At 47.9% G+C, this 262,040-nt stretch overlaps 4 protein-coding genes across 9 annotated transcripts in view; 2 read left to right on the plus strand and 2 right to left on the minus strand.

Moving 5' to 3' along the window:
- The window catches only part of INPPL1 (inositol polyphosphate phosphatase like 1), a 15,318-nt gene extending 12,179 nt beyond the window's left edge, over nt 1-3,139 (plus strand). For 4 of the 5 annotated variants that reach the window (XM_058663519.1, XM_004589924.4, XM_058663517.1 and 1 more), the window contains exons 25-29: nt 9-87; nt 189-329; nt 1,179-1,851; nt 2,123-2,256; nt 2,366-3,139. In XM_058663519.1, coding sequence (XP_058519502.1) covers nt 9-87; nt 189-329; nt 1,179-1,851; nt 2,123-2,256; nt 2,366-2,456 — 1,118 coding nt within the window. In that variant the 3' untranslated portion in view covers nt 2,457-3,139. The remainder of the gene's footprint in view (nt 1-8; nt 88-188; nt 330-1,178; nt 1,852-2,122; nt 2,257-2,365) is intronic. The other variant, XM_058663520.1, reaches the window with a different exon arrangement.
- Nucleotides 3,140-3,269: 130 nt separating this feature from the next.
- Nucleotides 3,270-7,467, minus strand: PHOX2A (paired like homeobox 2A). The gene is made up of 3 exons (XM_004589923.2): nt 7,011-7,467; nt 4,968-5,155; nt 3,270-4,245 (listed from the first exon to the last, which is right to left on the minus strand). Exons 1-3 carry the CDS (start codon nt 7,225-7,227, stop codon nt 3,775-3,777), a joined length of 876 nt encoding a protein of 291 aa, XP_004589980.1. The 5' UTR covers nt 7,228-7,467; the 3' UTR covers nt 3,270-3,774.
- Nucleotides 7,468-53,797: 46,330 nt separating this feature from the next.
- Nucleotides 53,798-188,213, minus strand: CLPB (ClpB family mitochondrial disaggregase). Of its 2 annotated transcripts, XM_004589919.4 has the most exons (17): nt 187,711-188,213; nt 184,986-185,037; nt 162,942-163,028; nt 133,766-133,869; nt 127,867-127,956; nt 113,587-113,715; nt 84,294-84,391; nt 72,963-73,077; nt 64,547-64,624; nt 63,945-64,000; nt 59,122-59,166; nt 58,624-58,785; nt 55,791-55,947; nt 55,026-55,099; nt 54,807-54,926; nt 54,560-54,664; nt 53,798-54,111 (listed from the first exon to the last, which is right to left on the minus strand). In XM_004589919.4, exons 1-17 carry the CDS (start codon nt 188,084-188,086, stop codon nt 53,863-53,865), a joined length of 2,097 nt encoding a protein of 698 aa, XP_004589976.1. In that variant the 5' UTR covers nt 188,087-188,213; the 3' UTR covers nt 53,798-53,862. The 2 variants fall into 2 exon arrangements, with proteins under 2 accessions (XP_004589976.1, XP_004589977.1); XM_004589920.4 differs by lacking the exon at nt 127,867-127,956 and having other exon boundaries at nt 187,711-188,212.
- Nucleotides 142,368-147,867, plus strand: LOC131480230 (microtubule-associated protein RP/EB family member 1-like). The gene is made up of 2 exons (XM_058663978.1): nt 142,368-143,194; nt 147,779-147,867. Exons 1-2 carry the CDS (start codon nt 142,441-142,443, stop codon nt 147,865-147,867), a joined length of 843 nt encoding a protein of 280 aa, XP_058519961.1. The 5' UTR covers nt 142,368-142,440.
- Nucleotides 188,214-262,040: the final 73,827 nt, after the last annotated feature.

Here is a 262,040-nt window from a genome sequence, read left to right on the forward strand (position 1 = left end):
TGTCCTAGAGTGGATCAGTGTTGATAAGGATGAGGCTGGCACAAAGAGCAAAGCCCCCTCTGTGTCTCGAGGCAGCCAGGAGCCCAGGTGAGCTGGGGCTGTGACAGCTACTGCACACACCTGAAGGGGTTCTCCTTAAGTGCCCAGATCAGCACCATTCATTTCCCTGTCCTGTGCACCCTGGGCAGGTCAGGGAGCCGCAAGCCAGCCTCTGCAGAGGCCTCCTGCCCGCTGTCCAAGTTGTTCGAAGAACCAGAGAAACCACCACCCACTGGGAGGCCACCGGCTCCACCCCGAGCAGCTCCCCGGGAGGACCCCTTGACCCCCAGGTGAGAGAAGGAACCCATCGTCCCCCCACCCTGGACCTCTCAGGGCAGCCCTAGGATCCTTTGCCACCCGTGGCCTTTTGCCCATGGCCAGTCTGGCCAGTCAGGCCTCCCTTGGTGTGTGTGGCTCTGAGTCAAAGGGAGCATGGTCAGCGTTTCCTCCAGAGCTTGCCTTCAAAGCTGCTCCCTGCACAAATGGCCTGAGCTTGAGGTGCTGTGAAAAGGGGGCCCACGCGGCTCAGTGTGTGAGGCCCTGCAACCCGTTCCCCAGGACCCTGTTGGAAACAGGCCTGTGGTCAGACGGATTTGGGAGATGCTTTCTGCCGGATTCTTTGCTCAGATAACCCAGCCCCCCACCCACTGCTGTGAATATCAGACCCAGTATGAAAAAGGAAGGCTGTAACCTCAGTGTTAGGTCCTGATGTTCCTTCTTGGGGCAAGGGAGACTTGCTCTCTGAGGACAATCTGGTTGTCACCCTGAGGTACCCTGTGGTGCTTTTCCACTCCTCTGCAGCTGTTTCAGCCCCGGCTGAATTCCTGAGAGTCTGCAGTCCTTGACCCTCTCCTGGGAGGCCTTTGTTCCCCATCTGCAGGAGGCCTGTGCGTTTGTGCTTAGTCACAAAGGCACACAAGCCTTGAGAATCTTAGCAAGAAGAAAGGGCATTCAGGGTTATCTGTTGGAGAACTCCTACCCCTGCCCACCCACCCGTCTCTAAGACAGTGGCAGGAGAGGGCACGCGTGGTCTTCCCACTGGCCTGCTGTCTCCTGTCCAGTTCTCCCTGTGTTGTGTCTATCACTCTTGTCATCTTCGTGAGTTTCTGGGTTCTAATCTACCTTTTCCTGCTCCCAAGGTTGAAGCCAGAGGGTGCTCCTGAGCCAGAAGGGGCGGCGGCCCCCCCACCCAAGAACAGCTTCAATAACCCCGCATACTACGTTCTCGAGGGGGTCCCGCACCAGCTGCTGCCCCCAGAGCACCCCTCAGCTGCCAGGGCCCCTGCCCCACCTGCCACTAAGAACAAAGTGGCAATCACTGTGCCTGCCCCACAACTTGGGCGCCACCGGACCCCCCGCGTTGGGGAGGGGAGTTCCTCCGATGAGGAGACTGGGGGCACGCTACCCCCTCCGGACTTCCCACCCCCTCCCCTGCCAGATTCGGCCATCTTCCTGCCCCCAAGCCTGGATCCTTTGCCAGGGCCTGTGGTCTGGGGTCGCAGTGGTGGTGAAAGCCGTGGTCCACCCACACCCAAGGCCCACCCGAGGCCCCCGCTGCCGCCAGCTCCCTCCCCTGCCAGTGCTTTCCTGGGGGAGGTGGCCAGCGGGGATGACCGCTCCTGCTCGGTGCTGCAGATGGCCAAGACACTGAGTGAGGTGGACTATGCCCCCGTGGGGCCTACACGCTTGGCGCTCCTCCCTAGCCCCCTGGAGCTGCAGTCGCCCCGAGGACTGCCCTCGGACTATGGCCGTCCCCTCAGCTTCCCCCCACCCCGCATCCGAGAGAGCATCCAGGAGGACCTGGCAGAGGAGGTGTGTGGTCTAGGGGTGATTATCCTGTCCTTTGTACCTGAGGAGTGTGCTTGCTGCATGCCCTCCACCTGTGGGATCCTTTCACTGTAGTATCCAGCAGGTCCCCACATCCCCTCTGGTCCTACGACCTGGGAGGACATGACTCAGTAGTTGTACATACCTGCTTCCCCCCAGAGCGTGGGTAAAATGGCTACCCATAGGTGTTTCCATGGTATGGGGGGTGGGGAGGAGCTTTCCATCTCTCCCTAACCATGCCCCCCTATTCCCCCAGGCTCCATGCCCGCAGGGCGGGCGGGTCGGCGGGCTGGGTGAAGCCGGCATGGGTGCCTGGCTGCGGGCCATTGGCTTGGAGCGCTACGAGGAGGGCCTGGTGCACAATGGCTGGGATGACCTCGAGTTTCTCAGGTTGGGGTGGGGCTGGAGGTGGATGGGTTGGGGTCTGACCCCCCCCTGGGGGTGTGGTGGGGCAGAACCAGGGGCCCAGCTCTCAGCTTCTCTCCCTCCCCCCACTTAGTGACATCACCGAGGAAGACCTGGAGGAGGCTGGGGTGCAGGACCCAGCTCACAAGCGCCTCCTTCTGGATACCTTACAGCTCAGCAAGTGATGGCTCCAATCTGGCCAAGCTGCAAACTCCAGGGTGCCTTCCTCCTGGACTGAGGTCTAGCTATAGCCCTGGGAGTGGGAAGTTAGGGCTGGGGCAGTACCTCTCTGCCTATTTATTGGGAATCTGCATCTTCCACTGCCCAATCATCTGGAAAGCCCTGATTAGGACATCCTGTTTCTCATCTTTTTGAGGCCCAGGGCTCCAGTTGCCAAGGGTACCAACCACCTTGGTCACTGGGTCTGGTGCTGTCAGTCCCTGGATCCAGTTCTGTGGGCGGCGCCTGCCAGTGAGCTACAATTGGTTGTGTCCATCCCTCCCCCAACTCGCCCCAGTGGCTTCTGAGGTCCCCCATGGAGGGGGAGCCCCAGCAGGACCTCCTCCAGCTCTTCCAGGGAGAGTAGGGGAATGTCTGTTCGGAAATGAAGGAATAGCCCTGGACCTGGGCTCTGGTTATTTAAACTTTTCTGTGTGGGTTTGGGGAGGGAAGTCGCCCCAGTGTTGTTGGGGTTGCTGGGGAGGGGCGGGCTGTTGCTTGGCCTGCCCCTCCCTGTGCTGGAAACTGCGGGGCTTGGTTCCTCGCTTGGCTGCAACCGGGGGATGATTTTGCAAACAGCCATGCCCCTGTCTGGGCACTCCAAAGGGTTGCCGGAGGGATGTCTTCAATAAATTAAGTTTTATTTGGATTGAGCAAAACTCACCTCAATAAATTACAAGTTTTTCAAAGAAAAGGAACAACAACAACCAAAGGGAAAAAAAAAAAAAACAACAGGAATAGGAAGCCTCTGCCACCACCTCCACTCTACAGCCCCTCCACTCTGACAGGTGCACTGGGCGCCAGACCTGCCAGGAAGGGGGAGGGATGCAAGGCCACAGGACTCCTGTGGCTGACCCCAGCCTCAGTAGGGAATGGGTCCAAGGGGGTGGGATAGCCAGCATCCCTGGCCACCGAGATAAACAATGATTCAACCAGCAGCAGAACCAGCGAAGGGGCTGTGCCGCTCCTCTTTGGGGACGCTCACATTGAGGGCACTTTGGGGTTAGGTGTCATTTGATCCCACCTGCAAAGAAATCCAGGCTGGTGAGGGCTCTGTGTTCTCCAAGAGGGGGTCCCTGTGAAAGGTTCCACTCTGCAGGCACAGGTGGCAGACCAGTGGCCCTGGTTTGGTCTCCAAGGTCAGGGTGGGCACACGGAGGGGTCGGACACCATGGGGGACAGGAAGAGATGGGATTTCCAGGCAGGTACCAGAATGGGATTTTGTTGGGTCCTGAGCCCAGGGCGGCTCTGGGGGCAAGCTGGGGAGCCTCCGGAGGCCGGTGGCTAGAAGAGGTTGGTCTTGAGGGCAGGGCCGGGTTTCCGGTGAAAGGAGGACAGAACTCCTGAGAAGGGTCCCGGCCCGGGCTCCGCCGGCTGCCAGGCCTTCAGCAGCTCGGCTGCTCCGGCGCCCGGGCCGCCCCCGCCCCCGCCCCCGCCGCCTGCCACGCCGGCCCATAGCGCGCCCTTGAGCGGCTGCGGCCCCGGCCCAGGCCCGGGCCCAGAGCCCAGGGCGGCGGGCAGCGGACTGGGGCTCAGACGCGGGCTGGCCAGGCTGGGTGCGGGCGGTGGTGGTGGCGGCGGCGGCAGCGACGCGGTGCTGTCGGGCGTGGGGCTGCACGTGGACTCCTTGGAGTCGTCGTCCTCGGAGGAGCAGCGCGTCTCGCCCTTTTTGGCTCCTGCCGTGCCCGCCGCGCCCTTGGCGCTGGCCGCGCGCTCCTGTTTGCGGAACTTGGCCCGGCGGTTCTGGAACCAGACCTGCGGGAACAGGGAGGGTGCCAGTCAGGCGGGACCGAAGGCAGAGGGTCAAGAGGCCAGAGACCGCGGCCGGAGAAATGGACCGGCCTGGGAGAGGTCCCCGTCCTGCGAGCAATGGCTCTCGGCACTCCGCCCCTCCATCCGTCCCTTCCTCCGGGGGTCCTCCACTTGTCTGCCTTTGCTCTTTTTCGCTCTTTTTCACCTGCAGCCTTGTTCCGCAAGCCCTGTTTTAGAAAGCTCTAGGACGGGCTGTCTGGGTCCAGGGGGCAGAGGTCCAGGTGCGTGAAGGCCGGGGCGCTGGGGAAACCTTTTGTTCAGTGCTGCCAATCAAGGCGGCCGGCTGATCTCTGTCTTCTGACAGGCAACAGGGTCTGCCCTGCTGGCTCGGCTCTGCACTTGCCCCGGGTTCAGTGGTCCCAGCGGCAGCAATAGCAGCAGCGTTGGCGGGTGGTGACAGAGAGGAGCCCCTGGAGGTGCCACCTGGCCCACCCCACTCCCCCATAACACCCCGCCAGCCCTACCAGGGAGACTTAGGCGGAAGTCGAAGCAGAGCAATGTGGCCCTAAACAGTTCAGGTCCCCCAGCCCGGAGCTGCCTCCTCTGGCTGATCCCCGGATTGCGCCCTCTTGCCTCGCTTCTAGCCTTCCAGGATGCAATTGACCGAGAACCCCGGGTATCCGGGCGCTAACTTCCCGGCACCTCTCCGCGCGCGCACAATTCACCTGCACGCGAGCCTCGGTGAGGTCGATCTTGAGCGCCAACTCCTCGCGCGTGTATATGTCGGGATAGTGGGTCTCCGCGAAGACGCGCTCCAGCTCCTTGAGCTGCGCGCTGGTGAACGTGGTGCGGATGCGCCGCTGCTTGCGCTTCTCGTGCAGGCCAGACGGCTCCGGGAAGAACTTGTAGGGTACTGAGGGGTGTGTAGGGGAGGACAGGGACAATGAGGGTGAACGAGGAGGCGGGGGTTGGGGTGAGAAGCAGAGTTTAGCCCGCCAAACCGTGTCCTAAACCAGAACGCATCGTGGGCACCACCACCCTGGCCCCTGGGCAGTCATCCCTACTCCTGGCTGCGCAGACTGGCAGATATGAAGGAGAATAGGGATTCAGGAGATCCGCACCCCAAGACTAGGCTCAAGCTAAGAAATCAGAGTCCAACCTTCCAGCCCAGGTCTCCTGCCCATTCATCTGCCCCTTGGTCCGCGCCCTCTGCGCTCAGCTGCTCTGCCGGACTGACCTCAGGTTCTGCCCTGTGCAGCCCCAGCCCTGGATGTGTCTGTCTGTGTGTGGGCCGTCTCAGCAGCAGCAGGTCCCACTTCCTCCACTTCCACGGAGACCCCTGCCAGTTCTCTGCAGGTGCCCCCTGCACGCACAACCAGGGCCCCTCCCGCATCTCTCCTTACTTCCCTCTGCCCTATGTCTCCCATCCCAGGTCCCCACGCCCCTCCAGGTGCACCCCTCACCTCTTCCTCATCCGAATCTCTCTTCCTCTTTCCCATTATGGGCCCCTCTTCTCTTTGTGTCCATGGGGAAGGGTCCTTATTTCTCCCAAATTCCTCCATTTTTCTGCCCTCCACTCCCTCAGAGGCACCTTCTGTGTGTTCCCCCCCACCCCCGCCCAAGGCTATCTTCGCTTCCCCAACCTCTCTCCATCTCCAGTCCTGTCTCTACTGCTCCAAGGTCAGCATCCCAACATCTGATACTACCTTCCCACCTGTATTCTTAGGGGCCTCCATCTCCATCTCTGCATTCGTCAACCCTCACCCTTGTTGCCAAAACCCAACCCCTAGCTCCATCTTTCTGGACTATCTCTAATCTTTCCTGGGACCCATCTGCAACCCTCCAACCCTCAATCCTGGCTCCCTAGGTCCCCCCAGTCTTTGCATCTTCCCTCCTGTCTCTCTGGAGCCCCTGCTCCCCAAGTCCTCTCCCTACCTCCCCAAGCCCCATCTTCATCCGGCCCAGCCCTGTTCCAGACAGCCTGCATGTTCCTGCAAAGCCATGCACCCATCTCCTCCCGACCTTCTACTAGGATCACTGGTGGTCCCCCCCAGGAGGGAAGAAGGGAAAAGGAAATTGGGTGGGGCAGGCTGGGGACAGCCCAGTCGCTAGGAGAGATTGAGGGCTCCCACAGGGACTTGCGTCTACTGGTATGGGGGTACAGGAACGTTTGGGCTGTGCAGGGCTCTAGCTGGGAGACTGGGGGGATGGGGAAGTGAAAGTGGCTTAATGACCTAAGCCCCCCTTTCTTTAGACGATGGGAACTGGTTTTGGTGATGCAGAGGGATTGGGCCCCAGGCGGTGTGAGGCCCAAACAGAACAGGAGGGGCCTGGCCTTTCTGCGGCTCTCAGAGAAGGTTCCTATCTGGGCTGTCCAGCGGCCACAGGGGGTTTGCTGCTGGGTCACGCACATAGGGGCCTGGGCGAACCGATTGGACACACCGGGGACAGTCAGCTTTTGCGAGTGGGCAGGGGAGGGCCTGATGGTGGAGCCGGCTGGGGCGAGGGTCTGTTTCCTTGGACCAAAGGGGATGGAGTTGAGATCTGGCAGGGCCAGAGAGGAGCGGGAGATAAAGGAGGGTGGGGTTCATTCCTGCCAAGGGGAACTTCGCATCACCGAGTGGAGGTAGAGGTTTTAGGGGCTTTGGAGGGTCTGGCCAAGTCATATGGGGGTGGCCGTAGGTGGCCGTGCCATTCACTTGTTCTGTGGGGCAGGGGCAAGGGCTCCGCAGGGTTTGGGGGGAGTGTTGGGCCGGGGCGGCGCTCACCTGCCGAGTAGGGCGCGGGCTGGTGGTCGCGAAGGGCGCCAAGCGCGCAGTTGGAGGAGCCGAGCGCGGGGCAAGGCGGCCCCGCTGCGGGGAAGGCAGGTCGCAAGGGGCTGTATTGGAAGCCGCCAGGCTGGCTGCAGGCGCCGAAGTCGCCGTAGGCGGACGCCTCCATGGCCGCCACGCACGAGTCGTACGAATTGAGGTAGGAGTAGTCCATCGGCCCGGGGGGCAGGGGCGGGGGCCGGGGCCGGGTCGGGGTCTGGGTCTGGGTCTGGGTCCGGGTCCGGGTGGAGGTCGGGATGGAGCTTCGAGCGCCAGGCGCCAAGGACCCGAGACCGTCTCTGAGCGCCAGAGAGTCAGCCCGCCCCGTCGCGGCCGCACTCTGCCCGGGTGCAACGCAAAGTGCAAACCGGGCCGGGCCGCGCGCCTTTTAACGCGCAGGACCCCGAGGAGGGGGCGGGGCGGGGCGAGCTCCGCGGGGGCGTGGTCGAGGAGGGCCAGGCCACGCCCCTGCCGCCCCGACCCCCCCACCTCCCACCCCTACCCCAAAAGGTCCCTGCGGCGCTCTCGGGGCTCCCGAGGTGCGGGGCGGAGCTGCGCGGGCCGGCCCCCCGGGGCCCGCATCTTGCCCCACTCAGTGTCTCCACCCGATGCCCAGCCGGTGGGTCTCGACCTCCTTCGCCGGGCCTCTCCACCTGCGGCCCCGCGGGAGCCCGGGGAAGGCAGGCCCGGCGGCGCTCGAGTGAAGAAGTTAATTCAATTTGTCCTGCTAACCGAGTTATTCGGATCCCGCCCCCAGCGGGGTCCCAGCCCGGCGGGGACTGCGGAGACAACCCTGGAGTTGGGGGTGGGAGGTGGAGGAGGCGGCGAGGACGAGATGGAGCCCGGGAACCTGGGACCGGGACGGGCAGAGAGGAGAAGGAGACGGGCAGAGAAAGAGACAGACGTGGTGATGGAGACGCGGGACCTGAGAGGCATGGCCGTGGATGGAGGTGGGCCGAGACAGATGGGGACCAGGCAGTGTGAGCTGGAGACAGAACCGGCCCCGCAAGAGAGCCAGCCTGGGCATGGACGGCAAGCATTGCGACGGAGGCCGGGAGCGCCACAACCCCCGACAGAACCGCGATGGTGGGAGATGATCACGGAGGGACCGGCCCAGACACCGGAGGCCAGCGGAGGCTGCAGCTGAGGGTCGCGGGAAGGAGCTCAGGGACCCGGGCATGGTGAGCGAGGCGCAGGAGCCGCCCTGGCGAGAGCGCATCCCCCGCCCCCCCCCCCCCCCCCCCCCCCCCGCCAGTCCTGCTCTCCCCTCCTGCCCTGCCAGCCGCTGCTGCTCGGCCCTGTCCCACTCCCAGCAGGCTGTGACCCTCAGGCTCGGGGCACAGGGTGTGGGTGTCAGAACCGGGAATAACCAGGAAACTTCTTTTCTTCCTCCACCGCTCCAGAGGCCCTTTCTCCCCCTAAGGAACCACCTAGACTCAGTCTGCTCCTGGCCACCACTGTCTTTTGGTGGATTCGTGGAGTGTGTGTGTTTGTGGGTGGGTGGGGTGGGGGGGGCGAATACACCCAGACACACAGAGAATGCTTACCAGGAGAAGGGAACAGAAAGCTTAGGTGGGCCTGGCGCGATGGCACAATTGGCTAATCCTCCCCTTTGCAAGCACAACATCTTATATGGGCACTGGTTATTGTCCTGGCTGCTCCACTTCCTATCCAGCTCCCTATTGTGTCCTGGGAAAGTAGCAGAGGCTGGCCCAAAGGCTTGAGACCCTGCGTGTACACGAGAGACCTAGAGGAAGCTTCTGGCAACTGGCTTCAGATTGGCTCAGTTCCAGCCATCACAACCATTTGAGAAGTGAACCAGTGGATGGGAGATCTGTGTCTCCTTCTCTCTGGATATCTGCCTTTCTGATTTGTTTATTTTTATTGCAAAGTTAGATATACAGAGAGGAAGATCTTCCATCTGATGATTCACTCCCCAAATGATGCAGCAGCTGGAACTGCGCTGATCCAAAGCCAGGAGCCAGGAGCTTCTTTCAGGTCTCCCACACAGGTACAGGATCCAAGGGCTTTGGGCCGTCCTCCACTGCTTTCCCAAGCAGGACACAAGCAGGGAGCTGGATGGGAAGCGGAGCTGCTGGGATTAGAACCAGCGCCCATATGGGATCCTGGCGCATTCAAGGTGAGGACTTTTAGCTGCTAGGCCACCGCACTGAGCCCCAAAATAAGTAAATCTTAAGAGAAAGAGAGAGAGAGAGAGAGAGAGAGAGAGAGAGAGAGAGAGAGAGAGAGAGAGATTGATTGATTGATTTGGGTGTTCCTAAGGCTCACGAAGGCCGGGCAGCTCACAGCTGTCTCCAGCAGCACCTGTGCCGCTCCTGTGGTTGGGGATGCCCAGACCCAGCAAGCAGTCAAGGAGAGTCTTCTGGGTTCCCAGGCAAAGTCCTTGGGGTGGACAGGCCTCCTGGAATCCCTGTGCCCAGCCCACTGGTGGGCTCCCTTGGGCCATCCCCTTCTTGCCTCACTAAAGGACTGGCCAGTTCTCTAAGTGTGCTTTGCTTTGCAGGGATGACTTATTTTTTCCAAAACTTTTTATTGTCATGAAATACACATCATCACCCTTTCAAAGTGTGTGGTTTAGGGTTAAGCACATTCATGATCTTGTGCAATCACCACCCCTATTCATCTCCATTACTTAGTTTATCTTAAAGTTGGAAACTCTGCCCAGTAACTACCACCCCTCTTCCCTCCCCAGTTTTGGCCACCACCTCCTGTCTCTCTCTCTCTGAGTGTGACATTAGGTGTCTCATCTGCTTTTTTTAAAAAAAAAAATATTTATTTTTATTGGAATGGCAGATTTACAGAGAGAAGGAGATACAAAGAGCTTTCATGTACTGGTTCACTCCCCAAGTGGCTGCACCGGTCAGAGCTGAGATGATCCAAAGACATTCTGGGTCTCCCACAAGGTGCAAGGTCCCAAGACTCTGGACGGGTGACCCTCTGCTGCTTTCCTAGGACACAGGCAGGGAGCTGGATGGGAACTGAAGCACATGGGCCACAAACAGAGCATATAAGGGATGCCGGTGCTTGCAGGCAGGGGAGGACTAGCCAACTGAGCCATTGCACATGCCCCAACTAAGCATCTCCTATAAATGCCCTCTTAGCAATCTCTTTCCATGACTTGCTTATTTCTTTGAGCATAGCATCCTTCAGTCCCACCCACCTTGTGGCATGATTCAGAATTTCCTTTCTTTTAAAGGCTGAATAACAGTGTACCCCCCTTCCCTACACGGCCACTAAAGTTGCTTCCACATTTCATCTCTTGTGAATAATAACATGGCTGATTGTGGGTATACAAACGTCTCCTTGGGATCCTACCATGGATTATTTGTGTGCTTATTTGAAAGGCAGAGTGACAGAGACAGGAGAGAGAGGTCTCTTCGGTCTGCCAGTTCACTCCCAAATGGACTTATCAGCCAGATCTGAGCCAGGCTAAGCCAGGAGCCAGGAGCTCCATCCAGGTCTCCCAGGCAGGTGGCAGGGTCACAGGTCCCATGTTACCTCAGAAGCAGAGCTGCCAGTGCTCTAACATGGGGTGCTGGTGCTGCATGTGGGGGCTTAGCGTGCCTTGCCACAGCACCTGTCTTCCTATGGTTCTTCTGGCTACCCATTCAGCAGAATTGCTGAGTCACATAATGATTTTTATTTACATTTTTTTAAAAAAGAATTTGCACTGGGTGTTGTTTTCTAAAGCAGCTGTGAGTTTTATTTCCTCCCAGAAGTGAAAAGGGGTTCTGGGTTTTCCCCCATCCTTACCAACACGTGTTTTCTGTTTTTCTTGAATGATCTTTTAGGTCTGCACTTGGAGAGGTTGAGACCCTGCTGCTCCAAGGCTTCAATGCAGCCTTTGCGCTGCGTGTGAGGTGACCTGCGCCCTCAGTCCCCAGCCCCGGCTGGGAGGGGAAGCCACGAGGCCTCAGCCCTGGGAACATGGAAGAGTCCGCCTCCCAGCCAGTCACTCGGTCAGCCCGAATCCGTCCAGTGTTCAGGAAGAGACTGCGTGAAGGCTGTGGAGTGATTGCTGCCACTCTCTGTGCGCCACAGAGCAACTCTCCCCTCTTCATCCTCCCCCTCCCCAGGACTGGACCTTCTTCTCTCAGTGTGTGTGTGTGTGTGTGTGGGCGTGTACTTGTGTGTTGGGGGAGCGCACCCCTTCCCGTGCGGCGCAGGGGGCCAGCAGCATGCCTGGAGGAGCCGCTGGGGGACGCACAGAGGAGTGTCTGCTTCCAGCCCTCTCAGCCCATGGCTCCACCCTGTCGTTTCTGCAGTTTGGTCCTTCTACCAATAAATTCCCTTCTGTCTAAACCGCTTTAAAAATGAATGAGCTTTATAACACACGCATCCAGAGCGCTCCCATGTCGTGGTGCACTTCTCAAAGGCCTATGGTCCCGTGCCTGTGCTAGGGCCAAAACTAGAAGCAAGGAGCTCAAAGCAGTCTCCCAGGCGGGTGGCAGGAGTTCAGTCACTTGAGCCAGCATCGCTGCTTCCCAGGGTCTGCACTGGCAGGAAGCTGCGGTTGGGATCCAAGCTGGAAGTTGAACCTATGTTGCAATGTGGTATGTGGGCGTCTTTCCCACTATGCTCATTGCCTAGCCCCCATGAACCGAGCTGGGCTTCTGGAACTTGCCACCAAGGTTTGAGTAAAATAATCTCTAAAGGCTTGATGCCTTTGCAGAGAGCAAATATATATATATAAATGTATATATATTATATATATATGCATGCGTACAACACATTCATCATGTATGTAGCGATGCAGATATATAGATATAGATATAGATATAGATATAGATATAGATAGATATGGTGATGATGAGTTTTATTATAAAATGCATGTTACAGCATTAGCTGGGACAGCAGCCAGGCTTCCCATGCCTTAGACCTGTGGGGTAGAGGGAGGGTCTTTCTGTTTGTCAGCATCTGTTTGTGTCTACTGATTGACACAGGATCTGAGGAGCATCCCGTGGAAGGGCATTGAACCTCATCCACTGATGAGTGCAGATGGGTCTTTCAGCTGGTGGGAGAGGGCGACCTTCAGAGGCACAGCTGCACTGGTGTGCATGCACGCATGTGTGAGAGAGGGGGCAGGCGAGGGATCCCCCTGTGATCTCACTGAGCAAGAAGTAAGGAGGCGTCAGAGTGGGATGGCTTTTGTAAGAACCTCATCAGAGAGACTGGTGGTAGAGAGCCTGATGTGGGGAGCTCATCCTGAGACCTTCCCATCACAAAGCGTGTGCATGTATTTGTGTGTGCATGTATATGCATGTATGTACCTCTGTGCATGTGTTTGTATGTGCAAGCATGTTATATCTGCACACATATATGCAAACATGTGCATGCATATATGTGTTTTGTGCGTATATGCATGTGTATGTGCTCCCAGGGTATTGAGCTTCTTTGGGTTGACACTGTCCCAGCAGTCTTACCATGATGCTGCCTCTTCCATGAGCGATGGTGACTTCTGGAGCCTGACTTCTGGCTTCCACTCTGGCTTGGCCAGCAACGAGCTTAGGGGTTGACTTAGGTCAAGTTATCTGAACTGTCTCTCCTCAATTCTCTGATGTGTAAGCTACTCTGTCTCAGCGTTCAGGTGAATTAAAGCCAGGGATTTCAGCGCCACTTAGGACACTCATATTCTGTGTCAAGATGCTTGGTTTTGACACCTGCCTCTAGCCACAAAGTATTTGAAGAGTGCCTGTCATGTAGTAAGTGTTAACTACATTAGCTATTGCTGCATCCACTGCAGCTACCAAGCAGCCGAGCACCATGGGTTTGGCAGGCCCAGGTTCCTCTTAGCCTTCCACCTGATGCTGGCCTCCATTCTCTCTACACAGCAACACCTCTGCTGTCCTCAGAGGCATCAGAAGCCCAGGGCCCAAGCCAGGCCCTTCACTTTGGCAGGGGAAGAGCCTGAGCCCTTCTACTCTGGTTCCAGCGCTGACATGGGCTTCCTTGGTGAGTCTGGGCAATGGAAGCAATACAGGGAATGGAGGAAGGAGGACCCGTACCTGAGGAACTTCCTGCTAGGGGTCTGTTTGGAGTCCCAGGCCCCACCTGCATGGGATCAGCTCAACTCCAACTGCTGATTTCAACTAGTGGATGGAATGGGTTTTCAATTAGTGGATGGACTATCTTTCTGTCTCTCCTTCTCCCTGTAAATCTGCCTTATTGTGGTGTGACTGGCCCAGGGAGGGTTGGAGGCAAACAAGTTAGTGTATGTTCTCTCCATATGTTTTCTTTTCCTTTCCTTTCCCTCCCTTCCTTCCTTCCTTCCTTCCTTCCTTCCTTCCTTCCTTCCTTCCTTCCTTCCTTTCATTCATTCTTTCTTTTGTTCTTTTTAAGATGCTCATATATACCAGACATGCCCATGCAGGTTCGTGTCCATAGGGAGTGACCTTCTGAGGGCTGCCAGAGGGCACACCTGCAGTGTTGACACCCTCACATACTCTTTTCCTCTTGGAAATCATCTCCTGCACCTGCATCACTACCCACAGGGCAATTGTACTTCCCTAACTTGCCTTAATGGTCCCATCCAAAGATGGGTCTATAAAACCTGTCCTCACTGTTGTCTCCCTAATATTTAAGCCCAGAGACAAAGCCCTCTTTTCTTCACATGTTAAAAGCTCTAAAGCTCAGGCCTTGTTTGTGGTTATGTCCACCGTCATGAAGAGAAGGAATGTGCTCTGCTGAGAAGACAGAAGGAAGAAGTTAAGGCAAGCAAACCATGCTAGAATATAAATGCCACAGTTGCTGCTACTCCTGAGATGTCCTTACTGTTGTTTCAAATGACTGCCGTTGTTCAGCTCTATTGGATTTTTTTAAAAGATTTATTTTTATTTTTATTACAAAGTCAGATATACTGAGAGGAGGAGAGATGGAGAGGAAGTGGAGCCGCCAGGATCAGAACCAGCGGCCACATGGGATCAAGGCGAGGACCTTAGCCACTAGGCCACGCTGCCAAGCCCATCTATTGCATTTTATTACCCAGCATATTCTCTATGTTTAATCTCATTCAAGTTGGATTTCTGTCACTTACAAACAAAACAATCAAAAAAAGTGGTAAAGGTAAGTAACAATGCGAATAGTAGAACCTAAGGAAAGGAAGCAGTAGGAGAAACCACTGCATGTTGAGCTTCAGAACTCTCCCTCACCGCTATATGGTTGCAGCTTCAGAGGATGTAATAGGAAAAGGGTGATCTATCAGAGAGTGCTGTCCACATTTGGCAACCTCTGGAGGCACTGTGTGGGACTGTGCACCTCCAGAGAGGGCAGAGGGCCTGCATTGTGACACAGCATGTAGAACCACCACCTGCATGACCAGCATCCCATTTGGGTGCTGGTTCAAGTCCTGGCTGCTCCACCTCTCCTTATTCCTCTTTCTTCTTCCTCTTACTCTTCCACCTCCCCTTCTTTCTTCTCCTCTTCTTCTTCTGATTTATTTATTTTTATTGGAAAGTCAGATACACAGAGAGAAGGAGACAGAAAAATCTTCTGTCTGCTGGTTCACTCTCCAAGTATCCACACCAACTGGAGCCAAGTGGATCCGAAGCTAGGAGCCAGGAGCTTCTTCCAGGTCTCGCATGTGGGTGCAGGGTCCCAAGAGCTTAGACCATCCTCCGCTGCTTTCCCAGGCCACAAACAAGGTGTTGCATGGGAAGTCAAGTAGTCAGGACTTAAACTGGCACCGATATGAGATCCCAGTACATGCAATGTGAAGATTTAGCCACTAAGCCATTGCACCAGCCCCTGATCCACATCTGATTCAGCTCTCTGCTAATAGCCTTGGAAAGCAGTGCACGATGGCCCAAGTGCTTGGGCCCCTGCACCCACATGGTAGACCTGGAAGAAGCTCCTGGCCCCTGATTTCAGCATGGACCAGCACTGACTCTTGTAGCCATCTGGGGAGTTAACCAGTGGATAGCCCTGTGCTTGTGGTTGGCAGCAGCAAGAGTCCAGTGGCCCCAACTTCTGCTGTGCCACTGGCCATGGCGGCAGCACTGTCCTTTGGCAGGGAGCAAGGGCAATACCTCAACTCCTTCCAGAGCAGTGTTCTAGTTTTGTACGTGATTTTGTGTTGGGTTCTCTAGTTATTTAAGTAAGTCTCTGAGAGACTTTGTGTTTTTACACATTTAGTAAAATTTTGGTTTACTTAGTTAAAATGGAGTAGAGGCGGGCATTTGGCCTGGCAGTTAAGACACTGTGTGGGACACCCACATCTCCTCAGCATGCCTGGGCTCGAGGTCCAGCTCTGCTCCCACTTCCAGCTTCCTGCCAATGTGCTCCCTGGGTGGCAGCATGCCATTCATTAAGAAGACTCCTATTGAGTTCCTGCCTGGCTTCTGGCGTAGGCTTGGTACCATTTCAGTTGTTATGGGCATTTAAGGATGGCTGGAACCTGGGCACAGTGCTCTAACAGCAGTGAGGATTCAGAGATGGGGGTCACTCAGGGGTCAAGGATTTATCAATTTCTTGATTTTGAGTGAACTATCTTTTATTGAGAGCTTGGGCTTGGGGCCCTGCAGAGATCAGTAAGACAGAAGGAAGGGCACTTGCATCCTGAGGAGGTGGGATTGTTGAAAGAGACAGGAAGAAGGGGCTGTTGTCATGGCATGGAAGCTGCGGCTGCCACCTGCAGTGCTGGCATTCTGGTCCAGCTCTCTGCTTATGGAATGGGAAAGAAGCGGGATGACCGAAGGACTTAGACCCTGCACCAGGTTGGGAGACCTGGAAAAGCTCCTGGCTTCGGATCAGCTCAGCTCTGGTTGTTGTAGCTGTTCAAGGAGTAGACTAGCAGATGGTCATTTTGCTTCTCACTCTCCCTGTGTAATTCATTCAAATAAACAGAGACATCATTTAGCAAAACAAAGTAAGAAGAGGGTAAAGACTTGGGCTCCAAGTTTGTTACTGTGTGAGAGCTGTTAGGGCAATGGACACGTGTTGGAACAAGTTTCTCCAAGAGGATTTGGATGGCTGAGCCCTCTGTGAGCCAGTTAGGCTGGGAGCACACAGAGGGAGACACATAATAACAACGATGCAAACACAATCCCAGATGAATTCTTCATCACTTAAGACAAGCCTGGAGGTGGGGAGTCCGGCCCCGTGATGGCTCCGTGGGGATCAGGCACTCCTACACTTTTCCTTCCCTGTTTTACCTTCCAACAGTGTGGTTTCTAGCTGCCGAGTTGCTGATGGTTCTGAAATGATTGCTGGAGCTCTAGTCATCACACCCTCCTCTTGAGCAGCAAGAAAGAAGAAAAAGCAAGTAAGCAAGAAACAAAAAGTGTATCACTTACGGAAACATCTGGTTATTTTGTGTTTGTCTGAATTTAGCCACAGAGTCACATAAAGAGGGGTTGGGAAAGGATTTTCCATTGGACACATTAGTATTCAAAATGAAGTGGAGACTTTGTTGCTGAAAAGTAGATGGAGCAAGGTGTATTACCTATTGCTGCATAATAAACCACCCCATCATTCATTATGCATAACAAACCACCCCAGAATTCATTAGCTTCACACAAGCACATCTACTCTGTCATGGTTCGTGTGGCTTAGGACCCTGGACACAGCATCCGGAATCTTTTGCCTCAGGGCTCTCATAAGGCTGTGCTCAAGATGTGGGCCAGCTTGCCATTTCAGCCTTCGGTGTGGCTAAGGAAAGATCTGTTTCCAAGTTAACTCATGTGGCTATTGCAGGACTTAGGACCTCCAAAGCTATTGGACAAATGGGTTCAATTCCTTGCTAGTCCAGGTCTCCTGTGTGAATGACAGGGACCCAGTACCTGAACCTTCAGCTGCTGCCCTCAGGCTGTGCAGTCCCTGGAAGCTGGAAATAGGAGTGGAGGTGAAAGTCAACTCCAGGCGCTCTGATGGTGATATGCATCCTAAGTAATATCCTTTTTTCTTTTTTTTTAAAGAGTAATTTACTTATTTTGGAAAGTCAGATTTACAGAGAGAAGCAGAGACATAGATCTTCCATCTCCTGGCTTATTCCCTAAGTGGCTGCAATGGCTAGAACTGAGCCAGTTCGAAGCTAGGAGCCAGAAGCTTCTGGGTCTCTCATGCAGGTGTGGGGTCCCAAGGCTTGGGCCATCCTTGACTGTTTTCCCAGGCCACAATCAGGAAGCTGGATGGGAAGTCAAGCATCCAGGATTCGGACTGACGCCCATATGGAATCCCAGTGCATGCAAGGAAGGACTTTAGCCACTAGCCTCCTGTGCTGAGCCCTTGTTTTGTTCTAAATGCATTTATTTGAAAGGCTTAGTGACAGAAAGAGAAAGAAATTTTCCATCCACTGGCTCACTTCTCACATGGTGCAATTCTCACTGTAACAGCCAGATCTGCTGGAAGCCAAAGTCAGCGGCCAAGAACTCCATCCAGGTCTATGATCTGGGTGACAGGAACCCAGGTACTTGAATCATCTTCTGCTTCATTCTCATATGTATCAGCAAGAAGGTGAATTGAAAGTGGAGCAGCTGGGACTTGAACTGTTGCTCTTGCATGTGATGCCATTATAGGGCGTCGGGGCTTAACCTGCTATGCCGCAATGTGGGCTTCCCATCAAGTAGTGCCTTTTGTTTTCATTGATTGATTAAAAAAGAGAAAGACAGAGTTACACAGAGAGACAGGGCTGTAGAAATCTTGCATCTACTGGTTTGCTCCCCAACTCAATGGCCAGAGAGTGGGTCAGGTCATAGCGAGGAGCCCAGACAACCATCAGGGTCTCTATGTGGGTGCAGGGGCCCAAATGCTGTGGACATCCTCCACTGCTTTCCCGGTTGCATTAGCAGGAGCTGGAGAGGAAGAGAAGCGGCAGTGACGCAAACCAACTGCCGTAGGGGATGCTCAGCTTAGCATTGACCTGGCCCAGCTGTGGCTGTCGTGACCATTTGGAAAATGAACCAGTATATGGAAAAATCTTTCTCTTTCTGTTTCTTTGTAACTCTTTCAAATAAATAAATAAATCTTTTTTTAAAAAAGAGTAGAAACTCCAACCCTGGCCCTCCAGGCTGTGGTGTGACTGTGCAAGCTGGGTCCTCACCATGGCACCCTATTCTGGCCCCAGAGTCATGACTATATTTATAAAGATTTATTTTATTTTTTTTATTGGAAAGTCAGATATACAGAGAGGAGGAGAGGCAGAGAGGAACATCTGCCTGTTGATTCTCCCCAAGTAGTTGTAACAGCTGGAGCGGAGCTGCACTGATCTGAAGCCAGGAGCCAAGAGCCTCCTCTGGGTCTCCCACGCAGGTAGCAGGGTCCCAAATCTTTGGGCCACCCCGACTGGGTTCCCAGGCCACAAACAGGGAGTTGGATGGGAAGCAGGGCTGCTAGGATTAGAACTGGTGCTCATATGGGATCCTTGCGTGCAAGGCTAGGACTTTGACCGCTAGGCTACTGTGCCTAGCCTGAGTCATAACTTTTTTTTTTTTTTTTAAAGATTTTTATTATTATTGGAGAGCCAGATATACAGAGGAGGAGAGACAGAGAGGAAGATCTTCCATCTGATGATTCACTCCCTAAGTGAGCCGCAACGGGCTGGTGCGCGCCGATCCGAAGCCGGGAACCAGGAACCTCTTCTGGGTCTCCCACGCGGGTGCAGGGTCCCAAGCTTTGGGCTGTCCTCTCCTGCTTTCCCAGGCCACAAGCAGGGAGCTGGATGGGAAATGGAGCTGCTGGGATTAGAACTGGCGCCCATATGGGATCCCGGGGCATTCAAGGCGAGGACTTTAGCCGCTAGGCCACGCCGCCGGGCCCCCGAGTCATAACTTTTAATAGCTTTGCTTCCTCACACACTTTTCTTCCTGTGTTCTGAAAGCCATTTCTGCCTCACCCTCCCACCCTATCCCGACCCTGACCTTTTCACATGTCTCCAGGCAAATGAGCCACAACCTGCTTAGTTATCATGTAGAGGTCTTTGGAGTGCCTCCCCAGGGGTACCTGCAGCCCTTGTCCAGGGCGGCAGTTGAGGGTTGAATTGTGTCTTCCAGAAAGAAATAGTGGAGTCTGGTCCCAATACCTGGGCAACAGGTTCTTGGTGGATGTAAGAGGAGGTTCTACAGGGGTCCACGTGGGTGCTAACTCCATGACAGATGTCCTTGACACAGACACCAATGTGTATTCAGTGAAAGGTAGGTTCCCCAGGTGTGCCCCCAGTGCATGGACTCCAGCTATGATGGTGGAAAAGTCACGTGAGAGGCAGTGCTTGCTCCCTACGCACATGTAAAACACGGAGTTGTGAGGAGTTGCTGGAGGAAATGGGAGAAGAGTGCGCCGGTAAAGGAGCTAGCACTCCCAGGTGGAGACCCTTACTGACACATGGAATTCATCTGTCTGGCTCCTACGGCAGTAAGAAGGGTCTTGGCGAATGGCAGTGGGTTATGAAAGCCTGCAGCAGGTGATGGCTCTTAGGATTGTAAGTGTTCTGGAGCAAATCAGCAGAAATGCTGCCACCTGGGACGATGGCATTTTCTTGCAAACCCAGACCAGACCAGAGGAAGGTTTGTTGGTTCTGCCAGGGATGGAGGCGGGGGGGGGGGGGGGGCAGGGGGCGGGGGCGGGGGGCGGGGGGCGGGGGGGAGGACTCCTTGAGTGTTTGCATCAGGAAGCCGTGGCATCTGGGCATCAGGACCACTCTTTGGTCCCTGGGGAATCTGAGGCTCTGGGATCCCATGCATACACATCCCCAGGCCTGCACAAGAGGAAGTGTTGGGTCTTAGGGTTTGGGATGTGGATGACCCCAAGATCCGAAATCCTGGTGAAGTTAGGGAGCCAATGAATGGTGCTGGGAGAAGGGCCTTCTTCGGCAGGTAAGTTCTTGCTTTTGAAGGAGGAGGCCGTGGAGTGGCTACAGAACAAACTTGGCCCCTCCCCTCGGCCTCTCTCACCTTGGGAGGTCTCCTGCTCGCGCACCTGTGTGCCTCGTGCCTCATGCTCACGCCTCCTGCACGAGCCGGCTTTCCCTCTGGTTTCATCTGGGAGCAGCAAGCAGACGCAGCACCGGATCCAGGTATTTTGTTACAGTAATGGAAAATGGACAGAGATTGGTGCTCTGGGGGCCGGAGCGAGTCTGTGGCTTCCACATTGTGGATTTTTAGCCCCGCTGCTAGGTGTGGGTGTTATATTGTTGGTTCAGTTCCAGCTTTGCTCGTATTTGGTGACTCATGCTGTTTTTCATGTGAAAGGGTATAGTAACAAAAAACATTTTGGAAACTGTGTTTGTATACATGAATGGACCAGTGTTATGTTGAACTTATGTGTGCCAGTGTGCAGGCGTGTGTGGGGGGCTGGTGAGAGAGAGGGAGGCAGGGAGAGAGAAGGCTTGTACAGAGTTTGTAAAACGCAGTTTCATTGGATGGTGATGGGGTGGGGGTGAGGAGTAGCCATTTTGCTGAAAAATGTAAATATTATCGCAGATATCTAGTTTGCTCGCCTTTGGGGTCATTAGTATCTCTGGAGACAAACCTTTGCACATTCTGCTCAGGAAAGAAACAAACCTCATGGCCCTTGTTCCTGGAGCCAGAGGGGCTTGTATGGGCTGCTTCTCACTTCTTCCCTGGGGCCTCCTTCTCCCTGCCTCTCTGGGGAGCTGGAGCAGGCAGAGGGAAGCAGGGCTCCCAAGGCTAGGGAACCAGCATCCTGTCCCTGTGGAGCAAGGCTGGGTGGCTGGTGTGGGTGGAGAAGGAGACCCCAGTAACTGTATCAAAGAATGAAGCATCAGTTCCCTGTACAACACCTGTTTGATTGTCTCCTAGTACCTGGTGTGCCACATTCCAAGCTCTTGGGGTTCCATGCTATGCATTTGGCTCTTTTTCCGAATTATTTATTTGAGAGACAGGCAGATAGGGACAGGAAAGCTGACAGAGTGACTAAGAAAGCCAGAGACTCGGCAGGTGGAGTTAGAAGGAAGAGGAAGAAGGACGGATGGACGGGCAGAGACAGGTGGGTGAAAGGGCGGCGGCACACAAGGATGGGGAGGAAGAGACAGATGAACAGAGAGACGACTGAACAGAGACGGACAGGTGGGCAGAAAGAGACAGAAAGACATGACCAGGCAACTCCATACACAAGATGAGTGCCTTGTGTGCCCGGTATGATGGCTCAATTGACTAATCCTCCCCTTGCAAGCACCAGGATCCCATGTGGGTATTGGTTCATGTTTCGGCTGCTCCATTTCCCTTCCAGCTCCCTGCTTGTAGCGTGGGAAAGCAGTGGAGGACGGTGCAAAGCCTTGGGACCCTGCACCCGTGTGGGAGACCTGGCTCCTGGCTTTGGATCAGCTCAGCTGTGACCACTGTGGCCATTTGGAAAGTAAAATCTGCCTTTCCAATAAAAATGAATAAATCTTAAAAGCAGCTGGTGTTTTCACTAACTAGTCACTAATAAAAACACATGTTCTAGGACAGAAGTTAAAAAAAAAAAAAAGAGGGCCCGGCGCAGTAGCCTAGCGATTAAAGTTCTCGCCTTGAATGCACCAGGATCCCATATGGGTGCCAGTTCTAATCCCGGTGGCCCCGTTTCCCATCCAGCTCCCTGCTTGTGGCCTGGGTATGCAGTCAAGGACAGCCTAAAGCTTTGGGACCCTGCACCTGCGTGGGAGACCCGGAAGAAGCTCCAGACTCCTGGCTTTGGATTGGCTCAGCTCTGGCCATTGCGGCCGCTTGGGGAGTGAACCATCAGATGGAAGATCTTCCTCTCTCTCCTCCTCTCTGTATATCTGCCTTTCCAACAAAAATAAATAAATCTTAAAAAAAAATAGAGCTGGGGTAGGAGGAAAGAAGGGAAAACCATCACATTCTCGGAATTGTATCTATGAAGTATGTTAAAGCTATGAAACTAAAAGGGTAGAAAAATTAAATAGCTGTTTAAAATCTTAAATAATAAAAAATAGAATGAAAAGTGCAAAATATTTCTTTCTTCCCTTGGTGGCATTAAAAAAATATATCTACTATCAGGGCTTGTGCTATGGCACAGCAAGTAAGGCCTTTGCCTGCAATGCTGGCATCCCATTTGGGACTGTTTTGAGTCAGGGTTGCTGCACTTCCAATTCAACCTCTTGCTAATGCACCTGAAGAGGCAGTGGAAGATGGCCCAAGTCCTTAGCCCCCTTGCACCCATGTGTGAGACCTAGGTGAAGCTCCTGGCCCAGCCCTGACCATTTTGACCATTTGGGGAGTGAACCAACAGATGGAAATTCTCTTTCTCCCTGTTTCTCTGTCTCTCTGGCTCTGCTTTTCTGGTGCATTCCTACGCTGGATGCAACTTCCAGGGTAGGACCAGGCAGAAATTAGGAGCCTGGAGCTCCCTCCAGGTGTCCTATATGGGTGCAGGAGCCCAAGCTCTTAGGCCATCGTTTGCTGCCTTCCTAGGTGCATTAGCAGGGAGCTGGATTGGAATTGGAGCAGCTGGGACTTGAACCCACACCCATTTAGGATGGTGATGGTTCAGGTGGTGACTTAGTCCAATGCATGCCAGCTTAATATCAAGTCTTTTTTTAAAAATTATTTTTATTGGAAAGACAGATTTATAGAAAGGAGATGAAGAAAGATCTCTCTGCTGATTTACTCCCCAAATAGTTGCAACGGCCAGAACCAGGAGCCAGGAACTTCTTCCGGGTCTCCCCTATGGTTAGCAGTGTCCCAAGGCTTTGGGCCATCCTCGACTGCTTTCCCAAGTCACAAGCAGGGAGCTGGACGGGAAGTGGAGCAACCAGGATACCAACTGCTATCCATATGGGATACCGGTGCATGCAAGGCAAGGATTCAGCCACTAGGCTACAGTGCTGGGCCCCAACATTAAGTCTTAGAATGACCTTCATTATAGATGACAGACGGCTACATCCATAATGGTAGGAGAATTTGATGAAGTATTTGTTGAGGAAATGGGCAAAATGATGGAGAATCTTTCAGGTGCAAGAAAGAGAAACTCCACCTACAGAGCAGCTAAGGCTAAAGGGCACAGGAAAATGGATTTGAAGGTTGTTGCGTGATCTGGCGGGACCTGACGGCAAGCTTCAGGGAGAAGGGGCAGGATGTCACCATCAGCCTGGCCCAATAGCTTGGTTTTAGGCTGCTCCGGACCTGTGTGTCTTGGGCACAAGAGAGGGAGAGAGAAACAGGGAGGCAGAGGAAGGTAGAGACAGATACAGGAATGAACGCATCCACACACATGCACACACATACACACGTGCGCATGGCTCTTTCTCAATTCTGGCTTTTGTATTTCTGAAGGGAAGGGTTTGGAGTTTGGCATCATGGTTAAGATGTCACCATCACCACCCCAGCCCGAAATCTGAATTCACTTCACAGCACCCTGGGAAGCCAAAGGTGATGGCCCAAGTGCTTGGGTCCCTGCCTCTTGCGTGGGAGATTGGAGGAAGTGCCTGGGCTGCTGCTTCAGCGTGGCTCAGGTGTAGGAACTGGGACAGTGAATGATGGGAGGTCTTGCTCTCTGCTATCTTTCCACCCTCCCCCATCCCAACCTGTTCGTTTGCCTTCCAAACAAAGTGACAATGAAATTAAGAAAAAATGTTTTAAAGATTTATTAATTTTTATTGGAAAGGCAGATTTACAGAAAGAAGGAGAGACAGAGAAAGATCTTCCATCTGCTGGCTCACTCCCCAAATGGCTACAATGGCTGGAGCTGAGCTGACCCAAAGGGAGAAGCCGCCTTGGGGTCTGCTATTCAGGTGCATGGTCCCAAGGCTTTGGGGCCATTCTTGACTGCTTTCCCAGGCCATAAGTAGGAAACTGGATGGGAAGTGAACCAGTTTCTACATGGGATGTCAGTGCTTGCAGGCAGAGGATTAGTAAACTGAGCCATTGTGAATATCTTGAAAATGAAATTTTTCAACAGTCAAGGGGGTGCTGGGCAGCCTGTTCCCTAGGGTTCTGTTGTTTCAGACACCCCCTGGAGGGGATGGATTTAGTGCTGCCCATGATTCTCTGATTCCTGGGTCTCAAAAGACCCAGGATTGCCAAGCCCCATGTGGAGCCCCAGCCATGTGGTCCTTCCAGGTACAGGACAAAGCTTGAGCTGGTGTTTGTGGGATGCTGGTGCTGCAGGCAGAGGCTTAGTGTGCTGTGTCATGGTACCAGCCCCTCATTTATTTGAAAGGTAATGTGGCATAGTAACAGGGAGAGAGAAAAACAGAGATCTTTCATTCACTGGTTCACTCCTCAAATGTCCATAAGAGCTGGGACTGGGCCAGGATAACACGAGGAGCCAGGAACTTGGTCCAGTTCTCCCCATGTGGATGGCAGGAAGCCAAGAACTTGGGCCATTATCTGTTGCCTCCAAAGGTGTGCTTTAGCAGAAGCTGGATTTGAAGTGGAGGCAAAGTCTTTTTTTTTTTTTTTTTAAGATTTGTTTATTATTTTTATTGGAAAGGCGGATATACAGAGGAGGAGAGACAGAGAGGAAGATCTTCCGTCCGATGATTCACTCCCCAAGCGGCCACAACGGCTAGAGCTGAGACAATCCGAAGCCGGGAGCCAGGAGCTCTTCCAGGTCTCCCGTGCGGGTGCAGAGTCCCAAGGCTTTGGGCCATCCTCAACTGCTTTCCCAGGCCACAAGCAGGGAGCTAGATGGGAAGCAGGGCCGCCGGAATTAGAACCGGTGCCCATATGGGATCCCGGGAGTGCAAGGCGAGGACTTTAACCACTATGCCATAGCGCCGGGCCCGGCAAAATCTTAAAACTCAACACTTATCACAAGTAGCAGCTTGGCATGCTGCACCACAGCACCCACCGCTTAACTGCCATCTTGTAAGACCTTGAGTCAAAAGTTTTAGTTATCAGGAAGTTATGCTAATCTTATGCACTTAATTGTCGAAAAAAATACTGGTTGGGTCAAGAGTTATTGCAGTGGGAAGAAACTATCAAAGATAAAAACCCAAATTATGAAAGCTTAGTGGCAGGGCAGCTCTTGCAGCCATCATCTGCTGTGTAGCTGAGTGTGCCCACGGCTGCTTCAGATCAAGCGAGGAAAGATCCTGAGACTGATCAGTAACTTGAACCTGCCCAACTGTGAACCTTGCTGCCTTTGCTACAGCTCTTAATGAATCTGTCTCGTTTACGTTTTTAAAGTGAAGATCTTCTTTACCTTTTTGCTTTAAAGATTTTTTTTTATTTGAAGGGTAGATTAACAGAAAGAAGGCTCTTGTATCCTCTGGTTCGCTCCCCAAGTGGCCCCAGTAGCTGGAGCTGAGCTGATCTGAAGCCAGGAGTCAGGAACTTCTAAGTCTTCCATGTGATGGCAGGGTCCCAAGCTTTGGGCTGTTCTTGACTGCTTTCCCAGGACACAGCAGGGAGCTGGATGGGAAGTGGAGCTGCTGGGATATGAACCGGAGTCCATATGGGAGAGCACTTTAGCCACTAGGCTACCGTGCTGGGCCCCAGAGGGGTGTCGGCATTTCAACTAGCATCTTAATTGCTAGATCTAATGTTTGTCTTTGAATTCTTTTCAGTACTCAATCATATTCCATTCTCTGGGTATACTAGACATACAAAGTAGAACTTAGTTGGAAATATTTATTTGCTCTCTGTGTATCTTCTTTGGTGAGGAATCTGTTCATATCTTTTGCCCTTTGCTTAGTTCTTTTTATTAATGTTTGAGTTGCAGGAGATCGTTGTATATTTTGGATACCTTTCTTGTATCAGATGTCTTGCAAATATTTTCTCCAAGCTTGTGATTTTCTCTTCGACTTTACATTTTGGTAGATTAAAGATGTTCAGGACATTATTGAGAGGATTTTAAAGAACTGAGGTATAATTCTTTTGACGTTAAATAATTGAGATAGGCACTTGACACAAAATGTAGCCTTACTCAATTCAGCGGTTGCACACAAAGACCACTGGGTGACTTCATCACCCCAAAGGAAACCCCAGCCCCGTTATCACTCAGTCTCGTTTCCTTCCCACCAATCACTGGCAACCACTAGTCGACTTTCTGTCTCTCTGGATTTGCCCATTTCATTTTCATACAAATAGAATTTCATACAAATAGAATCATACGCTATGTGACCTTCGTAACTGGCTGCTTTCACTTGGTGTATTCCAAGGTGTGCATGTGTTGTAGCATAAATCAGTACTTTACCCTTTCTATGGCTCAATAATATTCGATTGTGTGCATAAACAGTTGGGCTCTCCAGCCATCTGCTTAATGGCCATTGGGTTTTCTGCTTTTTTGGCCATCATGGTAACATTACACGTGAACATTCGTGTACAAGTTTTTGGGTAGCTGTGTTTTCACATCCCTTAGATATATGCCTAAGAATGAAATTGCTGGGTTGTATGAAAATGAGTACTCCCTAGATTTTTTTTTTTCTCTGAAGTGGCTGCCCCCTTTTACATTCCTATCACCTGCTCCACCTCCTTGCCCACACTTGTTCCTGCTCACCTTTGTCACTAGGCTCACTGGTATCTCACTGATGCTTTATTTTACTTTTTAAAGATTTTCCTACACAGAGAGAGAGATGGAGAGAGAGACAGAGACAGACAGAGATGGAAAGATCTTTTTTTTTTTTATTATTTTTATTATTGGAAAGCCGGATATACAGAGAGGAGGAGAGACAGAGAGGAAGATCTTCCGTCCATTGATTCACTCCCCAAGTGAGCCGCAATGGGCTGGTGTGTGCTGATCCGATGCCGGGAACCAGGAACCTCTTCCAGGTTTCCCACGCGGGCTCAGGGTCCCAAAGCCTTGGGCCGTCCTCAACTGCTTTCCCAGGCCACAAGCAGGGAGCTGGATGGGAAGTGGAGCTTCCGGGATTAGAACTGGCGCCCATATGAGATCCCGGGGCTTTCAAGGCGAGGACTTTAGCTGCTAGGCCATGCTGCCGGGCCCGGAAAGATCTTTACACAAAGAAATGAGATGCAACAGCCATATCTTCCATCTGCTTGTTTATTCCTGAATTGGCTGCAATGGTCACAGCTGAATGCAGTGGTCAGGCTGAAGCCAGGAGCCAGGACCTTCTTTGTGTCTTCCATGTGAGTGCAGGGGCCCAAGGTCTTGGGCTATCCTCCACTGCTCTTCCAGGCCATAAGCAGGGAGCTGGATGGGAACTGGAGCAGCCAGGACTAGAATTGGTGCTCTCTATGGGGTGCTGGTACTGCAGGCTGAAGGTTCGCCAGGTATGCCACTGCATTGGCCTAAACCCTCACTGTGATTTTTTTTTTTTAAAGATTTGTTTTATTTTTATTACAAAGTCAGATATACAGAGAGGAGGAGAGACAGAGAGGAAGATCTTCCATCCGGTGATTCACTCCCAAAGTGAGCACAACGGCTGGTGCTGTGCCGATCTGGATCCGGAGCCAGAAGCCAGGAACTTCCTCCAGGTCTCCCACATGGGTGCAGGGTACCAAGGCTTTGGGCCGTCCTCAACTGCTTTCGCAGGCCACAAGCAGGGAGCTGGATGGGAAGTGGAGCTTCCAGGATTAGAACCAGTGCCCATATGGGATCCTGGGGCGTGTTCAAGGCGAGGACTTTAGCCGCCAGGCTACCACGCCTCCGGGCCCACTCACTGTGATTTTTATCCGCATTTCCTTGATGGGTAATGATGTTGAACACCTTTGAAAAACTTACTTGTCATTTTTGTATTTTCTTTGAATGAAAGTATATTCAGATTCTTAGTCTGCCTATACATATTTTATTTATTCATTTATGTTTGAAAAGCAGAGAGAGAGATACAGAGTGACATACAAGAGAAAGCTCTTTCATGTGCTGGTTCACTCCCCAAATGGCTGCAACAGCCAGGGCTGGGGACAGGCTGAAGCCAGCATCCTGGAGCTCCACCCAGGGCTCTCACATGGATGGAAGCAAATCAAACACTTGAGCTATCACCTGCTGACTCTTAGGATGCACTTCAGCAGGAAGCTGGATCTGAAGTGGAGGAGCCAGGGCTTGAATCAGGCACTTTAATTTGGAATGTGGTCATCCCAAGGGGTTATCCTAACCATTGTACCAAACACCTGCTCTTACCTTTGTTCATTTTGAAATCGGACTAAGAATCTTCATAAATTCTTGATACTAGGTCCTAATCAAATACATGATTTTCAAATATAGGTTCTCTTTAGAATGATTGTCTGGGTTGAGGCTGTTGCTATGGTGTAGTACCCTCAGCTTCTGGCTGTGGTGCTGGAATCCTGTATGGATGCTGGTTTGATTCTGGCTGCTCCACTTCTGGTCTAGCTTTCTGCTTATGGCCTGTACCTGTGTAGGAGATATGGAAGAAGCCCCTGGCTCCTAGCTTTGTCCTGGTCAAGCCTCAGCTTTTTAAAGCCATTTGGGGTGTGAACCAACAGATACAAGCTCTTTCTTCTCTCCCTCTCCTCTTTCTGTGTAACTCTGCATTGCATATATATAATATATACACATTATATATAATATAATGTATATTATATAATATTTAAAATATGTATTATACATAATACACGTTATATACAATGCAATATTTTTATATTTAATATAAATTTATATTTTCAAATACATAAATTTTATGCAAACATAAAACATATATAAACATATAAATCCATATATATATTTATTTATAAGTATTAAACAGATAATTATAGGGCCCGGTGGCGTGACCTAGCAGCTAAAGTCCTCACCTTGAACGCACCGGGATGCCATATGGGCGCCGATTCTAATCTCGGAAGCTCCACTTCCCATCCAGCTCCCTGCTTGTGGCCTGGGAAAGCAGTCGAGGACGGCCCAATGCATTGGGACCCTGAGCCCGCGTGGGAGACCCGGAAGAGGTTCCAGGTTCCCGGCTTCGGATCGGCGCACACCGGCCCGTTGTGGCTCACTTGGGGAGTGAATCATCGGATGGAAGATCTTCCTCTCTGTCTCTCCTCCTCTCTGTATATCTGACTTTGTAATAAAATAAATAAATCTTTAAAAAAACCCAGATAATTATATATAAATATGATTTATAATGCAAATATGTAAAATTTATGAATATACAAATTTATGAATAATATATTTGCATTCATTTAAATAGATATACTATATTACATTATATGGTATTACATTATATTATATTTATTATATCCATTTTAAAGAATGATTGGGCTGGTGTTGTGGAGAGAGTTAAGCATCTCACATAAGTGGGGTTCAGGTCCTGACTGCCCCCACATCTGATCCAGCTCCTTGCTAATGCACTTGAAAATGCAGCGGAAGATGACCCAGGTGCTTCCCACATGTGAAACCTGGGTGTCTAGGCTTCTGGCTTTAGCCTGGTCCAGCTCTGGTCATTATGGCCATTTGAGAAAGTGAGTCAGTAGACAGAAGACTCATTTTTTCTCTCTCTCCTCTCTGTAACTCTTCCCCCCTTTTTGTTTTTTATTTTTTTTATTAGAAAGGCTGATTTACAGAGAAAAGGAGAAACCGAGAAAAAGATATTCTGTCCACTGGTTAACTCTCTAAGTGGCTGCAAAGAGTTGAGCTGATCCAACCTGAAGCCAGGAGCCAGGAGCTTCTTCTGGGTCTCCCACTTGGGTGCAGGTCCTAAGGCTTTGGGCCATCCTTGCCTGCTTTCCCAGATCACAAGCAGGGAGCTGGATGGGAAGTGGAGCAGCCAAGATATGAACCAGTGCCCATATGGGATTCTGGTGCTTGAAGGGAGATGATTAGTTAGTTGAAATATTGCAATGGGCTCCCAACTCTTCTTTTCAAATAAATAAAATAAATCTTTGTAAAAGGTGGCTATTTGCAGGTTGTATTTTCAGTCAACTTGTTAGTGTCCTTTAAGCATAAAAGTTGAAATTTTGATGACTTTTTTTTCTAATTTTTTTTTGTTACAAGAATTTGTCTTTGAATAACAGTGGCAAAATATATCTATATTCGCCATTTTGTTTTAAAGTGATATCTCAATGACATTTATTTGAACATCAAAGATATGGAGAAAGAGATCTTCTATCTTTTAGTTCACTCCCCTGATGGCTACAATGGCTGGATCCAGGAGCTTCATTCCAGCCATGGGAGCAAGGGCCCAAAAGCTTGAGTCACCCTCTGCTGTTTTCTCAGGCCATAGCAGGGAGCTGGATTGGAAGTAGAGCAGCTGGGACATGATCTGGTACCCATATGGGAAGCTGGTGTTACAGCTGGCAGCTTTTCCTGCTATATAGTACAGCGCTGGCCTTGCTCAGTAGTATCTATACATTCAGATTATGCAGCTACCATCATCACTATCTATTTCTAGAGTGTTGTCACTGCTCAGAGGCAAACCCCACACACATGGAATGGTTTGTACTCATTCTTTCCTCAGCTCCTGGCAGCAACTAACGTATCAAAAAAGATTTTGAAAGTTAGAGTAATGGGGGGCGGGGGAGGAAGAGAGAGAGAGAGAGAGAGAGAGAGCGAGCGAGCTGGTTCTGGCAGGAGCTGGAGTCAGGAACTCCCTGGGATTCTTCCACAGGGCCGGCATGAAGCCAAGCACTTGTGTCATGTTTTGCAGCCTTCATAGGCACACGAAGAGGGAGTTGAGTCAGAAGTGGGGCAGCTGGGACTTGAATTGGTGCTGGTATGAGTGATCACTTAACCTGAGGTAGTGCAGTACCAGCCTTGGACTGTTCATCCTTATATTTAGGTCTTTTATACAATTGTGAGTAAATTTTTGTGTATGATTTGCAATAGGATCCAATTTGTTTCTTTGTATGTGCATATACAATTGTGCCCAGCACTGTATACTATTGTTTTCTTGGTGTGTTTCATGATTTTTTAGAAAAGAAAGTATCTTTTTATTGGAAAGGCAGATTTACAGAGAGATGAAACAGGAATATCTTTTATCCACTGATTCACTCCCCAAATGGCTGCAACAGCCACAGCTGAGCCGGTCTGAAGCCAAGAGGTTGTCCAGGGTCTCCTACATAGATGCAGGATCCCAAGGCTTTTGGGAAAGCTTTCCACTGCTTTCTCAGGCCACAAACAGGCAGGGAACTGGATGGGAAGCGGAGCAGCTGGGAAATGAGCTGGTGCCCACATGGGATGCTGGCACTTGGAGGGGGAGGTTTAACCAATTGAGCCATCCAGCCAGGCCCCTATTTTTATTGAGAGGGAGAATGGGGGCGGGGGGGGGGAGAGAGAGAAAGAGCGAGAAAGAGCGAGAGAGAGCGAGAGAGAGCGAGAGAGAGAGAGAGAGAGAGAGAGAGAGATCCAGATCCCATCTAATTCCCCAAATGCCTGCGCTGGCCAGGGTTGGCATCTGGGAACCAGTGCAGGGTGTCCCATGAGGGTGGCAGGGACCCAACTCCTGGGACAGTCACTGCTGCCAGAGCCAGAGCAGTGGAGTGTGGCAGATGTGGCTGCAGATGTGGCTGCAGATGTGCTGACCACCATCTTCACGGCCACGCTGACACCTGCCCCGTGTCCCTCATGATTGTGATTTGATGGTGGGCATCATGTGTAGAATGGTAGAAATTGTAATAAATGATGTTCTTGCCTAGAAATGTGCATGTTTCTTCTGTTAGACCGTTAGTGGGGGATCATGGAGGTAATTCAGTCAGGAGGGGGTTGAGTTGAGGTTTATTATTCTTCAGTGCATTCAATGTTTTGAACTTTCTTTGGCATTGCATTCTTTTGGCATTGGGTTTGATGGAGACTGAAATGCTATAACTTTATCTTTTCTTTTTGATCTTTCAGAATTTGTTGACTTCTTATCCATTCTTGACTCTCTTGCTCTTTTATCTTATATTTTCCCTCATATTAAAAGATTTATTTATTATATTGGAAAGTCAGATTTACAGAGAGAAGGAGAGACAGCAAGAAAAATCTTCCTTCCGTTGGCTCACTCCCTAAGTGGCCTCAATGACTGGAGTTGAGCTCTGATCTGAAGCCAACAGCCAGGAGCTTCCTCTGGGTCTCCCATGTGGGTACAGGGTCCCAAGGCTTTGGTTCATCCTCAACTGCCTTCCCAGGCCACAAACAGGGAGCTGAAAGAGAAGTGGAGCTAGCCAGGATATGAATTGGCATCCATATGGGATCCAGGTGAATGGAAGGTGAGGACTTAAGCCACTAGGTTACCATGCCAGACCCATTTACCCCCATTTTTATTGTAGTAAATCATACATAATGTAAAACTTGCTCTCTTCAACCAGTGAGGTGTAGAATTCAGTATTAAAAACTCAAAAATGGAACTTCCAGCAGCCAGTGGCTGCTGGGAGTGCCTGGGCCAGGTCAGACTCCATGCTTGGGGCCATGGATACAGCCACTGCAACACGCTATTTGGCGCCAGGCTTTACCTGCTTGCTGCCTGGTGGCGAGCTCTAGGGTATTGGGGGTGTGGAATTGCTGCCTAGGTATGTTCAAGTTGAGGCCATTGTGCATATGAGTGAGCAATCAACCCTGAGGGACTCCCAACAAGAGTGTGACTTTTGCTTGAAGGTAAGCCAGGGTGCTGAGACATGGTGGTTTGGAGGAGAGAGACCAGACAATCCATATCAGTTGGATTGATGCACCAGCCCATTGTGAGTCCTTTGTAGAACTTATCACCGAACAATGCTAACCATCACAAACCAGTTCATGTGAAAGCTAAGGCTGGGGGCCTTCTGGCAGGGCTAGGTATCACTACCTGACTGAGTGATAGAACAGTGGACGGGTCACACCTGGCAGGGTCAAGACACTAACCAGCATGCAAGAGAACCAGGTCCGGGGGTTGATTCTGTGGGGGAAGTGTGGGCCAAACCCTGTGGAAATAAAGTCCTGCTGGTTAGGTCGTGAGCTGGGGTGGTGTTGGGCTGAGCTAGGCGTGACCATGGAGCCTGCCATCACTCACAGGTAAAGGAACCGACAACAGTCTGGGCAGGTCAAGGCAGTATCCTAAAACAGGGTGTGGGGTGGGCCAGGTTGCAACGTTCACCAGCTCATACAAGGCCAAAATGGAAGGGCAGACTATGCAGGGCACTGGCCTAACACCCACTGGCATGTATGAGAATTGGGTCTGGGAGTAGGTCAAGTGGGAGAACATGGAAACTCCCCTTGTGGGCCACGACTCTCACTGCTGATCACATAGTCCAGGCCTGGGGGTCAGGCAAGCTGGGCAAAGTATCTCCAATAGCTGTCTAATGTGTGGGTCGGTTATGGAAGGGGGCGGACCGGGCTGGGCCGAGCAAACCTTAGCTCGCATGCAAGAATAGAAATCGGGCTGGAGCACAGGTCATGCCGAGCTAGGCTCTTACACCTATTGGTCTGCATGAGCCAGGGATGCCAGGCTACAGTATCTAAGGAAAGGCCAAGACAGGTGAGGGGCTATGCCAAGCTGGGTCAAAGCAACCACTGGTATGTGTGTGATCTATGGCTGGGAACAGGCCTGGTTGGGGAGCTAAGAGGACACCCTGGCTGGGTTAGACTCCAGCACCATCTGATGCTCTGGAGGACCAGGGTAGATGTAGGACAGACTAGTCTAGGTCTCTGCCCCTGCTTAGTCATGGGTGAACTGTGTCTGGGTATGGATGAGCCTTGGCTGGGCTGAAGCATCCAACAGTAAGAACCGGAATGGATTGAAGGCCAGTGAGGAAAGGCAACTGTTTCTTGAAGGACAGGAGGTAGACTAAATAAGGTTGGCCCACGGACCCACCAGTATGTGTGAGACCTGGCACTGGGAGAGGTTCTGATGGAGGAGCTTGGGAAACTCCTCTGTCAGGACACAGTCCCTGCAGGTGACCACAAGAACCATGATAGGGAGTAGCCCAGACCAGGCCAGGGAATGGTATTCACAGGCATACATTTGGTATGGGTCGGGGCAGACCAGGGTGAACCAGTTCATATCACTCACCAATCTGAGCACCAGAACAGAGTGTGGGTCAGGCCAGGTTTGGTCGCAACACATACCAGTGCACATTATGGCTGAGATTGGATGCCTGCTGGGCTGAGCTAGGCTGTAATTCTCAACAGAGGAATTGGGGGTGGGCCGGACCACTGGCACCCACTGGCAAATGCTGAGGTGCCAGTGGCCATACCAGACTGGGCCACAGTACCCAACCAGCACACATGAGAACCAGGGAGGGAGGGGGCAAAGTCAGTAGGGGGAAAGTGGAGGGCTCCCATGCTGGACAACCACTCCTACTGGAGAGCGTGAGTTGGGATGGGAGCAGACCAGACCAGGCAGGACTATAACACCTGTGGGCCTCATGTGAGCTAGATTAGGGAAAAGCCAGGCTGGGCTGACTGTTCCTATTGGTGCAAACATAAATCAGAGTGGGTGAGGGTTAGTTGGACTTTGCTAAAGCATCAGCTGGCAGATGCTGGTACTGGGGACTAATTCTGTCAAGTTAAACTGCAGAACTACCTGCAGAGTCCATGATCTGGGAGTAGGAGTGGCCAGGGAGGGAAATAGTGGGCTCCTTCATCTTGGGTTACCACTCCCACTAGAGAACATGGAAACCAGGATTGGGGCAGGGGTGACTAGACAGAAAGGCACCCACCAGCATGTGTGTGGGCTGAATAGTGGGGTTGATTGTGTTGAACTAGGCTTCAATGCCCATTGACATGAGTGAGAGCTGAATGGGATGTGAGACAGACTGGACCAGTCTGCTGTACATACTGGCAAGCACAGGAACCAGGGTAGGGGGTGGGCTTGGTGAGGGTTATTGGGAGTTGCCACAACTTGGCTGCAGCTGCCACTGGTTTATGTGGCCAAGTGTGGTGGCAGGATTTGGTTGGACTACAACACCTATTGGTTCGCGTGGAAGACAGGGCTGGAAACAGAACTGATCCAACAATTGCAAAGACCAGCATGTGCATAAGCTGATTGGGGCAATGGACTCTGTCAGAGCATTATTGGCATGCACACCCAAGAATCTGGTCTGGGATCACTTCAGAAAAAGTTTGTTTTAGGACCCCTCCAACTGAACTGCTGCTGTGAAAACCCCAAACCATGAAGAGAAGTGCAGATTCCATGGAGTACATGTGTCAGAGCTGATCCTCCTCAGAGGCTCAGATGGAGCATTGGACAGCATATCCAGGTGCACATGGAAGATATGGCAGACCATAGCAAGAAGCAGAAGACACCTGGTACTACAACAGGACAGAGGACAGAACAAATCGATACCTACCCAAGCCACGTGTTGACAGTGAAAATCTGGGCAAATGGAGACTCTAAGGAGGACTATTTCAGCGAGTGGATTCTGGAGAGATTTCATTGTGCTTGGCATGGCGAGATTGGCAGCAATACAAAACTGTTGTACTATCAAAACCACTTGAGCAGGACCCTTGGAGCATGCCCCACATTGGGGACCTGGGATGGGTAGGAGGCTGGTACTTTTTTTTTTTTTTTAAAGATTTATTCATTTTATTACAGCCAGATATACACAGAGGAGGAGAGACAGAGAGGAAGATCTTCCACCCGATGATTCACTCCCCAAGTGAGCCGCAACGGGCCGGTGCGCGCTGATCCGAAGCCAGGAACCTGGAACCTCTTCAGGGTCTCCCACGCAGGTGCAGGGTCCCAATGCATTGGGCCGTCCTCGACTGCTTTCCCAGGCCACAAGCAGGGAGCTGGATGGGAAGTGGAGCTTCCGAGATTAGAATCGGCGCCCATGTGGGATCCTGGGGCGTTCAAGGCGAGGACTTTAGCCGCTAGGCCACGCCGCCGGGCCCACAGGCTGGTACTTTATCTCTCACCCTACCCCAGATACAGGAAGGAAAAAAGAGAATGTGGAAAGAATGGTTTTACCCACTTTCCTGTAGCTCTTGACCCTTTGTACCCTAAGCAAGCATGTAAAGATTATCAAAATAAAATAATTACAGAAAAAAAACCCAAAAGGTACAAACATCACCACTTCTATCTCTACAAGTCTTTAATTCCTATAATACTGAAATTCTATATGGATTAAACAATAGCGCTCTATTCCTTCCTTCCTGAGTCTTTAGCAACTACCACTCCTCTTCCTATCTCTGATCTTTTCAAAGAGATTGATTGATTTATTTGAAAGGCAAATGACAGAGGGTAAGACTGAGTTTCCACTTACTGGTTCACTCCTCCTGTGCCTGCAAGAGCCAGGGCAATGGGTGAGAGTGACACAAGAAGGGTGGCACCACTTTGTGATCTCCCACAAGGCTGGCGGGTGGCTGGGTGAAAGCAGTTAGGCTGTTACGTGCTCCCTTCCCAGGCACATTAAGCTGGAGGACTTGGGGCAGTTGGCATCCCCTTTCAGAGCACCACCTTCAGTCCCACTGCTTTGCTTCCTGTCCAGCTCTCAGCTAGTGCACCTAGAGGAGTGGAAGATGGTTCAAGTCCTTGGGCTCCTGCCACACATGCGGGGGTTCTAGATGGAGTCCCCGGCTCAGCCTCACTGCTAGTGGCTGAATGAGGAATGAATCAGTTGGTGGAATATCCCTCTTTGAATCTCCCTTTTTCCATCTTCTAAATAAGATAAATCTCTTTCAAAAACTCATGTTGTAGCAGATTTTAGAATCTCTTTGCTTTTTAATACTGAATAATATTCCTGTGCATGTGTGTATCATGTGTCCATTGATAGGTGCTTGAATTGCTTCCGTGTTGTAATTATTGTTGCAGGTACTGTGAACATGTGTGTAATTTTAAAGAAATATTCTTATTGGAAAGGCAGATTTACAGAGAGAAGGAGGGAAAGAGAATGGTCTTCCATCTACTGGTTCACTCCCCGAGTGGCTGCAATGGCTGGAGCTGAATCTATCTAAAGTCAGGAACCAGGAGCTTCTTCTGGGGCTCTCACCCAGTTATAGCATCCCAAGGTTTTGGGCCATCTTCCACTGCTTTCCCAGGCCACAAGCAGGAAGCAAGATGGGAAGTGGAGCAACTGGGATACAAACCAGAGCCCACATGATCCCAGTGCTTGCAAGGTGAGGACTTAGTCACTGAGTCAGTGTGCTGGGTCCATAAATATATCTCTGAGGTCCTATTTTCAGATGTTTTGACTATATGTTTGAAAGTGTTACTAGATTATTTGATAGTTCTATTATTTTAAAAAATTTATTATTATTGCAAAGTCAGATATACAGAGAGGAGGAGAGACAGAGAGGAAGGTGTTCTGTCCGATGATTCACTTCCCAAGTGACCACAATGGCCGGAGCTGAGCCGATCCCAAGCCAGGAACCAGGAGCTTCCTCCCAGGTCTCCCATGCGGGTGCAGGAACCCAAGGCTTTAGGCCATCCTCAACTGCTTTCTCAGGCCACAGGCAGGGAGCTGGATGGGAAGCAGGGCTGCCAGGATTGGAACGAGTGCCCCAATGGGATCCCAGCATGTTCAAGGCGAGGACTTTAGCTGCTAGGCCACCAAGACGGTCCAGTTCTAATCTTCTTAAAATATTCATATATTTGAAAAGCAAAGTTAAAGGGAGAAAGATTTTTCCAACTGCTAATTTACTTCCCAAATGGCCACCACAGCCTGGGCTGAGCCAAACTGAAGCCAAATTCCAAGAGCTTCTTCCTAGTCTCAGGTATTCTAGTTACGTATTTGATCCATTTTGAGTTAATACTTGTCAGTGATGTTGGGTAAGAGTCCAACCTCATTTCTTTGTGTAAAGATCTATTTGCTTATCTGAAAGGTGGCGTTATGAGAGATCTCCATCTGTTGATTTATTCTCTCACTGGCTGCGACAGCCAGGACTGGGTCAGGCTGAAGCCAGTAACCTGAAACTCCATCAAGGTCTCGATGTGGGTGCAGGGGCCTGAACACTTAGACCATCTTTTGCTGCTTTTGGTGCAATAGCAGAGAACTGCATAGGATGTGGAGCTACTGGGACTTGAACTAATGGCCAGATGGGCTGCTGGCACTGCAGGATGCCCACACGTACATGGGAACATCCTGGTTTTTCAGGAGCACTTGCAGAAAAGGCTGTTCTTCTCCCCCACTGGATTGTCCACTAGATGACCATCAGGGTACCTGGAATTTATTTTTGGGCTCTTCGTTCCATCAGGCTGCTGTGTTTCATGATCACAGAGCTCTGTGATAGATCATACTATATTTTGAGGTCTGGGAGCATAAAACCTTCCATTTTGCTGTCATTTTTCAAGGTTATTTTGGCTCTTTATGATCTCTAGAGGTTCCATATGATTTTTTACATTTATTTTTTATTTTTATTGGAAAGTCAGATATACAGAGAGGAGGAAAGACAGAGTAAGATCTTCTGTCCATTGATTTACTCCCCAACCAGCCACAACAGCCGGAGCTGAGCCAATCTGAAGCCAGGAGTCTCTTCCAAATGTCCCACACAGGAGCAGGGTCCCGAGACTTTGGGCCATCCTCAACTGCTCTCCCAGGCCACAAGCAGGGAGCTGGATGGGAAGCTGGACCATTGGGATTAAAACTGGCACCCATGTGGGATCTCAGCATGTACAAGGCGAGGAGGGTCAGGCCCTGTCAGGCAGCAGCACCCACTGGTAAATGCTGAGGTATGAGTCGGGCCATACCAGACTAGGTCTGCAGCACCCAACCAGCACATGTGAGACACAGAGCAGAGTGGGAAACCCGGTACAGGGGCTGCAGGGAGATTCCCTGCTGGACTACCATTCCCACTGTTGAGTGTGAGAATTGGGATTGGTGGCAGACCAGGCTGGGCAGGGCTACAATACCTGTTGGCCTGCATGTAAGCTAGATCAGGAACAAGCCAGGCTGGACAGACTGTACCTACTGGTACATGCATAAGCCAGAGTGGCTGTGGGTTGGTTGGGCTTTGCCACAGCATCATCTGGTAGATGCTGACAAGGGGGAGGGGAGGAAATTCTGTCAAGCTAAACTGCATAACCACCTGGAGAATACAAGATCCAGGAGTGGGAGTGGGCCCATTAAGGAAACAGTGAGTACCTCCTCCTTGGGTTGCCACTCCCACTGGTGAGCCTGAGAACCAAGACTGGGACAGGCATGACTAGACAGAGTGGCACCTGCCAGTACATGTGTGGGCTGGATAGTGTTGAACTAGGCTTCAATGCCCATTGACACCTATGAGAGTTGAATGGGATGTGGGACAGACCGGGACCAGTCTGCTGTACATACTGGCAAGCACAGAAACCAGGGTAGGGGGTGGGTCTGGTGGGGGTAATTGTAGGTCGGTCCAACTACATTGTAGCTCTCCCTAGTTTGTGTGGGAGCCAAATGTGTGGTGGGCAGGATCGGGCTGGACTGAAATACCCATTAGTTTGCATAGAAGACAGGGCTGGAGACAACTGACCCAGCAATTGCAATCCAACAGTGTGTGCGTAAATTGATTAGGGTGATAGACTGTGCCAGACTCTGTATTGACAAGCACACACAAGAATCAGGTCTGGGATCACCTCAGATGAAGTTTTTTTGGAAATCCCCCCACTGAACCGCTGGACTCAGAACTCCAACCATAGAGGAAATTGCAAGTTCCATGGTCTGACTGTGGAATGCATGTGTCAGAGCTGGGCTTCCTCAGTGGCTCAGATGGAACAGTGGATATCGTAGCCAGCGAATAGAGGACAGAACAAATTGATCAACTACCGCAACCAAGTGTTGACAGTGAAGATCTGATCAAACTGGTACTCTAAGGAGGACCATGTCTGCTGGTGGATTCTGGAGAGATTTCATAGTTGTTGGAGTGGTGAGGTCGGCAACAATTTAAAACTGTTGCACAATCAAAACCACTTGAGCAGGACCCTTGGAGCTTGTCCCACATCGGGGACCCTGGGATGGTCAGAATGCTGGGTGTGGCCATGTGGAAATCCATTTTCCTGTAGCCCTTGATCCTTTGCTACAAACCAGTTGATTAGCATGCTAATCAACTATGTAAAAACAGAAATAAATAAATAAATAAATAAATAAACAAATAAATAAATATCTTCCATCCACTGGTTCACTCCCCAAATAATGGCTCCAGTGTCCCAGGGGCCAGAGCTTAGCCAACCTGAAGCCAGGAACCAGGAGCCAGGAGCTTCTTATGGGACTCCTATGTGGGTACAGGGTCTGAAGGCTTTGGGCTGTCCTTCACGGCTTTCCCAGGTCATAAAGCAGAGAGCAGCCAGGACTGGCACCTATATAGTGCTGCACCACATGATAGAGGATTAATGTGCTATGCCACTGCGCCAGCCCCAAGAAGCTTGTTTTAGAGAATTTTTCTAATAGATCTGCTATCATTTTTTTTTGAATGGGCCAAAATTTCCTGTTTCCCTGTGTGTCCTGCAATTATGCTGAAAACTGGACATTTGAATCTGGTGAAGCCATAAGGTTGTGAGTCAGATTGTTTCCCATGTGTCTCTGGTTTGCTGTTTATCATTGCAGTGGTTGTAGGCTGGCTGTGCAGTTGCTTTTGAATATCCTAGGTTTTTCTCTCAAGTGCGGAAAAAAAAAAAGTGGTGGCAGTGGTGGTAGAGTTATGGGGAAGGATGCTGGCCCTTTAAATCCCCTGGAACCAGAGGAGACGTTGCTGATAAAGTTGGAGGTGCCATTGTGACCTCCACCTGAGTTTCCACCTCTGTGATCCGAAGTGATCAGCAATTGGAGCGCAGACCCCGGGCTGTTGGAGGGCAGGGTCTGCTTGACCTGCCTTGGCCTGCACAAGCTGCTCTTGGGAACCCCGTGTTGTCTGGCCTGCAACGGGGGCAGGGCTTGTGCCGCTGCTGCTGCTGCTGCTGAAGAGCTGACAGGGAGCAAAGGCAGCAGTCTGTTGTCCAGCAAGCCCTTCCTGGGAAGCTCCAGGCCCTGAGGAGATGTCAGAGTTCCAAACAAGTTACCTGTGATGGATTCCTGCAGTGGCCAATGCAGTCCTCCTCCTCCCTACTCTGCTGTCTGCTCAGAATCTTCAGGCTATATATTGTAAAGAAATTACTGTGTGTGTGTGTGTGTGTGTATGTAAAAAGATTTAAAGTGGGACACACAATTGCTTCTTGGCCTTTTGGCTAAGATCAAGTGCAAAGTGGGATGCCCAGCTACAGTGCCCCATCTGCTAACCCTTCTCCTTTCCTTTTTCTCTCTTTGTTTCATTATTTTATCTGGACAGTGTTGGTTAACTTTCCCATTGGCCTGTGGGCTAAGTGATACCCAAAGGAGGTTACGATGAGAAAACCAGAAGTGGATACTCATCATCCAAGAGGTCCTAGTAGCTGGCATCAGGGCACAGTGGCTGAAGCCACCACTGGCAATGTAGCTATGCCTTGGTTGCTTCACTTCAGATCCAGCTCTCTGCTGATGTGTCCTGGAGAGCTGTGGAAAATGGCCCAAGTGCTTGGATCCTGCCACCTACATGGGCACTCCATGGCGTTCTGGACTCCTAGCTTTGGTCTGGCCCAGACTCAGCTGTTGGGGCCATTTGGGGAGTGGATCAGTGGATGGAAGATTCTGTCTCTCATTGTCACTCTGCCTTTCAAATCAAGTGTAAAGTATAGGTAAAATCTAATAAAGAACCTTGCTATGCAGTAATTACAGCATCTGATAGGACCAGTGTAGCTTTGTGAGGGCTGGTTGCTTAGGCCAGCGGCAGGAGGCCTTGGGAGTGAAGCTGTAACACAGGTGTGGGTAGGTTTCTGTCGATGTGGGGAATGTGAGGATATTTGTCTGACAGTGATTCCGTGATGGACCCCGAGGTCTAAGTCAAGCAGGAGGTGGAGAAAGCTGGGCCTGATGGGCATTGGGAAGGCAGGTGGCCGGATGATCGAGAAGTCCATACGAGATGTGCTAGAGCAATGAACCGGAGGGTGGAGGATAGAGGCCAGAGGGAGAGGAAGGCTTGGTGATGTGACTGGGGGAAGTGATGGAGGAAGGCGGGGCAGAAAAAGACCACTAGATGTGAGGACAGCAGGTGCCCAGTGGGTCCTTCGTGGGAAGCTAGTGGCCTCAGGAGTGGTGGCGTGTGCTGGGGAGTGAGAAAGTGATGCCAGGGCAGGGAACAACTTTCTAAAATGTGTTAGTGCCTGGAGCCCGCAGGTAGACCGCACCAGCCTTTCTTTCATAACCTTAAATCCTGAATTAGGGGAGCTGGGAGGAAGGGTGAAGAAAGATGGAAGAGAAACAGCGGAGGCTCACTTCCTGGGGCAGCCACCAGGCACGGCCTGTGCATCATAGAGCTACAGGAGAAGGGATCCGAAGGTACAGCCGGAGTGCTGGCACCATATGGTCACCGATTCATGTCCTGGCTGTTTTTCTGATTCAGCTCCCTGCTGATGACCCGGGAAAGCAGCAGAAGATGGCCTAAGTTCTTGGGTCCTTGTACCCATGTGGGAGAGCCAGAAGAAACTCCTAACTTGTAGCTATGGACTGGCCCAGCTCTGGCACTGGTGGCCATTTGGGGAGTAAACCAGTGGATGGAAGATCTCTCTCTAATTCTGACTTTGAAATAGAATATATCTTTTTGTAAAGACTTATTTATTTTTATTTGAAAGGCACTTATGGAGAGAGAAGGAGTGAGACAGAAAGATCTCTGTGGGCAACAGCTGGAGCTGAGCTAATCTGGAAGCCAGGAGAGTCTTCCAGGTTTCTCATGTGGGTGCACAGATCCAAGGACATGAGCTACCCTCTGCTGCTTTCCAGGCCATCAGCAGCGAGCTGCATCAGAAATGGAGAAGCTGGGACACGAACTGGTGCCCATATGGGATACCTGTGTTGCAGGCGGAGGATTAGCTTGTTGTGCCACCATGCTGGTGGCCCCAAAGTAGAATACATTTTAAAAAAAATTTATGATTTACACTTTGAATGCTGTGTAAATAATAAATTTGACATTAATTTTTTTTAAAGAATTGTTTATTTTTATTGGAAAGTCATATATACGGAGGAGAGGAGAGAGAGAGAGACAGACAGACAGAGAGGAAGATCTTCTGTCTGATTCACTCCCCAAGTGGCCACAGTGGCCAGAGTTGATCTGCATCCAGGAGCCAGGAGCTTCTTTCGGGTCTCCCACGTGGGTGCAGGGTCCCAAGGCTTTGGGCCGTCCTCGACTGCTCTCCCAGGCCACAAGCAGGGAGCTGGATGGGAAGCAGGGCCACTGGGATTAGAACTGGTGCCCATATGGGATCCTGGCACATGCAAGGCAAGGACTTTAGCCACTAGGCTAATGCGCTAGGCCCCCAAAGTAAAATAAATAAATAAAAACTGGAGGAAACAACTGATAATGAGGGCTCTTTTTCAGATCTGCATTTTTTTTTCTCCTTCTTCAAAACAGATTTGGAAGGCAGAGTTGCAGAGGGGAAGTGGCGGATCCCCCATCTGCTGCCAGGAGTCTGGACTTGGGCCTGTGTCTCCCTGTGGAGGGGCCCAAGTGCTCTGGTCAGCCTCTGCTGCCTTCCCATCAGCAGGCGCGGGGTCAGGAGTCGTGGCGGGGGATAGAACCCATGCTCCTGATGGAGCCCCTCTTTTCTCTTCTTCACCTTATGGTTTCTAGTCTCCTATTTCTCTGAATATTTATTTTTGAAAATTATAATTAAAGGGTGAGAAAAACATAGAAAAGGTTTTGGGGCTAGAGTGGGCAGGGAAGGGAAAGGTGGAGGGAGATGTTTGTACTTTCATCTTATGTCCGCAGGGATGGAGAGGGCACCCCTCCCTGTTGCTTGGCTTTTTCTAAACCTGGGAAGCAGAGCCATTACATGATGCCACCCCACAGTCCCAGGTTAGGGGGAACACAGCCTGAGTAGGGGGGATAGGCAGACTGTGTTACATAGGGTCGGGGAGGTATGATTTCCAATTTGTGACTTTGTTAGTTGCCTGCCTGTCCCATATCACTCCCTCTTGAGATATCGGACTTTTATTCGTAAGGGTTGGTGAAGAATGTGGATTCTTAGCTTATTCAGCTACTTCCTGCTGATAGGTGTGTAGTTCTCGTATGTCCTGAGTTTGGAAATCTCTCCCTATCTCATCTAATGGATCCATCTCATAAGCCCAAGAAAGTGTAGCTGGTGCCGGTGGCTGTGTCTGCCTCACTGTCATTGCCACTCAGAGAAGTCGTTGGCTTTTTTTCTGTGTTTTGGTGTGGCATCCGGAGATTTCTATTGGTTCACAGGAGCAGGCTGACTCACCCTTCGTGTGCACCTGGGCAGGATCCTCTGCCCTGCACAGGAAGCGGTACAACATGTATGACGTGCACAGGTCTTCTGCTGCCTGGACACACGCTGGTCTCTGGCTCCTGAGACTGGAGACCTGTTGCGCCTGGGACCAACAGGAGATGAAAGCTCGGGTTTCTTGGTGATGTCAAAGGCCATCAGTGGTGGTCCCCCCAAGGACCTCAACCTCAGGCCCCTGGCCCAGCGTGGTTGCGACATCCTAGGACCTGTCAGGTGCCTCCTCTGCATTTCCCAGACCAGCACAGTGTCACTCAACTGGTGCAGTCTTAGCCTTCCCAGGATCTGTCATGTACTTGGTTTGTCAGAGGCCACCAGTGGCCTCCCTACTCCTAACCCCTGCCACTGGAACCCAGCCTCCAGCCTCTGGCCATGCTCAGTGGTGCACTGTGATTGCAGCCTGCCTAGGGCCTCAGCATCAGGACCCTGGTCTGCCATTCCCAGGCTGACGTTTTGGTGTGTTGTGGTGAAGCCTGCCCAGGACCCCAGTGTCAGACCCCTGCCTGGTGAATATTTATTCTAAGGCCTATTGGTTGTCCATGATACTTTAGACAGAGCATCTGCAGACGTGGGGACTTGCTATAAAAACTGGTCTGAAATGTTGGTCAAACTGTCTAAAGTTTGTTTAGTGTGTTTTTAAAAAGATGGATTTTACTTTAAAGATTATAGAGGGAGGGAGAGACGAAGAGTCTTCTATCCACTGGTTCATTCCCCAAATGGCTGCAACAGCCAGAGCTGGGCTGGTTTGAAGCTGGGAGCCAGGAGCTTCTGGTCTCCCAAGTGCGTCCAAGGTCCCCATCCTCTGCTGCTTTCCCAGGCCACAGGCAGGGAGTTGGATGGGAAGTGGAGCAGCTGGGAATGGAACTGATGCCAACATGAGATGCCAGTGTTGCAGGCAGAGAATCGGCCTACTATACTGCCTATAGTCCATTTTTTAAAAAGATGATTGCCTTGTGATATACTGAGATCCAAGAGCAACTTCCAGAGAGGATCAAGAGAGGAGGTTGTCTACCTTAAAGTGCTGTAGCTTTAATATGGAGAAAGCAAAGACTATACTTCATTTTTTTTTCTGTCCATGATCATGCCTGCCTGGTTCCTGGTGGCACAGCTCCAGCCCCCCTCGCTATGGGCTGGGCAACCACCTTGGCCCACATGGCTCTGGCTTCAGGCCTCCCCTAGGGACCCCAGCTGGACAACTGTAACCTCAGGCCTTCTCCCCTCCGCAGGGTTGGCCATGGTTGTGGTTGCTTACCACAACCCAGTTTAGGTTCTAGGCCTCCTGGACAAGGAAAGAAGGAAGAAGGAAATGCTAAAATGCTCCTTAATATTTTAAACATACTCATTTTAAATCCAGAGTTAAGTGACTCGTGATTCTTGGGGTGCTAATTCTTGGCATTTGTTGCATCTGCACCTTCCTTTGTGTGGTGGCTTTTTTTTTTTTTTTTAAAGATTTTATTATTACTGAAAAGCCGGATATACAGAGAGGAGGAGAGACAGAGAGGAAGATCTTCCATCCGATGATTCACTCCCCAAGTGAGCCGCAACGGGCCGGTACGCGCCAAACCGATGCCGGGACCAGGAACCTCTTCCAGGTCTCCCACGCGGGTGCAGGGTCCCAAAGCTTTGGGCCGTCTTCTCCTGCTTTCCCAGGCCACAAGCAGGGAGCTGGATGGGAAGTGGAGCTGCCGGGATTAGAACCAGCGCCCATATGGGATCCCGGTGCGTTCAAGGCGAGGACTTTAGCCGCTAGACCACGCCGCCGGGCCCGTGTGGTGGCTTTTTACTTTCTGTGTAAGCTCACTTTCCTGGGTTTCTTTGTGCAACTTGACAGAACAGTTCTGTGTTGGCTTGTGGTGGGCCCTGTTAGTCTTCCTGGCCCATGTCAGTTTTTCAGTGTGACATCCCAAGAGCACTGGGGTATTGAGTTTTTGCGCAGCATCTTCTCAGATGGCTGAAGATGAGGTTCTGGCGTTCCCATTCCCAAGCACTGCTTGCTCTGTTGAGTCTCCCTGCTGCTCGCCAGGTCAGCGAGCAGGATTCTCTGGTCTTCTTCTTACAGGTGGGTGGTCTTCGGGACTCGTGTCTCATTGTTGAGGTCCTAGCGCCAGCCATTGGGCCTGTATCTGTCTCCTCAGTTTTCACTCCTCTGAATTCTAGGTTCTCATTCAGTGGCAGCCCCTCAAGGTGTTTCCAGTCTAGCTGAGTGTGAAGCTGCTTGCTGGTTACTGTGGAGGTGGGAAGGAGTTCACCCAAACTACTCTGTTCCTGCCATCATCGTAGGGTGTTAACAGAGGGTCTCTAGATATACACACATGGCCATCATGTCCCCCTAGTGTGGTCTCTAAGGCACCTGGACACCAGGACACTGACCTCTGACTCCCTTTTCCATCATTCTCCTCACCTTCCTCATGTGTCGCCTCCACTTTAATTCACGAATTGCAATTTTGTCTTCCTTGCACAGTTGACTTATCCCCCTAGTTTGTACACTGCCAGGGGAGGATTGCGACGTGGTAAGAGTTGTCATGTAAGTCGTCTGTGAGCCTAGATTGAGAAAAGACAAGCTCCAGATGGTACAACTTCATAGGAGTGCTTGGGTTCAAACCTCAGCCCTGCTCCCAAGTGCGGCTCCCTGCTGCTTGCATGCTGGCAGATAGCAGAGGATGGCACAGGTGCGTGGATGCCCATGATTCTTGTGGGAGATGCAGACTGACTTCTGGGTCCCTGGCTTCAGCCTGACCCAGTCTTGGCTGTTGTGGGCATTTGGGGAATGAGCCAGTGGGTGGAAGAGCTCTGCTTTTCAATGAAAGAATTCATGCCTAGGGGCCAGCACTGAGGTGTATAGTGGGTTCAGCCACGATGCACGACACCGGCATCACATATGAGTGCGGTTTTAAATCCCAATTGTCCCATTTCTAATCCAGCTCCTTGCTGATGGCAGCGAGGAAGGAAACAGAATGGCCCAAGTGCTTGAATGCCTACCACACATGTGGGAGACCCGGAAGAAATTCCAGGCCCCTGGCTGTGTCCTGGCTCAGCTTGGGTCTTCATGGCTGACTAGAGAGTGAACCCAAGGATGGAAGATCTTTCTCTCTCTCCTTTTGCTTCTGTAACTTTGCCATTTAAATAAATAAATCTGAAAAATGAGAATTCCTGACTAGAGGGGACTTTGTCTTCTGTCAAGTCCTTCATTTATAGAAATGCTTTCTAGTTAGGTTTATAGGAATTGCTATTGTAACGCTGCTAATCACTTACTAAGCTGTCTTTTCCAAGAACCTCATTTGTGTTTTCATTTGCCAGATGTTTATGTTACCTTTCTTTATACATTTCCTCATATTATTCTTAAGTATTCTATAACTCTGAATGGGTAATACATTAGTATGGCTCAAAATGTAACAAAACCACATAAAAATGCGGACACGATGGTTCCCGCCTGCTTCATTTCCTCCCTCCCTGATGCAGCCAGGCGCCTGTGTGCCATAAGTATGAGCGGGCTGCTTCTGGCGGAATAAAGAAGTGACCGATTTTTGTCCATTTACCTTTTCTTCAGCCACTAACTACACTTCCTTATTACTGCTAATAGATTTTTGCTAAGGTATTTTAGAAATGCATAGTCATATGTCAGCAAAACAAGGGATCTATCATTGCCCAAGCTGTTTCCTTATTTTAAAAAGATTTATTTATTTTTATTGAAAAGTCATACATGCAGAGAGGAGAGACAGAAAGATTGTATGTCCGCTGATTCACTCACCTAGTGGCCACAATAGCTGGAGCTGAGCTGATCCGGAGCCAGGAGCCAGCTTCTTCTAGGTCTCCCAAGCAGGGACAGGATACCAAGGCTTTGGGCCGTACTCAACTGCTCTCCCAGGCCACAAGCAGGGAGCTGGATGGGAAATAGGGCCGCTGGGATATGAACAGGCATACATGTAAGACCCTGGTGCATGCAAGGTGAGGATTTAGCCATTGTGTTGGGCCCTAATTTCCTTCCTTGTTTTCTCCTGAATATTCAATATTGAATCCTGTTTTTTTCTTTTAATAGTGTTAGTATTTTATAATTTTTAAAAAAGATTTTATTATTATTAGAAAGCCGGATATACAGAGAGGAGGAGAGACAGAGAGGAAGATCTTCCGTCCGATGTTTCACTCCCCAAGTGAGCTGCAACAGGCCGGTGCGCGCCGATCCGAAGCCGGGAACCAGGAACCTCTTCTGGGTCTCCCACGCGGGTGCAGTGTCTCAAAGCTTTGGGCTGTCTTCGACTGCTTTCCCAGGCCACAAGCAGGGAGCTGGATGGGAAGTGGAGCTGCTGGGATTAGAACCAGCGCCCATATGGGATCCCGGGGCATTCAAGGTGAGGACTTTAGCCGCTAGGCCACTGTGCCAGGCCCTATAATTTTTTTAACTTCATTTTTATTTTATATTTTTTAACCTTTTAAAAAATATTCTTACATAGTTGATTAGGGCACAAAGGGTCAAGGGCTACAGGAAAGTGGATAAGACCATTATTTCCACACTAATATCATCATTTTCTCCGCTATATCTGTGGTCAGGGGAGAAACAAAGGGAGAAGCCCCACCCAGCCTCCCACCCATCTTAGTTCCCCAACGTAAGACATGCTCCGAGGGTCCTGCTCATGCAGTTTTGATAGTTCAACAGTTCTGAATTGCTGCCAATCTCGTCGTTCCAAGCACGATAAAACTTATTCAGAATCCACTGACATAGTCTCTTCATGGTTGGGGCTCTGAGATCAGTTCAGTTGGAGGGATCTCCAAAGAAACTTCATCTGAGGTGATCCCAGACCAGATTCTTGGGTGTGCTTGCCAATACAGGTCCGGCACAGTCCGTTTCCCCAGTCAGCTTTTGCACATGCTGGTCTTTGCAATTGCTGGGTCAGTTCTGTTTCCAGCCCTGTCTTCCATGTGAACCAATAGGTGTTGCAGTCCAGCCCGATCCTGCTGACTTCATACTCGGCCCTCATGCAAACCAGTGGGAGCTGCAGCCTAGTTGGGACAACTCCCCAAAACCCCTGCCAGACCTACCTGCCCCTACCCTGGTTCCCATGCATGCCAGTATGTACTGCAGACTTGTTTAGCTTTCGTACATGTAAATTGGCATTGAAGCCTAGTTCAACCCAACCTGCCCTATTATCCAGACCACACACAAACTGGCAGGTGCCTTTCTGTCTTGCCACCCCTGCCCCAATCCTGGTTTTCATGTTCTCCAGTGGGAGTGGCAACCCAAGAGGGAGGTGCCCACTATTTCCCTCCTGGGCCATTCCTACTCTCAGATCATGGACTCTCCAGGTGGTTCTGCAGTTTAACTTGACAGATTCAGCTCCCAGAGCCAGCATCTGCCAGTCGATGCTGTGGCAAAGCCCAACCAACCCTCACCCGCTCTAATTTTTGTTTGCACCAGTCAGAACAGTCAGTTCTACCTGGCTTTTCCCTGATTTAGCTCACATGAGCTAAACCAGGCCCTGCCTGGTCTGGTCTGCCCCCATCCCAGCTCACGCTCTCCAGTGGGAGTGGCTATCCAGCAGGGGAGCCCATATTCCCCCTGCCGGCTCCGCCCCCTCCCTCCCTGGTTCTCATGTGTGCTGTTTGGGCGCTGTGGTCATATCCGGTACAGGTCACCTCACCTTGGCATTCTGTAATGTGCACTGGTTTGTGTCACGACCAAACCTGGCCCGACCCACACTCTATTCTGGTGTTCAGATTCACCAGCCAGTGATGTAAAAGCTGGGCTGCCGAGATTAGAACTGGTACCCATATGAGATGCTGGTGCATTCAAGGTGAAGACTTTAGCCACTACGCTACCGTGCTGGGCCCAAAAGATTGTGTGGGTTTTTAAACTGAACCTTTAAACATATATGGAAAATACACAAATCACAATGCACAAGTTTAGTTAAATCCTACAAAGCGAACACACCCCTGGCGTTGTGACCCAGCTTCTGAACACATCCAAATCAGATGCATGCCAGCATTCATTACATAAACTGCTGTAGATCATGGAAAAAGTAGAAAGGCGCTCAGCTGAGTTTTAAAGTCATGATGGGAGAAATCCTCAAGCCTATGGAACTCATGAAAAAATTAAAAAATTATATATATATTTTATTATAAAGTCAGATACACAGAGAGGAGGAGAGACAGAGGGGAAGATCTTCCGTCCAATGTTTCACTCCCCAAGTGAGCTGCAACTGCCAGTGCTGCGCCAATCCAAAGCCAGGAGCCCAGATCCTCTTCTGGGTCTCCCATACAGGGTCCCAAGGCTTTGGGCCGTCCTCGACTGCTCTCCCAGGCCACAAGCAGGGAGCTGGATGGGAAGTGGAGCTGCCGGGATTAGAACCGGTGCCCATATGGGATCCTGGCGCATTGAAGGTGAGGACTTTAGCCACTAGGCCATGGCACCGGGCCCTATATGCATAATTTTTAAGCCACTGACTACGATGCTGCCATCCCACGATTTTGCTTCATTTCTGATCCAGCTCCCTGCAAGTGCATCTGGAAAAGCAGAAGGTGGCCCAACCACTCGGACCCCTGCCACTCACCTGGGAGACCCGGATGGAGTTCCAGCTTTCTGGCCTTGGCCATTACCTCCATCTGGGGAGGGAACCAGTGGATAAATATCTGTGTGTCCTTCTTTCCTGCTCCTTCCAACTCTGCCTTTCAAAATAAGTACCTTTAAACAACAAAGCCAGTGTGTGCTCAACCCTAGTCTTGCCTACAACCACAGAGGCAGATTCATCATCAGTTCAAGCTGAACTGCACACTTGCAGGCACATGGGGTTTACTTCAACAATACAAAGATATTGCAGAGTGTGGTAAAAAAAAAAAAAAGGAATCAAAAGATGTTTATTTCGGTGCAGAAAACAACCCCACACATGGTTTATCCTCCACACGCATCTCCATCCGAAGTCGAGCCTCAAGTTCTCCAGGGTCCTGGTGAGGCCTCGGAGTGTCTGTGCAATTTTGGAGCGCCGGTCGTGCCAGGCCCACAGGTGAGTACAAGCACACGATGAACATGTGTGCTCAGCAAACTTGCAAGGCTGTGTGTCCCAGGGCCCACCCTCCCATCCTGACATTCCTGGAGCTTCCATCAGAGGGTGGACCCGTGCTGGGCTCTATAAATGGACAGTGTGCCAAGCAGCTGCACATTTGTCCTCTTGCAGTGTCTATTCCAATGACGGAGGGTGTGCAGTGGAGCTGAGCACTGCCTCAGCTTTTGTTGAAGTGTTACATGCAGGGTCTCTGGAGGAAGCGATTTAGCTCCTCAGGGTCTGAGACTCTGCCTTGTCCCATACCCTCCTCTTGAAAGTGTGCTTTGGGGTTTTCTGGATTGCAAGTAGAGTAGCTGAGACTTGAACTTGTACCCATATGGGATGCCAGCACTGTAGACAGTGGTTTTACTCATTGTGCCACAGTGCCAGACCTGGGTCTAATGTTTAAGATGCTTGCTAAATGGCCCCATCTTACATCAGAATACCTAGGTTATGTCTAGCTCTGGCTTCTGACTCCAGCTTCTCATTAATGCAGACCCTGAGAGGTGGCAATGACGGCTTAAGCGGCTGGGTCCCTGCTACCTGTGTGGGAGACACACATCGAGTCTCTTGCTCACAGCCTCAGCCTCCTGGCCTTTATGGGCATTTGGGGGAATTAACCACTGGATGGATGGACTCTCTTAAAAGAAAGGAAAAAGCTTTCTCCAGTAGGAGTGCTGAATACTGGATAGTTATTAACTCGGAGCTTTTCAGGGAAATCTAGTGTCAAACAGAAAGGAGGTGAAAAGGATACAGGAGAGGGAGAAGCTGAACAATCACAGCCAGCTCCAGAGACTGCCAGTCATGAACCCTAGGGGCAATGGATCAGACATTGTAGGTATGGATACAAACCCATGGCCTTAACCAAGTCATTCGTTCAGGACAGACGGGAGCATCATGGCAATGTGCAGGCCTAGTCTAATGCGGACAGCTGCTTCCTGGGTCTGTTGCTGAAGATAGTGTAGAAGCGACAGCCCTCCTGTGGCAGTGAGCCCCCACAGCTTGGTTTCCCAGAACCAAGCAAGCGCTTGTTTCAAGTCCCATTTCCATTTCGCCCTGAACTGGCAGCTCCTTGGAGAAAGAGCTGCTGTGGGGGTGGGAACAGCAACAAGGTTAGTGGGTCCCGAAGTAGGCAGGGGTTCCCTGTGGCCAAATCTGGGCCAACCTGGGCCACAAAGGTTGTGATGCTAGTACTTTATTAATGTATCATTCATACTGATATAAGCTACTGACAAAAATCCACAGAGGAAAAGTGACAGCTCCTCCTTGTAAGAGCATCAGCAGACAGATGGTAAGTAGGGAGACAAAGTCGCCCACAGGCGAGCTGAACATCAACACTGAGAACCACTGGTGATGAATGCTGAAACCAGAAAGCAAAATCCCGGGGATAAGCAAGACACTGACACAGCTCTGAAGCCTCTTTGCTGTGAGATTTTTTTATTTCAAAGGAAATGGACATTTTATAGTGAGCAAATTGGATGGTGTTGTCTCGACCCTGCGGGAGGCCCTGAGACATAGGTGATGTGAGAAGAGCCCAGTGTCACATCACCTACTGCCCCACCTGCCACCGTACAGACTCTCATTGGCTCGTGAAATCCTGAGACACTGGTGGGGAGGTCGGGAACATGCCCACACAGCGCAAAGCAGGATCTTGGACCGGGTCCCCAGAAAATATGAAATATCTGCAGGTTGGTTAGTCGTCTTGTCCCAATGTTAACTTCCAGCTTCTGACAATTAGTTTTTAAAGATATTAATGTGGAAACTTTGTTTTGCAATTTTCTGAGTGTTAAAATTATTTCAAAACAACAGCAACCACCAGAGAGCTGCAGTGACCAGGAGCGGCAGCCAGCCTGAGGGTCTCTGGTCCCTGCCTGCCTCCGACTGAGCTGCTGAGACATCCTGCTGTAGCCCAAAGGTCTGGATCCCTGCCCCCAGGCTCTGCTTCCTGGAAGAGGTGAGCCACAGGAGGGCAGCCAGCATGGTCCCCAGGGATGGCCACAGCAAGGGCCGCCCCTGGGCACCAGGCTTTGCTGTGCCTTGCTAAGCTCTGGGGGACACACTTTGGGGGATTGTGTCCAAACTTGCAGCTTGGTGACTAATGTGCACACTGAACGTACTGTTTACTATAACCCCACTCAGCTGGGACAGCCTTGCACACAGGGTGAGTCAGGTTCCCTGGCCCCTTAAGCAGAGCCCGGCCTCTTGGATCACTTCCTCCACGGCTCCCCAGGGTCTCTGATGTCTGTGTCCCTCAGCAGCACTGTCCCATCCCAGAGCAGGGAGCAAGTGCCAGGCCTCCCGGGGCGCCACCACGTAAGCTGGGGCAACACGAGCCAAGCTGTGCCCAGGATACGGATGTGAGCAGTGGGATGGGGGCATGGGAAGGTGGTAGCTGCAGCCTAAGTTGTGCCTAGGCTGGAGCTTCGGTACTCCCTGCCGGAGCCACTGTGGGGCCAGAACCGCACAAGGCCTGCAGAGTGTGGCTGGCCACAGTCTGGTCCCTGGGCTGCCACCACATCTATGCTTAGCTGCCATCCTCCTGAGCTTCCTGGGCATAGGATGGAGTGTTCATGACCAGAGGGTGGAAGAGAGGTGATGAGGTGGGCCCTCTCTGGAAGCTGTGCTCATAGCCTGTGGCCCATGGGAAGGAGTGGGTGACATTTTTGCTTGGGGTAGAGGGCTCTTCCAGGGGCTGGACAGGAGGGAAGGCACGAACGGCAGGTGGGCTGTGTCACAGCACGGGGCCTTTATTGGAGGTGGAGGGCATGACAGGCGCTGGGTGGTGCTAGAGGCTGTGACACACTTTCTCAGGGAGAAGGGGGGCCTGGATGTCCAGCCTGTGGGTTTTGCTGTCCTTGTCGATGATCTCCAGCCGCAGCTTGGGCAGCCGCTTCTCTGCCTGGGCTGAGGGCAGCTCGGGGCTCTTGAGCAGCTGCTTGTCGGAGTCCTCCACAGTGATGCGCAGTGTGCAGCCCCCCGGCAGCAGGTCCTGCTCGTAGGCAGCCGCCAGCTGGTTCACCACTCGGCGCTCGACCTGCGGGCATTGGGATGCAGAATGCCTGTCTCTCCTTGGCCTAAGCCTGGAGGCTGGCTTTAGCACTCACCACTCGAGCCAGAGATCTCAGGGCCCCAGTTCTCACATCTGCAGGGTCGGGTAACAGGACCTGCCTGCAGGACCAGGCTACAGGCTCGGGGACTCCTGGTCCTGTTCCCTACTTGCAGTAGGCTTCACTGCATCCCTTCCAGGCAGGGATTCAGAAGGAGCGCCTACGCCGTTGTGGAGTCCTGCAGCCAAACCCAAGTGCAGGGACCAGGAAGCCTTCCTCTGCCCAGGGCCATTTGGACATACGTAACCACCTCTGTGGGCCATACCAAATGATCCGCCTAGGAGTCAGTCTGCTACAGGATGAGAATTCTGAGTCGTGCCTGTGACTGCCCTGGCAGGGCCACCCACCATCCCAGGGGGAGGTTCTGGTGCTCACCTCGTGCTTGATGGAGCGGGCACCGTAGTGCACGTTGTAGCCGTCGACCAGCACGTCAGCCACCTCGCGGTCCCACAGCAGTGTGATGTTGTGCCTCTGCTTGGCCTGCAGTGGGGTGAGAGAGGCTTGTCGGTGCATTGGTCCCTTGGGTTACTGGCTGCAGTGGCTCCACTTATGGAGGGGGGGCTCCCACGCCCACAATGCAGTGGTTGTGTCCAATCCCCACCCGTGGGATGTCCCTTCTTACTCTCTTGGCCCAGAAGTTGAGTTCCTTGTTGACGAGCTGGATGAGCTCCGAGTGGCAGAAGGGGAGGAAATAGACAATCTCATTGATGCGTCCTAGGAATTCGTCCCTCCGGAAGTGAGCCTGCAGGCCAGGGGAGGGGGTGAGGTGAGTGGGGGTGTCATGGTTATCTCCCAAGCCTGGCCTCCAGCAGGCAGAGTGTGGGGGCGGGGGAGCTCTTACTTTCAGGATGGGGCGGATCACATTCTCCTTGAAGTTCTTTGAGATGGTGATCTTGTCACTGGTCTGCACATCCCCTGCGGACACAGTCCCAGCTGTCACTGCAGGCTTAGGGAGCTGGGCCTGCTCCTCAGCCCTAACCAGCTATTATTCTTTGAGGGGCCCCTCCTGTGAGGCCCTCTCTAGGGCCAGTGGTGTGGGAAGTCGCCCTGGGCAACTGGGTGAGAAGGTGCTATCCCTCATTGTGCCAAAGTGTCTGCCCTTTTTAAAAGATTTATTTTTATTTCAAAGTCAGATCAGATTTACAGAGACAGAGAGAAAGGTCTTCTGTCTGCTGGTTCACTCCCCGAGTGGCCACAATGGCTGGAGCTGAGCTGGTCCGAAGCCAGGAACCAGGAGCTCCTTCTATGTCTCTCACGTGGGTGCAGGGTCCCAAGGCTTTGTGCTGTTCTCTACTGCCTTGCCAGGACTCAAACTGGCACCCATATGGGATCTCGGTGTGTGCAAGGCAAGGATTTGGTCACTAGGCTATCGTGCCGGGCCAAGTGCACTTCTCTTGTCCCCTAAGACTCTGGCTGCCTGCTGTCCCTCACCCTATGCAGCCACCCTGACACTGAGTAGTTGGGACACTATCTCTGCTTTATCCCTTCCATGCCCTGGCAGGGGACTTGGTGCCTGCTCTGTGCTAGCTAGGGACAAAGCTGTCTCACCCCGGGAGAGGTGCTGGTGTCCTGGTCACTTGCTTAGACAGCTCTGGCTCCACCTTACCGAGATTCTCAGCGAGGCGGTTGCGGCTCATCTCCAAGGCTTCCTGCCTCAGCTGCAGCGCGTGCTGTGCAATCTCGTCGCTGGCCACATTGGAGGTCATGATGAAGATGGCGTCCTTGCAGTCGATGGTCTTTCCCTTTCCGTCTGTCAGCCGGCCCTGGCAAGCAGCAGGGAAGGGCCGTTCAGTGGCTCCATGCCTGGGCAGGCTGCAGCCACTCAGAGGCCTCGCCAAGGCCCAGTGGCCAGCTGCTCCACCTCCTGAGAGCACCACCAGCTGTTGCTCCTGCTTTCCGGTACACACAAGGTCCCCAGCTAACCCTGGCCCTGGTAGTTGGACCACCCATCCACCTACCAACCCACACTTTGTTAGAGGCCCTGCACTGGGGACTTCCTGGGCCTCTGACAGGTGTTGTTCTTCATGGGAGGAGCTAGGGCCAGGGTGACCTGCCTGTGATTCCTATGGGAAGCATAGCTGTGGGCCCAGATCCCTGGCCTCAGTCTCCTGCTTCCCTCCCCAGCCACTACTCATCCTCCTTGGGCTTGCCCAATTCAGGCTCAGCCATTGCTTCTAAAGTCAGTGCAATGGCAAAATGAGTCCTGCACCACATGGTGCACGGCCTGCTTTCCAGCCTTGCTCTAACACTGGGCACAGGCTTTTGAGAAACCGTAGTTCAAAAGGGGTCTATTTCCTAGAGCCAGACACTGTTGCCCCGGCCTTGTGGTAGGAGAGGGGAGGCAAGGGTGCAAGTGGATGGACTTGGGCTCCTGCCAGCAGCTTTGTATTTCCACCCATGTGAACAGGGTCTGATCCAAGAGTCCACTGAGGATAATTCCAGTTTTAGGGATCGGGTCCGTGTGCTTGAGGGACAAGCCTAAGCACGTGCTTCAGACACTGCGTTCTTCATTCGCCCCCCGAGCTCCTCCCCGAGGACTGAGTTCACACACTCTGTACTGGCTGTAGCAATAACCCAGTGGCAATTTCATTCCAAGAGATCAAAGCTCTGCTCGTAATGGAGCCTGCGGATGGGACCCAGGTGAGCGAGGGGAGCAGATGAGAGCACAACTGACCCACAGGGTGACTTCTCCGCTTCCTCGGCAGTTACGATGTGACCAGAGAGGGAGCTGGTCCTGCCTCACCTTCCACCACGACCATACTGTGCACTTCCTGGGTGGAGTTCAACTGCACATGCCAGGGTGCCAGGCCTGCTTACCTACTGCGTCCTGGATGATTCTGGGGTCACACGGAAGTGGAAGGCAGTCTTTCTGCTTGGTGTTCGGCTGTGTCTAAGGGCAGCTTGTTTTTCCGGCCCAGGCTTGTGGTGGGAGCCCTCACCACACTCCTGTTTGCTCCCTATCTCCTAATTCAGCACCCCCTAAGTGACCCCTAAGGCTTCGGGGAGGCCTCTGACTGAGTGGCTGCAGCCTGCCCAGGCATGGAGCCACAGAACGGCCTGGCCCTGCTGCTTGCCTGGCCCTGCTTCCTGTCACTCCAGTGATTCCCCGAGTCTGTGGGAACACACAGTTTCCTGCTCCGCACAGCTGTCCTCTCTGTGGCTTTGCTCCCCTTGGTGCTGCGCTTGCCAGCCAGGTCTTTCCTGAGCTCCAGCCCTGCTAACCGTGAGGGGAGGACTCTAGGGCAATTTTCTGACTGCTCCACAGACATCTCATACTCCACAATTTGTGCCTCCTTGCTAGCCTGCTGCTCTCTGCTCTGCTCCCAGGCTCCCCCCTCGTCTCACAGCCAGCCTCTATGGTTCTCTCTGCCCTTGCTTTCCACCAGGCTATCCCAGTGCCAGCCTGGACTATGCAACTGCCCCCTTCTCCCTTCTAGACCCTTCTCTAAATTGCCACCTACAGGATCTTTGTAAAGGGAAAATCTGACAAAGTACAGGTGGCTGGGCAGCTGCCCCTCAGCCTGGGTTCTCCTACGGCCCTAGCAGCGCAGTAGGTGAAGCTGCAGGCCGTAGAACTGGACTGCTAGGGTCTAACTTCCCCCTTCCCAGCTATGTGGCCCCAGGTGAATGCCTTCATGTACTTCTATTTCTAGCGCTGTTCAATGAAGGCAGAAACACTGCTGGCCTCCAGTGAGTGGATGCAACAAGATTTCTGAACACAGTGCAGGAAGTGCCAATGACTGCCATGTCTTTTGCTGTTCCCCCCACCCCTGGCCTGACCCTGCAAATGGTGATGGCCAGCCTTCCCTATGACCACAAGGCCTCCCCTTGCTTAAAGCAAGAAGTGCTGGGGGTGGGTCCCTGGGCTCTGATCTGCCTGTTGTCCAACCTGGGATCACATTTATGACTGCTCTAAGCCACACCCCCCTTTTTTAAAAACCTCAAAAAGCACAGGAATAGCATGCCTGGCAACAACAGCTGTGGCCTTCAGTGCAGGTCTAGCACAGAGAAGGCACTCGGGACACCCCGGGCTGAGGGGCTAGGACAAAGCTGCCAGCAGTTTAGCCATGTGCATCCCAAGAAGGTGGTGTTGACAAGCTTCCTGGAGCCTTTCTGCCCCAGCGTTCTGGTCTTATAAGACCCCGAGACCTGGCCCACAGAGCCAGTCAGACAGAGCTGAACTACAATCTGGGCCTCTCCTCCTAGTACCCACTCTGGACACAGCCTGCACAGCTACGAGATTTCAACTCCAGGGTGGTGCTATTCCCTAGAACTCTGCCTGAATCCTGGGCCCAAGGGGACCCAGTTCCACTTGCTATCCAGTGCGCACACAGGGGGCAGCTCCCAGCTAGGGAAGGAGCAGGCAGCCTGTGGCTCCTGCTAGTCACAGCTCTGAGAGCATCGGGGTCCCCCAGGCTCCAGCCCCATCTGACTTCTACCTCATCAAACAGCTGCAGCATGATGGTGAGCACGTCTGGGTGGGCCTTGTCCACCTCATCAAAGAGCACCACTGCATTGGGGCACTGTTTCAGCTTCTTAGTCAGCTGGCCACCCTCCTCATGGCCAACGTAGCCTGGCGGGGATCCAATGAACTTGGCCACCTGTGGGAGATAGGAAATGTGCTGGCAAGAACTTCCTGTGCTGCTGGCTTTCAGGACAGCAGCACGCATGAGAAGACACCACAGACAGGGCCTGTGTTGGCCAGGATGGACAGCTGCCTCTTTTCCTGGGAGTCGGGGGGCAGGCAGCATGCCTGCTCCCAGGAGAGGACAGACCTTCTCCACGCTTATTTTTCAGAGCAGAGCCTATGCAAAACTGGTCTGTGACCCTGCTGTACACACAAGGCACCCCCAAAGGAAAGCCCTGGGCTGTTGGATGTGGTCCACACCAGCAGCCCCATAAGCTGCCTGCAGTGCTGACAACCCCTGTGCCCTCACCTCGTGCCGCTCCTGGAACTCAGACATGTCCAGTCGGATGAAGCCCTGTGTAGACACAAGCAGAAACTGAGTGCCCAGGTAGGTGGGTGGGAGAAGGAGTCACGCACGTCAACCTCCCCAGGCTCTCTGACCACAAAGCCCAGGCTCTTCTCTCACACATTTTGGTTTTGGCTCCTTGCTTCCTTTCCAATTTCCCCTCCCAACATCATGGCCTCATTCTGTGCTTTGTATAAAGCCACATCACGTCTCCACCCTCCATCTAACTCAAGTCTCTCTTCAGTCAGGCCTCTGACTCTTGCAGTCATGTGTATGCTCACCCACTCACCCACTGTTCTTGGGGGCATCCTCTGTTACGGGCACAGGAGTGCCAACAAACTTGTATGGGTCTCTGTCCTCTAGGAGAACTCCATCGAGCGGGCCAGGCAAAGTCAACAATAGTAAGGACCTACCCAGGTGGCTAGACAATGCCCCTTCCACCATGCAAGTCTTGGGGTGGGGGGCTTGCCTCTCTGTTTTAGCTTACTACTTTTTATTTGCATTTCTTCCTTCTATTCAAAGATGGGCATGAAGTGCCTTGCAGCCTTTCTCTCACCACCTTTGGGGATCCTAGGGGGTGTTCCAGGAAGCAGCCCCCCACCCCTGGAAGGCCATGATTAGTGTGAGAAAGGAAATACCTCATGGCTGGTGCCCACTCCCTTTCAGAACCAAAGTGCTGAGGAAGGAGTGATGACATCATCCAGAGTGTCCTGCCCATTCTGCATTGGTACGGCTTCTCTGGAGAGCTGGGCAGGATGGGGTACCAAGATGATCCCCGGGTAGCTGGCTAGGTGGGAACACAGGGCCAACATTGTAGCTCGGCCACTGGTCAGGAATGTGCTGGGCAAGGTGCGTTCAGTTCTGTATCACGCTGTTCTGTTGTTCTGTGCCTCAGCTATAGAGTGGTGAGAAGACTCCTGGATTGGGAGCCAGGACGTGGCTTCTAATCCCAGTCCTTCCACTGCGGCCTTCGTCACACTACCTCCCCTTTTGGAGCTACAGTTTGTTTCTCTGTAACACAAGGCTCTTGGTTGCTTTTCCTGCCTCAGGAGGGGCCTGAGGAGACTTAAGCCAGGAGAGGGAAAGGGCTTAGAGAAGCTGGCAAGACCTTGTGGGGGGTCAGGCGTTGCCCTCAGGGGGGCAGGAACCAACAAGCACATCCAGGAGTCCCTGGGCAGCGCAGCCAAGTTGATGCAGCTGGGAGTGTGCCTAGAGCGTTGAGCAGCTGACACTCCCTGGGGGTTTACTAGGTGCCCAGCAGAGAAGATCCAGGGGCTGTCCTATCATCATCCCCACTTCACAGGTTGCAGACACTTGGTCAAGCTCACCCTGCTGGAAAGCTGGCTCCAACTCAGCACACTCTGCCCTGTCTACTGCCTCACTGCTTTCCTTCTGGCAGTCTGCACCTGAGGGGCTGCTCAACTTTGTGTCACATGTCCATCAATGCCCTATGTGATGGGGGGTTAGACTCTACTGCTTATGTGTACCAATGGACCTAGGTTCTTATCCTGATTCTTATGTTTTACTGCGTAACTTGGAAGAAGTCTCGGTCTGCTCTTTTGGGACGAGATTACCACATCTGTCTGTCTGCCCATCCACCACTCATCTTACCTTTCCCTCACATTTTTTCCTAAGGGCATTATCTCATTTCATCTTAACAATCCAGTGTTACTGAACCCATTTTACAGATGGTCTAGCCACTGTGCACCTAGGCAGCCAAAGAGATATTTGCTCTTAATCCATTAAAACTGCTCTTCTAACTGCAAATCCTTTGTGATTCACCATCCTACCTAGTATCAAGCTTCTTTCATAAGAATCAGTAGCTCATAGAAAGCAAGCTACCGGGCCCGGCGGCGTGGCCTAGCGGCTAAAAGTCCTCGCCTTGAAAGCCCCGGGATCCCATATGGGCGCCGGTTCTAGTCCTGGAAGCTCCACTTCCCATCCAGCTCCCTGCTTGTGGCCTGGGAGGGCAGTCAAGGACGGCCCAATGCATTGGGACCCTGCACCCGCGTGGGAGACCTGGAAGAGGTTCCTGGTTCCCGGCTTCAGATCGGCGCGCACCGGCCCGTTGCGGCTCACTTGGGGAGTGAATCATCGGACGGAAGATCTTCCTCTCTGTCTCTCCTCCTCTCTGTATATCTGACTTTGTAATAAAATAAATAAATCTTTAAAAAAAAAAAGAAAGCTACCAAAGCTCGTCAGGTGGGAGTTAACATAAACAAAGAGGCTGAATGCAAAAAAGCAAAGCTGGCAATAAGATCTGTGAAAAAAAATACACATGTGCAAACACTGTCTTCTGATTAACTTGTTTTTACAAATGAGGGAAGATGGGGCCAGAGAACCAGGGCTAGAATTCGTCACTGGACTCGCAGGCCAGTGCCTGTGCTGTTTCATCAGCCATCTTGGGAAGCAACAAAATGGAGCTCCGTTCTGCCAGCAGACTCAGTCTGGGCCCTGTACGGACACTGGCCACATACCATTCCTGACATATGGGGGCATCGGGCATGCACAGTTCAGCAGCCGACACACTTGGGTCTTAAAGGCGAGTCTCAAGTATGGCCAGAAAATGCTTCTGCTCTGGGTAGATTCTGAGTTGGCCCACAGGGCTGGAGCAGCAGGAATTGTACAGAAGCAGCAACCTTCTTTCCAACCTAATTGAAAAGTGAAGTAGAAGCAGAAGTGTTTGGCCCAGTAGTTAGGCCTTCGGATTGGGATGCCTACCTCCTATATTGGGCTCAAGTCCCAGCTAGCTCGGCCTCCAAGTTCCTGTTAATGTATGTCCAGGAGGCAGCAGATGCTGGCTCTAGTGGTTGGGTCCTTGTGTTTTATGGAGGACCTGGAGTGCGTTCTCAACTCCCAGCACAGGCATTGGGGGAGTCACCCAGTGGATATGGGCTTGTTCCCTGTCTCCTTACCTCTCGAACAATAAAAGTGCATGTATGATTTTATTGGGCTTCTCAGGCTTCTTTTGTTCCTGTGCGACAAGCTGCCTATAGCAGCTGAGAACAGTGGTACTGAGAAAAAAAGTAGGAGACCAGTTTCTGGCTTGACTGCTCCCCGCAGCAAGTGACCTTAGACAAGCCTCCTAATACATAGGGCATCATTTTTCTCATCTGGAAAGTGGGTCTAATTTAGAATCTATGCCATATTCCTCGTGGGATATAATTGTGCAAAACGGGAAGCAATGATCAAATGCAAGCCAAGGAAGTGGGCATTACTGTGTGCTAGCTCCTGAGCTAGCTGCAACGCACAGTATCTCGCCTGATTCTCAACCTTAACCCTAACTGAGGGACTTGTGAGGCAAGAGCGGGAACTTTGAGAGGTCAAATCACCTGCCTAGGGCCAGCTGAATAACTGCACCGTAAGCCAAGGTGTGGCTGGCTCTAGAAGCCTTGTCCATTACACCCAGTGCCTCCAAGCTGAGGCAGGCTCTTAGTGCAGGACTCCCTGCCTGGGGGTGAACCTGTCTCCCACCAAGATGTCAACTGAAAAATCACTTCCATTGTCAGTCCTTTAACAAGCCCCTCCTCTCTTCCTTCTGCACCAGCAAGTCAGCAGATACGCTCCCTTCCACTGTATGAAGACATATTAAGACAGCTTGGATAAAGAGATTATAATTTGTAATTAAATATTAACCTTTCTGACAGTATTAAAATTAAACCACTCAGAATTCTTCATCCCTAATCAGGTGGTTCCTGCCCGTAACTGCATCTTCCCTAATAGTCTTGCTAGTTTATGGCCCTTTCCAGAGTGCTAATTGTTTCAATCGCTGCCAACCTGACGAATGGTCTTACAAGCGCTCTTTCTGCAGGAGCCTATTAGCATGCCACGCGCTGCCCGCCTGTCCGGTGGCTCTGCTCTGGGTTTGGCTGAGGCACAGCCAGGGAGGATATGCTACGAGCTTTTAGTTCTCAGACAGAAAGGGGGCCAGGGGAAGCTAGGTGAGAAGTAGGAGCACAGGACTCTGCTGCTCGGGCCACTTGGATGGCAGAGGCCAAAGCAACTCCTTAGGGCCTTGGCTGGGCAAGCTTCCCATAGAAGCCAGGCAGGAGCAGCTGAGGGCTTTGCCCCCATATGGAAAGCTGGTGGGAGAATGCAGTGACCTTCACTGAAATGCTTCTGCATTCTCTGAGGAGGGCGCTCTCCATATGAAAGCATTTCCCATCAGCACAGTGAGAACCAACTGGGCCTTGGAAAGCCTGAGTGAGAACACGGGATGGTGTGATCCTTTCTGATGGAGCACTCAGGGCTCCGAGGCATGGTAAGAGGAGGGGGAGAGGACTAGCAGCACCCTAGTGCACCTGTGTACAAGTCCTGCGGGATGCAGAGTGGTAAATAAGGCATCCTCTTATTCCTACCCGCTTTCCCCCTCAGCCCTAAGCCTCCGTCGGGCACAGCGTGGCAGCCATGGGCAGTGATTTTGTTTTTGAAGCGGCTTTCCTCTCCAGCCTGTGCTCCTCGGGGCTGGGACAGTAGCTTAATAAATGCTTTCTTCGCAGCTCCCAGCGCACCATCTAGCACAGAGCAGACACTTGCAAGAGTGTGTAGGAATCTCATTTGGCTTTCCCAAGACATAGGGCAGGGGAAAGATTATCACTCCCATTTCATAGATGAAGAAACTAAAATATAGAAGCTGAATAATCTGAATCCCTGGTACAACTCGGGGATCAGAATGACATGCTCCCCATGTCATGGTCCATCTTGGCTGCAAGTGTTAGTGTCCGATTTTTAGGGGACAGCAGGAGCAGTGAAGTCTTTGGAGATTAGGCCTAGATTCCAACCCTTACCTTTTTGGCATCTTTGTGCATATATTTTGCTGTCTGTTTGGCAAGCTCTGTTTTTCCTATTAAGAAAGAAGGGAGAGGAATTGGGTTAGGCCCAGATGATGTTCTATTAGAATGAAAGAACACTAGGCAGCATGCCGGTGAGAATCTGATTCATGAATGGCAATATGGAGGACCAGAAACAGCAACTCTCCCAAAGTCACTAAGGGAATGAATGGCAACACAGGGGCCAGAAAATCTGTATTGCATCTGATTTTTCTGTAGAAGGGATTAGGGAGCCTTAGAGGGACAATTAAGGGCTATCAAAGTGGTTGGACCAGGGCTAATGGGGCCATTGGGGGCTGGTCTTCCACATGGAATCAGTCCTTGTTCCACATCCCTCAGAGAGAGACAGCCTGTGCCCTGCTCCTGACACCACAGATGATATAGCACAGAGATCTCTTTCTTATTGGTGGCCCAGCAATTTGGAGGCAGCTGCTTCTGGAGCTGGGAGTTGAACTCCAGGCGAGTGGCATGACCCTGGGCCACAGTGGCTGTGGCTGTCAGGCCTAGCCCAGGCACCCCTGCAGCCTGCCCTCCCCAGGGGCTGATCTGCTCCCAATTACCTATTCCAGACGATCCCAAGAAGAGGAAGACCAGAGGGTGTTCTTCGTCATACCAGCCATTCTCCTTCCTCCGGATCGCTATGGCCAAACACACAAGATGGGGGGACAGGGCGGGAGGCAGATAAATCAATGACACAAAAGGCAGGATAATTATCACTAAGTATACAATATGTTTTACTGCTCTGCGCCCACTCAAAGTCCTCACTACCATTAGTGCTGCCTAATCTGATTAGCTGGCAAGGCCCCTAGAGACACCTAATCAGGTTAGCATGGATTTGGAAGGCTGCCCAGAGCAGATTTCGGATAAAGTTTTCCAGGATGAGCACTCAGCGTTGCCAGGGAAACTGAAAGGCGGGTGGATGGGGAAGGGAGGGGAGGAGGGTAGGGGACTGGTGAAGGAGAAATCGAGAGGAACCGGAGCTCTCTGGTTACCCCTGTACCCCTCACTGGGGGCAGTGTGGGTCTGCCTTTTCTGTGACTGAGAGGCAGAGACCCATGGTGGGTCCCCAGGAGGATCCGGGGTGTGAGTGCTGGACTTTTTCCCATTTGGGGGAAACCAAGGTCTATGTGCTGTCTGGATCCGGAAGAGGAAGCACAGGCAGATACATTTTCTGGAAGCCAATTAAGGGTAGCGTGGAGCTGAGGGCATGGAAGGGATAAGCCACTTGGTTAAGCGTAGCTGCTGATCGTGACCTCCAGAAGGAGCGGGTGAGCAGGGAGCCAAGACACATACCAGGTTCTGAGGGGCTCAACTGTTCTAGGGTAAGACCTGACTTCTCTTCAAGAGAATGAGGTGCTAAGTACCCAAGGTGGGAACTGAATGTTCATCTCTGGAGTAAGAGAATAAAGCCCAGAGCCATGGCCCAAGTGCAAGAGTGGGGGCAGAGTGTAAGAGAAAGAGTAATTTTTTGAAAACACTGTATACTACGCAGACATGGTGCAGTGTGTTCGCTCAAGACTCACACAAACACTCTGAGGAAAATATTCACAACTCCATCATATGAGCAACAAAATGAGGCAACAGATAGAGGCTCATCCAAATCATAGAGCTGGTGGAGAGAGGACAGGACTGTCTCGTAATCACGTGTGATGGGGTTGGTGCTGTGGCATAGTAGTTGAAGCTTCCACATGTGGAACTGGCATCCCATATGAACACTGGTTTGAGTCTTGGATGCTCCATTCCCAATCAAGCTCCCTGCTAATGTCCTTGAAAAAGCAGTGAAAGATGGCTCAAGTTCTTGGGCCCCTGCACCCATGTGGGAAACTATAAAGCAGCTCCTGGCTTTGGACTGGTCCAGCTCTGACCATCTGGGGCGTGAACCAGTAGATGGAAGAGCTCTTTCTCCCTGTCTCTCCTTCTCTGTAAACGCTGCCTTTCAAATAAAAAATAAGTCAATTTTTACATATCACATATGGCTGCTAAGAAAAGTATCAATTTGGGTTGTACTAACGGAAACACAGCAGTCAGCAGCAGGAAAGGGACAGAATGCTGTATATGTCAGGGTCAGTCAACAGAATGGCATGTCTGGTCTGGTCAGAGGGCTGGGAGAGATCAGCACAAGGATCTATGTTAGTGGATGAGCCTGGAAGCCTTGTCAAGGGGGAGAGATGCCAGCCTTAGAGATGTATATGCCGGTTTGTAAATGCTAAGTTGTGGGACTGGGTTTCAAAGAGGCAGCTGTGGAGGTCAGGGAGGACTCGGCGAGGCCAGGTGGCCGGCATGGCAGGTGGGTTCAGGAAAGAGCACAAGTAATGTGGGCAGGATCCCTATATGAAGCTCTCCATTACTGATCTTAGGAGTTCAGCCCTGTGCTTGTGGTCCTGCTCACTTCCAATGTGCTACTTCCTCTATCATTCTGGCCTCAGGAAGATGGAAACCCTGCAACTCCATGAGCGCTGGGTGAGCCATTTGTCCTCCCAGGAGGTACTCGCTGGGGATGTTGAAGAGTCCCTCTCCCATGACCATAGCCTGTATCTTCCCCAAACTAACTGGCCCAGGTTCTATAGCAGGGTTCACTGTGAGGTAAGCCCACAAGATTCATGCATGCAGAGGCAGAAGTACAAGTCTGGCTGAAGGAAGTTCCTGTTGCCCATGAACAGAACCAGGGAGCTGGGAGTAAGGGTGGGCATTTGGGCAACTGAGGAATTGAAACGCAAAGGCTAGACTTTCATGAATTTTATTTGTGGACAAGTGTGTATATGTGCTGGGTGAGTGAGAGAGGGGTCACCTGAAAGGAGCCATACCCTCCCCAAAATGGTCTCAAGTGGGCATCTGGGTTGGGATTCGGATGCTGAGCATGGCCAGGGTTCAGGCTCCTCAGAGAACCAGGGGAGAGAGAAGTACCCGCACAGTGCTCAGAAGCGGACCCGGGAAAGATGGGGTTTCCCAGGGCATAAGGGGTCTGACAGTCCCATTCTGGCCTTCCTTTGAGGGTAGCCTCTTAGCCCACCACAAGCTGCACACACTGGACTGTGCACTAGAAAACCACCACGGCGAATGTGGAACTGCATTCTGCCCGAGGCCTCTCTCCCCCTTCTTTTCTAATAATGCACCTGGGAGACAGCTCTTTATAATGCCAGGCAGACTCTACTGCACAGCTGTCCCTGGTCAATTCTGCCAGACCCAGGGCACAAGTCTGGGGTGGGCTTGATCTGGACTCCCCAAGAAACAGGAGAAATGCCAACCATTAAACAATTACAACTCTGGATATTTCTAATAATATCTGAAGAGAAAAACGGCCAAGCAGATGGAGTCCGACAGAATGAAAAATGGAAGCAGCAAGGAAAGACCGGAGGGCTGGGGAAGGCAGGCCCCCATGCGTGTGGCTGCAGACCGAGGCTGGGCGCCTGGAGGACCCTGCCCAGGGAGGCTTGCCCACAGACCTGGATGAGCCTGTGTGGGACATGCCAAAATGCCAGTGCCCACCGTGGACCAGCAAAAGCACAATTTACTCTACTGGCACCTCACAGTCTAAGGAACTTCTGCAGAAGTAATTTCACCTCAGCCTTGCCATGATCATACGGGGTAAGCAGGATGGGGAACTTGATCCCCATTGCACAGAGGAAGAAATATGTATAAAGAAGCTAGGGTGATGTGGGGAAATCCACGAAGCTGCCGCGCCCTGAGCCCAGCTCTGGCAGACTCCTGGATCTGAGTAGGTGCTTCAGGAGCTCAGCGAGTCAGCTCTCCCCACAGGCTCTCTGTGGCCACCACACCTTGCACACTGATCTCCCCTGGAAAATGTTTCTTCTGTAGTCTTCCTGTGTGGCTCAGCCACTGAACACACGACCTCAGGAGCCTTGGCCCTTGACACAGTGTCAGGGTTCTGTGCACAGCCCCCTTGTCTACAAGCACTGGCTAGGCTCCCCGGTTTCCTCACAAGCTTGGCGAGACCTGCCTTGCCTGTGCTCCATCCCTTATCAGTGTCCTCTGCTGTCTCTGTCATGACTGGACCATACAACTTTTCCATGAACTTCACCATGCCACACCCACTTCATTAATTCCCTGGTGTGTGTTCATGGAGTGGGTGCTAAAATTGAGGGGAGGAGTTATAGGAGCTAGCTTGGAATCCTACCTCTGTCATTTACCAGCTGACTGGCAAAGCAAAACACTCATTCCTTTGGTGTCTCAGTTTCTTCATCTATAAAATAGGAAAATTAAATGGTGTGGAATGATACAACTCCAAATAATGGCAGCCAGGGCGGCAGCAGCCACTGGCTTGGCTATGTCACAGGTCCTTACAATAAGACTGAGAAGGGGGTTCCCTTTCAGTGTCACATTGGAAGACTGAGGCTCAAGGGGCACTGAAAGGGGCTTCACTTGTCTGGGCTCACACACTGAGGGCAGCATCTGACTGGTTATATTTCCAGAGGGCTACCTGCAACAAGTCCAGGGAAGAGTCCAAGAACTGCTGACTGAACAAGTGATGGCCTGGTCTTTGTAGAATCTCAAGGAAGGAAGAACAGATACTTCAGCTTCCACTTTTCACCAGACAAGAGTGAGGTCTGGCCTCAAGTATCCCTTGGCACAAAAAACCACCCTGGGGTTTTTGACAGAACTCTTTCCAGAGTCTCATGCATCTATTCATCACATGGCTGTGTGTCAGGTACAGAAGCCCACAGTGAGGCTGGAACGGGGCTCGTGCTGCTGTGGAAGCTGTGAGTCCAAAGTGGATGGGTGTACTGTGCAGTCCGGGAAAAGCTGGTTGTGCTGGGCTGGCATTTGTACCTGAGGATGAGGGGGAGGCTGGTGGGCAGGTGGAGGTACAAGGAGACACTCTGTGTGCGCAAAACCAGGGAGAACAAATAGCTACCCCCTAACCCAGCCCCCAGCCTTTGCCTCTGTGCAGCTCAAGGTTCTGGCAGTGGGGGAGTGGGGTTGTCTGAGTGGGCTGCTTCACTCTTGTAAATTCCGCTGGGAAAATGCTTGATTCATGCTGTGGCACCTCCCTTAGCAGGCCTTCAATTGCACTGCCACAGCTGAGTGACTGTAAAAATGGGATTGGGCTTTACTGACTTGGGTCCACTAACACGTGGAAAGGTGCTGTCCTGGGAGGAGTCCTAGGGAGGGGAGGCAGCCTAGAGACCAACACTGCAGCTACAGGCAGGGCTAGTAGAAGAGATGCCGTGCGTAGGGGATGTGGGCAGTGCCTCGAGCTTGTCACTGCTGCTCCACAGCTCTTGCACAGCTCAGGGATGACCCGAGTGCATGTCTGATCACACCTGGCCACAGAGAGGTGCAAGACTTGAGAGGACTGTCTTGTGAGTGGCTGCTGATGGAAGTGAAACAAGAGCTAGGATGAGCCCAGAACTGGAGAGCAGCTGAGGTGGTAGGACTTCCCCAAGCGAGTGCACGGGTTTCACAGGGCCCACTGAGATTGGGTGCAGTGGCTGCTGGCACAGAGCCTGTGGGTCAGAGGGAGCTCTGAGAAGCTATTAGGTGTATGCAGGCTGACCTGCTGCCTAAGGGAGGTTTCTCTGGATAGCTCTGGGGAAAGGCTGCCCACCCAAGGGGTCAGAGGTCAAGGAGTACAGCTGTGATGATGGATTTCACTACAGTCACATTCCCATCACACTGTGAGCTGCTCGAGAGCAGGTGCTACAGCCCTTCCCTTTCCTCAGACCACATCATGGAGACAGATCAGGGGCCATATCAAATCAATTAATTCTACAAACTGCATTAAGCATTTAATCTGAACAGGGTGCTGGACTAGAAATTGGGAGAAACCGAACCAAATCAAATGAATGAGTCATGGTATCTGCCCCTGAGGAGTCCACTGTCAATTGTTCCTGGACTGAGTGAAGCCAAGTAAAAGCCAGCCAGGGTGGAGAGGGGCCAGAAGAGAAAGACTTGCAAGCTGAGAGGGCAACGACATCACGTGCAGGCAGCAGAAAGGTACTGCAGGTGCAGGAGACAGAGGCAGCAGGACAGCGGGCTTGTACATGCCAAGTGCGGGCAGCAGGGCCATGCAGCGGTGGTACAAAGGACAGACAGGGTCAGATTTGTGTTTTCTAAAGATCACTCCTGGGGGTGAGAAGAACTGATTTCAGGGAAAAAAGGTGGCAGGGAGACCAATGAAAAGGCTACTGCTATGGATGAGGTGGGAAATACTGATGTCTTGTGCCAGGGTGGTGGCAGTGGGAGCAGAGGGGAGAGGTCAGGTTTAAGAACCATTTAAATGACAGAACTTGATAGGGGATGGTAGTCAGGGTCAAAGGGAAGGGAGGGATCACAGAACTGGCCATTTTTCTATTTTGGAGATAGCAGCTGGGGGCCCTATATGAAGCCAAGAAAGTGTGTGCCAGCTTAGTTCCCACTGAGCTGACTGCTTTCCAGGGAGGACGGGGTTGTCTGCTGACAGGCAGGCATTCTGCCTTCCCTGTGACCAGTACTGAGTTCTGAAAGGAGAGCCTTACTTTCAGCAACAAGGCTCTGGTTTGTGGTGTACAGTATGGCCCTGCTTGGGATCTGAGGACCGTAACAGACCAAGAAGCCATGGGCGTGGGCTTAGGGGCTGCAGCTTTATCTCCTCCATTTGTAAGGTGGTAACTGAGCGCTGGCCTTACTAGAGGCCCTGCAGCTGGGGATCACACTGATAAATTCACTGTATTACTTTGCACAAATCAATATCCCAGCACTTACCAGGGGTTGATGTGACCGAAATTGGTTTCAGCCAATTCGTGAGGGTAATAAATGGCCATTTATCAAATCAATTCATTCTGCGGCACTTCTCTGGCTGCCCATCCTCATGGCACCCACGGGGTGCCAGGCTCCTTCCAGCTGGTCCTAGCACACATCTGACACTGGCCTAGGTGACCCATGGAGGCCTAGCCTGACCTTTAGACTCATGTACCTCTCCTCTGTCTACTTCAGTTTTGAGATCTTGTGGTCCCAGTTGCTACCTGCCTACCACAAATCCTGGCCCAGAGAGGCCTTAGGCTTCGCCTGAGGTTGCATCATGTGTGGGCCCAGAAGCCATGGGGATTGCGTGTGCTTCCGAACATCACCAGTGTATCCCAGCTGCAGGGCTTCTCAGCTTGGCAGGCATGTGGTCACTGCCCTACAAAGACAAGAACCCTACAATCCAGGCCCCAAGGGACAAGGGATAGGGCCTTCCTGGACAGCCAATCTACCTGGGAGCCGAGGTAGGACTCAAGTGGCAAAATGGCAGCTTGACAGAGGAAACACTGAGAGTGCACCTAACAGCTCTGGGAGGTGGGCAGGCAACCATCCACGCTGCGCCAATAGCAAAGGCAGGGGGAGGTAAGATGCCTCAAAGGTCAGTGCAGGGCCAGGGGCAAGGTGAGCTTGGAACAGTCCCAGGTTCAAGGCAAGACTTGTGGGCCTGGCCTCAACCTTCCCATTCCAGTTCTCCTCACAAACTCTACTACCAGTGAGCTTCCCATCATCGCATGGGTTTGAGAGCTGGTAAGAAGCGAGGGGCTAAGAGTGGCACACAGCTGGCCAGGAGGGTGTGCAAGAAGGCGAGGTACAGCACTGTGCTGGCAGCCATGGCCCTGGCCTAAGAACACATGAGGCTCCAGCCAGAGACAATTTCGCACCAGGTGTGGTCTCTCTGAGGACTTCTGTCCTCTACCCATGAGAGCTCCCCGTTTCCTCCTCTTCTCCCTCAGACAACACATGGCAAAGGAGCATGTGTCACTGTGGGTGGCTGTCCAAACCCACACATGATAGAAGAGCCTACTGCAGTCTGGGTCTGAAGCAGTGGGGCCCTGTGCATTCCAAACACCTTTGTTCAGCTCCCGTGTGCACCTGCTGCAGGCTTTTGGCCTTTTGATGGGGAGGCAGCTCTGGTCCATGGGCTCCTTTTGCTGTTGGGGTTGGAGTTCCAATGAGGGCTTGTGACCCCTGGGGGAGACTCATTAGTGTTTACAGATGATGGAGATCAGGTCAGGTGTGGTGTGTTGTGGAGCGAACCCTGCCAGTAACTGGCATTCCAGGGCTGACAGTGTTGCCCCAGAATGTTCCAGTGGGAGGGAAGAGTAGCTATAATTTCAGCTCAGGGTTCTGTCTCAGTGAGCAGAACCCTGCTGCATCCCTTCAGCTGCTGGGCCAAGCAAGGCATCTAGGAGCAGCAGGCCTTTTTAAACCTCAGCTATCAGAAAGGCCTGCTATAACATAATTCCCGGAGTTTGGGATTCCACAGCTGCTGGTGGAGACCTGAGCTCTGACCTCCCACCAGTGCCCAGAGCTCACTGATGTTGCTGGTTCAGACAGCATGCCTAGAGAGCCAGTCTCTCAGGGAGACCTGTCTCTACCGGGCCGAGAGTTCCTCTGCCCTCACCCATCAGTGGGAAATCAGCCATCAGTGGGAGATCACCCTTAGCGAGGCACGAACAGAGGTGAATACCAGAGCCATGGCCACTGACATCAGCAGAGGCCTAGTTTTGCATTGTCTGTCCAGAGGGCCTGCCCAGGCAGGAGGTCCATTAGATTAGGGCTATACCAGAGGACACCCTGGCCCCTGGGGATCAGAGTGAGAGTAAAAGCTCCAGAAGAAGAGAAGCACCCCCAAATGGTTCAGTTTTCCTTCAACTGAGCTTGCTGCTGCCAAGAGACATGGAAGTGATGGAAGAGCCCTGGCCTGGCAGACAGGGATATGAGTTGTAGTTCTGATTCAGAGGCCACCTTATCAGTGACAGATAGCTCCGCCTCCCCCCACATCCTCAGTTATTCCAGCATGGACAGTTGCATCCAGACAAAATTCAGTTAGGTTCTAAGCAGCCTTGAGTAAGTTATGTAAGTGTGGCCCAAAGTCTTCATCTGTAGAACGAGACCCACCCTCTTAGGGCTGCCATCAGGGGCCACTGACCCAGCACAGGCGGAGCTCACGCCACTCCACAAACTATCACCAACGGCGTCTCTTTTGCACTGTGCGGCGCTCCATGTACTCACCAGCACCCACAGTGGCGATGGCACTCTCCTGGCCAATGATATGCTCTCTCAGTCGCTGCTCCAGGGGGAAGCGGCGTCGTTCCTCAGCCTCACGCTTCCGCTGCTTCTCCTGGTACTGTGGGCAGAGATAACATACGGCTCAGGGGTGCCGGCCTAGCAAGGACTCCAGTTCTCTTCTATCCTGCAACTCTAGGGGACACATAGATTTGAGTCTCAAGGTTCTGCTGGCCCACTGTGGTCACAGTAAGAGAGAGACAGAGCCAGGCCTGACCCTCAGGGAGCTCCCAGGGAGCTGGAGGGGAGATGAGGCCTGCACACAAGTACTACCAATGCTGAACCAGTCACTGTCCTTGTGGTTTCAAAGCTTATCTCTAGGACTGCCTTTCAATGGAAAAAACACAACTACCAAGTTTGCTGATAATGTTAAGCCTGTCCTTCCCATCAATTAGGAGCTCCCTGAGGGCAGGCCCTACTTTTAATCCTTGCTACTCCTAGTACATGTCCTGGCACAATGGGCACACTTGGTAAATGTTCGCAAACCTGAATTAAGAGGAGACAACAGCTAAGCAGGGTGGTACAGGGGCACTGGAGAGAAAGGTACTGAAGGTGGAGCAGTGGGAGAAGGGCTTCATGGGAGACAAGCTGCATGAAGACTGGAGACCTCACTGGAATGACCTGGGGAACTGCAGGGAGGGGCAGGGCAAGGGTCTGATGGCCAAGCATTTGTGGAGGGCTGCAGCTGGAGTGGGTGTGGGGAAGGAAGCCAACTGTGGGCTGGCAGGGAGGGACCAGGTCTTTGGGAGGCTCCTTTCCCCCAGGCCTCTGTGACACTGACATCTTTCTAGAAGGAGAGGCGTCAAGGTAAGGCCCTGTCATGAAAGTTGCAGCTGCAGATTGCTCTTGCGGGCAGAGTGGATGAAAAATACCTGCTGTTTGGGCAGTGTTTTCCTGTTAGAGTAGTGACCTTGACAGAAGTTAAAAAAAATAAATAGCAAACAATCCAATTTTGGCTGTTGCTATCAGTCTGTAACTGAAAGCTCCCATCAGTCCTGGGTTTCATATAGAGCAATAATTCGGCGCCGATCCCAGTGGAGCGACGCTTGCCGGTTGGAATCCAGAGTGCCACTGCGCAACTCCCTCAGGCGCCACATACATCACCTGGCTCTGCCGACTCTAGCTATATATCTGCCTCTTCCTCCTCCCTGCCCACCCAGCCTCACTCAGCACTTGGGTCCACTGGGCCGGGGGGCTCTGATGGTAAGATGTGTACATACTGGCTGCGGCAGCCATCAGCCTGCAGGTGGGCTGGCCACACAAGGAGCCTGAAGGGGAAGCTGGCTTGCAAAGGCTTGCTGAGTTGGTCTCAGTATTCTGACCTCTCAGTATTCTGACCTTTAGGCCCTTCCTCACACTATACCCACCACTAAAATCTTCTTTATACTCACCAACCCCCTCAATGACACAATGTCTACAGAGCCTGTGGGAAGGCTTTGTGTAGTCCCATCCCCTAGAACCCTGGTACACTTAACCTACTTCCTGCTTGAAACTCAACCGTGCCATCCTTAGTTACTAGCATCATGTTTACCTCATTTTTGTAGCTCCAGAATCTGGTATAGGGCCTGGCTTATAGGGCAGTAAGTACCTGCTGCCAGTCAAAAAAAGGGGATCACCACTTGTGGAGCGGCAGCTCTGTGCCAGGTACTCTACTCGGTACTCGATGCACAGTGAGCTTTAATTCCTGGTCCTCTTCCCCCATACCTGGAATTTGGCTTGCCATTTGGGTCATAGCTGAGACAGGCTGCGAGGCAGAAAGATGCTTCGCTTCACGCAGAAGTGAGTTCAGCAGGAACATGGGCAGTGAATTCCCCTCCTGGAGTCCTAGCTCCTCACTGCACAGGGACAGCACTCGTGCTCATCTTGAAGGATTCTGTGGGACACTGGTGAGGATGCAGTGTGGGAATGGTGTGGAGTGTGCTACAGTCTCTGGCCCAGAGAAAGCATACGTGTGTGTAACAGGTGGTCCCGAGTGACTCCAAGGATTAGTGTAGTAGTGCCTTGCCCTTCTGACCCTTTGACACATGTCACTATCCTTCTCTTCCACTTGCATTTGGTAACAAATCATCTAATCATGCAACCCCTTCAGTAAATTTAATCAGGAGCAGAGCTCCATAGATGAAATGAAGCACCAAGTCCATAGGATGCTTCCTGTGCTCCAGGAATGGCCCTGGAGGCACCCTGCTCTAGGGACCTTACGTCTGCAGGAGACAGTCTCAACACTGACTGGGTTTCAGAGCTAGCTCACCTCTGGCTGTCAGCTTTCCTTATGTGGAGGATTTTGCCTCTAGGTATTTCCACTCACTGTGCTGCTCAGTCTCACTGAACCTGCCTTCTCCTTTTACTGCAGGTATGGCTGAACAAGACTTTCCTCTCTACTTTACTGACTAGGGTGTGACTATCAAGGCCTCCCTACAACTTCTCCAGGTAAACATCTTTATTCATCTCTTAGAGTTCTTCAGTGTTGTCACTTTAAAGGTTGCATAGCATTCCTGCTGTTTTCTTGGACAAGGGGTAGAACCCTTTAAGGGTGAGCTGGATGGCTGGGGTGGGGTGGTTGGTTGTTTAGGAGCTTTCTTCTTTTTTACCTGTTTCCTTTTTTTGTTTGCTTTAAAGATTTATTTATTTTTATCGGAAAGGCAGATTTACAGAGAGGAGACAGAAAGATCTTCCATCTGCTGTCTCACTCCCCAGGTGGCCATAATGGCTGGAGCTGAGCTGATCTGAAGCCAGGAGCCAACAGTCAGGAGCCAGGAGCTTCCTCTGGGTCTTCTATGTAGGTGCAGGACACCAAGGCTTTGGGCCATCTTCTACTGCTTCCCCAGGGCACAAACAGGGAGCCGGATCGGAGGTGGAGCAGCCCATACACAAACTGGTGCCTATATGGGATCCTAGCACGTATAAGACTAGGATGTAGTCACTGAGGTACCACTCTGGACTCTTCCTTAGGAGTATTCTAGATGGTCTTAGGAATGGCTCAAATTATGGCCTAAATTTCTGAGCACATCTGATTTTCCCCAACCTAAGTTCCAAATACCTATGCTGATTTAGAAAATCCTCTAAGACTGGATTAAATTTCCTGATAAAAACATACAGGACACATTGAACCAGGCTGAAAGTTACTGCCTTATGCTCTTTACCCAATGCGGAGTACAGAGCTTACACTAAGAAATATATATTAACTAAATAAATGACTTTCAAAGGTCTGAGCCTGTGAAAGCTCAGCCAGTGCAGGAAACCAGAAGGAAAATGTTGTTTGTACATATTCTATTTGGGAAGAGCAGAATAAAGGATGGGAGAAGGGGCTCAGCAAGGGTTTCATAAATGTAGACTCTATTATCCTGATTTTTTGAGAAGATGGGTAAGACAGATACAAGACTGAGTTCAAGGCTCTGCTTGATAGGGTTCTGCTGGAGGGGAAGATTAGGTAGGTAGAACAGCCTGCAGAGGCACAGGGGGCTGGCCTGAGAAAGGCAACATGAGGGAGCCACCAGGAGAACAGGAGTTGGGGAATGGTCATCTTAATAAAAGCCACACGCAATTAACTTCAGAAACCCTCTACCTGGAGTCAACAGCAGCCAGCTTCCTATGCTGCATCTTGGCTGGATAATCACAGCCACTGGTTTCCATCAGTCTTGATTTAATATGGCACCCCTCCTGGTTGTGAGTGCATTTACAGGAAAGGGCCGGGAGGCCGGGGCGAAGCCCAGCTGGGCTCACCCTGCTCAGAGGAGGGTGGCTGGGCCGAGTGGCTCTGAGGGGAGGGCCACCAGGAGGAGGGATGTGGCAGGCTTCCTGATCCTGACTGCCAGGCATCCCTTAGGAAACATGTTTCAGGCAGACCCCAGCATTGCAAGTGCAGCTAGGCTGAGGGAATAGGACGAAGACCCTGGGCAGGAATGGGAAGGGCAGCTGCAGACGGGGATGAGACAACACTAGGTTGCAGTCAGTCTCAAGGGGCAGGCTGGGCCCGCTGAGCCCACAGAACCCACCTGCCGCTCCCAGACGTGGGTGCAGATACTCTTGACTCCCTGATTCAGATCCTAACCTGTGTCAGTCAGAGCTTCTGCCATGACCTAAAGCAGGATGACAGAGCTGGATAGGGAGGCCAACAAAGGGGACCAGGAAGCAATGGATGAGAATGGGGTGTAGGGAATGATGGAGCAAGCCCAAGGCAGGGGGAATGGTTAACAGAGCTGCCCTGAAATCCAATAAAGAAGCCTGTGGGATGCAGAGCAGATGGGAACATGAGGCGTGGGGGATGAGGCAGGCTCCCAAGGGATTGAGAGGATCTTGAACTAGCCCATAAAGTATGCATCCCTGGAGAAGAAGGCTAGACAAAGAGCAGGTGTCATCCCTGTCAGACTTGGGAACCATGAGGTTGGTATTCCAGTGCTGACACAGCCATATTTTTAACACAGAAATCTGACTGTCATTCCTTGCAAATAGCGAGACTGACCCAGAGATAAGACTGGTAAGAGAAGGTTAAGAGGGGCAAAGGGTATCTAAAGTGAGAAAATAAGGTAGTGTTTGCCCCATGCTGATTTACCCCATAACTGGTGATGGTTACTTGATCACATGGTTAAGATGGTGTGTGCCAGTTTTCTCTACTATCACCTTCCCCTCTGGCTATGTAAGTATCTAGTGGGAAGAGACTTTGTACAAAAACCCCACTACTTCTCAAAAGTCCACTCCCTAGTTGCAGTATCCATTGCTGGGTCTTGCCTGAGCTGGGACCAGCTGTTTTAATCCTCAAGGCCTATAGAGTTGATGGTATCTGCTCTGTACAGTAACAGACATGGACCTTGTGGTCAGACTGTAGAGCCTGCACTTCAGACATGAAATCAGACCTCTGCCCTGCCTGCGAGAAGACCACAGTTTATCCAAGGAGAAGATGTGCAAGACACACATTTTCTCTCCCTATTTCTACCATAGGGCTATCTAGTGAACTTATCGAAAATAAACACCAGAGGGTGTTCTTGCCAGGAATACATAACCTGAGTTGAATCATAAGGAAACCTTAGGTAAACCCAAAAGAGGGATATTCCACAAAACAACCAAGATATGTTTATTAAAATGCCAAAGTCTTGAAAGGCACAAGAAGACTGAGCAGCTGCCCCAGAGTAAAGAAAGCTAAAGAAACATGACAACCAAATGTGAACTGGGATCTGGAACCTTCTTTTCTTGCACAGAGAACTATTAAGGCTGATGATTATATTCTAAGAAAATGTGGATTTTTTTTGGAGGCAGGGAGAAATACAAGAATTCAGAGGTAAAGGAGCATAATGTGTCACATACTCTCAAATGAATTGGAAAAATTTTATCTATAAATATTATTTACATTACACAAATAATAAATGTGACAAAATATTAACAACTGTGAACCCTAATGGAGGGTTTACCAGAATATATTGAGTTACTTTTGAAATTATGCAAAGATAAATGTAAAAACAGAATGATGCTTCTCTGTGGGGATTGGTAGTGACTAAAGAGAGCTCCAAAGTGTTGGTGACTGTCCACCTCTTGATAGGTGTGTTTAGTTTGTGAAGACACACAGAGAGCCATGTAGTTTTGATGTGTGCACCTTATAAACATGTACATCAATCACAAGTTTATGAAAGTTGCACAAGAACCCAAGTGAAAGCAAGCCCTGGTAACTAGCACAGCACAGGGCTGAGCACAGGTCCCCTATGCAACAAGCAGCACACAACAGGGAGCAGGCTGAGTGAGGTGGGGAGAAAGGACATACCCCTTCCCGCCCCTCCTGGAGGGCCGGGCTGCACTCTGCTGGGAGCACCCAGCATGCAGACTAGAATCTGGGCCTAGGCCCAGGGGTGCATGACATCCCCAGCTACCCCTGCAGCAAATGAAAAAATATAGAGACAGGAGATGTGCTTGTGATCCTGTCACTGGGATATGCAAATAAAATATATAGGATAGGCCGATCTGCCTAATATTCCTGCCAATTCATTCTCTGGGTGTGATTAAAATGAGCAATAAATTCCTTGTGCGTCTCAGCGGAATGAGGATCCAGAGAGGAGATGCAGGCTGGCACGAATGCTTCCCCCTCAGCTGAATATTCATCACGGGATAGCGCCCCATATTTTTGTTTTATCTGCTATCAAGCGCACAGAGATATATTTCCACCTCTCCTTCGTCTCTCAGTTAGGATGTGCAAGCAGGCTAAGCGTTCAGCATTAAACTATCTGTTCACAGCCCTCCATGTGAGAGCACAGGCTGTCTCCTTTCTGGGCGGTCCCGCCTAAGTCACAGGCCTGCCTGCAAGCAGCAACTCTAGCAGCATCTGCCTCACTCCCAGCCAGATGGCAGTTCAGGGACAGGAACTGGGCCTCCTCCACCTCTGGATCTTCGCAGGGTGACCTGGGAAGGCTGAGGGAGTGGACGGAACCCACAGTGAGGAGGACAAATGCATTTAGGCTACCAAAGGTGACAGAGGTTCTTAGGGTTAGTGATGCCAAATGAAACACAGTAATTAGTCTTGTGGACAATTTTAAAATGGGAGTATCACCAACACAAACTAAAGGAAAAAAAGCAGATTCTAAATACAGGGTAGGATCATTGCTCAAACACCCTATAGACCAAGTAGGACGTATCTATCTGGCAAGAACAGACACAGTTAATACACAAGGGAATGGGGAAAGAGGAGGGCTGTGGCTGGAGAATCCCCATTGCCAAAGCACTAAAATTACATCTTTGAAAAACTCAGGGATGGCTATCCACTTGGGACCACTGGTGTAAACAGTAGGTTTAAAGGAAAACAAAAGATGACCATTAGGGGCTGATGTTGTGGTAAAGCATATTAAGCTACTACTCCTGGGCTTCCCACACTGGAGTGCTGCTCTGCTTCCAATCTAACTTCCTGTTCACACAGTAGGAAGGCAGCAGATGGCCCAAGGGGGGATGATTGGGATGGAGTTCCTGGCTCCTGGCTTCAGCCAGGTTGACCTAGCTGTTACAGCTATCTGAGAAGTGAACAGTGGCTAAAGATCTCTCTCCCTCTCTCTGTAGTGCTGCCTTTCACATAAATAAATGAGCCTTTTAAAATGACCACCTGTAAAACATACATAGTCCAGAAAAGGTTATCACAGTCTCATAAGAGGAAAAATGACTCATATCCTAATGATTACTTAAGAAGTCTGATTTGCTGTAAGTTTCTCTGTATTCCTTCTCCCCTCACCCCGTTTAAAAAAAAGGATTTATTTTACTTGAAAGTCAGTGTGACAGTATGAGAGACAGAGAGAGGGAGGGGTCTCTCATTCATTGGTTCATCTCCTGTCCCTGCCCTCCCACCCTCCCAAATGGTCACAATGGCCAGAGATGAGCCAGTCTGAAGCCAGGTGCTTCATCTGGGTTTTCCATGTTGGTGCATGGGTCCAAGCACTTGGGCCATCCTCCACTGTCCCCTTAGGCCATTAACAGGGAGCTGGATGGGAAGTGGAGCAGCTGGGACTTAAACCAGCATCCATATGGGATGCCAGCACTGCAGGAGGAGAGTAACTGTGCTATGCCCCTGTACCAATTTCCCCTGTGTTCTTTCTTATGAAGTCAGTTTTCCCATCTATGAAAGAGATAGTAATAGCTATTTCATAGATATATTATAGAATTAGAAAATGTATGGAGTATTGATCTGGTTCCTACATGTACTTGATTAAAGCAATCACTGTAAATAATTAAAATACTGACAGTGGTTATGTTTAGGTGGTAGAACTGCAATGCTTCTGAGATTCCATGAAGCTGTCATCTCTTCCAGGAAGGTTTCCTTGATATGCCATCCACTGATGACTCAGTGGTGCTATAGTTTCCTTGCCTGTCTCCCCTCACAGCACCTGGAGTATTTTACTCATTTGTTTTCTAGTCTAGCTCAGGGCCCACTACGTAGATACCACTCATAAATAACGGCCTATATTGTATCTCTTAATTTTTCTTTTTTAAAAAATATTCTATATAGTGAGGTATATGACTTGAAGACTTAGACATTTCCTATAACATAATTTGGTGGCAGTGATAGGTGGAGGAGGCTGAGCTTGGTGGCAGGGGGATGCTGGACAGATGCAAGGGGAACCAGATAAGATCAGAGCGGGAAGACGCCATGTCTAGACAGGGCCAGGAGAGGAGGCTGCAGCGGGCACTTCAAAATGCTCAGGGAGGCAGCTGCTGACTTAGTGGCAGAGGGAGAAGGAACACAAGTCTACAACCTGTTCTTCTCACCCAAGTCTGTGCTTGGAGGAAGATAGGCTAGAAAGAGTGGGTAGCCAAGCAGCTGCTGAGCAACCAAGAGACAGTGCTACTGACATCCAGGAGGAGCTGAGGGACACCAATGGCCTGAGGGGACAGCATAGTGAGGAGGTGGAGATGCTCAGTGGACACTGGCACATCAGGACTGGAGGACCAAGGGAACACAACGACAACAGAAAAAGTGGTCTTCCAGTTGAGATGCTCTGGAGATCCTGGGCTGGCTACAGGTGACCTTCTAGTCTAAAGGAGTCCTTCCACTACGGGTTAGCTTTCAGGGAGCTTTGGCTTGCAGCTTCCATTCAACAAACCTGGCTCTCTTATAGCTTTGCCACCTAATCAATCTTGTCTCCTTCCCATCCTCCCATCATTGTTCCTGTACCTAAGAGCTCACGCCCTCTCCAGGCCAGACATCCCTTGTGCTTTCGGTTGCTCCTTGTGGCATGGTTTCTTTGCAACACTGTTTTCCTCTGCACAGACTTAATGTCTACTTACAAGTAGGGTCTACATTTGTTTTCCAAGTCCTAGAAGGGTCTGATGGATGCAGAGGATTGCAACCACTATGTTTTTCTTCTGGACATTAGTTTTCTAAAAGTGTGGTCAATGTGAAATAATTTTCCTTGGGCAGCTAAATTCTGTAGTGGGCCTCTCAGTAACCTCAACCCTTCCACTTGGCACTGACGCTAAGAGCACTGCTCTGTTGCTGGACATGGCCAGACTAGCACCTGCCCTGTTTTACACCACCTAACAAAATATAAAAGGACTCTGGGCCAAGTCCAGTGCTTGTTCACACAGGGCACACTGACTGGTCTTAAGGAGGTGATGGCAAGAGTGGAGTCCCTCAGGTTAGGTGAAATAGTATGCTTCTTTTTGAGGCACTTGAGGAAGCTGAACTCATTTTCAGGTGGTTCCTGGAGGTAGGAAATCTGAACAAAGGAGGGAAACATTTACCCTCTGGAATTTAGTAGCTCGTTTTGGTATAAAAGCCCCTTTGGGATGGGTGGTGAAAACCCAGTCATCTCACCCTCCCTCTACCGCCCAGGCCATTCTGAGGAGAAACTATAGTGCGAAGGCTGCCAAGGACCAAGCATTCTAGTTCTCCAGTTTTAGTCACTTGGATGCTCTTCTTGGCTTCCTTGTGACTGACTGGGTGGGTTCATGGGACTTGTTCTGGCCCCCGAGTTGTGAGTGGTGGTAAAAAGACTGTATTTCCCTGTAGGTCTTTCAAACATAGTTTTCTCTCTGGATAAGCAGCAACATCCCAGGGTGGGGTGGCGGTTTGGGGCTGCCCTGAGTGCCTGTGGATGAGCTCCCTCACAGTGAACATGTCGCACGAGATAAAGCTAAACTTTTGTAGTCTTAAAGCACTGAATGTGGACTCAGACGGTAGCCCTGTGGCTGAAGTCCTCATCTTGTATGTACTGGGATCTTATATGGGAACCAGTTCCTATCCCAGCTGCTCCATTTCTCTTCCAGCTCCCTGCTTGTGACCTGGGAAAGCAGTCAAGCACAGCCCAAAGCCTTGGGACCCTACACCTACATGGGATACCTGGAAGAAGCTCCTGGCTTCAGATTGGCTCAGCAATGGCCATTGCGGTCACTTGGGGAGTGAACCAGTGGGTAAAAGATCTTTCTCTTTGTCTCGCCCTCTCTTTGTAAAGCTGACTTTCCAATATAAATAAAAAAACTTAAAAAAAAAAAAAAAGCACGGAACATATGGATCAGTGCGACAGCATCATCTTAGCTTACCCTGATACACAATCACAAATCAAGCAGAATCTCAGAAACCATTTAGTCCAAGCTTTCATCTCAGAAGAAAACGGAGCTTCAGAAAGGGGAAGCACTAGCCCAAGCTCAGGCAGGCGGTGAGCATGGAGGGGGATCAGAACCCACACACTGCCTGTCTCAGTCCAGTGAGTCAAGTGATCTGACTCATGACAGAGAGTGCTGGCCACTAGGTGGGACCTGCCACACTGAATCATCTCCACGCACACAGCCCACCTGCAGACCTGAAGCTCTGTGAGGCAGCAAAGAGCAAAAGCCTGAGAGTCAGAAATGAGGCTTTCAGGCCTGGTCCTGCCACTGAACCTGCCGCATGACCTGTGATCAAGCCTGTTGGTTTCAGTTTTGATGTGAACTCACTCTGGGACCAAAGGAAAGTCACATCACACCCCGAGAGTGCAGCTTCCCTACGGGTGAGATGGGTGAGCTGATCTAGGTTTCAGAGACTGCTGACTTGTGCCCCTGGGGAATGGTGTTGTGGTGCTGTGGATTAGGCTGCCACTTGTGATGCCAAGCATCCCTAACGGGAGGTGGTATGTATGCTGACTGATTCATTTTCAAGCCAGCTCTCTGCTAATATGCCTGGGAAAGTAGCAGAGGATGGCTCAAGTACTTAGCCCGGTCCCTTATACAAAGACAGGCATATTTTCTGATGTGTTTGTTTATGCTTTTTAAAAATCTTTTCATCACTGAATTTACCAATTCTTAAGGTCCCTACCAGCTACAAGATTTTTGATTCCAGTTTTTGGACTCTATCCAGCAGTTCTTAAGTTACAGCTCTGTGGCTGGGAGTAAGAGAAGACTCAGTACTGCTTTTAGGGAGCTCAAAATTTGAGAGACTGAAAAAAGATGAGGGTGTTTGGGGTCCAGATTCTATACCAGGCTCTCTGGACTGTGCACACAGGGGAGGAGTGAAGTTCTAGAAGGCCTGATGAAGGCCTGGGGGTGGGGGAGCCCTGGCAAGCTCAAGCTGTTGTTGGGAGAGCCCCTTTCCTCTGCAAAGGAGCTGGGAGAACCACCACCAACTGATTTTGAAGATTAATTCTCTTGTCCTGTCTTGCCCTGGTCATGACAGGGGCAGCTTCCTGTGCTTTTACAAGTGGGGGCTGGATTTGTATTGAGGCAGACAACAGTGAGCTGAAGAGAAGTGGCCTCTAGTGTGGAGCCTGGCATAATTGAATGAGTGTAGCCGAGATGACCGCATGGAGAGCCCACAGGCCGCTTCCTCTCTCAGACACTCACCTTGGTCTCAGATGCCCTCAGAAGCTTCATCACCTCCCCTTCCCGGGCGTAATCCAACGGCGTATGCCCCATTTCATTCCTCAGCACAGGGTTGGCTCCTGGAGGAGAGAGAAACAGCCATAGTACCTGTGAGCCGTGGTTTCTCAGCATTCACTGCCCCCCCCCCAAAAAAAAAAACTTATTTGAAAGGTAGAGTTACAGAGAGAAGCAGAGATAGAGAAGTCCTCCATGCATTGGTTTATTCCCCAAATGGATGTTAACACCCAGAGCTGGGCCAGTGTGAAGCTAGGAGCCAGGAGCTTCTGTTTGAATCTCCCAGGTGGCCATCACCTGCTGCTGTCCCCGGCATATCAGCAGGGAGCTGGATCAGAAATGGAGCTGCTGAGACTCAAACCGGTGCCCATAGGAGCTGCTAGTGCCACAGGCAGAGGCTTAACTTGCTATGCTATAGTGCCAGCCCCAAATTTTCACTTAAATTCTGGCTCAGGGGCCTCACTTCAGCATGGAAATGCACATGGAGACATAAGAAACTACAGCACAGTGAGAAAGAGCCATCTAGCTCCTCTGGGAGGAGATGTCAAGGTGTCAGGGTGTTGACAAATACACATAAACCCTACCCAAACAGAGAAGTGTGTAACCAGGGGGTTAAGACTCAGTGTTACACGGATCGAATGGGCTAAATGGAGTCCATTTAGCATGAGTAGCCCTGTGTGTGGCTGGAGAGTGAAAAGCAATGTTTCTCAGTCTGCAAAAACATTTGTAACATGATATAAAACTATTCCTACTGAAACACTTTTTAAAAATATTTTTATTGGAAAAGCAGATTAATAGAGAGAAGGAGAGACAGAGACAAAGATCTTCCATCTGCTGGTTCACTCCCCAGATGGCTGTAAAGGTCAGAGCTGAACCAATCTGAAGCCTCTTCCGGGTATCCCACGTGGGTGCAGGGTCATATGGCTTTGGGCTGTCCTCCTCTGCTTTCCCAGGCCATAGGCAAGGAGCTGGATGGGAAGTGGAGCAGCCAGGACATGAACCTATGCCCACATGGGATCCTGGTGCATGCAAGGTAAGGATTTAGCCACAGGGCCATGGCACCAGGCCCCGAAAACGCTGCTTCTTAAAGGATCCTGTAAATATTTACTCAGCATTTATGTGTGATTGTCTCTGCACTACAGAAGAGGCTAAATTACACAGGTGTGGGAGGAGGAGGAGAAGGGGCAGAGAGCAGGGCACATAATCCAGGTGAAGGAAACTTGTAGTAAGGGAAAATTAACATTTTTATACGTGATACTATTTCCTACCAGCTTAGTACAAAACATTGGTATTCATTATTTTTATTAAGATATAATTCACATGCCATAAACTAACCTTTTAAAGCATACATTAGTAAGTTGTATACACATCACCACTAATTCTATTTCCCCCAAACAATCCTGTGTTCATTAGCAGATCTTGCCCATCTCTCCCAGCCCTGACAATTGCTGGTTTACTTCTGACTCTGTGGATTTTCCTCTTCTGGATACTGAGGAACAGAAACCTATACTATGTGATGTTTTGTGTCTGGCTTGTCTTACTCAGCCTTTTTCAAGGCCTATCCACACTGTGGCATGTCTTCCTTTCTGTGGGTTTTCTACAAGCCTATGCACTTGTGGACCACATCCCCTTTTGGCAGTCCTGCACAGGCTGCTGTGAATGTGTGTGAGTCTTTGTGTGGACACACACCTCCATGTCTCCTGGGTAGACATCTAGGAGGGGTGACAGCATTAGCACCAGTGTTCACTGAGCACTTACTACTTGCTAGGTGCTATGCTTTACACTTTCTAAGCATTTTATCACACAACCCTCACAATCACCCTGAGGCACAGGAATTAAAATTCCCAAGCTACAGACATGGAAGTTGAGCTCAGAGAAATAAGGCAACCAAGCCCAGAGTCACAGCACCACCTTTATCAGTTAGGAACAGGAGTCAAACTCATCTCAGGCTTGCTCCCGTCAATATCCCATGCCACATCCTGGCTGCAAAGTCTTTCAGTGGTCTCTAATCTGCTCCAGGACAAAGCGCAGCCTCCCTAGTAGCACAGAAGGTTTCTGGTCTGCCTAAGTGGTTGCAGCTCATTCTTGCTTTTGCTTTTCTTGGCTCTGGCTGGGCCCTGGTAGGCTGTGTGTGCAGGATAATGGGGCACTAGTACAGCTGTACACAATTCTCTTCTTTGTACTTGCTCTATAGCGACAGACACCTTGGCCACTCTCTCTTTACAGAAGCCACAGCCCCAGGTTTTCCTCCCTGTCTTGTGACCATCCCCTGTCCCTTTGTGAGCTCTAATTGTAGCCCTAAGATTACGAGCCATGTAGAGTGTGAGTCTCAAAGAATTCCATGTCTCCAGGAGATACAGGGAAGAAGAGGTGAGCACACACGCGTAACAGAGGCCGAGTGTGATCAGTGTGGCAGATAGCACAGTGGAGTTCAGGGGCTTGTTCCCTGGTGCGGCTTTCCTAGCCCTGGTCTACTTTTCTTCAAGCATTTGGGACTGAGCAGGCTCTGCAAGGGTGGTAGGGTCAGTGGCAGACAGCTTCTTGCCCTGCCCACAAAGCTCCCACAGCACAGTGGGGTAGTCAGGAACTCAGCACGGAATGGCCTCCTCCTGGGTAACTGCAAAGGGAGCTGTCACCAGCCATGGACTGGAATGGAAGGGACACCAGCAACAGACCTCTGGAAGGCAAAGAAAAGAACTGCAAAGAGCATGCAAATGAAATGAACAGGAACAAGAATGGGGTGGGTGGGGGAGGAAGGGCTGGGGAAGAGGAGAGAATGTAGGCGAGGAAGACAGTGGAAGAATGAACAGGGGTGAGATTAGTTGTTTCAAACAAGTGCTGTCAGTGATCTATATTTGCTTACAGAATGAAAAATGTGTGCCATAAACACTGGTCACTGAGTAATTTCTAGCAGGAGTTGTGTCACTTCTCATAAAGGCTGGGATGTGGACAGGTGGCCATCCCACAGCTGGACCAGTGGCAGGGAGCTCCTGGTAAAGCAGTGCTGTCTGCAGCCCAGGCAGCTCTCAGGTCAGGCTCACCCTGCCACTCAAGGGGATGTCACCACAGCTCCAGAAGGTCCGGGAGCCTCAGGCAGCAAGTCTGCCCCCACTTTGGGAAGGCTGGAGACGGTTCACCATGGATAATGTCCATCCAATAGTAGTCCCCTAACCCCACACCCTGCTCTGACTTGACTAATTGCTGTAATAATTGATAGAACCTGACTTCTCCCACTGATCAATTTCACCTCCACGACCAACGGCCACAAACCATTACACTCCAATAAATAAGCATGTTGGGCCTTAACCTGCCTGCCCTCTCTGGGGGCATCAGGATGGCCCGTGCCCTGGCCTGACCTCCCCTTGCCTCCCACCCAGGGCCCCTCCAGGCCGAGCAGCTGGTCTAGAGAGTCAGACCTCTGGGAGCAAGTGAGAGGGCTGGGCAGAGGTGGGGAGCGCTAATCGCAGGCCATCCGTCACCTCCCACTGGCTGTCTGGGTCTGGGGCAAACACCTGGAGCACCCCAGGCAGTGTGGCGCAGGACCCACCCCTCCTCTCCCTGCTCCAGATTAGTGTGTCCTAGCTTATAATATTTGATAAATAGCACACTGGCTTCCTGGCAGCCCTGCTGCGGCTGCGCCTGCCCGCTACAGCTGTGGAAGGTCACTCATTGGGGAAATATGTTTCTGTCAGTGGTATTGAAAAAAGTTTAGTGGAGTGACAGGCCTCAATTTTTCAAATTTTATTAACTCTATCCTCTTAACCATTTGTCTTGAATTCCTCCAGATTCTGGGGGAGCTGTCAATAGGGCTTGGGCCAGAGAAATAGGGTGGGGGTAGGTAGGTAGGTGGATGGACATGGGGTTGGTATAGGTTGGTGCCACTGGGGCTAACAGGGAACTCACCACTTAGGGTAGGGTAAGGCAGTGACAATGGTGCTGAAGGGCGAGAAGGCCTGGTCTACTTGGGTCTAGAGAGCCTAGCACTCCTGGGTGCACTGCCTGCCTTTTGTTTGACCCAACGACAGACTCTCCCAGTGGAAGAGGAATTCAATGGTAAGTTCTCCCAGTTCTCCAGGAAGAGGCTCCCCGCTCTACTATAACTGAAGCAAGTGGTTCCATAAGGTGTCCTCCATTTAAAGGGGACAGAGTCTGTTTTACACAATTCCAGCCTCTCTCACCAATTCCTTGTTCATCCTAGTCTTCCTGCAAATATTTGCGCATCTCCCTAACTCCCAGTTCAGGCTTCTCATCCAGGAAGCTTTCTGTATTGCATTCCAGCTGAGTGCCATGCTCTGTGCTCCCAGAAGTCACCTGCATCTATGATGCTGCAGGGATCACTCAGCATTAAACCTGTTTTCATGCAGGACTGAGAGCTCTTCAAAGACTACAATACACTATTGTATCCTTGGTCCCAGCACAAGGCCTGCCATTAGAGAACCATGAACTCTCCATGTGCCACCTTCTGAGGCCACATAGAACATGACTGTTCCGTCTTAGACCAGTCTTTCTGATAGTGAAGCTATGGTAAGGGCCCTTGTTCTGGTTCCACGTAGGGTTCCCAAATCCATAGGTTCTGTGGGTGAGGAATGAAGAGGAAGGCATGGCAGAGAGGCCCACTGGCCCTTCTTAAAGAAAATTCTGAAGTCAAAGAGGAGGGTAGGATCAGATCTTCTCTTGCTCACACGCTTCGGGGCGGAGTGAGAAGAGGCTGGTCAATCCTACCTCCATTGACGCTTCCCTGACCTGGCTTTGGTCCACTTCTGTAAACATCAAAGAAGATGAGAACGAGAGGGCTAATCAACAACAGTAAGCACACTGCATAAACATGTAAGGACATTTATAATCAGTAATATCAGCATGCTCACCAACTCTGAGATGCCCTCACTTCATCCAGGGAGAGGGACAGACAAGTAAACAATGACACCAGCACATGTGCTAAGTGCACAGCGGAAGTGCTCACAGAGCCATGGAGGTCAAGGAGACATAGGGCTAGAAGGTTGGACAAAGCAGCCAGGCCTGGAAAACAAGCAAGTGTTGTTAGGAGGCACAGATGGCACTCCAGGCCTGAGGAGCAGGAGGAGCTCATCAGGGAAGCTAGAAGATGCCTGTGTGCATGGAATATGTAATCAGTGATGGCGAAATCCACCCCTCCATTGCCCTGTCCTCATGGGGCTCCCACCCCTGCTGAGTTTACAGCCTTCCAATGAGTGTCCCCACTCCTCTCTTATTCTGTTGTCACAAGGTGGCCAGAAGGGTCTTGTAAAAGCCTAAATCAGACCAGGAGACTTCCCTGCCTCTGACCACTCAGTGTCTGTGGATTCACCCCTCTCTCTGAAAGAGCACAGAGTGGGTGAGTGGGGCGATGGACTCCCATCTATGAGACTGTGATCTAGCACCTGCTATACTTTTCTGGTGGTAATGTTTGCTGTGAGGCCTACCTCTAGAACTTTTTTAAGGGCTGAGTTTCAATATGACTCGAATAAATGTTCTTTATAAAAATGTGCACATTCAGTCCTCCAATTTCACTGCCAGTTCCTGTACAGCCTTCCTCCCAGCTTTCACTATTTCAGCAGTCTATTTACTATCTCCAATGGGACATTTACGTTGAACAGGAGGAAAATCACCCTGACCGAAAGATGTCAACATGGATTGACTTCTCTGGGTTGGGAGCTCCCATCTAGGAAGCACTCAGAGGGAGATGGGATGAACACCTCCCCCAAGGAAGCTGGGCACCTTTCTTGTCTCCATGCCATCACTTGGGTCACTCTGACCCTGGAACCCAACTCCCTGTCATCAGACTATCTAGATCCCATCCTCCTTCAAGGCTCAGTTTCCCTTTCTGCAAGTGACCTTCTGGGCTCCTGCTGTTCTCTCCCTCCTAATCCTTCTTCCAGGTCCTTGGCTCAGGGTCCTGGTCTACTGCCTTCAGATCTCAGTTTAGTCCTCACAGCTAGTGTGTATGTAATACTCAGGTTGGGTCAGGCCTGGCTCTTGCTGAGTTCCCAGAGGTGGAAGGTCAGAGAGAAAACATGTGAGCATATAAGGAACCATTGAAGAGTGAGAAGAGAGCTGTGACATCCTGACAGGAATTCCAGAGCTTTCTCAGGAACCACACCACTGGCTGTATTGGACCTACACTTACATACAGAGACATATAGTTATGGATAAGCCTCTCATCAGGGACAGTCACCAATGGGCTATCTGCTGTGCTACCTACCATGGGTTTAAATTTTAAGATTTATTTTTTCTGCTATACATACTGGCAAACCAGGGTAGGGGGCGGGCCTGGTGGGGGTTACTGTGGGTCGCTCCGACTAGGCTGCAGCTCTCACTGGTTTATGTGAGGGCCGAGTATGTGTTGGGCAGAACCAGGCTGGACTGCAACACCCATTGGTTCCAGTGGAAGTTAGGACTGAAACCAGAACCAACCCAGCAATTGCAACCACCAGCTGATCGTGGAGCTGGACTGTGCCGGGCCCTGTGCTTGCTAGAACATACAAGAATCTGGTCTGGGAATACCTCAAAGTTTCTTTGGGGATCTCCCCAATCGAAATGCTGGACTCAGAACCCCAGCCAAGAAAAGACAGAAGAAAGAACAACTCAATCAACCACCTATAAGACTCTATGATGGACTATGTCAATCAGTGCATTCTTCAACGGCCTCATCGAGCTGGGAGTGGTGAAAATGGCAGCGATTCATAACTGGTGAACTATTAAAACCACTTGAGCAAGGATCTCAGAGCATGCCCCACATCCGGGACTTGGAGTGGGTGGGAAACTGGGTGGGGCTTCTCCCTCATTATCCCCCTTTACCTCAGATACAAGAAGGAAACAATATGGACATAATAGTCTTACCCACTTCCCTATATCCCCGAACCTTTCTACCGTAATTAACTATGTAAAGATTGTCAACAATATAATTTTAAAAAATTAAAAAAATTAAATTAAGATTTATTTTTTATTGGAAAATCAGATATACAGAGAGGAGGAGAGACAGAGGAAGATCTTCTGACTATTGATTCACTCCCCAAGTGACCACAATGGCTGGTGCTGAGCCAATACCAAGCCAGGAGCCTCTTCTGGGTGCAGGGTACCAAGGCATTGGGCCATCCTCGACTGTTTTCCAGGCCACAAGTACGGAGTTGGATGGGAAGCAGGTTGCCGGGATTAGAACTGGCGCTCATATGGGATCCTGTGTGAGAGATGAGGACTTTAGCTGTGAGGCTACCGTGCCAGGCCCCATGGGTTTAATTCTTAACTACTGGGAAGAAAAGAGGAGAGGTCTTATTTTTCCCATTTTACAGATGGCTTAAATGAATGGGGCAGGAGAACACGGAAAGAGACTACCACTGGTTGGATTTAGGTCTTTGCAGTGTCTGAATTATTCATCAAAGACTGAGAAACCAGAGGCTGAGACAGCTGAGATAACTTGCTCATGGTCATACAGTTGATAAATATTAAAGCTGTGACTTAAAGTGTGGTTTATTACACTGTTCTCTTTTCTGTATACCAGGGGCAGGTGGTTAAGATGCCCGTGTCTCACATCACAGTGTCTCTGCTCCTGACTCTGCTTCCTGCCAACGTGCATTCCAACAGGCAGCAGGTGATGGCTCAAGTAGTTGGTTTCCTGCCACCATGTGGGAGACCAAAAATTGTGTCCCCACCTCCTGATTTTGGCCTCGGCCCTGCCCAATCTTTGCTTAGCCCCGGGTCACTGAGGGTATCTGGAAAGTGAATCAACGAATGGAGCTTGCTCTTTCCATCTCTCTGACTCCAACAGAATTTAAAAAATAATAAAAAAAAAGAGAAGTCAGGTTTAGTGTTCGGTCTTAAAATGATATCAAAGGCCTGAAGATCAAAAAGAGAAAAATCACCTTTCTTCTTGCCTTCCAGTGTGCTTGGATATCCTGAAGCCTTGGAGGGAGTTTCCAGATGTTGTATGTAGCACACAGCTTTGTAGAAAGGATACAGAGAGGGTGTGACATGGAGGAGAGTCCCTTTCCTCTCACTCATGGCTTCCTTATCCAGAGACTCAACAGTGACTACATAAACTGACCTCCTGGAAGTCAACAGAAATCCTAACAACATTTGACAGTCAGTCAGAAGAGATCTCTTGGCTTTGGAAGACACACAGAGAGAGTGAGCATTACTGGCTCACGGCACTCCATTCAAACCGACTCTGGGCCAGGGGCTTGGCACGTGGAAGACTCAGACTGGTTCTTGTCCTTGGGCAGAACCCAGGCCTATGGGAGTCAGACAGGAACATTAGTAACACTAGCATGTGATATCAGGAGATGATAATATCCTTCCTCCCTGCAAGGCAGCCATCCACTGTGCAGCTGGGAAATAGGAAGCAGCACCAGCAGAGGAAGAGGAGAGGATGCTGCACCAAGCCTGGGCAGGGACAGGCACAGCCCAAGGGCACAGAGACTGCGTGTGAGAGTGGGAGTTAGAAAATAGACCTTCTTGTCAGGGCTTTTGCTGTCTGCCCACACTATGTTGGGCTCCTATCTTCAGCTTTCCTTTCCACAGCATTAACCATAAGGATTGAATAATCCTGGGCTGCCACTAAAAAAATTCCTCTTTATTCACCACTCAGATGCTACATCCTGCAAGCCCAGCTGCTGAAATTTTTCCAGACTACTCTGACCTACCCATCACTTCCTCCTTCGAGTCCCTAAAACACTGACCATAATCACAGATTTTTTCGTGAAGATGTCTTGTTTCCAGAGTGAGACATATTACTAAAGGATGTTTTGTGAGTGCTTGGAACAGGAAATGGTGATCATCAGGGCTAAAGATGAGTTAACCCAGAATCCTAATCATGACAGATGAGTTACCAGATGAGAACCCTAATCATGCCTTTCCTAGCCCTATTGGGATTACCTGTAATGCTTAACCAGGTACCATCAGGGCAAAGGTGGACTTCATCAGAAACTTGATGCAATGATCTTAGAACAATCCTGTGGGCACAATGAAGCAATGTGCGCTGAATGCCAGCACTATATGAAGTGTTAGGACTAACCACATCAGGGGTGGGGAGGGTGAGGGCGGATGATGTATCAGTAGTGTTCTGGAAGGAAGTTACCAGCGGCAGCAAACAGCCTTGGTCCCTTCAGCTTGCTTACCTTTGACACAGAAATTACAGGGACGGTCAACTCACCAAATCTGCAGATGCAATTTGGTGAGAAGGGCACCAAATACACCTGATGGAAGACTGACACTAGAGCAAAACAAATGAGATGAAAATGAATGGAGATAAATGGGGAAGTCATGAGTTTTGGAACAGGGAGAAAGTGGAGATCGTTTTGGGAAATGTAATCAAGATAGGAAAAGCTTTAGAAGCCATGTGAAAAAAATGGTTTAAGGAACTGGGGGTTCAGGCTGGAGGGAAGATAGCTCAGGAGGGTATGCCCACCATTTTTAAGTATTTGAAGGGCCATCACGTAGAACTGGGATTAGATTTCTCCTAATGTGAATACAAGGAGAATAATGAGACCACTGGAAGCAGATTCAGGCTGATTTTCTAACCATCAGAACGTCTAAAGAGAGAGTGTGAACAACCTTGGAAACAACTTGTTCCTGACAATGGAAGGCATACTACATACATACCAGTTTATGTTTATTTTCCCCAAGATTATTAATTTGTACTTATTCACTAAAAATTGCCTTTCTGGGAGTCTGCTAGCATATGGCACCCTGCTAGGTGCTAGGGATACAAAAGTGCATAAGATGACAGTGTCTGTTTTTTTCTAAGATTTATTTTATTTTTATTGGAAAGTTATGTCTACAGAGAGGAAGATCTTCTGCCCATCAATTCATTCCCCAAGCAGCTGTAATGGCCAGAGCTGTGTTGATCTGAAGCCATGAGCTCGGAGCCTCTTCTGGGTCTCCCACATGGGTGCAGGGACCCAAGGCCTTGGGCCATCCTCTACTGCTTTTCCAGGCCACAAGCAGGGAGCTGGATGGGAAGTGTGATGCTGGGATCAGAACCAGAGCCCATATGGGATCCCTGCAGTGCAAGGCGAGGACTTTAGCCATTACGCTACCGCACTGGGTCCAACAGTATTTGTTCTTACTGAGCTCTTGAACCTACTGGGGGGAGAAGGCCTTAGCTCTTTAACCATTATCTTTCTCTTTAATTACAGGCCTCACCACAGGGGAAGGCTAGCTTCCATTCAGACTGTTACAGTTTCTATGGAATTTCAAATTGTATTTGGTCACTGAAGGCCAAATATAGTTTCATCGGGGTCAAATCATTTGCTTAAGCTAACTGTACTGTCTGTGTGGAAATGGAAGTATACAATGAAATGGAATTTGTGAATTTTTATGCATAATATTTTGCTCTTAAAGCCTGAGTTTTGGTCTTTGGCTGGGACTTGTTTATGGACCTACAGATTGTCTTACAAGTGGCTGTGGTGTCAGGGTGAAGTGATTTAGCCAGCAGGGCTACCCAACTCTCCATTTCTTACCCACCCTATGGGGACTGCTTCAGCACAGACATAAACATGCTCCTGCCGTTACCTTATTGCACTCGTCACATGGGGAGGCTAGAAGGCTTGATTCAAGGATATGATTGGATTTTAAATCCCAGTCTCACAGGATTTTAATTACTGGTCTGGGGCAGCAGGGATAGGCGCTAGCTGTCTTTGGATGCAGGAGGTCGATACACCAGTCCACAACATATTGAGCCACAATGCCTGCAGACTCTATTGCTCTATTTAATCATCTTTTGCAAAATTTACAGTGGAACAGGAGGGATCAATACGGAATTTATCACATTCTCTTGTAAATATGAGCCAGGAAAGAGTTCCAGGCAGTTTGTTACTGAGTGGGAGGGAACATGTCTGTGTACAGCTAGGCATTAGGAGATGAGACAAAATCCATACTCCTTGGCATAAGCTACAGACATTCAGCCAGACCCTCTTAAGCCAGAGGCAGGTTCATTGTGAAGCACACCAATTCATTCATTCATTCATTCAATCAACCAATCAGCAATCCAGAGCACATATTTATGCCAGACCCTATGGTGGATGAGGACATAGGTTGGAATTCTGGTCAGGAAATTGCAATCACAGATATAACTCAAAGGCTCCACCACTTACTAGTGGTGGACTTTGGGTACACTACTCTACAACCTCTAACCCTGCTTCTGCATCAGAAAAATGTAGACAGCAAGATTGCCCAACTTGGAGTATTATTTTAAATGTTAAAAGTCTTAGTCTACAGCTTGGTATATCCTAACACCTCAACAAATGGTACATGTTGCTATCTTTCCTACTGACCATTACTAATGACTGGCTTGGGTGTTCTAAGGAAAGCGTGCAGGCCAGTGTGGCTAGAAAAGTGGTGGAGAAAGAGCCACTGAAATCAACGTTCAAATATAATCCACCTACAGAATCAATCCAGAGAACAGCAAAAGCTCCTACCAGTGCTAAAGGGGCTGACACTTATGGCCTATAGGCATAGCTGGGGCTGTGCAGAGGAAGCTGGATTCCCTACCTCCCCCAGACAGGGGAGATTACATGATCTTTTTGCATTAGAGATCTAGTCAGGACCAGCAGCTATAGCATCAGAAGAGCAGGGGGTAGCGGCACTCAGGGGAAACTACTGTGGGGGAACAGAATGACAAATGAGCTACTTCCGGATCTTGAAGGCTCACCAGGAGTTCCAATAGTGGAAAAGTTAGAAAAACATTCCAGGCAGGAAAAAGAGAATGTAGACAGGTTTGGAAACAAGGAAGATACTATGTGAGGCAATGAACATTTGGAGGGCCAACAGTAGGGATGGTTCTTGCGTCCCAGGCCCTCTTGGCTGCAGCCATCTATCTCATGAGCCCACCAGGCTCTGATCCCACTCCTGTCTCTGAGCCAGGGTGGCAGAAGACTTGTGGGGGAATGCACAGAGAGTGGGTGCTGGGCAGACACTTGGACTTAGCCTCCAGGCACTGAGAACTGAAGGCTTCAAAGCAGGGGACAGGGGATCAAAAGAACTTTGTGGGGTGAAAGCTGATTTGCAGGGGAACCTGGAGTAGGGAGACCAATAAGAAGGCTGTTACAGTAGCTCAGGTGAGTGAGGAAGCCTCCAATATGGCATCGAAGAAGAGGAGAGGATGGATTTGAGAGGAAATTCTAAGGAAAACAGCTTGGTGGAAAGTGGGGGTGGGTGGAAAATTATCACACTCACAATACTTTTCTTGATAGAGAACAGTAGATAAGGATGCCATTCATAAGGCAGGCAACATGGACGAAGCACAGAAAGGGCAGGTTTAGACACACGCAGTATGAAATACTTATAAACTAGACAGCATGGACAGAGCTACTGAAGACATGAATATGCCTTTGGGGGCGTATGGGATGTATACAGCACTGTGATACAGTGAGCTAAGCCACCACCCATAGTTCTGGCAGCCCTTATAGGTATCAGTTTAAGACACAGCTGCTCCACTTCTGATAAAACTCCCTGCTTATATGCCTGGGAAGGCAGTGGAGGACTGCCCAAGCGCCTGGGCCTCTGCACCCACGTGGAAGACCTGGACAAAGCTCCTGGCTTTTGCCTGCTCCAGCCAGGTTGTTGTGGTCATTTGGGCAGTGAACCAGCAGATGGAAGATCTCTATCTCTCTGCCTCTCTCTGTAAATCCACCTTTCAAATAAATGAAATGAAATAAATAAAACCCTAAAACACAAAACCAAACAGAACAAATAAAAAGAAAGAAAAGAAGGAAGGGAAGGAAGAAATAAATGCCTGGGGTGTTCTAAGAAAAGTATGCCGGCCAGTGTGGCTAGAACCATGGAAATGAATCAAGGGGAGAGCAAACTCACAAACTTCTATGAAGGACCTGTGCTCAATGCTGACCTAAGGTAAACAGCAGATACTGCTGTGAGCTGCATGTGACGTGGACACTGGAAGTGAGGAGGTACAGCTCGTTTTCATCTGTGGTGTTTCCTGAAGTCAGGGCTTTCAGCCCTCTACAGGACTCAGTCAAGCAGACGGCCCCCTAGAGAGGTCGCCAGGTTCTGCAACCAGACAGCAGCTGGAAGCAACTGTCAGCAGAGTGGCAAAGGCTCTAGATAAAGCAGAATTCAAAGTGGACTCTAACAGCCTGGGTCCCTAAGCTTCTGCCATCTCCCCTCCCCCTCTTGCAAATAACAGTTGAGACCAAGGTGGCTGACCTGGGCCTGGGCTAAATTTAGTAGCCATAATTACATAGCTGATGTATGGGGCAGAGCCACAGTCCCTGCAGAAGGCGGCAGCTTTTGTTCATACACTAAAAACACATCATCTTCAAACATGCTAATCACACGTCTGCTTCCATCTAACAACATTGATGGTAGGCCGAGGAAAGGGCACACAATGCCCACACATCTGGCTAATTCAGTTACCAGGCCTATCAATCTTGATGGGTTGTCTATAAAACATCAACCACCCCAAAGGACTGAGCTGACCAGATGTTTAAGCTTCTGTTGACCAATGCTAGCCTAATGCCCATAGCAGGGAAGCGGGTTATCAAGAAATGGTGTATGCTCCCACTCACATGTGCACTCTTGAAGCTAAACAAAGCCCCTGCTTGGATAACAAGTATCAGCACATTAAAAGAGGGCTGGGAGGTGGGCCTGGGAGGGGAGTCAGTTTCTCCAGAGTAAGGTATCCTTAAACACAGTCTGTCACTGTGCACTTAAGGAAGGCAGACACTTATTCACAGATGGTTTTGAAAATGTTAGCAGAGAGGAGCCGGAGGAACAGTTATGCTGACTGTACTTTCCAGTACACAGGGAGTCGAGATGTGTAGGTGTGTGCGGGGTGAGGTCCTTTAATTATGACAAGTGTTACACAGGCTACAGTTCTGGTCATCAGACCTGTTCATCTGCTGATGTCTGCTTTCAATGCTGCACTGCAGCTGAAGGAATCACTCACTTCAACTCACAAAACCACTGTCTAATTTTAAGGACTTTACCAAGTTCATCCCAGAGTTAAGGACCCAGGACAAACTAGATATATGGGCTTGGATAAAGGCAATCTCCAACTTTAGACAATGGTCAGAGAAGCAGAGAGGAAAAATGGGTCTTTGCTGTGACATTCTGTGCCTTAAACAGTAACTAATACTCAGTATGAATTTAGCCAATATTAGCTGACTGAATACTTATGCCCTAATTATGACACAGCTGGACAAGGATCCCCTCATTTCTGTGTGTCAGGAAAGGTTTCCTATAGTCCACTGGCAGTACTGCTGGGAAAAATCTCTGCATGGAGGCCAGGCCTCTTCTCTGGGCCCGAACAGCACAGAAGAAGCTGTACTGGGACTCAGGGATGCAGAACTAAGTACAGCCTCCAGCAACTTCTTCCTTTCTCAAGGGTGCAATAATTAATGCCACCAATCAATCCTACCTACTTTTAACTTTTTTTCTGTCTTTATTCCCATGATGCACAACATCCTTGACTTTGTTGCCTTTGCGGTTCCTGTGCATTCTTCTGTTCCATGTACTAGATGTCACTCAGGACTGAGCCTTCAACTCGTTTATTCCTTTCTCGTTATTAAAAAAAAATTTCATATTGTATAGCTTAAAATACCCACCCCGGTGATTCTCCATTCTTGCTATGTGTTAGGATTACATGGGGAAGTGTAAAATCGTTATCGGTCCAAAGTAGAAGATATTTACAGTGTACAAGTAGATCACCAATTGTTAAGATATAAAGAACTTTTATAAATCAAGAGAAAAAAAGAACAAAATCCTACAGAAAAATGGACAAAAGACATGAACAGATATTTCGTAAATAGATAAAAGTTGGCTCTTACACATGGAATAAGGTTCAAATTCATTCATGATAGGAGAAATCAAACTAAAACTTTAGTTAAGACACAATGTTTTTCATTTATCAGATCTGCAAAAATCCAGAGGCTTGACAATATATTCATGGAGAGCCTATGAGGAAACAGGCACTCTGTCGCAGTGCTAACAGGAAGGTGCTTCCATGGAGGAGAAACTCGTATGCGCTAAACACTGACCCAGCAAAGCCACCTCTAGGACTTTACTGTGTGTGATATAACCTCCAGCTATATCAAAATACATATGCAAGAGCTTAATCACTGTTGCATTATTTGTAACCACAAAATTTTGAAAACCTTAATGTCAGAGAGCGCGCACACGCGCGCGCGCGCACACACACACTGGAGAATACTATGCAGCTATAAAAAAGAAGAGTTGAGATCTCCGTGAACTAACATGAAAGTAAAACAAACAAAACCCAAACAAAACCAAATGGCAAAAAAGCGTAAGTAGTTTCTGTGTATGAAGAAAGACAAAATGACAGAAATACTTGCTTATTCAAAGCAGTTCAGAAAGGATAAAGCAGAGAAATAGTATGATTTATTATTAATGTGGGATCTGGATTTGGAGGGGGGAAAAGCAGAAAGAGGTTGAAAGGGACACACAGCACAGAGGTCACTACTCCTGAAAATATATTCTGAATATACTTTGTATAATTTTGACTTTCAGTAATAAGGTAATGTTCCACATATTGAGACAAATTTAAATCAAAACGGGAAGATAGGGAAGAAAAATCCTAAAAGTCCAAGTACATGGAAAACTTTACCCAGCTGTACTTCCTGTGAAAATTACAAAAACATCAAAGATGGGGAGAAAACAACTCCCAAAAGCTCATGAACTCAGGATTTGACCATGCAAGTACATATCCTCAGCCCTATGTGCAACAGGCGTGAGGGCTGCAAAGGGGTCTTGACCGGAATTCCTGACAGCAGCGTTGTTTTCTACAGCAGTACAGGACTGAGCAAATGAGAGAAGGCATCAGCGCTGTTTGCGGTCTGTATTCTCATAATGGAAGAAGGGCCATACCTGTGACAAGCATGAAATGGATGAAGACATTGCCAGTGAGTGACTGGAGTGCCAGGCGTTCTCAGGGCTTCTGAGACATGTACATGCATGTGCATTGTGGTGGATACAGACTTACATACTCGCAAACGTTTCTTGGATCAGTCAACAGAAGCAGCAACATCTAGTGATCCAATTTCAGTCTCTTACACAACTGCTTGCTATGGAAGTCCTAGGGCTTCTGAAAATGTGGCCAATTCCAGGCCGGATCAAAGTGGATTTAAGATGAGCCTGAAAAATCTTTGTAAGCCAGAAAAATCTTTGTAAGCCAGAAAATCAGAAATGCTAACACACATACACACAAAACACAAACTAAGAGGGATGTTACATTAGTGAAATCTGAAAAAATAATGAATTACACAACATATAAGCATTCATGAATACTTAGATAAGGCATGTGCATGTGTGTGTGTGTGACAGAGTGGGAGAGAAAGGTTCTTGATCACCACAAAATGCCAATTTCTGACTAGTCAATGTAGTGTGGGCACTAGAGTTAGAAAATATAATAAATATGCTCAACTATTATATAAGGATTTATTCAGGCAAGAAGCATTAGTAGAAACTAGGTCTATGGGAGTCTGGAGAAGCACAATACTTGCATGGTCTTAAATTGTCTCCCTAAAAGTCTGCTAACTGCAAAGCAAAAACAAACACAATGGAGAGACTGGATAAGGCTTTGGTTAGAGTTAAGATGGAAATTTTGGATAATACTTTGGTTGGAGCTGGGGTGGGAGTAAGTCTTGTCACTGAAAATTTGAATTTTGTATCATGAACAAGTATTACTGATCCAAAAACACTAATAAGGCAGGTATAAAATGTTTCTGAGAGGGTGACTGGCAGAATATGGCCCTGTGAACATGTTAGGAGGGTGAAAGGAATCAAGGTAGCAGAATAATTAAGGATGATAATCTGACTTTGGGTTGGAATATCACTGTTATTACCTCCATGTACCCAATATAAATACAAGGATTTCTTCTTGTAAATAACAGGGTAACAAGTGGGAGATTCAATTCAAGGCACCACTGCTAGCTTCAAAGGGATAAGGTGACCAGGCCTAAAATCCTGCCAACCTCTAGAAGATGAGGAAGACAAGAAAACACATTATTTCTGGGAGGAAGGAAGAGATAGGAGGGAGGGAGGGAGGAAGAAAGGCAGGCGGAAAAGGAAGGAAGGAAGAAATTGTGCTGGTACCTTAATTTTGGTCCAGTGGAGCCCAGTTTGGACTTCTCATTTCCAGAACTCTTTTTTTTTTTTAAAGATTTATTATTTTTATTGGAAAGGCGGATATATAGAGAGGAGGAGAGACAGAGAGGAAGATCTTCCATCCAGTGATTCACTCCCCAAGTGAGCGCAACGGCTGGTGCTGCGCCGATCCGAAGCCAGGAACCTGGAACCTCTTCCAGGTCTCCCACGCGGGTGCAGGAACCCAACTTTGGGCTATCCTCAACCGCTTTCCCAGGCCACAAGCAGGGAGCTGGATGGGAAGTGGAGCTGCCGGGATTAGAACCAGCGCCCATATGGGATCCCGGCATGTTCAGGGCGAGGACTTTAGCCGCTAGGCCACGCCGCCGGGCCCCCTCATTTCCAGAACTCTAAGATAATAAATTCATGTTGTTTTAGGACCTTAGTGATACTGTGCTATTGCAGCAATGAGAAAGACACAAAAGGATATGACAAGGACATTCCTGTCCTAGACTTTCTCTGCTGCTGCTTGATATTTCTTGCGCATTTTTAAGAGAAGTCACTATGGTCATATGCCACCCCCCAAGTAAGTCACTCTAGGAACTCTCCACTGACTATAAAATTCAGTCCTCTGTGCTGTCCCCAAGGCCCTGCAGAGCCAAGCTTCCCTGCTGCATAATCCAGCAGGTTGTCAGTTCTGTACAAGTACACAAGGCTCATTTCTGGTGCTGCCCTGCCTGAAAAATTCCTTCTTCCCCTTCACCTGTTTGAGCTGTACATGTTGTCCTGGGATTACACAATGATGCCTTCTACAGTACTGGCACTGGTCCACCTCTTTGCTATCCATTACTCTTGGCTGTATATTCTGGCCCTTGTTGACATTCAATTTAGAGCCCTGATACCTATTGTCCAAAACACACTTCTCCATCTGCTTTGTTTGTAGATGTGCAGTTTCACCAAACCATTATTTTACAATGGGCAGTATAAAAAGAGCTGGGGTCCAGTACAGGAGCCTAGCGGCTAAAGTCCTTGCCTTGTACACACAGGGATCCCATATGGGTACTAGTTCGTGTCCTGGCAGCCCCACTTCCCATCCAATTCCCTGCTTGTGGCCTGGGAAAGCAGTTGAGGATGGCCCAAAGCCTTGGGACCTTACACCCATGTGGGAGACCTAGAAGAGGCTTTGGGCTTCTGGCTTTGGATCAGTGCAGCTCTAGCCGTTGCAGCTGTTTGGAGAGTGAATCAATGGACAGAAGATCTTCCTGTCTCTCCTCCTCTATGTATACCTGACTTTCCAATAGAAAATAATCTTAAAAAAAAATTGAGGCCCTGCATCTTTTATATTTACATACTACCTAGAGAACACTTTAAACTTATTCGACAAACATTTATTGCAGTTATCATGTGTTGAACAAAGTGCAAGGGGTAGGGAACAAAAGCACTACAGATCCAGACCCCCTTTTGGGACCTCACCGAACAGAGGAGACAACAGTTAATCAAATCAAACTCCATGTTGTGGGAAGCAGCAGACAGGAATTACATGTATTACAGAAACCTAGATGGGGAGGATGCTGGTGGTTGGCTGCAGGACAATAATGAATAGTTGCTGAATAAATATGAAGACTCAAATTTGAAATTAGATAAACCAGAGGGCAAGTACTCGTTCCGAGTAACAACATATTAGATGGGAGTTTTGAAATTGCGGTCCAACTATCTTTTTTTTTCCCTTTCAGATTTATTTATTTTCCATCACAAAAGCAGATTTACAGAGGAGAGACAGAAAGATCTGTCAGCTGATCACTCCCCAAATGGCTGCAATGGCTGGAGCTGAGTTGCTCTGAAGCCAGGAACCAGAAGCCACACAGAAACAGGGTCCCAAGGCTTTGGGGGACATCCTCAATTGCTTTCCCAGTCCATAAGCAGGGAGCTAGATGGGAAGTGGAAAGTGCAGCAGGTGGGACACAAACCTGCACCTATATGGGATTCTGGTGCATGCAAGGCAAGGATTTAGCCACTGAGTCATCGTGCCGGGTCCTCTGGCCTTCCTCTGCTGTCTCCCACCTTTTAAAGATTTATTGATTTTTTTATTAGAAAGTCAGATCTACAGAGAGGAGGAGAGACAGAGAGGAAGATCTTTTATCTGCTAATTCACTCCCCAAGTGGCCGCAATGACTGGAGCTGAGCCGATCTGAAGCCAGGAGCCTGGAGTCTCTTCTGGGGGCAGGATCCCAAGGCTTAGAATCATCCTCAACTGCTTTCTCAGCCCACAGGCAGGGAAGTGGATGGGAAGCGGGGCTACTGGGATCAGAACTGGTGTCCATATGGGATCCCATCGTGTGCAAGGCAAGGACTTTAGCCATTAGGCTACTGTGCTGGGCCCATCCTCTACTGCTTTTCCAGGCCACAAACAGGGCGCTGGATGTGAAGTGGAGCAGCCAGGACATGAACTGACACACATATGGGATGTCAGCACTTGCAAGTAGAGGATTAGCTCACTGAGCCAGCACCCCCTCCCCAATCTTATTTACAGATGCTGAAGCTGAGTCTCCAAGGTGAGCGAAAGAACTTAAGTTTGAGGTTCCATACAAGGTAGAATCAGTGCCAGAAACATGGGCGCACTCCCTAGAAACATTAGAACCTAGAGATTCCCTAAAGCTCTTTAAGTGGTAAGCTCCATTTTCTTGAAACAATGAAAAGAATGTAAAATGTTGTTAAGGAAAGGAACTATGATCCAAATATACAGAGAATATCCCTAATGTGTTCTTCCCAGGACACTGCCAGGCTTGTGGAAACAAAAAGGCAGTTTATGAATGCTGGAAGCCAACTCCTTTTGGGAAGGGAATCTTGGTTCTGGCCCCTCTTCCAGTCTGACCCTGCAATAGGCTGACTGCCATTTTGCATACCCTGATCCTCAAATAAACATCCTCTTTTTTTAAAATGTGTGGCCTGCTCTCTACATTCTGCCCCCAAATGGAAGGGGCCTGAGCAGACCGGCAAAAGGGCAATGGGCTGTGCTTTGGCTGATCTGAGTTTTCCTCAGTTGTTTGCGGGCCTGGGGCAGGTGGAGGAGAACACAGGACACAGAACAGACCTGGCCCAGCCTATGCTGACCTCTCCCTCACCCAGGGGAGCCTTGGCCTCCAGCTGCCACTGTTGGCGGTGATGAGCTCATGCCGGATACCAGCCAGGCTCATCTGAGGACTGCTTGGAGCCGATTAAAGCCTTGATGAAATGCGGGTGCCTGTATGGCAGGTGGCTCTGGACAGCATGGGCTCTGGTGACCAGGCTCTAATCTCCAGTTCAACCATGCGATGACTCCCTTACGTCCACAGGAGTCAGGAAGCAGATATACCTTTCCCTGGGGGTGAGCAAGGACAGTTCCACATCCTGCCCTGGGCAAGGGGCTAAGCGCAGGACTCTGGGTCCCTGAGGGTACTTTCTGGGCCTGATGACCCCACGGGCTGCAGTCACAGTACCACTAAACACCTTCACTCCCCACACAGGCCCCCGACTGGACTGCTGGGTCCCTTTGGATGACTAATGGCCTCTCGGCTCACAGGACTTCATCAAGCTCAAGGACAGGCTAATGGCAACATGCCATGTCTCTACATAAATGCCACTTGCTCAGGTCCTTGGTAGGTTCTCACAGAACCCTCTGATCTTCCTTAATAACACATTATTAGCCAATAACTTAGCTAGTAGTATTGTAACTATTTACTTAAATTCTCTATTAGACTTTAGTCTTCAATAGGATAGAGTGCGCAATGATATTTGTTACAGTAACAAACAAACAAACAAACCAACCAACCACTGAGGGCACCAGGGAGCTCACAGGTGAGTTTTTAACAGCATCCTCTGACTCAACACCAGGCTGTCTTAGCCACTGTCCTAACTCTAGGGTGCATGGGGGCTCCTTGCTTTCTGACCCTAACCCTGGGGCACCAATCAGTATTGTGAGGTCTACCCAGGGAAGGGGAGGAGAGCAGAGGACACAGAACAGACCTAGTCTAGCCTATGCTGACATCTGCAGTCACCAGACAGTATATTCTGGGTTTTAACAGGCAAGAAAAAATTTTTTCCCGTTTACACTTTTTTAACAGCTTTACTAAGATATAATGTACACACCATAAAGTTCAGCCACTTAAGGAATACAATTTAATGTTTTTTTAAGTGTACTTATAGTACTGCACAACCACTACAATAATTTTAAAATATTTTCATTCTCTCCAAAAGAGAGACCTCAGACAACTGCTAGCACATAGTAATTTAAGCATCTGTACCCAAATTATCAGAACATTTATAGTGTTTGATCATCTGACATGATCTCCTCATTTTTACAGAGGAAACAATGATGCCAAAGAGGGTGAGGATGTGTAGGGCTAAGGCCATGGCACAGCTGGGGCATTACAATCCTTGGTACTGTATCCTTTGGCTTCTCTGCCAAGCAGTATGCCGATGTGTGTCCCTGGCTATTTGATCCGCCCCACTGAACTTTTTGCTACCTGAACGCAGAGGCCACTCTTTGCTCATCTGTTCCTTCCCTGCCTGGTGTACTAGTGCAGCAGTGATGCTGTACTACCATGTGGTCCACATACTGGTGCCATTCTGCGGACCTTGCGACCAGCCCTTGATGAGATAATTGAAAGTTAAGTGTCTGGATACTTTTATATCAAGTTGCCTGAGTAATTTAATGCCTGTAGAATCTAATGACAAATTTGGGCCTGTATTTTGTAAGCCTTTAAAAAATATTATTTTCCTGATAACATTTACTGTATTCTACAGAAACATTGCTCCATAACAGACTGCAAATTCAAGCCACTGGCACACAGACAAGGTTGTCAGAAGGCTTGAGGAGGCAGGACTGTGCTGAGGCAGCCCACCCCCTTCTTTCTTCTGCTGTTCCGTCTCACTTTGCTTCCTGGCTTCTCATGCGCACGTCAAAAGTAGGTTCTCACCATCGTGCCTTTGCATCTCCAGCCTGCAATGTTCTGTAGACGACTCAGACTTAGCCAGCTTATGCCATCCCCAAGAGACTGACGTGTCTCAAATCTTCCTAACTCCAGCCACTTGTCTCCTGAGCCCCCGACCCATTCACCTAAGTGTTCAACAGGTTCCCTAGTTGTCTGGCAGCTTTTTAATATTAACCTATCATGTGCTGGCTGTGCATGTTTTCCTTCTAGGATAGAGACCAGGTCTCTGTGAGCACAGATTTTACTTGTTAGGGGGATACAGATGACAAACATATTAACAAAGCAACATAATCACCTTAGAGATGGGTAAGTGCAGGAAGATGACAAATGGACTCATAGTAGACAGAATGGCAAACGGAATGACCAACTCTGGGGTCAGGGAAGGCCTTTCTGACACTGGGTTGAGCCTTGAATGATGAGCTCACTCCAAGGAGAGTGACCCAACCACTGGGAGAAGTAGGAACAAAGGCTGTGAAATGGGAAGGAGCTCGATGTGTCAGAGATACGATGGAAGGCCAGTGTTAACAGTGAAGAGCGAAGGGTGGGCGCGCAAAGAGCTGAGGCTGCACAGTCTGTGCTGTGTAGCATCTTGGAGACTCTGGTTAGGAGCTGCAGTCTCATTCTGTTTTCTGTTCAGTAGGAGAAGGACATGACTTGCTCTGGCTACTGTTGGAGAATGGATATAGGAGACATGAGTGGAAACTGAGTGAACAGTTAGGAAGCTATGGGGAGAGTCCAAAAGAGATGACTGTGGCTTGCACTAGTGTTACAGCAACAGAAATGGTTTTAAAAAATGGATTCAAGAGACTCTGGAAACACTCAGTGATTCACTGAAGGATATGGCAAGGAGTGCAACACAAAAACAGAATTCCAGAGTGAGATTTATGGCTTGAAAAACTTGGTAAATAATATAATTTAGACCATACTATATTGAGACCTAGGAGGTAGACATGAGGTCAAACTGCTTTGTTTTTGAAGAGGGGTGATATTAGGGCATGTTTTTATGTCGACAGAAATGAGCCAGCAGGATGTGAGAAATAATCAGAAAACGAGAGGACTCCTGAGGAAGCAAAGCTCTTGAGAAAGCAGAGTTGGAGCCCAGTGCAGAGCTCGTCTTAGGACTTTGACTACTGAGGGAGGAAGGCAGCATCTGGGGGCAGATGCAGGCAGTCAGGTGAAGCAATGGTACAGACACAAGGTCATTCCCTTTCAATTGAGATCTATTTTCTCTGTGAAACAGGAGGTGATCTTGCAAGTTTGGGTGGGAAGGTACTGGCAATTTGAGGGAAGGAGGAGGCCTAAAAAGTTGCTGTGGTCTGGAATAAGACAATGCTTTTGCTATTAATAAAGTGCAATGGGTGGTGAACAGTGCTGAGTGTGTGAGATTTATGATCATAAATGTGAGGTGGGTCCAGTCAGCTTGGTTGTGTAATTTTTGCAGGAATATTTAGCTCTTCAGGTAGAGACACGTATGAAACATAAAGGTTTAACTATGGCTAGTTTGTCAGCAGGATTCAAATCTGAGGGGAGAATGAAGGAAGGATACAAGCAGGCACAGAATGAGACAGACCTGCTCCAAACAGGACTGGAGATTATCCTGTCCTGCCCCCTCCTTCCTCCGGCATTCCTCTCCTCATACCCTTTAGCAGCCCTCCCACCCAGAACCTGGACTTGATCTTGCCTTCTCTCTCGCCATTGGAGCCTACAGATTCTACTCATAAGCCTTTCTGGCATTTTGCCTTCTCTCTTGCCATCGGAGCCTACAGATTCTACTCATAAGCCTTTCTGGCATTTTGCCTTCTCTCTCGCCATTGGAGCCTACAGATTCTACTCATAAGCCTTTCTGGGAGCGGTTCCTTGCTCTCTTTCCCTACTCAAGCTGCCTCAACAAGACAGGTACCATGGCTTTCAAGTGAATCATTTTCTGCAAAAGCACACCAAGATACAACTCAGGGAATGTTAATAAGTTGGACACACCCACACAAGCAGAACATAGGTACAGATGATCAAGGCAGTTCCCCAGAAGCTATTTCCTCTCCCAGTCACTGCCCACTTACTATGCCACTGATTAGTTTTTGTGAGTTTGAACTTTAAGTACCAGGATACAGTAAGGACTCTTCAAATGTCTGGCTTGTGAGCAGCAGGTCATTCATACTGTTGCAAAGAGCAAGAATTCACCCATTCCTGTTGCTGTATCATATTCCACTGTGTAGACATGCCACACCTTATCCATTTAGCTGGAAAACTTCTCAAACACCTGTCACTCTACACATAAAGCCTATCCTGTTCCTCCTTCCCACTGGATGATCAAGTCCCATTTCCTTCACATAGTTTCTAACAGACTTTCACTGGCAGCCCTCCTGCCTCCCATCCTGCCTGACCCTTCCATCCACACTCTATTAATCCAGCTCTTCTGGAGCACTTGTGATGAGCCGATAACTTGCTATTTCCCACTCATGCCTTTGAGCATGCTGTTTCCTCTGTCTTCTCTCCTGTGTACCTGCTAAACCTGCACTGGGGCTGCGGGACTAATGTGTACAACTACCAGGCATTCACCCCAAATTAAAGGTCTCCTAGTAATCCCACTGTACCTTCTACTGAGCTCCATTAACACACTAGAAGGCACTTCTTTGCTAAAATGTGCGATTTTCTCACTGGACTAGTTGGATCATCTTTATCTTCCCGGTGCCCAGGGTGGGACCTGTGACAGGAGGGATGCTTGGTAAGTGTTGGACACATGAAAGAAAAGCCTTGCCCGGAGTGGCTGAGGCTGGAAGAAGTCCTTGGGATGCACTACCCTGACTTCTGTTTTATGGAATAAGAGAGAGATTTGCCCAATGAGGAAAGAAGTGGTTGGTAAAAGAGTCAGGTGTCCAGCTTCAGGCCACAGCTCAGCCTCCTCCGCCACATGCCAGAGGCAAGAATGTGAGAACTTTCAGTGGAGGACATCCAGAGACAAAGCTGATTGGTTCATGTCTGCCTGAATGGCCAGATGGTCAGACAGTGAAGTGGAACAAGGAATGCGGCTTGGAGTTGGGTCCTGATGGCTAGTTAACAGGCTGCTGAGCGAGGCTGTCCGTGCTGGAAAGGTTCTTTGCCTCAGGCGGGATGTGAAGGAATTCAAGCCTGTCTGCATCCGGCTGGTTAACACTGACAACTGGGCCCTCTTCTTGGACACAGTGGAAAGGAGAAGCCATGAAGGTTAGGTTTCTGAAAGCCCTAGTTTTCTGAGGTGAGCACTGGTGGCTGAAAAGCAAGTAGCACTGTGATTACCAAAAGATGGCCAGATCATAATCTAGGCGGCTTGAAGCAGGCAGACCCAGTGGGGCCCTCACAGTGTGCCGAGGGGCAAAGAACTTGTGTCCCAAGAGAAAGCCTCTGGTGGTTTTGGAGATTAATCAGTGCAGCACAGTGTGCTAAACTATGTCGTAAAGAGACAGGAACCAAAAAACACAGTTCTGGCCTTTAATTTACCTCAGTCTATCTAATCCAAAAGCCTGTACCTCATGCCTGGGAGTGGGAAGGTGCAGAAGGCAGGCAGCATGAGAGATGCAGACTGACTGGAGGGAGTCCTGTCAGCCTGAGACAAGTCTTGAAGGGAAATGAGAGGCTCAAAGAACTCCAGAGTACAGGTACCAAGTGGAACACTGGATGCCGCTATAGCACTGTTGGAGTGCTGGGGCAGCCAAGGAAGAATGTTAGGTGAGGAGCAGGCTGGAGCTCCTCTCCAGCCGGGTTAAGAAATTCGAATGGGGGCAGGTGCCTGGCCCAGCAGTTACACCACAGGTTGGGATACCTGTATCCCACATCAGAATGTGTGGGCTTCATGTCTGGCTTGGCCCTGGCTCCTGAATCCAGCTCTCTGTTGGTGTGCATTTCAGGAAGCAACACATGACGGCTCAAGTAGCTGATGTCTTGCCACTCATGTGGGAATCCTGGCCCGAGTTCCTGACTCCTGGTTCTGGCTCCCCTTGGCCACTGCAGGCATATGGGTAGTTGGTCAGAGGAAGCAAACTATTTCTTTCAAATAAAAAGATGGAGCAGGGTGGGGAGGGTGGAGAAAAACAAGTGCTGAGTTTCGCAGTTTTTTTTTTTTTTTTAAGATTTGCTTATGTGACAGAGAGGGGAGAGAGAGGAGAGAGAGAAAAGGAGGGAGAGGAAAAGGGAGGAGGTAGAGGAGTGAGAAGACAGGAGACAACAGAGAGGAGAGTGAGAGAACAGAAGGGAGGAAGGAATATTGTCCATCCATTGGTTCACTTCCTAAACAGCTGCAATGGCTGTAATGGCGGGGGCTGGTCCAGGCAGGAGCCAGCCAGGAACTCCATCTGCATATCCCATGTAGTTGGGCCATCCTCTGCTGCTTTCCTAAGTGCATTAGCAGGGAGCTAGATTCAAAGTGGAGCAGCTGGGACTTTGGTGGTCTCTACGACCTCATCATGCTTGGAGTGGTGAGACTGGCAGCAATTCATAACTGGTGAACTATCAAAACCACTTGAACAAGTATCCCAGAGCATGCCCCACATCCGGCACCTGGGGTGGGTGGGAAACTGGGTGGGGCTTCTCCCTCAATATCTCCCTTTACCTCAGATACATGAAGGAAACAATATGGAAGTAAGTCTTACCCACTTCCCTATAGCCCTTGAACCTTTTTACCGTAATTAACTATGTAAAGAATGTCAAAAATATAATAAAAAAAAGATGCCAGTGTTATAAGCAGCAGCTTAACCCACTGTGCCACAAAGCTGGCCCCAAAGCAGATTGTTTTGGAAATTAATGAAGCCATGTGAAGAGCCATACATGTGTGAGTCCTTACAAAACTCAAAGGCAGGTGGCATCTCTCCACTGCTAGGAAACACTTGGAGTCATTAGTCATTTGCTCAGGATCACACAGTGATCAAGTGCAGGGCTGGGATTAAGATCTTGACTCCAGACCTGACTCTGTTCATCTCCGCAGCCATTCTCAGTTGGGATTTCTCCTTTGAACTACCCACAGCAAATGACCTGAGTCATGACTTCCTTAACGGTCCCAAGCCTAGGAGCACTTTAGCTGCCTGGCAGAGAGGCTAATTCCTGTGTACAATGGATGCATGAGCGCATGAGGGCTCAAATGCCTCCCTGATGGACCTCTGTTTGGGAAGGGCTGCCAGAACTTAGGAAGGTGGACCTGCCAGTGGGGTCACATTCTAGAGAGCAGCCTGCTGCTAAAGTTCCCCGAGTGAGGACCGAAGTACAGCCTTCCAACACAGCAGAAGCAGCCCCTTCCAGAATGAAAAGCCCCAGCACTATGAAAACTCAGGGGGAGCAGCACAGCCGATCAGACAGTCTGGGAAGGTTTCCTGAGGGAAGGAGCTCTTCAAGAGTCTGAGGATTCAGGCAAGAGGAGGGGACACGGGGGTGGTGCAGACAGGCAGTCAAGAGGTCTTTGGGTAGGAGTACAGGCTCCAGGTTGGGAGGGAAAGGGGTCTGAGCTGCAGGGGGGTAGTTTTGACAGTAACTCCTTCCCATGCACCACACACCTGCCAGAGACATCACAGACAGCACTGCTGATCCTCATGCCATCCCTGTGAAGTAGGGGTAAGAAAACAAAGGCTCCCAGCGAAGGGAACACATCCAAGGCAACACAGCAAGGCAGTAGGATAAGGATTCAAACCCAGATTGGCCAGACTTTGACACCTGAGATGCTCTTTCTGTTACACCATGCTGCCTCCTAATGGGCCACAGAGCTTCTTACACCCTAACAGTGGGGGCTTCTGTTCAAAAAGCAAGAAGCGCTGCCTCCTTGCATTGTAATCTTCTAACACACAGGGACCCTGGACCGCAGCTTGACCAACTCCAAGGAAAAGGGTTCAGTAACGACCTTAAAGCATGGCTGGCCTGTGTCCAGGCCTGCCTTGGCTCGCATGGATACAGTTTCCCTCTAAGTGGCTGCAGCAAAGCTGGTGGCAAGTAGAAGTCCAGAAAGCTAGATGAGCAGGAAGGCAAATCTTCTGGAGGTCAGAAGAGGTCAAAAGACTGTGGATGTGTTCCTGGAGACAGCCCCTAGCACAAGAGCGCAGGATCCTGCCTCTCGGTTGGCTGGTCACATACACAGGCAGACCAAGGGAGGTCAAGGGGGGAGGGAGGTCAGAAGTTGGCAGGCCTGAAGGGCCCTGAATGATGGCAACTTGTTCAGGTCTGGGAGGGAGAAGTAAGTGGGTTAATGGTTTTGGCCCTTGCAGCTGGGAGGGTAGGGTAGGGAGTATAATGGATAGTGGCTAAAAAGGCAGGTGGGAGAAATATAAAGGTGGGGGCTCAGGGCATCTGTTCCAAGTCAGTGGGCAGGAATCATGGCCCTGGAACGGCTCAAAGGGCCAGCCCTGGCCTGGGGGGCAGGGTGCAGGGAGCCTCATAAAAGGACCTCTCCTCTCCATTTCAAAGGTGTTCGATCTGGAAGGCTAGGGAGAGGGGCTCCTCACAGAGCTAGTCCTCTGCTGTTTGGGGGTTGGGAGCAGTAGAAATGTAAACTACTAGACAAAGGGTGGGAACACTGCTTGATTTTAAAGCACGGCAGAAAGAAATCCCTGCTACACACTCCAACTCTTAACCACAAAGAAAAAGGTAAGAAGCATGCTGCCAGGGGATGTTTTCCAAGCCTCTTTTTCTGCAAACACTGAATCATCACTCCAAAAGCATCACTCATCCCAGGCACGAGCAGCACATGACCAGGCAGCACTGCCCTTCACAGCACTGATGCCCATCAGGCAGCTCTGGGAAAGGCCCTTGCAGGCGGAGGGAATAGGTGAGGCCTGGGTTTTAAACCAGTGTAAGTGAGGTTGGCAGAAGGTGGCAGGATTGGAGGTTCCTGGGAAGTACCTCCATCCAGTTACTTTTACAAGTGGCTCAACAGGGACTGGAAGTACCTGTCCTTTTCTCCCTTGGTCTGTTCTGGGACTACAGCGGGGGAAGGCAGGACTCTTCTGGGGAGAGCAGCAATCAAGAAAACTCTCCCAGCACATGCTGATAGGCAGTGTAGTGTGGTGTATCCTGCACATACAAAGAACACACACCAGCTGCAGGACAGCAAATCTCATGTGCACACTGCCACTGTGAGGAAGTACAGCCACTCTTGAGGCATTTCCAGCTGTGAGAGGGCCCTAGGAGGTGAGGTACTAGAGTGGAAAGGCTGCCAAGTCCTTCTCTTGGGCCAGCCCCCTCTTCCACCCTACCCACCCTGCTCTTACCTCCATCAAGCAGCTCCTTGACAGTGCGGTAGTCATCGGCAAGGACGGCGTAGTGCAGGGCCGTGCAGCCCTTGAAGCTAGCACGGTTGTTGAGCCGGTTGTTGAAGTCATCCTCTCGGGTGACCAGAACTGCAGGAACAGCAACCCAAAGCCTTCCATTAGCAGCAAATATATAAGTCATCAATCTTAGCTGCTTTCTCTAGGCATTTAATTCACTTGTCCACCCATCTTTCTACTCATTAAACATTAACTGACACCTACTATGTGCTTGGCCATCTGTGCTAGCAACAGGAAGGGTAGCAGGCCAGTGAGTTCACAAAAGTTTATTGACATCTGTTATGTGTTAGGATTCATCTTGGAGCCATAAAATGAATCAGACATGGTCCCTGACCTAATCTGAAAAGGGAAGCAGACAATAAGCAGATGTCTATAGTACTGTTTGAGATAAGTGCTATGCTAGCAGTGTAAAAGGGTGATACGGAAAGCCACAGGGGAGCCTGGCTCTACTTGAACATGAAGAGAGCATCCCAGAGGAGGAAGTAGGCCAGGGAGGGCAGAGCGGAGCAGTGTTAGCTCAAGACAGCTATCTGGAGAATAACCTATCTTCCTGCTCTGAAGATGCTCAGAGTCTAGTGGTGATTAAACTCTAATTTCTAAAAACTTTTAGAAATCATAAAATCAATTGAAATTTGAAATTACAGAAAAGTGCAAGGGACCATTTTCTCTGCAATTTGAAAAACTTTGATGTGTCTCCTTCCAGATTTCATACACACACTCCAGGGCTTCATGTGTATCTGCATGTGTGTTTGTGTCCTACACAACTGGAATTTACTGACTATATAATGTTCTAATCTTTCTATCTTACCTGTTAAACATTCTTAGAAAGGAAAAGGAACAAACATTTCATGTGATCAAGAAACCAAAACCCACAGGCTCACTCTAGCATCAGTTTTCTTGATTATCTCTTTCTAGCTTGGTAAGAGATAATCTAAAATCAGTTTGTTACTTTTACAAGGCTCTCTGGGTTGGGTAATCACACATGTTCCTGTCCACTCTAACACCTGTTATTCTGGCTATTCCCAATTTGGACAATAAACTGCAAAGCAACCCACCTGAGAGGCTTCCCCTGCTCCATGGCAAATGAGATCACAAAGACCAACGTCTATCCTGCCCTGTTGATGAGTTTCTTTCTGCCTTGTATCACTGTGTGCTATTCCCTATAAGTGGTGTTCAGCTGACTTGTATCCTATGTTCCCTCTGTCCCTGGGTTATGTCTTGCCTCTCACCTGAAATGGGATGTATTCAGGTAAGAGGTGGCCTTGCCTAGGGACAAAAGCCAAACAACAACAACAACAATTTTTAACACACTTTTTCAGGTGGTCTTGGGATGCAGCTTGTGTTTCTCCTCCTGCTAGACTGAAAATGCCAGAAGATTGTCATGTTTCCTTCTCCTAACCGATCTCATTTACTGACCTAGTTGGCATGGTCACTTGGCACAACTAATCTGATTTAATTCTCATAACTACAATACAATAAGATTTTTTTTCCCATGTGACAGTTGAGGACACTGAAACTAAGATGTCATGCAATTAGTAACTGGCTAAGCAAAGATTAGAACCTAGGTCCAATCCGAGGCCTCACATTCCTTCAAACCTATCATGCTACCTCACTGTGCAAAGGAGAAAATCAGAACTCTGAGATAGGAGAGCCCAAATGCTCTGGTCCCAGTCCTGGCTTGAACTACATCTGCCTGTCTTGCTCAGGGAAGTGGCAAGCACTCTTTGAAGAACTTGCCTGAGGCTGGCAGCTGGCTGGGGTGGAAATACTTCCACCAAACATTTGAGAAAGTGAGGTTAGAGTAGTGGGTAGCTGGAGCACAGGACCACACTCTCCATCCCCAAATCCATGGTCAGTAGGCTCTCCCACTCCAGGCTGATGACTCCTCAACCCACCCCACCCCAGCACTGTATGACTTTTGTTTCTGAGCAACTAACTTCGTCATCCCACTGCAATGGTATCCACATGTTTTTTCTGAGAGACCCACAGAACCCCCAGCAGAGACCCCCTAACCCACAGCCACAGCAAGTCTTATCACATCATACTGCGCCACAGCAGATTAGGATTACAGAGGAAAGTGGTTGAGGACAACACCTTATTGTCAAGCAGACTGATTATAATCATGCACTGGCCAGGCCAGGAAGGAAAAGAACAGGACAATGAAGAGCTGAAAAGGAATTCAGAGTACAGCACCTCAAAGTCCCTCACACCCCCTGAACTGCCACACAGGATGTGATGAACCTGAGGAAAAGTGATAGCTGGCTCAAGAAAGCCGTACAGCCCAATTCATTTTGCAAAGAAAAGCCATCACTCCTTCAACAAATGCCACTTAATGAGCACCAATGCAGTGGTGGCTTCTGACTTCAGGGAGTTAACAGTCCAAGGCAAACTTTAGAGCACCGAGCAAATGGTTACCAGTCTCCATGCAGCACGCGAGCTACTCCCAGGCTGCTCACCACAGAAGCAGGGGAACTTGAGGGCCACAGCTGGGGCCACTTCGGTCCTTGTGTCAGCTACCACAGGATGCCCATGAGCAGGAGCCCTGCTCCTCTCTGAGCTCTTGTGCTTCTTACCACCACCGTCCTACTCTCCCAAGGCCTGGAACATTCTTCCCCTCTCCCACAACTTTGGCTGGTCAACTCTGCTTCAGTTTCAAGTTTCTGGTGAGAAGTCACTTCCTCCAGTGATACTGCCACAGTCTGAGATCATTTCTGTTGCTAAGAGCTCCCCTAGCAATTTGGGCTTCTCCTGATGACAATATTTATGACACTCTGCTGTACCCACCTGCCTACTGGACTGTTTCCCCACCAGACAAAAAGCTCAGCGAGAACAGCAAGTGTGACCAACGTCTCCCCACTTCAATCCTCAGAGCCGCACTATGCTGGGCCATAAACATATGCTTGACAAATGCTTACTGAATCAGCAAAATACATGACACTAGTATTATCTTTGTTTGTGGAATAGTAACAATGACAACAGTAATACCAGCCAATAAATATGTAGTGAAGGTATCAGAATAAGACTGCTGTATAAGTGAGCTCTGGAGCCAAAACACTTGTACTGGAATTGTAGCTCTGAACTTATAAAATGCAATCTCAGGCAATTTACCCAATCCCTCTGTACCAAGTACCTGGATACAGTAACAGCACCTGCTTCACAGGCTACTGCAAGGATTACATGAGGCACTATGACAAAGGGGCTTGCTACAAAGCCTGGTACATAGTGTTTCCCAGCAAATATATGCCATTATCCATATGCCTAGCCTGCACTTCACAAAGTGTGTTATGCCTGTGGAAAAATGTTTCATGTGGGGAACATCACATCCACCTTTCCTCTTACACAAGTCCAGTGAGCCTGAAAATGCAGTCTGAGTTAAGAACCATCTGTTTCGCCTGGTGTCAATCAGCAGCTACTTGCTGGCCGGCCGGGTTCCTGGTGAGAATACTGCACTCCACAGAACTGAGTAGGGTGTTACCACCTGGAAAGTTTTTTCATTTACTTACTAACTTTGGAATCACCCTGTAAGGTGTACATTTACTCCTGACAGATGAGGGCATCAAAGTGCAGAAGGCCAGCACAATTTGTGACAGAGCTGGGGCCCGGTCCAATTTTGTTGGGTTAGCTCCCCCCCCCATTTTATTATTATTTTATGATATAATTGCATAGGCTCTGGGATTTCTCTTCCCTCTTCCCCAAGCCACTCCCCCCACTGATTTCCCCTGTATTATTACAATAGTATAATTCTTCATAAACCTATCATTCTGCTGTTTAAGTGTATCCTAACACTATGGGCATGGACAATGGCAGAGAGTCCAGTATCCTATTGTCAGGATATTTCACTGTTTCATTGGGAGTCCATCTTTGATTGACATAAAGATGCATACTGCAGTGTATACTCATATCTGGATATGATAGTCTCTATTACACAGTAACTATACATCCCTTTAAATGAAAAGCCATAAAACAAAATCAATAACGGGAAGAAAAACAGAAATTTAAAATGCCATGAAGTTAAATAACATGCTACTGAATGACTAATGTATCGGTGAAGAAATGAAAAAGAAAATCAAGAACCTTCTTGAGGAAAATGTTGCTATTGTATGGCCTATGAGCCAGTGAAGAATTTAACAACAAAAAAAACTTTTGAAGAAATGAAAGTAGAAACAAAAACACTGAAATCCATGATATATATATTCTGCTGATCTTTGTTGTTGAGAAGTATCTCCTGTAGGCAACAGATAGATGGGTTTTGATTTTTGTTCTTGTCCACTAATCTATGACATCTGATTGATGAGTTTAAGCCATTTATGTTCAGGGTTAATATAAATAGGTGGTAATTTGGTTCTGTCATTTTAGCATGGGGTGTTCATTGTTTAATTTAGTTTTCTGTTGTCATTTAAGTGGGATGTTCTTTATATTTGCCTTCGGTTTTGGTGAGTGCTATTCCTTTTCTCTGTCAAGAAAACATCTAAGTATCATTTGCAGGGGAAGTCTGAAAGAAGCATATTTTTTGAGTTTTACTGTGGAAGAATTTTATTTCATTTTCAAAGACAAAGAAAAACTCTGTTAGGTAATTTATTCTGGGCTGACAATTTTTCTGCTTTAAAATTTGCAGTATGTCAGTCCATTCTCTTCTGGCTTATAGTTTCCTCTGAGAGGTCAGCTGTGAGTCTGAATGGGGCTCCTCTAAATGTTAATTGATTTTTTTTTCAGATGCATATTTCAGGATCTTTTCCTTATGTTCGACTGAAGACAGCTTATCACGTGTCATGGCGATCATCACTTTTGGTCAATCCTATTGGGAGTTCTGTATCCCTCTTGTATGTTGTATATTGCTTGTATATTGCTTCCCAATTCCTTTCCAGATTAGGCAAGTTTTCATTTAACATTTCATTGAATATATCTTTAAGCTTAGCTTCTCTTTTCGGGCTTCCTGGAACTCCCTTGACTCTTATATTTGGCCTTTTAATAGTGTCTCTTAATTCTTGAATGCATTCTTTGGCTTGATCCAGCTTTATTTTTAGCTTTTTAATTGCTTCTCCATTGTGGCAAGAAATATCTTCCAATTCTGAGACTTTTTTCTTCTGCCTCATTCAGAATTCTATTGTTGAGGCTTTCCACTGAGTTTTTAATTTGCTCCACTGTGTCCTTCACTCCTAATAATTCTGCTTGGTTTTGTTTCAATGTTGCTATTTCCCGTGTAACATATTCCTTAAATTCCTGCATGTTTCTCTCATTGCTGGTAAGTAGCTTTATATCAAAATTTTTAATCCCCCATTTCCTTGATATAGGCCTCAGTTAACCCTTGGCAAAGGCTTTTTGCTTCTTTGCAGGGGAATCTTCAGTAATATTCATTGTGCCTCTATCTCTTCTTTTGCTCCTGCTCATTGTACTTCTGGTTAGCAGATTCTTCTCCTTAGGGCAGCCTTCTAAGCTGTGTCACCCATAGGTCTATAGTTCGATTTTACGTATTGCTTTTGGTACCCAGTTTTTCATTCGTAATTACTTGTGCCACTCCCTCCAGCAAGTTTCAGGCTTGGCTTCTTGCATTAGGATTTTACCATGGTCTTTGTAGCCCTAGCTCCTGGCTCTCCACTATCCACCTCCTGTGATCCAGCGCTGTGGCTGCACCATTGCCTACACACCCTTTCTTTCACTTCCAGTTCGAACAGTTCCCAGGATTAGGGAGACACTAAATATCTTAAATATCTGGGTTGTTGGTGGTGATGATCTTGCCAGAACCTACTGGCTGTTAAGTCTGAGGGCCATTTGGATTTATTCTGGGTGGGACTCGCAGGATGCTAAAGTCGGTACTATTTTCCTGTGGGACCAGTACAGTGCACTGAGTTGGAAATCAGTTCACTTTCAGCTTAGCATATGCACAGCTCATTGTTGTCCCTGCAGTCCCACAGCCTTTGCCACACTACACAAAATGGTACCTGACGTGGCACTGCTGGGGGTCTGGGCTGTGAAATCTACCCTGTTCTGTACCACCTGCTTTGGGTTTGCTGCTCTGTATGCTCTTGGTTGGATCAAACACGTCAGTAGAATGGGCAGTTCTTTGCCTGGGTCACTTCCTGAGCTCCTGGTGAATTTCCATTCCCACCTGGCTTCTAGTGGAGCTCAATTGCTACCTGCTGACTGCTCTTGGGGTATCTAGTCATTGCAACACCACTGCATTGTCTCTGCTGCTTCCCCATGTCCATGGGTCTCCAGGTTCCCCTCTGCTTTCAGAGTATCTTCTCTTATTTCCTGGAATCTATTGTCTCTGCATCACCCTGGCTAGTGATTCTCTGCTTAAACATGTCTTTACCCTATTCTGTCATCTTGATTCTTTCTTGCTTTGTGCTTTTAACATGAAGTCCTTGCCCCATTATCCAGTGCTAGCAGCTGTCCCAGAAGACTTGCTGAAACCCCTGGCTCATCAGATTTCACAATGGCCATGCTATGTGGCTGAGGGTGGAGAGGCAATGGGGAGAAGTACACACCCTCACCGGCCCTCACTGAGGAAGGAAGGGAGTGCACACCTGCAGATGCTCCCCTAATTCATCCATCCAGGGCTCTCACCAGCAGCCATCATGGGTGGCTTTCCAGGTCTGCATTTATAGCTGGTTCTCGGTTGGTGAACTGTTATTTCCCAACAGTGACATCTGCCAGCCTGTACCCTGGACAGGGCGAGACCAGGTTGGTCTCCTGCTTCTCCCAGCCAGCCCTTCCCGTCCCTTCAGCAGTGCTATGCCCCTAAGGCAACAGAAGAAATGATGTAGCACAACTCTCACAGCCTTCCATTTCCACCCATGTCTTTTTAGGATTAAAACACGTATGCCTAGGTGCTATGATTAAGTCTAAGAGCTGTGGCAAGTCCGTGCCCAAATCAGCAGTGCCAGAGAGTCAGCAGAGGTGGAAAGTGGTTCCTGAAGCTCTGTTGGCAACCCCAGCCACATGTCGGCACTGCTCAGTCTGCAAAACATGCACCTTCTCCTGAAGAGAAACTGCTATTTAGCGGGCCACACAGTCCTGAATCTGAACTTGGTCACTTATCTACTATCTGTAAAATCAGTCTAAGTAATCTGAAGACTACTAAATAAATACTAAAACAATCAAATATGATGAACAGGCCTTTAATAATATTACTGCAAACATGTTTTAATGCTGTTTTCTCCCTGGGAATAGGCACTAGGGACACAGAAATGGAGGAGATATGGCCAAGACACTAAATCAATTAGGGGCCACTTAAAAAAAAACAACAGGTAAAGTCAGTGGTCTCCAGATACCAACAGCTTTGCTGCACTGCCCACTTGTGCAGAAGAGAGCAACCCTAGCTGAGTCCCTTTCCCTCAGACTTGGCCTTTATCAGCCATTCCCAGGAGCCGGGGCTATGGAAGGGCACCAGGGAGGCCTCAGGAGTCTCATATGATTCAACTCCTTTGGCTCATCATTTTCTTCCTTTCCACTGCCAGTCAAACCACAAGGAGTGTGGAGGGCTTCCACATAATCGCCTAGGGGATGAAGGGAATTCATACCAATAGAGTTTCACTCATACATCTCACTATCCTACTGCAGCAGTGGGTGCTGCAGTTTTGCCTCTTATGCATGTCTTCACCGAGGGGATAGCGCAAGAGGGAGACTCCCTGGGCTAGGTCAACAATGGCCCATGGGAGTCCCTTACTTCCTTTGATAGCCTTTGATAAGTGACCTTGTCTCTGTAAATCTGCCTTTCCAGTAAAAAAAAAAGGGGGGGGGGCTTAAAAAAAGTTATAACAACAACAACAACAACAACAAAAACCCCAAAACCAAAACTAAAACTCCTCACCAGTCCTGGGAGCTATACCCTCTACCTGCATTCCTCTTTTGGCTTTCCAAGTTTTCTCCTAGTTGGTCCTGGTTAATTTCTCCAGATTTCCTACTCAAGTCCTTCCCTGCTCCTTCCTGTTAGTGCAGGCTCTCATAAGAGAACCCTATGATCCCACCAGGAATCCTCAGTGGGCAGTATCTTAGAGCATGGGGACGGAATCAAACTGGTAAGCAAAACTCACTATGTAAACTCTTTAATATCTTGGAGAATTAGCTTCTCTGACTGCAAAACCGAGGGAACAACTTGCATTTTCTAACACACTGGTCACTCAACACCATGTTAATTAACTTCATAATATTGTTAATTTCGATGTTTCTTCCTGTTGTTGAAGTTGTGTAGTGACATCTCATTGGAGGAGATGATATTCTGCCAGCTCTACTTTCAGACCAAGGATGGTCTCCCAATGAAACTGCTGAATGTATCTAGACAATAAGATGCTGGACTCTCTGCATGGTCCATGCCCGCAATGAAGGAATCATGACTGGTTATGATCTGTACTACTGTAACAATATGGAGGAATTCAATATGGGGAGAGGGCTGGGGAGGGGCTGGGGGAATCCCAGTGCCTATGAAACCGTGTCATAAAATGATATTTTATATATATATATAAAACAAAACAAAACAAAACCCAAAAAACCTAGGGGACAATACTTACCCACAATATTCAACACCAAACCCAACAGAAAACAGACCATGGACCTGAACAGACATTTCTCCAAGTAAGATACACAAATGGCCAGAGAGCTCATGGAGAGATGCTCAGTGTCATTAGCCACTAAAGAGAGTCAATTCAGACCCACAGTGAAATAGCATTTCACATCCACCGATGATGATGATGATGATGATGATGATGATGACACTAGAAGACGGCAATAGGAGTGGGTGAGGATATGGAAAACTTGGAACTCTCTGACACACGGCTGCTGGGGATGTTATATGGCACAGCCACTTCAGAAACCAGTTTGGCAGATCAATAAAAGATGAAAAACATCAAGTTACTATGTGGATCCAAAGTTCTACTTGTATTACCTTCAGAAAATTGAAAACATTATGTATACAGAATAACTTGTATACAAATAATAGCAGCATTATGCACAACAGCCCAAAGTTGAAACTTTCAACTGTTGGATAAACAAAATGTGGTGTTAACCACAGAGTTATTATTCAACGATTCAACCATAAAAACTACAAAATACTGATAAACACTACATGTATAAAGCACCACACTCAGTGAAAGAGGCCAGTCACAACAGACTACATACCACAGATCCCATGGAAATAAAGCATCCTATCAGGCAGATAATGATTGTCAGATGTTGGAGACAGCTGACAGGAAATGGGAAATGGAGGATAACTGATAATAGAGACGGGCCTTCCTTAATAAGGTGATGAAAAGGTTCTAAATATTGCACAGACACTTGGCATAGTAGATAAGATACTACTTGGGATGCAGACAAAGGTTCAAGTTCTGGCTCTGCTTCAGATTTTAGCTTCTTGTTAATGTGTACCATGGGAGGCTGATGGCTCAAGTAATTGGATTCCTATTAGCCACATGGGACACTTGGACTGAGTTCTGGACTTCTACCTTCAATCTAGTCAAACTCTGGCTACTGTTGGCATAAGGGGAGTAAAACAGGGGCTGGAAGTTCTTTTGTCTCTCAGCTTTTCAAATAAAACGAAAATAGTAAAAAAAATTAGAGGTTTTAAAATTTATTGGGCTGATTATTGCACACTCATAAGTATACTATAAATCAGTGAACTTTATTACATATATTACAGGTGGTTGTATAGTATGTAGATTATATCTTAAAACTGTTATGTTAAAAAAATTAAGGTAAGGATCTGAGCATATGGCCAATTGGCAAAGGATTGAATTACCATGTCCTTTCCTTTTCCTGGTTCCAGGCTGACTTTGAACAGAATTACCCCAACACTACAGAACATGTCTGTTGTGTACATACCTCTACTACATACTCAGTGGAAGGTCACAGTTGAGCCCTGAAGGCTAATAACCCAAGATCCAATCTTCCTCAAGTACTCAAAAACTAAGCATGTCTTACAGTAGTAACAAAATAATGGCTTTCATTTATTGAATGCTCATGTGCTTGTAGCCTTGTAAGTACTTTCTTTAAAACCATACATAGCATGTCATATTATTCCTATTTAATAAACAAAGAAATTGAGACTTAGAGAAGTTACATAACTGGCCTAAAGATAATGGCAGAGCTGTCTGCTCAACTCAAAGGCTTATTACTCATTTTTCCTACACAATTACATTCCTTTTTTTATACTTTCCTTTTTTAACTCACATCTTAACACACATTGGACAATTCAGCAGCCTGATTTTCCTGGATCTCCCTTCCCCTTATGTGTTCTAGCAATGCCTTAAGTTACATCAAATTAGTTTGCACTTTCCTTTACATAGTCCTGAGTGTTGTCAACTTGTTTCATTTGTAGACTCTTTTTTTTTCGTGATTGTTTTTTTTTATTTTTTTATTTTTAAAAATTTTTATTACAAAGTCAGATATACTGAGAGGAGGAGAGATAGCGAGGAAGTGGAGCTGCCGGGATTAGAACCAGCAGCCATATGGGATCAAGGCGAGGACCAGCCACTAGGCCACGCCGCCGAGCCCCATTTGTAGACTCTTGAACACTGGTAAATACCTGATAAACACTAAAGTGAGTAACTGCTATGTTTGTCTCCCCAAGCAGAAAACAGGTTCTTGAATGACAGGGAGATCCAGATCTTTTGCTGTTTCATGCAGAAGAAACACTCACAGTCCTCTAGTCTGTGGCTGGAGAGCTAGCTCCACTTGAAACAGGTTTTTATAGTCACCATGCTTTCTGTCCACAGACTAGAAATTTTCTCCTTAGGAATAGGACCTTGGTCACCTCTATCCCACACCTTTGTGTGCTGTGAGTACTGGCACACAGCAGGAGGGAAGCAAAGGTTTGATGAATTAAAGAAAAGACAGAGACAGCACTTAGTCCACTGGAGACATGTCAAGGGCAACCTTCCACAGGGACCCCAAGCTCATCTTTCACACTCATGAAAGGAAAGGGGGATGCCTGGGAGGCTGGGAAGGAACTTGAAGACAGGCTGTTGATCTTACACATGGCCATAGATAGTGTAGCATCCTCTCTGACCAGGAGCACCGGTATCTCACCTTCACATTCTCAAATTCAAAAGGCAGTGCAGACTACTAAGAATCTATCACTCTGCAGAACCATCCAGATTCTCCTTGAATCTCCTTTTCTTCCTTAAGATGTGGGTATCTGGATCCCTTTAATTTGTCCTATAACTACTTTGAGCTCATATTCTTCCTTTCTAGTCAAAGCAGTACTCAGCTCTGGAGAGCTTCTGGGGTGAACTGACATGAGCTCTGCCCTCTGCCCTTAGCCAATGATGCTACTGGCTTAGCCAATCCTAGTCCCTTCATGCTCCCACGGCTATACCTGCTTGCCTCTTCTCTGCCTTTTCTTTGAGATGTTAAAAACTCGCAGTAAAAAACAAATACAAAATGCTGTAATTAATAGCCAATTCCAAGCCAACCCAGCATCTCTACTAATAAACCTCAACACTTACAAAAAGAACAATAAATTCTACTCCTCTCTGGTTCTGAGGTGGTCTCTTTTATATACTCTGTGTGTGTGTGTATGTATGTGGGTAAGTGTGTCTACATATATATTTATTTTCCTTTATTTCCCATCCAGGGAGGGGCAGAATAATGAACTGCGTGCGTCAGGGAAGATGAATCTGAGATACTAGGGAGCAGTGCAGTAAAAAGATTAAAGTGTTATTATTGTTGGTTTTTTTTCCCCCCATGGTCCATTGTGACAGCTCGACCGTCATCTGTAAAAAATGTCTCAGCGAGAGATAATCATCGGAAACTCAATAAAGCGTCAGGGGGAGCCTCAGCCCCCATCAATCACTGGGTGCCTGGAAAATTTCAGCCCTCTGTCTCCCTTCCTGCTATCCATATAAATGTCTCTAATATATTTTGTGTGGTGTGTGGGACCCAGCCCTGATTTGGAACTTTTGATGAAAAAATATTTATACACGAAATATGTAAATCAGTTAAAATCACAGACTAGTTCTTTGCTACCCTAGCACACATTCTTATTTTTATAAATGCACCAAATTTATTCTTTTTAATAAAATATGTCAACTAGTCTATCTCCATCTCCTAGTGCATGCATGCGTGTGTGTGTGTGTGTTTAGAAGGCTAAAAGGATGGAAACAATTAGCCTAACTGGCTGATACACTTAATCTTGAAGTTGGTCACAGTGCCTGATGGACTGACAGTGCACTGTCCATCCTGGTGACTCCATGGTGGCTGGCACTACTGAAAAATGACACGTAGAGGGCCCAGCGGCATGGCCTAGTGGCTAAAGTCCTCGCCTTGAAAGCCCTGGGATCCCATATGGGCGCCGGTTCTAATCCCGGAATCTCCACTTCCCATCCAGCTCCCTGCTTGTGGCCTGGGAAAGCAGTGGAGGACGGCCCAATGCATTGGGACCCTGCACCCGTGTGGGAGACCCAGAAGAGGTTCCTGGTTCCCGGCTTCAGATCGGCGCATACCAGCCCGTTGCGGCTCACCTGGGGAGTGAAACATCGGTTGGAAGATCTTCCTCTCTGTCTCTCCTCCTCTCAGTATATCTGGCTTTCCAATAATAATAAAATCTTAAAAAAAAAAAAATGACACGTAGAACCACTGGCCCTGAAGCTGCGACAAGGCTCTGAGTGGGCCTAGACAGGGATGAGAACGAGGCCAGGACATTATAAAAACATAACCCAGCTTATAATAAGCCCAAGGCTATGGGTCAGCCAGAGGTCCTGAACTAAGTGTGGGACTCACACACTGGCTGATATGTTGTTGGGTTCAATGTAACAGCAGGAGACAGTTCTGCTGGCATTTGCTATCATTATCTGCCTTTGGTTTCCCCTAGTGTCTATATAGAAAGGTGCCAAGGACATACAGCAAGTATCTGCAAATGGGACCTGCTGCTGTGGCTCCTAATGACTCATTACTGCCTTCCACTGCTTCTTATTCTAGAAGGAGTCAGTCCTGCATTTGTCTCTCCTCTAGGATCTCCAAGGTACGTTAACAGCAAGTGTCTTGGGTAGCTACAGTCTCCTAACACTGCATCTTTACTACTAACGAGCCCTGCATAAACATTTTTTTTTGTTATGTGGATGCTGCACCTTAATTAGCACAAGCTTCCTTACCAGCCTGAAACTTAATTCCTATTTCTTGTTTCTGTTACGGACACCACATACCCCATTCTCTACTGATACCCAACCTCACCCAGCTATCAGCCCTCCAGACAGCTACGTAAAACCTTCCTAGACTTTAAAAGCTCAAGTATCATTTTATTTCCTTGACTGTTTCAGCCAAACATTCTTTCCTCTGGGCTCTAACAGTCCTTGGTGTCTATGCCTCTGACTGGACCCTTGTCAAATACTGTCTTGGTTATGTCTTCAATCTTTATGGCTATAAAGGACTGCTCTTGTTAGAATCTACACAAAAATGATGCCTTGTATTTTCTCATTTTGATTCTTATTAATAAGAAAATAAGCTCAGAGGGAAAAAGAATTGCCCAAGGTCACGTAGTTAGGTGATGGCCCAGTTATTCCTTTGATTCCCAGTAATATTTGGCTCCTGGAAGTTAGCAGTTTGCTTCTACAGAACAGCATCTGGAAGGCTGTGCCAAAGTCTCTCTGACATTAGCTGCATCAGATGATAATGTGGACAATGATAATGACGCATAAGCACAGATTTGCATCAGTGGGGCTCCTTCTGTATCCCAGATTTTAGGTGCAGGAAGACTATTTCTGACTCTCCACTAACCTGTACTTTACACTTAGGTAGTCAGAGCCTATGAAGCTGCTGAAGATTGCTGCCGTTGTCACAACAATGAAGTTTTCTTGCACACCCATCATACCATGGCAATCTATGAGGGAGGCTTAAATTGGCAAAATAAGGTGGTCTCTTCTTAGAAGGTAAAAGTCTAGATGAGATTTTAAGCAGGCCAACCACCAGATCACCAAGTTATTTACAGTGGGGTCTTGTTGGAAAAGCAAAATCCTGGGTTGCATATCAGGTCTATCTATGGGGTAAAAATCTCCAGCAGTGGGACCTAGGACTTTGTTTTGACAGGTTCTCTAGGAGAGAGAACCTCTACAGTTCCATCTAAGTTTGTGCTCTCCACAGGCCTAAGTTTTCTCTGCAGGGACTGGGTGGGTATGCAGTGGTTAACTTAAACACTGGATGGTTAGCTTAGAGGATAAGATGGTAGGATAAGACTACTCTAGAGCATGTGCTGGGTGGGGGAAAGAAATAAAGTATATAGATCAATTCCATTACCGCCAGTAGGAACTCCTAGCCACCTCCTGAACTCCAGGGCACTTGTCCACTGGTTTGTGACACGCCAGCTTGCACCATCCTGTCCCCCATCTGAAGACACAGAGATGGGGTGGTCAGCTGGAGCAGGGCAGCCAGGACCTGCAGCCCCTGGTGGGTCTAGTCTCCCAAGCCAGGTTCTCCACCCACAGAGGGCCCTATGCCAACCAGCTCATGCACGACTCATCTTTATTCAGTCACCACTTGGAGCTGAGAAGAGAAGCTGATTTACAGCCTGTTCTGGCTACGTTCCTGTCGTGTTTTATTGTTTTAATTGTACATATGAGCGGCACTCAGAGAGTGCTCGCTTGTATCTCTGACAGCCCCAGACACTCAATGTTTATAACAGTTACTTACAAGCAGCCAGCGGCATCCTGGCTAGGCGACTTGTTTACTGTTACCACTGATTTACTGCCCCCCTCCACCCAACGATGTGGACCACCACCCACCAGCCAGCTACAAGTAGAACTCTCCTGGAGTGGGCATGGGTGGGTTATGGTCAAGATCAAGAATGAGGCAGGAGAGGTATAGCTTGAATCCCCACAATTCCCTCTGCAGTTTTCCCTTTTCTGTGCCTCTGGCTGCACACACCATTTAGAATGACTGTTCCCCATTCATTCTCAACCCCAAAGCAAAGCCCAAATCCCACTTCTTATATTACTTGCTCTGATAGTGAGCCTTGAACTTTTACAACCTTAGGGATGACAGAGTTGACAGAGACCTTGGAGGTCAGGTAATTCGATGCCCTAGGGTGAGAAGCCCCTTGATAGAATGACTGGTGGGCTGCTCAGTATCTACTAAAGTGGCTCCTGTCTCATACTGGTTCAAAACACACAACCACAGGAATATTCTCTAGTAAATGTCATTGTTATTTTATACATATAGGACTATCTCCAGTCACCCTAACAACTCAATACAATAGGTATCACTATCCCTAGGGTACAGATGAGGAAACTGAAAGACTGTAGTCACATGCTCAAGATCACACAGCTAGTAAGTGTCTGAGCTTGGAAGAATGACAGTTAGCACCCGGCACTGAGGTCCACCCTTTTTCCAGGACATTCTTGTGCCTCTGAAGATGTTACTCTGAGGGTGGGAGCAAAATGAAAGCACAATCAGGCCAAGATTTCCGTAGCCAACACCCCTGGGTCACCTGTACCAGAAGGCTGGCTCTCTACACAGGAACACAAATCTTGCAAGAGTGTGAGACACTGACATGTACCAATGAGGCAAGCTTCCTGCTAAAGAACAACGCTAAAATGTAAAACAGAAGGTGGTTCACCAGGCTTGGGGCAACTGGTAACCAAGTCTCACCAAGCTGTGCATGTAAGCTGCTTTCCTCCCCAGGTTGTGTTTCTTCTGAGTGGGCAGAGCCCAGGCACAGCATCTCTAACACCTTCAGCTTCCTTGACTGGGTCTTCTCTCTCTCTGATACCTTATATGCTAGCATACTAAAGAGGGAACTCAAAGAATTTGCCCCTCACTCTCATTTAACATTTTATCCTTGGGTAAATTCAACCATATCTGTTTAAATTCCCAAGCAAATGCTGATGCCTCCTACATTTTCAATCTTGTGCCAGACTGCCTTACATTCCAGCCTCCTATATCCAGCTCTTTGCCCAAAGCAGAAACTGAGGTGGCATCATGGGTACCTCTCTTCAATCAATTTCTATATTGCACTCAACATTTGACTTCCTCCTAATATTTTCCTAACATCTACTTTTCCATCCCTAAAGATCATCATTAGGATTCCCAGAAATTTCAAGCTCATTTTGGGGGAGAGGAAGATAGCTTCTTATCAGAGTCTCAAAGGAGTCCATCACCCCAAAATGTCAGGAGCTCCTGCTGTTTTCTCCCTTTGTCAGAATGACCTATCGAAAATGCAAATGTGAATTTAACATTCCCTTGCTTAACGTCCTTTATTGGCCTTTATAGTTTGGCCTTAGCTCTTGGAGCTGCCTTCTAAGGACCTTCTCAGATGTAACCTTCTCTCTCAAGCCTTCTTATTCACAAAATCATGGATGATGATGTCACTGCCCTCAGCCCTCACCACGTTATCAAATGTTCTCCCTGCCTGGAAGCCATATCCCTCTTTGCTTACCTGGCAATCTCTAACTTATCCTCAAAACCTAACAGACAGTCATGGATTAAGACATTTCGTAGATTAGTCTGTCATCAGAGCTCAGCAGCACCTACACTAGTGATACCTACATTTTTTGTATAGCTAACCTGTGCATTTATCACTCTGTATCTGGGTTCCCTGCTTATAAGCTTAGGAGCCTCAATTGAACACTGGGGCAGATGACACATACTCACTTCTATATTTCCAGTGTCTGGCACAGTGCCTGACATTCAGGAAATGAATTATAAATGAATGAAACTAGAAAGCAATTACAACTGCAGTACTTTCCAATTCACACATCACATAATTTAGCTATTAATTTTCACAACAATACTGACAAAGCAGACAGGAGATGTGTTACTTGGGATTAGGGAAGTCTTGCCAAGATCACAAGCCTCTTTGGTATTCAGGGAACTTTGGCATCGACTCTATGGTCCAATAATAAAAAAGGAATGTTGAACTTTCCTGAGCTTGCAACTTCCCTATGAATCTGTCTAGATGCTTCTGGGTAAGAGGGTTACAACTCTTCTACTCAACCCTCCACAACCATTCCCACAAGTCAGGGAACTTTACATGAAATGGTCAATTCGGTCCCAAGAGAACTATAGTGTTATTTGTCTGTTTGGCCAAGGAGAATGACTCAGAGCTAGGCACAGTTAGCTTGCACACAGTAGGTATTCAATAAATATGGACTGAATGGATGAAAGAATGAGGCATTTGTAAACTGAAAAAAGAAAGGAAAACATGGTTAAGAAGGAGCCAAATCAAGTCTTAGGCTGGTAAGAAATGAGATGATTCCAACAGAGCTGGATAGCAAGGCACACAAAGTTGAGGCAAGCATACAATATCTCAACTGATTTCCCTGAAGAGTAAGATGAGTGGCTAGAAAACCAGCATACACACACACACACACATACTAGTCTGAAGTTAGAAAGAAAGAAAGCAAAGGTGGAGAGAGAGGTAGACCTTGGAAACTACAGTGAGTTTTTTGACGATTTCTGAAGGAAATTCAAGTACATATTTTTGGTAATGGTTCTTAAACACTTAAATGATTACTGGGTACAGTATAGGTTCCTTAAGAAAATGATATCAAAATAGCTAAATAACTGATCTTCCTTTATAGAAGGGTTACTGGGCAATACAAAAATTAAAAAAGACAAATACTAGATGTATTTTTAATTTGGCCACAAATCTTTTTTTTTTAATTAAATTTATTCATTAATTACACTGTGTTGTAACTACATAGAATCTGGGATTCTCCCCCCACCCTCCCCCCATGGTGGGTTCCTCCACCTTGTTGCATAACCATAGTTCAAGTTCAGTTGAAATTTCCTCTTTGCAAGTATATGTTTGGCCACAAATCTTAAAATAATCTCTTACAATTTAGGATACAAATAGAGAAACAGAGAGTAGAATGAAGTCTGGTGGATTTACAGCTGTGAGGGTTGACCAATGCATGAAAACTGTCCTGATCATGTGCCCCAATAATGTGTATTTTCATAGTCTTTATAAATATTTTAATCAAAGTATATAATGGCAGGGATCTGATCCATCCCACATAGTGCCTAAAAATGTGCCTGGGACACAGGAGTGTGACAATATACCTGAGAATAAATAACTGAATCCACAGAGCCTACTCACTAACTTTCTAGATGATATAGAATTATCAGCCCTATTTACCTTTATTTTACAAGAGACATGATAGCCCTTTCCAATATTTCTGGTTTTTGTCAATTTTGAATGTAGGCTAGCTAGTATGAAATAATTCAGAGGAAGTTGATAAAAAAAACAAATAAAAACAGCAATAAAGGGGGAAAAAGAAAATAAATGATCTAGAAAAGCAACACCTTGGATCTGATTGAAATGCTGATCATTTTTTTAATAAATAAAGCTTTATTGAAGCATATTCATGCCCATTCATTAGGCTACTGTCTATAGTTGCTTCTGTAATGCAATGGTTGAGCTGAGTAGTCACAACAGACTAAATGGCCTACAAAGATTAAAATGCTTACTTTTAGACTCTTTCTAGAAAGATTTTGCTGACTACAAACCTAGAATGTTGAATATGAGTAACAACTTATAAAGAATCATTAGAAGTAAAAGCTACAAACTTGAATACAAGTGGCTGAGAACAGTATGACAGCAGAATTGGACTAGATAGCTTCCAAGTGCCAAGACTGTGTGAAATCAAAACATGTGCCGAGTTCTGAGGGGGATTGTGAGAGCAAGCGAGACAGCATTCAGGGGATTCCCTTCTTCCCTGGCCCTGCCTTTTCAGCAAATGCACCTTATTTTTTGGTGACAGCACCTAAACACAAGGCAGAATGAAGAGTGGTGATGCTGTGCTTGAGTGAGGTGAAAACAGCACATACATAGAGTCCCGACAGAACAGGCTACAAATAGAGAGCAAACCTGACAGTCCTATGGTTCTCCTCATAAACATCAAGTGAATACGATTCCTTCAGCTCAGGGGAATACCAAGGGCATAGGTCATGGTCTGCACAGGAAATATTCTGCTGAAGAGGACAGGGAAGACAAGGGCAGATGACAATTCAAATAAGCCCAGCAGAGGCCAAGATTTAGAGAACATTTCAAAGGGCAGCCGAGGGCAGGCTGCAATTATTGCCAAGGATAGTGAAGCATCTGTGGTGGATGTGGCCTGAGCAATGGAGTCTTGACAGATTCCTCACCTCAAATATGCAGAGAGGTGGAGAGGCAGATGGAGGGCAGCCTGACACATCCCTTGGGCAGCGGTTCTTGGATGCACTGCGAAACTTGAGTTGAGAAACTTTCTCCCTCGGACATCAGCAACACCTCTACTCTGGGTTAACATATATCTGTAGTGACCTAGCAGCCACTCTCACAGCGCCCAGGGCTAACTGTGCAGCTGCCTGCAGCTTAGAAAATTCCAGAGTCAGTATTCTGTCCCACTGCAGTCAGTAATGCTGTATAAGTCTTCCTGGCATTACTGTCAAGTCTAAAGCAGCCATTGCTTAGCTGCCCTGTGGCTGGAAACCTCAAAGGAATCTCCGGTTCTGTGAGTGGTCCAGGACCATGGACTGGTGGCAGGGACAGTGAAATGTCAAACATGGAATACTCACTCTGCATGCAGCAAAGCACCATGCTCATGTCTCAAGACCACTTTGGAAGAACCACTCATTAAAAGGAGCAAGTGCCTGCTCAAATACCCTTCAGCAGACAGCGACCAAGCCACTGCCTCTTCTGAAGTCCAAAATCTACCCAACACAACATCCAAGAGGGGTACTGATGGTGACCCCCATTTTACAAACACAGAGAAACAACACTATTTGTTCCGAATTTTACAGTAAGTTGAGGGGCCAGTTTCAGGGAGAGAAATCTATTTTGTATCTAGGAGGGGGCAAAGGCAGTATTCAGAACAGTGAGCAAATTTTATAAGGCTGAGGAAACTACTGGGATTTTTTCTAGATCGAGGGCATAGTTAAGTATGTAGGAAACAGAAAAGGAACAAATCCACATTTTATGCAGTTTCCTTAATTATCTTATTGAAACCCGCTCAACTACTCCATCCACTGATAGAAGGTGCTTTTGGAAGAACAATTGAAATGTGCCCTACTTTACTGGGCTTCTATTTCATCTCCCAAGGCTCTCGAAATGGCATGATAGATAGTTTTAAGCCAGAAATACAGGAATTGCAGGCTCTGACTACTGAAGATAGTGACAGAGGAAAAGCATCCAGAGCAACAGGGTGGCCTAGCTTACCTTCTAAAGAATGGATTCCCTGCTCCTTAGCGGTCTTGTAAACACTGCTGAAATCATCCCCAAGGTTTGGGTCAGCTCCTGCAGCAAGCAAAACCTGCACCACACTGGAAGAAATCAGAAAAAGAACAGTCTCAAAACCAGGAAGGATTCAAAAGGTGGAGACTTGAATCTGGAAGCAGATTTGAGTACCGATTTGCTTCTGTACATGTGAGCGACAACATGGCAAATAACATGAGCTCCAGGAGTAGAAAAGACAGGGTAGGACAGCAGGCTCTGAAACTCATCAGCTCAGAAGCATGGGACAGATTACTAAACACAGATCCAAGGCCTAGTCTCCACACAGTTTATTCAACAATTATTATAAAATCCCTAGAATGTTCTAAAATGGTCTAGATGTCTCTGTGCTCAGAGATTGTAGTTTGTTTGGAAAGACAACAATTAAGCATAAAATTTCAACACTATGTGAGCAAAGTTTTGGTGTAAAAAATATCATGTGTAGTAGGCAAACAAGGAAAAGTATCAAGAAAAGCCTTCTAGGAGAATGTCACCAAGATTGTAGAACACAACTCTTCAGGGCTTGCAACTCCCTGCCCATCCCTAGATCAAGCAACTATCCAAATGCAGAAACATCTTTACAGGAGACAACTGAACCAAGTGAGAGATTACAGCACAGAGGCAGAACACAGAAAGGTAGGATGCACTGATAACAGTATATTATCCATGTCACATCTTTCCCAATTATAGGCAGCACAATGTGGAGAGACACTCTTGATTTGGCAGAAGGAGAGAGAAATAAGTACCAGACTTTGCCTTGTGCTGAGCCTATTCTAGTGAAACCAGGACAACACCAGTAGATTTACTCAGGGCGTGCCAAGGCAGTTCCTGTAGCCCTGAATTCCAGGGCTGTCCAAGGGACTCAGTGTCTGGACCTGCCCCATGGCCAAGCCAACTTTAGCAGCCTCAGGCTCTGGATCAGCCCCAGTAATCAGCCCCAACAGATACAACTGAAGGTCCATGCCATCATCAGGTTTCCCACTACCATCCTTAGTCATCAGACCTGTAGATGCAGACCCAGCCTATATATGGTAGTTGTGGACAGAGGTTCCAGCCCTACCCAGTGTCAGGCTAGGCCATATATCCCTAGGCTGCAGATCAGTCAGAGCAAGCCAGCCCACAAAGTTTTATGCCTGTCCTAGCACCAGATCCATACCCCGGAGCTCATGCACCAAGTCAGCAATCCTGGACACAAGCTCCAGGCTTGTCTAATTCTAGGCCAGTCCCTGTGGTCTGATTAACAATAATCAGAGAAAAATGACTGTGTCAAAAGAACACAATAAAGTATCAGGGACCAACTCTAAATGGAGATTCATGATGCACCGAAGAAGGAATTCAAAATAATTGCTTCAAAGTAACTCAGCAAACACCAAGAAACTATAGAGAATAACAAAATCAGGAAAAGAATGACTGAAACAAGACATTTAACCAAGAGAAAGAAATCACTATATTAAAAAAATCAAACAAATTTGGGAGCTGAAAAATACAATGACTGAAATGAAAAACTGCAAGAGACAACATCACATCAAAAACACTTAGAAGATAAAAGCAATGACTTCAAAGATAGGTTACTGAACAATATACAACTGGAGGACAAAAACAGGAAAAAAGAATGAAGAAAGTTTATAGAACTTAAGAACAAAATATAAAAGATTTTGATTTATAGAAATTCAAGAAGGAAAGACAATGAGATAAAGTTTATTTAAATAGTAGCAGATATGTTTCAACTCTGGGTGGAAAAATCCAGATAAAGGAAGATCAAAAGTCTCCCATCATATTCAATCCCAGTAAACTTCTACCAAGAAATATTATAAACAAAGTGTCAAAAATCAAAGACAAAGACAGGCTCCTATGTAAGCAGTAAATGGAGTTCCAACTAGGCTAATAGGTAACTGAGCAAAAAGTTTGAGCCAAATGTGGGATGATCTATTCAAAGTGCTGCCAACCAAGAATGCTGTACCCAAAAGTTATTGTTCAAATTCAAGACTTTCATAGACAAACAAAAGTGAGTTCATGATCACTAGATCTATTGGTATAAGAATGGAAAAAGGAGTTTTTAAAGCTGAAAGGAAAAGATGCAAACAAACAACACAAAAATTCACTGGTGAAAGCACCAGTCACATTTAGACTATTCTAACAGCAGCATAAATGTCATATACATTTAGTATGAATGTTAAAATACTAAAAGTAATAGCTATACAACAGGGACAGGTACTGAGTGCAGTGGCTAAGATACCACTTTGGATGTCCCTAATATCCACACGAAAGACAGAGACTGAGTTCCTAGCTCCAGGTTTGGGCCCAACCCAGAACTGGTTGTTAAGGGTATCTGGGGAAATGACTCAGTGGATTGAAGAAGTCTGTTTCTCTCTCACCTTCCGGAAAAAAAATGATAAAGATGCAAACTGACACTGAAAAACAAATGTAGAAAAAGAAACCCATCTCAAAACTAGCTAATTTAAAGTGATCACAACTTAACTTTGAGCACATACAAAAACTAAGAGATGTTTTACATAACCCTCAGTATAACCACAAAGCAAAAACCTACAGTAGATATGTAAAGATAAAATTTAAGGGATCAAAACGAACCACTAAAGAAAAAGATCTTCTCACAAAGGAACACAGCAAAAAAGAGAAACAGCAAGGAACAAGATGTATAAAACTACCAGAAAACAGGGTCCAGTGTTGTAGCATAGCAGGTAAATGTGGCACTGCTATGTATAACCTATATGGGTACTACTTCAAATCTTGTCTGTTTCACTTCAGATTGAGCTCCCTGCTAATGTATCTGGGAAAGAATAGTATGATGGTCCACATTCTGGGCTTCTGCACCCATGTGGGAAACTGAAAGTTTCTGGCTGGCTTCAGATAGGCCCAGCTCCAGCAGTTGCCAACATCTGGTTAGTAGTAATGGAGGGAAGATCTCTTTTGCTCCCCCCCTCTCTGAAACTCTTTCAAATAAACGTATTTTTAAAACAAACACAAATTTAACTTGAAAGCAATGAACAGTAGTAAGTCCTTAACCATTAATAATTACCTAGTGGAAATGGGTTGAATTATCTAGTAGAAAGACATGGTAGTTGAATGGATAAAAAAATAAATTCAACTAAATGTTGCCTATAAGAAACTTACTTTGCCAGTAAGAAATACACAAACTGAAAATGAAGGCACAGACAAAAAGGTATTTCATGCAAATGGAAACCAAGAGTAGCTATAGTTATTACATAAAATGCAACAGTACTCCAAAAAGGTCATGAAAAAAATGGAGCTTATTTTGTTGCAAAATATTTTTTAATTCTATGCAGTTATTTCATAATCTATAATTTCCATGGACTTTATATTTTTTAAAATATTTGAAAGCTAGAGTTAAATGGGGGTTGGGGGAAGAGAAGAGAGAGACAGAGAAATCTTTCATCTATTACTTCACTATCCAAATAGTAGGGCCAAATTGAAGCCCAGGAGCTTCATCTGGGTCTCTCACATGGGGAGCAGGGGCCCAAGCATGCTGTTTCCCAGGCACATCAGTAGAGCCTAGATTAGAAGGGCAGCATCCTGTGCAGGCTGCTGGCACTGCAGATGTCAGCTTGACTGCCTTTATCACAGTTGAGCCAATCCATGGACTTTCTGATAAGCCGTTGTACAAACTGACAAACATTTTGTACCAAGTTAAATTTCCCTTTCAATATTATTTTTCCATAAATTTTTGAAGTACTCTTGTATATTTTAAGTCAAAAACTTCAAAAATGAGCCTAACAAGGTCATTATACAATTTTTTTAGAAGCAACAACAACCATAAATATGTATGCATCCAACATCAGAACACTTAACTAAAGCAACTATGAAGATACGACAGGAGAGAGAGGGAGGTTATAGTGCAAGCTACAATAGCACCACGGAACCTCAACATCCTGTTTTCAGCAAAGGACAGATTACCCAGAGAGAAAACAGTCAGGAAATACTGAACCTAAACAAAATTGTAAATCGAATGGACCAAAGACATACACAACATGTCATCCAAAATTCTTCTCACGCACACATGAAACATTTCACAGATTGAATCATGTTAGGCCACAAAGCTTTATTAAATTTAAGATGACTTAAATCATAACTAGTATCTCTCTTTTTTTTAAACAGAGATATTTTTATTGGAATGGCAGATCAGATTTACACAGAGAAAGAGAGAGAAAGATCTTCCATCTGCTGATTTGCTCCCAAGTGGTCACAATGGCTGGAGATGAGCAATCTAAAGCCAGGAGCCTCTTCTGGGTCTCCCATGTGGGTGCAGAATCCCAAGGCTTTGGGCCATCCTCCACTGCTTTCTCATGCCACAAGCAGGGAGCTGGATGTAAAATGGAGCAGCCAGGACACAAACTGGTTTCCAAATGAGATCTGGGTGTATGCAAGGTGAGGATTCAGCCATTGAGCCTTTGCACTGGACCCAACAAATGTCTTTTCCGACTAAAACTTTACAATAATAGAAAATAGCAATGGGAGGCATTTTGGAAAATTTACAAATATGTGGAAATTAAACAAATAATGTTCCTGAACAAGTAATAGATAAATGAAGAAATTAAGAGAAATTTAAAAGTATCTCGAGACAAATGAAAATGGAATACAACATACAAAATTCATGGGATGCAGTAAAAGTAATTCAAAGAAAAAACTTATAGTAATAAATGCCTTCATCAAAGATATCAAACAACCAAATTAACAACATGCCTCAATGAATTAGAACAAAACGAGCCCAAAGTTAAAGGGAAGGAAATACAAGATACTAGGGCAACAATAAACGAAAGATAATCTAGAAACTCATCAAGAAAAGTTCAATGAAACTAAGAGCTTGTTTCCTGAAAACAAATTTGACAGGCCCCTGGCAAGACTAAGAAAAAAAAAAAAAAGATACTCAAATAAGATCGAATATGAAACAGGAGTACTTATATCTGTTATCATAGAAGTACAAAGGATAATTAGGTTATTAGGAATAAACTGGGTAACTCAGAAGAAATGGGTAAATCCTACACATATACAACTTACCAAGAATTGATTATGAATAAGTGAGAAAATCTGAAAAGACCAGTAATTAGCAAGGAGATTGGCACAATAACAGAAAAATCTTTCATAAAAGAAAAGCCCACAACCTCAAGGCTTCACTGATAAATTCTACCAAATGCTTAAAGAATACTCCTTAAACTAATCTAAATATGTTAGTAACAGGGAATACTTCCAAACTGAATTACAAGGCCAGTAATGCTGTGATGCTTTAGTCAGACAAGGACACGGTATGAAAAGAATATACAAGCTGGGATCGGCAATGTGGCACAGTGGGCTAAGCTGTGGTTTGTGATGCCCAACACTCTATTAACAGAACCATTCACTACAATCAAGCAGGATTTCTCCCAGGGAAGCAGGATGGTTTAACATAATAATAAAAAAAACCTATAAATATGGTACACACTACATTAACAGAATAAAGGAAAAAGTCCTATAATGACTCCCAATAATGCAAGAAAGTAATGATAAATTTTAACACCATTTCATGATTTTAAAAAAAGTCTTAACAAATTAGAGGATTGTCCATCAATACAATATGACCATAAAGGATAAACATAATTAACATCACAAGCAAAAGTGAAAAATTAAGTTTTCCTCTAAGATTACAAGATAAAAACGCCCACTCTTGGGCCCAGTGGCTAGATCTTCCCTTGCACACCCGGAGCCCCCGTGAGCACCACTTCTTACCCAGCTCCCTGTCTGTGGCCTGGGAAAGTAGTTGAGGACGGCCCAGAGTGTTAAGACCCTGCGCATGCATGTACATTTGCCTTTCCAATAAAAATAAATCTTTAAAAAAAAAAAGCAAGCAAGCATGCCCACTCTTACTACTTCTATTCAATATAATACTAAAAGTCTTAGATGCGGCAATTAGACAAAAGAAACAAAAGGCATCCAAAATGAAAGAAAGTGTTTCCATTTACAGATTACATGATTTTTTCAACTTATTTTTAATATAAATTTTATTTTTACAATGATTACATGATGGATCAAGGTGGAAAGGACTGAGGTTTAGGGAAAATTGAGTGTACTTGTTGCTTCCAAATTTGTTATTTCCTCTTGTTGTTTTTTGGGGGAGGGGAGAGACAGAGGGGGAACCACTCATGACTTTCTGCATGTCCCAGTACCCAGGGATGAGGAACCACCACCCCATATCAACCCAGAGTCTCACTGTGGACATATTCCGAGGGTTCTGTCCAAGTGGTTTGGATAGTTCTGAAATGCTGCTAACTTCACCGATCTGAGGATGATGTCACTCTCCCAATGTCCGTCGGCTCCATTCACGAAGATTTTTTGCTGTCATTGTTTGGGGTAGTTGTCCAGTTAGTTCTGTTGTTCTGCTACAGCACCAAATGAGCTGCCATATTCTCCTTTTACAACAGAACCTGTGTTCACTGCTCCACCTTTTTCGTTAACTAGGACATGTTCTTGCAGATGAGTCCAAGGACCTGGGCCAGGCATCCCAGGCATCGCCAGATCCCCTACCACTGGGCCTCACGAACCCCACACCCACCTAGTAGGTGGGCCCTAGGACTCGGGCCAGGAGACCTAAGCCCTGCTGGATCCCTCACCCTTGGGGCTCACAAATCCAGCCCCACCACGTCCATGGACCCCAGGATCTGAGCCAAGCTACCCCAACCCTGTCAGATCTCCCGTCGCAGGAACTCATGAACCCGGTCCCTGCTGGGCCCAGGCTGGCATGATTCGCCTCACCTCAGCATCTATAATCTTATTGAGCAGCCTGGCCTAGTCTTGTCTGCCCCCTGTTCTAGCTCCTGCTGGTGGGTGCTGCAGCCTATCCCAGCCCAGTCCGATAGCTGTCCTGGTCCTAATGTGAACTGGTTGGTGTTGCCATATAATCTGGTTACTCCTGCCCCCTGCCTTGGTTCTCAGATCTGCTAGTGGGTGTTATGTGCTGGCCCAGACCTGACCCACTTGTATGCTGGTGGGTACTGTAACCTGGCGTTGTCTGGGATGCTCCTTGCCTTGCTTCTCGCTCAGGGTCTGCATCCCAATGAAGGAGTTTCCCACGCTCTTCCATCGAGTCTCCTCCCAGGGACAGTTCTTACGCACACCAGTGGATTGTTGGCCCAGGTTAACTTTGTTTACCTCCTGCCCTGGCATGAACAGTGGCCTTGTTCAACCAGTCACACCCATTCTAGTACTTGCTGTGGTTGCTGCAGCCCAGCATTGCCTGGTCCATGCCCAGACACAGCTTTCACATAGTTCAGTAGGAGTCAAGACTTAGCCTGGCCTGTTCTACACCCAACCTGGCTCTCACGAGTACCAATGGGGGGTGGAGTTAGCCCAATCTGGCACTCCATAGTCTCAGTGCATACTTGTGGCAGTGCAGGCTGTATTCATGTCTAGCCAAGCCTGCTGCCCCCAATCCTATTCTAGTCCTCACCAGTGGGAACCCCAACCCAGCTGCGGCGCTTCCTTAGCTCCCAAGCAAGGCCTAATCCCACCCACAGCTCTTGAGAGTCAGCAGAGATGACAGCTGCACAGGAGTGAGCCCAAATTCCCCCCACAGATGGTGCTATCAGACCCACTTCTCTCACTCTTGTTCTCCCCTCCAAACCAATTTGCTGTCAGTCCCCGACTTACATACGCATGTCATGGAACTGTCTATGGAAGTTCCTCAGCTGTAATTCCTAACCTGTTAAAAACAATTATTTATTTCATTTGAACACCAGATTTACACAGAGAAAGATTTTTCATCTGCTGGTTCCCTCCCCAAATGGTCAGAACAGCCAAGGCCACGCCAGTCCAAACACAGGAGCCTGGCATTTCCTCTGGGTCTCCAATGTGGGCACAGGGAGGTGATATATTACTGGTTTCCCCGGCTCTTCGGCAGGATGCTGAATTGGAAATGCAGCAGCCATACCCATATGGGATGCAGATGACTATAGGCAGTCGCTCAACCTGCTGTGCCATGATGTCAGCCCCGGATTACATGATCTAATACACAGAAAACCCTAGACTCCACAAAAAAACAAAATCAAAACACCACAAAACCAAAGCAATTCCCTCCATCCCTTAACTTGTCAGAACTAATAAATGAATCAGAAGTTGCAGGACACAAAATCAACACTGAGTCCTAACCTGTTGTGTGACATTGTGAGGAGGGACACTCACTGTCCCTCTCTGGACCTTGGTTACCCTACATGTACCATGAAGGGTCATGGCAAGGATTCAGTCCGAGGACCCTGAACTCCATTAGCAAGGTGGGGTTGTCACTTGGCATCTCTGAGGTACAGCAGGTTGGAAATGGGCCAGTGCAGGATGGCGCTATCCTTGCCCACAGCTACAATATCATGGGTCAAGCAGTGGGCGGGCACACAGAACCCTTGTAGATGGTGAAGCTGATGCCTAACCTGTGGGTTTGTGTAGAAAACAACAATAAAAGATTTTGCAAAAAAAAAAAAAAATCCAACATTGAAACATCAGTGATGTTTCTATACTTTAATCAACAATTTAAAAGAGAAATCATGGTCGGGCGGTTTGAACGAGACGAAGATGGAACCGGAGCGGGGCGCAGGCAGCGGATACGGTTCTGCCAAGAGGCGAAGATGGCGGTGAACGTATACTCGACGTCGGTCACCAGTGATAACCTAAGTCGACATGACATGCTGGCCTGGATCAATGAGTCTCTGCAACTGAATCTGACCAAGATCGAGCAGTTGTGCTCAGGGGCTGCGTACTGTCAGTTTATGGACATGTTGTTCCCTGGCTCCATTGCCTTGAAGAAAGTGAAATTCCAAGCTAAGCTAGAACATGAATACATCCAGAACTTCAAAATACTACAAGCAGGTTTTAAGAGAATGGGTGTAGACAAAATAATTCCTGTGGACAAATTAGTAAAAGGAAAATTTCAAGACAATTTTAAATTTGTTCAGTGGTTCAAGAAGTTTTTTGATGCAAACTATGATGGAAAAGACTATGACCCTGTGGCTGCCAGGCAAGGTCAAGAAACTGCTGTGGCTCCCTCACTTGTCGCTCCAGCTCTGAACAAACGGAAGAAACCTCTCAGTTCTGGTGGTGCAGCGTCACAGAGGCCCATTTCAACACAGAGAACTACTGCAATTCCTAAGGCTGGCGCAAGGGTGGTGCGCAAGAATCCCGGGGTGGGCAATGGAGATGATGCAGCAGCTGAGTTGATGCAGCAGGTCAATGTATTGAAACTTACCTTCGAAGACTTGGAGAAAGAAAGAGATTTCTATTTAGGAAAGCTAAGAAACATTGAATTGATTTGCCAGGAGAACGAGGGGGAAAATGACCCTGTTTTGCAGAGGATTGTGGACATTCTGTATGCTACAGACAAAGGCACTCAACAGCCCACGAGATATTTATTAAAAATGTCAAGTAAATCCTCTTATTTTTGTATCATAGTGTCAAATAGCAGTAAAATAAACATGTTAAGATCCTTAATCTACTGCTACGTTTCACTGTAAAATTTACCTTTGTTAAAATTTGCTTCTGTTCAAATTTGTTGAGATCGCACGTAAAAGTATTCTAATATTACTTTGGCTGGTATTTTCTAATTACTGTATAATATTTTGGGAATGCAAATTTTATTTGAATGTCAACTACAGTTAAGCATGTGCCGTTTGTTTTTCTTGCTCAGGTTTTGTAATTTGATGGAATGTTTTTATTATAGTTTAATAAATGTTTGCTTTATTTAAAAAAAAATAAAATTAAAAAATAAAAGAAAATAAATTAATTAAAAAAAATAAAAGAGAAATCAACAAATTACCATATTCAGAATAGTTATGAAAGAAAAACTAAGGGGTAGACTGAGCAAAGAGGAGTGAAAGATTTGTATACTTAAAACTATAAAACACCGATAAAATTAATGAAAAGACATCATCTGGGATTCATGGGTTGTGAGAATCCATAAAATGTTGATATTACCTAAAGTGATCTACACATTCAACACAATCCTTACCAAGATTCTTATATTTGTCACAGAAATGGAAAAATAAATCTGAAAATTTGTATGAAACCACAAAAGATCTGAAACAGCCAAAGCAATCTTGAGCAAAAGAGAATACAGCTGGAAGCGTCACACTACCTGATTTCAAAATATGCTACAAAGCCATAATAATCAAAAAAGCACAGCCTGGCATGAAAACAGCCAGAGATCCACTCAACAGAACAGCGTCCAGAAAAAAAAACACATTGGTTTGTATTCAATTGAATTTCAACAAAGATGCAAAGAAGACAACAGGGAATGGACAGTCTTTTCAGTTAGTGCTTCTGGGAAAAGTTAAGTATTCATATACAAAAGAATGAGATCAGACTTTCTTTTCACACTGAATATAGAAGCCAATTCCAAGAGGATTGAAGACTTAAAGGCAAGGCATAAAGATGTAATAACTATTAGACGAATACATACAGGAAAAGACTTGTGACATTATTCCAAAAATTCTTTTAGATAGGATACCCAAAGCAAAAAAAAAGTAGACAAAAAGAATTACATCAAGATAAAATGTTTCTGCAAAACGAACAATCAACTGAGCTCACAGAATGAAAATATTTGTACAGTATTTTGAGGTTTCTAAAAAAAAGTTAAAAGCAAAAATAGCACATGCACCAGCCACTCCAGTGTTGAGTATACAAAGGAAATAAAATCAGTTTGTTGAAGAGATATATGGAGATCTCCCATGCTCACGGCAGCGCTTTTTACAACAGCCAAGACATGGAACCAACCCATTTCCCATCAAAGAAAACATGATATATTATAGTGGAGTAGTATTCAGCCTTAAAAAAATAAAAGAACAAAATCTTATTATTGTGACAACATAGACAGATCTGGAGAACAGGGTCTTAAGTGAAATGAGCTAGGTATGATCTCATATGCAGATGCTAGGAATATTAAAACAGCAGCAGAGAGTGCGATGGTAGTTACCAAATGCTGGAGTGGTGGGGCAGCAGGTAAGGATGGCCAAAGGATATATAATTTCAATCAGAGAGGAGAAACAAAACCTAAACAGCTAATAACCATGTATTGTATTCTTGAAAACTGTTTGCTGAGAGTAGATTTTAAGCATTCTCTCCACAAGAAATATTTGTATGATGTAATATTTGTTAACTGGTTTGACTGAGCTTTTCTGCAATGCACATATATTTTAAAACATCTTATTGCCAATAAATAAAAAAAAATAAAAAAGGAAGTCTCCCAGAGGAAGTGGTCTTTCAGACAGGAAGGCTGAGTAGCCAGCTCTGAGAGTGGAAAGTGGGAGGACCCCCGTACGCTGCAGGCACAAAGCACGAAGAGCCGAAGAGCCGAAGAGCCGAAAGCCGTGCCTGCAGGGAGCAGAGCCCTGGAGCTGAGGAAGGGGAAAAGCAGGTGCAACTCCATCACACATGCTTTCACCCCTCTACAAATATTAAAGATCATTTTAAAAGTTCACACTATATTGAAGTACTAAAGAATCAAAATCTCCCAAATCCATCCCCTTAATTTAAATTCCAGGAATCACCACTATTGGTTGCTTGGTATATTTCCTTCTAAATCTCTGCAAGTGTAACAATCACTCCACTGGTTCTTTTTTTTTTTTTTTTTTTTTTTTTTTTAAAGATTTATTCATGTTTTTATTACAGCCAGATATACACAGAAGAGGGGAGACAGAGAGGAAGATCTTCCATCCGATGATTCACCCCCCAAGTGAGCCGCAACGGGCCGGTACGCGCCGATCCGAAGCCGGGAACCTGGAACCTCTTCCGGGTCTCCCGTGCAGGTGCAGGGTCCCAATGCTCTGGGCCGTCCTCGACTGCTTTCCCAGGCCACAAGCAGGGAGCTGGATGGGAAGTGGAGCTGCCGGGATTAGAACCGGCACCCATATGGGATCCCGGGGCATTCAAGGCGAGGACTTTAGCCGCTAGGCCACGCCGCCGGGCCCTCCACTGGTTCTTGAGAATGGATTCAAGAAGGTAGGACAAGAGGCATGGGTTCTCATTTGCAGACTACCTACTCTTACTTTACACACAGCCTGGATTAACACTGATATTAGTTCTCCTTTATCCCAGAAAGTTAAAAGCCAGGAGAGAATAAAAAGTCTGGCCACCTAGCTGACTGGGATATGAAGCAGTATCAAGAGAGAGGCGGCACCGCTCTAAGCACCAGCTGCAAAACTCAGGACAATCTGGTCATCCAAATGAATAAAGACAATAACAGATGATAACCCATTATATTAATAAAATTACAATTATAAACTATAAAGAAAATAAGGTTTCACAAATACATGTTGAAAACAAATTAATAAGTGGGGGAGAAGAAAAGCTTTTCCTTACACAGAATGACAACTATTAATTACAGGAGTGATGAAATTCAAAAACCACCATTTTGTGTTTCACAGTGATCTTCAGGAATAACAATATCTGGCTCAAACTTATATGGTGGCATTAAAGAATGCAAAGTGCCTAAATCACTGTCTTGTGTATAATGAGTTCTCAACAAAAGATAAGCATATTACTTCGCACTTGACCCTTTGCTAGAGCTATAGGGAGGCCCAGAGGTGCATGTGGGAAGACAGTATGGCATTTTCTAATACACACAGGGGGACCCAGGTTCAAGTTAAAGCTCTATCACAAATGATTATGTGCTGTTAGACAAAGTTTGACATCTTCAAGCCTCTACTTCTTTACCAGTGCAGAGGAACCCCTGATTCTTCCTTTGGAGGTCCTAAGTATACAGAACTCCACAGCTCCTGCCACATAAGGAAGCTCCACAAAGTATCAGCTCTCTTTCTGACCTGAGTAATAACACAAATCTGGGCTACGGCACGCACCAAATCCATATCTGGCACACCCAGTGCATAGCCCCCATGTTTAAGAAAGCTGTATTCCGCACAAGTTGACATGTTTTAAAATACAAGTGAGAAGGGTATGTTGATCTAAATTCAAAGGGACATAATTTGGTTAATCCTCAGCCACTGTGTCCAATCACCATCCAATCACACCCCCTCCCACGGCAGGCTGTCCCTTCAGGCACTCAGTGTCACTAACTGCGCTACCTGGCCCTTTCCAGGTTCAGGAGTATTGATTCCATCTGTCCAATTTGCAGGCTGCAGGATGTGTCTAAGCAACCATGTATGCGGCCTTCAGCCCTGCAGGGCAGACAGTGGTCTGGCAGGGTGATGAGAAGAGAGTGAGATGGGCTCCATGGTTGCTAACCCAATCAAATGAAATGGGCATTCACTCTACAAACTTGGAGACCAAACAGGGTAAGGACCCAAGATAGTGATTCATCCTGCAACCTGGCACAACTTCCCTCACTTCTAATAAAACTCACAAAGTAGCAGCCCCACTGGGGAGTACAGATGGGACTATAGGAACCATGGCTGCTGAGACCAATAGGGACATCTTACCGGATGGTTAAGAGGTTTTTTGTTCAACTGCCATAAAGCATACATAAAGTCATCTAACAAGCTCAAAAGGGGTCAGGCCTTTTTTGGAGAAGCCAGCTCTGACCAGGCTAAAAGTACGGTTCACAGGTTTTGATGACCAAAACCATCTCACAGGAAGGATGGGCTGCAGCAGGGAGGGAATATGGTAGTTGGCTAGACAAGTTAGAGAAAGCTAATGGAAGACAGGCGAGAACAGGCTTGGCACTAGGCTAAAACCAGAGGAATGCCAAGCAGTGCAGTCAAAAACAGAACCCACCGTCAGGTGCCAAGCAACAGAGACAACACAAGGCAGGCAGTCAAACGCCAGGTCAGGGATCGTGGACTTAGGGATGAGACAGAAAAGTAGGATCATAAACCGAGGAACACAGATGCCAACCTCAAGTAAAAACAAGATTTGTGAAGCAGCATCCAAGAGTAGCAGTGAGGGGATTTTGGAAATGAAATGATTTTTACCTCTTTTAAGTTTTCAGCTAAAGCAGAACGAAATTCCAAAACTCAGAACTGCATTTGGAAGAAGGGGACTTAGATGAGGAGATGGCTGACTATGGAGTACTGAGCCAGCTACGAGAACAGAATCTGACAGCATAAAGGCAGGCAGGCAGGCCAGCAGAGGTGACCCACCACAGATGCCTACAGCCTCTTCTCTGTTCTGAGGCCATGATACTGGCTGCTAAGCTGTGCTTGGGGTTTAGGTATTAGTAACTTAAAACACTAGCATCCCGTACTGAACGAGCTGTAGTGTAATGGCTAGCTCTTCATGGACTTAATAGATGCATCAAGGAAGGCGGAATACAACACTCCATTTGATTACACTGTTCTCTAACAGGAAACATTTCCACTCAAACAGCAGGCTCTCATAGGGCAGACTAAGGACCATCAACAACCTGCTAGCCAGCTGAGGGTTTAGTACGTGGAAAGATAAGCCTACCAATGCAGCTTAAAGGATGCAGATACTCTCCAGAAACCCTAATCTTGTTGCTAATTTATGGAAGCAAAAAGTATCTGCAGCACATGAGCTACATGGTGCTGCCCCCACCTCCATACTGACTCTCAGGTATAGACCCAAACAGACCTGAGAGCACTTGGCCTCAACTTGGGTTTTAACAGAAATGTTATCAGGAAGCCCAAAGGAAAAATAGGACAAGGATACAAACAGCCAATTCCCAAAGGAGAAAACCAAATAAATAAATAAATAAGATAAAATAAAGGATCATCATTATTTGAGAGCTCCTCGAGCTTATTTATTACTAGAGAAATGAATGGTAAGACAAGATAACTGCTTGAAATTCAATGTACATGCAGAAGTTAGTGAGCTGTGCAGTGCTGAGTACCAGGTCGAGGACATGGGGACTTGGAACTCTTCATGTGCTGTCAGGCAGATTGGCAAGCCACTTGGAAGCCAACCTTGCAGGGCACTGTCAAAGTAACTTACACTGCTACCCAGCCCTTCTGCTCATGAGGACAGGAGGGTACTGCACAAAGTTCACAGAGAATGGATTTAAAACATTCTGGTGCAAAATACTTGAAAATCACATACAGTTTTTTTTTTTTCATAATGTGCACTTCCCACAAGCGTTCTGCAGACCCCTTTGTATGCTTTCCAGAGAAATCCTTATGCAGGTACATACTACGTAACAAAGGAGACAATTCAGCCCAGCCTTCTGAGGCAGGGGGGCACAATCAGATGTTTTCTGAATGAGTGCATGAGTAAATAAAATTAAAAAGTGAGGGAGAAAGGTGGAAGACAGCTCCTGTCCTGTCCAGCCTTCTCTCACCTATAGGGCCAGACCAGGCCACAGGTTTATGCCTGGAAACTCCCTCATCCTCTCCTGAATACCAGGCCTTTCCTGGGCCACAGGCAGTTCCCAGACAGCTAAGGAAATGAACAGGAGGGTGGCCCTTAAGTGGCAGCTCCTGGGATTCATGGAACTCCCTCTGGAGACACTGCTTATTAATTTGCTGTTCAGGCTGTAACAAGATTAGAAGCGCAGCGCATGTAGGCAGGCTGGCGCACACTGGCCTCCATGAGCTGTGACTTTCTGGTGGTGAGAGTCACAGTGTACCAGGAGGCTAGTGATATTGATTAATGCTCAGGCTTTATGCTCTCCATGGCCGCAGGGGCTTGGAGTCCTTACTTTGTTTAGGGAACAGTGAGGAAGCCTGTGGTGCAAGCTGGGCCTGTGAGAAGCCAGGCGTGTGTCAAAGACGGCTGGCTGGCAGCTGGAGTTGGTGAAGCAAGAAGGGCAGTGAATCCCAGCTCCTGGTTGCCCCACACAATGGTGCATTTCAGAAGCTTCCCCACCGCTGCCGCGGGCTCCTCCCCACCCCACATATAAAGAGGGTCACTGGAGGAGCTCCCTGGGTCCAATGGAGAAGACAAAGAGTGACCTATTCTCAACCCACACACACCTCCACGAGGGAGGAAGCGAAGAGGTCACAGTCCAGGGGCTTGGCTATAGTCAAATGAGCTGTGCTCGCTGGCCAGGGAAGCCGGGTGGCCTGACCAAGCGCACTGGCATGTGCTAAACGTGGAGGACCCATGGCCTGGGGTAGCAGCTAGGGAACCAGGGCAGGGTCAGTTTTCTTTGTAAACCCAGCATCCTGGGCCAGGCACGGTAGACTACAGCTAAAGTCCTCGCTTTGCATGCTCCAGGATCCCATAAGGGAGCTGATTCTAATCCTGGCTGCCCTGCCTCCCATCCAGTTCCCTGCTTGTGGCCTGGGAAAGTAGTCTTGCTTGTGGCCTGGGAAAGCCTTGGGACCCTGCACCAGCGTGGGTGCCTTGGAAGAGGCTCTGGCCACTGTGGCCACCTGGGGAGTAAATCAACATACGGAAGATCTTTCTGTCTCTTCTCTGTATATCTGACTTTGCAATAAAACAAACAAACAACAAAGACAAAAACAGCGTCCTTTAGGAATGAATGGAAGATAAGGAGGAAGTGCTTTCTTTGCAGAAAGTGTGCTCCAATTTCCTCAAATGAGGATAATAATCTTTGTTTACTTTAAAAGGTAAAGATCGATAATTTTAACAAAGCAGTCACAGGATGTTAGGCACTTCACACTCACTCTCAGATCCTTACAACTCCCCCCTCTCATTTTATCGAGGACATGGAAGCTCAGGAAAATGGCACAAGTTACTCTAGTGTACGCACTAAATAAGCATAGGAACCAATATTCAAAGTCAGGTCTGTTTGAGTTTACACCTCATACACATTTCCCCAGACCACCCTGGCTCTCACTCTTAGCATTCATTAGCTGCCTCACTATGCCGGTCACTGAGTCCTTACTATACAATAGGACAGTGACACTTTCCCATGATGGTTAAAGCAAACCAGGCCATAATTTCTCGAGATGGACAAGGGTCAAAGTCAGTGATGGGCTCAGAAGGAAGGTACATTAATTGAGGGCAAGGCTCAAGGAAGGCAGAATGCTTTAAACAGAAAGCCAAGGAATCAAGACCATCCATTCCAGGGTTTTCAGGCAATCTAATCTCACATCCTCAGTGTAGTTCTAAATACATTTCTATGTCTCCTGATGTGTGTTTCATATGGTTGCCAAACTGGCCCACACCTAGATCAGGTGCTGTTAGGGGTACTTACTACAGTATGGACCCAGACAAGACTCTCTAGGCAAATACTCCATTCAGAATGACAAGGCTGGTACAGCATTTAAGATCTCAGGTGAAAAGAACAAGAAACACAATAATATTATTAATAGCAGCAGAGGTCTACTGGGTACTTTGTACATTTAGTGTACTGCACTAAGAAGTTTTAGCTGCATTCCAATCTCTGCAAACATATTATGTTAAGGTAGGTGCTATCACTCTTCCCATTTCGCAGAAGAGAAAAACTGTCATTAAGAGGTGGAACCTGGTTTTAAATGCAGGGATCTCATTCCAGAGTCCCTATTATTTACTAAGCATATTACAGACAACTAGATAGCGTCCTCCCCTAAGCAGGGACCCTGCTTGGTTATCTCTGTTCTTGCACATAGGGCCTGTAAAGGGTTATAACTCTATGTTCAGTCAATCCAAACTGTGACACTATCCTGCTGATTTACACATTTGAGTTGCAGTCAGCTCTTTGGCTTTACTACTTAGTACTATACACTGGACTTCACAGTTTATTTTTTTGGTTTGTTTTGGTTTTGGTTTTAACTGCTGACTTAGATACTCATCTATTTTCATGCTATGATCACACTGCTTTAGACCACTGAGGTTTTTTTTTTATGGGGGGGGGAATTCTTTATGTTCCTAGCTCTTCTACCCAACATACGAATAATGCCTCTTTAAGCTCTATTTAATCTGCCAACATAGTAGGCATTTATCAATGACCTCAATGAAATCAGAGAAGTGACTACGGAGGAGGACAGAGCCACAGGGCTCACCACCTGAGTCTGCTCACCAGGCTGATGTCCATTCATATGTCAACAACCGCCAAGTTACTCACAACTTATCAATCTGACTGTACTGTTTCCAGATATTTTATTCATGTGTACATCACCACAGACAGCGAGTTACCTTGATGAACCCAACACATGACCATCTTATCACACACCTAGCAGCCCTATTAAAATAAGCAGCTGGTGGCACAAACAACTGCTTTATAGAGGTATGGGACTGGACTATATCTTGGTCCCGAAAAATGGAGCACCACAAAGAGCAGAACCAGATGAGCAGTGGATGCTTTCCTGTCCCCAGCTGAGAGTCTCCAAGAACATTGCACTGAATGTAGAAAACTAAGAGGGGACACGGTACTGTAGTAAGGGGGATCAACACCCCCCTTACTATGTGAGACGGTCATGTTAGGCAAATTAGCTGGCACTGCTTTCCAGAGAACATTGTCTTGGGTTGCCTGAGGTCGAAGCGTTGTCTGCCAAACTAGAAACGGGTGCACGTTGGAATTGGAATATCATTACTCTGAAACCAGATTATCTTCAGCAACGATTCCAAATGGGATTAGAAATGACTCTTTGTTACTCAGAGATAATCGGCCACAGCAGCAGTGGTGGGAGAAACGTCAAGCCCAGCACACTTTTCTGGGGGCATGGTGCTGGCATTCTGGGCACTCAGCCACAACACTCACCCACCCTTCCTTGCTGGGAAATACTGGGCAACGCTACACATCAGGCAGCGGTCACCTGGAACAAAAGCCAGCTCCACATCAAGGCATTCTGCTTAGGGCCCCCTGTTCTAAACCCAGCTTAGATAAAAAGGACTGGAAAAAAAATTCCATCTGTTTCTGAGTCACCTTTGAGATACAGAAGAGATCTAACCCACGGATACCCTAAACTAAGGTAGGCTTCCTTGCAAGCCTTTCACCAACCTCCTTCAGGGGTGACCCATAATGGTCAGATGAGTACTTGTATTAACAGGAACTAGGACACTGCTGCTGCAGTCCCCACCATGTTCCTGTTAACCTGGATGGTAAGCACTTATTATGCGGCAGGTACCATTCTCAACATCTGATACAACCTTACAAACTCAAGCCTTGGGCCCAGCGCGGTAGTTTAGTGGCTAAAGTCCTCGCTGTGCACATGCCCGGGTCCCATATGGGTGCCAGTTCTAATCCTGGCAGCTCTGCTTCCCATCCAGCTCCCTGCTTGTGGCCTGGAAAAGCAGTCGAAGATGGCCCAAAGCCATGTGGGAGACCTGGAAGAGGCTCCTGGCTTTGGATCAGCTCAGCTCCAGCCATTGTGCCATTTGGGAAGTGAATCAACAGATGGAAGATCTTCCTCTCTCTCCTACTCTGTATATCACTTTCCAATAAAAAATAAATCTTAAAAACAAAACAAAACTCAAGTCTCAAAATAACCTTTAGGGAGCTGGTACTGTCACATAGTGGGTAAAGCCACCACTTGCGGTGCTAGCATTCCACATGGGTGCCAGTTTGAGTCCTGGCTGCTCCACTTCTGACCCAGTCCACTATTGTGCCTTGAAAGCAGCAGAGAATGGCATAAGAGCTTGGGCTCCTGCATCCATATGGAAGATGTGGGAGAAGCTCCTGGCAACTGGCTTCGGACTGGCCCAGCTCTGATTGGTGAGGCCTTTTTGGGAGTGAATAAGCAGATGAAGCTCTCTCTGTCTCTTCATCTCTATGACTCTACCTTTCACATAAATAAGCAGGTCTTTATATCTGCTTAGCCTTATTTTATGACTGAGGAAAGCATCTTAAAAACGTGAAAGATACTGTCAAAAGGACCTACATAGGAAGAGATAGAGCTAGATTTGAACCCAGAAGTCTGGCTCTGGAGCCTGCAACTGTTCTACCTGCTAAACTGTCAGAGCCAGAGAAGATCATGGTCTATGCTGGTTAAGATCTTAACTTCAGTCTCTGATCTTCACATCCTGCCAGCTTTGCACATCCTGCTTTCTCAACTTGGTAGGCTCATGCTCACTCAGAACCACGATCTAGCCCCCATTCCAGGCCCAGGTCTGGGAAAGAGCCTCTTTTCCCATCGCCTCCATACAGCATGGTCTTCTCTGTGACCCTGACCACATACTGTGGTCAAAGTGGGACTTGTTTTAGTTATTTTCTGTCAGCCTGAGTTTGGGAAGAGTGAGTGATTGTCTATTTTAATTTCACAGAATTACCCAGAACATAGTAGAGCATCAAGAAGCCTTCAGTGAGCAGCCACTGCCCTTTCCTTCCACAGGTGGTAGAGTCCAGAAGAAAGACCAAGTGGTTTGGAGTCCACAGCCCACAAAGGCAGACCTAGAAAAACCTCTCCTTGCATTACAGTAATCTGGTAGGGGAAGTTGGCTTCTTAAAGAGAGAGTTAACGCCCCATCCCCTTGTAAGGTGAAGGGAAAACAAGCAAATGCTAAAAATAAAAGATGGCTATGAGAGGAATTAAATGGTTTTCAGCCAAGAATGGCAGCATTTTAAAATGAACAAAGCCCAGGTACCGCATCCAGGAAGGCCTTGGCAAATGCGTGTTATCCACTCATTAGCTCAGTTCCTCAGGGACCCTGGCCAAGCAGGGAAGGCAGTGCCGGGAACCAGTCCTTCCGGTGCTGATGAAATGCTCCAGGAGAAAGGCAGAGGGAGGGAGGAAGAGAGGGAGACTCTGGTGGGGAATTTCAAACAGTTCAGCCAGTACTTCATGCTCCCTCACTGTTCTCACCTGCAAACAGCAGGCCCAAGTGAACTTACATTTGAATTTCCCTGCACTGTTGTCATCTTCTAGTGTCTTAGATTAAAGCATCACAAATCCTCATTAGGTGGCCTCTGCAGGGCAGACCAGGGGTGTGGTGTGGTAGACAAACTTGCAGCCCCCTAGTTTCTCCCTATGCAATGAAGAATCAAGTGAGTTTAGGCAAGCCCACTGCATGGAACTACCTCTTGTAAGTGGGTCTGTGACTACAGCAAGAATTCTGCAAGGCACCAACAAGGGTGTGAATTCCTGTACCTCCACTCTCTACCAGTAAACAGAATACATAGTACTCTAATGTGAATTAGAGAGAGTTAATGCCCCATCCCCTTGTAAGATTAAATGAAAATTTAAAATATTTAATTAAATGAGAATTTAAAATATTCCATGTGACCACTGACAATAGGACTTTCCGACACTACAAACATCAATTCTCAGTATGTGCCTGGTCATAATGAATGACAACTAGAGGGATGACAGCTTTTAAAAAGATTTTTTGAAAAGTCAGTTGCCCTTTGTAACTATGTGAAAGCATCATGTACACAGAGTAAAATCATTTTTATACTTTGATGAATTTTGCTAATCATATATAGTCATTTAACCAACACCATCAAGATATTGAATATCTTCATTATCCAAAACTTTCTTTATACCCGCCTCTTCTCACTCTCAAATCTTGGCAACCACTGATTTGCTTTCTCTTCATAGTACTACCTTTTCAAAAAGGTAGCTAGCTGTGGTTGGCTTTACAGCATAATGCTTTTGAGATTTGCCTGTGCGGAATTTGGTTGTGACTGGCTTTTACTGGTGAGTAGTATTCCACTGCACGGACATAGCATAGTCTGTGCATTGATCAACTGAAGGATCTATAGGTTGCTTCAAATTTTTGCTGAATAAAAATTAAGCTTTTGCACAGAGGACTTTGTTGGTAAATGTGTTTTTGTTTTCCCTGGAAAAATATCTACAAGCTGGTACTGCTGGGTTGTATGGTAAACATGCTTTACATTTGTAAGAAACTGTCCAAATATTTCTAATATGGTTATACCATTATATGTTTCTATCAAAAAATGTATGATAGGAATTGCTCTGCATCCTTGCTAGCACTTGGTATTGTCAGTTTTTCCTAATTCTAGCTCAAACAGTCCATGTGTGATGGTATTTCATTATAATCTTTATTGACATTTCTCCAATGCCTAACAATGCTGAATATCTTTTCACATGCATGCTACCATCTGTTCCTTGAAGAAGTGTCTGCTCAAATCTTATGCTCTCTTAAAAAAGAGGAGGGGTTGGGCCTGGCGGCGTGGCCTAGCGGCTAAAGTCCTCGCCTTGAACGCCCTGGGATCCCATATGGGCGCTAGTTCTAATCCCGGAAGCTCCACTTCCCATCCAGCTCCCTGCTTGTGGCCTGGGAAAGCAGTCGAGGACGGCCCAAAGATTTGGGACCCTGCACCCGTGTGGGAGACCCGGAAGAGGTTCCAGGTTCCTGGCTTTGGATCGGCGCGCACCGGCCGTTGCGGCTCACTTGGGGAGTGAAACATCGGATGGAAGATCTTCCTCTCTCTCCTCCTCTCTGTATATCTGACTTTGTAATAAAATAAATAAATCTTTAAAAAAAAAAAGAGGAGGGGTAGTAAGTGCTTGGCACAGTGGCTAAGATGCTACTTGGAATGTCCATGTCCCATTTCTGAGTGCCAGAGACCAAGTTCTAGCACTGCTTCCAGTTCCAGCTTTCCGCTAATGCACAGCCCAAGAGTGATGGCTCAAGCACCTGTGTCCTTGACACCCAATGTGGGAAAATGAGTAGGGAATTTGGGGAATGAATCAGCAGATGAGCAATCCATCTCTGCCTCTCTGCCTTTCAAACTTAAAACACAGAAATAAACACAAATTAAGACACTTGCCTAGTGGTTGGGATGCTCGCATTCTGTATCATAGTACCAAAGTTTGAGTTCTGTATCATAGTACCAAAGTTTGATTCCTGGTTCCAGTTCCCTGCTAATGTAAACTTTGGGAGGTGGCAGGAGATGGCTCAAATCCTTGAGTCTTTGCCACCTATATGGAAAACATGGATGGAGTTTTGGGCTCCTGGTTTCAGGCTAGTCCAGCCCTGGCTTTGCAAGCATTTGGAGGGTCAGCATGTGGAAAATCTTTCACACACTCACACACACACACACACACACACACACACACACACACACACTCTCTCTCTCTCTCTACCTTTCAAGTACCAATGAAAAAGATTTTTTAAGTTAAAAAGAAAAAAGATAATTGGATTATTTTTATTATTGATTTCTGAGAGTTTTCTATATAGTCCAGATAGGGTTCCTTTATCAGATGTGTTATGAAAGCTTCCTTTTTGAGGGATTAGGAATTGTAAGAACTATCATCACATTTTTCTTTCCAACTATTACCTGCTGTACATCTACTGGATGCAGGTAATAGGAAAGACAACTTTCGATTTGTAAATACCTTAGTGCCATTGGAAAGAGGGTCACGTGATGCTTGGTAACTGAGGAGACTATTTTTATCTCCAATATAAGCATCCCACTAACATAAGAGCTTTAAGGGAAGCTGCATCTGGAGAAACGACTGTCCTCTACAGCTTTTGGCCCCCCAGGCTCTACACCTCCCAAAGCCCTGCTCTGGTCCGCCAGGCTCCTGGAATGGTCAACAGCCGTCACACTCCATTGCTGGCCATTGTCCCCTAGGGAAGGTAGGAGGCTCCCAACCCATCCCTCAGTAAAAGAGCAAACAGGGAGGCCTGTGGCTGGTTGGACATCAAAGTTGAACAAATAGGCCTGGCAGGCCCTATCCCTCCGCCTACACATCCTGCAAATGCCATCTGAAGGGACTCCCCCAAAAGGGGTCATGACTTGTGGCTTGTCATAGCACACATCAAAGTTTGCACCACACACGAACTGGGTGCATGGGTTCAAATCAAGTTGCCTAAGAACGGATACCCAGCCATTGTGTCCTGTTTTAATCCTGTGTTTTCCCAAGTAATTAAGCCTTCTTGCTTATGAACTTGTGACTAAGTAAAGCATCACTGAGAGGTTGTAACATCAAAGTACCTTCCACCGTCTGTCCGTGTTTGATAAAATTGGATTTCTTTCCCTTCCTAAAGAAAAACTAATTGAATTTAGGTAAAGGCTGTTATATTTGCACGAGCCAGTGAGGGCTATGCTAAGTCACAGTTATCATCCTGGGACCCTGTGACTCAAGTCTTTAGCTGGTCAGGGTTAAAGTGCAATGCGGAATGAGGCACCCAGACTCAGGCTACGTAAGAGTTGTGTAGCAGGAGGCTTACAAGGAAGCTCTCTGTGGGGAAGGAGGCAGATCCCTAGACTGCTGCTTGAGTCAACACTTAACCCAAGCTGTTACTAGGGTTGTATAAAAGCAGGTAAATCTTCGACAGATTGGCAACAGAAGACAATGGCCACACTACTCAAGCCCTTGATGTCAGCAGTCCAAGGAAGCTTCTCAAAGCTTGTTACGACTGCTTCCTCTCAATCTCCCACAGTCTAGCATATCAGAACCTGACACAGGAGAGTTTCAGAAAGTTTGCTGGCCACATAAAAGAAATGACACTGCAAAGGGACATCAGAACACAGCTCCTCTATCCTTTTTTGCCTTGTCAAAACTTCCACAGAAATTAACACTCAATTTCACTACCTACCTAGTTTATATGAGTTCAACATAGTCTTTATGTAAAACCACACACACACCTGAGTGTTCACACAATGATCAATTTCCAGATAGAGGGAATTCAGGTGAGTGCTACCCTCTTCTCTGTAAAAATAGTAAACCTATTTTCAGAAAAATCATTTCTGGCTCATATGAAATGAGCTTTCTGATCCAATATGCTTTCTGATCTTGATCTGGTTTTAACTATTCTGTGTTGTTCATTTATGCATTTTAAATTCTACTCAAGCTCTCCTAAAATGGAATAAATTATAAATTAAGTTCCTGTGCACATTTTTTAAATTTAATGCTACTATACTTCGGAACTACTTCCTATTCAAAATGGAATAAAATAAAATACTTTACTACAGAAATACAAGTTCACAAGAAGACAAATTTTCTGCAATCAGACTGTTACACTCTACATCCCTGAAGGTTTCACACACTAAACAGGTGTCTGCAGGTGAAACAGCTGGGCTGCTCTCTGTGTTTCTCTTGAGTCCACGGACTGCAGGCATTCCAAAGGAGGGAACACTTCTCTGCTACCCCTCTACTATTCCTTTACCCAAAGCCAATTCAATAGCAGTGAAATTTCAAGCTTGGCCAACATGACTGGAGAAGATGTGGCAATTAATGAGAATAAGCATGCCTGCAATATGAAGAGACTCCCTGGCTGACTGTGGTGGCACAAATGCAATCTTTCAAGGCTACACACATAGGCACGTTACCTATGAGGCCCATGCTCTCCAACCAATGTATTTCTGGTATTTTTATTTTAATCACTTTTACTTTTCCTTTTGTCCTGCAGGATGTCTTGCCTTCAAATAGTTTACTTATATACTATACATATTCATTTATTTCAAAGGTGGAGAGAAAGACACAGTGTACATCCACTGGTTCATTCCCAAATGCTACCAGTAGCTAGGACCCCAGGGCTGAAGACAGGAGCTAGCAACTCAATCCAGATCTTCCAGGTGGGTGGCAGAAATCCAATTACTTGAGCCAACCAGGGTCTGCATATTCAGAAAGCTGGGGCCAGTAGCAAGAACTGAACATGGAAGCTAGGTATGCCAATGTGGAATGTGGGTGACTTCTACTTTTCTAAAGCTGTTCTTAAATTTTTAAAATTTCTATTTATTTGTTTGAAAGGCAGAGAGAGAGAGAGAGAGAGAGAGAGAGAGAGAGAGAGAGAGAGAGAGAGATCGAGATCCCGTTGACTAGTTCACTCCTCAAATGCCCACCGAAGTTGGCGCTGGGCCGGGCCAGGCCAGAACCAAAAGCTATGAACTCAATCCAGGTCTCCTACATGGGTGCCAGAGATTTAACTACCTAGCCTTCATCTGGTGCCTCCTAGGGGCTCATTAGAAAAAAGCTGGAATTAGGAATAGAGCCAGGACTCAAAATAAGACATCCTTGTCTTATTTTTGTGGGCATTTGAAACAGTTACTCTTGTCCCCAATACCCAACCCCTCAGACATGAGTTTCTTAAACAGTGTCTCAACCTCCAGACCCAATGCCTGTCCCCTTATTGTTTATAATCTGTCTTTGCCTCTCTTCCCCCATAGGACCACCACTAGTGGAGAAATAAGCTCTATGTGGGCAGAAATCTTCCTTTATTACTGAACATTGTTTCAAGTACCTAGGGTAGTACATGCAAAAAGTAGAGCTCAAAAACATTTCTGCAGAATGAGTAAATAAATCTGACCAGAGTGCATGCTACCTACAATAGATATCTATCTTCTTGATTCTGGAAGGAAGAGGAGGCACAAAATGGATGCTTAAAAAGCTGGTAATTAGTCCTAGGCACCAAAGCAAGTAAATACAAGTCAACATTCTCACTTCGCTCAACAAACATCACTTATTTGCTAATGGCTCGGGATAAAGACAGAACAATCAGTTAAACCTACAACTCATTAGATTCAGAGAAGTGTCCCCTTCAAGCACATTTATTAGCTATCTGACCACTAATTGACAGTTCTCTTAAGAACACAGCCTTACTACTCATTCTCAGCCCTGAAAACACTACCCACAGAAAGAACAGGCCTCCTTCCTCACCACCACTGGCTAGTCCTTGTGGGTGGGAATGCCTGCCAGCTGGGCAGGGTGGAGGGTCAGCAGCGGAGGACACCCGGGTTTTGCTTGTCACAGAGGTCTAATGTGGGCACCAGGGGCAATAACTCATCATTTACAGCCTACGGTGCATTCATTCATTATCTTATTTGATTCTCCGCAGAGTACAAGGAGAATGGAAATTCTCTGCCAGATTGAGTGCCCTCAACCCCTCTGGCCAATGACGCCTTAGACACACTGCCCTGACGTCACTGATGAGGATACCTTATGCTTTTACAATGTGTTTCTTTCCTGCATTAGGCTGCAAGCTTCCCAAGATCACTAGCACAGGGCCTTGCTCAGAGTAGGTGATTACTAAATGTCTGGAGAAATAATTTCCAAGGGTGAAACAAATTATCATTAAGCTGTGAAATTCAACTAATAATCACAACCAGGTCTCTCATATGCAAACATTATCTAAGACTATTTATATCAATTTTTCTCTTAGAGAAAGTGCTTAGAGATAAAGTCAACGAGGAAATCAAATGAAAACACGTTTATAATACAGAAGCAATGCAAACAGAGCTATCTAAAATTCGGCTAAATCTCTGAGGCAGTATCACTCCTATATTGTAAAATCTCAATTTCATTGCTATTTATTTATTTATTTATGAAAGCAAAGATGGCCAGGACTAGTAAACAAAAATCTTCAAAGAATTATCTTTTTTTTTAATCTGTTTATTGGAAAGGCAGATATACAGAGGAGAGACAGAGAGGAAGATCTTTTGTCTGCTGATTCACTCCCCAAGTGGCTGCAACGGCCAGAGCTGCACCAATCCGAAGCCAGGAGCCAGGAGCCTCCTCTGGGTCTCCCAAGTGGATGCATGGTCCCAAGGCTTTGGACTGTCTTCAACTGTTTTTCCAGGCCACAAGCAGGGAGTTGGATGGGAAGCGGAGCTGCCAGGATTAGAACTGACACCTACAGGGGATCCTGGCAGTGCGTGCAAAGCAAGGACTTTCGCCACTAGGCTACCGTGCTGGGCCCAAAATCTTCAAAGTATTGTTGAGAAGCCCATGTTGTGGCTCGGCAAGTTGAGCCATCTTTCCTATGGGCACCAGTTCAAATTTTGGCTGCTCCACTTCTTTCCAGCTCCCTGCTAATGTACCTGCCAAAGCTGTGGAAGATGGCTCATGAGCTTGGGGTCCTGCAAACCACATGGGAAACCTGGAAGGAGTTTCAGGTTCCTGACTTCAGTCTGGCCCAGCCCCAGTACTTATGGCCATTTGGGGAATGAACCAATAGCAGCTGAAAGATTTCTCTTTCTCTATCCACCTCCTTCCCAACTCTTCCTCTCAAATATGTTCAATAAACAAACAAAAGGGAACTCACTGAAGGAGAATTAAAATAAAAATTGGTAACTCCACGTATCAATGGAGCCTCCAGGGCAGGACTGTCACAGACTGGGATGGAAAGTCAGCATCCAACACTGGGCTTGGATCTGGCATCAGGAGCATCAGCACGACACAGAACAAAACACCAAAGTCTGCCAGCAGCCAACCAAGTGACTTGATACAAATCCACGTGACTTGATACAAATCATGTTAACTCTCCAGGCTCATATATTTTTGGGGTTGTTGAGATTCAAAGACAACTCTAGAAACAAAGTGGGTTACTTTGATCTTCATATAATCATTCTAATCCCAGGAGAATGGAGTACTGTGTAATGATAGATAGCAAAATGGCACACTGGCCCTCTCAGAAGGGGCCGTGACTGCAGACTTCACAACACACATAGATGGTAGATAACAAGAAAATGATAACTCTCACATGTACACTCTATCACCTATGATAGGATTTCAAACATTTGGTTGCAGGTCTGGTCACAACGGCTCAATCTGTAAATTTTTCCCCTACACGTGCCAGGATCCCATATGAGTACCAGCTCATGTTCTAGATGCTCCACTTCCCACCCAGCTCCCTCCTTGTGGCCTGGGAAAGCAATAGAGGATGGCCCAAAACCTGGGGACCCTGCACCTGTCTGGGAGACTTGGACTCTTCAGGCTCCTGGCTTCATATCAGCTCAGTTCTGGCCACTGTGGTCACTTGGGGAATGAACCAGCAGATACAAGATCTTTCTGTCTCTCCCTCTCTTTTTTTTTTTTTTTTTAAAAGATTTATTATTATTGGAAAGCTGGATATACAAAGAGGAGAGACAGAGAGGAATATCTTCCATCTGATGATTCACTCCCCAAGTGAGCCACAACGGGCCGATGCACGCCGATCCAAAGCCAGGAACCAGGAACCTCTTTCAGGTCTCCCACGCGGGTGCAGGGTCCCAATGCATTGGGCCGTCCTCGACTGCTTTCCCAGGCCACAAGCAGGGAGCTGGATGGGAAGTGGAGCTGCCGGGACTAGAACCGGCGCCCATATGGGATCCCGGGGCATTCAAGGCGAGGACTTCAGCCGCAAGGCCACGCCTCCGGGCCCCTCTCCCTCTCTTTGTAAATCTGCCTTTCCAATACAAATAAATAATTCTTTACTAAATAAATCTTAAGAAAAATTTAGTTGCTACAACAATGCAAATGATTTATCATAGGTCACAAAGCCAGTGAATGATGGTGCATTCAGATCCAAAGATACACCTTCCCTCTCCGCATCTACAGTGGGTCCAGGGCACCATGTGCATGCTGGTGAGGGGCAGGCAAGGGTGAGAACATTCAGACTGGCTGTCTGCAGAGTCCCAGCTGAGAGGCCCCATGTGGAAGGAGATGCTCACCTGTCATTCCGATTGATGGCAGCCACCATGAGCGCTGTCCAGCCAAGTTTGTGCCTTGCGTTGACATCTGCACCTTCTGACAATAACCTAAACAGACAAAAGATTATTTCCAGTGTATGGCTCATCCCAAATAAAGGTGGAAATAATGACAGAAGAAATAACAGTCAATAAACAGGGAGTGATAATCAACAATCAGTGAGGCTGAGTGAGTCTAGAAAGAGGTCTTGAAGAACTAAATGCTCAGCCCCAGCTCCTTTGGTCTTCCCAGCCCAAGGCCTTTTCATCTTCTCTCTCTGCCCCTCACAGGGTTCCTGCTGACAGCCTCTTGAGAATACAATGTATCTTCCCCATCCTCCATCCTCACACCAGCACGCAGCCCTTCTCCTAAACTGTGACACCTCCTGACAAGCCTTCCTTGATTCATCCAGTCCACCCATCTCTCCTTAACTGCTCCTTAACCCAGCACGGATGCCTAAAGCTGGGTCTTATCTATAGCTAACCAAGTCTCAGTGTACAGGATTGATTCTTCAAACTGAACCGTACTGTGGGTATTGGGTAATTTACAGTCCTTCTACACTAGGAAAGATGGACCAAAAAGTTAGAAATGCTGACTTGCATCCCATTTCCACCTTCGTCATTGCCATGTACACAGGGGTTCAATACTGTAGGGCCAATTAGCAAGAACAGGATTTAAAGTAGACTACTCAGTCTGGACTCTGGGTCCCAGGAAGAGGGGCTTTATGATATGGGGTAGAGAGAAGAGGAGCAATAATCCACTCCTACTGAGCATGTGTCACAACTCTGCAGTCACCTACTCTTTGATCAACCCAAGGAATTTTTTCAGGGATGGGGAGTCAGGCTCAATGAAGATATGACTTTCTCAAGGTCACACAACCAGCACAGGGCAGTACAGTGACTAGAAATCATGTCACTAATGACTCTTAAGCTATGACCCCTTCTTGCCTCACATCTTCTCTAGATAGAGCCTGCCTACAAGTGATGTGAAAGACCAAGACTGAGCTATTGAAAGCAAATCAATATACACATGCTTGATCCCACGCTAGATGCTGACTGGGTGAGGAGACACGGGGTTCATTTTCGGGAAGCAAATAACTTAGTGGTAGGGCTTAGTTCAGCACAAAATCAGAGACTACTGTGCCAGGAAAGGGGAAGATGCAGGGTTAGGAGTGATTCACCTACCACCGGGATCTCCTTGTGAGGAAAAGGCAGAAGGGCCAGGGGATTGGGAAGGTCTACTCTTCGGAGCAGTTCAACCCCAAGGGGGTTGAGAAGAGTCCAAAGGTGTGGCTGGGACTCCTCACACGATTGTGAGTCCCAAGCTGAGGAAATGCTCTCCTGCACCAGCCCACCAAGCCCGCATGCTGCAAACAGGTAGGATGGCTGAGAAACATCACACAGCACTCATCCTGCTCTGCTGGGATGGCTGCGTGCCTTTTACTATATGGAGGTAACACAGGCATCCCAGCAGGCACAGAACTACACTTCTCACGAGTGCTGCAAACGGGGACCACAGGTGCACAAGGGAACCTGATCTGGTCTCAAAGACCAGGAAGGCCTCTCTATCAGCGTGATGTAAAGGGTTTAGAGCTGAACCAGAAGCAATCAGTCGAGGCAATGGGATCAGCTCCTCACCAAGAGGAGGTTATGAAGACTACAGCACCCTAACCGAGATCTGGCAGGACTGGGACACAAAATAGGAAGCCAAATGTCAGGAGAGCAGGCTGGGGAGCCCTCAGCACTGACCTCAGGTCTGGAGGACTCCTGTGCAAGTCCAGGTCCACTTACTACTCAACCTCTGCTGGGCAAAGATAATTTCTGTGGCCAAAAATTGTCAGGAGGCTGAGAACCCCAGCACTGGATTTTCTGTGAGCTAAACATCTCTATCATAACACCTCTCTCTTAATTTAAAAAGCTCCTGGGTCCTCCCAGAACAGGCAGTCGGGAAGGCTAATCCCAACAGTGGCTCTGATGGAACAGGCCTCAGTCCAAAGAGGGTAAGACAATCAAGGAAGGCTGAACAAACTCAGTTTTCTGAGGAAAAGACTTGGCTGGGGGCAGGCAAGGCAAAATCAAGAGGCCTCGGGCAGACTCTCTGGGTGACAGTGCACAGCAGTGATAACTGTGGAGACATACCGGGTCTACACAGGGCCTCATGCCACAGCAGCAGGCCCAGGCAGTGAGTACTGGCTTTTTTTGAACTGCAAATTCTTGTGAGAATATGATAAAAATTCCTGCAGAAAATGACACAGAGCACACAGACATTCAGTTTTTTGTTTCAATATATGATGTCCATGAGTTCAATAACTCCTATGATATCAGTAATGGGCCCTGGGATAAAATCTCAGTGGGAAGGGCTGATGGATGCCTGACTCCTGTGTCTAAGACGGATATCAACAATCCTCTCAGCTGCTCTTTCTTGTGGAGCCTTTGGAAGAACTTCAGAATCTTCCCTAACACATACTCCAATAAGCCACAGTCAACTGACTGAAGCTGGCAACAGGAAGAAAATTTATATTTGATAGCCTTTTACCAAAGAGAGCAGGGTTGTCATTCAAGGTTTTGAAGGGGAAAAAAAATGATCAAACAGCTTCAGTAGGCTGAATCTGAAGGAAAATAAAAAAATGGTGACTGGGGCCTGGCATTACGGTGCAGTGAGTTAAGCCATCACATAAGACAGTAGCATCCCATATGGGCACTAGTTGGAGTCCTGGCTGCTCCACTTCGCAGCCAGCTCCCTGCTGATGCACCTGAGAAAAGCAGCAGCAAATAGTCCCTGTCACTCACATGGGAGAGCTCAAAGAAACTGTGAGCTCCTAGAATTGACCTAGCACAGCCCAGCTCCTGCAGCCATTTGGGGAGCAATCCAGCAGCTGGGAAATCTGTTTCTTTGTACAATCCTGTCTTAAATAAATAAAAACAAATGTTGAAAGAAAATGGGGATAAGGAGACCTGGATACATCATGACATTTTCTCTTTGGCCTCCCAGCATGCTCACCCTGGTGGCCGCCATATCTCAGCATCAAAAGCAATATTTCTAGAACCTCCCCTTGCATGTCCCCCTTTGGATTGTGTGAGCACAGTCCTGAAACAGACTAGGCTATTAGGACACTGATGTGACCTAGCAATGCATGGTCCTCTCCAAAATACCTGTTCCCTCCCATCAGCAGGACAGTGGTGCCCCTGGGTACCCCCTTCTCTGCCAACACTTAGGGGAGCAGCCATCTTCCTCATTCCTGCCTGTCTAATGAATATAAAGGTTATCAAAACATTGTTTTTTTAAACAGATGGGTATTCTTTTTTTTGAAGATTTATTTTTTATTGGAAAGTCATATATACAGAGAGGAGGAGACACAGAGAGGAAGATCTTCTGTCCACTGATTCACTCCTCATGTGGCTGCAACAGCTGGACTTGAGCTATCCGAAGCCAGGAGCCAGGAGCCTCTTCTGGGTCTCCCACACAGGTGCAGGGTCGCAAGGCTTTGGACCATCCTCGGCTGACTTCCCATGCCACAAGCAGGGAGCTGGATGGGAAGCGGAGCAGCTGAAACATGAGCTGGCACCCATATGGGATCCTAGCACGTGCAAGGTGAGGACTTCCATAGAGGGCCCCACTATTTTAATTTGTGATGCTCACTAACAATTTCGAGTTGCCTGCATTCTGGGACTGTATCATCAGTATTTGCAGGATTTCTTTGTAAGAAAAAGGACTGCTGACAATGGTAGCTTTCCTCAGCTTGTTATCAGAGTCGGGGGTCCTGGGTTCTAATACTAGCTCTGTTACCTAGTAGTCTAACACCCCAAGGCAGGCAGATCACGTCTGTGAGCTGCAGGACCAACTCTTGCCAGCTCCGCAGGAGTGAAAATGATGAAGAGGGCTCCTTCTCAGGCCACACAGCTCAGTGCTCTTCACTGAACCTGCAGTGAAGCCCCATCTAACCTCCTGACTGGGAGCTAGCTCTTTGGCTGAACTGTAACAACAAATAGGAACAGTGCAGCACAAGGGTCCCTGGCTTAGTAGCTATGCATCTGGGCTCTCCTGTGCAATGCAGTTCTAAGAATCGCAAGGGACACAACATGACAGAATCTTCCACAAGCAAACCCAAAGACAAACAACTGTTCCTCTTGGACAGCTATTTGGAGTCCTCTTCAGCTTCCCCCTACAGGGAGCAGCCACGAAAGTTAGGATTTCACAAGCCAGGTTCCCTCCATCCCTTTTTGGTGTTTTGCAAGTGAATGCCCAGCAGGCAGTTATTTCAAAGTCCCAGGCCAGCTGGGGAGGAAGTTATTTCAAAGTCCCAGGCCCGCTGCGAGTGGCTGAAAAAGCCCCAGAGAACTGAGGGCTGCAGAAAGCCACCCTTGCTCTCCACAGTGATTTTCACCAAGGGACCAAATGCGGCAAGTGAATTAATCTCTCTTAAAAAGAGCAATGCTCGTGACAGAGCACGGTGTCTCCGAAAAGGTTAGGATTCCATCATCCCTGCGATGAAGACTAGAATGTTTAATGCAGGCTGCCACTCAGGGCAGGGCAGCCCACATCAGGGGACTGGGCCCGGCAGGCCTCTCTGGGCTCACTCCAGACCTGTGGAAGGCCCTTCCCTAAGGGAACCAGGTGACGTTCCTGGGGAATCTTAGCAGAGGTGGGTGATCATTCACTGGGAATGGCTTAGGATGGCACACAAAAAGGGGAAACTAAGCTCTGGTACAGCTCAGGTGATGTAGTGGGACAGGAAAGACCCTGGTTCAGATCCAGACCCCGTCATGTGCTGGTTGGGGAGCTGTGGACAAGCGACAGCCTCACTGACGTGACAGTTCCTGCTTTCAGCCTGCTCCTGCATCTGTTACCCTCACCACCCCTGCTAAAGCACACAGGTACTAAAGAAGTAAAAATACTCAGTATGCAAAAAGGACTAGACCTACAAAAGAGCCAACACTTCTATTATTGTTATTTTCCAATTATTTTTCACCCCACATTAAAGAAGTGGCAGAGGCAACTAGGATGATAGAATCACCTGTGGAGAGATAAGCTGTCTAAAATCCTCAGGCAAGAGGAACAAGGCAGGCCGTCTGGGAGAGATCACAGAGAGGAAGGAGTCAGAGGGCCAAGTCTTCTCCTCCAGGAGTCCCGGGGCTGCAGGCTGCAGTTACAGGCACCACCGCACAGGGCGGGGAGAGGAGGCAGTCCCACTTTTCTTAGCTGTGGAAGCTTCCATATTGTTGGACGTCTTGTGATGGATCTTGTAACAGTGATCATACTCAAACTTTTTTTTTTTTAAGGAAAGAGAACTTCCTCAGGAAAAGATCTTATAGTATCTCCCCTTAAGACACCTTCCTTAACAGATTTGTGGCTACCAAACCCTCATGCTAGTCTGTGTCAACACAGTGGTCACATCTTCAGGAGTGTTCCCACAGAAGTCAGAGCCAGTGTGTTTCTCTAAAAACGAGGTTCTATGTTCATCTTTGCACTCCCAGGCCTGCCACAGCAGTGGGCACAGGGAGGGCTTGAGGTTTGAAGGAATGGCCACCTCCAGCACTGATCTACACAGACCTCCCACAACACTATCTCTTGCGTTGGAAGTTACCTGGATCACAATTGGATCCCATGCTCACCTTTCTGAAAGAACCTAGGCTCCTAGGTTCTGGGGTGGTGGGGAGGCAGGGAGGGAGGTATGGCTGCCACTTCACAGGCTTAGAGATGAGGCCCAGGGGTTGTAGGTCATGGAGTCCAGTCACTGTTCAAACTGTAACTGGCCCAGAGAAAAACCCTCTCCGTGGGGCTTTATTTTTCCCTGCAGAACAGGAACTGAATAAAATTATTCCTGCAGTCTCTACAATTCTAAAGTCTTATGAATCTAAACACACAGAGCATCAAAATGAAAACTGACAGGTGGGTTTGGAGCATACAAGAAACTAACTAGCAAGACTTGTACAGAAAGGAGCGGTCCTGGGCCTGCTGTTGGTAGAGAGGGGAAGAGGCCTGGGTAGGGATGCAGGGGCAGTTCCGGCCAACTATGGGGATATTCTTATGGGAATGAGGGAGCACTATATTTCCCTTCCTCTTTCTTTATGACCAATCAATATCAAGCGGCCATCAAACTTCAATTGTGCATTGTTCCAACTGATTTCTGGATCCTTCATGTGAACTGGCCCTTGGCTGCAGCTGGGGAGGGGCTGCTGGGACCCCTGTCCCACCTGCAGTACTAGGCACTGAGCCGTGCAGACCAATCATGATCACTATCTGGGCAGCAAGATTCTGGCTGCAGCCTCACAGAAGGCCCTGTTTACAGTAATAACAGCACCAGGCTCAGCCGTCAGAAAAAAAAGGGAAGGAGCCTGGGGCTAGAAACCCCAGGCAGCCTCCATCTGCCTTTATCTACCCAGTCAGTCACAGAGGGGCAGGGCAGAGGGCAAAGGCCCCTAAACTTCAGGCAGAGTGCTGGTGCTTTAACTCCAGACAATGCCTCCCTGGTACCTTTCACATCCACTGCTTGAACTCCAGGCTCCTTGGCCCACCCAGCCGCAGGCTTTCCTCTAGAAGGTTCTCCAGACACAGGTGCTTTCACTGACCCAGTCCACCCAACACTGTCACTCCTGGGTTATTCAAGGGAAGCAGGTTATGGACTGAAGATGTATAGCAACACCACCTCTAACTACAGAAATGTTGTGTAATGTGTGTGTTTCGTAGTTGGCTATTTCCTATCATAAAATTTTAAAATTTCTGAACTTTCAGGAGACTACTCAGCCCTATCTTCCTTTCATGCATGCACACAGGTTTAGAAAATTTCCCCATGGAAAAGACTGAGCCAGACAGAGCCTGCCTCTTGTTCCCTCCAGGTTGTGTGACTATGGGCAGGCCAACGTTGACCTGTATAAACTCCAGTCATCTTACCTTACCAGCCCGCCAGACCTATCCAACACAGGTGCTGACATACCTAAATGCACATGAAAGCATTCCATGTTCCAAACGCTGGTCGCTGTGATTGCAGTCAAAGAGCTGAGCTAGAACCACAGTGAAGACCTGCCGGACTAACTGGACGAGCCCAGCCAGGACTGCCATTCCCTGCCTAGCCCTCTTACAGAACATGTGTACACTTACCAAAGGTTTAGGCCGCTTCTCTCTCTCTTTTTTTTTTTCCAGAACTATCCTGAACTCAGCCATTACAAATACTACATAAAAACCCTCCAACATCCTTCACTCTTGTTCTCTTTACATTTTACTTGGCTCTGCTACTTTTCTATTTTTGCCTGCACCTTGTGAAAATTTGAGGCATTATGCCCCATTCCCTCCACACACTTCAGCTTGTATTTGTACTCCAAGTACAAGGGCATTGTTTTACCAAATCACTGACCACCAATGATTAAATTCAGAATAATTCTCATCAATACACTATTTTCTTCCTAACACACAGCTCATATTCAAATTTCTTCAAGTATCCCAATATCCGTTCTAGCAATCTCTCCCCTGTGATCCAGATGCAAGCCAGGAGCAATGACAACACTACATGTGTCTTCAGTTTCATCTAGAATAGTTCCTCAGCCTTTGATTTTCATGAGATTGGCATTTTCTGCACAGTAAGGCTGCTTTGTTTATGGAATCCTCTTCAAACCAGGTAAGAGTTTCTTGAGGCATCCTGTCCCATCAGTCACGCACCACGCCATAAAAAGGACTGGTTATGACCAGAGTCCTATAATGACTGTGATGAAGTTGGCATCATGTGTCTCCCTCAAGGGTGTTTGATGGATAGCTACCCACGCAAAGAACTAAGAGCAGGTAGCTGCCATGGGACAGTAGGTCACAGCAACAGACTCACACGGATGACTTTCTGGGGGCAGAGCTGTGCTAGAAAGGGCGGGCAGAGTCCTTTTATGATTCCTGTGCCCTGCCATGGCCAACATCTCTACTTCTCTGGGCAGCATGTGATGTGGCTGGACTGCCAGAAAGCAGCATTCTCACCTGGGTGCTCAGGGCTAGGTGCACATGCCAGATGGGCAGCCCCAGCTGCTTCAGCGACTTTGTGAACAGGAGGAAAGGTTTGTCCCAGCAGCAGAGGTGCAGGAAAGGGCCATGGGCGCCACCTGCTGGCCCCACAGCAGGACTCAGGGCTGCTTCTGAGGCAACTGTACAGTGGGTTGGTGGCTGGGCACCACATGCATTATCACACTAACATTGAGACACAGAGGAGGCTCCCACCTCTCGAACAGGGTTTAGCCACCTCTCTAACAAGGTTTAGCATTTGAACCACTACTGCTCACTCCAGAACTCCATGAGATTTCCAGCTAAGAACAGACTGGAAAGCTGACCATAATACTTGGTCTCCTGGGAGGGTCAGAACTAAGGTTGGGCCTGCGCTCACTCAACAAAACTTAAGCAACAATAGCTTCTGCAAGTTAGTCTCCGTGCTGGACACTGAGGGCACCCAGATGGCTCAGACATGGACGTTGCCCACGAAGAGCTCTCAGCCAGCCAGGGGCAGGGGAAAGAGGACAGGCAAGCACCCAAATGACAGCATGGGTATGTGGAATGTCTTCACAGGATTAGAGAGCTCAGCAGCATATGTCTGCTCTTCATGTTTGCAACCTCATGAATGATGGAGTTCAAAAGAGCTTGTACTTCCTGAGCCTTATACTCATGGCAGGCACCTGACCTTTATGATCTCAAAGAACAAACCCAAGCAAATGACTGAAGGTTGCAGAGCCAGTCAGTGGCAGCTTGTGACTGAACCCTATACTTTCCCTGTGGACCCACTGCTGCTTTCAGGCACATCCCATGGTCCTTCCAAATTTAGTGTACGTCAGCACATCATACCTGTCTGATGGGCCTAACCAGATGACAGAAAATGATAAAGAAGGAAACACTGTAAATGGAAACCAGCTTGTCTGAGGGATACAAACACTCCATTCACTATTTCTAGAACCCTCTCCCTTGGAGGAGACTCTTCTGGCCCAATGTACCCATTCTTCATGAAGGCTCTATACCACCAACACCATTTCCATATTCACAAGGCAATACACTGCTTCACAGTGGCCCTCCCCAGGTTAAAACAAGCTCAGTCAACAAACTCAACCACAGGTGACAGAGAACAGCAAGCCCTGGCTCTCAGTAGGCTGGGCTGGCTCCAGGTTCAGGCCACACTAACAGAAAACATAGGATCTCAAGCAAGGGGATGACTGCTCCTCACAATGGGCACCCACACTTCACTGCTGTTTCACAAGACCATGACTAGGCTAGGGAGGAGACATGAGAAGCCAGCCTTACACAACTTGGAGTTGTCTCCTGCCAGTGACAGGTCTGGAACAGGAACAGGAACGGGGCTGTGCGGTCCTCGAGGACAGAGCTGGGGCCCAAGGAGGAAAGGGAGCTATCAGCAATGACACTCTACTCCGAGTCGGGTGCTATGCCAGCTGTCTTCATGCTCTCTCTCTACCTACCTCCTTTCTCTCTCTCTCTCTCTCTCTCCCTCACACACACACACACACACATGCACACATACTTACTTCAGAATTTTACTAAATACAATTTTTTTTTGCTCAAGAAAGTCTTTCCATACAGTTCCTTAAAATATTACTTATGGGCTCAGCGCAGTAGCCTAGTGGCTAAAGTCTTTGCCTTGCATGTGCTGGGATCCCATATGAGCTCTGGTTCATATCCCAGTTGATCCACTTCCCTTCCAGCTCCCTGTTTGTGGCCTGGGAAAGCAGCTGAGGACAGCCCAAAGCCTTGGGACCCTGCACCCACATGGGAGACCCGTAAGAAACTCCTGGCTCCTGGTTTCAGATCGGCTCAGTTCTAGCCATTGTGGCCACTAGGGGAGTGAACCAGTGGATGGAAGATGTTTCTCTCTGTCTCTCCTTCTCTCTGTAAATCTGACTTTCCAATAAAAATAAATAAATATTTAAAAAGTATATATTACTTATATCCATGCCCAGACTGAAGGCCACCTTGCTTACGAAATCCTAACTTTGCATATGTACTAATTGTAATCCTTCAACCAGACAGCAAATTCCTTGAAAGACAGAGGTCATCCTGATAAATCTTTATTCTCTACTCCATGCCCACTGGGGCACGCTGCTGATGACAGGGCTTAAGAATGAGTAAGTGCCAAAGAAGATACACAAAGACCAACAGCAAGTACAAAATCATCAAGGAAATGCATATCAAAACCACCACGAGCCAGCACTTCACACTCACCGAACTAGCTTTACTGAAAAGCGCCTGCCAAACTGAGGTGCTGGCAGCTTGCCTGGGAAGTCTAGTGGATCTGCCAAAGGTTAAAGACAGAGTTACAGTATGACCTAGTAATCCCACTCCTGGGTATGTACCTAAGAGACTGAAAAACACAGTCATACAGCAATCCAAGTACAAATGTTCCCAGCAGCATTATTTGTAACAGCTGAAAAGTGCAAACACAAACGCCAGCCCCTCCTTCTGGGGACATCACTCAGCCATAATGAGGGATGCCACACAGGGTGCACCTGGAAATTGTGACTAAACAGGCAGAAACCAGGACACAAAAGCCACACGATGCAGGAGCCACTCATAAAAGATGCCCAGGTAAACCCAGGGAGATGGAGAGCACATGAGTGGCTGTCAGGCCTGGGAAGAGAGAGGAATTACTCCTGATGAGATCAGGGGCTTTTGCAGGGTGATACAAATTTTCTGAAACTCAACAATAATGCTGTTGCATAATCTTATATACTTACACAAGTGAATGTTATGGTATCTGAGCAACTCTAACCTAAAAGAATAAACGAGTGAATGAAACGTTCAACCAGGCCCTATCATCCTGCAGGAACACAAGGTGCCCCACAGTCTGAGGCACACAAGAGGAGTACAGAGGTGACCTCAACACCACACAGCACGTAAAGCAGGACACAGAAGTGTCTGCCCCAGGAAGGGGCTGTGACTGGGAAGGCTCTTGCCTGGCCTGCTGGACTCTGAACCACTGGGAGCCCAGGGCCTCCCCCATTGTTTGCACTTTCCATCCTGTCCCTGCTCACCGCCCATCTGCAAAGGTTGGTCAAACACACAGCCTTCCCGGGAGGCCTGGGCATAAACCCTCCAAACAAAAGGGCTTTGAGATGGAAGCCCAGCCCAGCCTCAGACAGGATTCTTGTGCAGCCTCCTGTCCCCAAGAGTGGAGGATCCTGGAGCCAGTCAGCCAGCCCAGCTGCAGCCCTGCTGTCACTCCCTGCGGGGCATCCCCTGAGAATAAACAGGGCTGTAACCAACCAGCTAATCAGTGAGCTGCACCCTTCACTGTGTCTACCCAGGCTCCTGTGCCTTGCCATGGTGGAGGCAGGAGAAGGAGGTGCTGTGCTGTAACAGGGAGAACCCTGCTTGAACTGTCTGGAAAGAAAGGCCAGGTGGTGAATCATTACCCAGCATCCTACACTCACACTCCCAGGCCTGTGGGAGTTCTCATGGACTTGCCCAAGCAGTGAAACACAGTCAGAAAAGCACATACCTGGGCCTGGATTACACTGACTAGTAGTGATGCCACGGGGAGGCCCTAAATCTGCCCAAGTAGTCAAGTTTTCTCACCCAGATAATGGAACACAGTGTGGCCAAGAATAAGGACAAAACGTGCACAGCAGCTGGCATTCTGCCTCGTGCGGAGTGGCTACTGAGTGCTACCAGCTCCGTGGGTGACCTTCCGAAAGAGCACAGGCTTGAGACAGGCAACGGAGCAGCACATCTGCAAGGAGGGCAGGCACACAGCACATCTGGGACAGTCAGAAGCCAAGTCCAACCAACAGAGAACTTTCTGGGAGATCCACAATCCATCCTAGAGTGCCTGGGTTCTGCTTCCGATTCCAGCTTCCTGTGAACACATGCCCCGAGAGGCAGCAGGATTCAGGTACTTGGCTCTCTGCTACCAGTAGGGGAGATCAGATTGAATGCCCAGCCCCCATCTTTGGTCTGGCCTAGTCCCAGCTACTGCAGGCTTTTGAGTGAACCAGAGGATGGGACAGCTGTCTCTTTGTCTCTCCCTTTCTAACAAACAACACAGACTCAGATGGGAAGGGAACCTTGTGAATTCCAACAAACCAGGCAGAAAGGACTCTCCTTTCAGCTGGAAAACACCTCCCTGAGACTGGGAAGATGGCAGGCCAGGCACTGGCAAGCTTCTCTTCTGCTCTGGAGCCACAGCCTCCTCCCCAAGGCAGGGCCAGGCCACGTCAGGTAGATTACTTAGGCAACTGAACGTGCGTTTCAGCCTCTGCGAAATGGGGCTATCCTGGCTGCAGGGTTTTGTGAGGATTCAGTGACTAGAGCCTCACCTTCTGCCTGATACAAAAAAGGTATCTGCTAATAAAAAAGACAATCACTTTCAGTCATGTTAATGTTATCAACATGATGCTTCCCAATTGCTCTTAGATTATAATCAAAATGATATAAGAATTGACATGAAACTAACCTACTATAAATGTTACATCAAATTCCTAGGGTCCAAAACACACAGGGTGAAACCAAGTCCAAAAGGCTCCTGTGAGGTTTGCTGTCCGACTGGACAGTCACTTCCCCTGTGTGCAGATGGCTGCAGAGCTCTGAGTGCTCACACTGAGGGCTTAAGAAAGATGCAGGGTTACAGAAATCTACTAACATCACCTGCTGGTGGGGATGAGGGGAAAAAGATAACTCACTCCACTGCTGGTAGGACGCAGACTAGCACAGCCACTATGGAAGTTAGTATCAAGAGTCCTCAAACAACTACAGATCTGTGCACCATATGATCAAGCTATCTCACTCCTGGGAATATATCCAAATGAAATGACATACAAGAAAGCAACCTGCATCCGTATATTTATAGCAGCAGAACTCACACTAGTGGAGACAGAAGCAACCTAGATGCCCATCAAATGAGGAACAGATAAAGAAACTGTGGTATGTCTACTCCATGGAATATTACACAGCCACTAAGAAGAATGAAGTTCCACCACTTGCAACAAAGTAATCCCAACTAGAGACCATTATCGCTTAGTGAAATAAGCCAGTCCCAAAAGGGCAAATGCCTATGTTCTCTGAGACAACCTTCCTGCAAAATACAAAACAAACAGATATTCAGATAAACAGGTATATGCATATACTCTCATAGAGGAACTGCATAATGGAGACTAGCATACCAGAAGTAAAGATGTGTTGCAGTATACATCTCTACTCCCGAATAAAAGGACTCCCAGCTGATGGCTGCCACAGTTATGGGAGGAGGGCAGAGCTTGCTTCAAATCCAGTACATCACTCTGACCTTAGACTGGATCCCGGAAAGGACAGCAGAAATCTGGCACGCCCCAGAGGCAGTAGAGCCACTGCTACACCCATGACGCACACAGCCAATATTCCCCACCTCACAAGGGCCAAAGTGATACCTGCTTCAGCTTCCATGTCGGTTCTTTCTGTTCCTTTGCAGCCCCCTGCTCCACATCTGTCTTTCCACTGCATGGGAGAGAACGGCCTTGGAACGGCGTTTCTTGGAATAAAGGCCACCTATATTCTTTTCTATACTCGGTTGATGTGTTCCTTCACAGGTGGTCAGTGAATCTAATGAAACTGTTATATATACCTTGACAATCTGATACTAGATTTTTCTGCCATTGCCTATATCTACAATGCCATGATACATTTAAATAGCAAAATGCTGGGCTTGTGACTACAGATGAAGGACTATACTATTGCAATAATAAAGGGGAAAATGGTGGTGGGGGAGAAGAAGGGAGAGAGAAAAGAAAAGAAAGGGGGGAATTCTTACACCTTCAAAACTGTATAATGCAAATATATATGTATATACATAATTTCACTTAAAAAAGATGATTAAAAAGCAAATGTACAGAACATTCTTCCCATTCCCTTAATTCATTTTTTTAAGATTTATTTATTATTTTTATTGGAAAGGCAGATATACAGAGAGGAGGAGAGACAGAGAGGAAGATCTTCCATCCGATGGTTCACTCCCCAAGCGGCCGCAACAGCTGGAGCTGTGCCAATCCGAAGCCAGGAACTTCTTCCAGGTCTCCTATGCAGGTGTAGGGGCCCAAAGCTTTGGGCCAGCCTCGACTGCTTTCCCAGGCCACAAGCAGCGAGCTGGATGGGAAGTGGAGCTGCCAGGATTAGAACCAGCGCCCATATGGGATCCCGGGGTGCGTTCAAGGTGAGGACTTTAACCGCTAGGCTATCACGCTGGGCCCTTTTTAATTTTTTTTAAGATTTACTTATTGTTTTTATTGGAAATGCAGATATACAGAAAGGAGGACAGAGAGGAAGACCCTTAATCCATTTTGCTGAGACGGATCTAGTGTCACTAACAGCCAAGAATAACACCTGTTAGGACACTGACCACTTACTTGCTATGTGCTAGGACAGCACCTAAGGGGCTTACCTGCACTTTGTCCCCGAATCTTCATAGGAAGAGGAGAAGGTGGAGCAGTTTGCAGAAGAATCTAAGTTTAAAGATTAGACAACTCTTCCAATGTTACACACCTAACAAGTGGCACAGCTAACAGGGATTCCCTCCTTGCTTTGTCAGACTCCAAAGTAGCTGCCACTCACTTCACCAGTGATAGGAAAGTCACCTGGGCAGATCCAATGACAGAATGACAGGAGAGGACCACCTGGTCCTCAGGACTTTGGGCCTGGAATCCCTGCATGAGGCAGGAGAGTGAAGGATGCAGAAGGTCCTTAGAGTTCAGGAGGCAGACTCCGAGAAGGCTTTCCAAACAGGACAGGGATAGACAAGAACTGTGAGGCAAGCAGCTGAGTGACTACTTCCAGAATAACATGCTGAAAAACTTCAACGATCCCAATGGGGTTTTAGCTTTGTCAACAGCATTGGCAATAAGTCCACAACTAAACTGGGTGTCCAAGGGAGAACAGCATTAGGGAGACAGTCCTGGGTCCCCAGAAGACTGCACCTTTGGGACCTACCCTGCCTCAAGGGACTGGACCATCCCACGAGGACACCAGGCACTCACGCTGCAGCTTCTGAGCAGCTAGACTGATGGCTTTCACACCAACCCCCCACCCTATCCAGCTGTTGCTGTTGCCAGCCTCAAGGAAAAGCCCCTTGCTGCAGGCTCTGGTGCCCTGCAAGGCCTGCGGACACCAGGCTCCTGAACTTCCCTCTGGCCACAGTCCTGCCGGCCTGCTCCGGTCTCTCATGCCTGTCCTGCATCCTCACCCCGCAGGACTCCATTGAATACCAGGGCCCTCTTCCTTCTGTCATTTCTGAGCCCGAGCTTCCTGGAGGAACTTCCGACTATTCCCTGTGTCGTTCGTTTGCGGGAGCTGTTCAAGTTGTGATGATGATGCTTATTAGCTCCACAGGCCCAGGCCAGTAAGCATTTTTGCTTTATGTTTTTTTTCCTTACATTTTAATTTTTTTCAAAGAGAGGAGGTCAGATCTGTTTAATAGATTAAGATTGCAGTGACTACAGAAGTTTGGTTACCTCTACCATTTATAAAAGGCTTCCAACAACAATCAGTAAGCAGACTCAGCACTGAATGACAGCAGGGGTCTCCTGCCTTGCCAGTCTCACAGAAAGAGATGAGCCACCCCACTAGGGAGGAGACTGCTCACTCCGGTGCCTAAAGCACTGCTCAGAGCCCTGGGTACTGGAAGGCTGCACGAAGGCTACCTGCAGGCCTGACAATGATGACCCCAGATCGTGGCTCTCCTGAGATCCTGGAGGGAGGGAGCACAGGCAGGCACTAGCCAGGAGGCAGCCGCAAGCTTTTCCAGGGACTCCAGCTCCACCAGGGCTATCTCAATAGACCCGGCTGTTCTCTGCTCACAGGCTTGGCCAGACTCTGTTGGCCTTCAGAGGAAATGACCAGTGGCTTCCACAACACACCTCCCTGGGAGCTCAGGAAACATCTGTACCCAATCTTCCACAATGACCTTCCGCCACCAAGGGGCCAGCAGTGACTGAGCTGACCCAACGCCTCAGAAAAGCAGCCCGGCCCTGGACGCCACAGAGGCCCGGGTGCTGGTGAGGGGACACGAGAAAGGGCCTGGCCTTCGGGGATATAACCGGGACCCTTCCAGAGGATGCAGCTTCCTCGGCAGAGCTCACACTGGGAATTGTATTTAAAAGCTCTCAGTGTAAATCCTATTAACAATTAAGACCTAGGAAGGAAAGCTCCACGACTTCTTAATTTGTCAGCTAGTTAATAACTATGTCAGATGTGGAACATGGGTTTTCTACTGATTAAACTCTTGCCTTCTTTCTGTGATAGGAGTCTGCTCTCCAATACTCTAGTATTCAAAGAAGCAGGGTGGGTTACACCCTAGCATTAAAAACAAAACAAAAAAATCAGAATAACTTCAGAAAGTTCTCACTGTAAGCATCAAATGACAGGAGTGATCCCTGGAGACCTTGACCTTTGCTCTACTACAAAGCTTCCTTTCAATCCACTGCAAGCCACAAGGACATTTACATATTTACCCATCAAGAGAGCCGGATGTTTTGGTTGCTCTAATGCCATCATTAATATCTTCCTATCCAGCTAAAATGATGTAACAATCGATAAACAGACAGCCTCTCTCAGGCCCCCAGACAGTCAAATGTATTTACCAGCCAGGGTTTTTGTTAATTAGATAAAATCCCTGGATCAATGTGCAGATCATTTACCTATGCGGTGGCTAAGCACATTCTGGACACCTCAGTTCTGGCACACAGACAGCAAGTGCCTCGAGCCCCAACCTGGGGCATCCAAGGACAAAAACCCAACCCAGCTGTCAATGCAAAGCTGGAATAAATGTGTTTATCCGTCAGCAAAGTTCAGCCTGCTCCTTTTTCTTGAACTGTAAACCAAATCAGACTTTTTCCAAATGAGTAAATGAGCTTGGGCTGGGAGAAAGTTCTTTACTTTCTAAAGCAATCTAAAACCGAACATTCAGCGCCTGGCGGGAAAGCCTATTGGCTAAAATCCTCGCCTTGCTTCTGCCAGGATCCCATATGGGCGCCAGCTGGCATCCCTGCTGATCCACTTCCCATCCAGCTCCCTGCCTGTAGCCTGGGAAAGCAGTAGCTGACAGCCAAAGCCTTGAGTTCCTGCACCCGCATGGGAGATCCAAAAGAAACTCCTGGCTCATGGCTTCAGATCAGCTCAACCTTGGCCACTGTGACCACTGGTGGAGTGAACCAAGAGATGGGAGATCTTTGTCTCTCCTTCTCTCTGTTTATCTGCCTTTCCAATACAAAATTAAATCTTAAAGCATTTAAAAAAATATAAACAGGATGTCAAAAGAACTTCCTCAGTAACAGCTGCGACTATGTTGGTTTGCAGAGGACTGAGAGGAAGGATGGTGTGCAGACTGCAGAGTCCAAAAGATCCACACATTGACCTGTCAAGCTGAATGTTAAATCCCATGGTGAAAAATGAACTCACAATCTTTCAGTCCCCATCCAGTTCTCGGAGATGTGCATTTCCACAGGCAGTCAAGCCAGAAAACTGAAATTCACTGATCCCTTCCTCTTCCTGATTAATTACATCCAACTCCAGTCATTCATCCAACCTGTTGAATGCTTATTGGCTTCCTCCACTTGGCTGCTAGGTCTGAGCATAAAGCTTTCAAGCTCCATCACACTATAATGTCATTACTCGCTTCTGTGTATGAAGGAGACACATTTTGACATATGGTTATATCATGCTGTTACTTATCCATGCACTGGTTAACACTCAGAGCTTCTGCCTTTCACTCTACTGAATCAGGCTTCTGGGAGTGCCCACACACAATAACTGCACACACTTGCACTCCTCTGCGGTGTACACCCAGGGCAGACTTGTGGGGTCACATGGTAGCTCCGTGATAGGCATTCAAAGGGACTGTTAAACTATTTCCCAAAACCATTACCCCACTTCCCATCCCTACCAACAACGTAAGAGGATTTCAAACTTGCCATACCTCATCAACACTTGTTGCAGAGTTTTATTTTTCTAAAATTATTCATCTATTTTATTTGAAAGGCAGAAACACAGCCGAGATCTCCTATCCACCAGCTTATTCTCCAAATGCCTGCAACAGCTGGTGGGGCCAAGCCAGAGGCAGGTGCCGGGAGCTTGATGAGAGTCTCCCACACTAAGAGCAGGAAGCCAGCTCCTAAAGCCATCATTTGCTGCCTCTGGGAGTGTGCAGCAGGAGGAAGCTGGCACTCAAACCCAGCATCCACGGCAGCATGTGGGTGTCCAGGTGACATAGCCACACCCCACCCCACTCCGGGGAGTGTGACGTCCTATTTCTCTGTGTTTTTAACTTGCACTCCCCTAAAGATTTTGAGCTTTTTTTTTTTTTGACGTATTTATTATCAGTGGTATCTTCTCTGCTTAAATGTCTGTATTCAGATTCTCCAAGGATTTCTAACTAGAAAATCTTTTAATATTTTAGTTCAAGAGTCCCTTATACATTTGGGACACAAGGCCTTTATTGGATGCTCTCCCATTCTGAGAGTCGGTTTACAGTGAAATCCTTTGACTCAAAAAAATTCATCCTATTGAAGTCCAATCTATCTTTTTCTTTTGCTGCTATAGTTAAAGCTTTGCCTAACCTAAAGTGGCAAAGATCTCCAGCGTTTTCTTTTAAGAGTTTTATATTTTTTACTCTTACTCACGTCTCAAAGAGCAGTAATTCTATAACCGTTGTTTGTTCTATCTTTATCATCTCTTAGGCTCACAGAAGTAAGGCAACGTGTATATAACTAATTTGAGAGATAGGCAGAGAGCTCCCACCTACGGGTTCACTCCTTCCAAGCCCATAACAATGGGGGCTAGGTAAAGCAGAAGCTGGGAACCAAGAACGCAGTCCAATTACTTAAGCCATCACCTGGTGCCCTTAGGGTCTGTCTTAGCACAAAACTAGAACCAAGTGCCAGAGGTACGCATCAAACCCAGACACTCAGATGTGAGACCTATGGATCCTACCAGCAGGCTAACCACCTCCCACCGCATCTCACTGTATCTCACTGTGTCCTCACCGAAGAGAACGTGAGCTCCTTCAGGGCAGGAACTACTGCCCCTCCTCCATCATGTTGTCATTACCCAGAAGAGGCTCCAGGGCAGGCACAAGGAACAGCCTAGACAGATGGCCGGCTAACGGACAAAGGAAGCAAATCTGTGCCCTCCTGGGCAACATCCCTACCTCTTGTCCCCCTTGGGGGGGAGGGGGCCGCAGCAGCAAGAGTCTCTCACTTGCCCTCCCCACATTCACTGCCCAGGCTGGTCCTGCCTGGTGCCACCCCTGAGGCTGTCCCTTGGCCTGGCATGCCTTCTCCTCCTCCTTGGTAAGCCTCACAGATACGTGAAGATTCCCTTCAGGTGCCAATTCCTTTAGGAAGCTGACGGGAGCATCTTCTGGGCTCCAGCAGTCCCCCTGCTCTCCTCCTCACAGCACTAATCCAGCTGGTAACAGGTCACCCAGACCCTGTCATCAAGGGTGGGGACTGTGCCTGTCAAGCATCCACTGTGCCAGTCAGAGGGCCCAGCACACGGCAGCAGCTCAGTAAACACCAGATGAGCCCCAGAAAAAAAGGGCAGCAGTCTGAGGTCTGAGACTGATACCACCAGGCATCCTTCAAAGGACTGCTTTGGGCTAAAGCGTGACTGAGCCAAGCACTCAGCAGAGGCCCCAGCTGAGAGAGGAAACGGGCAGGTGTGCTTTTTGCATCCGTTTGTTCCACAGGAAAAATGCTGCTGTCGGGGAGAACGGACAGCCTCGCTCTCCGCCGTACTGGGGCTGCTCACATGCGCTGCCCGGGCCTGACAGATGTGCCTCCGTCTGCCCTGTGCCCTAGGTTTCAGTTGAGTGCTTTCTGGGTCCAGAAGCAGGACTCAGGTCTAGGCGGGGCCCAGGGGCAGGGCCACCTGCTCCCACTACTGACAGGCAAGATGGGACCAGGCTCCCACCTGCCTAGAGCCAGAGCTGGAGGAACTGACAAGGCTCAAATGCCATGAGGGGAAACAGAAGAAATGATTGCCACACAGGTGGGAGGAGAAGACAGCTAGTCTCTCTTTGGGGCGGAGGGGAGGGGGCCCGAGGAGACTCCAGGATGCTTGCTCCATTTACACTGAAAATTAGTAAGTAAAAAAAAAAAAAAAAAAAAAAAAAAAAAAAACCCAGAAAAAGAAAAATGTCACTAAAAAGCAAATGAGTTGGGCTGTTGCTGTGATACAGCAAGTTCAGTCCCCCAACACTAATTTGTGTCCACTTCCGCTCCAGCTCCCTGCTAAGCCACCTGGGAAAGCTCTGGAAGACAGCCACATGGGAGATCCCAAAGCAGCTCCTGGCTCCTGGCTTTGGGATGACCCAGCTCTGGCTGTTACAGCCATTTGGGGGAGTGAACCAGCAGATAGGTCTACACTGCTCCCTTTCTTTAAAAAGGAAAAGGGCCCAGCGTGATAGCCTACCAGCTAAAGTCCTCACCTTGCATGCGCTAGGATCCCATATGGGTGCAGGTTCTAATCCCACACCATGTCCAGCAGGAGGTGAGGCAGCCGGATGGTCATGACTGCCACTGACAGGCACCAGCCAGCCCCTTGTCTCTGTAATGGCACGCCTGGCATGGGCGACTTAAGAGGAAAAGAAGCTTATGTCAGCCCATGGTTTGGGTGTTCACAGTCCAAGAGGAATGGGCACTATTGGTTTGTCCATGGTGAGGCCAGAGGAGGGGAATGGAGGGATGGGTGTGGCAGCAGGAAGAGCACCTGGAGCCACTCGGGGATTGTCACCGACCCACAGGTGAGAACCATTTGGGGGGCACGCCCACACGCCCAACTGAGCCGCAACCTGAGCAAGCCCCCGCCCTTCCAACACGCTCTATCCTTGGCATGGGACTTAGATCACCTGTGTGAGTTCAGGACTCACACCCTATACAAACCAAAGCACGAGGTGAGAGCCGGGTCAGCCAGGGCTGCCTTCGGTCCCTGGCCCCTGCACAGCAGCATAACGAGACGGGGCCCGTGTGTTCCGGGGGGAAAGGATGCCACATGGCCTGCAGTTATGAATGGCTCTTATAACAACAAGATGACATCTCTGTCTGATTTTTAAGATGCATCATCACATGTTTATTAAACTGTTGCTCCATCAAATTTATTTGGCTACAAAACAACTCCCAGCCCATACTTCCAAAAGTGGTTTATTAAAAACTGAGCCTTGAACATTAATACTCAAAAGCACCCTTGAGGACCAATAATAATGCTGGCGATAAAATGAAAGGGAATCGAAACAGTAAGTCTTGCTGCAGCCGTGCCCGCCTCTCCACACTTGGGCCATCAGGCAGGCAGCGTGGCGCAGAGCACCAGGGACAAATGCTTCACTTCCTGTCTAAACAGCAAACGTGACTGCAAGATGGCAGCGTTCCATGGCCATCCCGCTATCACAAAGGGTCGCAGAAAGCCAAGGTCAAGGTCCAGGGGCTGCAGGAGGGGTAGGGTGAGGCAGAGTCTCACCAAGAATAAAAATTTCTGCCCCCAACCTACAGCCCCGTACCTAACGCCTTCAGCTGGCCCCGGCTAAGCACTCATCCTGGACAGGCAGCAGGCCGAGCCCGGGGTGGAACCCTGCTCTTGCCCAGGCATCACATGTTTATGGGGCGTCCCACGGGGCTGCAGCACTGCAGGCTGCTCTGGAAAGGGCCCGGCCGGTGGGCCTGGGCAGCCCAGGAGACCACGTGGCAGAAGAGTCTACTCCAGCTCCCTCCTGAACCCCTGGCCTGCTGGTGCCTGCCCACCTGCGCCCTACCCCGGTAGCAGCTGTGACTCGAGGGCCCCTGCACAGAGAAACAGGGACACACAGGACGTGGACAGGGCTCTGAGCACCCTCCATGAAGACCAGAAGCGCTGCAGGACCCAAGGATGTCTGTGGCGGCCTCCCTACCCAGAGGACTAAGGGTGGACCAGGGTCTCACTGGTGACAGAAGTGACAGGGACAGTTCTCAGCTTCTGGCGAAACTTCTTCTAGCACAGGGTCACCCCCAAGGCAGGAGCTCACCCTGGCCCACCCCTCCCGGGAGCGAGCGGATGGGGCTGACACTCACCTGCTGACTTCCTGCACGTTGTTGGTCCGAGCAGCTTCCATCAGCGCTGCATCTGCAGAGAGGGGGGGCACAGTCAGATCCCCCACCAGACCCGGCCCTCGGGACCGGCAAATGGAGGCCCTCAAGGAGCCGGGCATTAATGGGCGCCGGCTGCCGGTGAATCCTCACCACCACCACCCCGCCATCCCACGCTGCTAACAGGTTCACTTCCACACCTTCCCACAAAGCACCCACACTCTCACACCTGGAACTCCTCCCAGCACTCAGGCCACATGTGAGCACTGTGTCTCATTCCCAGACAAGGCTTAGTGTGTGAAAATCCTCTTCACCAGCCAGATTATTCTGGAAGTTACTGCCCAACCCGTCCCATGCTCTCCCCAGCCCCATTTCTTTAGCTCAGCTCTCAGCCATGGTGTCCTGGCCACACACCCACGGGGAGGAGCAAGTAGCAGCAGGCCCCTGAGAAGGAAGAGCACCTCACCAATAGCTCTGTGGTCACCAACTCACCCTGTGACTGGGGTATCCCTTCCTCTCCGCCACAGCTTCCTTTACTACAGAGCGGGACAGAAACTCTAGTCCCGCCAGCCACACTAAGAGGAAACAGCTAAAAACTCTACAGCCTCCAGTCCTGCTTTCAGCTGGGGAGACCCAAAGCAGGAAGGCAGAGCTTCAGGTTGCTGCCACCCCCTTGTGGCCACAATGCAAAACTGCCTCACTTAGAAAAACCCAACCGTCCAAAGCATCTATGGTACACTCTCTTCCAACAGTCCAACATGGAGGGACCCCAGCGTCCTCTGTGCCCAGTCTGGTTCTGACCCGCACTGCTGGCCACTGGACCAACACACATGCAGCCCTGCCTTGGGGGGCTATGTCTCACCAAGAAAATCATGTATGAAAGCACAAGAGCGCATAGGCAGGGCAGTAAAGGTGGCTTCTGCAGGCTGCTGGCCTGGGCTCTCATCCTAATGCTGCCATTTACAGGCCCCGGCTATGTCACCTCACCGCCTGGGCCTGGGTCGGCAACCAGCCTATGGTTCTGGTGCTTCCAGAGCTCGTTTCTTCCTGCCTTCCCTCAGGGAGCTGTTCCCAGGTGTGCCTAGCCAGCCTTTAGGGCAACAGCATTTCCTCACCTCCTGGTGGGGGTCTCCCCATACCCCATCCCTCCCAGGGGCTGTAACACCAGGACAGCAGGTGTAGGGCTCTTCCCCCTCAGCCCTCACTCTTCAGGCAAAGGGGGTTCATGCAAGGTCACACAGGTGGCTGGAGGGGAAAGAATGGAGGCTGGAGGTGGGACCTCCCAGCTCCCAGATGGCTGGATCCGTCCGGTGCTGCACAGCGGGTCTGGCAGGTCCCCAGAGAAGGCAGCTGGGCTGGAACTGCTCACGGTCCACAGTGGCAAGCAGACCCCAGTTCCCTTGTTGGAACATGATACAGTCCAGTCTGGAGTGCTCAGGAACCTCTCAGGTGAGACCCTGGACACCCCTCGCCAGCTCATGGACCCACACTAGCCTCAAGCCACTCCCTGCTCACAAACCTTCCGTGGCTCTCTCATTTACAGGAGACATTCCAAACCCTCCCACCAGGAACGCACACGTGGGCTCTCCACCTGTTCTCACCTCACTGCAACGACCCCATCCTCACCTAAGCTGGCCCCTCACCTGCTGACCCAGAAGTTGGCTCTCCTCCCGCCACATCCTCCAGAACTTAAGTTCCAATTCTCTGTGCTTCAATGAAGGCTTTCCTGATCCTCCTGAGTCTGGGACCCACTGGGACAGCCCTCCCCCAACAAGCCCAGCAGCCTGTAAATGTTCCTGTCATTCTGGCTTCCCACACACCTGACCCCAAACCAGCCACACAGGAGGTAGCCAAGGTATGGAAACCTGGCAGGCCTTGGCGGGAGGAGTCATCAAGAGAGGATACTGGGTCGAAAAAGGAGCAACACCAGGCCCCGAACCGAAGCCCTGCCTTACGCAAGCTGGCCACGCGTCGCCAAAACAGAAAACAAAACAAAACACCTCAATCCCCGCAGCCCTGCCGCCCTCTTGCTCTGAAGTCTCAGAGTTTGGGGATGCACAGCACCCACACTCGTGCCCCAGAGCCCTTCCCTGTGAGGAACCCCCTCAGCACCCAGAGCCTGGGTGCACGCATGCCAGCAGGGATGCCACTCGGGGTCAGCCACCACATGGCAAGCTCACCTCAGGCCTGACACCAGACACATCCAAACCCTGAGACACTTTAGACAGGCCAGGTCCCTGAACCCCAACAGGGGTCAACACGACACAACTTTGGGAGTACAGACAACTCCACCTGCAAGTGAGGTCGGAGGGGAGTCGGGGGCCAAGCTAGCCTGGGAGCCAAGTCTGCCTTTCTCAGGTCACCTGTGGAGGGAGGGGTAAAGGGGTGCAGCGTGCAATTCTCTAAACACCCCGCGGCTTTCTGGAGACCAGGACGAATATTACAATATAAAGGCACCACGCTCTACTATGAGATTCTTAGTTGCAGTGGCCCATTGCACGGATGGGACAGAGACGCCCAAAGCAGAGGCTAACCCAGGCCAGAGGACTGCAACTCCCAGGCGAGGGACTCTCTCCGCGCAACAGCCTAGCTAGCCCCTGCAACCCAGAGACACCTGGGGTCCTTCCCCAGAGTCCACAAGCACCGCCCGCCCTCCCGGGACGTGGACACTCCTCCCACCCGGCCCGGCCCGCGCGGTCCCCACACCTACCCTTGCTGGATGGATTCTTGCTGTAGCAATGAACCACCAGCGCCGTGGCTAGCGCCCACACGCTCAGTCCGGCTCTGTTGGGGACCCCATTCCAGCTGTCTTGTCCTGGAAGTGCTTCTTCGAGGCTAGGCAGGTGTTGGCACGAGGCGGCCGCGAGGCGCTGGGTCTCGGGGCGTCCTCTCCGGCTCCCCGCGGCGGCTGCCCCTGCTCCAGGGCGCCCCCCGGCGGCTGCCCTCAGCCACTGCGGCTCCCCGCGGTTCCCGGTGGTCACGGCTCGGCCAGAGGCACGTCCACGGCTCTGGAGGGACTGCGGCCTGAGCAGTCGGAGGAGAAGCCGCGGCTGGGGCGCTGTTCTCAACACCAGGGACCCCAGCATCGCTACGGCTCTTGCGATGATCCCCTGGCGCCGGCTCCTGTGCTGGCCACGTCCAACATGGCTGCCGCGGCGCGTTCGAAGACGCCGCGAACGGGGTGGGATTGCGCACTGCCTCACGGGAAGTGTAGTTCATCGCCGTAGATCTTTCCGAGGCAGAGGAAAGATGAGACTACAATTCCCGGAAGGCGGTGGGATCGCGTCATAATGACTGCAACCGAAGGGAGCTTAGGCCTTTTGGGAAATGGAGTCCTAGCGGAGGGGCGTGGCAAAAAGGGAAAATGCTGAAATGGGGCGTGGCGATTGGAGTGAAAGGTTTGAATTCTGGAATCCTACTTGTAGTCAAATCCCACGAGGCGGTTTCTGGCCGCTGTAGGTTAGGCAAGGATCTTCAACACAGGCATGTTATGAAAATTCTGTTGACTGCGTCTCCTTCGGCGGAAGACGGTGTACCTAAAAGAGTAACACCTGTTACTTTCCTAGCCAGATTAATAACACCTGTTATTTTCCTACCAGTTCATGAGTTGACTGGTCTAGCTCTCCCACCTGTGCTATTCCCAAAGGGCCTTCATGAGGCACTAACACTGGATCCTCAGCGCAGCTGCGCACGCCAGGCTGGACGAGGACACCCCGTCTATAGGGAAGACAACTTAGGCTCAAGGAGCAATGATCTGCCAATAAAACGCCTGCGCTGTGAGCCCGCGCTCCTTGTCTTTCCATTAGCTTCTGTGCTTCCCATCCTGACCCCCTTTTTAGCTGACAGAACCCAGAAGTGAAGGGACGCCTTGTTTGCATCAGGTCATCCTCTTCTTGCACGACCTGAAGCGTTGCATCCGAGCCTTCGCTGAGGTCTCGCTCCCACCCTTCCCATTCTGTCTTGCCCTCACAGCGTTTATCCCTATAGGATAACAATCCTATCTGAGCAACTTCTTTAACACCTCTGGCCATATCCTCTCTGAGCAGCCTTTTTTCCTGCTCCCTTCTGTTTTTCCCAGCCATTCACTTTACACACATCTGTAAATAGAACTAACGATAACCACCTTCCAGATTTTGGAGAAATAAGAGAGCTGATGTACAAAAGTCCTCTAACGGGGTCAACTCTCAAGGAACGGTAGCTTATTATTATCACTAAGCATATATTCTAAATACTTTATCATAGATTCTGTCCTTGATTGTTCTGAGGCTGCGGCTTTGCCATGGCCACAGCCTTCCATTTTAAGAGCACTCCAGCCATCCTGCCTTGTTGACCATCCCATTCACTAGCAGCGTCACGTCACCCTGCCTGGGGCTGGCACTATGGCTCAACTGGTTAATCCTCCACCTTGACGCACTGGGATCCCATCTGGGCACCAGTTCGTGTCCCAGCTATTCCACTTCCCAGAAGCTCCCTGCTTCTGGTTTGGAAAAGCAGTGGAGGATGGCCCAAAGTCTTGGAACACCTGCACCCTCATGGGAGACCTGGAAGAAGCTCTTGGGTACTGGCTTCAGATTGGCTGAGCTCCAGCCATTGCAGCCATTTGGGGAGTGAACCAGAGGATGCAAGATCTTTCTCTGTCTCTCGCTTCAGTAAAAAGTCTTTTTTTAAAAAAATTCCTGCCTCCCAACTCCAGGTGGGTAGATCAGGAAGAGTAGTAGTTTCTGAGTCCCAAGACTTGGCAGGTGGTCTCAGGAAGGGGTGGGGAGTGACACCTCTCCAAGTGCACAGGATACAAACTCTGTTGCTGCAGATAGAGCTCAAAGCCACCAGTTTGTTTAGCAGCACAGCATTTCAAAGTATTGACTCCTAGATTCCTCCATTTGATTTTCAGAGGTAACACCTGTGAGGGGTACAGCAACGCACCAGGCACTACCAACTTTGAGAGACATACTGAGAAATTTCAGGATCACTGTGTGAGTAGACAGTGGAAGAATGCAGAAACACCTCCTAGAATGGACTAAGGCTTGGTGAATTTCAGGTGGTCAATAATGAATTTGAAACCCTGCAGAATGCAGCACTCCCATGCTAAAAGGTCTTCAATCCAGAGTAGCTTCCTCTGCCTGCTCAGAAAGCAGGAGTGTATATAAGATCCTAGGTACTCTATCTTAGCCCTAGGCTAAGAGACAGAAAACTCTGTCTTCATTGGGCTTGTAATGAGGGGTTGGGGCACAGTGGGTGCGAGATATCTGGTAGGGTTTTAAAGGAGACAAAGTGAAGGACGATTGAAGAGTTGCTGTACTCACTTATCTGCGGTGGGACTAGTGACTGCCCTCTGCTGCCCCTGCTGTAGGCTTCTGAGGACAATAGGTTTCCTGAAAAACAAAACCAAAAACATGCAGTTATTTTTAAACAAATAAATAGACAATTAAGGAAAGAGAGAAGGCTTAAATTAACCTTGTGCGTTGGATTAGAATCAGGGGTATTATTACCCAAAGCTCAATCTGGTATCAACCAAAACAACAAGGACAAGATTTGGGCTTGGAGGCAAGAGCATTGAAGCGCTGACAGCTGAGAGCATGGCAGGCTTCCAGGTCTCCAGGACCACGGCTTCCCTGGAAGGGGCTTGGAAAGGGCTTATGAGGAAGGTGCTGGTCTCCGATGTCAGGGGCCACGCTGGTCACTAGGTCCATGACAATGCATGCCTTCTAATGGGGGTTAAAATTAGATTAGCCTGATCTGTTCCCTTCCCTCACTCTGGAAAAGTAGAGATAAGGACATGTGAGCATTAGAACATGGGTGAGCCAGAAAGTAACCATCCCCCCGTGAAGCCTCAGCTTCCGAGCTTTCCAGGTAAGTAGTAACAGCTGTTAGCTTATTTGGTTTCAGCATCTGTATAAATTCATGGTCTTTGAATATGCATGCAGATACATGAATACAGAAGCACAGCTGAGGGAGCATGTGTTGATATTTTGTATATATTACCTAGCTTATTACCTAGCTCTGTCCACTGGGAAGGTCTAGAAGCCATGACACTCCAAAAATTGGAAACAGCCAGATCTCAACATCAACCTCCAATCAACCGGGACTTTGTGACCTGGCGAAATAGTGACTTTCAGGACTAGCATAGGCAAAACACAAGATGAGCCAGGAACAACTTGTACGCCAGAAAGCAAAGGCTCAATGTCAGACAGGGAATGATATAGACAGCACGGGAGCCGATGGGAGGGCTCACTCAGGACCTGTGCTGGGGCAAGCTGCCTGCAGGAGGTTCTCACTGCCAGAGTAAAACATCCACAAGGTCACACATAGTGGTTGGAGTCCTCAAATAGATCAATGGGGAAGGAAGGGGCTCAAGAGATAGCACCTCCTTACAGAAGTCAGTCAATATAGAGAGGAGGAAGAGAGAATTAGAGAATTATCATTAGATACCACAGTGATTAGTGTTTTGGACAAGATCCATGGGTGCTGCTGAAATTAAGGGTTTAGTCTCCAAGGAACTCCTGTTAGGTAAATGACAGCAGCTTCACAGTGCAGACACCTGGCAGATAGCAGCTGCCCCAGGCAGGTGATCAAGGCAAACACTCCCAGGGACAGGACAGGTAGTCAGCATGAAGCCCTTGGCGAGGTACACCGAAGAGTACACAGCACCATTTTTGCGACATTCTTGTCAAATGCACACATCACTCTGATCATGAGAACATATCAGGCACACCTGTACTGAGAGACATCATACAAATGCAGCATTTGCAGTAGCATTCTATAACAAGTCACCATAAATGTAATAGCTTAAAACAGTCTTACAAAGTCTCTCGGATCCTGTGAGCCTAGAGTCCAGAGTATTTAACTGAGCCTTCTGCTCTAGGTCTTACCAAGCTGGAATGAAGGAGTCAGTCAAATCTGTTCACATTTCATCTGGAGGTTGAACTAGAGACAAGTACTTTCTCAAACTCCCTATGGTGGTGGGTAGAAAACATTGCCCCTGGGCCAGTGCAGTGGTTTATCAGGCTAATCCTTTTCCTGCAGAGTCTGCATCCCACATGTATGTCGGTTCACATCCTGGCTGCTCCTCTTCCTGTCCAGCTCCCTGCTTATGGCCTGAGAAAGAAGAAGAAGTTGGCCAAGTCCCACCCATGTGGGAGACCCAGAAGAAGCTCCTGGCTCCCAGCTTCGGATCAGCTCAGCTTCTGTCATTGCAGCCATTTGGAGAGTGAACCAGAAAATGGAAGATCAACCTCTTCTTTTCTGTCAATCTGCTTCCCAAATAAAAATAATACTTAAAAAAAGAAAGGGGCCAAAGTAGCCTACTGGCTACAGTCCTTACCTTGCATCTGCTGGGATACCATATGGATGCCAGTTTGTATCCCGGCTGCCCCACTTCCCATCCAGCTCCGTGCCTATGACCTGGGAAAGCAGTAGAGGATGGGCCAAAACGTTGGGACCTGCACCTGTGTAGGAGATACAGAAGAAGCTTCTGGCTACTGGCTTTGGATCGTCTCAGCTACGGCCGCTGCAGCCACTTGGGGAAAGAACCAGCAGATGGAAGACCTTTCTCTCTGTCTCTCCTCTCTGTAAATCTGCTTTTCCAATAAAAATAAATAAATCTTTGAAAAGAAAAGAAAGAAGTCATGGCCCCATAGCTGCGGGATGAGATTTCCCACTTGCGTTGCCAGCTGTTGGTGGCTGGGGAACTCTTTTAAATCCCAGAAGTTATCCTCAGGTCAGTGAGAAACTCCCTAGACCCTCACACTTGCAAGAAAAGCCTCTGACTTCAGGAACTGTCCTGATTAGGCCAGGCCCTCCCCTCTGATAAGTCAAAGCCAATTGATAAGTGCTGTAGTCCTGGGAGCTAAATCAGAGTCACAGGATCTGCTGCCTCCTGGGCGTGTACAAGGTGTGTGCACTCAGAGGAGCAAAGCCTACTGCAGCCCGCTTCTAAAGGGTCAAGGTCATGAAAGATGGACTATACATAAACTCCATGCACCATGTGACCAGGCATAAGATCTGGGAACAGAAGAAAAAACGGTTATCTTGAAAAAGTTCCATAGTTGATAATATATAATTGTTAATATCTTATTTTTTTTTTTTTACAGATTCTATTTATTTTTATTGGAAAGGTAGAGTTATAGAGAGAAGATGAGACAGAGGGAGGTCTTCTATCATCTGGTTCATGGCACAAATGGCCACAATGGCTGGAGCTGAGCCAATCCAAACCCAAGAACCAAGAGCATCTTCCAGGTCCCAAGGGTTTGGGCCAGCCTCTGCTGCTTCCCCAGGCCTTAATCAGAGAGCTGGATGGGAAATGGAACAGCCAGCCAGGACTCGAACCAGCACCCATATGGAATGCTGATGCTGCATTCAGAGGCTCAACCCACTACACCATCATGCTGACCTCCTATCTTATTCCTTTTCAAGAAATTATTTGTTTGAAAGGCAGAGTGACAGCAACAGGGAGATCTTCTATCTGCTGGTTCATTCCTTAAAATGACTACAACAGCTAGAGCTGGCCCAGATTTGAGCCAGGAACCAAGAATTCAATCTGGGCCTCCTAAAGTGGATGGCAGTGCCTGAGGACTTGGGCCATCATCTGCTGCCTTCTCCATCTCATTAGCATGGAGCTGGATAGGTGGCAGAACAGCTGGCACTCAAGCCAAGGATCTATTATGGGATGCTAGCAGAGTAAGTGACAGCTTAACCTGGTGTGCCACAATGCCAACCTCAATGTCTTGTTCTTGATCACTGTATTATGTGTAAAAGATGTTAACATTGGAGAAATGGGGATTAAAGGAACTCTCTAGCATTTCTGTTGCTTTTCTTTAGACCTAAAGTTGATCCAAAATAAAGTCTCCTTAAAAATAATTTCTTCTTTGAGAAATTAGAACAACACATGCTGTCAGTGGGAGTGTAAATGGGCACAGCCTATATGAGGGCTGATAACAAAGTATTGGAATTTAATAGATACACATGTGTGAAATGAGGAGTGTAATAAGAGACTAGAGGCAGCCTCAATCTCCATCAATAGATTAAGTGTGAGTGTCCTGTAAGCAACAGGGTAGTTTTTAAGTGTGGTATCTATTTTAACACATAATGCTCTGAGATGTTTTATGTAAACAACCAAGACCCAGAGAGTTTTATTGTTGTATTCATAATCCTTTACTGCACATACCCCTTGGTGTTACCTGACACATGCAGCTGTTCCTGGGGATTCATGGAGAATTGGTTTCTGATCTCTGGGGACACCAAAGTCCATGAAAGCTCAAATCGCATGTGCAAAATGGTCACATACCGTTCTGAATTATATTTAGATTACAAATACCTAATAAAATGTAAATACCATGTAAACTACTATATGCTGGATTGTTCAGGGAGTCATGACAGGAAACAAGTCTACATTTGCAGTACTGATGAGATTTTTGTTTTTTTTTGGGGGGGGGGATACATTTAGTTATAGTTGCTTAAATTCCATGAGCATGGAATCTATAGATCTGGTGGCCTACTGTATCCACATGCATGTGTATATATAGATACTATGTGGTCATTTATGTAGCCTGCAGGTACTGTGGGGTCATGCATGTAGCTTATAGATACTGTGTGGTCATACGTAAAGCACATCCTATATACCTTACAAAGGAGTTGCCACTCAGGTGGGTCAAATGAGGCTGGGGATAAAGGAGACTAGCAGGGAGGAAAGATGGAGTTTGCTTTCCTCTGTAAACAAGAGGAATCCAAGAAGTTCAAAGGCTGACGCACATTTCCATCTGTCCAAAGCCTCCTCATACTAGAATTCTGTACCTTGTACATATGTAGCTCATTCAACTCGAGATAGCTAAACAACCTAGAAACTTCGCGTCAGCATTCAGTGGGAGGCATCAGTAGAGGGAATGCCTCCAAATGGCCACACTATTGTTTTCTCTAGTGCAAACACTGACATCTTGTGGATTTCCACAGTAATGTTGCTAAGTATTAAAATCAGAACCCCAGTCATTTCATTGGTGCCTACCCCAGGGTTCTGTCCAGCCCTTGAAAGCTTTACTAAGTTCAAGACTATCCAACCTCATAAATTACATCCCTCCAAAGGCATTAGGAAACTACAATCATGTACAAGTCATGGAGCTGGGGCTGGGCAGGGGAATCGAGGGGAAGACATACACAGTTAGTTGGCAATATCAACTCAGAACAGTAAGTGCAACAACCATCAGGGTAATTTGAATTTCTCTGGGAGCACACGTATTAGCTGAGTGGTCAAGGGATGGCTTCCAGAAGCAAGCAACCTTGGAGGTGAGCTCTTCAGGAAGACCATAATTAAATAGAGAGAGCTGGAGGGATCACTGCAGATAAAGGGTGGACCATATGCAAATTCACAGTGCAACATTTTGCTGTTGTTTGCAGAGCATGTTGGAGGATCTGAGTGTGTCAATGGAACTACAGAGTAGGAAGGGCAGAAAAGGGGGAACAAGGCTTAAGCCAAGAGGTTAAGTAGCTTATGTAGTTCTCTCAGTCAAGACCATGTACACCAAGAATTCGAATGTAGGACTAATAACTCCACTCTCATCTTTGTTCTGTGAGTCTTCCCTGGGCCCAGATTTGAGCTGGGTTCCCAGCTGGGCTCAAAGCTGGGCCCTCTGCCCTCCTCTCCCTCTCTCTTTCCATCTTCTTCCTCGCTTCCTTCTACATTGGTTGCACTGGAAACTTACCTCTTGAGACAGAGGCTGAGGAGTTGAGGGAGCAGGTTCTGTTCCTGAAGCAGAGCCTAGCAGTCCCTCTGGGGACTGGGAGAGTTGGGAGCGTGGGGGACAGGACCAGCAGGATCTCCAAGCCTGGGTGGGTGAGTGGGGAGCATTTTTTTCTTTTAAAAATTAATTGTATTTGTTTTTGATGATAGTTGATTAGGGTGATAAGGGTCAAGGGCTACAGGAAGGTGGGTGAGATGATCATTTCCACATTCTCTTTTTCCTTCCTGTATCTGGGGGAAGGGGGTGCAAGCAGAGAAGCCACACCTAGCCTCCCGAATGCCTCTGAACCCTGGGATTGAGGATAGCATGCTCTGGGATTGGGGCATGCTCTGAGGGTCCTGCTCAAGAGGTTTCGATAGTTCAGCGGTTCTGAGTTAGTGCCAATCTTGTCACAAAGAAATCTCTCTAGAATCCACTGGTTGACATAGTCCACCCTAGAGTCTCCATTTGCCCAAATATTCACTGCCAACACTTGACTGGGGTAGTTGATCAATTTGTTCTGTCCTCTGCCATGGTATCAGGTGTCTTCTGTAGGCTCTAATGTACTGCCATGTTCTCCATGTGCACCTGTCTGTCCCACATCCCATATGCTGTCCACTGCTCCTTCTAAGCCACAGAAGAGGCTCAGCTCTCACACATGCACTCCATGGTCAGATCATGGAACCTGCAATTCTTTTCATGGATGGGGTTCTGAGTCCAGCAATTCAACTGGGGGACTCCCCAAAGAAACTTCATCTGAGGTGATCCCAGTCCTGATTCTTGTGTTTACTTGCCAATAGAGGGTCTGGCACAGTCCACTGCCCAAATCAGCTTATGCATATGCTGGTAGTTGCAATTGCTGCCTTCAGCTCTGTCCTCTACTCAAACCAATGGGTGTTGCAGCCCAACCAGTCTCATCCACCACACACTCGGCCCTCCAGCAAACACAATGGGAGCTGCAGCCTAGTTGGAGCAACCTGCAATAACACCCATCAGTCCTGCCCCTGCACTGGTTCCCATGCCTGCCAGTATGTACAGCAGACTGGTCTAGTCTGTCCTACATCCCATTTAGCTCTCATACATGTCAATGGGCATGGAAGTTTAGTTCAATCCAACCAGCCCCACTATCCAGCCCACACACATGCAGGTAGGTGCCACTCTTTGTCTAGTTATATCTGCCCCAATCCTAGTTTTCATGCTCACCAGTGGGAGTGATAACCCAAGAGGGAAGTGCCCACTGTTTCCCTACTGGGCCCACTCCCACTCCTGGATCTTGCAGGATCCAGATGATTTTGCAGGTTAACTTGACAGAATTAGCCCCCAGTGCCAGCATCTGCAAGCTGACACTGCAGCAAAGCCCCATGAACCCACACCCACTCTGGCCTCATGCATGCACCAGTAGGAACAGTCAACCCAACCTTGCTTTTCCCTGATCTAGCTCACATTCAGGCCAAGAGGTGTTATAGCCCTACCCGGTCTGGTCTGCCTCTATTCTGACTCATGCTCTCCAATGGGAGTGGTGGTCCAGCATGGGAGCGCCATGCAGTCCCTCTACCGACTTTGACTCCTCTCCCGCTGGGTCCCTTATGTGCTAGTTGGGTGCTGTGGCCTGGTCTGGCATGACCCGCCTTGCCTTGGCATTTGCCAGTGGGTGCTGTAGCCTGGCCCAGCCTGGTCCACCCCCAAGTCCAGCTCACGCTGGTGGGTGCTACAGCCTAGTCCAGCCCAGCCCAGCTGGACCTCAGTCCCAGCTCTCATGTGAGCTGGCATGTGTTGTGACAGAACCAAGCCGGACCGACACTCTGTTTTGGTGCTCAGATTCACCAGTGGATGATGTTACCCAAAGATTCTGTGTTTTTGACTTTATTATCTGAAAGACAGAAAGTTACAGAGAGAAGAGCAGAGGCTCAGAGAGTTACAGAGAGAGATCTTCCATCTGCCAGTTCACTCCCTACATGACTGCAAATTCCAGGTCTGAGCCAGACTGAAGGTAAGAGCTAGGCTCTTTAAAGTCTCCCATGTGTGTGGCAAGAGCCATCTTCTATTGCCTTTCTAGGCACATTAGCAGGGCGCTGGATCAGAACTGGAGCTGCCAGGGCTTGAACTGGCGATCATGTGGCCACAACACTATCTCCTCCTGGAAATCTTTGTCACTTATTTGGGGAAATTTAGTCACTCATTTCTGGGAAAGTTTGTGACTGTAGTTATACTAGATAAGCATAGTAGCTGTTCATAGAGTTTGTAAGGAATTGAAGGGGAAGATATTTGGAAAAAATATTACACACACACACACACAAAACCACCATAAATCTCTATATGAGTCTTCTTGGGCTGCCATCATAAAATATCACAGAGTGGACAGTTCATGCAACAAGAATTGAGTTTTCATGGTTTTGGAGTTTACCCATTGATCAAAATGCCAGCAAGTTCAGTTCTTGATGAGAGATTGTAGGTGGCTGCAATTCCTTGTAACATCTTCATGTGGCTTTGCCTTTGGGTCATGCAGAGACACAGAGAGCTCTAATGTGTCTCCTTTTGCTAAGAACAATGGCCCTGTCTGAGGAATGCTGGTACATTCTTCAAAACAAAGGGTACATTCTTACCCTTGTCAGCAGGGGAGAGCAGGGTTTCTTGTGGATCTCTCTGGATTTGTGAAGCAGGACACATCCATCACACATAGGAATATAGTCCCAGCCCATCTATCGAATCACTCAGAAAGATACTAGTTTCACATGGATCCCAGAGAAGTGCAGGGCTTTGTAGCTCACCTAGAAGCTGTCTTGCCACTTCCTGCACCCTGGCAGGCAACAGATGATGGCTCAAGTACTTGCATCGCTGCCACCTATAGGGGACGCAAGATAAAGTTCCTAGTTCCTGGTTTCTGCCTTGACCCACCCTGGATGTTGCAGGCATTCTGCTAGTGAACTAGCGTTGGGGACATCTCTTTCTGTCACTCTGCCCTTGAAGCAGATGAAAACGAATAAACAAAATAATTCATTTTTCAGTTGGAGACTAGGCAACAGCAAGCATTTGATGAGAGTTCTTTAACTCCTGAGAGCATACTCACTGATTCTTCTGTGGGGGAACTGGTGGAGGCTCTCCATTCAATTTCTCTTGTCAGAACAGACACATCCTATGCCCCCTGCTGGGTCTCAAGATCCCCCCCTCCTTCCAGCAGGGAGCAATCTAGAGCCATGGTAGAGACTTTCCTTGCTCTGGGTCACCTCAGAATTGCAAGCCCTTAAGGACTTCTTGGTGACTGGATTGGAGCAGTGTGTCCACATCTTATGCCTCTAAATGCCAGACCACCTATATTGTGCCACTTTATGCCTGATGGACAGTGTGGGGTGAAGCCATTTAGAAAAGCTCTAGTTCAATGTGCTCCAGATCTTGGGCACCCCTCGAAATGTACCTGTGTGTCTGGTCTCTAAATTCCCCAGGATGTATCACTGCGCTCTGGAACACACGGGTCCTACCAAAGCTACTCACTGTGGCCCATTAGCATGCAATCTCTGTGATGGACCAGTATGATTTTTGTGTGTTATCAAGATAATGGCTAAGTTATGCTAGCAAGCCTGAGGTTGACATGATCCGGAGGAAAGCCAGTGCAGGCACACAGCTGTCATGCCTACATGAAGCCAGTTTGATCTGAATTGAAAACATTTTCCAGATGCCAGGGGCATTATTGATTTGCTCCATTAAAGATGCCACATCCAGGTTGCAGCTGTGATTGGATTCATTACCTGATTATGTTTGTAACAATCTATAGCCACTCTCCAAGATCAATCAAGATTTTGCATCTGCCAAAAGGACAAATAAAATAGGACTGTGGTGAGGTGCTGACCCTGCATCTCTCCAGCTCTGGTGGTCATGCTTGCCTTTGCAGTTTCCCCCGGAACATCTTACTCTTGTAACCAACCTGCATGGATCTGGTCAACCACAGGGTAGAGTGAAAGGACCACTGTCCTTGACCACCAGGTGTCCCAGTGATCTATTCATGGAACCTGTGTTCCCTATAACATCAGATGCGGACAAGATCTGATTCCTGCATGTGTGGGTGGGGCAACTAGAAACTCTGACCATCGTTAGGCTCCCCTGGACTCCTCATGCCAGTGGAACAGCAGATGCAGAAGTCATTTCCATGCTGGCAGGGGCGATCAGCCCCAATTCCCATGAGTGGCAAGGACTACCATGCAAGAGATGTAGGTCTAGTGCTCAGTGTGGGTGGGGGAGGCTTCCTGGGGTACAGCCTGATGTTTCCCTGCCCAAGGAGAACATGGCTGGGAAATGAGTGCAACCATGGTCAAACTAGAATGAAGCAAAAAGGACTGCATGTCTTGATCACCCACCAGGCCAATAACCCAGACCATCTGAAGGGCTGAGTAGAAGGTGCGGGAAGCCCTAGAATGGTTGGTACAAGGGAGAGATGATGAACATCAGTTATAGCCATGGGTATTAGTAGTGACCAGCAATGTCTACTGGGATTTAACTCAAATTTCTGGATAGTTGTGTTTGTGGGTTTTTTTTTAAGGTACATTTTTACTTGAAAGGCAGGTTTACAGAGAATACAGAGAAGGAAAGACAGAGAGATCTTCCATTCACTGGTTCACGCCCCAGATGGCCATAATGGATCCCAAATGGGCTAGCCCAAAGCCAGGAGCCAGGAGTCTCTTCTGGGTTTCCTACATAGGTGCAGGGGCTCAAGGACTTGAGCCATCCTCTGCTCCTTTTCCAAGCTATAAGCAAGGAGTAGGATCAAATGTGGAGCAGCCAGGGCATGAACCAGCATCTGTATGGGATGCCAGCACTAGCAAGTGGAGGGTTAGCCTGTTGAGCTCCAGTATCCCAAACTTGTTTAAGAAAATGACAACTGGTTGTCATATTGAAGAACTGGATTTAAACTTCCCTTTTTGGAGAAAGAGTGGAATACCATTTTGTTTTGTTTTTCTGACACAGGATCCAGATTTGAATGAGTGTGAGCAGACCTCAGCTTTTTGCACCCCCAAATGTGCTCAGCCTTACTTGCTTTCTCTGTCCCTTAGCAGTCTGAGCCGCTCACCCCTTTTTCTGACTGCACTGCCTCTGGGAATGCACGTTCCTATGGGAGACCCAGATGAAGTTCCTGGCTCCTGGGCTTGATCTGGCCCAGACTTGACTGTTGCAGGCATTTAACGGGTGAACTAGTAGATGGAAGGCAGATTCTCTCTGTCTCCCTGCTTCTAACTCTGTATTCCAAAAAAGCAATCAATCTAAAACAAGAACAAAACCACAGAAGGTAGGGAACAGTGAAGAGTGGTGAAGAGAATACCAAGGAGTCTAGCATGTAGCTCCCTGGAATGGCCATCTGTGTGGGTGTGGCAACTCCCCAGGAGTGATGTTGGAGAGTTAGAGTGACCCATCATTTGAACTCTCAAAGCCTGAGGGAGGATAGCAAAACTTCCTGCTGACAGAGGTTGTAGATATAACAGTCTCCTCACATCATGGAAGAAGGAAGGCATTTGATATTAGCCAGGAAGACCACGGGAACATGTGCCACACCTCCAGGCCCAGGAGTACAAGGGCTGTGGGAGAACAGGCATCCATCTCATGAGAGTATTGCAAAGAACATAGAATCCTCAGAGTGAGAGGGTAAAGGGAAACATTGGGAAATAGGTAAGGGTGCAGAATGCCCTGCTACAGAATGGCCTTGAATTCCAGGGTACAGAGGAAAGTTTTCAGGAGATGAGTAGTTACAGAATATTGGGTCATGCCAGGTTATGTGCAAGTTCCATGGAGTTTAGAGCTAGGCAATGGGGAGACATGTGTGGCCATGCACACAGGCTAAAGGACCTGGTGAGGTTCATCCCAATGTCCCAAAGCATGGAGCGATGGAACAGCAGTCAGTGTACTGGGAAGGGGAGGTGCCAGCTTTTACTCAGAGTGTGCAGAATGGGGCTTGCTCCAAAGGCATCGAACGCCCATTCCCCAGCAACTTCCACAGACAAGGGATACCCTAGGCCAACAGAGTGCCCTCCTGATCCAGCTGAGCAGGCACTCTAGTCTGTGTGGCTCACAGACACACCAGCATTGTACAAGCTCTGGCTGTGAGATCTCCAAGGGGCTAGGTGGGCCTGCTCTGTTGCTGTCCTCATTTCTAGATTCTGGCAAGGGACTGGTTTCCTTGGTTTTGTCCTTGCTGCATCCTTATTCACTAAACTTAGATAAACTTTCATAGCCTTTTGTTTCACTTTTCATTCCCTCATCTATTTTGCAGAACTCTTTGATTCTTTATCTTAAGAGTCTATTTTTAATTTCTTGACATCCCTGTAATAATCTATTCTTCTCCATTTCTATTACATACTCTCTTGCTGTTACCTTATCTGACACTTAACTGTGATGAGCTCTGCAGACTAATGCTGCCATCCTAGAGAGTTTCTCACTTTTCCCAAGCCATGTGCACACACTCCTCCTCCCAATGAGCCACTCTTGGGAGAGTTGGTGATCCAAACACAATATCAAGCACCCACTAACTTTGTTTTATTTCTTGTAATCAAGTTTGATTTATTCTCTTCCCCCAATGCAGTGAATTTCCTCTCTACTCAGAATTGCCAACCTAACAGTTCTCCATAGTTTGACCTCCATTTTTCCATTTTCCATGGCATTTCCCACACCCATGAAATTATTCTTTCTACAACCCCTCTACCTTTTACAAGTATTTTCTTACTTCTCTAAGTATTTTTCATGTTTGACATGTGTCTTCCTAACAATTTTTTCCCTCTCCCTACTCCTGAAGTTTATATTTGTGACCAAAATAATAGCACATGACTCACAAAGCTTAGGCTGATCAATATAAAATGTTGAGTCAATAGCATCACAAGCTGACACGTGCATTAGCACAGAGCATTCCCCCTGGCCATTTAGCTTCCCTGAGAGCTCACAGTTCTTCTCATAGACTTGACTCTGTTTTGCTGTGTTCATTGTTTCTCTCTCTGGAATCTGTGGGATTATTCTCTCAGCACTCCCAGCCATTTTCATGGCTTTTCTGACCATGTCAGCTCTGCCAGGGTTACCTCTGACCATATCCTTGTTTTCTTTAATGACAGGAGATTCTAGGCTCAGAGTGAAGTGTTTCCCACTTAAAGAGATGGAATCGATTTCTCTCCTAGAATCTCAGTTCTTGTTCCAAAAGGAAAACACTGAACTAAAGTCTGGGATACAGGTATGCAGAGCTGGTGTTACTCAGCAGCTGGTGGAAGGAATTTTCTGTTTCTTTCTGCTCCACCACTCCTTTTCTATGAGGTGCTGTGTCACATAGAAGCCATCCAATGTTCCATTACCTCAACCTTTCCAAGGTTCTTTTTCCTTTTCTCTAAGGTGAGATAGTGTCAGATTCCCATTTTTCTCAACTGATAGGTTTTTCCATTATCCCCACAATGCTGGTGGACAAAACTGTCAAACCGAACTGAATTGGTATGGATTGGATAGGACTTGGCTCCTCAATTACGTGCAGACACTTAGATCCCAAAGTATGATGTTAACCGAAAGGGACTCGTGCTAACGCCAGGTGGATTAGGGTGGAGAGTTGATCTCATTGTGATGGCTAGGAGGAGGGTCCAGTGTGAGTCCCTCAGGCTCCTGGAGGCTTTGCCCTAGAAGGCAGTTGTTGAGAGGGAGGTTGTATAAGCCGTATTCCACCTGGCTTCTCTGCTTCCAAGCTCACCGTGTAACTCCTCCTGTGTTCCTATTCTGCCCGTCCTCACCAGTCTGCACCAGACGCCCAGCCAATGGGGCTTCCTAATTCCCAACCACGAACTTGGTTGCTGAAATAAACCTTTGATTTCCCAAAAAGCTCCTCTCAAGTGTTTTAGAGTCAGAAGAAACTGACAGAAAACCCACTCAGAGGAGTAGGGGAGTTTGGTGTGGCTGTCAGAAGATGTGGCATTCATCTTTGGAACTGATTCGTAGGAGAGAGTAGGGAGTGATCAGAGGGGCAAGCTAGAGGAGACCTGCTGTTCAGTGGGCAGTGATCTGGGTGGTGCTGAGGGCTGAGCCAATTAGATCACAGATAGACAGGAAAGCACATGCGGATGGAAATGAGTCCTTGTCTCACAATGGAAAAGAAGCTGGCCCTTCAATGTGCTGGTCCCGGGGCTATGGGAGGCTCTCTTTAAACACTGGAGCTGCTTTCTTTGGGGGAGGAGAAGCCATGGCAGCCAAGCATTTGGAATGCTGCCTGGTTAGTAGAGGCTGCCGTTAGCTAACTTTTACAGAGAGAATCAGAAGGAAAGAGCCGAGAAGATAAGGAAACTGACAGCCTGGCTAGGGAAGAACTGCAAAGGGAGGTGAAAAAACTTTTGGTGAAAGAGACTGATGTGTGTAAGAGGGTAAGCTTGTGAGTCTTTTAAAGTTGATTCTTGTTTTTAGTTGTTTTCATTTTATTTGAAAAGCAGAGGGACAAAGAGACAGAGAGCTCTTCCACTCATTGGTTCATTCTCCAAAGGGTTACAATGGCCAAGGCTGAATCATGCTGAAAAAAAAAAATCAATCCAGGTCTCCTGTGGGGGTGGCAGGAACCCAGACACTTGAGCCATCATCCTTCCCAGGAGGCACATTCCAGGAATTGTGGAGTAGCTGCAAGTAGAGCAGCTGGAATGTAAATGAGGCACTCCAACATGGGATGTGGGTGTTGCAAGCCACAACTTAACCACTGCACTGAATGCCCATCCAGTTTGCTTGTTTTTAAGAATACCTGCCCACTGGGCCTGGTGGCGTGGCCTAGTGGCTAAAGTCCTCGCCTTGAACGCCCCGGGATCCCATATGGGCGCCGGTTCTAATCCCAGCAGCTCCACTTCCCATCCAGCTCCCTGCTTGTGGCCTGGGAAAGCAGTTGAGGACGGCCCAAAGCTTTGGGACCCTGCACCCACGTGGGAGACCTGGAAGAGGTTCCTGGTTCCCGGCTTCGGATCAGCGCAGCACCGGCCCGTTGCGGCTCACTTGGGGAGTGAATCATCGGATGGAAGATCTTCCTCTCTGTCTCTCCTCCTCTCTGTATATCTGGCTTTCCAATAATAATAAATCTTTAAAAAAAAAAAAGAAAAAAAAAGAATACCTGCCCACTGGTGTTGCTGTGTGTAGTGGGATGGGAGAGGGTTAAAGAAAGATACAGTGATCCATCTCTGGAACATCTATTTATTTCCCGGTTTTTATGTCCAGTCTTCTTTCTTCCTGTGGATTATTCTGTCCTGTTTTTCCAGAATCTTATAATGGAACTCCTTAGTTTTCAACTCTGGCCCCTAATCCACAATGTAGTTTCCTGCACTTGATCCATCTATAACTACTTCTTTCCCTGTTTCCTTCCTCCTGGAAATGCATTGAAATCGTTTTTTTCAGGAGCTGGCATTGTAGTGTATCAAGTAAAGCTGCCGCCTGTAACACCAGCATCCCATGTGGGGACTAGTTCAAGTCCCAATTATTCTTCTGATTCAGCTCTCTGTTACTGTACCTTAGAAAGCAGTGGAGGATGGCTCAAGTACCTGGGCCCCTATTAACCCACATGGGAGACTGGAAGAAGTTCCCATCTTCCAGTTCCCATTAGCTTGTTGCAGCCATCTAGGGAGTGAACCAGCATACAGATCTGTCTATATGTCTACATGTATATATACATACATATGTAAATGTACATTGCACACATACATATGTACACATGTATGTATGTGCACACACACATATGGAAAAAAGAAAGGAAGGAAAAGAGAGAAAGGAAGGAAGGAAGGGAAAAAGGAAGGAAGGAATAGATCCCCTCTCTTGTTTTGTATTTACTGTGAACTTACATAATTTAAAATTTTATTATCAATCACATTATGGGTTCTTAGAAGACGACACAAAAATTCTTTTGAACCAGAAATAAAAAGATTGCTCTGGGGTGTCAGGTTAGGCTGCCATTGTAATGACTGCATCCCCTCAGAGTGCCTGGTATCAAGTTCTGCTTGTGTCTTCTGATCCAGCTTCCTGCTAATACACCTGGAGGCAACAGGTAAGGGCTCACGTACTTAAGTCCCTGCAACCCATGTTGGGGACAGGAACAGGATTTCTGGCTTTTGGCTTTGGCCTGACCCAGACCTCACTTTTGTGGGCATTTGGGAATTAACCAGCAAATGGAATCAACCAACCAACTAACCAGTCAATCTCTCTCTACCTTTCAAACAAATAAACAATTTTGAAAGATTATTATGCATGGGGACTACAAGAAAACCCTGGGGAAGGACTCTGCCTTTAGGACCACCCAGCTGTTTAGAGGTAGATGGCAAGGGCTTCAGTTACCAGAGGGATGTGACTTGCCACAGCCCAGCTACTGTGGTGACTCTTGGGCTTGGTTCAGCTCTGTTAACTCCTTTGTTTTCCCTGTCCTGGAGAGACCTACAGGAGAAGGGTGGAGTTCAGAGGCCGTGTCCAGCGGGATGGAAAGCAGTATAACTCACTTGGCTGGGTGAGAGCGGACTTGAGCATTTTATAGGGTGCTGTTCACTTGGCATCCACTCTCTCATGCCATCCTGGACCTTTGAGCAGAGCTTGCCTCTCACTCGGCTCTCTGTCAAAGCTCTTCCTTCTGACCAGGACACGCATCACTCATTGCCTTATTCCTCCAAAGAGTCAGTCACTGTCTGATGCTCATTGGGCTCAATGACTTAATTTTGTACAGGGATGCAAGTTGAACAGATTAGAATATTCTTCTGACAGGATCATGTTAATGAATACTAAACAGCTTTCATTCTGGATACATTCTGTGTTAAAAAGTGTTCAGTGTCTAGATTTTTTGACAGTGCTTCTGTATTAAGAAAAAAAATGCTTGAAGATTCCCCCACCTAGAATGGAACTGGCTTTGCTTTTGCATTTTAAGAAAATCATTTTTTATTTTCATTTTCTTTTATTTCAGAAAGAGAGAGACCTTCCATCTACAGATTCTGGGAGGCTTCTTTGTATTCTTAAAATAACCTACTCTCCCTTTTGCCCCTCCGTTCTTTTTTTTTTCCAGCTTAATTAGCTTGAGCTCACTTTCATAACAGATCATTTAAAAAACACAAAACAATATAGTACTGTAAAGTTCAGAGACTCAGAGAAGGAAGCATCATGGAGTAGAAGGTTTAATCCACTTCCTTGACTTAAAACCTGAATTCCTCACTTTGCTTTGTGGTGGGATAATAATTTCTTAAATATTCCTCTAAGGACATTTCTGGAAGAATGAGATCTTCGATTGATTGCCTTTAATTAGGTTAAAGAAAGTCATGCTAGAAAGAAAATCTAACCCGAGTCTTAGGTTAAATAACCACCCCCCTCATGATTCATTCTTAGCATCTTTATTTCTGTAGAAAGGGCTGAGCCTCTAGAAGATTTGTTTTCTGATACACACAGAACATATGGAGGGACAGGAATCTGAACACTGAGAAACAACACAGGCAGCCACTGCCACAGAGCGAGGGCACTTGCTTCCTGATCATGGCAGAGGGCCAGACAAGGAGGCAGTGGCTAAGGGAGATCATACTGATGAATGGATGGATTTATGCACCTGCAACCCTGCTGTGTGCTACTGAGTCATCAGAATTAGAGGTTAGCTCTCTTCGCCCTTCACACACTGGAAAGCTAAGTGCTAAGTGTTGGGGGAGGATCTAGGCAGTCAGACGCTAGGAGCGGCAGAATGGGTGGGGGCAGGCCTCCTAGCCAGCAACCTGGTAGGACTAACGAAAAGGAAGCTCTCCTGTGCCATCATTCCCTCTCACCCCAAGTCTGTATCCAAGGCAAATTCGCACGCACACATCCAGACAGGAAAGGTATGGGGTGTTTACAGCAAGTTTTGTTTCTGAAGATGTGGTGAGTGGGAGATAATCTAATTACTGTTCGCTGGGAGCCGGAAGAGGTAAAATGTGGGGTGTGCACCCAAGGGAACAGTACATGTCAGCCAACTGTTGTACCTCCAGTACTGTGGTCAAAGCTTAGGCATAAAAATATTCAGTAAAGAGGAAATGATTCTGGGTCAGCGTTGTAGCACAGTGCTTTAAGCATCTGTGACATCAGCATCCCCTATAAACACCAGTTCAAGTCCTAGTGGCTCCACTTCTGATCTAGCTCCTTGTTAATGCCCCAGAGAAAGCAGCATGAGTGCTTGGGACCCTGCCACTCACAAGGAGAGAGCCAGATGAAGTTCCAGGTTCCTGCCCTAGGTGGGGCTGTTGCGGGCATTTGGGGAGTAAATAAGCAGATGGACGATTTTTTTTTTTCTCTCTCTCGCTCTTTTCAAATAAACTCAGACAATTTACTATACCACAAGGCAATTTACCTAAGTCTTTATAAAATATATACCTACCACACTTACATTCTGTAAGAAACATACAAGTGAAAAGTACACATCAAATACATTACACTGACTGTCTCTTCTTGGAAGTGAGGATGAAAGGGAATATCTAAGTAAGAAGAGGAGAGAGTTGTCAAACAGAGCTGTGAATTGGGGCAGGGTGATGGACTCAGCCCTCCAAATCAGAAGTGAAGAAAGATGAGCGAGGGAGTTAATGGTCCATCAACGTCACTGAGACCTGAGGAATCCCTCCAGCGGCTTCCTCAAATGGGAACTTTGATGGGAAAGAGCTTTACATGTTGGCAAGGAAGGCAGCAAGGTCTTATGTAGAGGGGCAGCCCCTGTATATGTGAATATGCACCAAGCTCAAGTGTGCACAAACTTGCTGGGAGGGAGAGGTGTGGGGGAGCAAGAGGCAGGTGGGCAGGGTTGGTGTTTCCTGGCAGGTGAAGGGAACAGAGAGCATCTCCCTGAAATATGTCCCAATAGCACACTATTGACAGCATCAAATTAAGCAGGGAGATTTTGAAAATTAAAGAGTCAGGTAACAAGCAAAATGTAGGGAACCACCCCCCCCCCCAAAACAAACCCTATCAAGTTCATCTTTAAAGTGAAAAACAGGGACCAATGCAGTGGCATAGCAAGTTAATCTTTCACCTGTGGTGCCAGCATTCAATAGGGGTACTGGTTTGAGTTCCAGCTGCTCCACTTCTGATTCAGTTCCACGCTTACAGCCTGGGAACATAACAGAGGATGGCCTATGTCCTTGGGCCCCTGCACCCATGTGGAGATCCAGAGGAAACTACTGACTCCTGGCTTCCATTGACTCAGTTCTGTCTGTTGCAGCTATTTGGGGAGTGAACCAACAGATGGATGATCTCTGTCTCTCTCCCTACACACATACACACACAATCTCCTTCTCTTTCTGTAAATCTGCCTTTGAAATAAAAATAAATTTAAGGAAAAAAGAAGGTGAAGAGTAGAATTTCCCTCAAGATAAAATAGAGTTCCCAAGGAGCCAACAAACCTGGCACCTCTTCCCTGGAGAAGGCCTGTGGCCTGTGAATGAGCACTGGAGTCTGGGTTAGCCTGAGTTCTCTTCTGCAGTGGGAACTTAAGAGCAGGCCGGGGAAGAGCGGCATGCTGGGAGAGAGATTTTCCATCTACTGGTTTATTCCTCAAATGACTGGAGTTGAGCCAGTTCAAAACCAGGAGCCTCCTCTAGGTCTCCCGTGTGGGTACAGCAGCCCAAGGATTTCAGCATCTTCCACTGCATTCCCAGGCATGTGCTTGAGCCATCACCAGTTGCCTCCCAGGGTGTGCGTGAGCAGGAAGCTGGAGTCAGCAGCAGAGGAGCTGGGGCCTGGACCAGGCACCCCCATCGGAGCTCTAGACACCGCAAGAAGCCTCTTAACAGCTGCACCAAACACCCACCTGCTGGTTTAGTTTCTAATGGTATAAGGGTAACTGAAATATTTGAAGATGAAGAGTTCATTGAACTTCCACGCTGTATGTGGTCAATGAAGAGATAGAGCAAATGCAAGTTCACAGTGAGTACCATGCCCAGCTGGGTCTCAGCCTAGCCTTTGAACACTGGGTGGAACTCTCTGTTTTCCATCTCTTTCTTCTCTATCATTTTGCAGATATAACAAAATGGGTACTGCGCATGTCCAGTAGAGACAGGATCTTGCTCCCTCATCGTGGAAGTTCAGTAGAGCATATTTTGCAGCCCCACAAGGACAGCTGGAGCACAGGCAATATATCATTTTCAATTTCCTGTTGCTTCCCACAGTTGGGATTAGACCACATGCTCTTTGTTCTCCAGTCATAAGACACATTAATTAATACAAATCGGTGCTTAGGAGCTGCTGCCAAGTTTACCCATCTAACATCTGGCCTCACCAAGTGTGCTGGAAAGCTCTACCCTGAACAGGTGGCAAAGCACTCAGGGTGACAGAGGGAAGCTGTCCTCAGAGGAGGTGGGTCTGCCACCCGACCCTTGTTCAGTGTGTGCACAGCCAAAAAATGTCTCGCCTAGAGGCCCTGCACTGTGTCTGCTCAGGGTAGGCGCTTCTGCCCAACCCGTCTGCACCCAGGAGCCTTGCTGTCATCACTCACCAGCCGCCTGAGGGGCGAGAGCTGCTGGGAGGAAGCTGGTTGACCCAGAAGGATCACAAGGCATGTCTGAAGGGAGAAGAGGAGGCCAGTGCTTGATGAGAAACTGGAAATGCGCAGGGAAGGCAGCAGGCGTGGCAGAATCACCCAACATCTCTATCTGCAACCCACTCAGCTCCCACCCACCCAGCTCAGCGCCGGAGGACTGGTTCCAGCACCGCAGGACCCTGAACAGCCCTTGATCCGTGACTACTGGGAATTGTTATAAAACACCCAACTCCCCCGGCTCTCTAATGATATGACTCGGAGGGGTGTGCTTTGCTCCTTTGAGCAGAATTTTTCTGTGGGAACAAGCCTGCTCTCCAAGGCAGGTGGATTCAGAACATTCTTTGTTGGCTGGCTGCACTTCCCGAGCTCGCCTGAAGATGGCCCCTGCATCCCCCAAATAAACTTCCACTGGAGTAAGCAATCTGGTAGGTGATCCAAGGGAGGCTCCGGATTGCGTGGTGGGGGCGCAGATCCAGCTGGGGTTGAGCAGACAGTGGGTACACTGGCGGGGATGGGGCGACTGTGGACTCAAAGACCAAAATTATAGTTGATGCAAGAGACAAGGGGCCAGGTTTGTAGCTTAGCATGCTAGGTCTAGCCCCACTTGAAGAGGAGTCCCTTTGAGTCTCAGCTGCTTCACTTCCAATCCAGCTAGCCTGGGAAAGCAGTGGAGGATGGCCCAAGTTCTTGGACCCTTGCACTCATGTGGGAGACTCAGAAGAGGCTCTGGTCTCCTGGCATTGGCCTGGCCCTGGCCCTTGAGACCATTTGGAGATCGAACCAATGGATAGAGGATTCGCTCTCTCTGTCTCTCCTCTCTCTGAAATTTTGCCTTTCAAATAAACTTTTTAAGAAAACCTAAAAAGAAAAAAGTGAGAGTTGAGTAACATGTTTTTCTTACAATTTATTATTTTCTAACTCAATTGGTTAACTCCCAGGTTTCTACAAACCTTTTTTTCCTTTGAGTTCTGACTAATAAGATCTTGCCTGAAGACAGACATGGCAATCTCACTAGGTATCGTTGGTAATAGAAACAGTTCTAGAGAGAGAGATGTTATTATGCTGAAAGACACGGGTGAAATTCCAAGATATGAAACCATTGGCCAGTCCTTGTCAGAGCTGTATGCAAAAAGAGTTCTGGGATGATAGCTCTCAGACAAGGATTCATGTTTACAGTAGACACCTGTTAAGTGTCCTACATCCTAAAAAAAGTGGCAACTTTTTAGGGTGATCTGAAAAGGCTTCCTAAAAACATTAGGCCTTCAACAATCTAATATCATTTCCTGTGGCTGGAAATCTTGAATCCAAAAGAACAACATTGGGATTGGTTGTCATGGGATACTGCCAGACCGGGTCTGTATATACAGCTTCAATCCTTCAGGCTGCAGAGTCTGAAAAGTCTACCATTGATTTCTCTCATTGGAACCCAAAATTAAGTTGATAAAGTCAGTGACTCTGGAAGTCTGTTTGCCCTAAGGGAATATGTCAGGTAGATTTACATGAGAACTGTGGTGGCTGGGCTGCATCCTCTGCTTTCTGCCTCACATGTTAGTGAACACAGCTCCACCCTTCATGGAGGGATTTCCCTCTGCTGTGCAGGCTAACATGCTGAGAATCTTTTCTACTGGGGGTGGTGCTTGTGAGCTAACTTACATTGTCTGTTACACACACACACACACACACACACACGCACACACACACACACGTGCGGGAAAAAGCCAATTTATCCAGTCACAGTGGAACTCTTTCTGCAGAAGGGGTAGGAGGTGTGCTGCAGTGTGGCGGGGGGTTGATGCTCTCTACCCAAAACACTTTGGCCTTACAGCCAGCCAATCCAAGGTACCAAATTGCAATCTGAAGTTTGTGTGCTACACCTGACTTCAAAACAAAGGGGCTATGATGATGGGAGGGGTGCATGGCTGCAGGAGAAGGGAAGGCAGCAGAACTCCCTCCCTACTCCCAAGGCCAGCCATTTGATGGATTCCTTGACTCAGAGTCCCAAGGGCAACATCTGGGTGGACACGGATCGTTTGTGTCTTTGTGATTCTCAGCATCTCATGAAAACCCAGTGTCCATGCCTCACCCACAGATCTTCATATATCTTTTGATAGAGATATCAAAAGATGAGCCGACACCATGACATAGTACGCAAAGGCCTCCGCCTGTGACATAGGCATCCCACGTGGGTGCTGATTCAAGTCCCAGCTGCTCCACTTCCAATCCAGCTATCTACTAATCTGCCAGGGAATGCAGTGGAAGATGCTGAAATCCTTGGGCCACTGAACCCACACGGGAGACCTAGAGGAGGCTCCTGGTTTTGAACTGGCTCAACTCCAGTCATCTGAGGAATAAACCAGTAGATGGAAAATCTCTCTCCATTTCTTTCCCTCCTTCTCTCTTTCTCCTCTTCTCTCTGTGCTTTGCCTTTCAAAAATAAGTAAATAAATCTTTAAAGAATATTGAAAGCATGTATTTAATGCATCGAATCAGTTCACAAAGACCTAGATTCTTAATGTGCTTGTAAATTGGATCACAGGAGATTCCTGAGCACCCAAGAACTGAATGAAAACACTGTGTCTCAGTTCCTCTGTTATTCTGAAAGTCCTTAACTTGATTTCTTTCTTTGACTAGTCAGCCTTGCTTGGCAGTTGGAATGATTGCTATGAACTTGAAAAACGGTGGCAATGGAGCTAAGCTCAGTGCAATACCCAACAGAAGATAGGTAAAGTCAAGGCATTACCAGCATGAGTGTACTCTCCTGGACATGGGCTGTTGTATTGATTGCTGGGCCTATGGAAGGCTATAGCAGCCCACCTGGCTGGTGTGCTAAAGCCTAGACTCATGGGTGGCTGAATCAGTAAGCCAAAGGGTCAAAATCTCAGGGAAACTTGAAGCAAGCCTGAAGGTGCCACCTCTTCTGCCACGCTATCCTTAATCCTGAGAAGGCTCCAAGGATGGTGTGTTTACCATAGTGTGAAGGTACTTGTGGGTAGTATTGAGCATGGCTGAAGAGTCATACCAAAGACAACAGTAGTGGGAGAGGGCACCTGAGAAGTGCTCTTTCTGATTTAAGTGGGGGCAGCAGAATTCTGCATCGGTAGAGACCAGCAGGTGGCTATTAACTTTGGAGTTGGGGTGTGTGAATGATCATAATAGGTTGCAAGTCCAGACAGGCTGCTCATGTGGGTGTGTTTTGACTTACAAAGAACCTGTGGTAGCCACTCGGGAGTTCATGATGTTCTTTGAAATGAATAGTTCTTTGAAATAAAACAGTCAGGCTACCAAACTATGGCTTTATTGGTATAGCTGGAAAACAGGAACCTGATTCAAATAACCACAGTGGGAGTTTACTGCCTCACACCCAATGATAAAATCCAAGCCAGAGCATTTGGCACAATATTTAGAATGCTCATAGGGACACCTGCAAACCACAATGGAGTGCCTGGGTTCAAGTTTCCCATTTCAGCTTCCAGCTAATAGGAACCCTAGAAGCTAGTGATGATGGTTCAAATAGCTGGCCCCCTGCTAGTCATGTGGGAGTCCTGTATTAAGATCTTGGCTTCAACTTTGTGGCTGTTGTGGGCATCTGAAGAGTGAGCCAGCAGACAGAAGGTCTCTATCCATCACTGTCTGTAAATCAATACAATCCTCCATCTTTATTTATTTATTTTTAATCTTTCATCTTTGAAATAAAACAATCCTAAACCAGTTTATAGGTTACTACTATCTGTTGAGTGAAAGAAAGGCTGCAATAATTTCAGAAAATTGCCAGGTGACCCAATTCTATATTACAAACAAACTTTCCTCTAAGCCTGGCCCAGAAAAGCCTAGAGCCACTCCTAAAATGACTATGCTTTGGGAGAGAAAACATCCAAACGTTGTGAATATTACTAGATACTGGTTCCGTAGTAATGTGAAACCCTTGCAGAGCGCCACCCTAGTCTGCTCATCAGAATGACAGACATGGAAGTTGCTTGATGCAGGCAGTCAGGGCCTTAATCCATTTACACAATGATTCCAATAGGCCCAGTTATTTCTCTGGCATCCTTAATTAGTGGTGGAATCCTCCACTGGTCCCCTGACTAATTGTGTGTTGTCTCTTTCATGGAAACCCTTATGGTTTCATTGATGGGCCTTTTGAACAGGCACAGAGTATGAAGAAAAGCTTGCCCCACAAAAATCCCAAAGGGTTTGTCCTCTGGAGATGACACACTCAATAACCAGGCCTTTTGATGACTGGTCAGGCCAAAGTCAATTTTTCTTCTTAGTACCCCTGCCACCTTGTAGCTGTTGGATGGTCCAGGTACAAAGTAGTGTGGTAGAAGAAACAGAAGGGCCTGGCACAATGGCTCAGTGGCTAAATTCTCACCCTGCAAGTGCCAGAATCCCATATGGTTACTGGTTCATGTCCCTACTGCTCCACTTCCCATCCAGCTCCATGCTTATAGCTTGGGAAAGCAGAGGAGGATGGCCCAAAACCCAGGTACCCTGTACCTATGGGGGAGACCCAAAAGAAGCTCTTGGGCAGTGAACCAGTGGGTGGAAGATCTTTCACTCTGTACTTCTTTCTCTCTGTAAATCTACCTTTCCAATAAAAATAATTAAAAAAAAAAAAAAAAAAGAACAGTGCCTTAGAAGACTTGTAAAGAATACTATCACTACCTCTGTGGGATCCCACACAACGTTATTTATGACCAAGAAGATAATTGTTTTGTGAGAGAGATATGGCAACAGGCTCATCATCGTTTAAGTCATGATGCTGGGATTTGCATTCTTTGGTATGACGGAATTGTGAGAGCTCTTCAGCTGGCCTCCTGGTGGGCTAAGTCACCATGCCAGCAGCAAGCTGGCGAGCAGCACCAGCTTTAAGCCAGTAACCAATATATGGTATTTCCTTTGAGCAGAGACACATGAATGTAGGAAGAAGGAGGACCCAGGTGGGAGTGGCCCCTCTCACAAGCTGATCTAATAATTCAGTGAAAGAATATCTGCTGCCTGTTCCCCCACATCCCCACAACGGTCAAAGCTCACCCAGGTCAAAGTCAGAGCCAAGAACTCCACCCAGGTTTCCCATGCAGGGACAGGGACCAACATCCCTAAGTTAGCACCTGGTCATGGTGCACTTTAGTAGGGCCAGGCCTCACACTCACACACTTAGGTATGGAATGCCAGCATCCCAGAAAGCTTCTGCCAGAATTAAACACCCACCCTAAGCAGTTGTGATTCTTTTTAAAGATTTATTTATTTTTATTGGAAAGGCAGATCAGATTTATGGAGAGAAGGAGAGACAGAGAAAGATGTTCCATCTGCTGGTTCACTCCCCAAATGGCTGCAATGGTTAGAGCTGAGCTGATCCAAAGCCAGGAGCCTCTTCCAGGTCTCCCACAGGGTTTCAAGACTTTTGGCCATCCTCTACTGCTTTCCCAGGCCACAAGTAGGTAGCTGGATGGGAAGTGGAGCAGCTGGGATATGAACTGGTGTCCATATGGGATCCTGGTGCTTACAAGATGAGCATTTAGCCATTGAGCCATCATGTCAGCCTACAGTATTGACTCATAAGGGACACAAAGTTTCCCACAGGGTACCCAGTCATGCCATGTGAAGCTAGAATTTTCTGATATTTGCTGCCTTGCCATTTTGGTCTTTTGCAATGGGCAGAGACAGGGCTGCTCATCTGCCTGGAATGACCATGTCAGATTGTTAAGGAATAAGCAGATTTTGACCCAGTTCTGCCATACTATTTATTTTAAATTGGACACTCCAGGGACATGCAATCTAACAGGCAATGTACCAAAGTAGCAATTCCCTGCTAACCTCTGGCTGTGGGTGGCTTGTGACAGTTTGTGCAGCCTAGAGGTAAAACTCAATCGCACTGTGGGTCATATTGGCAAGGTATAAGGAAAGAGTGACTTGGTTTGCCATCGTGACCCAAAATGACAAAAGACCTCAGAAACAAGCAGCCCAGGAAGGCAGTCAGAATAGGAGATCCCCAAGAGAGCAAAGAGTCCTACTCCACCCACACAGCCCCACCCAAGGGGCTCCTATGCCATCCTCAGGTTCTGTGGATCCCTGGATGCTGGTAAAATTACATTCAAGTGAGGTGGAAAATAGGGCCACAGATCTTGAGATGGCAGTAAGAGTCTATTGCTTAGGGCTCAGTGTGGTAGCTTAGTGGCTACAATCCTCACCTTGCATACATCAGGATCCCACGTGGGTGCCAGTTTGTATCCCAGCTGCTCTACTTCCCTTCCAGCTCCCTGCTTGTGGCCTGGGAAAGCAGTTGAGGATTCCCCAAAGCTTTGGGACCCTGCACCTGTATGGGAGATCTGGAAGAGGTTCCCAGCTCCTGGCTTCAGATCAGCTCAGCTCTGGCCATTGCAGCTGCTTGGGGAGTGACTCAATAAAAATAAACAAATCTCAAAGAAAGAGTCTATTGCTTAATAATAGCTCCATGCAGGGGCTGGCATTGTGGTGTTACGGGCAAAGCTGCCACCTGTTGTGCCAGCATACCAAGTGTGTGCTGGTTGGAGTCCCAGCTGCTCAACTTCTGATCCAGCTCCTTGCCAATGTGCCTGGAAAAGCAGCAAAGGATGGCCCAAGTGCTTGAGCCCCTGTCACCCACACAGGAGACCCCAGATGAAGCCATCTGGGGAGTGAATCAGCAGATGAAAGATCTCTCTTCTCTGCTTCTCTCTCTTTCTAACTTTGCCTTGCAAACAGATGAATAAATCTTTATTTGAAAAAAAAAAAAAAACAACCTCCATTCAGGAAGAAATCACAACACACTTCACTTGTGAGTTACGTGGTTTAAATATTCTAAGGACAGAAACCAAACACAAGGAGGGACAAATGATCCAATAACTATAGAGAAATTCTCTTAGAACTTACCCAATATCAAAAGCGTCCAGCAGACACAGTCGGGCAAATATTGCACTCTCTCATTTGGTGGAAGCTGAAAAGAAAAAGAAAAAAGAAGAAAAAAAAGATATGGTCGGCATGAATTAGAATAGGGCTGATGAGGGACAGAGGGAGGTTAGATAAGGATACCAAAATACATCTGAGTAGAAGCAAGCATCTGGTGATCCATGGTACAGAAGAAGAGGTGATGGCTCACCACAGCCTGTTCTCTGCTTTCTGAATAACCGGAAGAGAGAGCTCAAGGTCTCCACATTGAAAGTGTCAAAAAGGAGGTGGGAATGTTAATCATGCTGATTCAATCAACACATGTTGTACATACATATTGCAAAATCACACTGAACCTCAGCAATATGTTCAATTATTATATGCTAATCAAAACTTTAAAAATGCTTAGAGAGATAGAAATACTAAGTACCCTTAGTTGATCAGTACACACTGTATATACATAGTGACGCATCACACTACCCCACAGAAATGTACGATTGAAACAGATGGTGTTCAGGGTGCAGGCGTCAACCCAAGGCTGGAGTTCTGAGCCCTCACCTGCTGGGTGAAAGTCACTGGCCCAACGACCATGCCCCACAGGCAGCTGACGCTCCTGCCTGGGTTCACTGTCTTAGGAGCAGTCTGTATTCAACCAGATTGTACCCCATCTATATACAGCAGAGAACTTGGGCATCTTAAGATGGTAGCTGATAGTTTCCTATCCCTGTGCCCTCAAACCACTGCCTACCACTCTTCCTTCATAGCTCATGGGATAAGACTCCTGCAGTACAAAAGGAGCAGGAGTATCTATGGGAAGAACAAATTTATTTTATGATAGTATTACATCAAAGCCATAAAACTTACTTGCTCATAGGCCCTTCCATGTGCATTTGTCATGCGTGTTTCACTGGTGGGCTCTGTGATGGGACCATGTGAAATCTCACGGTGAACAGGGAGCTCATGCCTGCTGCCGGACAGCATCCACTCACACTGGATCCCCAGTGACTGGATGTGGGGACATGGGTGACTGGCCAGGAAGATCTAGATGAGGCTGCTGGCACGTTTCAACACAGGCATGTGGGCTCCAGTGGTTACAAAAGGAATCAGAAGCTAACGAAGAATGTAACCTGGAGGGAGGGGTGAAAGGGAAGTGAGCAAGCAACCGAGGCAGAACAAGCAGTTCTGTGATTGCAGATCCAGCTGGCGACACTGGACTGATGGTGACCCAGGGAGCCGACCTGTGGTAAAGTTCATTGCTATGGCTGGATAGCTTTAGCAGTGTCACACAGCTCGCCGAGGCTCTCACGCCGGGTTTCACTGCCATGGGAGAGGACGTGTCCATCTGGGGTCATTTGGTTTCATGTCTTTTTCTCAACCAATAGTCACTTCCCCACACCACCTTCACAGAAAGGCTTTGTCTTGTCCTCAGGCTTCTTAGGAGCTGCCACCGAAGAACCTGCTGTGGGGCTGTGCGAAGAGGAAGCCCCAAATCCAGGTACAAGGTGTTTTAGATGCTGCAAAGAAAATTACAGCAATGTAGATTCTGAAAATTTAAAAAAAACCTGCCCAAATAATTTCTGCAGTTTCTTTTGTCGGGTGAGTCTGGGTCTGGGTCTGTGTTGGAGGTAGGAGTAGGGACCACCACAGACTACAAGGCTCCTCCTTCCAGAAGCCCCCCTAGGGCAGAGAGTAAGGGACCTCCAGTTAACTGCTCAAGAGCAACTGGGTTCCTGCAGAGGCCAGGGCTGCTGGCCTGCACTAGCTGTGGATGGTTCCAGGGCAGCCAAGTTTGAAGCCCCTTGCTGGGCAGTATGCAACATGAACCATGGAAACCGCCCATATATCAGAGGACACCTCAGAGGGTCAAGAGGACAGGAGACCCCACGCCAGGCAAAAGGGTACAGCTACTACCATGATCCAGGGTGCTGGACCCAGGAGGAGGCTGCAGAGATGGAGCAGGGGACTCCGGTGCTGTTAGGTGTTCCAGAAGGAAGATGGGGAAAGCAGGATGGACTGAGGGGGTGCTGTCAGAATGAAGTGTGGTGGACTCCAAGACTGCAAAGCCATTGCCAGTTTCCATCAGGGTGCTGGGATATTTCTGTGGAAGCTTTTTCTGAAATATTCCTGGAAAAATTACAAGCACGCTAGACCCAGGAAGTGAAAACTTGGTGCATTATCCCAGGGGAGCTTGAAGCTTTTACAGAGTATTTGAAAGCCTTTAACAATCACAGCAGACCCTATTGGTAACAGGCCAGCAGGGGCTAGGAGCTGTCCAGCATGCATGTCAAATGCCCACCACAGATACGGTCACAGGAGCCATAGACCACTGAGTGCCAGAACAGAGCCGAGAGCACGCAGGCGCAGCCCACACTCTGCCACATTCTCTAAGCAGAGAGGAACTGGTCTCCAAAAAATACGACTGCAAACCTTCCAGGATGAAGAAAGTCAAGCTGACAAGAGCTCGTCCAGCAGCAGGAGGCACTCCAGGCCTGGCCAGGGAAGGCAGCACCCAGTGCCAGGTTTGCCAGGGGTGAGGACTAGCAGCCCAAAGAATGGAGAATGGGGTAGGGGAGAGACTGAGCTGCCCATCAGACCTGACAGCTGCTGCTGTCTGAGGGTAAAATTTTCAGTAGAGAGGGAAGGAAAGAAGGACAATGTTAGGGTCAACACTGTCGTATAGCAGGCAAAGCTGTCATTTGCAATGACAACATCCCATATGGGTGACAGTTCAAGTCCCAGCTGCCCCCCTTCTGATCCAGTTCCCTGCTAATGGCCCGGGAAAGTAGCAGAGGACGGCTCAAGTCCTCTGGACCCTGCACCCACATGGGAAACCAAGAGGAAACTTCTGGCTCCTGACTTGAGCCTGGTCTGCTCTAGCTATTGTAGCCAATTGGGGAGTGAATCAGTGGATAGCAGATTAATTCTCTTTCTCTCAACTCTGCCTTCCAACTAAACAAAGGACAATGTCTTTTTGGCATTTCTGGATGTGGCAGGAATTCCTGACAGGCAGAGAGGGAATTCCTCCTGGGAGACATAGGGAGTGGACCTGGGTCACAGATGGGAGAGTGGGCTGCGAGGGTCTCACACAGCCACATGCTTAGCAGTGTCTTGCCCTTTCAGGCCCAGGAAGGTGTTCCTGCCTGGCCTACTGGTCCTGCTGTTCTGTATGGAGTAGGACATTCAGCTGCCTCCCGATGGCATGCTTTATTCAGGGTAGAGCAGACAGAACAGGGAAGGGCCTGGAAGCCCGATGGGCAGACTCTTGACTGTGGCTCACCACCCTTGCTCTAATTCTGCATGGAAAGACAAAGAATGTTCTAATTGGACTATATAGACTATGGGACCTGTTTGGGGAAATTCTAGCTAATACAACATCTATTCTATCTGTACGTGCTTCAGGGCAATCGATAACTGCATGCATTGTCAGTAATTGTCCTATAGCCATGTATTGTGGTTATAAATACAAGCTGGAGAAAAAAGTGCTTGATCATAACACCGCCTGCTGGGTGATTTCAGAGTTCTACAGGTTGTGCTAACTCCTGTCTGTGGCCTTTCCCAGTCTTGCTGGTCCTTGAACCAGACACAAGAACAGCCATGTGACAGGCTCTGCACAGCTTTGCTTAATGCCCTGAATTCCCAGGTAAGGCTCTGAGAAATCATCATGGACCAAGTTACATTGGCACTACTGGCATTTGTGACTAGATAATTCTATCAGGCTGTCCTGTGCATTGTAGGATACTTCACAACACCCCTGGCTTTTCTTCCCACTGGGCACCATCCTTCCCCCAGCTCGTAACAATCCAAAGTGTCTTCAAACAACACCACATGGCCCACTTTGGGTAAAATTGTCTCTAGTTGAGAATCATGCTAAAACAGTCCATCTTCCTTCTCCACTGGATACACAAGTATCACTTGTCACAAAGTCCTGTTGAGCCCACCTTCTTGAGTCATGTCTTAGATCTCTTTGCTCTGACTCTACACCCAGGAAAGTTAATGGCCTTTGGATGGGACCAGAGGAAGAGTAGGTTGAGGCTGCAGTAGCCCACACAGACCACTGGGTGGTGTCAGTGTGACACCAATTCTGGAACTTAGACAAGCACTGGGAGCTGGGACCTGGTGTTGCCCAGGTAGGAGTGGAGCCAAGTCCAGCCCAGGGGACGTCTCAGACTCTCAAAATCATCAGGTCTGGCCCTGTCAAGGCAACCACATGCAAGGACTGAAATTCAGTAGAGCTACATCAGGCAAAGGTTTAAGTTGATAATTTTGTAAATGGTCCTTGGCAGAACAAAGGTTCCCCACGCCTATGAGTAGCTGGACAAGACTCTGCCCAAGGCAAGTCAGCACGATGAGGCCCAACCTGTGTGCAGAGTACACTGTGCACTGGACTTCGTGGAGGACGATTTGCTGGTAATAATGACAACCAGGGACAAGTGTTTGGCGCAGCAATTAAGACACCACTTGGGATGCTTGCTTCCCAGCATTGGGCTCAAGGCCCTGGTTCAATTCCCTGTTCTAGCTTCCTGCTGAGAGTGCCTTGGGAGGCTGTGGTGACCACTCATGCGTTTGGGTCCCTGCCATCCACATGGGAGACAAACTGAGTGCCCAACACCCAGCTTCAGCCTGGCATTTGGGAAGTGGACCAACCGTGGGAGATCCCTCTCTCTCTCTCTCCTTCTGCATTCATGCCTCTGCCTTTCAAATAAGTAAATTTGTTTTAAAATTTTTTTTAAATGCAAGTTCTTAAAAAGAATCACAGTTAACCTTTGCTGAGCATTTATTCCATGCTAGACATAGCGTTGTTCTGCGCATTGCATTATCTCCTTGAACTCTCACAAAAATCCCAAGATAGACACAGTCATTTATTTAGGATCTTGTTTTATACATAAGAAAACAGAGGGACAGAGAAGAAACTTGGAAAATGCACATTTACTTCTTCCAGAAATGCTTAGCAACTTCCTTTAGCTATTGAACACCTACCATGTGTCAGGCTCTCTGGTATGTGCAACGTGATATTTTTAAATTTTCTATTTATTTGAGAGGGAAAGGGAGGGAGTCAGAGAGAAAGTTCGCATCCACCAGCTCAATCCTCAAATGTCTGCATCAGTAAGGCCTAACTGGGGTGAAAAGCAGGAGCTGAGAACTCAGTGTGGGTCTCCCACGCAGGTGGCAGAGGCCAAACCACTCGGTCCATCACTACTGGTGCCCAGGGTATCCATTGGCAAGGAGCTGGAATGGTGAGCTGGATAGCAAACCCAAGTGTCCAATATGGTCTTCATTGCTAGGCTGGCTTCCTGCCCCCAAAGGTGGCATTTCAAATTCAATATTGTGAGCCTGCCAGTTTACTGTTCGAACTCGAGGCTATCTGATGGTGGTACCCTCTGTGCTACCCATACCACAGAGCACAGAGATGGAGCCCCCAAGCCATGCCTCCTCCTGTCCTGTCACCCTACTGGTCTGCTGAACTGGACCTGGGCACGCATCTCTTGTGCACTAGGCACTGTTCTGGGCATCTGAAGGTGAAGGAGGCACACCGGCCATTGCTTCCAGGGAACCTGAGGGGAAGGAGCTTGGGGAGCACAGCTGCGCACAGGACTCATTTCCGGAATTGCTGAAGACAGTTGTGCTGAGTGCTGGAAAGTGGCAGCACGGGACGAGACGCTGTAGAGGAAGTCAGGGCAGGCTTCCCCAGGTAAGGGACTTTGGGACTGAGAGGTCACGATTTGGGAACATTCAATTAAGCAGTGAGCCAGGGAGCATCTCTCCATGAGCAATGAAGAGGCCTGGAGATGGGAAAGAACTTGACCCTGATGGAGAAGCCTTGAGAGAGAGGGAAAAGAGCACTCCAAATTGCAGGGCTGCTCACAGCTGAGGCTTTTAAGTCCCTCCTTCTAACCACGTTCAGTTGCGAGCATGGCTCTGGAACCAGGCAACAGGAGCTTGAATTATTATTGTATTTTAAGAGCTATTTTGTTGAAAGATAACAAGACAGAGGGAGAGACAAAGACATACACGCACATACGCACACAGAGAGAAAGAGATTGATTTTCCATCCTCTGGTTCATTCCCTAAATTCCCACAGTAGCCAGATCTGGGCCAGGCTGAAGCCAGGAACTGAGAACTCCATCCAGGTCTCCTGCACTGGCAGCAGGGCCCCAAGCACTTAGATCCTCTTCCACTGCCTTCACAGGTGCATTTTTAGGGAGCTGGATCAGAAGGGGCACATCTGGGACTCAAACTGGCTTCTGATACAGGATGCCCAGGTCTCAAGCAGCAGCTTAACATGCTGCATTGCACTGGTGGCCTTGGGTTTGAATTCCAGTTCCCTTGTGTACTGAATGTGTCATGTCCACTCTTTGATATCTCCATTTCACCACTGTAAAAATTTGCACAAACCCCTCATTGTCCTTTAAGGCTGCTGTGAAGATTCAATGAGTGAACCCATATGGAATGCTCAGTGAGCCTCCAGGACACAGTCAGTGTGGTCAACAGTCGGCTATTCTTATCACACAGCTTGCGCAGAGAACTTTCCACTCTATTCTCTGCACTTTGTGGGTAAGCATCTCCTGATGTCATTAACAATGCTTTTGTCAGTGCGCACTGTGGGGAGCATGTGTGTGAGAGCACACAGGGAAGAAGAACGCCTAAGTGATCACGCAGGTCCCCTCGGAGTGGAGGGCAGAGAGCACCCCCCGGCCCTCACTGTGTAAGCGCCTGTTACTCCCTGGGAACAAAACAGAAACGAATCCAGCTAAAGAAGGGAATGGGATGTCAGAAAGGGTCCCAACTGGTATATAGCCATGGTGCTGATGACAAGGGTTACACCTCCATGTGTTGGTCACTTCAGGTAGATGAGCTGGCAGGATACCTCAGGGACAAAGCACACCTGTACTCCTTACTCATAATGATCAGGAATTCACTTATGGGGCTGGCACTGCATTGCACTGCATTGCAACATCGGCCTCCTTATCAGAGTACTAGTTTGCGTCTGGGCAGCTCTGCTTCAGATCTGCCTTTCTGTTAACACACCTGGACAGACAGCCACTGATGGGCCAAATCCTTGCAGCCCTGCCACCCTGGAGGAGAAGAGCGTAACACTCTTCATTCCTGGCTTTGGCTTGGCTAAGACCTGGCTGCTGTGGATGGATGAAAGATCTCTATCTCTCTCTTTCTCTTTCTTCCAAATGAGTTCTAATTAGTTGATAAATAACTTAGAAAAAGAAAAGAAAAAAGACTCATCTATACAATCTCTATAAACTCCATACACTGTAAGACCCCCAAACAGCCAAATTTCTGAAAACATTTCAACAATCTTGAAAGTAACATGGGAGAACAGATGTCTTACTTACAGGGAAAACCAATCAGAGTAGCAATAGGTTTATTTTCAGGAACCATGAGGACAGGAAAAAATAAAAACAAAACCAGTGACACAATATTTTTCATGTGCTGAAAGAGAAGACATCTTAACTCTGAATCTTCTATCCAGTGAAAATAGCCTTGAGGAATGAAGGCGAAATCAAGGTATTCCGTAAACCAAGGAAGTCAAAGAGAATTTGGCTCTGGTTGAATGATAAAGGAAACTATCTGAAAGAAAGGAAATCGTGAAAAAGGAACTCACAGAACTTCATAGAGGAAGAAGGTGCAAGGTGAGAGATTACACGTGAGTCAGTAAAGCTTTGCTTATTCTGTTGAGTTTTCAAATGACTTAAAAAAAAGATTTGTTTATTGGAAAGATTTACAGAGTGAAAGAGAGACAGAAAAAGTATCTTCCATTCATTGGTTCACTCCTCAAGTAGCCACAACAGCCGGAACTGAGCTGATCCAAAGCCAGGAACCAGGAGCCTCTTCCAGGTCTCCCACATGGGTGCAGGGTCCCAAGGCTTTGGGCCATCCTCGACTGCTTTCCCAGGCCACAAGCAGGGAGCTGGATGGGAAGTGGAGCAGCCAGGATACAAACCAGTGCCCATACAGGATCCCAGGCATTCAAAGAGAGGATTTTAGCCGCTAGGCTACAGCATGACTCTCAAATGAGTTTTGATCATTACAATAAAATGTATAGTACAGTCTAATGCAGTTTTAAATGCATGGAGAGGAATTATTTAACATAATTATAAATAAGAAAAATAAAGGAATTTCAAGGGAGGTAATATCTCTATGCTTCCAAATGGTAAAATCACTAGTTGATTGTGATAATTTGTTTATGTATTACAGTAATCACAAACATTACCACCAAGCAAACTGCATACAAATAAACACTCAGAAAAATAAGCACAGAATTCTTAAAAAAGATTCCAGTAACCTATAGGAAGGCAGGAAATAGACAACAGAAATCAAAATAAAGGGAGAAGAAACAAGAAATGAGACATGGACTTAAACCCTGCGGGGACCTGGCTTGACCGGACAGCAGCCACCTTGGCCATAACTTCCATCTTGCCCTCCAGGTGATCCTGTCAGTCTTTTCATGCTACAGAACAAACAACGTTGTTGAGCCAATCTACTGAGAATTTTCTGGGGCATACTTTTTCTGACATCTGAGATGTTAGATTGGAGCAAGCCATAGGCCACCCCGTCCAGCTTAACCTCTTTTCTCTTGTCTCCTGGCATAGGGGAACCCTCTTGTCTTAAGATACAAGCAAATCTAACACGAGTGTGTTAAAATGTAATCACACAATTTCTTGGTGAGACTTCAGCCAGGTGTGCAAAGCATTTTAATACTAGAAAATCCAAGAAGGTAAGCCACTGTATTAAAGGATTAAAGGGGGGGGGGGGGAAAGCCATGTTACAGTGTCCCCTGGTTCAGAAAAATTCCTTGGTAAATTCCAACTTTCATTTTGATGAGTGATTCTATAAAGCTAAAAATAGAAGAGAAAATCACAACCAAATGAAGAACATTGGGTTTCTCTAAATGCCCAGATGAACCTCTTGCTGAGAAACTTTGGAAGCATGCATCAAACACTGGGAAAGACACACAGATTGCTTGCAATCACCACTTTCCTTTAATACAGTATTGGAGAGTCTATCAGTATAATACACCCAAGAAAAGGAATATAAGGATCAAAGTGTTGGAGAAGAAAGACATCGAAAAGTCATTGTTTGAAAATAACTAACCCCAAACAACAACTCCAAAAGAACATGCTGATAAATTACTAGCAATACTTACAGTTGTCCATCAGTTTAATATTACCAAAGTCAGTTGTATTTTAATATACTACCAATACATAACTATAAAATTAGTATGTGGACATATCAGAAAACAACATGTCCCTAGGAATAAATTCACCAGAAGATTATCCTGACTTTTACAAAGAATATTGAGATGCCAGTGCTGTGTCACAATGGGTTAAAACTGTAGCACCAGCATCCTATATAGGCACTGGTTCAAATCCTGGGTGTGCTACTTCCAATTCAAATCGCTGCTAATATGCCTGGGAAAAGCAGCAGCAGAGGGCTCAAATGTTTGGACACCTGCACCCTGGAAGAACTTCCTGCATCCAGACTTTGGCTGACCCAGTCCCAACCTTTGCAGCCACTTGGTATGTGAATCAGTAGATGAAAGACTTCTCTCTCTCTCCTATCTTCTCCCTCTCTCCCTCCCTCCCTCCTCCTAACTCTGTGATTCTGCCTTTCAAATAAAAAATTAATCTTAAAAAATAGGATAACATTGTAAAGATATCCATGCTTCCTTAATTGATCTGCAGTTCATTGTGATTCCAGTGAACATCCCAACAGATTCCTGAAGGAATTTGATAAGATGCATTAAAATCATATGTGGCCCCATGCTATTGCAGCACTATTCCAAAAGCCAAGAAATGGAAACACCCTAAATCCATCCAGCATCTGATGAATGGATAGGAAAAAATGTGGTGCATTTGTACAATGGAACACAATTCCATCACAAAAAGATGAAATCTTGTCATTTACAACAAGGATAGAACTGAAGGTCATTATGTTAAATGAAATAAGCCAAACAGAAAAGACAAGGCTTGCAGAATTTCATCCTTAGGTGGAATCTTTGAAAGTGGAGAGGTTGTGAGTAGAATAATGGTTCCCAACAGCTGGGAGAGTAGGGGTGTGGTTTGGGGGGCAGGTAAGGGAAAGGTTGGTTAGCAGGTGCTAGAGGACAGGTATGTAGGGGTAAGAAGTTCCAGTGTTTTATTGCCAGTGACTGTAGATATCATGCTACACATCCTTCCACAATCAGAAAGCCTAGAGGAAAGGATTCAGTGCTTTCACCGTGATGACATGTGCAATGTTAGAGTGGACAGATGTGTTGCACTTGACTAGACATTACAGTGTGTATATGGGTCAAAATATCACAAGGAACCTCATAAATATTTATGAATTTTATGTGATATTTTTAAAAATTCATAAAAACTAAGCTCACTTGAAAGCATAAGGGGCCAGAAGTAGCCAGGGCATTTCTGTCGCTGCTAGAAGGGACATGCACTGACCAGAGAGGGACAGAAGGAGGAGAGCAATACAAGCAAAGGTCATCCAAGACATCTCTTCTCTCAGCTGGCCACAGCTGTGGACTTCTGGCTTGGAAACCAAGCTATTAGTTCCCTGCATGGGGCAGAAACACGCAGCAATGATCTCATTTTATTGAAAGAATGAGCTAGAGAAGGAGATGATCAGGTGAGAAGCAAAGTCCTTATAGCTACAGCTTGCAGTGCACGGCTGGAGTTCCCAGCCCAGCCTCATGTTGGTGCTGCTCTGCCTGCTGTGCAGAGGCAAGGTTGCAGCTATGTCTCTGTGAAACCCTGGCACAAGAACGGAGGGGAGGTAAGGATAGAGATCCCAGGCGTCATGAGAGAACCAATTCAGAGCATCATAAAAAGGAAAATATGTCTCCCTCGTAAGTTGGGGTATCTCAACACAACAATTATTTTTATCTTTCTACATTTCTTCATAGTCTCAATATCTACAGATAAATGTAGATACCTTTCTTCTCCAATTGGTAAAGATTACACAATATTCATCTACGAACTGCTCTCCTGTTTCCAACACACTGCTGAGTGTTAAGAACATCCTACAAACATTTTATACAGTCACGTTCTGTATCATTTCAGAACCAAAGTCAGAGAGATGGAGAAGGAAGCAATATTTCTAGTAATTGTCTTTTTTTTTTGGATATTCAGTAAAAGGAGTGGATGTTCAGCAGAGCAGTTAAATCACTCCTGAGAAAGCTCACATCCCATTTTGGAGTGCCTGGGTTCGAGTCTTGGCTCCATTTTCAACTATAGCTTCCTCCTATTGTACCCTAACAGTGGCAAGTGGTGGCTCAAGTCCTTGTGTTCCTGCCACCTGTGTGGGAGAGACATGAATGGCGCTCCAGGCTCCTGGCTTCTGTCTGGTCCAGCCTTGGCATTATTGTAGGCATGTGGGGAGTCAACCAACAGAAGGAAGATGTGTGTGTAAGTATAGGCCTGTGTGTGAGACTCTGCCTTTCAAATAAACAAATACTAAAACCAAATTTTGTATTGACCATAAGGGAAGATGTCTGTATTTGGCCAACTTGTTACTGGATCATATCAAAGTAAAATATCAATAAATAAGCCTAGCATTTGTCCTTGGAGTTCCCAAATCAGTTATTCTTAAATATGAACAGGTGACAGATAATCAGACACTTGAGGAAAGTCTACAAGATAAAAGAGAATGACTAAGATAAAATAAGAACAAGATGTTATGTGGAACAAAGGAGCTGGGAGAGGAAGTTAATAATAGAGGAGACCACGCTCGTGCGGAGAGGCAAGGTAGGTGGGAAGCCTGTCTGCCTTCCTCTCACTTTTTCTGTTCTCAGAAATAAAGCCAAGAATGTGATCTCAGATATTAAAACACATTTTCCCAGTTTTTAATGAGTTCAGCAGAAGACCAGATGATAAATTCATGTGAGTCTCCCAGGAGAAAGAACAAAGACAAGGCATCAGAAAACATGAGATGAATAGAAATAAAGGTCCAAAAGGCATAACCTCTGACAAAAAGAACTTCTTACAAGAGAAGCAGTGAGGGCAGGAAATCATGAAAGAGGGGTTGGTGTTAAGGTGTGGTGGGTTTAGCCGCCACCTGCTTCACTGGTATCCCATATAGGTGCCAGTTCATGTCTTTGTTTCTCCACTTTCAATCTAGCAGAGGATGTTCCAAGTGTTTGGGCTCCTGCTATTGATGTGGAAGACCCAAATGAAGCTTTTGGTTTTAGATTGGCCCAGCCTTGGCTCAGCCCTGACCATTGAGGCCATCTGGGTAGTGACCAGAGGATGGAAGATCTCTCCTCTCTCAGGAACTCTTTTTTTTTTTTTAATACTTATTTTATTTATTTATTTTTAAAGATTTATTTATTTTATTACGAAGTCAGATATACAGAGAGGAGGAGAGACAGAGAGGAAGATCTTCCATCCGATGATTCACTCCCCAAAGTGAGCCGCAATGGGCCGGTGCACGCCGATCCGATGCCAGGAACCAGGAACCTCTTCCGGGTCTCCCACGCGGGTGCAGGGTCCTAATACACTGGGCCGTCCTCGACTGCCTCCCCAGGCCACAAGCAGGGAGCTGGATGGGAAGTGGAGCTGCGGGGATTAGAACCAGCACCCATATGGGATCCCGGGGCATCCAAGGCGAGGACTTTAGCTGCTAGGCCACGCCGCCGGGCCCAAATACCTATTTTAAAAAGAAGCAATGAAAGAGTAAAGATAGGAAAATTCCTAGATATTAAAGCCCAAGATTTCAAAATAACTTCCCAGAACAAGGGCCCACTTCTAGATGTACCACTGTGAAATTTCAGAAATCCAGGGTCAAAGAGAAGATTCTGGAAGCTTCCAGAAGGGTATAAGTGCAGGAGAAACAAAAGAATTCTTATGGATGTAAAGCAGACTGGATTCACATTCAAAATTTTCTGATTAAAAGCAAAGTGCGGGCCCGGCGGCGTGGCCTAGCAGCTAAAGTCCTCGCCTTGAAAGCCCCGGGATCCCATATGGGCGCCGGTTCTAATCCCCGCAGCTCCACTTCCCATCCAGCTCCCGGCTTGTGGCCTGGGAAAGCAGTTGAGGACGGCCCAATGCATTGGGACCCTACACCCGCGTGGGAGACCTGGAAGAGGTTCCAGGTTCCCGGCATCGGATTGGCGCAGCACCGGCCCGTTGTGGCTCACTTGGGGAGTGAATCACCGGACAGAAGATCTTCCTTTCTGTCTCTCCTCCTCTGTGTATATCTGGCTGTAATAAAATGAAAAAATCTTTAAAAAAAAAAAAAAAAGCAAAGTGCGTGACTCTCTCAAGAGTCTAGGAAATTACTTTAGTTTCATCATTTTACATCCAGCCTAACAATATGAAAACTTTTCAACATGAAAGATACTATCTTTCTTGTATCTCCCCATTAGTAAATCATTTGGAATTATGCTTAAATAAAATTAGGAATGTCTAGCATGAATTTCCTGCAAATGTGTGATTTATTTGGGAGTACCATCCCAAAGAGCAAGTGTGAATGACAGTGAGCATGTGAGAGAGGAAATGAGACATCAGCACAGAGCTGCATTACCAGGTTGGCCACCAGGAGTAGACCAGATGTTCTATCCCATTTTATCCTCTTTGAACCCCTTTGAAATGCAACTCAATATTGGCTACCTAATGAAAAAAGAAAAAAAGGAAAAAAAAATTAAAAAGGAAGCATCTATCGAGTCCCGGTCTTCACTGGTCCAACGTGCCTCCACTAGGCGTTGCTTTCCAGGCAGCACTTGTGCGAGTGAATGGTTTGCATGGACAGGAATCCAGAGCCTGGACAGAAGAACAGCACTTCAGATCCTCTGACACTCGCTGGTAAATCCAATTCATCACGCAAACCTAGCCAGGGTCCTTCCTGGAAGTATTTCAATCAAGACTGTGAGGGTAAGAGTTACAGCTCCTTCTGCTGCAGCTGGTCCCAGAGCTGTAATTAGAACTTAACATCTCTTTCTAATATATAACAGTAGAGTTAGAATTACTGCTTCATATGATCCATGTATTTTAGAGCTACTAAATAAAGGAGGAATGACATTTTCTAGTCTTTGATATCAAGCACATGCTTACCATTTCCAGTATTCTTCATATCTTCTTTGCGTTCCGGTTACTATCCAACGTCATTTCTTTGCTCAAATATAGCTTTGTCCCTTCCCCCTCTGTGCTATTCTTGTTAGAAGTTTTTACATTTTCATGTAAGTCCAATAACATAGCCTTATGTGTATTGCTTTACATCATTCTCTTCTAGTCTGTAAGGAAAGAGAAAAACACATGGAGACCACCCTTTAGAATAACCTACACAATTAACTTCACTGGTGTGCCCCCTCCCTTGTTTTTAAACTAGCTTTTTCTTCTGAGCAGTATTAGGTTCACAATAAAATATGGTGGAAGACCAGAGATTTCCCATTCTCACCCTGCCCCTTCACCTGCATAACCTCTTGTGTTACACCTGAAGCCCTGTAATGACTCACTACTATCACTCAGAGGCCATAATTGGTGTCATGTGTCCTGTGGGTTTGGATAATGGGACACTGCCCTGGATGTACTTCATGCTACCCTATAGATTAGTTTCATCACCTTAAAAACCCTCTGCCCACCCACCACTGGTAATTTCCCTGTCTCTACAGTTTTAACCTCTCCCTAATATTATGCAACTGAAAATCATACAACATATCCCCTTTGGGGATCGGCTTCTTTCACTTGTCAATATCATTTCTGCTTCTTTCAGGTCTTTTCATAGTTTGATAATCCATTTCTTTTTTGCTGAATATTGAAAGTTTCTTTTCCTTCCTACAGAAGAACATCTTGGTGGCTTGCATGTCTTGGTGATTATTCATAAATCTGGTATAAATATCTATGTGCAGTTTGTGTGTATGTGTGTGTATATTTAAGTTTTCAGCTCCTTTGTTAAATATCAAGTTGTGAGACTGATGTGTGATAAGAACACAATTCATTTGATAAGAAACGCCAAACTGCCTTTCCAAGTCCCTACACCATTTTGCCTTCCCACCAGTAGGAAATGCGAGTTCCTGTTGCCACACAGCCTCACCAGTGTTGGATGTCATGCAGCACCCTTTATTTCTCTACATAGATTAATGTTACCATCTGATGTTGTTGTGGGCATAGGGGCCCCTGTATTACGTGGTGAGGATCAACTCTGCCTAGACTCAGTCTAGGTTCTTGTCTGCCCATGTGTTAACAATCCTATGAGGAGCTGTAAAGAGACAGGACTAAACAGGCAGGTTTCATCAAAAGGCAAAGGGATAGCAGACGCTCAGACACAAGGGAAAATTATCTCTATCCAGGCTGGTTTCACCCTTCTTTAAAAAAAAAATTTATTAATTTTTATTGGAAAGGAAGATTTACAGAGAGAAGGAGAGACAAAGATCTTCCATCTGCTGGTTCACTCCCCAAGTGGTCACAATGGCCAGAGCTGAGCCAGCAGCCAGGAACTTCCTCTGGGTCTCCCATGCAGGTGCAGGGTCCCAAGGCTTTAGCCGTCCTCTATTGTTTTCCTAGGCTACAAGCAGGGAGCTGGAAAGGAAGTAGAGCAGCCAGAATACGGGCCAGTGCCTATATGGGATCCCAGCACATGCAAAGTGAGGACTTTAGCCACTAGGCTACAGCACCAGGCTATGGGTTCACCCTTCTTACAGAACAAGAGGTGAGTAAGTGCCCAAAAGAGGCAGAGTTTGGGGTGAGACTGCAGCAAGAGAGTGAGGCTTGACTGCAGAAGAGGAGTGGGGGTGCCCAGGTATCAGCCCTGGTGCATGAGCAGGGGGTGGGCAGTGGGTGATGGGCACGTGCTGTGGGCATGGACAGCTCCTTGTCCCTCACTTGCCTGCCTGCCTGCCTCACCCGCATCAATCAGATCTCCTTTCATCCTGGAGATTTCTTTCAGTATTTGCTGTCAGCTACATCTCTTAGAAACAAATTATCCCCATTCTTGTTTATGTTAGGATTTATTTCCCATTTGTCATTGAAGAATAGGTATGCTGGAAAGAGGACTGCTTGGCAGGTGTTTTCTTTCTGTCTCCTGGTCTCCATTGTTTCTGATGAGCAATGAGCTGTTCCTGTTATTCCGGTCCCCCTGCATGAGATGAGTCATTTTTCAGTCGCTGTTTCAAGATGTTCTTTGTCTTTCGCCAGGTTGCCTGTGATATGTTTAGATGTGCATCTCCTTGTGAGTGCCCTACTTAGAATTCTTTGATCTTATTGGATGTGTACATTAATGTTTTTCATCAAGTTTGGGGACTTTTCCGTGATGATGATTCCTTCAAATGTTTGTGATGTTCTCTCTCTCTCCTTTCACCCACATTCATTTTGGAATTCTCATGATGCAATTGTCTTTCAGGTTGCATTAGTCCATTTTCTGTCACTACCGTGAAATATCAGTTTATAAAGAGATTTAGATCACAGTTTTTGCAGTTGAAAATTCTGAACTGAGCAATCCCATTTGTTTGGCTCCTTGATGGATGGTGGTGAGAGAAAGGAGAGAGAGGGACCATATGGTGGGACAGGAAGCCAGAGGATGGGGAGGGGTTAGTATCACTCAGTGTTTCAGGCTTAAATTTTTTGAAAGATTTTATGTATTTATTGGAAAGGCAGAGAGAGGGACAGAGAAGAAGGGAAGAAAGGAGGGAGGAAAGGAGAGAGGCTGAGGCTGGGTCAGGATCCTGGAACTTCATCAGGGTCTCCCACATAGTTGGCAGGGATCTTGTGCTGCATTCCCAGACACATTAGCATAGAGCTGGATTGGAAGCACAATAGCCGGGACTCAAATCAGATTTCTGATATGGGATGTCAGCATTACCAGCGGTAGCTTAGCTTGCTGCAGACTCACACTTTACAACAATTTTCCATGGAATAGTTACCCAAGATCTCAGAAGAACTACATCAGTTCCTTGTAACAGCAGAACTTGCAATCACTTAATGACTTTCAACCAGGTCATGCCTTTTCAAAGTTCCCCCCAGCCACCTCCCCGCTCTGCCACATGGAAGACAAAGCTTCCGACATAGGAGTCCATAGGGACACACTCAAACCATAGGTAAAGCACAGTAGAGCCAACAGTAGAGGCCTCCCAGGTGTGAATTTAGCAATAATCCAGAATCAGAAGTAGAGCAAGGGGTTTAAGCCACCGCCTAAGGAGCCAGCATCCCATACGTTTACTGGTTCAAGTCTTAGCTGCTCCATTTCTGATACAGCTCCCTGCTAATGTACCTGTGAAAACTGCAGATATGACTTAAGCTCTTGGGCCCCTGCAGCCACATGGTGGATCTGGAAGAAGTTCCTGACTCTCTAATTTCAGTTTAGCTTCATTCTGGCCATTGACCACTTGGGGAATAAACCAGCAAATCCAAGATCTCTGTCTTTCCTTCCCTCTTCAACACCGCCTTTGAAATAAGTAAAATAAGTCTTGTTGCTCTAGGTGTCCACCCTCCTTAGACAAAGTTTCCTGGAGTTGTTAGACCTGTGTTTCCAGGAGCTATTTTCATACTTATGTTTGCTGAGTCCAACATTCATATCACTCAAGTAGAGTTTCTAGCCTGCTTTCCTTGTGTATGGTCATTTTTTTCTTGTTCCTTTTCATGCCTTTGACTTTTTTTTGTTGAAACTAGACATTTTAAGTAAGATGTTTTGGCACCTATGGGTTTTGATTACCTTCCCTGGGGTTCTTGTTGCTATGGTTTTGGCACTCAGAGCCAGTAAGTCTTTTGCCCTCTGCAGTGGAATCTGTGTGTAACTTCGGGAATACTTTCACAGTTCAGTAAATTTACAAGTTTACTCTGGATTCATCCATATTCATCCACAGCCAGTATCTCTCGAGGATCCTCTCTGATCTGCTGTGAGCTGTTCCTGCCTTGCAAGGTGCATGACCTTGTGAATCACCGGAGAGAAATGTGATTTTAACAGGTCTTCTTGCCTAGGTAGCCCTGTTAAACTTCCGTCTGATCTGATACTTTGTGGTAGTTTGTCTTTTTGATTTAGGTTTATATATGTATATGTATATGTATATGTATATGTATATGAGAGAGAGAGAGAAACAGGAAGAGAGAGAATGTGTGTGTTGTCCCCAACCAGTAATCCTGTGATCATAGCTTTCCCTGAGTGTTTGCCACAGAAAGTTCCATTGTTTATGACAATGCCCCCCTGGGCATAGATTTTGCCTGATCTGCACCAAATTCAGTCTTTTCCCTCAGGCACCATAGCAGAGTTGTCAGTCATTTTGGATGACCCTCCCACCTGGGAGAGAACTTCCTAAGCTGGAGATGAGATACAGGGGAAAGGGACAGCCCCTGCTTAAAATGCCACAGCCTCCCACTCCCACTAATTCTACTACATTAAGAGGAATAAAAAAAACTTAATGCATCTCAATTTGTTGTATGCTCTTTGGTCAATTTAAAATGTTCATTTATTTTCATGTACTTGAAAGACAGAATGAGAGAGACACAAAGAGAGAGAAAGAGGGAGTATGCATCCATCTGCTGGCTCCCTCCCCTGTGGCTGTGTCAGCAGCAAGGAGCTCCAGATGGGTCTCTCATGTGAGTGGCAGGAACCAAAGTACTTGAGCCAGCATCTGCTGCCTCCCAGGGTGCATGCACATCAGCAGGGAGCTTGATAAGGAGCAGAGGAACCGGGATCCAAAATGGCACCTGCTGTGGGATGCAGGCAGCCCAAGTGGCAGCATCTGCTACCGCCACAATGCCTGTGTCTCTCTCATCAACTTAAATTATTACTTATTGTACTTTCTTGTTCGATTTTTTTCCTTTTTGGGGGTGGGTGGAGAGGATTTGTATAGTCCTCATACAGCTGTTGCAAAACATGAAAAAACATTTGCATGAAACAAGTAAACAAGCAAAGAAACAATGGAAAATTGTAGATAATCTACACTTTCTTCAAGTTCAATAACATTTCAAAGTAAGTATTGTCAAATACGAAAGTTACAACAATGTTGTTTCAAGATCTCAATTGGCCTTATTCGCAATTCTAGAATTATGCCGTGCTTCATCTCATAAAACAGAAGACATGTTCTATAGCCTGAGAGTTTGCTTAAAGAATTGAAATAAGACAAATAAGGAGAGAGTGGATTGGCAGGAATCAGGGAATGTTGGTTCATGTATAGATGAGGTCCTGCCAATTATGTGGAAGTTCTGGGTAGAATTCCTGGCTCTTGACTTCAACTTCGACCAGTTAGGGCTATTGGGTCATCTGAGCGATAGATAGATAAATAGCTAAGTAGATAGAGCCGTATGTGTGTGTATGTCATTCTGCCTTTCAAATAAATACATACATACACTTTTGGGGGGAAATAGCAGATTGGAACCAGTATGTCATCACAGAGGGTAAAACCACAGCCTGTAGTGTCTGCATCCTATATGGGCGCCTGCTTGAGTCTGGTCCAGCTCCCAGGTGATGCACCTGGGAACAGGGCAGAAGATGGTCCAAGTATTTGGGCCCCTGAACACACATGGGAGACCTGGAGGCGGCTCCTGTTTCAGCCTGGCCTAGCCCTAGCTGTGTGGCCATTTGGGGAGTAAACCAGCAGGTAGACACTTTCTCTCTCTCTCTCTCTCTCTCTCTCTCTCTCTCTCTCTCTCTCTCTCTCTAACTCTGGATTTAAAATAAATGTACCTTTAAAAGAAAAAAAGAAAAAGAAAATTGGTGATTTCAAAGTTCCTTTTTTTAAAATAAGGTAGACACAAGAAGATAGAATGGCAGCAATAACAACTGGTTCATCCCAGGCCATTGTAGGTGATTTTTTTTAAAGGATGCAAAGCAGAGGAACCTTCAGGCCACTTGCTAATAGCCAGTGTAGGAACTTTGATTTTCTCTTCCTTTCCTGATTTCTTGGGTGACCAGGTAACAATTTGGGTACAGTTGGATTGTAGCAGGAATGGCTTCATTTTGATTTTCAGTCCAATCTGCTATGGCATAGCACAAAGCAATGGCTGCCTCTAGTTTTTATTTAATAGAATGTAAGTCAAAACCAAGCCAAACTCAATAATGCTCCATAAAGGTCAGGGGAAAATGTCCGAAGTCATCTTTTAATAAATGACTTCTAAATAATATCTGCAAAATTCATCCAGCTTCCCCTCATGTCAAAGACAGATGTTCTATTCAGGTGCAGTTCTCCCAAGTTTTGTCAGGAGAATCTGATAACATTGAGGGACGCAAATTAGGACCCACGTCATATGACAGGATCATAGAAGATTTGAATGACAGGTCTAATACAGTCTGGAGATGTGCCATGGTACAAGATCCCCCAAATGAGTGCAGGGGCCAGAGAGGTGACAAAGGGAGATGAGCGTCACATTGTAGATCTCTGTGTGGTTTCTGGTCTGCAGGCATGTGCACCCTTGTCTAACTGGCAGTGTTATCAGCTGTCTAACATAGTCTCTCTGTGTTAGCAGCACTGCATGGACGGATTTGTCACACAGAGAGAGATGGCCCCATTCCCTTGAAGTAGTTCTAAACTGAATGCAAGATAATACTGGTTCCGGAAGCATGCCGGGTCTCTTTGTTCTGTCAAACAGTGAGAGAAATCATAAAGCCCAGTCCCAGCACCATGTGGATTTGTAACTAAAGATGACATCCTCCTCAGCATGTCAGCTCTGGATGACATGTGACAGGTGAATAGTCACTGTCTTCCATGAGCATGTTACATGAAAATTACGGGAATACACTTGTTTGGCCTTGGGATTGTAACCTGTGTCGATGTCATCTGGAAGTGCAGGATTTGCAGATTGCTTGGAGGGTGACATTGGGTGGCTGTTCCCCATCCCCAGGTACTGAGAAGGCTGGGAGGCTGGGTGCAGCTCCTCTCCCCACCACCACCATTTTTTCCCTGCCCCCAGACACAGGAAGAAAAAAAAATTGGAAACAGTGAGCCTTGACCATTCCCACCCTAACCAACTATGTAAACATCATCAAAACAAAATCAATCTATCTATCTATCTATCTATCCATCTATCTATCTATCTATCTATCTATCTAAAAGACCTCAGTAGGGGCCAGCACGATGACTCAATTGGCTAATCCTCTATCAGTACCAACATCCCATATGGGCACTGGTATCCCATATGGGTGTCAGTTTGTGTCCCAGCTGCTCCACTTTCAATCCAGCTCCTTCTTGCTTAAGGCCCAGGAAAACAGCAGAGGATGGCCCAAACTCTTGGGACCCTGCACCTACAATGGAGACCCGGAAGCAGCTCCTGGCTTCAAATTGTTCTGAAATGCCATCTGTCTCACCACTCTAAGGATGAGGCAATATTTCCAAGGTCTATTGGCTGACACAGTCTACCAGGTAATAGCTATATCCTCCATGTGCATCTGAACATGCTGTCCACTGCTCCATCTAAGTCACTGAGGAGGCCCAGTTCTGACATATGCACTCCACAGTCAAACCACAGATCCTGTGAGTCTCCCCATGGTTGGAGTTCTGAGTCTAGTGATTCAGTTGGAGATCCCCAAAGAAACCTCATTGAAAGTGAACCCAGATCTGACTCATGTGTGGTTGTCAGTATGGGATCTGGCTCATCACCCATATCAGCCTATGCACACACTGGTAGCTGGAATTGCTGGATCAGTTTTGCCTCTCACCCTCTCTCTTATGTAAACCAGTGGGTGCTACAACCCAGCTCAACTCTGCCCACCACATACTTGGCCTTCACATATACCAGCAGGAGCTGCAGCCTAGGTGGAGTGACTTCCAATACCTCCACCAGGCCCACCCCCAGTTCTGATTCCTGTGCTTGCCAGTATATGCAACAAATTGGTCCAGTCTGCCCTACATCCCATTCATGCCTCATATATGTCAATGGGTATTGAAGTGTAGCTTAGCCCCACCAACCCTACCATTCAGTCCATACTCATGCTGGTAGGTGTCATCACCTGTCTAGCCGGGCCCATCCTCAGCCCTGGTTCTCATACTGCTGGGAGTGGCAGTCCATTAGGGAGTTTCCTACAGTTTCCCTAGCAGACCTACTCCCTCCCTTGCACTCTTCAGGTAGCTCTGCAGTCTAACTTAACAGGATTTGCCCCCAGTCCCAGTACTTGCCAGCTGATGCTTTGGCAAAGCCCAACCAACCTGCACTTACTCTGGATCATGCATTTATCAATGATTAGTCAGTTAATCCAGCCTGGCTCTCCCCCAACACTGTTCACGCGCAGGCCAACAGATGAAATGGCCCTGTGTGACCTAGGCTGCCCTCAGTTCCAGCTCTCACACTCACCGATTGGGAACAGTGGCCCAGCAGGGGAGTCACCTGCAGCCCCCACCACAACCAGCACCTACTGCCCTGGTGTAGCATGTGCTAGTGGGTGCTGTGGCTCAGTCTATCATGGCCTGCCTCACCTTGGTATATGCTGGAGGGTGCTAAAGCCTGGCCTTGCCCATTTTGCCCCCAGTTCCAGCCCATGTTTGTGGGTGCTGCCCAGCCCAGCCCAGCCCAGCCCAGCCAGTGCCCAGTCCAGGCCCTAATGTGAACTGGTTGGTGTTGTGGCCCAACCCAGCCTGTCCTGCATCCTGTCCTGGTTCTCAGATCTGGGTATTATGAACTAGCTCAGCCTGGCCTATCCCCAGACCTGTAACACGTGTGCCAGCGGGTACCATAACCTGGCCTGGTCTGGGCTGTTTCCAGCCTTGGTTCTTGTGCTCACCCTCAGGGACTGCATCTTGATAGAGGAGTTCCCCAAACTATACTGTCAGGTCTCTTCCTAGTGGCAGATCGCCCGCACACCAGTGGGTCCTTGACTCAGACTGATTTAGTACACCTCCTGTCCTGGCAGAAACATCTGTTTTCCCTGCCCAACACCCATTTCAAATGGCCCACACCCATTTCAAATGGCCCACACCCATTTCAGTTCTTATTGTTGGGTGTTACAACCCAGCCACACCTGGTCCATGTCCCAACACAGCTCTTGAATGGTTCAGTGGGAGCCAAGACCTAGCCCAGCCTGTCCTATACCCACCCCGGCTCTCACAAGCACCAGTGGGTGCTGGAGTCTAGGCCAGTCTGGCACACCCCAGACCCTGTCCACACCCATGCTGAAGGACACCACAGTCATGTCCATCCCAGATTGCTGCACCCATTCCAGCTCTTGTGCTCACCAGCGGAACCACCATCCAGCTGGGTGTCCCCTTAGCTCCCCAACCAGTTCTATTCCCAGCCACAGATCTTGCACACGACAGTGGTTGATCTGATCCAGCTCTGCATAGCCCATCTCCAACCTTGGTCTTTGCCATCATATGCTTCAGAGTGGCCTGACCCAGCCTGCCCCCAGTCCCGACTCTGATTGGTGGGTGCTGCAACCTAGCCCTGCCCAATCTGTTCCTATCCCTGGTCCATACAAACTAGTAGGTGTGATAACCTAGCCCAGCATAACCCACACTCCAGCCTGGCTCCTGCACATGCCAGTGGGCTAATGTTGGTTCAGTCCTGCCCAATCTGTTCCTTCCAGAACAAACCCACATGCTTGCTGATGGATGGAGCTACCTTACCTGACCTGACCAACAGCCAGGCCTGAATTATATACTTACCAGTGGGAGCTGTGGCCTACCAGGGGAGTTTCCCAAGCTCCCCCACAAGGTTCACCCCCGGACCCAGTTCTCACATGTGCCAGCAGGTGCTAGGCCCCCACCCAGCATAGTCTGCCCCCTCTGTTCCAGCCTTTGTATGAGCTGGTGGAGGTCGTGGCTTAACCCAGCCCATACCACATACTTGGGTACACGTGCAGGTGCTGCAGCCTGCAAGTACAGTGGCTTTGTTGACGGAAGTCCCTCAGAAGTCACTCCTTACCTACAACACACTACCTCAGCGGTCCTCGTTCCCACACTTCTTCTCCTTTACCCTAATCAATCTACGGTCCCTGAGTCCGGGAGTGCTTGGGCTCCCCAGCCCAGTCATCCTAAGCTCAATCTTCTGGTGGTGTACTGTGCCGGCCCAGAGCTCTACCCACCTACAATGGCACTAAGCTCCTGGCACATGTGCTGACCCAGGACCCTATTTCTCCAAACACCCAAAACCCAGACCCAAGCAAAGTTTCCAAGCCCAGTCCACCAGTATACCATGCCAGCATGCTATCCTAGGTCTATCTTCTCCCTTCTCCCTTCTCCCCCACCCCATCCAGGACCAAGCAAATCTTCAGGCTCGCTCCGTTTACCTGGATGTGAGCCCTCAGGTCCTTGCAAGCCCCAGCCTGCTGCCTCTCCCAGGCCACCCACAAGCTTGAACCCCCAGACTCCTATGGGCCCACTGCCCTCCTGGGTGGGCACAGAATCCAAGGTCTTTAATATGGTTTTGTGGCCTTTACTTAGGTATTGACATGGGTCACAATCAAGGATTGGGTCTTTTTTTCTCCCCGGGCATTCACTTACTTTATACAACACACTTCACTTTCTAACATGACAACATGGATTATTCTAGTTTTCTGATTTTCCAAGAATCATCAGGAAAACTATAAAAAAATCATCTTACTGTGTGCGTATGTGTCCAATATCATGTTGGACACCTTAACTTCATACAAATAATTTCATATGGGTGCAGGTTCATGTTCCAGCTGCTCCATTTCCCATCCAGTTCTCTGCCTGTGGCTTACAAAAGCAGCGAAGGATGGCCCAAAGCCTGAGAGCCCTGCACTTCCATGGGAGACCTGGAAGAGCTCCTGGCTCCTGGTTTCAGATCAGCTCAGCTCCAGCCATTGCAGCCATTTGGGGAGTAAACCAACAGATGGAAATTCTTTCTCTCTCTTTGTAAATCTGCCTTGCCAATAAAAATAAACAAATCTTTAAAAGTCATTCAAAAACTGGTCATTTCATCTTTCAATATCAACTGAGTTTTCTCACAATTCAACTCAATCCTAACACTGTCCACCTGGAGTGAGTGCCCCATATCACAAGTGGAAAAGTTTACTCCCACAGACCCATCTGCCTTAGATGTCAGTAGCAGGTCCGAGGTTATCAGACTTGGAAATCACTGGCTATAACCCAGGGATTTTCATGCCCCCTCTTACCTCAGATGCTCTGCTAGAATGGATTGTGGAGATCTGGGAAGCCTTTTAATGATATCTACCGGTTTATTAGAAAGGTAGCACATGAACAGCTGGTGAAAACATTGCTAGGGCCAAGTTTAAGAATTCCCTTGCACCCCCTTTACCTCTGATACATGAAGGAAACGATATGGACATAATAGTCTTACCCATTTCCCTATACCCCCTGAACCTTTTTTACCGTAATTAACTATGTAAAGATTGTCAAAAATATAATAATAATAAAAAAGAATTCCCTTGCAGCAACTTTGATTGGAAGTTCTCTAGATTTTATTGTTCAAAGATTTTTATGGCCCAGTCTTTAGCATTCCCCACCCCCCGCAATCCTCCCTTAAGGTTGGTGGGTGGGACTGAAATTCTGACCAACTTTTCTGGCAGCCAGCTCCAATCTGAGTAGAGTCCTGGGTCATAAGAGTGGTCTGACAGTGCCATCCTTAGTCACCTCGCTAGTATAAATGCCTGTGTGACTGATAGCGACTGGCTCTTTGATAAATATCTACAAGCATTCCAACCATTAGGAAAACCTCCTGGGGTTTTAGCACAGCTCTGTACCAGGAACCAGGCACCAAAAATCAAATACAATCTGGAATGGTTCTGAGCAGATGGCCTTAGGGACATCCGCATGCTCTGACACACTAGAGGGTCCAACCTGCAACCCAGCCAGGCCACATGCTACATGTGTGTCCAGCCTGATGGAACAAAATCCCACAAGATGAAATTAAGCACAGGAGAGAATGATGTCCTCAAGAGGCTCAGCAAACGGGCTCTATGAGGGGCTGTCAGTGCAGTACAGCCCCCTGTTTCACAGAAAGGAGCTCACTCCAAAACACAGAAAGCAATTCTAACAGAGGAAGCCCCCCAGATCAATAACAAATTCACTATTGCCAAATATGACACACTGTACATTGGCTCACTATTCCCAAATATGATACACTGTACGCTAACCTATGATTGGCCACACAGTGGACCTGTCTATAGCAGCATAGTCACAAACACATAACTTATGCACTAAGACATGATGGTGGGGCCTGTGTTATGGTGCCATGGGTTAATCCACTGCATGCAATGTGGCCAGCATCTCACACAAGTACTGGTTCAAGTCCTAGCCACTCTGCTTCAAATCCAGCTCCCTGCTCATGCCCCTGGGAAAGCAGTGGAGGATGGTCCAAGTGCCTGGGCCTCTGCACCAAAGTGGGAGACCCAGAACTTATTATGGTCACTGGGGGAAGGAGTCAGTGGATAACAAAATGCACTGTCGGGGAGTTCGACCTTAGTGGCTCAGGTGATAGCAGCTCTCCACAGTGGTGGCAACCCATTTGTGGAGAGTACCTGGGCCAGGTCAGACCCAATGCCCGGGACTGGATCCATGGGCACCAGCAACGCACAGTGACCAAGTCCTGACTGCTGGGTGACCAGTGTGCCTATTGGGAGCCAGGTTCTGCCTGCTTGCCACCCAGTGGCAAGCTCTAGGGTTTTTAGGGTATGTAATGCTGCCTAGGGACATCCAGGGATAAGACTAGTGTGAGTGTACGTGAGGGATGAATTCTGTGTGATTCTCAGCAATGGGGTCACAGAAACTTGCTTGCAAGTCCTGGGACTGAGATCTGAGGGTTTGGAGGGGAGATTGCATAAGTTCTATTTGGGCTAGACTGATTCACCAACTCACATGGGAATCCTGAGATGGGCTGTTAGCATAGAGCATCATTGACTGCCACACACCAGTCCATTTGAAAGCTATGGTTTGTGGCCTGTCTGGCAGGGCTAGGTATCAGTGCCTGACAGAACAGGGGATGGGTCACACTTGGCGGGTCAGGACATATGCTAACATGCAAGAGAACCAGATCCAGGGGTAGATTCTGTGGGGGATGTGGGCCCAACCCTGTGGAAATACAAGTTCTGCTGGTTAGCTCACAAGTTGGGGTAGTGATGGGCTGAGCTAGGTGTGATCATGGAACCTGCCAACACTTACTTGTAAAGGAACCAACAACAGTCTGGGCAGGTCAAGGCAGCAGCACCCAAATGTGCATCCAAAAACAGGATGTGGGGTGGGCCGAGCTGCAACTGGAAGGGAGTGGATCGAGCAGGGCTGAGCAAACATTAACTCACAAGGAAGAACAGAAATCAGGCTGGAGCACAGGTCATGCCGAGCTAGGCTCTTATCCCAACTGGTCTGCATGAACCAGGGATACTAGGACACAGCAATGAAGGCAAAGGTTAAGACAGGTGAGGGGCTATGTCAAGCTGGTTCAGAGCAACCACTGGCACCCGCACAATCTATGGTTGGGAACAGGCCTGACTAGGGAGCTAAGAAGACACCCTAACTGGGTTGGGGTTCCCACTGGTGAATGCAGAGGCCAGAGTTGGGGCTGTTTTCTGGTCTGGATATGGCTGCACTCTCCCTTGGCACAAATGTGGACTGGGACTGAACCGGGCTAGACTCCAGCACCATCTGGTGCTCTGGAGGACCAGGGTAGATGTAGGATGGACTAGGCTAGGTCTTTGCCCCTACTGAGCCACGTGTGTGTCATGTCTGGGTATGGACACGCCTTGGCTGGGCTGAAACATCCAACAGTAAGAACCAAAATGGACTGAAGGCCAGCAAGGAAAGGCCACTGTTCCTACCAGGACAGGAGGTGGACTAAGTACGGCTAGCCCATGGACCTACTGCCTAAGATCTGGCAATGGGAGAGGTTCTGATGGGAAACTCCTCTGTCAGGACACAGTCCCTGCAGGTGACCACAGGAACCAAGATAGGGAGCAGCCCAGATCAGGCCAGTAAAAGGTACCCACTGGCATACATTTGGTATAGGTGGGGGACAGATCAGGCTGAACCAGTTAGCATCACCCACTGGCGAATCCGAGCACCAAAACAGAGTGTGGGTCTGGCCAGGTTTGGCTGCAACACATGCCATTGCACATTATGGCTGGGATTGAAAGCCTGGGAGGTTGGGCTAGGCTATCGCCCTCACCAGCATCAGCTAGAATTGGGAGTGGGCCAGGCTGTGCCAGGCTACAACACCGACTGGCAAATGCCAAGGTGAGGTGGGCTGTACTAGGCTGGGTTGTAGCACCCAACCAGCACACATGAGAAACTGGGAGGGAGGGAGCAAAGCCAGCAGGGGCAATGTGGAGGGCTCCCCTGCTGGACAGCCACTCCCACTGGAGAGCCTGAGCTGGGGTGGGGGGCAGACCAGACCAGGCAGGGCTACAACATCTGTGGGCCTCATGTAAACTAGATCAGGGAAAAGCCAAGCTGGACTGCTTCTACTGGTGAAAGCATAAATTAGAGTGGGTGAGGGTTGGTTTGGCATTGCCACAGTATCAGCTGGCAGAGGCTGGCACTGGGGACTAATTCTGTCAAGTTAAACTGAAGAACCACCTGGAGAATGCAAGATCTGGGACTGGGAGTAGGTCTGCTAGGGAAACAGTGGGCGCCTCCCTCTTGGGCTACCACTCCCACTGGAGAGCACGGCAACCAGGATTGGGGCAGGGGTGGTTAGAAAGAACAGTACCTGCCAGTATGTGTGTGGGCTGGATAGTGGGGCAGGTTGGGTTGAACTAGGCTTCAATGCCCATTGACATGTACGAGAGCTAAATGGGATCTAGGACAGACTGAACAAGTCTGCTGTACATACTCGCATGCATGGGAACCAGGGTAGGGGGCAGGCCTGGTGGGGGCTATGGGGAGTTGCCCCAACTAGGCTACAGCTCCCACTGGTTTGCATGAGGGCCAAGTATTAAGTGGTCAGGATCGGGCAGGACTGCAACACCCATTGGTTTGTGAGGAAGACAGGGCTGGAGACAAATATGACCCAGCAATTGCAAAGACCAGCATATGCATGAGCTGATTGGGGAGATGGACTGTGCCGGACCCTGTACTGGCAAGCACACACAAGAATCTGGTCTGGGATCACCTCAGATGAGGTTTCTCTGGGGATCCCTCCGACTGACCTGCTGATCTCAGAACCCCAACCATGAAGAGACTATGTCAGCCAGTAGATTCTGAATAAGTTTTATTGTGCTTGGGACGGCGAGATTAGCAGCAATTCAGAACTGTTGAATTATCAAAACTGCATGAGCAGGACCCTCGGAGCATGCCCCATGTCGGGGACCTGGGATGGGTTGCAGGCTGGGTGGGGCTTTTCCCTTTATCTCTTCCCTTATCCCGAATACAGAAAAAAATATTAATGCAGAAACAATGGTCTTACCCACTTTCCTGTAGCCCTGACCCTTCATGCCCTAATCATCTATGTAAAGATTACCAAAATAAAAGAATTTAAAAAAAGAAAATGCACTGTCATTTTGTCTTCCAAAAAGGTATTATTATAGCAACAGTGTCACTAATAAGAATTTTCTAGCTCTGTTACAATTTTATAGAACTGCTGTCGTGTGTGTGTGTGTGTGTGATCCATCAGCCGATTAATGTCATTATGTTTCTTTTTTTAATATTTATTTATTTATTTGTTTATTGTTGACAATCTTTATGGTTAATTATGGTATAAAGGTTCAGGGGCTATAGGGAAGTGGGTAAGACTTTTATGTCCATATTGTTTCCTTCATGTATCTGAGGTAAAGGGGGATATTGAGGGAGAAGCCCCACCCAGTTTCCCACCCGCCCAAAGTCCCGGATGTGGGGCATGCTCTGAGGTACTTGCTCAAGTGGTTTTAATAGTTCTCCAGTTATGAATCGCTGCCAATATCACCACTCCCAGCTTGATGAGGTCATTGAAGAATGCACTGATTGTCACAGTCCATCATAGAGTCTTCATTTGCCCAGTATTTCGCTGCCCAACATATAGCTGATGTGGTTGATTGATTTGTTCTGTCCTCTGTCTTTTCTTGGCTAGGGTTCTGAGTCCAGCAGTTCGATTGGGGAGATCCCCAAAGAAACTTTGAGGTATTCCCAGATCAGATTCTTGTATGTTCTAGTAAGCACCGGGCCCGGCACAGTCCATCACCCTGATCAGCTGGTGGTTACAATTGCTGGGTTGGTTCTGCTCTCAGTCCCAACTTGCACTGGAACCAATGGGTGTTGCAGTCCAGTCTGGTTCTGCCCAACATGTACTAGACCCTTTCATCAACCAGTGGGGGCTGCAGCCCAGTCGGGGTGACCCAAAATAACCCCCACCAGGCCCGCCCCCCACCCTGGCCTGCCAGTATGCATAGCAGACTAGTGCAGTCTGTCCAGCTTCCCATTTGGCTCTTGTACTTGTCAATGGGTCTTAAAGCTTAGTTCCCTCCAACCAGCTCAACTATCCAGCCCTCACAGATGTTGCTGAGTGCCTCTCTGTCTAGCCACCCCAGCCCCCGTCCTAGTTTTCATGCCCTTCCATGGGAGTAGTGACCCAAGAGGGGGGAACCCACCACTTCCCTCCGGGTCTCTCTCAGTCCTGGTTTATGCACTCACCTTCACCCACTCCAATTTAAGCTTGTACCGGCAGGAATAATCAGCCCAGCCTGGCTTTTCCTTGGTCTAGTCCACATGCAGTGCTCAGGTGTTGCAGCCCTGCCCAGTCTGGTCTGTCCCCATCCCAGCCCACGCTCTCCAGTGGGAGTAGCTGTCCAGCGAGGGGACCAGCCCCTCAATCCCCCTGCTGGCTCTCCCCTCTCCCTTCCTGATTCTCATGCGTGTTGTTTGGGTGCTGCATTCAAATCCAGTACTGGCAATCTCACCCTGGCATTCCATATTGTGCACTGGTTTTTGTCACAACCAAACCTGGCTCGACCCACACTCTGTTCTGGTGTTTAGGTTTGCCAGTGGATGACATGAACTGATTCAGCCTGGTCCGCCCCTGACCCATGCCAAATGTATGACAGTGGGAAACTTTCCGTGGCCTATTCTGGGCTGTTTCCTATCATACCTCTTGCGCTTATTTTGCGCATACCAGGGGGTCCATGAGCCAGCCCTTCTCAGTTCACCTTCTGTCTGGGCAGGAACAGTGGCTTTTGTTGGCTGGCTTTCACCCCATTCTGGTTCTTGTTGATGGATGTTTCAGCCCAGCCATGGCTCGTCCATACCCATGTACAGCTCACACATGGCTCAGTAGGGGATTGAGACCTAGCCTAGCCAGTCCCAGATCTACCCTGGTTCTCCAGGACACCAGATGGTGTTGGGGTCTGGCCCGGCCTGGTGCATCCAATCCCAGCCACACTAGTGCCATGGGAGACTACAACTGTTTCCTAGTTAGAACACAGCCACCATTCCAGCACATGTGACCCTTGGTGGGAACCTCAACCCTAACCTCCAGTTAGGGTGTCCCCCAGCTCTCCAACTTGGCCTGCTCCTAGCTGCAGATCATGCACCCGACAGTGGCTGCTCTGACTCAGCTTGTCTCAGGCCCTCACCTGTCCTGGCCTCTGTCCCAGACACTGTGGCCCAGCATCCCTGACTAAAGTAGACCAGCAGGTGCAAGCGCAAAGTTACATGTCCCTATCACTGGCAATCGCCAGGAATTCATGTTTCACTTATACTAAAGTTGGTCTAATTCATGAGTGTCCCTGAGCAGCTATTACAAATCATAAAAACCCAAGAGCTCGCCACTGGGCGGCCAGCAGGCAGAGCCTGGCACCCGTTGGTGCACTGGCCGCCCGAAACCAAGGACTCATCCACCGCCTTGCGGGGTGGTTTTGGCTTGAGCCCTTAGCCGGATCCTACATAGCAGAGACGCCTCCCCACAGCTGCCACCCTGCAGAGTCACTCATTATGTTTCATTCCTGGGAAGAAAACAAGAAAACACAGGGGCAATTCTAATACACCAACTCCATTAGATCAAAGATTTTCATAGACTAAATGTCATAACTGCCTGATACAATGTCAACAGAGGTAGGACTCATCCAGGGTTTCATCATGTTATATGAGGGTCCTTCAGAAAGAGAGTGAGGAAATGGAATTAAAAGATAAGTTCATTTTAGTACAAAATAATTTGAAATCCACGTATCTAAGGGGGTCTTCAAAAACTTATGAAAATGCATATTTTAAAAACTTATTCATAGATAATATGTAACTTCAAGAACTCCTGGTAAGGAGCATTGATGACGTAGCTTTGCAAGGAGGCACAGGACTGGCTTAGAGGAGAAACTGAAGGAAGAGGCCACCTGTGGATTTTATTTTCTCAAACTGGATGTGTGCACAAGAAGCAGTTTAGGTTGGTTTTTTGCATCAGGGCCTTTGCACAGCCAAGAGCAAAGCTCTTTGTTTTTGGGTTTTTGTTTTTTATTTTATTTTTATCAGAAAGTCAGATACTCAGAGAAGGAGAGAGAGAGAGGAATATCTTCTGTCCGTTGATTCACTCCCCAAGCAGCTGCAACAGTCAGAGCAACACCAATCTGAAGCCAGGAACCCAGAGCCTCTTTCAGATCTCATACGCGAGTGCAGGGCCGCATGTCTTTGGGCCGTCCTCAACTGCCTTCCCAGGCCACAAGCAGGGAGCTGGATGGGAAGTGGAGCTGCCAGCATTAGAACCAGCACCCATATGTGATCCTGGCATGTGCAAGATGAGGACTTTAGGCACTAGGCTACTGTGCTGGGCCCAAGCAAAGCCAGTTTTATCCCATGCATGTGTGTAAGATCCAAACAGTAGTCTCTAGGGCAAGCTGCTTAGCTGGCTGGGAAAAAAACAGGTGACATAGGTTTGAAGCTAGATTCCCTCACACTGAGTTAAGGCACTTACACACCTAACAAAGTCTTTATCCTTTGCTCTCACAGCCTTAGTTTCTTTCTTTCTTTCTTTTTTTAGAAGGGCAGTCTTATATAACCTTGAAGGTATTATGTGTTCTAGACACAATCATTGACTTTTTAATACTAAGTTGGTGTTTAATACTATGGATAATTTTTCCTACCTTTGAATTTCCATTTTGCTGATGCCTCCTCTCCCCTTCACAGAATATGGAGGCAAATGAACCACTGGGACCTGTTGAAAATCATGATTCTCAAGAAGTCTGATACTAAAATTAGGCAGTCAGCACAATGGCATAGAAGATAAAGCCACTGCCTGTAGTGCCAGCACCTTGAGGTGGGTGCTGGTTCATATCCTTGTTGCTCCACTTCCAGTCCAACTTCCTGCTAATGTGCCTGGGGAGGCAGCAGAAGATAGCCCAAGTGGTTGGAGCTCTGCACCCACGTGGGAGACTCAGAAAAAGCTCTTCACCTTGATAAGGTCCAGCTCTGATCCAAATAAATACAATCAATCTTATTTTTTAAAAAAGATAAAAGCTCATAGCTAAATCAAAACTATGAAGTTTCACCTTTTTTAAGTGCATTGAGGTTGCAGCTATTAAGCATGCATGTGTCATTCATGAGACATGTGACAGGGTCAGATATGTGAGCAAGGAGCATGCCAACAGGATCCTGTGAAGCAGTAAATGCAGGCCAGTCCCTCCATCCGAATAGCCAGGGACACTTCCTTAGAAGCAAGTGAACAGTGCATTTGATGGCCAGTACGTGCACTGTGCTGAAGAAATAGATGGATAGATACTCCCACTGTTAAAGGAAGCAGGAAGCACAGGCGGTGGATACAAAATTTTTAAATCAAATATAAATAGGCCAACAATACATGGAAGCCATTTAAAGACCACAAAGTGATTTCAAAGAAATTCAGTGGTACTCATGGAGCAGTTCTACTGGCCTCTACCAAGTGCACCAAACGAGAATCCAACAGAGGTTGGAGAGTTTCACAAGCAAGAGAGTTTCACAGCAAGAGAGTTTCACAACAACTCACAGAACTGCACAGTCTTCCCTTACTGTCTGATGAGAGCTCTCCAACTTCTTCACAAATGAGAAAGCTACGCACATCTGGATGCTCTCTGTCCACAGGTCTTGTTAGAGCAGGAGAATTGGGGAACTTCACCTTACTGTCAAAGAGCAGAGCTTCAACACCTTTTTGTTTTTGGTAAATGGCAGTGAGGAGTCTTTACACTTAAGTGTCCCTGTTAAAAGAACGCTTTAATTTACATGAACAGAAAGTATTGACTCTAGGGAATGAAGTCATCCAACAGTCCACATCACTAAAAAGGAGAAATACGTTGAAATTAGAGTTGAGAATTTGAGAAAACCTAACAGTGATTTTACCTATCTCCACCTCCACATGTGCTTGGGCTGTAGCAAATCTGACTGCTTCTATGGAAGTGCAGGTGAGCCTGGGACCAGGCTTGAAGTGGGTCAGGATGGTGGGACCATCAGCAAATCGAAAGGGATCCTCCCAGCATGGACAACAATGAGTCTCCAACCAGCTGAAGAGTCACTGGCCTCTAAGCAAAGACAGTGTGGTAGAGAGAGCAGAACCTGGGCCCAGAGACCCACGGTGGTTCCTAGTCTCAGGAAGCTCCCAATCTCCTTGCCATGCAGAGAGGTCAAGAGACCTGGGCTACACAAGTACCAACACATACCTCAATAGGAAGAGTCCAGCAAGACCTAGACCTAGGTAGAATTAGACCCATTAGCTACTTAGCAGCTTGCACAAACACCCTGGTGGGGAGAGGTCAGTTTCCATTACTACCACTGCAAACCCCGAGGGAAGGCTGCCTGTGGAGGAAAATGTTGATCATTGCTTGCAGCCCTGGTGGTCTGCAACCCCAGATCAAGAGCCTCCTTGCACTGGGATCTGATGAGGATGGGAAATGGCAGAGCACACATGGAAGAGGACCCACAGGGGTGATAGGAGGGAGACCAGCTGGGCCCAACTGTGCCTTGACCACATATCCCCTTGGGAGCATTGCCTTCCAAGGGTACCCTCTCAGTGACCTGAAGGCCTCCCACCAGGCCTGCCTCTTAGATACATGTAACCCTCTAGGGTTACATGTTCACTCCTAATCCATTAGCCAACAACATTGATTCATTAGCCCTGGAAAACTTTGGGATCCCAGCCTTTAGAACACAGGCCTTTGGCTGTGGCAGGGGGAGTACCCAAACTATTATTCAACCATGGCAACCCAAGGGTGTGAGCAGAGGCAGGGCCATGGCAACAGAGGAGTGAGAGGAAACTGCCCCTCTCTACAAGGCATTCTAAGAGTAACAGGGTAAGAGGCAGAGAGATTACATGCTGCAGTCAGAAAATGAGACAACGAACCTTGAAAATGCAAATGTGCTAGGATTGCAAGTTGTGATCAGATTCTAGCTCATATTCATGGATGAGCATCCCCAGACACACATGGGAGAGGCATTCATTGATGTTGAAATGGGGAAGGAGCTGAAAGGTTGTGGATGAGTAGAGCATGGAGTTCAAGTTCCCCAGGACTGTGCCAGGACTGGTGAAGGTTACCCAGTGGTCCATATAGCACATCCATCAAAAACGGGACACCCATTTCACATGCAGTGTTTCACCTAGTGTCTTCCTCCAGCTCCCCTGCCCTACAGAGCACAACCCAGAGAACTTCCCAGAGATATCCCATTATCAATGTGTTTTTCAATGCCTTGGAGAAGAGAGCAGCTTCCAGTGTGTTCTAGGTAAGGATGTGAGTAGCATGTGATGAGCACATTTAATTTTTTGAAAAAGATTTACTTTTACTCATTTAAAGGGCAGAGTTTGCCAGTGAGAAAAAGAGAGAGCAGACAGTGAGAGTGCTAGAGACAGTTCTTTCATCTCCTGGTTCACCACCCAGATGGCCAGAACAGATAGAGCTGGGTCAGACTGAAATTAAGAGCTTCTTCCTGGTCTCCCACATGGAAACTGGAACCCAAGCATTTGGGTCTTCTTCCACCACTTTCCAAAGTGCATTAGTGAACAGCCAGATTGGAAAAGGAGCAGCCAAAACTCACAGCAGCATACGTAAGGGATGCTGGTTTCCCAGATGGCAACTTTACTTGCTATACCCTAATCCTGGCCCCATGTCCATCTAACTAAAGCTATCATTTGTCTTGCCTCCTCTTGAATTCTTTATTACATTATAATAATTATATATGCTACACCTTGACCTCATTTGCCGGAAACTACCAGTGATTCCAGATGTCAGCCAATGAACTTGCTGATGGAGTCAGCACATGGAAGTTTGACTGCCCCCTCCTTCCCTACCCCCATAAGTACATCCGTACATCCACATAAGCACATTCAACAAACTGCCAAGCTCTCTTTGGGGACAGTACCCTCTGAGCATCTTCAGATCTTTCTGACATAAAGTACTAAAGTATTGGGATTGTTTTGGTGTTTCTCACAGCAGCCTCTGGTGTCCATGGGTTGAGTGTGACTCCAGCTGGACCCAGCACAACTACATTCAGAGCTGCGCTCATCACCAGACTGTGTTGGTCTCCTGATGGTCAAAGACCCTCTCTCAGAACACCCTCCTCAAACCAGAGTCTTTCACAACACAGTATACGCAAACTCACTCCTCCAACTCTTAATAAATGAGCCAAGGCTGCTTCCTTACATTATAACAGTCAGTCTTTCTGTGGGTCAGAGCTGTTAAAATATCCAATCACAGAATTGCTTCTATTTGTTTCTTAATTGGTTTATTTATTTATTTAATGTATTCATTTGGTGGTTGATTACCCCAGAATGCCCATCAAACATGGCTGTGCTGGACCACAGTTAGAGCCATGTCAAGGGCAAAGAACTTAATCCCACATAGCAGGAAACCAACTGGTTGAGCCATCACTGCTGCCTACCCAGCTGTATATGGGTAGAAAGCTGGAATCAGAAGCCAGGGTTGGGATCAAACTCAGTTATGCTGATGTGGGACACAGGTGTTTGTACCACTAAGCTAAACACTCGTTCCTGTCCACTCTTTCTGACAGCACCTAAAGCCCACACTTCTTTCCCCTAACTAAAATTATCCAGCCGAAGCACCACATGATACCCCATGCTATCTCCAATGGCCAGTGGGTAATGATCCCAGGTGACTCAATGACAACTGTGTTCCTACTGGTCTAGGCTGATCAGTGTTGAGGATGGAAAATCTTTTCCAAACTTGGCTTTGTCATTTTGCACTGGATAAAGTGAGAGCCTGTCCAACCACTAGTCTGGCCACAACTGGCAATGGAGGGGCATGAAGAAGACTGACTTCTCCTTGCAAAGGAACTGTCAGAGGGGACCTCAGGGCCTTCACCAGAGCAGTGAAAGCAGAGACAGGGAGCAGCTTCCACCATCAAGGGCCCCATGGGGCTTGAGGAGGTCAATTTTAAATCACCAAATCCCCTAACACCATCATTCTAGTTCTTGAGGTCTTTTTCTTCCCTGTCAAGGAACTCACTTTCACAGAACAGACTGCTATGAAGACCCATGCTTTCCATCAGCAATACAACTTATGCTTTCCCCATCATCACATGATGTCTAGGAACTGTTTTGTAAATGTTAGGTAACATTTAACTGTATCAATGGCACCTGATGCATGAGATGCGCTAAAATCCTCTCAGGGCCTTTGAAAAAGGCGCTGCCTTGAATCCCACGTCCAGGGATTCTGAATGAACACAACACGGGTGGTGCTCAGGCTGGACTGCCTGGGTAATGTGCAGTGGGGATGAGAACCACTTGCCTGCTAAGCCTGCACTGTCCTTCATTCATTTCACTCAGAGAGAAGTTCCAGGATGTTTCTAGTGTTTCAGGGCTGCTGCACAGCTAATCCAAAGTAAAATCTTCTAGTGCTCCCAGGGCTTTAAATCTTCCTGCTTGGAGTATCCCTTTTCACCTAATTACAGTCTTTCGATTCCCAATATACACACCAGAGGGGACTTGAAATCACTGGAAGAATGTGACATGAAAAGCAACTTTAGAAATTAGTACTGTGGCACAGCAAGGTCAGTCACCACTTGGGCAATGCTGCCATCCCATATGAATACCAGTTGGATTCCCAGCTGCTCCACTTTCAATCCAGCTCCCTGCAAATGTACCTGGAATCACAGTGGCTGATGGCCCAGGTTCTTGGGCCACTGCCACTCATGTAGAGATGAGGATAGAGTTCCTGGCTCTTGACTTCAGTCTTACCTACTCACTGTCACCTCATGTGAAACATCTCAAAGTTCCCATCACATGCTGTGTCCCCTCCTTCTTCAATTGTACTAGTAACTTGACTGCACACGTGTCTCTCCATCAATGAATAAATTTCCCAATGGTTCTTAGAGTTTAGAGCCAATGTGACAAAACCATGTCCAGTGGAATTGGGAAATCCTACATCTGCTTCTAAGGCTCTTTCTTTGATGACAAATAAAAATGAAACTTTGTTCACTCTATTAATTGCCCCTTGCTCCCTGGTACGTGGAAGATCATAAGAATGGAATGGGAGACGCTTATGAACAACGGTCATTCTCTGGAAGGAGCTAGAATACCCATCCCAGAGAAAACCCCCTCTGTACTCCAGGGATCACAAAGGTCAGTTCTTTCTTTGCATGTGGAAAATATTTTCACACATTGCTGAGCTTAATCCTAGCTAAAAACCAAGTTCTAATGCAGACATGGGTTGCTGCAGTTAACAGAACCTAAGTGTCTGACATTTTTACGCTGGAAGCAAACTCAGGCAATCAGCCCTTGGGTGCAGCAAACTGGAAAGCTGCCAGCCCTTGTGAGGTAGGAGCCAAGGGATGTCTCAAAACCTGCCTTGTGTCAGCTGGGTAAGAGGACTTCATCCTGACAGACCTATCAGCAGGAGGCTTGGATTCTGAGATCAGTATGTCTGTGCAAAGGCTGGGTAATTGTCAACATGTAATGAAGACCACTTAGGAAAAGAAGATAACTTGTGGCCTGCGGTTATAGAGGCTCTGGTATAAGTCCTGGTGTCCACTCTGGTTCCATGCTCAGGGACAGCTGGAAGACAGTCATGCCAGAGCGGCTGCAGGAATCACCTCAGGAGACGGGAAGCAGAGCACACAGCTGGGCCCAGCCCAGCTTGCCACTCACTGTCTCCTCAGAATTATCTTTGAGGCAAACACTCCCTGAAACCTCCTTCCAGGCCATGGTCCTTAACTGTCCTTGGCTTAGGAAATGCAGCACATTTACCTTGTGATATTGCAGTGCAATATCTTATATTCGGGTACCAAGTACTGGCCAAGCCTTCAGCCATGGCAGTTATTTTTTTCTTCTTCCACCGTAAGTCATGAAGACAGATGTAAACAAGGGGACCTAGAAATTCTGCCAGCAGAGACGAAGGGAAAAGCACCTGTGAACCCAGCAGATGGAGGCTGTCAGGGCTGGGCTTCCTGAATACCAGTTACCTGCACTTGTGACTCATAAAACTAGAAGCTCCAGAGGGGTCTCAAAAACTTCAGCTGTTGTAGGGGCTGAGACATGGCTGCCAGGGCTTCCTGTGACCTTCGCAAAGAGCTGTCTGCTGTCCAGGCATGCCAGCCAGCAGAAACAGCTCCAGCACTGTTCCCCTCTAGCCCCCTTCACTGAATGGCCTGGTGTGGAGTCTATTGCCTGGTCTGTGAGGTCACTGCCAGAGTCAAGGTCATCTCTCCTGGCATACAGGTCTCAAACCAACCCAGGAAATGACCCTGGCACCAAAGTTCTGCTTTCCTCCCAGGTGGGACTTCCCGCTTGCCAGGAGTCATGGATCACCACGGGACTGCCTCTTTGGGCCTTCTTTCTATGCTAGCTCATGGTCTTTGGGCAGGGAGAGTACACTGCTATGAGAGTTTACCATATTTTTTCCAAGGACATTAGTGGACCTCAAGCTTTGTGCTGGATGTGATAAAAAGATTCAGGGAGTCTCTCCCTGGGGATGGGGGTGGGTCATACAACCTTGGAGTGAGAGAAATAAGACTGCTAATAGACACTAGTGGGAGCCATGTGCACAACGACACACACACACACACACACCTGCAGGCATACGGGAACAGACATGAACACCTGATGTACTCTGACATGTAGTTATGCAGTAGATACACACATATATGTTCCATGGCTTGTGACACTGTTCTATCCGCTAACTTCTTTCCCTTCATGCACAGCATCTTTCACTCTACAGAATGTCACCTTTTAGTTCTGTTTCCCATTACAGGCTTGACAAATGCTGACTCCTTAAAATATCGCCAGCACAATCTGGGCATAAGACAAAGGCTTGGCCACCTCCATCGTGAAGCCAAGCTTCCCTCAGGAACACCATGATGTGGCCCAGATGCTCAATGAAGTCAGCAGCACTCTGACTGACTTGCACTGTCTTCCCCTTCAGGACACATGTGCTCTGGTTGGACCAGGTCACTGAATGCTGTTTCTGCATCCCGTGTTGATGCTGTAGCCCATCCTAGGTTTTGTGTGTGTGTTGGATATCTGAAAATGCTGCACAAGAGCACTTCACTAGGTTACTGAGCTTTTGGACCACATCTTGCATTTCAGGCCTGAGACAGGTGCCTACTGGTGTTCCTGGTCCTGAGCTTGTATGCCTTCATATCTATCACTCTTTTCAACAGCATCTCCAGCTGCACCTCCTGCTGCCCAGCCTCCTGGTAGTGTCATCCTGTGACCAGGATTGTGCCAATGAACCAAAAATGAAAGTGACCTAGAGCAGTTTTCAGGACTTCAAGGAGAGCTGGTACTTTCGCTTTCTTCCTTATTTCCCATTCTCCAGCAGGTTTCTTGGAAGACACATGCCCTTATTTGACCATGTGGAGATGGGCCACACCCTGGAATGGAAAACCACAAAGGTCCAAGGAAACAGGACCTAATCAAGTAGTCTTCAAGACTACCTGAACATCTGCTTTCTGCCCTGCTTGTATCAGAGAAAACCTTTGTTCTTTGTGTGAGCCAGTGTTATATGGGGTTTACAGCCACTTCCTAACATTGTCCTAATACCACAATGACAGAGCCCTTCATTCCTTTCATCTTTGAGTTGGCAATATTCAAATATGTGACCTCCACATTACTAAATACTTGTGCATGTCGGTGGCCCCTAGGCAGTCTGCGAAAAGGCCTCCCAGCCACAGGGACAGGAAGCCCTGATACTTGTGGCTGTCAAAACCACCAGCCTGGACATGGGTTGTGTCTTCAGTACGTGCAAAGAATGTTCAAAGTCTGTGACCACATCCCAGCTGTTAGTACGTGCAAAGTTGACAGCACTACCTCTTTCCTTCCATTTCAGTCCACAGCTCTGCAGACTCACATTCTAGTTTCTCATCCTCTGCCCTGAGCTGGCCTCAATGAGAACCAAACCCTGACAAATCATATTCTTACAGGCACACCATGATGCCAGACCACTCAATGTTATATTTTGACCAACATCATCATATGTCATTCTATAGTAGGTAGCAGTATTTTGGCAGTATTCATGAGAACAGCTTAGCATCAAGTATGGAGAACCAGACAATTAAAAAATGTTGGGCTTTTTACTTGTACAACTTATCAGAGTCATTTTTTTCCCCAACACTGCCCTAAGGCTCTGCAATTCTATGAAATCTCTGCCTTGGGTCATCTGCAAACACCACTCTACCAGACGCAGCCCCTGACACAAGCCACGACACTCCTTCCAAGAGCTTAAAGCAGACCTCCCGGGAAGCTGGGAAGGAGATGGAAATGAAGGAAAATGGGGAGGCGGAGTAGGAAGAAGAAGAAGGTAAAGGAGAGGCAGGGGATGGAGATGGAGATACGGAGGCCCAGGAAGCCACAGGCAAGCAGGCAGCTAAAGACGATGAAGATGACAATGTTGGCACCTAGAAGCAGAGCACTCAGGAGGAGGACTACATTGGGGAAAATGAAAAAGAATCTTAAAAGACAACAAAAATGGCCACTGTAACCTGGTCATCCTGCAGTCTCACAGGGCCAGCTCTGAACACAGGGCCAGCTCTGAACACAGCGCCACCTGCCGGGGGTATGTGCTCTGCACCGTCCAGTCCCAACCACAACCTGAAGTTGCAGACCAAGAAGACAAAGAACTCGAACTTCCAGGCACTGATTTTGTTTCCCTTCAAAACAAAATGTCTTTTTATTTAGATTTTATACTTATACACATATTGTTGGAGGTCACTCATTTTTAAGGATCTTGGGTTGAGCAAACAAACCTATATCCTGTGTCTATGTCTCACTTCAGTTTTGGGACCATGTTCTTTATCAATGCATTAATAACTTGAAAAAATCTGTTAAAAAAGCAAAATCAATCACCAAAACAGTCTTCAACTGTGTATTCCATTAACTTGTTGTATGCATGCTTAAACTACATGTAGTTCGCATGAGATGCATAAAAGATAAAATATGTATTTTTACTCCCAACAATAAAGCAGAATTTTATTTGACTGAGTTGCTCTAATATCCATATCAAACTACCACCAAGTGTCCCCACCATGATTTTGTGCAGCCTCTTTTCCCACATAACAGGCAACAGGGGACTTTGGCTCCGTGCCACGTAGTGCCTCTGTCAAGTTGACTTGTCAATTCGTCACAAGGATCTAGAACCACCAACAGAAGCTGGTTCTAGTTGTCAAAGGAAACTGCACCAAATCAACAGTGTGCTTAGATGCTTAATAGTTCATGAGTCCATTGGCGTGAGGTGTTGAACCCCTACTAAGGCATGACTAAGGATGCCAAAATGTACCTTAAAAGCATCTACCTTTGCACTGATCAAATCCCCTCAAATCCTCTGTAAAAGACTCATAAAAAAGAATCCACCAGTAACCGCTGCTTTTCTGCGAGATCTACCTGCAAGCCGCAAAGGACAGTCCTGCCACTCCTGGGACAGAGAAAGGAAAATGGACCATCAGGTGCCGAGTATTTATATTCCAGTCTACTTCCCATTCCATCACATCTGAAAGTGAAAGCACATCCTAGATCAAGATATGAAGCCTGTTGTCCCACCCTTTCTCTAGGAATCCTGTACAGCGCATCAGGTATCTGTCACCTCTGAGCTCTATCCTCTGATCAGGTAAGAGAATTAGGAAGGTCTATTGAGGAACGACTAGGCTTAGGCTGGGGCTGGGAGAAGAGCTGGAGGTGGAGTGACTGTGGTGTTCCAGGGTTATGCATCCACAGCCCAAGCCACAAACTCGGTGCTGAGTACAAATACTCCAAGGGGCTGGCATCATGGTGCACTGGGCTGAGCCTTCACTTGTGATACCCATACAAGCACTGGTTTGTATGTTCCACTTCTGATCCTGCTGCTTATTAAGGAGCTTGAGAGAGCAGAGGAGAATGGCCCAAAAGCTTGGGTCCCTGACAGCTATGGGAGATGTGGATGGAGTGTTTGGCTTTTAGATTCTGTTTTCAGCCTGGCCTAGAATGGCTGTTGCAGCCATTTGGTGAGTGAACCAGCATTTGGCTATCAATTTGTCTTTGTATTTCACTCTCTCTTCCTTTCTTCCTCAAAAAGAAAAAAAGGTGGGGCCTCAGTGAGGCATAGTAAGTAAATGTGCCAGTGACATCAGCATCCCATATGGGCACTGGTTTGTGTCCTGGCTGCTCCATTTTTGATTCAACTACCTGCTACTGTGCCTGGGAAGGCAGCAGAGCTTGAGCCTCTGCATCCACATGGAAGAACTGAATGGAGCTTCTAACTCCTGTCTTGAGCCTGGCACAGCATTGGCTGTTGCAGGCATTTGGAAAGTGAACATGAGCATGGACGATCTCTCTCTCTCTCTCTATCTCTTTGTTTCTCCTTCTCTCTATAACCTTTACAAATAAATATGTCTTAAAAAATAATTTGACAAAAGAAATATTGCAAGCATGGGCCCGGCGGCGTGGCCTAGCAGCTAAAGTCCTCTGCCTCGAAAGCCCCAGGATCCCATATGGGCGCCAGTTCTAATCCCGGCAGCTCCACTTCCCATCCAGCTCCCTGCTTGTGGCCTGGGAAAGCAGTCGAGGACGGCCCAAAGCTTTGGGACCCTGCACTCGTGTGGGAGACCTGGAGGAGGTTCTAGGTTCCTGGCTTCGGATCGGCGTGCATCGGCCTGTTGCGGCTCACTTGGGGAGTGAATCATCGGAGGGAAGATCTTCCTCTCTGTCTCTCCTCCTCTGTGTATATCTGGCTGTAATAAAATGAATACATCTTTAAAAAAAAAAAAGAAAGAAAGAAATACTGCAAGCAGAATTGGGGAGGCAGGATCAAATTTGGAAAATTCCTTTATTTTAAAATATACTTATTTTATTGTAAAGACAGATTTACAGAGAGAAAGAGAGACGCACCAAGCTAATGCTCATCCCTGACACTGTCTCATCTCTGTTTGCAGTGATTGTTGAAGATGAGGACAGCTTTTTCAATTCTCCTCTTTGTGCTGGCTGGGTTGCTGACACCACAGGTAACATGTCCTGCCCACCCCCTGCCATGGCCTGCTGACTTTAAGACAACAGAGTTCGCAGAGTTAAGTCCATGAGACAATTAGAAAGTAACAATTTAAGAAGAATTTAAAAAAAGAATCAGTAATCAAAATGCAATTGTAGTACTTAGTTTTCCCTTCTCCCACTACTGCCAGCCTAATGCTTCTCATGTGCCAGGCCTAGTCCCATGATAGGAACACGTGAGATCTCATGCTGAGCCCACATCCATGCCATAGGCTTGGGCAGTAGCATGCAGATGCTGATCCTGAGCCAACAGAATCAAGGGATTCTACTCCTCCTTGACAGGTGGCTAGCCAGGAGCAGCAGCTGACATGGCTAAGACTGCGTTTGATGATCAGTATGTGGGCTGCATAGAAAAAAATGGAGAGGGTTGCACCTCGGCTGGCTGGTAGAAGAAGACATGCGTATGAATGAAAGCTTCAGAGTTCAATGGGAACAACATTGGAGGCAAATAAAGAATACTGTAAGCTATTCCTCCCAGTTGAATGATTTCCATGGAACAGCTCTGGTGGCCTATACTGGGGATATTGCAGGTGATTTTAACACAGCTGTGAGAACATTCTGTTTGAATCAATACGATTTTTACTTCAAAGGCTTCCACTATTACCTGACCAGAGCACTGCAGCTTCTCAGCACGAACAATTGTTACCTGGTTTACAGAGCATCTGAAACCAGATTTTCTTATAGAAGTGGATCCCACAACTTCAGTTACAAACCCAGCAGAGGG

Source organism: Ochotona princeps, chromosome 4 (assembly GCF_030435755.1).
Source record: "Ochotona princeps isolate mOchPri1 chromosome 4, mOchPri1.hap1, whole genome shotgun sequence".
Classification (NCBI taxonomy): domain Eukaryota; kingdom Metazoa; phylum Chordata; class Mammalia; order Lagomorpha; family Ochotonidae; genus Ochotona; species Ochotona princeps.

Coding starts and splice junctions, on each gene's coding strand:
- PHOX2A (XM_004589923.2), bottom strand. CDS start 7,227: ATGGACTACTCCTACCTCAATTCGTACGACTCGTGCGTGGCGGCCATG. Junction 5,156..7,010: donor GCCCGCGCCCTACTCGGCAG/GTGAGCGCCGCC, acceptor CACACCCCTCAG/TACCCTACAAGTTCTTCCCG. Junction 4,246..4,967: donor TCACCGAGGCTCGCGTGCAG/GTGAATTGTGCG, acceptor CTGTTCCCGCAG/GTCTGGTTCCAGAACCGCCG.
- LOC131480230 (XM_058663978.1), top strand. CDS start 142,441: ATGGCGGTGAACGTATACTCGACGTCGGTCACCAGTGATAACCTAAGT. Junction 143,195..147,778: donor TCTGTATGCTACAGACAAAG/GCACTCAACAGC, acceptor TCCAAAACTCAG/AACTGCATTTGGAAGAAGGG.
- CLPB (XM_004589919.4), bottom strand. CDS start 188,086: ATGCTGGGGTCCCTGGTGTTGAGAACAGCGCCCCAGCCGCGGCTTCTC. Junction 64,625..72,962: donor CATCGCCACTGTGGGTGCTG/GTGAGTACATGG, acceptor GTTTGGCCATAG/CGATCCGGAGGAAGGAGAAT. Junction 64,001..64,546: donor CTTGGGATCGTCTGGAATAG/GTAATTGGGAGC, acceptor CTTTCTTAATAG/GAAAAACAGAGCTTGCCAAA.